General features: G+C 40.8%; 9 protein-coding genes across 14 annotated transcripts; 5 read left to right on the top strand and 4 right to left on the bottom strand.

Annotated features, from left to right (window-relative positions):
- Nucleotides 1-8,134: 8,134 nt before the first annotated feature.
- Nucleotides 8,135-69,210, bottom strand: myo18b (myosin XVIIIB). Of its 4 annotated transcripts, none has more exons than XM_084936111.1 (42): nt 68,942-69,200; nt 63,227-66,689; nt 61,119-61,544; nt 58,553-58,616; nt 58,191-58,303; nt 55,590-55,757; nt 55,278-55,488; nt 54,519-54,661; nt 54,306-54,406; nt 53,914-53,977; nt 52,093-52,237; nt 51,608-51,778; nt 50,486-50,576; nt 49,537-49,729; nt 46,616-46,696; nt 45,871-45,991; nt 45,632-45,779; nt 44,696-44,879; nt 44,453-44,603; nt 43,739-43,848; nt 43,583-43,648; nt 43,372-43,500; nt 42,026-42,169; nt 39,336-39,425; nt 39,140-39,259; nt 38,957-39,062; nt 37,989-38,113; nt 37,725-37,879; nt 37,024-37,147; nt 35,668-35,868; nt 35,480-35,590; nt 34,319-34,423; nt 30,319-30,480; nt 30,110-30,223; nt 29,477-29,593; nt 29,301-29,384; nt 28,942-29,079; nt 28,685-28,870; nt 18,556-18,689; nt 11,784-11,936; nt 10,120-11,045; nt 8,135-8,298 (listed from the first exon to the last, which is right to left on the bottom strand). In XM_084936111.1, the coding sequence occupies exons 2-41, from the start codon at nt 63,464-63,466 to the stop codon at nt 10,142-10,144; spliced, it is 6,393 nt and encodes a 2,130-aa protein (XP_084792237.1). In that variant the 5' UTR covers nt 63,467-66,689; nt 68,942-69,200; the 3' UTR covers nt 8,135-8,298; nt 10,120-10,141. The 4 variants fall into 4 exon arrangements, with proteins under 4 accessions (XP_084792237.1, XP_084792236.1, XP_084792240.1 ...); XM_084936110.1 differs by having other exon boundaries at nt 8,135-8,301; XM_084936114.1 differs by lacking the exon at nt 68,942-69,200 and adding an exon at nt 18,421-18,462 and having other exon boundaries at nt 8,135-11,045; nt 63,227-63,399.
- Nucleotides 69,211-70,828: 1,618 nt separating this feature from the next.
- Nucleotides 70,829-140,214, bottom strand: grk3 (G protein-coupled receptor kinase 3). The gene is made up of 21 exons (XM_084936115.1): nt 138,136-140,214; nt 123,797-123,873; nt 99,206-99,279; nt 98,965-99,066; nt 98,182-98,256; nt 96,604-96,665; nt 96,447-96,498; nt 96,050-96,141; nt 95,863-95,962; nt 94,572-94,650; nt 93,917-94,047; nt 91,736-91,830; nt 90,284-90,391; nt 88,165-88,231; nt 84,688-84,788; nt 83,282-83,348; nt 82,064-82,159; nt 76,851-77,013; nt 76,630-76,766; nt 74,669-74,782; nt 70,829-74,580 (listed from the first exon to the last, which is right to left on the bottom strand). Exons 1-21 carry the CDS (start codon nt 138,246-138,248, stop codon nt 74,419-74,421), a joined length of 2,067 nt encoding a protein of 688 aa, XP_084792241.1. The 5' UTR covers nt 138,249-140,214; the 3' UTR covers nt 70,829-74,418.
- A 2,680-nt stretch (nt 140,215-142,894) lies between these two features.
- Nucleotides 142,895-145,053, bottom strand: cryba4 (crystallin, beta A4). Its single transcript, XM_084936117.1, has 6 exons — nt 144,969-145,053; nt 144,316-144,359; nt 143,844-143,962; nt 143,533-143,674; nt 143,247-143,389; nt 142,895-143,099 (listed from the first exon to the last, which is right to left on the bottom strand). Exons 2-6 carry the CDS (start codon nt 144,352-144,354, stop codon nt 142,952-142,954), a joined length of 591 nt encoding a protein of 196 aa, XP_084792243.1. The 5' UTR covers nt 144,355-144,359; nt 144,969-145,053; the 3' UTR covers nt 142,895-142,951.
- Nucleotides 145,054-145,185: 132 nt separating this feature from the next.
- On the top strand, nt 145,186-153,672 carry crybb1 (crystallin, beta B1). Its single transcript, XM_084936116.1, has 5 exons — nt 145,186-150,524; nt 151,226-151,344; nt 151,507-151,639; nt 152,075-152,217; nt 153,299-153,672. Exons 1-5 carry the CDS (start codon nt 150,402-150,404, stop codon nt 153,474-153,476), a joined length of 696 nt encoding a protein of 231 aa, XP_084792242.1. The 5' UTR covers nt 145,186-150,401; the 3' UTR covers nt 153,477-153,672.
- An 8,085-nt stretch (nt 153,673-161,757) lies between these two features.
- Nucleotides 161,758-170,621, top strand: acads (acyl-CoA dehydrogenase short chain). The gene is made up of 10 exons (XM_084936118.1): nt 161,758-162,067; nt 164,140-164,300; nt 164,624-164,773; nt 164,866-164,977; nt 165,658-165,809; nt 165,894-166,064; nt 167,437-167,574; nt 168,650-168,745; nt 168,823-168,879; nt 168,966-170,621. Exons 1-10 carry the CDS (start codon nt 161,863-161,865, stop codon nt 169,116-169,118), a joined length of 1,395 nt encoding a protein of 464 aa, XP_084792244.1. The 5' UTR covers nt 161,758-161,862; the 3' UTR covers nt 169,119-170,621.
- A 2,163-nt stretch (nt 170,622-172,784) lies between these two features.
- cldn5b (claudin 5b) lies at nt 172,785-174,076 on the bottom strand. Its single transcript, XM_084936119.1, has one exon. The coding sequence runs from the start codon at nt 173,953-173,955 to the stop codon at nt 173,308-173,310; it is 648 nt and encodes a 215-aa protein (XP_084792245.1). The 5' UTR covers nt 173,956-174,076; the 3' UTR covers nt 172,785-173,307.
- Nucleotides 174,077-190,908: 16,832 nt separating this feature from the next.
- septin5b (septin 5b) lies at nt 190,909-204,437 on the top strand. Of its 2 annotated transcripts, XM_084936121.1 has the most exons (12): nt 190,909-191,189; nt 191,322-191,332; nt 194,054-194,144; nt 196,333-196,419; nt 196,551-196,674; nt 196,995-197,129; nt 197,212-197,329; nt 199,975-200,076; nt 200,327-200,423; nt 200,533-200,668; nt 201,276-201,378; nt 201,568-204,437. In XM_084936121.1, exons 1-12 carry the CDS (start codon nt 191,147-191,149, stop codon nt 201,628-201,630), a joined length of 1,110 nt encoding a protein of 369 aa, XP_084792247.1. In that variant the 5' UTR covers nt 190,909-191,146; the 3' UTR covers nt 201,631-204,437. The 2 variants fall into 2 exon arrangements, with proteins under 2 accessions (XP_084792247.1, XP_084792248.1); XM_084936122.1 differs by lacking the exons at nt 191,322-191,332; nt 194,054-194,144 and having other exon boundaries at nt 190,911-191,189.
- A 2,065-nt stretch (nt 204,438-206,502) lies between these two features.
- On the top strand, nt 206,503-244,326 carry mctp1b (multiple C2 domains, transmembrane 1b). 2 transcript variants are annotated; one of them, XM_084936123.1, is made up of 21 exons: nt 206,503-207,183; nt 220,851-220,965; nt 221,059-221,201; nt 221,315-221,394; nt 223,254-223,377; nt 231,194-231,232; nt 232,838-233,005; nt 233,099-233,229; nt 234,828-235,014; nt 235,104-235,197; nt 235,310-235,412; nt 237,453-237,555; nt 238,342-238,443; nt 238,687-238,761; nt 239,905-240,024; nt 240,116-240,226; nt 240,309-240,362; nt 240,942-241,051; nt 241,205-241,314; nt 241,986-242,083; nt 242,915-244,326. In XM_084936123.1, the coding sequence occupies exons 1-21, from the start codon at nt 206,689-206,691 to the stop codon at nt 242,984-242,986; spliced, it is 2,634 nt and encodes an 877-aa protein (XP_084792249.1). In that variant the 5' UTR covers nt 206,503-206,688; the 3' UTR covers nt 242,987-244,326. The 2 variants fall into 2 exon arrangements, with proteins under 2 accessions (XP_084792249.1, XP_084792250.1); XM_084936124.1 differs by having other exon boundaries at nt 232,841-233,005.
- A 3,877-nt stretch (nt 244,327-248,203) lies between these two features.
- On the top strand, nt 248,204-258,542 carry arrdc3b (arrestin domain containing 3b). Its single transcript, XM_084936126.1, has 8 exons — nt 248,204-250,516; nt 253,507-253,588; nt 255,124-255,271; nt 255,597-255,699; nt 255,813-256,069; nt 256,562-256,715; nt 256,802-256,956; nt 257,369-258,542. The coding sequence occupies exons 1-8, from the start codon at nt 250,237-250,239 to the stop codon at nt 257,444-257,446; spliced, it is 1,257 nt and encodes a 418-aa protein (XP_084792252.1). The 5' UTR covers nt 248,204-250,236; the 3' UTR covers nt 257,447-258,542.
- The last annotated feature ends 8,232 nt before the right edge of the window (nt 258,543-266,774 follow it).

Here is a 266,774-nt window from a genome sequence, read left to right on the forward strand (position 1 = left end):
TGACAATCTAACCACCACACCTTTATGACCATCAAAAAACAGTCCTTGGAGTGTGTATGGGCAAAGTTGTGAAGGTTCATAGTTATACACATCAGTTCTCCTTACCCTGCATCTAAGTGTTGCAGAACAAATGACTTCCTTAGCCTGTCCAAAGAGCAGCGGTCCCCAACCTTTTTTGCGCCACGGACCGGTTTATGCCCGACATTATTTTCACGGACCGGCCTTTAAGGTGTCGCGGATAAATACAACGAAATAAAACTAGTACCGGTACCGAAAAACAGAAGATTTATTCATAACACACGTGAAAAGACCCAGGAAAACCGAGTTAACGATAAAAACGATAACAAAATAACGCTGAAAACCGATAAAAACCCTGAAAACTATACATTTCACACCTGAGCCTCAACTTTCGCGGCCCGGTACCAAACGACTCACGGACCGGTACCGGTCCGAGGCCCGGGGGTTGGGGACCGCTGCAAAGAGCATATCAGTGACAAGAGTCAGCCACTGAACTGGGTTGCAGTGGGTGTTGGTCATTGTCCATGTTGGATAGCAGTTTGCTCAGGGTCCCTTTTCTCTGCATGCAGTGGATCAGATGTGGTAGGTCCAAATCTTTTACAACAGGGTGTACTAGCAGGCCACAGAGTCAGGCTCAGTTACAGTCTGGCACATCAGGTTAACTCCTTTTACCCTCCTACACATGTAATTGTCTTTCTTGTGTAGGCTATGCTATTTAAGCTGCTGTAGCCAGCCCAAAGTTGCTGTGCATTTGCAAACCTGTTTTCAATCCTCATCCACCAGTACCTCCATTCCTGCTGTATCTGACTTAACGTCTTGATGTTTTTATTGTTACAGTAAATCCAACTTTTACTGTAATGTTGCTTGAAGTTCCTCTCCACAGAATGTGCTCAGAAAACCATCACCATAATGTCAGTATGTAGTGTTAACCCTTGGATAATGTTCTGTCATGTTTATTACCCCAAGTCTCTCAATAGGATAAGTGTCCACAATAATAAACTCCTGGATCTTTTGCTTTTGTGTGCTGAAGCAGGTAGGGCTGTGTGCAAGCATGGCAGAGCACTGTCTGCTCCATCTCTGATAAGCAAACAATAAATGATTAGACAACAAACTCTAAAGAAGAAGAGATAACATTATTCCTGTGAAAGCTAGTAGTCCCCCCCCTGACAGCCTGCTTGCTGTGTCATCCGTTCTCATCCCATCTCTCTCTGTCTATAATCCCTGCTTCCTTTTCCATTTTAGCCCCAATCTCATCTCTTTTATCTCTCTTCGTTCCTGAGATCCCTTCTGCTTCTCATGCTGCTGTTGTGTGTTTTCTTCACAGATAAATTTGAAGGGATTGGGTTGAAGGGTTGGTGTGCTGGGGGGTAAGCCTCTGCAGTGACAATCTGCTCTGTGCTTCCAAAGTAGGAGGAGACAGGATTTGCAGGCAATGATCAACAATGGGAAATAACCATCAATGACAAAGAAAAGACCAATATGTTTTTTGTTTGGAAGCAAACTTGTCTGAAATTCTGAAAATACTACAAAGAGGAATGTGACACAATTCAGCATATTTGCCATCAACCAAAGAACAATCATGAAGATCACTGTCAAAGATTATTAAACTTTTTGTTTAATGTTTAATTTACATTCTTATTCATCACGTTACCAGGAGGAACAAAGAATGCAAAGACTTCTGTTTTGTAAGGGGCCTTGGATTCATTATTTAAGCTACATGTTAGACGCCCATTTTGAACAAGGAAAAATATTGTTAGATTTAGTTTTTACAGGTTTCAATTATCCTGTAGCAAAATACCTTTTATGTGCATGAGTCCTCTTATGTATCTGCCAGTTTGATTCAAGACATGAAATAACTGCAACACAGATGCAATTTCTAGCAGAAATCTCCAGATAGCATCACCTTCATCCATCACAAGCATCTGCTTCTTATACATAGAGGTTTCTGATGTGATGTAACTGGATCTTTCAAGATGCCTCTAGTTACTGTCTTTAAATGGTTGCCATTAAGAGTCGGTGTCCTGTTGCAACTCCTTAACCAACTAGTCAGTATGTATTGGTGGCTTGGTAGCTAGAAATTGTTAACTATGTAAGAAATGCTTTCTAACATTTCAGTTAGTACAGCGCAAAGGTCTTGAGCCTCCTATTATTTCTTCATATTTTGTTTCCAAGCCAGACTTTTAAAGTAATTTAACAATAGTTCTTTCTGAAAAGCTTTCTGAAGGTCTTTTAATTTTTTTTATTTGGCTGCTTGTTCACTCATTTTCAGTCCAGTTCTTGTACCTAATCATGTTCACATAAATGATTTTTGTTTGTTTGCTTTTTGTTAACTCCGACTTACTCCTGAAAGCTCCTGTTTGAATAATGTTGAATGAACCCTACACTGGAGCTGTTCGCCAAAATTACTAGTGAATTTTAAAGTTTAAATTATTTCTGAGCACCTGTGAGCCCATATGGGTATCAACAGAGAGGTACAAGCTCTACCAACACATAACTGATTCCAATATCTTTCGTGGTATTTATTGAAGAAAAATACACACCACCTCCTTTGTTTAAGCCAACCTTCTGTGATTCACAAAAAGGCAATTTGCTCAACAAATTAGTGCTGTATAACCCTAATTTCTTGGGTGACTTTGGTCCTGAAGAAGCAGTGCATATCTGACAAGCACAAGCAGAATAACTGCTGAGAAGCACAAAAACACAACAAGACCCAACAACAAAAGGAAAAGATAAACAACATCATGCTCCCATTATTTGTGGAGCTCATACTTCATACATCACTCAGACTACAGAATGTGCTGTCCACAAAATCAATCTTTTAGGTCACTGAGCAGGACAAGTTACACACTGAGCACTGTGCTTCCACTCCAGGGCTTAGCGGCAAACATAAAATTAACCAATGAGCCCTCATATTTGCTCCACAACACCCAAAACATTCCCTTACCATATATATATACCATATATATATATATATATATATATGGGAAATAAGGGAATATACTCAGAAGGTGTGTTCTTCATTTTCTAATTTCCTAGCAGTCATAACGGACTGCCACTGTGTATGAATCTGAGCACTCTTCTGATAGTGAACAAAAAAGCTGATGTAAGTGGTCACACACTGCAGCAAAAATAATAAAGTGCAGCTGAAACACATTGTCAACGCAACATTTATGCATTACCTTTTCGGTCAGTTTCAGTTTCGAATCTGTCAGTTATGGGAGAAATCAAAATGAACCAAAGTACTATATTTACAGGCAATTAAACCACCAAATGAGCAGAGCTGGTAATAATTCTCTATAAGTCTTTTTTTGGTTTTTTTGCCTGTCCCTTTCGACACTGTAGCAATCAGAATTATTGTCTGAAGGCCAAGGAAAATGCCAAACAGATTTATTATCCCAAGTGGATCATTACGGATGCCAGGAAATGATTTTCCAGGCGGCTCAATAATAATAATAATAATAATAATAATAATAATAATAATAATAACAACAACAACAACAACAACAACATATATATATCAGACACAAACATCCTCCACTGCAACCACTAAACATCCAAGGTATGGACATTGATGCTGTGGATAGCTACAGGTATCTTGGTGTTCATCTGAACAATAAAGTGGATTGGACTCACAATTCAGATGCCCTCTACAGGAAAGGGCAGAGTAGGCTGTACCTGCTGCGGAGGTTCAGGTCTTTTAGAGTGAAGGGCCCACTCCTGAAGACCTACTATAATGCTGTGGTGGCCTCGGCCATTTTTTACGGTGTGGTCTGCTGGGGTGGCAGCATCTTTGCTGGAGACAGGAGGAGACTGAACAGGCTGATCTGCAGCGCCAGCTCTGTTCTAGGATGCCCTCTGGACCCAGTCGAGGTGGTGAGTGACAGGAGAATGGTGGCTGTCATCCCTGTTGGAAAAGATCTACCACCCCATGCAGGAGACTCTGACAGCACTGAGCAGCTCCTTCAGTGGCAGGCTGTGGCTCCCACGATGTGGGACAGAGAGATTTCGCATGTCTTTCCTCCCTGCTGCTGTCAGACTCTACAACATGGTCTCTACAGATGACCACACACGTGCAGACAGACACACATACACATCCAATACACAATAGTAACTTTTGCCCTGTCCTTCTGATGTGCAATAGTACCAAGTGCAATTTTCCCAATATAACAAAGTATTTTATTCAATTTGTATAGTACTGATTCTATTACATATAGTATTTTATTCTATTTTGTATAGTATATTATTCTATTTTATCTTATTCTACTGTATTTTTTTCTATTCTATTTTTTACTGCTCTTAACTTGTACTTTTTGCTGTGACCAAAACATTTCCCACATGTGGGACTAATAAAGGTTTATCTTATCTTATAACCCTATGGCAGTGCATATGGGAAATGACAACTCTGGAGTGAATAATGGCCCAATTTTATTGGCCAGGCATCCGCGCTGATATGCACCGGTGGTGAGTGTCCTGCCCGGAGTGTCAGCTGGTTAACCAGCCATTCCAAAAGTGCCTTTATGCCTTTTACCATTAATGGATGTCCGGTTTTAGTGCATTGGCATGGACCTCATTGTGCCATTTCACCGGCGAGCACGTGGATATCACTTTGTATTAGTTCTGATGGATTATGGCTGTTTCAGGTCATCTCGTGAGTCGGCATCCCAAAAGAGATAATGCCTGACCAGAGCACATCGTTCATGCCGTGCACACTTAAACAGCTGTACGAATTATTGGGCATTAGATTTGTCGTACCAGCATCTGCCACCCTCAGACTGACTGGCTGGTGGAGCAGCTGAATCAGACATGATGTGTAAGTTCATTCACAAGGATGAACGCAATTGGGATCACTGGTTACACGCTCTGTTGTTTGCAGTGCGGGAGGTGCCCCAGCCCATCACAAGATTTTCTCCCTTTAAATCCCTTATAGTCCCACACTTCGGAAATTTTGTAGTCCTCTGCATTTAACCCATCCACTTAGTGAGGCAGTGGGCAGCTACCAATCCAGCACCTGGGGGGAAAAAAAATTGGGCTCATCCGGGATTTGAGCCTGGGACCTCTCACACCCAAAGCGAGAATCATACCCCTAGACCAGCGAGCCAAGCTGCCATCTGGCTGAGTTGTTGTTCAGCAGGAAGCCACAGTGGGTGTTGGACTCAAAGAAAACTAGGCAGAAATTGTAAGCCCAGCTAAAACAAGAGAATCAATACGTTCTGGACCTGAAAGCAAAGCTGCACACTTTGGGGAGGTTGTAAAGAGAAAAGACGGGTGTGGCAACATAAGCATTTGTTCAATACGTGTGTTTGTGTCTCTGGTCCATGTCTGTGAAGGTTCAGAATCAGAAAGACTTTATTTATCCCCAACAACATACAACAGAGCAGCATGACGTTAAAGATAAGGACAGGGCATAAACAGGCAATAAGAATGAGATAATAAATACACAGAATATACAGTATATACACAGTTTTAAAATTACACAGTTTTAAAATTAAAGTGACTCAAAGGTGAATAAATAAGTGTAAGTGAGTAAAAGTGAGTAAAGTGTCGGCAGTATAAAAAGAGTGTAGAGTAGTTTATGTTTATGGGTGTGGGAAATGGTGTTATCGGCTGGAGTTAAAAAGCAGAGTGGCTTTGGGGACAAAGGTGGCTCTCCTCCTCTCAGTCCTGCAGGAAATGCAACAGAGGCGTAGCCCAGAGGGGAGCCATTGAAATGTGGGGTGAAGAATGTGAGAGGGGTCACTGATGATTTTGGCTGCCTGTCTAAGGGCCTGTTGGCTGAAAACCTGTACCATAGTTCTGACAGGCAGTCCAATGATTTTAGAGCACACTGATGCAGTGTGCTGCAGTCTGTTCCTGTTCTGAAGGCTGAGGGAGTGGAACCAGCAGGTGAGGGAGAAGGTCATGATGCTTTCGAGGAAGGCATAGTAAAAAGTCATCATGATGGGTGTGCTGACTCCAAAGGAGTTGAGTTTCCTAAGGAGGTATAGCCGTTGGTGGAACCTCCTGAGACTCTTCTCTGTGTTGGCATCTGTAACCGGAAGGTCGCCGGTTTGAGCCCCGGGCTCTCTGTCCCAGTCGTTGTGTCCTTGGGCAAGACACTTTACCCTACTGGTGTTGGCCAGAGGGGTCGATGGCGCGATATGGCAGCCTCGCTTCTGTCAGTCTGCCCCAGGGCAGCTGTGGCTACAACCGTAGCTTGCCTCCACCAGTGTGTGAATGTGAGAGTAAATGAATAGTGGCATTGTAAAGCGCTTTGGGTACCTTGAAAAGCGCTATGTAAATCCAATCCATTATTATTCTATGTAGCATAATATGTATGCGTTATATATTAATATATAATATGCGTTATATATTGATTTCATAAATCAATTATAGTTCATAAACTGCTACGTCAGCAGCATTTTAAAGTCACCAACTGCCCAGATTTGAACTGCTTTGCAGAGTATCAAGAGTCAAAAGAGAAACTAAGAGTGTTCTCATGTGTGTACTTTGTTCTGCCAAATCTAAACAGTTGAGTTTATAAAGTCAGTGAACTTTTCTGTTGTTTCAGCATTTCTCCTAGAATGTGGCGATAAGTAGCTAATTTGTCTGATATGAAATATTATCTTATGAAACAGTTAAGGTTGTTGCTGTTAATTTGTGTAAATCTAAAGGGTCTAACTCGTGATTTTGCGTCTTTAACTCAGTGTTTTGTGTTTGTGAACTTTTGAATCTTTGTTAATCATTATTGTAGTATTCCTAATTATGTTTCCTAGTTTAGTTTTCTTACATTTATGTGTTTTCTGATTATTGTGTTTATCTCTGTGGTTCTGGTTTAGTTCCCTTAGTGTTTCCTGATTTATTTTCACAGCACCTTGTTTCATGTGCATCATATTTAGTTTTGCTTCCTCTGTTCCATTGGTCAGATTTGTTCCAGCTCTGTTTCCACCTGTGACCCATCCTCTCATTATCCTGTGTATTTAAGTCATCAGTCTTCCTCTGTTTCCTGTCACGTCGTTGTCATCTGGCTTTGTATGCACGCTCCTTGTGCCTTAATGTTACCTAGTATGTCCAAGTTACCATGTTTCTGAGTTTCATTTCATGCCAAGGTGTTAAGTTTGGGAGTCTCAACTGTCAATAACCATGCCATTTAAGTTTAGCAGCTGAGCAGCAGATTAACTTTAATTATGCCATCACTCTTTTTTCCTGCCCTGGACCTGGAAATCACAGGGACACATCGCACATCACTGCCTGTCTGTTGTGGCACCTCAAGTATTTCTTGCACAATTTCCTTTAAGCCTTTAGTCTAATAAGTTTATATTTATTTATTTACAAAGCTTAATAGTGTTTGCAAAAAGAGTAGCAAGAACAATGGCAGGTGGTTAGATCTATGGTTATTAGTAAAATAACTATTCAATGTTTCAATAAAGAAAAACTTGAATAAAATTGTGTGCCTGTTACATGAGTCATCATGAAAATTCAGAGCCAACACGGTGCGTCTCTGAACAAATGCATTTTTTATAACTCATCTGTTTTGATGAAAAAATACAAAACTTTATCCTTGCAAGAATTAATCGATAACACTCCACCCAAGAAACCAATGTGCATTGTCAAGGGGGTTATCGCAATTTTTATATAGAGTCTATGGTATTCACACAGCATCAAATCCAAGTAAACAAAAAGCTACCACTACACACAGCATCCTACTGGTTATATGTGTCTGAGGTGGGAGCAAGAAAGTAAAAACAGGAAGAAAACACTTTGCAATCTAAGAGTGGAGTGACAGGAAACATGCTGCATTGCTTTACACTGAGCAAAGAAAAAATTCTAAGCAGAGCACAGGCTTAATACCAAGCATGGACTTAAAAGGTAGCGTGTGTCAGAAGGTCAATTGTCTTCCCAATACAGCACTTGTTTTGGTTTCAGTTGTTCTGGATCACACCACAGTGAAATTACAATTCCACTGCAACTTGTTGTGCAGCACCAAATTCTCCTTTTTTTTGAAAGATTTTCAAAGCACCACATCCACATCTGTGATAGAATTTTTCAACACAAGACCAAAACAATATAATTTAATAATTTTAAAAAAGAAATCTCTTGGAAAAATGACTCACAAAGAGTAAAGTCACAAAGCAAACTGTTCATTTCATTGTCTTTATTCATATATAAACTGCTTACTTTAAATACAGACTGAGTGATCAAAAATTGAACAAATGTATTTTTGGTGACTTGTGAATTTCCATATGAAGAGTCAAAAAGCTTCTGTGTTGCCGTGGGAGGAACACTCGCCATCTCCAAAGGTCTCTGCTGGATGTGGATGTGGATGGATGACAGGACAATAGAAAAAAAATCAAAGACAAGATGGTCAGAATAGCAAAGATGATGTGAAACAAAGAGTAACATGTAACACATACACTATCTGGGCCTGTAGTTATCAACCACCTCTGAAGTTGAAATGGGACTAAAAATACTATAAGCTCAGATATTTATGAGTCATGCTACGCCCACTCCCCACAGGGAGCTCTCATTTGAAAGAAAATGATGTTACTGTTTTACAATTTTCAGAGCAATAAGATGAAATTAATGACAATGTCTAGTAGGTTTTCCTCTGTGGTGCCAGTATGAAATCACATCTGAATGACCTTGGAAGTTAAGAGCATATTTTATTCTTGGGAACTTCTATGAAAACTCATAAAAACCTGCATGTTTCTCAAGACAGCAATTACGTGCAAGTGCATAGAAATGCTAGAGGCATCTTAATGTTGGATCTGCAAAAAGAAATGTCACGTGTCATTTCATAATGACACATTTGTCACATCTGAAGTTGGTTTAGTCCAATCCTGCAGTTTAGAGCAACATCGTTCACTTGGTGATGTTTCTGTTCACCTCACCCGAGTCCAAGTCAAACACATTAAACTCTGGCCACAGCTGTCACCAAGTTCTGCTACTATGCTTTCCCTGAAACGGAAGTGTACAATGTGCTGAACCTCACATTACAATTCATCAAAGCCAAGCAGAGCTGTAAAGACAGCTATAACATGTATGTACTAGTTCAAACCTTTCACAATGCCACAATTTTTGTCATCTTGGCCCCTGACACAGTTGCACACTGACACATACTAAAAAGGTATTTAGCAGCTGTCAGCAGGTATAATGGTTGCCACATTTACCATTTTAGGGCTAGATTTACTAACCAATTGCGGCACCACAAACGGGTCTAAAAGAAGTATTGACAGTATTTACAAAGATAGCACAGTGACAAGATTTTGTGAAAGAGGTGTTTGTAACTGACCATACTTTAGATCTATTTCTGGGAGTTCCTCTCAAAACATACAAAATATAGGAGTAGACTATTTAAATAAAACACACAAACTGATTTACTAACATTGATACATACAACACAGCACAGAATGTACTGCTAGTTACGCTATTATTGCTCAGTGGTGCATTTTCAATAAAAAATGTGACCTGCTGTTTCGTTAAAAACCTTCCTTGAAGAAAATTGGTCTTGAGGTTTGCTGGTAAACATTGTAGCATTTTCTTAATTAGCAGAAGTTGAAGAAGTTAGAAGTTGTCTGTGTTTGTGCATGTAGCAATACAGTTTATGCACGCAGCATCCACTATTATACAAATTTGGCAACTTGTGGCTCCATAAATCAAGATCATGAGCACCAACCACTGTTAAGGAGGCTTTGCTTTGACCAAGTCCATCGTGTATTGTGTTGTTAAAAAGTAAGGTTTCTGTTACATATGCATTGCTCAGAAGCTCCACCTGCTTGCTGTTCAAATCTTTTGGTTGTAAGGTGTTTACAGTCAGCTGTCTGTAAGAAAAACTAACTCAGCTTCTTAACTGAAGGGTTGCACCAAGTCCAAGTATGAGACTAAAAACAGGATTATTTTGAACTGTGAATCACAAAAAACTACTTTCGGAAAATAAAATCTAAGAAAATAAAATGACATTTCAAATAAGCATAACAGAGCCGCTTTAAAAAAGGTTTCTACGATGGATTTGACTAACATGCATGTGGAAAAAAAGGGCTCTGATATCAAAACAATGTGATGCAACTACTGTTTACTATTTCAAATGTTCCCTCAGTTCCCACATGTAGCTGTCCATCTACACACCTGAGACTGCCGCACATCTGCTTCAGTCAGTCTCCTTTTTCAGGTATTTCTTCATGAGTGAAGCCACATCTCCCCCCTCGCTGCCCTCTGCTTCCAATCTCTCACCCTGCGGCCTCTCAAATCTGCGTCTCGGCCCACCACCCTGGGAGCTTCGTCCTGATCCACCTGAGCTAGAGGACTCCGATTCAGAACTTTTCCTGCTGTGGCTCGAGGGAGGCAGCTCTCCAAAGTGGACGCTTAGTGCTCTCCTACCTCCTCTGACTGAGCTGGCCAGGCTGCTGGTTGACTGAGCTCTCCTGATTGCAGGCAAGATGTCTGAGGCCGCGTCGTCACGGTCCAAAGGCAGACGCCGATTTTGGAAGACCATGGGTTCTGAACCTAGGGATCCTTCACCTACGTCCTCTGGAATGAGGCTCCCCACCATGCACTGCCGTGCTGCCAGAGGGGAGCGCTGGATGGGAGTTGTGACAGAGTGCAGCGACTTCTCTTCCTCTGGGATGGAGACGGAGGGAGCATGATGACGAGCAGCAAGTGAGGAGAGGTGCGGCAATGAGGGAAGCGATGAGAGAGAATCACATGAGTTAAAGCGAGAGACTTTGCCTCCAGCTGCAGAGAGAGTTTTGGTAGAACGTGGCAGGAGTGGGGAGGATGGTTTCAGGATGCTGGGACCAGGTCTGGGCTCCTGGACATCTTCTGGATTGAGAGAGAGGGCCGAGGCTCTCCGTCTGAGAGTCGATGCTCCGGTTGTTTGATAAATCGCCAAAGAGACGGTACTGCCAGTTTCATCTCCTGCATCACCGCCAGCTCTGCGTTTACGAAGTCCTTCCAACAATTCAGACAGAGCTGTGGAGGATGGGGCTCGACCAAGAGATCTGCTAGCAACGCCTCCAGCCTCAGAGCCCTCGTCATCAGGATTCACACAAGAACTAGAGAGTGATAAAAGAAGCAGTTTAAACCACAAACCAGCCCATATGTTTGGCTAACATACACAGACATCTAGGGCTAGAACTAAATATTGTCTCATTTCATCTATTGGGTGTTTATTATCAAAAACATTCTCTGTCCAACTAAACAGCTTAAAAAGGGCTGAGCATTATATCAAATCAATTTGATCCATTCAACATTTTTGCTTTTTGAAAAACTCTGAGCACAACATGAAAGCATTAAGCTGAATGTCCACACATCATCTTTGTGATTCTGAAGAATTCAAATATTTTCTGTGGTAGAGCACAAATCAGGAGATTTCAAAGGTACTTTTTGTAATTGACCAAAAACTGTAAGAAACAATATTTTTGATGTTACTTCATAAGACGTGCAGTTAGTGGGGATAGGTTAATTGGAAACCCTAAATTGCTCATAGGTGTGAATGAGAGTGCGAATGGTTGTCTATGTCCAGGGTGTACCCTGCCTCTCGCCCTAAGACAGCTGGGATAGGCTCCAGACAACCACCAGCACTCTTCAGCGGGAGAAACATTTCCTCATTCATCCAAGTGACTTCAACTTTTTGGGATTTACTTACTTGAATGATGGAGCATGCATCAAGACAGTAGTTAATAGTAGTGTCACACAGTACTTGAAACACTTATCATAGCTAGTTAGCTCATCAAAAGCATGCTAAGTGATTTATCATTGCAGCTTGAAGTACCTTGTGTTAGCAGACTTACTGTAAGCTGTAGGTGCTGATGGTGTCAGCAACAGACTGACGGCCCCCCTGGCTGCTGTGAAGTGAGCTTCCACCACGGGAGCCTCCTCTAGACACTCCTGACCATTTGTGAATGCCTTCTCCCCCAACAGAGCCGACACTGGACACAGAGTCACTGCAGAACCAAAGAAAACCTCAGAAATCTGCTACAGCCAAATTGAATGAAATTAGATCTTTACCTTTTCAGCTGCTATAAACATGCAAGCACAATAAAAAAGGAAATATGCGACTGCAGCTCCATAAACAGCTGATGATTCCACTGTAAGCCAAGATAGCATTACAGCAGGGGTGGAGCAGCAAGTAATGACTTATAAGATTGGCACACTGCAAACTTTCATGGCGCACTTTATCACAGTACTTTGTTTTTTGCTTACATGCTTACAAAAGGAAATGAAAAATTCTTATTGGTCTATGGTAAAAACATGCTCTAAGGCATACCATCAGTTAAGTTAGTGTCCTGTGGATTTTGGATGTTAGTAGTCATGTACAAAACCCTTCTGTCATGGCCCTGAGTCAGAGACCCACAGTTTATGTTTTGGACATTCAGCAATATTCTAAAGTTAACTCCCTGGTTTTGGTTCGTATTGTTGTGATCCTTTCCTGTGTGGTATTTGTCACGGTCTTGGGTCGGTGACCCAGTGTTTTTTTTTCTTGTTTTTATTTATATTTTTTGATTTAGTATTATACATGGTTCTGTTTTTGCTTCCCCTGTGTCCTTGTTCCTTGGATAGTCTGTCATGTCTCTCGTGCATCTTAAGTTCTGTCTCCGTGTTTATTAATTTGTTCCCCTGTCGTGTCTCACGCGCCGTCTTGCTCCTCCTGTGTTCCTTGTCCTCAGTCAGGCCAGATCTTAGTATGTGTCTCTTGCTTCCTGTTTTATTTTGATAGTCCGTTGTCCTGTGTTCAGTGTATTCAGTTTTGATTCCTCTCTGTCTCCTCATGTCTGATTAGTCCCAGCTGTGTTCCCACCTGTTTCCCATCCCGTGGTTATCCTGTGTGTGTGTATTTAAGTCTTCAGTTTTGCCCTGTTTATTCTGGTGTTCTCCACCTTGGCTGTGTTTTTCTCGTGTGTTTTCCATGTTCCCTAGTTATGTCTAGTTGTGAGTTTCCAGTGAGTTGCCAGTTTCTTAGTACTAGTTTATCTTTTGTTTCTTTTTGTGTTTCTTTGTACTTTGATTTTTAGTTCGCTTTCTCAGCTAAATAAAAAAAAGTCAGTTTTGGAGTCCTGTGTTTCGGTCCTACCGTTGCCTGCCAATGAGCCTACCATGACACTTTCATATCTCAATCGCCTTGAAGGATAACTAAATACTTTTGACTATTATAAGTATCAATAACAATACTATACTCACCAAATGTAACGTACGGTTACATTGTAACCTTGGTTCTCTGAGTGAGAGACTATCTCTCCACTCCATTACATATTCCATATGTATGGGGTATGATACATAGAAGTATGGATACTTCTTGAAGACACTCCGGCTAGCCGGGCCACGCCCCACAGATTACATGTAAAGCAAGCTGTGCAGGCGTGAAACCAGTGATAGTTTGATAAGATAAGATAACCTTTATTAGTCCCACACGTGCGAAATTTGTCAGAATGCTTCTCCGAGCGGCCTACAAAAATAGAAGAATCTGAAGAAAGCGTGTTGCTAGGACTGACCGGAGGCAAATTTAATTTCAAAAGACTACCCAACGGAAGCCTTGATAAAAGTGTGATTTTGTGCAAACTGTGCAAAAAGGAGTTTGCATACCACCAAAGCACCTCAACCTTACCATCTAAATGCAAAACATGTTGCAGCGAGCACGGAAACTGTGGGAGCTGTTAGCACTAGCAGTTCCAGTTCGAGTACCAACAAAAGGTGTCGGCAGCCCAAACTTGAAAAAATGACTTACAAATTCTCTTACAAAATGGATTGCTCTGGACTGTAGACCACTATCAGTGGTCTACAGTCAGTGGTAGTAGATAGGGCGTTAGAAAATGTGCTACAGTTAGCATCAGGTGATCCAACTTTCCAACTGCCATGGCGACAGACTATTCAAGTAAAATTCAACAGCTTTATGACACTGAAAAACAAGCAAAATTAGATGCATTACAAAAAACAGACTTTGTGGCTCTTAGTGGGGATCACTGGACTCCCCCTCAATCTGTACACTCCTTGTCATGCACTAAGATCATCAGGTCAATTACTCCTGGCCCAACCTAAGTTTAGACTGAAGACCAGAGGCGATCGTGCCTTTGCTTCAGCTGCACCCAACCTTTGGAATAGCCTTCCTGCGTCTATTCGTGCCACAGACTCTATCCAATCCTTTAAATCAAGATTGAAAGCATACTTATTTAACCTGGCTTTCCTGACCAGTTAATACCCTTTTTAAACTTTTTATTAAATGTATTATTTTATTATTAATTTTACTGCTGTTTTTATCTTCTTAGTAGATATTTTGTATTCACGATCTGACCTTCCTCCTGTATTGAGGTTTGATACCTATTCTACTTAACTCTTCCGGTCTATTAGTGCCTCCATTCTGTCTGTGCTAGCGCCCGATCTGTACTCTGTTATTGACTTATGTTGTTTCTCCATATTACTGTGAAGCACTTTGGTGTGCCTTCGGGTTTTAAAATGTGCTATATAAATAAAACTATATTGAATTGGATTCTGTTAGTAATTCTAATTATCTCGGAGTCACTGCACATATTCTTGATGTCACTGATGGGACATGGAATCTACAGTCTTTTGCCCTGACTGTGCAGAAGACAAACATCAGAAACTATTCCAAAAACTGCGTTGAGTAGTTTCTCTCTTTGGCAGAAGAATGGGGAATTCAACAAAAGGTAACCACAATTGGGACAGACAGTGCACGAACCATGGTGGCTGCAGCACCTCCCATTCCATCACATGCCTTGTGTTGCTCACATATTGCAAACAACCCTCACTGTTAGCCCTGCTGATAGTGGTTTCAGTGATGCATTAGCAAAATGTTGCAAGATAGTGGGTCACTTTAAACACAGCCCTGCTGATACAGAGGAATTACACCAGGAGGAAACAAGACTTGGGCAACAGAAAGAACCACTCATACAACATGTTTCCACAGGGTGGAATTAAATGCTGGATATGTTTTTTCATCTACTAAAGAATCAAGAGGCTGTTTTTGCTGCTTTAGACAAACAAAAGCACAAGCTAGTCATTTTAACTCCATCAGAGCTGGTAAAACTCCAAAAGCTGGTGACTATCCTTGAGCCATGCAGGTAAATAAAACTATTTTTTAACTTATTGTTACTGTTTCTTCAAAAAGCTCTATAGTTGACAGTTATTGTGTAGATTAATAAATACTTTCTTGAACTGTCTACTACAGGTTTGTGACTCAGCTTCTTGGAGGTGAGACATATGTCTCATATTCAATTGTTTTAACTTCTTTCTGCCACCTGCATCACACCATGGAGGTCTCTGATGATGACTCAAACTACATGGTGACTGCCTTCACAAAGGACCTATCCCAACATGTAGCTACACTCAACCATCAGTGGCTCAAGACAGCTACTGTGCTTGACCCACGCTTTAAGAATTTAAAGTGTCTTGCAAGGGGAGAGCGAGAAGAGGTTTGGACCAGCCTTGAGGCCCTGTTGCAGGAACAGTGTAAAGATGCCACCACAAAGGCACCAGTAAAGACAAAGAGCCTCCTCTTGTCTTCATTGTCTTCATTGTCTTCAGATTCTGATTCAGATGAGGAAGCCCTGTGTAACAGGGGCCCTGAGTTTGTACAGAGCAGAACCCACCATCAGCAAGCAAACTGCAGTTGTGGTCCAGCCGAGCAGGCACCCACCCACAACTGTCTGTCCTGGCCCGCAAGTATTAGATTAGTCCTGCCACTTCTGTCCCATGTGACAGACTGTTATCACTTGCAGGTCACATAGTAACAAAAAAAGAGAGCTGCCTTGAGCTCTGAAAATGTGAACAGGCTAGTTTGTCTAAGTAACTGGCTGAAAGAGATGGACAATAAATAAGCATGGAGGTATTGTGAGTCCAATGGGTTTGTTATTTTTTGCACTAAAATGTTCCATGATCACATTGTTTTAGCCTAATGTACAAAATAATTTTGGCTAAGGTTACTCAGAGTTTAAAGGTGAAGCTGGTCAAATTACCTTTTATCTTTCTGCCTTATTTTTCTAACAAGAAAAACTGCACTTTATGTAGACTTTTTATTATTTTTATTTAAAGACAATACCATTCTGAAAATGTACTTAAAGTACTTAAAATAGCACTTTATTTTTAAGTCTTCCCAGTTTTGGCCAGGGATATTATTTTTGTTTCTCTGTCTTGAATTGAAATGCAGTTTAAATGCTTTCCCCCCCCCCAGAATGACGGCTACCGCTGATGGGCACCCAGAACCTGCTCCCTGAAAGAGGGGCTGGCTGCCATGTTCAAGCGGGAAAACCACATAAAGGTGGTAGTTGGGGACCATGTCACTGCCACACAAATGGCAGAGAGGGAGGCACCCCGCCACCCTCACTGGTTGAGTGGGCCCGCACACCTGAGGGGAGAGGAGCTTCTACTGAGGCATAAGCCTGCTGGATTGCCTGTACCTCACAGTGGGACAACCGGGACTTGGACAGGGGCCTGCCCGAGATCCCGGGATGCAAAGAAATGAACAGTTGGTCCGTTGGCCGAATCAGCCGGGTACATGTGATGTACAGCGCCAGAGTTCAAATCATTTTAGAGCCAGCAGATGCTGAGCTGCCTCTCAGTCCAAGCCTTCCATCGGAACTGACTGCAGCTTAACCGACTGGGGGAGGTGGAAGTCCATTTTCCAGTCATGGATTGGCCTTCCCAGAACACAGATCTCAACATTATTAAAGCAACCTAGGATTATCTCAACAGAGAATGGACAAAAGGAAGCCAAAATCCAAACAACCGCCTTAAATATCCTTCAAGATGTCTGTAAAACTATTCCTCAAGATATCTTAAACAAAGTAGTGAAAGCTGCCTAAGAGAGTTGTACAACTGTTCAAACTCTGTCTTTTCCTTACATGCTTTACTTCCACGTCTCTTTCAATACACAACTAATACACAGCTTTTGTAAACTAGGGGACAGGTCCTTGAGCTCAAGTCCTCTATCAGAGCCTATGACTCAATGCCTTGCACAAGGATTCGGGAATGTTGTATGATATTAACAGGACCCTAAGAGCCTCGTTTAGGAATCCAATGGAGGTGAAGGAAAACACAAGAGGCAAACTTCAAGCCAAATGCACAAGTCATAATCAAGTGAGGGGTTCACCAAGGAGATGTTCTGTCCCCATTGCAACCCCCTCAGCCAGATCATTAACAAGACTGGCTATGTATACTGACTATGAAATACAGCAATCATTAGCCTACTTTAGTAATCTCAGAGGGAAAATTAGTTGTCATAGAAGCATATATACAAGACACAACAAAGAAATCGCATAAAATGAAGTGCAGAAATAAAGATATGACTAGATAATAAATTTAGAGATATAAATATAAGGATAAGTCCCCCAGGTTCCCCTGGGACCTGGGGAATTCCACACACACAGTCTACAGCTTTGGTGGAACACTGCTTACCTCAACTGAGGCTATAATCAGGCAGTGAAAAGTACACACAAAGTCAGGAGGATCTTTCTCAATACCATAGTTGTGCCTTCTATTGTGGAAGCAGAGTAGTCCACAGTGATGCAAATGCACCAATCTGTTGGGGTGAAGAGAGAGCTGAGCATAAAAGCAAAGTTGTCAATTAAAGAGTTAATTTACATTCCTACGCTCACCTATGGTCATGACCTTTGGGTAGTGACCGAAAGAATGAAGTCACAGACACAAGTAGCCTTCGAAGAGTGGCTGGACAGTCCCTTAGAGAGAGGGTGAGGAGCTTGGTCATACGAGAGGGACTCAGAGTAGAGCCGCTGCTCCTCCATATCAAAAGGAGCCAGAAGAAGGAATTTTGGGCATCTGACTAAGATAGACGCCTCATAGGTGAGGTATTCTGAGCATGTCCGGTAGGGGGCCCCTGGGGGAAACCAGAATTTGTACAAGAGAGATTATATCTCATAGCTGGCTTGGGAACTTCTTGGTGTCCCCGTAGATGAGCAGGAGAAGGTAGCTGGGGTGAGGGAAGTCTTGGCTTCTCTGCTTAGACTGCTTCCCCCCACCATCCAGATAAGCAGCAGAAAATGGATGGACACACACACACACACACACACACACACACACACACACACACACACACACACACACACACACACACACACACACACACACAAACAGCTAAAACAAAACTCAACCCTAACCTTGGTGACCTGATGGTCGTTAGTAAATGAATATCCAATTTACACATCTATGTAATGACTTTCATCATTTGGGTTAAGGTGTAGCTGACTTAATTGTGCATTGACTTTGGTGATATGCATGGATATGATGGAAATCAAGGCCAAAGCTAGTTGAAAATGCAATGAAATTTTTTTAAAAAGGCTATGTCTTTTTTATCCTGTTATTTATTATCACAACAATATGCATAATGAGAACACTTCAAGCTCAGATATTTTTAGGCCATACACATATACACAGCCACACACACAGCCAAGAGTTTCTTACAGGTCTTTCTTTTGAGTAAAGGACTCCACAGCAGTGTGAACACTGGATTGAAGGGCAGATTGGTGAAAGTTGAGTTCAGACATACAAATATCATCACTGAACCTGAGAGGAGCTACCTCAGTGAGGGCAAATTACCTTTCAGTGTCGCTGTCATCACTCGATTCTACTTCCTCTAGGGCAGCCTGAAGATCAACGATGCGCCGGATGGACGTCTCCAGGTCCGCCTGTAATGCCTGTCTGACAGTGCTGAGCTCTTCAACCTTCATTTCCTGTACAAAAAAGAGGAAGATGACAGATGCAGGGATGAATAAGATGGTCATCTTCTAACAGACCTGTTTGCTGTGCCCCAGCACACATCAGCAGTATTTATTAGCAAATTATTACATATGCAAGCTGACATCCAGAGAAAAAAAAGTGATTTCTTAAATTGTTCCATCATTTTCTTACTGACTCTCTGTCTCTCATATCCTGTCACATATGTATGCACCTACACACAACCAAAAGCTTTCAGGCTTTTGCCTTTGTTGGTTTTGAGACGGGTGTGGGAGCTACAGCTGTCATAGAAACACATAAGCATGTACGAGTGTGTGTACGTGTGCACCCCCATAACCTTGAAGAGACAATGAGGATTAATCACAGTCAGAGAGAGGAAGCAGGATGAGGGAGCGATGACGTTGGGTATGGTGGTGGAGAAGTCGGAGGAAGAGAGAGAGAGTTTGTGTGTGTGTGTGTGTGTGTGTGTCTGTGTACATGCACATGTGTGTGTGTGCCTGTGTGCATGCTGTTGTGTGTATGATTAAATCCATTTATATGGGGCTCTGTCTAAGTCTCCATTGCTGGTTGGTAGGTTGTTTAAGGGCATTCTTGTGTCTGTCTGTCTGTCTGTCTGTCTGTCTGTCTGTCTGTGTGTGTGTGTGTGTGTGTGTGTGTGTGTGTGTGTGTGTGTGTGTGTGTGTGTGTGAGTGTGTTGCTTTGTGCGAATAACTTAATTCCTGGAGCTCCTTCTCATTTTCTTGGCTCAGCTCAGAGGTCACAAAGAAATGTGCAGTTAGTGAGAACAAGAACATGACTGAATGTGTAACTGTAAGTAGCAGCTTTAAAGTCTGCTCGGCTGCTCAGATCTTCATCTAACTCACTTGTGCATTCACACTAGAGTAAAAATAGGAAAGCTCCTCCCTCCATTTTTTCCCCCCATGTAAAGCTTTTATTAGTTCTTTAACATTTTTAGTTTTTTCAGTCATCTGTGACACCGACTCCACCGTGACATCCGTCATAGTTGAGGGTCCATTTGCTTGTCATTGCTCCTCGGAGTCGCTGAGTGGCAAGAGTTCTCCTACGGGTGACTGAGGATGAAATGTGAAATTGTGAAATTTCCAGTGCCATTACTACAAACTAATGTCTTCCTAGTTCCTTTCTCTCTGTTTGAGGCATTGGATGAGTCCCTCTCATTTGCAATGAATGGGTTGCTTATTAAGTCCGCCTTGCACGCATTTAGAGATGGAGACATCAGCTCCAATTTTAATACTTTGTGCACTGTCGCTACCAAGTTCTCCAATTTTGCCATCATTTTCTCCAATTTTGTTTTTCCAGCTGGACTTTGTGGAGTTGCTATGGAGTTTGTTTCTGCGAAGGCTTCAGTTTTCAGACTTGGAGGCTATATCTGTCATGGTCCTGAGTCTATGACCCAGCATTTTGAGTCTCTGTTAGATTTAAGAGATATTTATGTTTAAGCTTGAGTTTAGTACTTCCTAGTGCCTCTGAGTTTTATTATCTATATTTTTGGTTCTTGGTTACTGTTTGATTTCTTTCATGTCCTAGTGTTGTTTCTGTGTCTTGCTGTCTGAGTCTCCAGTGCCAGTCAGTCTTGTCTCCATGTTTGTTTACCTTTTTGTCTACATTCAGCTCGTATGTCTCAGTCCTGGTCTCTGTGTTAGGTACTTCCCGTCTTATTTTGAAAGTCCCTCATCTCATGAGTTCAGTTTCCCCCCCCCCCCCCATGTCATTATGCCTGATTTGTTCATGCTGTGTTCCCCAGCTGTCTCTACTCAATTAATCACCCTCCTGTTTATATATATTGTGTCAGTCTCCCTTTGTCTATTGTCAGAATGTCAGTCACCTTTCATTTGTAGTTCCAGTGTTTTCTTGCCCTAGTTTATATACTATATTAGTGTTTCTAATTTCCTCAGGTACTTTACTTTTCACCACAATGTATTTTGCTCATCAACCTAATTAAACATTTTTCCTTTTGTTTACCACAATCCACATCTGTGTGTCTGCATTTGGGTCCTCATGCTCCTATTCACTACACATGATAATGTCCCCCTTTCATACAGACAGTGAAAAAGCTATTGAGAAATCACCAGCCTTTGACGTGATAATCATTCAGCCTTTTGAACAGACTAATTCTGTTGCTTGCTTTATTATTTTCTTCAGTGGTTTGAGGGTCTGATCCTATCTAAGCTGTCTAAGAACTCTGAATCAAGAAAATGCAAATCGAATCCCAAGTTGTTACATTATTTCAAGCCCACAGAGCCCAAAAGCCTGAGAACAAAGTTCAATGTAATCAACAAGCTCTGAGTACATTGATTTAATTAATTTGATGTGTCCATAACCCAAAATATATTTTTGTTTGTTTGCTTTGGTCCCTTTTTCAGTTCAGTTTTTCTTCCCACCTCTGTATGTAGATGTGGACAGTAACAAAGTACAAATACCTTGTTACTGTACTTAAGTACAATTTTTATGTATCTTTACTTTCCTTGAGTAGTTATTTTTTGTGTACTTTTTACTTTTACTCCCTACATTTCTAAACAAATATCTGTACTTTCTACGGCTTACATTTTCAAAACAGGCTCATTACTTCTGGTTAAATCCATTTGGGTCGAATTATTATTTCGTCACTGTGACGAGACATCAAACCCGTGTAAGCTCAAACAGTAACACAGGAAAGGGATTCCTGTTTGTTTATTAATCACCAGGATGATGCATAAAAAGAGATTACATGTGCCAAAGGGGTTAAAAGTGGGATGGTGTTTTGTTTTTGGTTTTTTTTGTTTATTTACTGACACAACACTGGAATGACTGCAGGTTTCCGTAAGTTGTGGTTGCGGTACCTTGGCATCTAGCTCGCCCTACTGAAGCGAAGAGAGCATAAAGGGCGTGACTTTTTTTTAAGTGGCAGGTTAGTTTAAATAAAATGTTTCTATCTGTTCAACAAACATCAGCAAACTGTGTGCAGTTTGTCATAGAGTGTGTTGCTAGCTAAAGATCCAGCTGCTTCAGAGCTAACTTCACTCAGAGATGGAGTGTACATTTATACATGTGACATTATGTTTTTTCATATTGTGAAATGTGCTGCAAAACAAAATGAGGTAGACTAACTGCTATGTAAAGGCTGCATAAGAATACTCTGGAGTTTAGTGCAGGATAAACATGTTAGTTTGCTGTACTGTGATGGATTTAAAGTAAAGAACAGTGTGACTGGTGCTGTGGTTTCATGGTCAGAGTGTAGCAGAGATAAGATGGGGCCTGATTATTTAAGACCTTGTATGTGACAAGCAGGATTTTGACTTCAATACTGAATTTAACAGGGAGCAAATGAAGGGAAGTCAAAATAGAAGAAATATGCTCTCCCTTTCTAGTCCCTGTCAGTACTCTTGCTGGAGCATTTTGGATTAACTGAAGGCTTTTCGTGGAGTTTTTGGGACATCCTGATAATAACAAATTACTGTAGTCTAAAGTAGAAGCAATAAATGCATATTGAGTAACTGCAGTTAGTATTGCCCGGCTCTGTAGAATTCTGTTGTTTTCTGGCCTTGCTTTGGAGTAACCCTCGTCTCTGTGATTAGTTTTTCCGGATCTGTCCGCATCGTGAGCCCTGAATTAAGAAGCAGAGGGTTAGAGGCCATCAAGGTCTTTATGTCTTTAAGACAATCCTGCAGTTTAACTAATTGGTGTGTGTTATCTGGCTTCATGGATAAAGTTGTGTCATCTGCATAGCAATAAAAATGTATGCTATGTCTTCTAATGATACTGCCTAAGGGAACAGAATTGGTCCTAGCACTGAACCCTGTGGAACTCCATAATTAATCTTAATGTGTGAAGAGGACTCTCCATCTATATGAACAAATTGGAGTCTATTAGATAGATATGATACAAACCACTGCAGCGCAGTACCTGTAATACCTACAGCGTGCTCTGATCATTCTAATAGAATATTATGGTCAACAGTATCAAATGCTGCACTAAGGTCTAGCAGGATAAGCACAGAGATGAGTCCACTGTCAGAGGCCATAAGAAGATCATTTGTAACCTTCACTAAAGCTGTTTCTGTGCTGTGATGAGCTCTTAAACCTGACGGAAACTCTTCAAATAAGCCATTCCTCTGCAGATGATCTGTTAGCTGTTTGACAACTACTCTTTCAAGGATTTTTGATATGAAAGGAAGGTTAGAGATTGGCCTATAATTAGAGATAGGTTGATCATTTTCAAGATTCAAGCATTAATTAATAGGACTTTTTTGAGCAGTCTTGTAGGAATGGGGTCCAAAAAGACATGTTGATGGTTTGGAGGAAAAAGACTCTAAATGAATATCCATGGTACTGAAAGTACCCGTAGATAATGTTAATATTAAGTCTGTGAGATAATTATGAGTGATTTTTTCTCTAATGGCTAAAATTTTATTTCACAAGGTCATTACTAGTTAAGGTTAAAGAAATAGTTGGCTCAACAGAGCTCTGACTTTTTGTCAGCCTGGCTACAGTGCTAAAGAGAAACCTAAAGTTGTTCTCATTTCTTCAATCAGTGATGAAAAGTAAGAGGTTCTGGATTTACGGAGGGCTTTCTTATAAAGCAACACACTATTTTTTTTTTGGTTGTGGTGTTTGCTCACACTTTTATTCCACAGCATTGTGCCGAAGTCCCAGTGCTGTCCAAACCGTGCTGCTATGATTGCACTCTGTAGTAATGACACTGATGTTTTCAAGTGTTCCAGATAATAAAGCAGCTGTTTTTGTTAATGAGTAGAGCTGAGAAGTGAGTGTTTTAAAAGTCTGCTTTACTTTTAGTTGTAGCCTGGAGGAAGTGTTTCCTGCCAGGACTTTTAAAGTTTATGTTTATGTTTCATGTGTCACAGCCTGCGTTGTGAAACTCCTGTTGAGGTTTATATTTAGCAGCCTACGTGCTGCCCGTGTAGTGGTGATCTATCTGCAAGCAGCAGGGATACCAGAGAAATGTATGGAAATACGCTTTTATTAGCTATTCTTTTATCTTCCTTTGTTTTAATGAAACAGAGTTCACATTAACACAATCTGAAAGAATACGATACATAGAATCAGACCAGGAGTGACATGTTTAGCCGCATGTTCTCCTTAAATTGCTGGCTGTCTGAGTGGTGTCCCAGAAGCGATGTGGGCTTCATAGATAATTGGCAAACCTTCTGGAGGAAACCTGGTCTTGTTAGGAGAGACGGCATCCATCCCACTTTGGATGGAGCAGCTCTCATTTCTCAAAATATGGACAAATTTATTAAACCCCCCAAAATACGACTATCCAGAGTTGGGACCAGGAAGCAGAGTTGCAGTCTTACACACCACTCTGCAGCTTCTCTCCTCCTGCTACCCCCAAAAACCCATCTCCATAGAGACTGTGTCAGCTCCCAAAAAGACAAAAAACAAACTAAAAACCAGCAACAAACAACTTTAACATAAACAATCACAAAGAAAGAACAATACAGTATCCACATCTGAACCAAAGAGTAAAACAGTGAAATGTGGATTATTAAATATTAGGTCTCTCTCCTCCAAGTCTCTGTTAGTACATGACTTAATAATTGATCAACAAATCGATTTACTCTGCCTTACAGAAACCTGGTTGCAGCAGGATGATTATGTTAGTTTAAATGAATCAACACCCCCGAGTCATTCTAACTACCAGAAATCTCGAAGCACAGGCCGAGGGGGCGGTGTGGCAGCAATTTTTCACACCAGCCTATTAATTAACGAAAGACCAAGACAAACTTTTAATTCATTTGAAAGCCTGATGCTTAACATTGTCCACCCCAGCTGTAAAACTCAGAAACCAGTCTTACTTGTTATCATCTATCGTCCACCTGGGCCTTACACAGAGTTTCTGTCTGATTTCTCAGACTTTTTATCTGATTTAGTTCTCAGCTCAGATAAAATAATTATTGTGGGTGATTTTAACATCCATGTAGATGCTAAAAATGACAGCCTCAACATGGCATTTAATCTGTTAGTAGACTCAATTGGCTTCTCTCAAAATGTAAAAGAACCCACCCACCACTTTAATCACACTCTAGATCTTGTTTTAACATATGGCATAGAAACTGAACATTTAACAGTGTTTCCTGAAAACCCTCTCCTGTCTGATCATTTCCTGATAACATTTACATTTACAATAATTGATTACACAGCAGTGGAGAGTAGACTTTATCAAAGTAGATGTCTTTCTGAAAGCGCTGTTACTAAGTTTAAGAATATAATCCGCCCACTGTTATCATCTTCAATGCCCTGTACCAACACAGAGCAGAGCAGCTATCTGAATGCTACCCCAACAGAGGTCGATTATCTTGTTAATAATTTTACCTCCTCACTACGTACGACTCTGGATACTGTAGCTCCAGTGAAAACTAAGGTCTCTAATCAGAAGTACCTGACTCCGTGGTATAATTCTCAAACACGTAGCCTAAAGCAGATGACTCGTAAGCTGGAGAGGAAATGGCGTGTCACAAATTTAGAGGATCATCATTTAGCCTGGAGAAATAGTTTGTTGCTTTATAAGAAAGCCCTCCGCAAAGCCAGAACATCTTACTATTCGTCACTGATTGAAGAAAATAAGAACAACCCAAGGTTTCTCTTCAGCACTGTAGCCAGGCTGACAAACAGTCAGAGCTCTATTGAGCCAACCATCCCTTTAACATTAGCTAGTAATGACTTCATGAACTTCTTCACAAATAAAATTTTTATCATTAGAGAAAAAATGACCAATAATCATCCCACAGATGTAATATTATCTACAGCTACTCTTGGTACCATTGATGTTAAGTTAGACTCTTTTTCTCCAATTGATCTTTCTGAGTTAACTTCAATAATTACTTCCTTCAAACCATTAACGTGTCTTTTAGACCCCATTCCTACAAAACTGCTCAAAGAAGTCCTGCCATTAATTAATTCTTCGATCTTAAATATGATCAACCTATGTACCACAGGCCTTCAAGCTGGCTGTAGTTAAACCTTTACTCAAAAAGCCATCTCTAGACCCAGCAGTCTTAGCTAATTATAGGCCAATCTCCAACCTTCCTTTCATATCAAAAATCCTTGAAAGAGTAGTTGTCAAACAGCTAACAGATCATCTGCAGAGGAATGGCTTATTTGAAGAGTTTCAGTCAGGTTTCAGAGCTCATCACAGCACAGAAACAGCTTTAGTGAAGGTTACAAATGATCTTCTTATGGCCTCTGACAGTGGACTCATCTCTGTGCTTGTCCTGCTAGACCTTAGTGCAGCATTCAATACTGTTGACCATAATATCCTATTAGAGAGATTAGAACATGCTGTAGGTATTACAGGTACTGCACTGCAGTGGTTTGTATCATATCTATCTAATAGACTCCAATTTGTTCATGTAAATGGAGAGTCCTCTTCACACACTGAGGTTAATTATGGAGTTCCACAGGGTTCAGTGCTAGGACCAATTCTGTTTACATTATACATGCTTCCCTTAGGCAGCATCATTAGAAGACATAGCATACATTTTTACTTCTATGCAGATGACACCCAGCTCTATCTGTCCATGAAGCCAGATAACACACACCAATTAGTTAAACTGCAGGAATGTCTTAAAGACATAAAGACCTGGATGGCCGCTAACTTTCTGCTTCTTAATTCAGATAAAACTGAGGTTATTGTACTCGGCCCTGAAAATCTTAGAAATATGGTATCTAACCAGATTCTGACTCTGGATGGCATTACCTTGGCCTCCAGTAACGCTGTGAGGAACCTTGGAGTCATTTTTGACCAGGACATGTCCTTCAATGCACATATTACACAAATATGTAAGACTGCTTTCTTCCATTTACGCAACATCTCTAAAGTTAGAAATATCCTGTCTCAGAGTGACGCTGAAAAACTAGTTCATGCATTTATTACTTCCAGGCTGGACTACTGTAATTCATTATTATCAGGATGTCCAAAAAACTCGCTGAAAAGCCTTCAGCTAATCCAAAATGCTGCAGCAAGAGTACTGACAGGGACTAGAAAGAGAGAGCATATTTCTCCTGTTTTGGCTTGCCTTCATTGGCTTCCTGTTAAATCCAGAATTAAATTCAAACTCCTGCTCCGCACATATAAGGTCTTAAATAATCAGGCCCCATCTTATCTTAATGACCTTGTAGTACCATATACCCTATATATATACCCTATTAGAGCACTTCGCTCTCGCACTGCAGGCCTACTTGTTGTTCCTAGAGTATTTAAAAGTAGAATGGGTGGGAGAGCCTTCAGTTTTCAGGCCCCTCTTCTGTGGAACCAGCTTCCACTTTGGATTCGGGAGACAGACACTATCTCTACTTTTAAGATTAGGCTTAAAACTTTCCTTTTTGCTAAAGAATATAGTTAGGGCTGGACCAGGTGACCCTGAATCCTCCCTTAGTTATGCTGCAATAGACGTAGGCTGCCGGGGATTCCCATGATGCATTGAGTTTTTCCTTTCCAGTCACCTTTCTCACTCACTATGTGTTAATAGACATCTCTGCATTGAATCATATCTGTTATTAACCTCTGTCTCTCTTCCACAGCATGTCTTTTATCCTGTCTTCCTTCTCTCACCCCAACCGGTCGCAGCAGATGGCCGCCCCTCCCTGAGCCTGGTTCTGCCGGAGGTTTCTTCCTGTTAAAAGGGAGTTTTTCCTTCCCACTGTCGCCAAAGTGCTTGCTCATTGGGGGTCATATGATTGTTGGGTTTTTCTCTGTATCTATGAAGCGCCTTGAGGCAACTTTTGTTGTGATTTGGCGCTATATAAATAAAATTGAATTGAATTGAATTGAATTGAATAGGATACGTGTTTAAATGTGCTATATGAATAAAATCACTAGACTGTAACCTGCACATTTAACTCTGCCAAGAAGGGTATGCTTTTGGTAGCATTTTTTGTCCACCAGTGTCATTCTGTCTGTAAACACAACAGCTCGAAAAGTTCCATTAAAATTTTCTTCCATACACCGATGACTTCAAGGTCAACATGATTTATTCATGGAAAATTGGCAAAATTGTTACAATTGTGATGTGTATTCTCAATGTATAGAAAATACCCTATAAAGATTTTAAATTTCATGTCACGTTTGACTTTTGACCTCACTTTTACATTTCACTACTTTTCTTTGAAACTGACCCCAAAATGTGTTATATCTCTAAAGAAAGTACTGTCCACACTGACAATGAGCTGCGTAGTTAGTTAGAAATACACTACAGCATAATATTATATAATAAGCTAAGTTATTCATGTCTGTTTACTTACATATCCATACATTTTATCCATTACCTGCTCCTACATAATGTTTCTGTACACAAACCTCTGTCATGCTATCCTTATCTGATTTTTACAGCAATACAAACTTCTTGAAGTACATTTAAAAATAACAGAGAAGCCTAAATGAACAAATGCAAAATGCAATACTGTTCCTTTAACGGGGGATGCTGCTCAGAGAATGAGCTGCCCTAGTGGAGGTTTGCACTTTGGTGGTGCTTCTTGTTTATTTTTATTTTTAGGTTAGTTACATCAAAATTTCAGACTTGGCATTAATAACATGTCCTTCACTGTCCCAAACAAACACAGTCTTTGCCCCAGATTTAGTTTGCTGCAAAAATTGCTCACTCAATTTCTGATACAGGATTAGTCAGCAGACAATACAAGGAAACTTTTTATGATAACTGATATGGTAACATGTTGTAATAACCATTGCTAATAAACAGAAAACTGAATATGTTGTGAACTAATAATATGTTGGCACTCACTAATGATTATTGTACATTAATGTGTTTAAATGCAGTGGTCAAACACATGTACATATATCTCATGTAGATATACATGGTGATTGTTAAAACTGAAATGAATTATTTCATTAAAGTGAAAAAGAGTCTTACTAAAATCAGCTTCGACTTTACATAATACTGGACCGATTATTATTTTATTGCTTGCCAACAGTAAAATAACCATCGCTCATGATATCGGTTATTACAAGGTGTGATTACCAGCTCCATGCGTCTGCGGCTGCTCTCCTGCTCTGCCTGGCTCAGCTCCTCCATCTCCAGTCTCATGTCCTGCACACGCTGCTGGTAGTAGCGGGCATTCTCTCTCTCCCGAGCCTCGGCCTGTGCGCTCTGCTCCAGCTCCTCTCCCAGACGAACCACGCTGTCCCTCAACCGCAGCACCAGCACCTACGGCAGACGTAGGAGCTGCAGGCATGTTCTCGCATGGTAACAAGTGTAGATGAATCATCCGAGCTTACCTCAAACCTCTTCACTTGCCCTCTCTGAAACTCTAATTTATTTTCCAGGTCACGTACACGTGCCTCTTGTTTACTGACAATGCTGCGCCCCACAGTGGACGATTCCAGGAACTGCACCCTCGATACACACTGCTGGAGCTGAGTTGCAAGCCAAAAACATTTAGAGGATCAACGTGCAGATATATCAGAAAGCGTGAACGTGCTCCACCTGAAGCTGGCATGTATATTCAGACTTGCAACAAGCAGGTTAAATGTTCCATGAATCCATCACAACCTAATCCCAGCTAATTTCAAAAGCACAATTGGTCCATAAACCCCCGAGTGATCATTTTAATTTCTGACTGTCAAAGCAAAGATACCTCTTCTTGGAGAGACTGTTTCTGTTTCTTCACCTCCTCCAGTTCAGCTTGCAGTTCTCTGATCTGAGCAATATCACTGGAGGACTGAAGGGGACAAAGCAAGAGAAAGTCACCTGAAGTGAATGATGACTTAGGTCATCAACAGGATTTGAAGGATTTCAGCTAAAAAGCAGTACCTGCGCAATGAGCGCTTTGTGTTTCTTCATAAGTTCATTTAGGTCTTCCTGATCCTCTTCAAGCCTCTTCAACAGGTCCACCTTCTCCTGCTGCAGCAGAGCTAAGTTTTCATCCACCTGCACTCAGGAAGACAAAAACATAAGTGGAAGACTACTCCACACTCTTCATTTTTACTATTTAATCTAAAGAGTGTTTTCTGTACCCAAAATAAGAAGACAGAAAGTGATGAAATCACAAGTGACCCTGTCAAGTTTGCTTAGAATTAGTTTTGTTTTTATTTAATTTCAAGTAATGTGCAATTTTAGTATTACTTAAACGAAGTTAAGACAAGAAGACAAACAGTCTGTGTCTAAAGTTATTCTCTAAGATATTTTCTACATGATGTCTGATTAAATATGCAATATTTACATTCAGGACCGTAAGTATCAAGCACATCAGAACACACTCACATCACCATGTTTTATTTTCCAGTTGCAAACACACACAGAGTGTGCAAAGCAAGTGAGATCACTAGAGTTGTACATTGTTTTTTCAGAGCTTAACAAGTCAGTAGACACAACAAAGAGTGCTTTCACTCCTTTACCTTCCATGGGTCACATGCCTGCCAATGCACAATAAAATAACACTCTCACCACACTCTTCTGCTTGCAGATGTTTTCTAGCTCAGCCTGATTGTTGTCCAGCTCCTGGGAGAGAGTCGCCTGAATGCTCTCAGCCTCAAGTCGCCTTGCTTCGCTCTCCTCAAGCTAAATGGAGACATGGGAAGTGTTTCTCCAGCAGAGCAGCAGGTGACACTAGAGCAGGTTTGTCAAGGTAAAGGTGAATGTAAAAGTGGACGTACCTGGAAGTGCAGATGCTCTATCTGGTCTTTACTGCTGTTGGGTAGGTTCTGCCCTGAGCTTTCCATAGTAGCAAGAAGAAGCTGGGCATCAGCCAGGAGGGCGTGAGTTCTCTTCAGATCTCTCCTTAGCTTCTTCTCAACATCAAAGTCTCTGTGTCCCACCTGTAAAGTGTGACACCTTAGAATAAAGCTCTTCTAAATGAATAACTGAATTAGTAAAAGTAACTCTGTCCTATCTTTGATAAGTTCCAGGCACACATTCATTGACGTCACAGCACATCACCGTGAACTCAAAATTAGAAATGATATTCAGATTATTCAAATAGGGTGATTTTTACTAGTTTTACACACTCACAAGTAGTTTTCATTGGGCATCATTCATATTCTATGTGTGTTTTTGTGCTTCTCTTTCAATCAGGGTCACTTTGAGTTGATCCTTCGGTTTCCTCTGTTTTAATTCAAATCTGCTTAATGTCTTAATACTACTATGCTGGTGATGCACTGTTTAACTTTTCCTTTCAACCTAACAACCTTCAATAACCTTAGAAAGTATCAAGTACAACTGCAATTGTAAGAATGTTCCAACATTCCCTCTAAGCTGTGCGCGTGCGCAATTGCGCACTGCTGGCACAGTCTCTGCGCACAGAAAATCTGTGTTGCGCACACAAAAAAAAAATCTAACCTGAATTGAAATTAAAATAAATACGTTAACAATTCTGTTTTGCAGTGTTAGTCAGTAAGTGACTGGCTGCTCCAGTATGGGAATAGAACGATGCCACCTTATCCCATAGTCCAGCCAATGACGCGATTCACATTTGTATATACGCAGCTAATCGACGTCGTTGACAGGCTATGACAGCGTCCTTATGTGCCGACACCGGTGTTTTAGCTAGCAAAGCAGCGTGGCTGATGTGGAGTGAAGCCACGTTAATGACAACGTGTACAACCATTGGAGATGTGAGCAGGACAGACGGAACAATTGATGGAAAAAGTGTGGACTATACCATAATTTAAAAACTATAACAGTTTTTAAATAATTTAAAAACTATAACAGTTTTTAAATTATGTTGATAGGCCACGTAAAACCAGAGTTATGATAAAAAAAAAAACATATGCAATGTTTGTTTTTTTCCTGAATACTATAGTTGTTTATATTTACTGCAGGAAGAAACGGTAAACACTGCGTTTTATAAGGAAAACGCTCGAAAGCACTCTCCACCTGTGAGCAAACGCCCCCCCTGCCCCCGCAACCCCCCTCTCCCCCAGCCTTTCCTATTGGTGGAAAAATGTATTATGTGGACCAATCAAAAAATGATATGGCAACATGGCATTTAGTTGTTTAGGAAGGGGGGAAGTTTTAGGAGTGACGGTGGTGTTTTGAGATGTGAGAGACTTGCCACGTTTAGCGCAAATCTTGTGTAGTTAGTGTGTAGTGCAGTCAATATTTTGTTGTCTGTGTCAGAACAATGAGGCAACTACTGAATGTTACAGGTGTTACAGCAGTGATACATCTCCTGTTGTCAGGCCTACAGGTATCAGGCTGTTGTTCTCCTTCATCTCATAGTGGACAGAAATTATTTTTTGGAGTGGCACAAATAATTTGTGTGGCATCAAATTTGATGCAGAACAGCTGATTGTTCTGTAAATATTTTGAAATGTTTATTTTAAAAACCGCCTTGGCTGCATTTTTAGGTAAACAGCTGCAAAAAACTTTGTTGTTCGCATAACTCAGTTACTTTTTTTGAAGAAGTAACTACATAATTAATTGCCCAACATTGGTCATTATATACTGTATTTTGCAGACAGAGAGTTACAGGACTCTCTCCCAGACCACAGACTCATACTCATAATACAAGTCAGAGCAAAAAATAAATAAATAAATAAAAATAAAGTTGTGTTTTCAGAATTGGAGTTCAAGTTATTTTTACTTCCAATAGTGTTAACATACTACACAGGTCATGAACAAGATTTTTTTTTACATTTTCATTGTAAGTGGGACAAAGCATTTAATTAAAAGTAGTCTAATGCTTTAATTTGATTATTTTAATAAACCATGTAACTTGGATGGATTCGATGCTGGTGTGACCACAGTGCACACGTCTGCTGTTGCTCACAGTGGTCCAAGTGTCCGCTCAGGGAGTTTGTGTGTTCGCTCAGACACATGAAAAATTAGAGGGAACATTGGTTGGGACACTGTAAAATATAAATATTGCAATGCAATCTCTTGATGCATGCTCAATCATCCAGGTAAAGAAATCCCAAAAAATAGATTCTGTTCATCTTGACATTATGTTTTCAATGGGAGAAATGTTTAGTCACATTTTACAAATATGTTAAACTGAGAAAATTTAAGAAAAATGTAGGAAAATATGAACCCCTCATGAAGTTGATGGCAGTAACGTGTCTCAAAAAAGTTCGGAAAGGAAATGGATGTGGTACTAAAGCAAAACAGCTGGAGGACGATTTTGCAACTAATCGGGTTGACTGGCAGCAGCTCAGTAACATGACTGGGTATAAAAAGAACATCTTAGTGAGGCAGAGTTACTCAGAAGTAAACGTGGGAAGAGGCTCACCAGTCTGCAAAAAAAGTGCACATACAAACAGTTGAACAATATCACAAAGACGATATTGGTGGCTGTAGCTCAGGTGGCAGAGCAGGTCAGCCACTAATCAGAAGGTCGGTGGTTCGATCCCAGGCTTGCCAAATATCCTTGGGCAAGATACTAACCCCATGTTTGCCTACTGGTGGTGTTTAGAGGTCAGCCCGGTGGCGCCAGTGTCCGGCAGCCTCGCCTCTGTCAGTGCGTCCCAGGGCAGCTGTGGCTATAATGTAGCTTGCCATCACCAGTGGGTGAATGACTGAATGTAGTGTAAAGCGCTTTGGGGTCCTTAGGGACTAAGTAAAGCGCTATACAAATGCAGGCCATTTACTCATAATGTCATCAAGGGACAAGGCTGGAAGTCAGTATGAGATGCATCAAATCTTCCTGCAGCACATGATCACCTGTGGCTTCTTCTCTGCATTTGGACAGCACAGTGAGCTGTGTTCACAGACAGTGATTTCTCCAAGTCTTCCTGAGCTATGCACTATTTTCTATCACAGAAATTGTGCCGTTTTTGTGATGGAAAGGCCTCAGCTCCATCTCCCATTAACAATGACTGATGTTGGGTAACCTAAGAGGCCAGCAACTTTTTTCTTTTTTCTCGTGGTTTGTGCATGCGCATCATGTATAAACCACCTTGGCCAAAATGTGTGATGTAGAGAAGATGGAGTGTAAAAAAGGTGTAACTCATTTAGTACATTAGCAAGTAAAAATGTAACCATGATGATCTCAATTTGTCTACTCTAATAAAACAGGCAACTGGACCAGATGCAGGCTCAGCAGCACTTTCAGATTCACACATTCTATGAGACACTCATTCCCACATTCAGAGACCAATTCCACTGTAGATATTAACAGTAAGCCGTGTCGCACACTGCTCAAGTCTTTCGATTCAGCTAATTATTTTTTATGGATGTTTTTTAATATACTTTTAAAAAAAAATCAAGATTTAGGCCTGTGTTTCTGAGGTCATGAACAATTGTTTATTTTAGTTTTTTTTTCCACTGATATATGGTCCTCACACGACAGCCAGTGCAAACATATGACTTTTAAAATACAATGCTGGACATTAAACAGAATACAAAGTATTCCAAATAAGCTCAACCTTAAACATATGCAGCAGTAATATTAATCATTTCACACTGATGGGTAACATTATTATTTTTACTTTTGATCTCTGCACAATTTTCCAGTAATAGAGTTGTATGTGTACATGTAGTTGTTACCATGATGTCTGTAAATATTTATTTTTTTTGGAATGTATTAGATATTTGTTTAACTATAGTAGTAATAATATTTTACAATTCTTCAGCCAGGAAGGAATGCAGAAAGGTGAAGATGTCAATGTAGAGTGCAGACAAGCAGTGTGTGTGTGTGTGTGTGTGTGTGTGTTTTACCTGGTCACACAGAGTTGCAATGAGTCCTTCCAAGTCGTGCTTCTCATGAATCACCATCTGTTTCTCCTCATACTCCTGCTCCAGTTGCATTTCCAACTGCCTCAGCTACACACACAGACACACGATGAATTTGTAAGTGTCAGGCGGTTCTGATTCAGTTTGTGATATTCATGGGGAGCTTGTTGGGATTAAGTAGCATCCCTGCTTTTTGTAGATGATTTGTTGGCTTCATCAGAGCATGACCTTAGGCATACAGTGGTGCAGTTTATAGTCAAGTGTGATGTTTTGTGACTTTAGTATACCTTACAGTTTCCAGAAGCAACTACTGATCCTGTAATAAAGGGTATCTATGATAAATGTTTAGCCACTAAGAGCTTTGCTTACTCGCTTTTACAGCTAATGCTGCTGGAAGAGGGCTTACAAAAATTTCAGAAGCTTCTTCTGCCCTGCCTATAGGAGCTGAGTTTAGTTTGTGTGGAAGAAGTTTTTATCATCTCTCCCAAAAGTCTTAATATGATGCTGAGGATAAGGCTTTTCTTACCAGGAATGACGATGTCAGCGCCTAAAGCAGAATTACTTCTCTGTAATATTTATGTGATAATCTTTCCCATGTGACTTGACTAATACTATACCGGCTGCCACAGAAACTGTGGCATCTGTTGGAATTTTCCCACACAAACATCTTTAGGGTTTAGAGAGAATTTGTAAAAAAAAAAAAAATATCCCGTGAGCAGCAGTTCTCTATATGAAAATGTCTTGATGATGTCAGAAATCAGAGGAGAATGGTCAGACATTTTAACTACTTCACTTTGCACAGCATCATCAGTAATCAGGGAATGTCACAGTCCCACGTTAGCGAGGAGGGAAAACCACTGGTGTCTGCAGTGCATTATAACTGCTGTTGTACAACTCTAGTGATCTCACTGAAAGAGCCTGTTTCTGTGGAAAACGTTCGTTTTAAAGAATCTCTCATTTTAAGATTTTCTGGCAAAACTTCAACAAACTGTCTTGTATGTGATGAGCTTTATCCAACCTTAAAGTCATGTGGTTTTGTTGTTATTAAAAAATAAAACAAATTTAAAAATACGTGTTTTTTAAGCATGTATGTTAAAATGATTGGTTGTGGAACAGTCAGTTTGTAAGTGTATTTGTTAAACCCACTCGTCTCTGAGAGGACTTGTGGACATCCTCTAACTCCTCGTCTTTATCTTCCAACTCCTTTTGATGGATCTGCTTCATCCTTTCCATCTCTATCTCAAATCGCATGTGGATCTAAAGGACATGGACAAAGACAATGGTGAGGGAAGAAGCAGCAGGGACAGCAATATATTCTGTGTGTGCTGTATCACCTGTTGCTGCTGCTGTATTTTGGCAGTGAGCTTGGTGATTTCCTCTGCTTTCTCATTGACCTGGCTCTCCAGGAGGCGAAGCTGCTTCTTGAGGGCAGGCAGTGACTCTGAGGCAAGGTCAACAGGTAGGCTGAGGTCACGGATCTGAGCACACAGGTCCTCCTTCTGCTTCTGCAGACGGCTAACCTCTGCCTGGCTTTCCTGCACACATCCACATAACACTGGAGTTTCTGAATTTAAGACATTTCATTCTCATGCTCCTTTACAGATTTCATCTTTGTCCATTGGTCAGTGCAGCATCTTGGAAGTTGGCACAGGTTAGTCAGCATGAGCTAGCTCAAGGAGGTTTGGCAGGTTTTGCGATTTGGGATATGATCCAGAACACAATATCATGTAGGAACACAGGAACACAAACACGAAAAAAATCAAAATGCTGCTAAACCAACTAAACTAAACTATTTTGGGACCGATGTAACTTTTCTTTGCCACAGCATAGTGATATCACCCTGAAAGTGAGAGTCAGATGCTTTGTAACTTTATCCTTAATTATTTGTTCTTTACTTTTATTTACATGTTCATAATGAAGACAGACATATACATGACAAGCTAATTGTCTCCTCAGCAGCAGGTCAGCCTTCATTCTGTACTCATGTAGTGTCCAGGATCAACATTTTGGGTCAGATGTGACGTTAACTCCACACAGTTCCTGTAACATAGCTGTCTCAGTCATAAACCTACAGTATGGTCTGTTTGATTTGATCAGAGCAACAGCCTATCATGAATTACATGTGACAGCTGTCATTTCCACATTACATTTGAGACTCTCTTCCAGGTTAACCTGTTGAATCAGTCTGTTTTTCTGTTGCACACTTTTGGATACTACTCCATAAAATCACATGTAAATCCACTAAATAATTCTGAAGACTATTTAATATTACATAGAGTCTACAGATGTATGCAACAAAAGTGGCATCACCATCTGTTTGTGTATTTTGAATCTTTGGTGTAAGCACAGCTGATGCCATTATTTTTTAATGTTGCTTTGTGTTGTTTGTTAAGTCACAAACAACACAGTCCAGAGGTCAGTTTTAGAGGCTATCCAGTCAGGTGAGTTATTAAAAAGCTTAATTGGATTTTAGAGCTGTATAAAAGGGGGGACAAAGACCAAATCAGGATGATTTTTAATGTTGTTAAGCTTTTTAATGTGGTACATTTGAGGTTTGATGCTTTTGGCATCTGCACAATTACTGAAGTAACCACAAACTCATCATTACCTGACATTACTGTGAAATAGCATAAATCTTTTAATCAGTTCATATAAAAATCTACACACAGTCAACATAGAAGCCAACCCACCTGTTGGCTGCAGCGCAATTTGTATATTTCAGCTCCCAGTGCTGTGTTTTCCTGAAAGGCTTTGTCCTTCTGCTCTCGCTCACATTCAGCTTCCTCCAGAGCCTGAGTCAGCTTGTTATCAAACCTGTATGAACGCATACAAACAGCAGGAGGATTTTGTATTCACTATGATTATACATCATATTTCTAAAGAAGTATATATCGACAATTTTTGGCAGTGTATCACTTTTTGACACATCTCATTTGTTTGATGGCGGGAAAAGTGAAATTAACTTTATTAATTGAAGAGGGGGGTGTTCTGTGTTCTAGTAGTTGCAATTTCAGCAGCAGAAAAGAGACAAAGTCTTGATTCATAGTTAAATCTCCCTAGAATATTAAAGAAAAAAGGGGGAAAAGCTAGAAGTTCTTTCCAACTGAAGAAAATAAAACAATAACAATAATATCAGAGGGTCAGAGGAAAATATTTTCTTGGAAGATATAATTATTGTTAGTAATAGTAGTAGTAGTAAATAAACTCAGACAAATAATTCCACACAGGCACTCGAAGGAACCGACATTCAGAAACACATGACACAAGATAAAACTAAGGATTATACCAGAAATGCAGAAAAATACAAAGATACACAGCTGTATATTGATATGACAAATCATAATCTTAGCTGATATGAAAGAAAGTTATACAGCGTCGGGTTAAAACAAACCTTCTCTGCTTGCGGTCCAGTTCATGCATGCGGCTCTGCAGACTGTCGGTAAGGACCCGAGCATCCTGAAGGTCAGAGGTCAAATGACGACAGTGACGTTTCACCTCTGTCACACTCCTCCTGGACTGCTCCAGCTGGGCCTGCAATGTCGCCACCTTCACAAAAACAGAGTAACATAACAAATCATATCTTTAGTAATAATAAGTAACTTTAGAAACTAATCACCCATCAGTGCTCTGTTCACCTTTCAGCGTCCTGTCTCACCTTGGCATCGAGCTCTTGTCGAGTTTGTCTTTCTGTCTCAAGTTTTTCCTCTGTCTGTTTCAGTCGTCTGGAAACAAATTCCATCTCTGTCTGGCAGCACTCCAGCTGCATGACCAGTTCAGTTTCTGCAAGATGTGGAGGAATGGATATGACTTTGTTGGAGTCACTTTATATGTTGTGACATTTCTGTATTTCAATACTAGATTTCATGTGTGATAAAATAAGATATTTATGAATAATTTGATTCATTTTTTGAGTTTTGCAGATTGTTCTTTTGGTGAGTTCAAATCAAATGGTAAATGGAATGGTACTTATATAACACCTGTTATACACCTCAATATGAGCACTCAAACTCCTTTCTACTATAAATCCCATCACCCAACACACACACATTCATACAGCTGAGCCACAGATTGTTCACCAGGCATAATGAATAGAGATGATTACAGAGCATTTTAAAAATATTTTAACTTTTGTGCAAAATTTTTCTTCCCCAAACATTGGGGACAAGCTTTCTGTCTTGGAGAAACGTAGCAGAAGAATCATATGACTGGGTTTTGAGGCTTTAGGTAATATCCTTACTCTTAGTCTATATTTTGGAGAAAGACAAAAATATATATATTATTATATAATTATATTATATAATTATATAATATAATTATAATTATATAATATATTATATATATATGTATTATTTTGATTTCGGAGAACAATTTGATAACCGTTCAAGTAAATGTGTCTTCTGGAGACAGGGTTTGTTTTGGAGTCATCGCTGATGAAGACTTAAACTTTATAGGGTTAATTCCAGCTATCAGTGGTACTTTGGGAAGAAGCTGTTTTTTATTGGCTTAGGTGTAAATATTTTTGGCTTCAGAAAACACTCCTGGCACTCAAAAATCATGTACCTCTGTGTAGGTCCTGGCAAACATGCAGGACAACACTAAATTGGTCCTAGGACAACTCTTTACCTGTCACTGCTCCTTTCTGACTCTCCTTAGCCTGAGCTTTCTGCTTCTCCTCCTCCAGCTGCTCCTCCAGGGTTTCCATGGTCACTTTACACTGATCTAGGCGAGCCTATAGTTAAAGAAGTACCGAGGTAAGTAACAGGACTTGTAAACTGAGTAACAAGTAACAGGATTTTTTTGTCTTACCTGCAGGTCTTTGTTCTCCCTGCTGAGTCGAAGTCTCTCTGCCCTCTCCACATCCAGAGCCTGGCCCACGGCATCACCGCGGAAACGCTCATCACTCAGTTCAGATGTCACAGCTGTAACCTGCACATAGATCACAACATGAGTTTGTTTGTGTGCGTGTGTGTGTGTATAGGTGTGTCTGTGTGAGAATACAAACTTTGGTTTCCAGGCTGTCTGCAGTCTGCCTCAGCTCATTTCTCTCCTTCTCTGATTTCTCTAGGCGTCGTCTCAGAACTGACATTTCATCCTGACAAAAATGGCAAAATAGAAGACTCACTGTGACTGAAACATCATTGTGATTATTATCACTGTACACTCATTCACTGAAACCAAAATCCACCTATTAGATGCTGGCACTGCTACAGCTCACTGAACTTCCATTATGAACACTACGCAGCCTTATAATTGTTCTTCTTGTCTCGAGTGCACAAAAATATAGCTTCAAAACAATTCAGACAGCGTTGGTACTTTGTCATTTAAGATGGACTGCTTAATTACTTTGCATGAAATTAAAACCACAGGCATGTAAGTTTAAGTCAACGATTATAGCAATAGAAGCTTGAGTTATAAATTGTTGTGTCTATTCTAACTAAGAGAGAACCCACAGGAACTTTTGCTCACAACAAAAAGATGTAATTATGTTTACTGAGCCTTGAGGCATGGCTAGGCAGTTTTCATATGTAAAATTACTAAATGTACACATTTATAAGACTGGAATAATCAACCAGCCTATGAGTGTTGCAGTTTCTCAATCATAACCACCACCGCTTGAGGCTTCATAAGAGGACTTCACTAACCAGTGACTCCAAAGTGGCAATGTTCATCATTACATACAGTCTGTACAGACCCTGGATATTTCATTTTACTCTCACAGTGGTGTGTACCTTTTACTAGGCCAAATGGTCATGGCACTTTATGCTGAAAATATAATCTGCTCCTGAGCAGTGACGATGAAGACAAAAGTCCGACATGGCAAAAAGCACCACCTACTGATCAGTCCTGGAAATTGCTGGGAAAAGTCGATTCACCCACACAGAGCAGGACATGACTTTACCTTGTGTAATCTTCTCTTAATGTTCTCAAAAACAGTGAACACATTAAACAATGATATTTGTGGTTGTGAAAATAATGCATTTTAATTCCCTGCACAAATTTAAGACGATGTTCTTTTGTGATTATGTTTAGTCACATAGCAAAAATGCAAAGTGACCCACACCCGTTTTCACGCCTTGGCTAGTGCCATTAGGCAGAGGATCAGTAGGTGGTCCACAACACTCTTGGGGACACACCCAATAGGGCTTAATATCTGGGAGCAAATGGTAGAGCAAAAGCTTCTCAGATGAGAGGTGAAACATCTTCAAGAAACTTAAAGAAGTCCAGATGCTTCTCTTTCCAAGCTCCTTAGACTACCCCTGAAGACTGCTGAAGACTAAAGGTGCTCATACCCAATATTCACTTTCAAGTTAATTATAATTGCACAAACTCTGTTTTGGTCTCATATACTATATTTCAATGTATGTTTGCACATGTTTCAATACATTGGTGCACTCCTTCCCCTTTTTTTTCTATCAAAATATAAAATAATTAATAGTGAGGCAAGATTTTTGCACAATACTTTCTGCTCACTTGCCATTTCATTGCATTACAGTTAAATAAGACTAACATATAAGAAAACATACAATAACACATTAACACAGCACATCCACAGTGGTGTTAAGGACATCGCCTTGTAAGAGTCCCACATAGTTTCCACCTTGTGGTATTCTGCAAACATTTAGTGAAGCACCGATACAGTGTATATGTCACGGTCCTGCGTCAGTGACCCAATGTTTTGAGTTTCTTGTGCCTCTGAGTTTTCTGTATTATGTTCTTAGTTCTCTTTGTTGTCCCAGCTTATTCTTTAGTGTAGTGTCTTAGTTTGGTTTTCTTGTATTCTGTTTAGTTCTCTGAGTATTTAGTAGCTGCCCTCTGTGTTTCTTAGTTGCTCTGTCTCCCCTAGTCTAGTTTGCATCTGTGCTAATTCCTGTTTTACTTTGAAGGTCTGTGTCTCATGTGAGTGTATCCTACTTTGCTCCCTTGTCTCGCCAGTTCTGATTTCTCCCAGCTGTGCTCTCCTTCTGTGTCTCATTCCCCTCGTTACTTCCCATTGTATTTAAACCCTGTGTTTCTCTGAGTCAGTGTCGCGTCGTCCCTCTTGCTGTGTGGATCTCCCTGTGAGTTTTAGTTCATTGTTTCCCAGTTTAGCTTAGTTTACTTTGTATGCTCGTTTTTCTGTGACCAGCAAATAAAGCTGTGATTTTGAGTTCATCCCCTGAGTCTGAGTCCTGCACTTTGAGTCCTCATCTCCTGCCTGCCACACAGCGTTTCATGACAGTATAGGATATTCCATCCAGGACTCTACAATACATGATGACATTTGTCACTTTGTGCATTACAGTGTCATCTGAATGTTGCCAAAAAATGCTTTGCTACCTTCCAACGAACGCATTATCTAACCCTCTGTCTTTCCCTGATAAGCATGAGCTAGAGAGTTTACAGCGGAAACTATTGTACTTTGCAATGTTAATAAGTTGATATTCTAAGATTTGTAAGCTATTTACCAGATTAAGATGCTTTTATATTTGTCCATTTAACTCCTAAAGCTAAAAGATTAATGCTAATACATATATGTACATTTAAGAAACATATTACTAAAATACACATGTATACGTTTGCCTTCATTTGGAGACATTGAGCAAGAAAATCAATCACTCAGTCTTCATTCGTTTCATCTAAATCTCTGCAAAAAAAGTAAATACATTTTTTCACAAAGTGTTTGAACACCTTCTGATAATTGTGATCATGTACCTCTTTGGCCCTGAGCCTCTCATTATCCATGTTGACATCAAGGAGAGGACGCACTCTGCAGAAAAGTTTCCACCAACTCCACTTGGACACGACCCTGAGAGCCCGCAGGTTCCTCTGCAGACAACTCACTGCCATCTGCTGCACCTGGAGACAGACGGGCACACGCACGCACGCACGCAGGCACACACACACAAAGTGTGTGAGTTTAACCTACAGCTGAGCTCAGTCTCCTTTTAAAGCAACAGATAAAACCATTTAATGCCATTGCAACAAAATGTAAAAAAAATACAAATAAAAGTTTCATTGAGACCTGAACCAACACATTCATTTTAAAGTGATATTACCTTAAACTGAAATACTATTATACTAGTACAATAATTTATGCAATAACTAGTGTAAATGTATGCACTTTGAATGATTACTTGCTAAGGTCAAAGGTCAAGGAGTGCAAAGCATCCATAAAAAAAGAAACACATAAAAACTGTAAAAGATAAAGCAGACACAAAGAGACTCAAAGTGATCACAAGGAGATGCAAAACAACCACACAAATCATAAAACACTTCCAGTAATGCAAAATGACCGACAAGACACACAAACACATACCAAAAAAGGAAAAAACACCAAGAGAGATTAAAAAAAATTGAAAACACACGAAGAGCAAAGAAAACAAATAAACAACTCCCATCTAAAACCACCATGCAAAGCATAACACCGCTACATAAATGCAAAACGACCACAAAGAAGTACAACCTACAAAAAGAAAAAACACAAAAAGAAAGTGCAAAAAAAGGCACCACAAAAAGTTTGAAAACAACAACTCTCAAAAAGAAACACAAAAGTTGTAAAGTTAAAGGAAATTCTAACAGCTGCATTTAAAATACATGATGTACAATTTTCTTCTGGTAAGGTCAAAGCTCCTGTTTGTGTTCATGTATATATTAAAAATATCTCACTGGGCACTTATGGCTACCAACTGGAAATTTGGCGGTTCGATTAGTCCGTAGTAGGAATCGAGAACCTGTTCTTATAGAGAACAGTAGCCCAGTTCTTTGGAATTGTTAGTCAGCTTACTTATTGATCCCACTTATTGGTTCTTGCGCTCGCACTACTAACACTAAGCTAGCCAAGAGCCCAGAATGATGTTAAAGCTGAGTGAATGCCAACCCAAGCCCAGCACCCAGTGCTGTTGGCTTTGTGTTCTACTCAGAGAGGTTTTGTGTAATTTCTTTGATATGCTCTTTAGCGATGGTGGTGACACTCAAAGGGGAGCCAATGAGAAATTCATATCAATTCCATCAATTCCCAGTCAGCAGTGCAGAAGGCAAGCTCACAGAGACATAAGTACCTTGAGTTTTCGATATTTCTGACGGGCAAGATGTCCCAAACAAGCAGCCTGTAGGTGGACCAGCCAACCAGTGACCTGCTTCTCCCTCTGCTGCTCCAGATAGCACAACACACCTCGCTTCATGAACACCTAACACACAACGGGGGAAAAAATGTATGAGCCATATCAGCACGAAGTAAATTCAGCTGTTCGAGTACAAACATGTTCTTACCCGGCTGGCACCCACGAGGATGCTCTTTTTATCCACATCCAATTCAACCAGCAGCTCTTCCACTGCCTGACACATAAGCAAACACAAAAAAGGTGTTTACTCACAGACATGATGCTGAACAAGAAAGGGAAGAAATGCTGCCATGTGCCATCTGACCTTTCTCTCATCGTGGCTGACAAACACTGAAGCGTAACGTTTCATGACTGAAGGAGCGAGAGCCTGGAAATGACACCTGAAATCCCCCAGAGTCATGTGCTCTGAATAACCTGCAGACAAACATGGCCACAGATTGATTTTTTAATTTGCATCAGGAATATTTGGAAAAAGGGCGAGAACATATATATATACAGATATGTGTGTGTGTCTCTCTGTGTGAAAAAAACCCACTCGGGGGTCTTGATCCTTCAAGTTTTATTCTCTCTCTTAGCTATGATCCAATCTCTCAGGTCAGTCATTCTCACACTCAACACCTTCAACTGTTGTTCTTGGGGCTTGGTACCCAAGAACAACAGTTGTGTGGGGATAATGACATCTCCCCCCTGACGTGATGTCAGGTTTTGTGTTCACCTTGTCAGTCTCTAGTTGTGATAGGAGTTGCTTCTTCCAGATATCGGAATACCAAGCTGCTAGTTGTTTTGCCATTAATGTATATGTTGGGTGTCATAGATTCCAAATAATAGTGCAATAGTAATGCAAAAACAAATACATGTGACTTACTCTGAAAGATAACGTATTTTACTTGCAGAATATTTGCCTTTTAAACATGTACAACAAAACAATAACCCTAACCCTAGAATGGTCACTAATAGCTTTGTACTTAGTTTACACACAGTGTTACAGCTAGAAATATTAATGCATGAGCATGCATACCTATGCGGTATAGCTGCAGAGCTGACAGGATCTGTGTTGAGTGCAGTTGCACCCTGAGGGCTGGGATGTCAAAACTTCCATTGTCAGTCTTTGCACTGACACACTGCAGAAACACTGGCCTGGCTCGACGGATCAGATTGATAAGAGCATCCTGCATGGTGGGAAAAGCAGCAAAGAGGGAAGGAATCCAGTTACACTACAGAAATAGATGAGGATTTGATAGTGAATGCTCTGGAAACTTACTGCCTGGAGTTTTACTGCAATACACTGGGAGTGTCTGCGTATCGCTGCCATTCCCCCACTGAATGTCTTCCTGATGGTGCCATTCCTCTGCAAAGAGCGCTGGCTGCCACCCTCTAGTCCCCCCAGAGCCCGACACAGGGGGGGCAGAGAAATTCTTGGGGTGAACATGGCTTTCACAACCCCTCTGGGGAGGGCAGAGAGAGAACCTAGCTATCATAGGATGTCAGAAACATGTGTGTAGCTGGTATGTGCTGTGAGTAAATGAATCTTGTATGAACCACACTTGTTCATACCTGCTAATTAACAGTTGTTAATTACTTCATCAACAGTATATGGGCAGTCTGTTCCATGAAGCCATATGAAAACTTTCTGGGCAAGGAATTCCGAAAGTCCTGGAGCAGTGCTTCATGCTTGCTGAGATGAATATCTGTGCTCACTGCTAGTTTTTAAAATGGTTTCTTAGCAAGAAAGTGTCCAGATGGAGAAGTTATTAAAAACATTCCCCTTCTCTACATTTTCTTTCTTCTGTGCTGCCAAAACACCTGAATTTGTTTCCCTAAGGCTAATAAAGACTTTTCTTATCTCAGTTTAATCTAATTTAAACACAGTACAACTATGTGCATATGTTCAGTTTAAACACCAAGATTAAAAGGAGACAGTAACTTCTGAAAGAGGAAAGGAAACTGTCCTATTATATTAGCACTGTTTCTATCATTAAAACCTGTTCCTTTTACAGGGTCACAATAATTAGTTTTAGTTGGATATACAGACTTTTGACCATTTAATGACATCTAACAACCCATTAACTGTTTGAAAGGCTTTCACCACTCTTTTAGTAAAATATTTTCCCAGGGCCATTTGCCAACTGGAGCCTACTAGAAGATATTCATTTAGACACGGCATCCTTGTGGGGCAGCCCCCAGGCCTCTGACTTACACAGTGGAGTTTTGGAGCAGACAGATGGTGTTCAGAGCAGATGGGTTGTTCTGGATGAGGCTGAACCATCCAGCCAGATCGTATCGGACAGGATCAGACCCCATCAGGTGCTTCACCTCACACTGCAGCAGCTGCTCACACTGTCGCACTGCAAGGACAAACAAACACAATTAATTCATACTCTTTAAGTTATATGGCGCTCAAGTTTTCACTAGCAGGGAGTCTCTGTGTATTTTTACCCATGTTGCTGTAATACTGGCACACTCTTTCCACGGCCCTGTTTTCACAAGAGGCTGGCGTCACCATCTCCTCATCCAGAACCCATAAAAGACCTCTGCGGTCTTCATCTGCTGCGCGGACCTGAAACAAACACACACACACACGTGCTTTTCAAGCATACATTGGGTTAAAGCATGATGATTTTCTATTGGTCAGATGGAGGATACAATGAAAAGTGAAGTAGAAAAACATTTTTATGCTAAAAGTCACAGTACATGTAATTTCTTGAACAAGATAAATGCTGGCAAACGAGCACTGTTCTTCTGGCTTCTTTTAAGGGGAGTAGTAAGGACAGACTGTAATAATAATGACAAGGAGGAAAAGTATTGGTGTGCCTCTCAGGCTACATAACCTCCAGTTGTAGGTGCTGCTGGTGAAACTATTCCCTCCCTTAATAATCGAACCCAACTCAGACAAGTTTGTCAACTTTTGATAAACTGTTATTTGGGTTGTTGCAGCAGGGCAGGGGATGATTTTAGGTAAAACTAGAAGTCTCAACAAGCCTCGTAGTCTCATGTATTCAAGACAGAAGTTATTTCTGGAGTCTCTAGAGCTATTATCATATAACATTATACGACAGAGATTTGAATGAGACAACTTTAAGATTCCTGCGTAAAGTTGAAAACATCAGACTCCTGGTAAGATGTCATGGCTGTTATCCTCATGCTCACATTTACGTCTTTTTTCCGTCACATTGCTGCGTACCTGTGGAGGTGGCTGGTCAATGGCAGAGACCACCTCGGCCGGGCTGGTCTCTGGACATTCAAACTCCATGTGGATCTTCTCCTGCAGCAGACAAAACATAAAGTCGTTCCAGCAAATGTATTTTTCTCACCTATGCACTTTTCTTACTCAGTAATAATCGGTTTAACTCATTTTTGTGTGTCATTTTCATCAAATCGGAACATATTTGTTGTAGATCTAACAATTGTATTGGTTTAATCTCAGTGAAATTGCCTCTTTTGTTAATCTTTCATCTTTGACAGACATGCTATCACGACTGTGAAGATATCCCAAAGATATTAGCATACTCAATGAAAACCAGTTAGGGCTTAAGTTCAGGGGGTAAAACTGGTACTCTTTTGTTAAAGCTGGTGTTACTAAAGGCTGAGCAGAAAGGATCCTGGACACATTCCAGTGTGGCTGACATTTTAAAATTGCTGTGTGTGAATCTCATTCTGGCCACTTGCACATGTGAGAAACAGATCTCTTCTGGTCTGCAATTCTGTTTTTTAATGTGTGTAATTGTTATTTTATTGATTTTCTTGTGTTTTAAAGCTCCAAAGAGGGATTGGCTATGAAAACTCTTTCGGACCGTAAGTGCTGTTGCCTGTAAGCTGAACATGAACCAGTGAAAGGCATGGCATTTATACTGGTACACAAGAGAGGGCAGCAAAACAGAGGCAAAAGTTATGGCATCAGGTTCTCAAACACAATAACTGGGTCACAAGATAACAGACTAAAACATAAACAAGTAAAACAAAGATGACAGGGTCTGTTAAAGGCAGAGTTTCAGATAATAGTGAGTCTGTTCCAGTTAAGGATGGGAATCGTAGTAGTTCAATTCCTTGGAATTGTAAGTTTGTCTGCCTGTCGATCCATCTTATCGGTTCTTGCACTCATGGTACAATCAGCTGATTTCAGTTTGTGTGTCGGAGTAGGAAAATAGTGGTGTACTCAACAGCGTGGATATGGACATTACTTTTATTTTTAAATACGGTGCTGTTTGGTCTGTGTAGAATAATAACTTGGTAATCAACGCCTATATTTACAGTATTTTATTTGAATTTTTTTTTTCTTTTTTGCTAATTTTTCATGTGATTTCTGTCATCATTTACTGTATTTTCCTTTATTGTTGTAGATGAGTTTTAGATGAGTTATTGATTAAACTGAATCTCTTTAAGGTTTTGTCAATAGAATGATTCATTGAAAAACTTGAAACTTGAAAAACAGTGCATGTGATTCAATGTTCTGATCGGTGTCTCAATGTTAGAGTCAAAACTGTTATAAAAACCAGCAATTCCAACCTCATGATCTCAATAAAAAAGTCAGAGGGATATTATAAGCAATTAGGATCTTCCTGGGATCATGAATGTCTACATAAAACTTTATTTATCCTGTATGTACTCATTATTTTTACAGCATCGATGAGACTGAGGTGTATATCTTCTTCTTTCAAGTCCTTCCTTTTGGGAAGCACCTTCAGCAGATCATCTGCCTCCATCTCACCCTGTCCCAGCGTCCTCTATCACACCAAACCTCTGTATGTCCTCTTTCACTAAATCCATGGATCTTCTCTGTGATCTTCCTCTTTTGCTCCTGCCTGGCAGCTCCATCTTCATCATCCTTTGTCTAATATATCCACTATCTCACATCAGCATATGCTCCAGTCATCTCAGCCTCGCCTCTCTGAATCTGAACTCCTGATTTTTAATCCTGTCCATCTCACTCCCTTCCAATGAACTGAACATCTTCAGCTCTGCCACCTCATTTGCAAACCATACATCACAGCAGGTCTCACTACCATCTCACTACTACAAACTTTCCTTTTAGCTCTTGCTGCTATCCTTCTGACATCCCTGACACTTGCCTTCACCCATTCCACCCTGCTTGGACTCTTCACCTTTCTTGTGCACTGTTTGTTGCTTTGGGTGGTTGATCTCACATATTTAAACTCATCTGCCTTCAGTATCTCTGCTTGTTGCATTTTCACCTGTCCGTCTGTCTCCCTCTCATTCACACACACATATTCTGTCTTCCTTTAACTGACTTTCATTACTCTTCTCTCCAGAGCATACCTCCACCTCTTCAGGCTCTCTTCCACCTGCTCCTTACTCTTGCTGGAGATGTTAATGTCATCTGCAGACATTATAGGTCACAGATACCTATCCCCACCTCGAACCCATCTGTCACTTGTACCAGGCACCTCACCACTGCCTCTCCGTCCTCATACATGTCCTGGACCACCCTCACATACTCGTCTGTACCTCCTGACTTCCTCACATTGTCACAGTTCCTCTCTTGGTACTCTATCATGTCTGATATCCTCTGTACTTCATCAATGCTCTCAAAGCAAACATCACATCTGTAGTGTTTTTTCTCAGCATGAGGTCATACTGCTGCTCACTGACCATCACCTCTCTTGTTGACCTAGCTTCAACAAGTCTTTACTACATCTTCATGGTATGGCTCATCAGCTTTATCCCTCTGCAGTTACTACAACTCTGCACACTAGTCTTGTTCTTGACAATCTGTACTAGCACACTTCTTCTCCACTCCCCAGGCATCCCCTCACTCGTCACGATTTTGTTAAACAGACTAGTCAAAAAGTCCACTGCCCTCTCTCCCAGACATCCCTATACCTGCACAGGTATGTCATTTGGACCAACCTATTCTCTTCACATTTCCCCAAACTTCCTGCCTTACTAATCCTCTGCACTTCCTGATTCACTAACTGTCCCCATCAATCCTCCTGTCTGGTTTTCTACATTCATCAGCACCTAAAAGTACTCCGTCCATCTTCTCAATACTCTTTTCAGGCTTTAGAAACTGAGTTATGTGTAAGTGTGCATTACTCACAGAAGATGATCACTCAGCTTGAAAGATGTAACTGTACACTGAGTTACCTGAGCGTATCTCTCGAGTGTATGTGTGAACGTATGTGAGTGGTAATGCTCCAGCAGCCTCTCTTGTAGGTAATTGTGGCAGAACTCAGACCAGCTGGCTCCTCTCTCCTCTGCTGAGTGTCGTGGGTTCCTCAGGCCTGGCGTGTCCACCACCATCACAGAGGCTAGCATCAGCTGCTGACTGCTCAGCGCCCTGCCCACAAAACACAGCCTGATTGAGTTTTACAGTTCTTTATATGTTTGTTATTCATTCATATATCTGATGCATGAATGTACAGTAGAGGGAAGGATGATCATGTGATAAGGCCCCCCTCAGTAGCGTGGTAATTACACAAAACAACAGGCGGCTGCTATAAGCACATGAAGCTGGAAACAGAAGTACAGATCAATGCATCAGACTGTCTGCAAACTTTGTAAATGGTACCCACAGATGTAGCTTGAGAAAAAGAAAGCAGCATTAGCTCCTCTCATTTTTTTCCCCTCATTTTCAACTCCAGGAGTTCAAACATTTGGACTTCTGTGTTCGAAGGCATCCTTATAATCTCATATCGAGCCATTAGGCAACCCCTCAATGAAACGAGCAGTCAGTTTTAATGTTCTTTAAAAGCCAGCTGTCTTCTTCCTGGCTGCTCTCAAAAATAGAAGGTTTTGAACAGTGGGCATTAGTGGTCCTGAGCCTGAAATCATCATATTAGGGATATCCCTTCTTTGTGACATTATACAGAGCCAAGAGTAGAAAAGTGATCAGAAATGAGTTTTCAGACTCAGATTGATTGCAGGGATCATTTGGGCCATGTTTAATATAGTCTACAATCACTGTAGCAGAAAATATAAGCCACCGTAAAACAAAGTCTAAAGTCATGAAGCCTTGTTAGGCAGCAGTTATGAAGGCAGATTGAGAGCTTGTGATAAGGCTGTGGATCGTGTATTTAATGAGATTCATCCAGACCTGTTGATGAGTGACACGATGGCAGTGAAGAGCTCTTCATAAAGTCCAGCAGCCATTCCATTGAGGCACTGAGCAGCTGTTAGCCTCGGACCTGCGCACAACAAAGTGAATAAGGACACACTTTTCTACTCGCGTTGTTTAATGTTCTCCTTTATCCTTAAAGGCTTTATCAGGATAAATCCACTCCTACAGCACGTTGTACCTTTCTCTAAAAATGCAACTCAAAGAAAATCTGGAACATCTAAGAGGTTAAAGCAGGTATCTTTTATCCCTGCTTTTTGGGGCCTCTGATCCTTTTTTAGAAGTTAAGCAGGGCTATGATAGCACTTTGGCTAAGTCTTGTGAGGCTTCGTGTCAGCTCTCACACTAGAAAGTCAACAAATGCTACAAGTAAAATATATGTAGGCACCCATTCAAAATTCAGAGCAACTGAATGTGACTCCAGCTCTCTGCGTCTCCAGTATCACAGGTCACCACTTCATTTAATTTTATTTGTCACTGATGACCTTTTGGTGATATTTGTCACATTCTGAGCAACAAACTGCTCCTGTGTTGTTGGGTAGATTATTCATGGACTAATCAGCTCTGCTGATCATATCTTTTGGCTGAAGGAAAGATGTTTGGGTGGTGGAAAGGCAATGAGGCTTACATGAGTAGCTTTAATTCTGTGAATTCTTTGCAGTGCTGATGTGTTATATTGTACTGACCACAGAAGATCCCATTCTATAAACACCAGTTCATATGCCAGATGGTGCCACACATTAGCCCTTGTAACAAGATGCTTGAAGTTGTCTGGATCAGAAAATGGTAAAGTTCCCTCTAAACAATCAAAACTGTTGGAGAATAGTGAGCTGTGTTTAGTTGGAGTCCGCACTGATGGCCTTTAATGTTCAACATAGCAGTAAGCTGAATAATGAAATATCAAACAAATTATAAATGAAAAATTGTAACCACTAAAATATATTAATGAAGCAATCTCTCTATTCACTTCCATGAGCTTTTTTTTTTGTAATGATCAGCAGAGGTTGAAAGCACTGATAGTGTGCAACAGGATCCTCAAACACTCTCTAAACTTTCCGCTGCCGTTTTTCACATGCTGGCTTTAGTGTGTGCGCATCTCACCTTCCTCCGATTCTGCGGCACCGCTCCTCTCTCTGCTGCCCCCGGTGGCCCTCTGCAGAAGCTGTCGAAGGTGATGTTTGAATACTGCTGTGTGCAGATCATCACCTTCACATCCAAGCACACTGCTTGCCATCTGAGCACTGTCAAAGTTCATAAACTGCCTCCTGCCCACTGCACAACCAAAGGGAAAACTCAAAGAGGATGTGATTATGACAGCATGCACTGAACATTAGTGATGGTCGGCTCAGCAATGAGTGAGAAATTTAAAGTAACTGGATCAGAGGTGGAGTGTTAGCTCGACACTATCAAGCTTTCCTAAAGAGAATCACTCTGTGTCTTGGGGTCAGTGTCTTGTCCAAGCCAGGGATCGAACGAGCAACCTTCCCATGGTTCTACCTCCTGAGCTACAGACAGGAGGTGTGTGTGTATGAGAGTGTGTGTGTGTGTAGTAACACTGTGTGACTCACAGTGAATCACTATGTTACCTTTACAGGCCCCAGCAGCTCCCAGATGGTAAATACCAGCCAGAACATGCCATATCGCCTTCTGCTCGCCGGGTGAGAAGCCCAGTGTTTCCATGGCACTCAGCAGCTTTGTGAAAGCAATGGATGCACGCTGTTTCTCCTCCACCTAAGAACAGTAAGAAAGGGAGAGGGGACAGTCTGTCTTTTCTGTTTTTGACAGCCAGACAATTAAATGAGGTGAGGGAACAGCTGAGTCACATCTTTCCATCTTATCTCCAATCACAGTCTAACTCTTTTCCCATGTGGTTTGACCACTTCACTTTCTATGTTTTGGCTCATTTTTCCATTTATATTACCTCAGAGCCTCATACTCACACAAGGATGCTGGGCAAAGGGACACCCAGAACTTTGAACTGAAGCAGAAGTGTTGGTCAATCGTCTAAATTAGAATTGTTCATTAACTGACTTCTGTCATTGTGCCAAATGCAGCGACCCCATCCAAATACGTTTAGTGAACGCTTAGTTTTTCTCAGCTACCACACAAAGTACAGATTTATGATCTAAAGAGATACAAAAGGGTTAGTTTTGTTGACTACCTTTGTGTTCCTCAGCAGCATTATCATATAGTACGAGTAGATATGAGCAGCCACATTGTGAGTGGGTGAAACCCCCAGCTGGGGCTATTCGCCAGCACTCATTTCAACTAGAAGGATTATTAATAGAACCACGGTTCTCTCAGGAGAGCCATTTCTCACTCTGTGCAGTCTATGCAAGCACAAGACCCCCCAGAGCCAGTGAGTTCCAAGCTGCAAGCTCAGCCTCAGGATATTTGGCGAGAAATAAAATTAATATTATTTATTATAATTATTGGTTTGATTTACTTTACTTGTTTTCCCATCTAGACAGTGCTGCACTTTATTTATTTGTTTTCTGTAGGAGGGGAAGGAATATTTATGATTTCTTATTTCATGTTGAAGAACTTTGTTTCAGAAATTTAAACCTTTTTGAGGAAAATGCTGCATCTGCATCTCTTTGCCTTCTATTAACATTTCCTGTAGGTTTAAATATCTTGGGTAAATTCAGTACTTTCTCTTTCCTTTAATATCCACAGAGCAGTTCTTTACAGTTTATTAAACAGGGACTGGACCAGCACACTAATGGTTCCCAATGCAAAGCAACACAAAGTAGTTCCATACATCAGAACACTTTCTGAACAGTAGCTGTCTCTGAGGCTGTGACCACAGCTGTAGCTGTGCTGTGACTATTCTGGCTCTGGCTGTTACACAGTGTACAGAACAGGTGACAGAAAAGCCCCCCAAAAGTGCAAAATATACAACATTTAAATTAGTTACCCGCTCTGCTGTAAAGACTTGATGGCATTAATGAAAAACACATGTTTAAAGCAGCATTCACGCAGCAGTGCCATCAGTTGTCATATATTACAGCGGTTCCAGAAAAATTCGGTCTAAAGTCTGAAAGTGATTTCCATTTTAGATGAAAAGGGAAAAACACAACTTTCTCCTGACTTCCTTTGTTTCTTCTTCTGATAATCAGCAAATACGCAAGGTCACTGTGAACGCTCCTCTTCCACAGAACATCGTAAAATGTGAAGGTTAGGGAAGAGAACCTTACCCACGTTATTCATTTTCATTGATTTTTCCTATCCAGATATTACAAATGAATATTTCCCAGTTGCCACTGAATATAGCATTACACCTGTGTTCATGCAAAACAGAACTGCCCTGTGCTGGACTTCTCCACTTACGGTTATGTTGCCTGTTATACCATGACGTGTGATATAGTGGTAAAAAAAAAGAGACCCTTCTGATGCACTTACTGTACCTTGGCGGGATGAACAATACCAAAGGAGTTGAATTCAGAGAGCTGGTGTAGCTGCAGTTCGATCCTAATATAGAATCAGAAATGGGAAAATAGGTTGTTATGTGGCAAATCAGTAGCTCTATAAAGGAAGAATCTGCAACATACACCTTCAGCTGCTGCTGCTTCAGCAGGACCACAACTAGAACATAAGAAGTTATGAGGGCTTAAAAATTTGGGGAAAATGTGGACAAATTAAAAAAGTGACAGATTTGAGTCCAACCCTACAATATATACTTTGAGGGCCAGTAACGTTTCATAATGTGAAGGTAAATTTCCTGTTGCGTCATTAAATATGTTGAATATATAGTGCAGTTCTTAAATAAATCTGCCTGTTAACTTTTACTGGAGATTACCTCATCTCTGCGCTGAGTCCTGCCAGCATCTGAGAGAAGACCAGGAAGTTACTTTCTCCCTGAATTTTCTGGCACACTTTCCATTTGTCCAACATCAAGGTCTGAATGATGGAGAAGCAGGACAAAAAGGAGGAAAAGGAACAGAAGTCACAAATCCCAATTTACACAGCCATGTTTGACTAACTTACATGGGTTTGTGTCTGGGCTACATGCCTGTAGGTGTCCAGCGGCGGCTTGTCCAGCATGGTTAAAATCCAAAGAGAAAACCATAGCAAATCGAGACGACGCATCACTGTGCTTAGAGCTCACACAGCCAAAAGACCTCAGGATAGTGAACATAGCCTGAACACGCTCCACTAGTGAAAGAAATAGCAATAATCACAGTAGGGAAGTGTGGACAGAAACTCGTGTCCTTATGAGAAAAAAAGAAAGCTGAGGAAAACAAGCTGAAGCAAACATTTCAGCAAAATGAACCTACAGGCTCGCTAAAAACAGGACACCCTCTATTACATCGAAGGTTTTACCTCTCAGGACAGACTAAAAATAATCCTTCCTCAGCAGATTTTAAAATTACTTGAATGAACGTAACACATGACATATCACACATTGTTATAGTCATAGTTTATTTAACAAAACACTACTTGCACCTCACAATTTAATAGCTTACATTAGTACTTGAAGTAATCTTTATTGTGTGATACTGTCAGTCTCTCACATCGTTACAGAGAAATTTTGATCCACAAACTCCCTGAAAGGTTATTTTTCATCATTTTTCTTACATGTTGATGTGTAAAAGCTAACGCTGTATATAACGTTTATTGAATATAGTTTTGGGATTCATTTAAGATTCATAGTTGTAGCGACTCACTCACAGTCACTGAAATGACAGACTAGTACCAGTTTCAAGTTTTAGTGCTGATCATTAACACTTTAAAAACTTAAACAGTTTTCATTTTTACAACGCACGCTCACCACTCATGTTCTCTCCTGCTGTGCCAGCTTGTTTGATAAGAGCATGTGTGAAGGTCTGACATGCCGTGGTCTTGCCCGTCCCGCTGCGTCCCAATGCACACACACTGTGATCCCTTCTGGTGCCAACCATAGACATGTAGACCCGTTTGACCAGGGCAGCCAGGGCAGGAGGAGCATCCCACACAGACTCCCCTCGCCGTGACTTTGGGGTCTAATAGAGAAAAAAAGAAGATAAACATAAAATGTTGCACATACTTAATAAGCTTTGTAGTTTCATAGGGTTACTGATCTGTAAATGTGTGTAAATTTTACCTTGCTGTGGGTCTGTAACGGGGGCCAGAAGTTGACCAGGTTTGGTCCTGCATGTGTCAGTGGAAGATTTGCTTTAGCTCGACTGGTCAGTGTGTGCAGAGCTCCACATTCATTCACGCTCTGCAGGTCACTCAGATCCTCACACAGGTCGAGCTCTGGTGGATTACACTGTGGAGGAACAGCATCTCCATTAATTGGTTCAAATGTGAAAGAGTTAGTCTCAGATTTCACACAGATTACACCCTGTGAAAACTGTTTTCTTCTGTCTTAGTGGAGATGCTTTATAAAGTTATTAAAAAATGCTGCCTTTTTAAAACCTTGATATCACTAATGTTATTGTTCTGGATTAAGATAAGATGACAAACCATAATATGTTTATGTCTATACAAATTTTCAAACTATTTCAATTCAGCATCCTGAATGAAACAAAATGCTAATTAACCAAAAACTAAGATCATTTCAGTTTTTCAGTTTTGTTTATATAAATTTAATTATTATTTGAAATTATTCTTTCTTTCTCAGGATGTACCAAACTGTAGATTTTGCCGCTCCTAACATTGTAGCAGTTTCTTGGATGGGTTTTTTTTGTTTTTTGTTTTTCACCTGCATGGAGAGCTCCTTTTGTGTTGGTCCTGAGTCCTGTGACTCAGTGGTTTTGTTTTTGTTTATTAATATTCTTTGATTCAGTTAGTGTCTGGTTGTATTTTAGTGATTTTTGGATTTTGTTTCTTTGCCTCCCCTGTGTTACATGTTTTCTTGTCTAGTCTCCCCAGTCCCTATGTCGTGCATCTCCTGTGTCTTCTCCTGGTCAAGTCTACATCTCCATGCCTGTCTTGTGTCTCATGTCCTGTGTTCAGTGTTTTGAGTTTTGCTTCCCCTTTGTCTCGTCATGTTTGGTTACTCCCAGCTGTGCTCTCCTGCTGTTTCTCATTTCCTCGTTTGTTTTTCATAAGTTTAGTTTATGGATTATTTCCCAGCAACTAAAGCTGCCACTTTAAGTATAAAGTGTCACACAGCCACACATGACAACTTTGGACACATGTTATCTGTTTCACAGCAAAATCTTCCAAATGCAAGCACCACACCTCAAATCAACCCCAGCACTATTATCTGTTTAATTGAAAATGACATAACAAAGGAATTGCCCACACCTGCCCATGGCTTTGATTCAATTGTCCAAATATTTTTGGTCCTTTTCAAAAGTGGCACATGTTAAGGAGCTGAAACTCCAAAACTCTTCATCCAATTTGAATAAATTGTAATCTTATGTCCCTTGAGACCTCCAGTAATTCTCCAGAACCACAAACTTCACTTGGTTCTTTTCAGGAACACCGTCTGAACCTCATCATGCTGAACGTATTCTACTTCTCACTGGATTTGTGTTTTGGCTGCGGGAAATTGTTTCTTTACTGATCTTTTCCTGCCTTATGTCACTAGACTTGATATGACTGCGCTATGCTGTTGCTGCTGACTCCAGTAAATTCCACAAGACATGCTGTGTAAGTAAATACAAACAACAACAGTTTAGATGCACCTCTGCAAAGCACAGATGTGCTCTCTTATGTATTTAGGGAGAAGAGGTTTTTTTAACCTCTTACCTTAACATTCAAGACTGGTGAATGTCTTGAATGTTTTCCACTAGTTTTCCATTTGTGAGTAACAGAAAATTATTTTTCTCAATGTAGAATGATGGACACCAGACTGTTTGGATATGGCCTTATAACCCTTCCAAGAAGCCTTTTCTGTCTTACCACAATTGTGAGTAGCAAACTGTTAAATGAATGATGACAAGGTCCTGTCATATGTCCGATGTCCTGTGTTTTAGTTCATCTGAGGTTGCATGTACCCCAATTTAAAACCTACTGAGGACCAGATGATTTTGTATTCTTCCTGATATAATAATAATGGATTGCATTTATGTAGCACTTTTCTAGACACTCAAAGCGCATTATAATTCCACTCTCACATTCACACACTGGTAGAGGCAAGCTACAGTTGTAGCCACAGCTGCCATATCGCCCCATCGGCCCCTCTGGCCAACACCAGTAGGCGGTAGGGTGAAGTGTCTTGCCCAAGGACACAACGACCAGGACAGACAAAGCTGGGGATCGAACCGCCAACCTTCCGGTTACAAGATGAGCTTCCCAAACCCCTGAACCATGGTCGCCCTAAAACCTTGGAATTGACAGAGGCTGTACTTTATTTTTATAATGACTGCATGTGTGTGTTACTCAAAGGAAAAGTGCACAATGAAAAATGCTTCATATAATGTTTGCAGTTTTTTTTTAATCATATCCTTAAAAGACCTTCCCCTTAAATTTCACATCACTGTAACATCACTGTAACAGGACTGGTATAAAAAACTTTAACTTTAAGCAAATGTGTGCTAAATCTCCAAAATTTAATGGAGATTTATGCTTTACTCTCTGCTGATACATTTAAATGTTGACCTTTTTGTCACATGAAATTCTCATCTAGTTTGTTTCTTAAAGAAAGGGTTGTTGAAAGGTTTGCATTAGAAACAAAGGACAAGTTGATGTGCAAACTCTTACATGATTTGGACAATAATAGAACCAGAAGGACACTTCTAGTCTGATCTACCTTCTCAACTTCATACTCGGAGACATCATGCACTGAGCCGTCCGTCTCAAGCCGGACCCTCACCCGGCCCTCGGACAGCTCTGGTGTGCCTTCGTCTGGCTTCAGCTGAGTAGCTGAAAAGAGGAGAAATGAAGTTATGTCTTTGAAAGCACACATACAGACACACTGTGAACTGAGGTGTGGAAATATCAAGGATCTTCAAGGCTACAATCAAGACTTGTTTTTTGTGTGAATGAGTCAGCAGTTATAGATCCATCCATGTGTAACTGTGGTTTCTGTTAGAGGTTAAATGTTCTTCAAAATGTACTTATAGCTAGCATGCATACTGTAGTGTGTGAGTGTGTGTTGTTTTCAATGCATACCACGGATGAAATCATCCTTGTCGACATACCACACAGTTCCAGCTTCATACCACACATCCCTAACCTGAGAGAAAGCAGCATGAGAGGAACAAAGAGAAGAACAGTAACTCTTAAAGACTTTTTGGCTGCACAGTTTCTGTAATGCATGATCATTTAAGCCATTTGCAGTGTGCCACAGCATTAAATACCATTGTTTTCAGAGTTTACTTCTAGTGAAGTCACATTTAAAGTGTTGTGTTTTTCTTTATTTTCTGCTACATTTTCAAATAATGAGGTCAATAATCCCTGTGAGCTCAAAGCTCAGCTTTCAGACATAGAAACAGAAGACTACTACTACTAGTCTTCTTCCACTTATCTGGGGCCGGGTCCCAGGGGCAGCAGACTAAGCAGAGAAACCCAGATCTCCCTCTCCCTGGCCACCTCATCCAGCATGTCCAGGGAACACCAAGGGGTTCCCAGGCCAGCCAAGAGATATAATCTCTCCAGCGTGTCCTGAGTCTGCCCCGGGGCCTCACACAGGAGGTGCCCAGGAGGCATCCCTGTCAGATGCCCGAACCACCTCAACCTGCTCCTTTCAATGTGGAGGAGCAGCGGCTCTACTCTGAGCCCCTCTCAGATGGCCTAATTCCTCACCATATCTCCTGGGAGAAGCCAGCAACCTTTCTGAAGAAGTTTATTTCATCCATTTGTATCTGCGATCTCGTTCTTTCGGTCACTACCATAGTTTGTAACCATAGTTAAAAGTAGGTACGTAGATCAACTGGTAAATTGAGAGCTTTGCTTTTCCATTCAGCTCTCTCTTCACCACGATGGATCAACCATATGTACATTTTTTATAATTACTTATATAACTGTCACACTAGTTTCTTTAGTTTAGGCTTTTCATCATATGTTGGACAGAACGACAGTGGATTGGGTAGTGAATTATATTGTCTGAGATTTAAAGATCTTAAAATGACTTAAATGTAACTTTTGTTTGTCTCCGTAAACATTTTGATTCCCACTATGCACATAGGTCAAACTACTGAAGTATGCAAATACAAAAAACCCCTAAAATAACCTTTAGTTTTGGATTACTTTGTTGTTTCTCTATTGAATGGAATGGTAATATTTAATATCTACATAAATGGGTACTGTCACACCAGACAGTATGAAAGGTGGACGTAGCTACCATGACGTCACCTGTTGGTTTCAAATACTGTTCTGAAGATTCAAGATGAATGTTTATGCTGTTGCCATCATGGTTGCAAGAATCCAATGGTGAGCTCCAATAATCCATTTTGCTTCTAAAGGTTCTTAGCTGAGAGACGTGACCCAGAAATATCCATGTGGCAGCCATAAGAAGATCTAATCCAATTATCTGAATACTAAGGAAAGGAGCTTCAATGCTTCCTTTATTGCTTCCTTTAGCTTAGGAGGACCATCCGTTATGAAAGGAGATGAGAAATCACCGTTTCATAATTCATTGTGATGGATCATCCCACAATTCACAAAAACCATCGACATAATGACCAAAGTCCCCAGATCATCCAAATGTTAATTGTAACTGCATTTTCCATTTTATGCCATAACTGATGTAGTTTGAGTTTTTAACAACAGTTTGTTACACTCACATCTGAAATCTGACCATCACACTGTTGGAATAAAAACTACTTCTTGTTGAGTCTTTGCTTTGCATGAACAAAATATTATATAATAATTATTATTATGGAGGGCATATTATTTTGTTCATAGAAATAAACAGTTTGAAGGAAAGTAGCTGCACTGGATCACAGCAGGTAAATATAAGAAAATCTGATCTTTTCATTTCATATGCTACTAGAACTTTACTAAGATGGGCAAATTATTGTGATATTGCGATAGCAGGGTGATCTGCAAACAATGTGCTGTATGTCAATAGGGGAGCACTGCAGGATTACTAAGGAAAAATAATGCAGCATTAACTCGGGTTTCTCTCTAAAAAATAGCACAACAATTCAGATAAATTTGAGGAGATTAGCGCTTTTGTAAAGATGTGGCAAAGAAAAGTCACTCGCTGTGTGCGCACTGCTGAGAAAAAGATGCTAATTTCATGACTTGCAACTGACAAGTCATTAGCCATTGAGCAAACTGAAAGCATCACAGCTAATCCTCCTGTGTCAAATACAGTATCATCAAAAACATATAAACTAAAACCCTACAAATTAGGTTTATTTTTATTCAGTATGATCCACAACGAGTAGAACAATGAACTAATCACCATAGGTGTCGCCATCTAATGGCCTCCAGACAGAATGCAAGTTTAAGGCACTTCCCCGCTGGCTTTACTTTTCCAACCACAAAGCTACATCCACTTTTTTTACTGTCTATGTCTCGTGAATGTCTCAACTAAGGCAGATGAGGGATCTGAATGCAGGGCATAAAGTAGATAAGTTTTTATTGGAATTTAAATGTTAGTTTTAAAAGGAAACGGTGTCACGAAAAGGGGAAAAAATCCATTAAAAATATTATTTTAATGTAGAAGAGTTTCCAAGTATTCTGCAGGCCTCAGACTATCTGTAAGACCAGATGACAAAAGCATACATACCTCCTTCCTGGCATTCTCTGTCACAGTTGTCTCTGTTTGCATTCCCTCTGGCTCCTGCCTCTCCTCCATCCCCTTCTTTTTCTCCTTCCCTTGCCCAAATTCCTCTATCCTCTCCTTCTTTGTATGCTCCTCCATATTTTTGCTCTTCTTTTCAGTCCTTCTGTCCCACTGTTGCAGCTTCTGCTTTGGGGGCTCTGGTGTTACGTCTGGTCTGGTTTCAGGTTTACCCCCGGAGTCAGGAGTCACTATGTGGCACTGAGATGAGGACCTGCCATCTGGCTGTGCTGAGTTGCGTCCTTGAGGTTTGCTGTTGTCACTGTTGTTGCTGAATTGCTCTGTCCGCAGGGACATTTCTGCCTCGAGGATTGGAGGAGTCTGATCTGGGAGGAGAAACTGTTGCACCAGGTTGTCACTCAGTTTGTTTGGCTGTAGTGGGAAGAAAAAAGTAACAGGCCTCCTTTGACTGTTAACTGAAGGTTATGCATGCGTTGTACTTGTGTGTAGTAGTGCTACTGGAAATAGTGGGTGATGTGTCACAGTCTGCTGGTGTTTTTGTTTGTGTCTTCAGTGTGAATTCTATAGCTTTGATATTAAATGCTTCCAAGTGTTTGAACGATTGGCATTAGTAACAACATTAGTAAGCAAGTATTATTAGCTTTGCCAGCTAGCCACTATTTTAGGTAACAAGCAGTTTATCTGCCTTAACAGGTAAGATAATTTTTAGTTCAGTTCAGTTCATGTTTATTTCAAACATGTACATTCACAATCATTACAAAATATAATTCAATTCTTTTGTTTGAAAAGGGGTAGGCAGAAGTATATACGTATATGTCCCTACCCCCTCAAGTTTTACCTCTCATTCATTTAATTTTCTTTTAGTCTTAAATTAAACAAACAACATATGAAGCAAAAGTAAAGCAAAACAAAACAAACAAACAAAAAACAAAACAAAAGATAAACAAGCCCCACCACAGTATAGTTACTTTCATATAAAAATAAATAAATGGTTACATTTGCACATTCACAAATTATGAAACAAACTAAACTAAAACACTATTACCAACAACATTACCATCCTGGGTTAACCCTGTTTTCATCATTCTTATATTTTTTTAAAATTTGTTTTTTATATTTTATTTTAAACTGGTTTATGTTGTTACTTTCTTTTATTTCTTCTGTTAGACTGTTCCATAATTTCACTCCCGCTATTGAGATAGACATTCTTTTTAAAGTTGTTCTAGCACTTTGTATTTTAAAAGTATAATGTGTGGTTTCCAACAGACCTTTTGATCAATGATCACACCAAGAATTTTTTTTTGATACTTTTCTTTTGGTTTCCAAATAACATAAATTTGGTTTTATCTAGATTCAATGATAACTTATTTTTATCAAACCACTTTAATATCGTTAATTCCTGTGTGATCATCTCCAAAACCTGTAGCAACTTCACACCTGAACAAAATATATTTGTGTCACCTGCAAATATTACAAACTTTAGAATCTGCGATACTCGGCAAATATCATTTATGTACATAATAAACATTTTTGGAGCCAATACTGAACCTTGAGGTACTCCACAAGCAATATCCATCAAATTAGATTTATATTCATTTATTTGTACATATTGTTGCCTATTCCCTACATAGCTTTTTAACCAGTCCAAAACCACTCCCCTAAACCTGTACCTTTCCAGTTTTTTTAATCATGAAATTTTTAATAGAATTTCATGGTTAACAGTATCAAACGCCTTCTTTAGATCTAAGAAAACTCCAAGTGTGTACCTCTTATTATCCATACATTCTGTTATCTCTTCCATTAAATCTCTCAATGCCAAAGCTAGCAATAGCAAGAGAAAATAAGTTTTATCCAAAGAAGCCCATCTGGCCCTTCTCTGGCTGTCATTACATTACTGACATTGTTTTCTCCAGCCTAGAGAAGTCCATTCCAGAGGCATCTGAGTGAGAGGGTGCCACTTTATTAGGCCCACCTGTGGCCTAATTAAATGACTAGTCACGTTTTTAGTTGCAGACCAACTCTGGTATTGGTAACACTAAGATCGTTAAGATTCAATAAGATATTGAGAGGTGGAAAAGAAATGAATGACTTACTGGCCTTTCTTCTTTGACCTCTGGCTCTTTATGTTTGGTCTCTTTCTCTGAATCTCTGACGAGCTGCTTGAGGAAACCACCTGGCAGAACTGACAGAGGCGGAGGTGGTACCGTTGTGACAATTGGCTTGTTTTCCTCCTTTATCTGTAGTTTGGTCCATTGATGATTCAGGCAGAACAAACAAAATAGAAAGTCATTGTATGGTTTGGATGCAGTGTGCAGTCCATTGGGCATGCACATCAGGCATGCACTGCATGCTCAGCAGAGAGTTAAACAAGTCAGATGCATACGTTGACAATGTATGACAAATGTGTTGGAAAGCGAAAGTTCTTATCAAACACTTTATTTTGACCAACACTCAAACATGAGTTCATCAAAACTGCTCCACAGGGTTTAGAATAAGTCCAAAAAGGGGAGGCAGTGTGTGGCACAGTGGATATAAATGAATGTGAGTCCTTTAAAGGCCTTTTTGTAATTAGCTTCCTTCAGCACTTTTAGCACCATGCAGGGTCATAAACAGTTATGAGGTACCTGAGGCGTTGGAGGGTTTTTCAAATAAGAGAATGTGTGACAATCTAAACGGCTGTTAATTTGAGTAGGATAGAATAGAATAGGCCTTTATTGTCATTGTACATGTACAACAAAATTGTGGGTGCTCCGCACCAACTGTATGGAATAAAAATAGAAATAGTAAGACAGCGGGAATAAATAACAGACAAGAAGAGTATATAAAAAAAGAGGAATAAAAACAAAACTGGAGGGAGACACACAATAGGAAGGTACACATCAGAGGACAGGTGCTTGAAAGTAGTGAAAAGACTGGAATTCTAAAAAAGTTATGGCCTACTGGACTTGTGATTGGGATTTGTTTACAGAGTTAGATTGATGCCTGAGATGTGAGGATTTGGAATTGGTGTAGAGATGAGGAGTGAACCCGAGGCACAGAGAGGCAGGGCCTTCAAGTACGCTGTTTTTTCCCTCGTGCTATTTTCATGTAGGTGAAGTAATCATTCTGTAATTTATAGACAGGTGCTCTGCAAAACAGGGAAGCTGTATGTCTGGTCTCACACCAAAGGCATTTTGGTAAACGTGGTGCCACTATGCTGGATTATTAAACTCCAAAAATCTGTCAAAAACATATTAATTTAAAGAAATTCTGTGAAATAGAAAATATTGCGAGCACACTGAGTCAATGAAAGGCATTGTGTTCAATGATGATAACAATTTTAAAAGCCTTTTATTGTTTCTCCAGCTTTTACATGAGGTGGTGGCTTTGATGAATGGCATGAAGGGCTGAGAAGTACCAGCAGAAATGGGCCCACAGGCCTGACATTTAACTAATAGTTATCACCTGCTGACACAATAGGGACTATGGGAAAGGTCAGTGCATTCTGTGTGAAGCTACAGCGTGCGATCATGAAAAACTGTGGGAGAAGCCTCATTATACCTGACTTGAATGGACTACCTTGCCATGATGTGAGCATGTGGCAGATGGAAGTCAGCTGATGAATTTGCTTGTACAGTGCCAGGTTGTTTTTGTTTCAGCAGCAGTCAAGAGTAATGCATTACCCATACCATGTACCAAATCTGGTCCTAATGCAAAATTTAGACTGGGATACACATTAGTGTGCTTGACAAAGCTTTTTATGAGATTCAAAATTGGACGACTAACCACTGAAAATGTGCCAGCTTTGTAAAACCCTGCAGTTGGCATGAACTTGTGACTGCATTAGAATAGATTTGAGCAGAGGTTCCATGGATGGTTTAAACCTAAATCTTCTCTTTAAAAATAAGAAACCCTCTAGTTCTACTTCTAGTTTAAACTAAATAAAACTGAATATTAGCTTTATGTCAAGCTAATCCAAGAGTAAAACCCCCAGACAGTTACAGTAAGTTCAGAAGATGTCACAACTGTTTCTCTGTCAGCACCAGATCTGAAATAATACAGCTACATTCAGCTACAATAATAGACGTACAGTTTATGAGCTTCAACAGAAAAGCCGAGCATCAGCTGCTCAGGCATTAGAGTGATTTTGTACACTTGTTCCTGTTTTGGGTGTTTATTTGACACAGAAGCATGGACAAGTAAATGGTCATTTCTTTATTAAACCTTTAAGAAATTAAGCAGGTAAAAGGCCTCAAGTTGATTTCAAATGCAGCTTTTAAAGGTTTTTCCTGCATGGAGCAAGAACATTAGGAGGGGCAGAATCTGAGAAAAAAATTAATTTCATGTTGCCCAGTATTCAATGTCATTTGCAAACTTGCACAGTAATTAAGGGACTGTGCTTAAAATGACAGCGATTCTTAATCTAATTATGTATACTGTAATAACATATCAGTCACATGAAGCATGTTATTGTGTAAGAATATTTGCTTTGGTTAAAACCCTTGTGTATGCAATGCAGTGTCAGTTAACCAATACTGTAATCAGTTTGATATCTGATGCCTTCCATTTGTGTTGCTGTGCTCCACAATGTAGCTACATTAAAAGTATTTTCCCAGTGACAGTCTGAAAATCCACTAGCATGTGTACGATGGTCTCATGTGTACGACAAGGTGTATGAGGGCTCACATCAAAAGGACAGCATGTATTTTCTTTACCCAGCAGAAGAATACTCTGCTTCTGTGTTTTTGCCAGGATATTGTAACACATTTAAAATCCAATCTGAAAAACAGTTTCCAGTTATCACTATCTCCTACTTTCCTTTTGTATGAACTGTGGGGAAAGACTTTGTAGCTTGTCGGTCAGCTGGGACATACAATTTCGTTTTTTTCTGTAAGGATTTCCACTAATGGTGTTGTAAGCTGGAGTCACTGAGCATAAAAATATCTTTACAATCAACCTGAAAAAAGGCTGAAAAATGGAGGCTAATCTCGAGGCTTCAAAATGGATAAAAAAAAAAAACAACCCCAAAAAACCTAAACTTAAGCATGACCATCTTTTATGTACAGTCTTTCGGTAGCGTGTGATAAGCAGAATGAACTGAGTGATGAAACTGCCATATAAGGCTGGGTGTTCTGCTCTCATTTGTGGAAAGCTTCAATATTTTGTATCTCAACAGAAATATCAGCAGATTCAGATCGCAAATGTCAAGTGACAGCATTGGGCTGTAAAAAGCTCAAACACTGAACATGCAAGATGACTAATACACCAACCACAGCAGTGACATGCTACGATGACTCAGGGTTAGAACAGAGGAGCACTCACTATGTGATCAGTGCACCACACACACACCCACACACACATGTGTGCAGTCACAACCAGCTATTAGAGTTAATGCAGCACACAGCATTTCTGCACCTCCCTTTTTCTCCCAGAGTTTTAAGCGTGAGGACAGTGCCATGGTTTCACAGTAGGGAGAGGGTTAAGGGGAGTGAGGTGGCTGTGGAGGTGGAGGGTCACGCGTCTGTCAGCAAGATGTGATGGTGGCAATGTGCGTGTGCACAGAGGGAGAAGAACAATCTGACAAGAAAGAAAGAAAACTGAGGTAAATTAGATAATCTTCAGTAAAAGACAGTTATCACACACACACACACCATCATGATCCACTTTTCCATTATTGACATACTTCACTGCCACTTTGTGTCTATTGAGACGTCATTATTTTTTAAGAAACTGTCTCGTCGTGCTCCTGCTCAGAGGTTCTGTTGTCAGTCAGCTCACACCTACTCTGTATGATGTGTTGGCGTTAGTCAATCTTGTCATTATCCACCTTTTTTTGCAACACTGCATTGAAGGCAAGGGTCTGCTGTGATTAATAGGGTCATAAACACACATATTGTTAAAGCGTAAATCTGTGTGAAAAGTTTTACTAATCAGTAGCTACACTGTGAAAAAAGTTGTGCCTTCCCATTGCCCTTGGCCTCAAACACTCGTGATGTCTTTTTGCGGTTCTGTTTTGTCATGACCCCATTTCCATCGGGTTGAGGTCTGGACTTTGACTGGGCCACAGCACTGATTCTTTCCTTTTTCAGCAGCTGTGCTCGGGATTATTGTTCTGTTGATGACCAGTTTCATTCAGGCTTTAACTGTCAGACAGACGGCTTCACACTTGACTCTAGAACACTTTGGTATACAGAGCAGTTCATGTTCTGCTCAGTGACTGTAAGGCGCCCAAATCTTCATCGCTCCACCACCATGCTGGCAGTTGGTCTGAGATGTTTGCTATGAACTTGTAGAGTCTGCGGTGGAGTTCTTGAGTTTTTTGCAGTTTCTCAGAGCATGGATGGTCTAAGCTTGGGGTAAATTTGCTGGGGCGCCCACTCCTGGGAAGACTTTGGTATACAACATACATTCGAATGCACCACAGAAACAAACTGTCAAAACCTCAGCTTTTACAAAAGTGCTCACCCTTACTGCTGATCAGATAATCAAGTGTATTTGATTAGCACAGGGGTGGGCAACTCCAGGCCTCGAGGGCCGGTGTCCTGCAGGTTTTAGATGTGTCCTTGATCCAACACAGCTGATATAAATGGCTAAACGACCTCCTCAACATGTCTTGAAGTTCTCCAGAGGCCTGGTAATGAACTAATCATTTGATTCAGGTGTGTTGACCCAGGGTGAGATCTAAAACCTGTAGGACACCGGCCCTTGAGGCCTGGAGTTGCCCACCCCTGGATTAGCAGGACCTGGATGCTAGCTACACTCTTCATTCCTACAGCGGTAAAGGTGTATTTAGTTTCTTACAGGACTGCATTGATTGTGCACTTCTCACTGCTGATGATTAGAACTTTGTGTCAGTGTGGTCATCAGATTGTTCAAGGACCCAGATGCGTGTTTGTCTGAGGTGCCAGCACTCTGTACAAAACTAAAAATCATCAGTCCAACTGATTTTCAACCTGTTGACTTCTTAAAAAGGTTCAAAGGGCGGAGGTTGAGAAGAGCGAAGCTAGATCACAACTAATTACCAATCCAGACTACCAACACAAGCTAACCCAAACATAACCCAAAATGTGGCCTAATTCCAAAGAGTAGTGGATGAAAATCATCCTGTTAAACATGGTTTCATCTGAAAGCAAAATCAAACAAGTGTCAGAGATCTCATGTTTGTTTTTTTCTCCGAACTTCCCCTCTAAGGAAGATCCAGCCTCAGAGGCAAGATAGAAAATCAGAAACATGTCTGTAATTATGTGCCATGTACCTCGCTCCAGTAGCCTTGTGGTGTGGATCATACAGTATGAGATCCTGCTCTCTGCCTGTAAGCAGCATACTAGGGGCAGGTTTAGTCAGTCCCTGTAAACAACTCAACAGCTAGTTTTAGAAGGACCAGGCATTGTGCCAATCATATAAAAACTACCAACCAACTTTCTAAATGATTTTAAAACTGTCCTAAAAGTCTGTTTTGACATAGAAATGCATCCAACAGGTTCTCGGGTGGCATGCTAAACCTTCTTTTCAACTGTAGGACCCTTGCTCGACAAGACGAGTTTATGACCTCAACAGAAAACTTCTCCTAACAAGACACCAGAGACAGAAACATGCTTGACAATAAAAATCGAGCCAACAGTAAAAACCAGTCCTCTGGTGAAGTAGACAGTGGCGTCTGAGCTAGTGTTATCTAAATGTAACAATGTCAAATCTCAGCCCAGCTGTATTACAGAATGTAGGCCCCTGAAGCCCCGCTCTTTCTAACCCAGCTCCAATCTATAAATAAAACCCATGACAGGAACTTTATAAGTGGACAGCGAACAGGATAGAACAAAACACAGCCATACCTTCCAAAACTGTAGAGAAGCAGCTAAAGGCTCAAGATGTTTAATGGCAAATCCAGCGAGCCAAAATGAGAGTCCCCCTGTCACACACTCACAGTCGCACAGACTGGGCAAGACTGACTGAGGGGGTATGCAGCAATAGTCAGAAATAGAGCGACACACAGACCAGCAGCATGGCTTCACTGACAGACGACTCCTCTATAAATATCTGGAGTCACAGGGTGGAGGAAGGGTCTCTAAACGACCCTGTTTGGAGACCTGCATGAGACACAAAGAAGCTTGTTGTCAGGTGAAGCCACTGCTTGTAACATGATCCGCTTTACCTTTTTCTTTTTAGCCATTCACCTGTCCTTCACCAGACGCCACAAGTACAGTAATCTGGATCTCCAGCACTGGGAAACGTTATCATCTTCTGCAAACATAGTAACAGCATGAAAACGTGTTTTTTTCTAAAGCTGTGTGAACACCAGGGGGAGGGGTATAATGAGTGCAGGCCGCAAATGCACATGTTCAGAGCTGCAGTGCATCAGCTGCTTGAGTTGATTGACAACTACAGCTGAAGAAGACTGAGCAGTGAGGAGAAGGCGCCTCCTGATGACTTTGGGGACGGTGTGGTACGAGCAACCCTCCTCTTAGACATGTTGTATGATTCTTTGCTAATAAAGCACATCCAGAGCACATCGTGCTGTGGTGACTAAAGCTCACTCATTCATCCACATGTACCCCTTTCTAATCACGGTGCCCACAATAAATCCTGAACTTTGCTGATTCTGTGTTTTAAGTTTTGTATTTTTACTTATTGTTATCCATCGTGTATATTTCTCTATCCATTCACACTCACCACCATACCAACACCAGGTTGGACCTCTTACCGTCAACACTGCCTTATCCTTCCGTGGCACAGATTCAACAAGTGGCTCGAAACATTCCTATGGGATTTGGGTCCACACTAACATGACATCACACAACCATTCCTAGCAGTGCTTTGTTGGACTGAGCTGGTGACTTCAGAGGAAATCGAGTACAGTGAACTCATCGCCATGTTAAAAAAAAAAAAAGTTTGAGATGATCTGGTGCTCAATAAGTTCTGTTCCATTTCTAAAGTTACGTTCAAAGTAATTGTCAATCTGTAGGTAGCTGAGACTCCTTTTATATAGTACCAAATAAGAACAAAAGTTGCCTCGTGGTTGCTTTTTCAAGGTGATATTCCTCCTTCAACCTCAAGTCTTTGTTTTCCCTTTCTTGTAGATGCTATCGGTTCTTTTGCAATCCGGAATTAAAACTATGATTAACCCATGATCATCAATTTAATATTCTCTTTTTAAAAACAGTTTCAACTGAATCTTGATACATTTTGCACATTACTTATTAATCTTTCCAGATTTCAAAGGCCAGTAGTACCTGCACTGTGGGGCCACTTGTGGAAGAGGATGGTAAAATGGTGCCCCCTGGTGGTGACAGTTTGTTTTTATGGACATTAGCAACATGGTCATGGTTTGCAGGGTCTGTTGGTTTCTGGTTGAGTCCCGTCTTGCGCAGGTTCTTAGCTCATGTCAGGGTGTCCAACCCATCTGGGACTTCCCTCTTTCTGCATCAGTGCATTCGGATCATAACTCTGTCTCAGTTTGAAGAAGTTGCATGAGTGATGAAACATTAGTCCCAATGAAAACGCTACGTACAGAATAAACATTTAGGGATTTCTTTGCTTGGATGATTGTGCATAAAGACACCTTTATCTGATATTCAACATTGTTTCATTCATTAATCTGAACCTTAAGACTGAACATATATACATATATATTCATTCACACACATAAACACGTATTTTTTTGAGGGTCATGTAATGACAATAATAATTAGACACAAAAGCAAAAGTGACAGGAGGCAACACAGAAAAAGAATTTTTATTCATGAACTGTTTTTACAAGCAGTCCTAAACTTCCTACCTGTCTCAAAAACAAAATAATCATTGAAATAAAATAAATTTTATAATAATCAATGAATATTATCAATTATATATCAGTATTATGACCTTAATTTCAATAGCCCAAAGCCAGTAGTATTTGTGTTTGTCTGTGGCATCTGGAAAACAAAACAAACAAAGAGGAGAGTTTCTGACGGGTGGACACTGGAGGATTCTACAGTGAGCACTCGGCCGAGAGCTCGTCGGCGTGGAGGAGAGACAGCGCGAGAGAGCTCACCACACACGCAATAAATATCAAAGAGCAAAGAGTCCGGCATTGAAACAAAGATCATCATCTGAAACTCGCAGGTACAATATCTCTAATAAGTCTTTATGTGCAAGATTCGAGCTGAAGTCTTCACCACGAACAGTTATACTCACATCAAACCCCGACCTCCCTTCAACAAATCCATTTTGTTTTCTACATTAAATCTTTTAAATAGACCTAGAGCATTTTGTCATTTCATATACACATATATATTTATATATACTTTGATTTTTTCCTTTTTCCTATACGCCATCCTTTTTAAATTGCCTTATACTGAGCGTGTCTGAGCAGAAAATTTGTGAGACGTCCAAATAAAAAGTCTACTGCTGAACATACAAAGCAATACCAAGGCTCACGTCCGCTCTCTCTCTCTCACACACATACACACACATACACACACGCACGCACTCACATGACGTACACACAGTGTGAGGAAAACGTTCAGGAACGAGTATGCAGAGCTAGATGGTGTGAGTCTCAATGGCATCGTGGTGTGCAAGCCAGTGCGCGCGCACACACACCTACGGAAAAATGTTTGGTCACAGTTTTGTACCCTTCAGAGATTCCACCAAAACTCCCACATCAATGTTGTGTTTGTGAGAGTGTGAGTGTGTGTGTGTGCGCGTGTGACTGTACCAGACCTGGTAGTGAGAGGTGTGAAAAGTTGAGAAAAGGAGGCTTCCACTCGATCAGCAACAGTTATTTGGCACATTTAACATCTATTAAGTAACACATCGGGATAAAAAGGTGCAACAACAGAAATTTCAATAAAAACCATTTTGGTTTACAAAAATAAAAGACACCTGGAGAGGTGACACATTTTCTCTCTAAGACGATAACATCTGCCCCTGACTGGTAAAGGCTCCAAAGAAAAAGAATCACAGAGCACCCTAAACAAACCCTTTTTCCAACTCAAGTCACACATCACAGCTCTGGAAATGCATGGACATCACAGATGAAGACACTGTACTGGATGGAAAAGAAAACCCCTGAAGTAAACCGCTTTCTCTCCTCTGCTGCACACTACTCTGGACTGCCACTGCGCCACCCTTGCCTTGAACCCTGGTGAGGTTCCCCACCAAACTGTAAAAAGTCCAATAATTTAGACAAACCCATACACCTCATCTGAACTGTGTCACATTCAGGAAAAAAATCATAACACAGTGAGAAGACAGACGAAAAGTCCACCCTGAAACACTGCAGTAGGTCCGCAGACAATGCTCGTGGACATAGCTTTCTTTAAGCTCAGCTATGGTCCTACTTGAGGAACGTAGACAGATGGCAGTGAGGGGGATCAGAACACTGTACTGGCTACAGACTGAGCATATATTTAAAGAGCAGTGAATTGGCTCACTTGTTGTGCTCATCTGTGTCCTCTGACGTGATGGATCTGATGTAGTGCAGCAGCTCTCTGACAGCAGACACATTTGGCCCAAATCCGGGCTGCTTCTAGGACTAAGGGCTCAGTCACAGCACCGGCAGTGGCTGTGCGGCCCAGCTGTGGGCAAAATGCCACGAGCCAGGCTGGCCATGAGCAGAATTTTGACCAAAGGCCATGACAAACTTCACATCGGGCCCACCTGTAGCTGAGACCGAATGTGAGAAAACTGAGGGCCGCCGCACTTCGGCTAAGTGTTCAGTGCAGTCCAGACTGAGCCTGTAGACTCATCATTGTGTGGAGTTTCTCAAAGACAAATGCGTTTGCATTCCCTGGGTGTAACCTCAACATGAGGCCTGGTGGTAAATCTGACAGGAGCCTGCTCAGGCTCAGAGCAGGCTCAGTACTTTACTGCACATCTAAAGAAAATAAGTCACAGATCATTCTGTTCTCGTTTATTCTGAACCTGCATTTATCTGCTCTCTGGAGAAATGTAGGCTAACACCAACTGGATAAAATGTGAACATTTCAACCACTTAAAAACCAAAAAAAGAAAAAGAAAAAAAAAGAGCCTGAAATAGCATGAACATGAAAGCTCATATAGAAGATCTATGCATCTAACTGGGGTATTTGAGGGTGGATTTTTCCTTTAATCAGCTTCAGCTTATTGTCTTCATCCTCCTCCCTGCACACAGTCTGCCCACAACAGCTGACTGCTCCAAGCTATTGCCCTGCATGGACAATGTGTGAGCGGGAACAGACTGCTGATTCTTGTGCTTTTCCTGGGAACAGGTTCTTACATTCTGATGTACTCATACTGGCACAGTCCAACTGAGGTAATGCAGCCCTGTAGCTCTTTCAGAGCCCTCCTCTTGCCACCTCTGAAAGACCCCGCACCAACAAAATCCTGTAAAGGCAGACAGAGGAGTTGCGATAAAGCTAACACACTGAAGTAAAACAGCGGTGCGCAGACAAAAGGGTGCTTATATTGTCTTTATAGTCTTTGCCTCCCTCCTGCTCCTCTATAGTTACAGTGTTGTCCATGGTTACCAGTACACGTACACCAATCTTCATGGCTACCATAGCAACCAGCTGCTGTTTGTCAGCCAATGGAATCTCAGTCTCTGTGGTGACTAGAGCCAATGTGAAGCTTCCTGTAACTGCGCTGGAATGATCAACAGCCTTCCACACATACACTGTGAGGGTCCGGGAGGTTGGGATGGCGCGCCATCTGCCAGCAGAGCGGATCCTCCTGGGCGCTCAGGTGACTCAAGTAAAATATTAATGTTGGCACTTTTTGCACTTCAGTAACAGTGGGAGGAATGTTTCAGAGGGATGGATGAGGACAACCAGCCTTTGTTTTCTACATTCTGTGGTAGCCTGGTCTCTTCTGGACCTGAGCATCAGCTCTGTGGAGGAGTCCATCAGGCTGCTGAGAGCACACAGAGTGGGAGGACACTTCCTGATTAATGTGATTTCAACAGCGAGGTGTGTGGTGTGGGAGGTGGTTGAGGAGGGGCAAACAGAGAGAGGAGCAGCCGTCAGTTCATGCGGGGATTCTTCAAATGTCCAATGGTTCAAAATCCTTTCTTCCTCTTACTGACTGGCAGGGTCCCAGAACGCACACACATTTACCCCCCCCCAAAAAAAAAAAAAAAAAAAAAAAAAAAAAATCACTATATCGCTCTTGATTGGTCGTCATTGTGTGTGCGCCATCAGCACCGCGCGCACACACACACACACACTGAGGTGATGTGGGCAGGTGTCTTGCAGCTGATGAGGGGGTGAGAGGTGGGATGCAGTGTGTGTGTGTGTGTGTGTCTGTCAATGTGAGTGCATGTGTTTTTATGTATATGCGTGCTCTTGTGTATTCACAGGCCATTGCTATTGCGGTGTGTGAGGGGGGGCTTGGAAAGCTCCACTACTCCAGCACGGCCTTTCCCGATGACTTTAGGAGCACGACGCAGAAGTTTCTGGGCCTCCGTGAACGCCTCAGTCAGCTCTTTCTTCCACTGCACAAACTCTGGGTCACTCTGCGCACATACACACAAAAAAAAGACATCAGCTTGTTTCATTCATCTCCTCTACAGCACTAAAGCATACAACAGCCAGAGGACGTACTTCACACTGCAGCACAAACTGTTTCCCTCCTTTGATGCGCAGCAGGATACACTTCTTGTCTTTAATCTGCGTTTCTTCCACGGTTACGATCTGCTCCATCGTCAGCAGGTTTTGCTGCAAAGATAATTGAGTGATCACAAAGTGTTCAGATGGATTTCACCAACAAGACTTCTGGCTCTGGCTCACAGCTGCTGCAGAGATGTACACCTAAAGCACTAAAAAGCACTGGCACAGAGGATTTCAGGGTGTGTTAGGACAGTCACGGAGGAACTCATGATGAAGAAGAGTAATGGAGAATTTAGACTTATGTGTTAAATTTCTGCTGTAGCTACGCTGGTACTGCAAACCCCTCTGAAACCCTACTACACGTCGATGCATTACAGCCGCAGCTGGTGTGACTGCCCTGTTCTGTGCCATGGAGTAGGGCTGGGTATTGTCACTGATTTCTATAATCGATTCGATTCCGATTCACAAGGTCCTGATTCGATTCAATTCAATTTTGATTCACACAGTCAGAAATATTATAATTCTGATCATTTATCAGTACATATCCATATTTTTATATCTATGCATAAAAACAAAGCTGACACTTGTGACACTTGTGTTTAAAAATCGATTCAGAATTTACTGAATCGATATTGCGTTATTCAAGCTAAAATTAATTTGAATTGGAAAATTGATTTTTTTTATTTATTTATTTATTTTTAAATCCACACCTACCATCAAGTCCTCCTAACCATTACGAACTACTTTCCCCCACAATTTTTAAGTGAGGCAACAAACAACAGTCTCAATGCAAGGACTCACAAATGTCAGCAGATTCCTGGAGGGAGACCGTTGCAACTACCAAAATGGGTGTGTTGGATAAACATGTTCGCCTCAAAAAAACCCTCAGCATAACAAATAGAGAGCATCCAGGAGGGGAAAAGTCCCAGGATCATATGTGTTTCTACCAGGTGGCTCTGTGTATAAAACACCGATATGACCACATGGTAATTAACATGTAAAACACACCAGTTTAAGCACAAATAGTGTGTGTGTGATTTTTTTTTGTTTGTTTGTTTATTTTAAAGTCTCTCAGATAGAGCCTAGCTGGGTTTTCCCTTTAGTTTTGATGAAAGTATAGTACAGTGCACACATTACACTTACACACAAGTAAGCAGTGTACTTCATGGAAACACTAACACAATCAAGACCGTGCAAGTGCTCCTTCACTTGTGTTGTTAGGCTAATAGCTGCAGTCTGAGATGGTCTGAGGCCTGCAGTGAGCTTTGTTGTCAGACGGTGGCAGCGAGCTACTCTTGCTTGTGCTGTTGGTGGTCCGTCGGCCGCGGAGAAGAGCAAACATACAAAGAGCTGAAGTAAATTTGAGTGTTAAACACTGCAGCCACACTCTGTGCATTTAATGCTTTATTTTCTGATCTTTACGTTTTTTTCAAATTTTCTTCTTATTCTCCTGTTCCCAGTGACCTCTCCTGTTGCTCCCTGCCCACTTGTAAACCAATCAACACAGAGCAGACATTTCCATAATCTGCTTCCAGTGACGTGCAGTCCAGACTGTGGAGAAATGCATGGGAGCAGGTTTGGGGTGGGTGGTCCACCCAGAATTGTGCACGTGATCGGACACATTTGCAGTACCATAAAACCAGATCGACAAAGAGTAAAAACTGAAGTTGACTGACTACCAACTTTCAAGCGGGGAGGCAGACTACAACTCTAAACAGCAGGGGTGCTGAGGACACAGCAGGGACCTGAGCCCGGTGGTAACACTCACCCAGTCTCTCTGCTTTTTCAGAGGTTTTAGCCACCTCTCCTTCAGAGTGGAATGAGCACAGACAGACAGACAGACAGACACACTGACCAAAAGATGAACAAGCCGAAAGCCCTCAGCCCATGATAGGCGGTCACATGACGTACAAACGTGCAGTGAATTTAGAGTGTATGCTGTGAGGCAGACTCACCCGAGTGTCGCCCTCTCCCCTCCACTCCACACGGTTGGGGAACAGATAGAAGTATCGGCGCTGCCACTGAGTGAGGAACGGGTTCCCGAGCTTCAGCATGTAGCCATGCATAATGCAGTCCTTCCCCAAGGCATAGTCTGCACAAAGACACACAGTCAGGAGGTGTACTGACAGGATATCTGTACTGGGCTGTGTGTGGATTTGTCCGTTATTATCATTACCCTCCTCGTGGCCCAGCTGCTTGTTCTTAGCCCTCTTGCGGGCCTCATTCTTATCGGTGTCCAAGTTGACAGCTTCGTAGACTGTCTCTGCCACCTCCTGCTGCCAGCGCTCTGAGATGACCAGAGGAAAGTTCTTGTAGAGCTCCTGGTCACTGTCCAGCAGCTAAGTCACACACGCACGCACAAACACAGACAGAGTGCAGCATGTTTAGTTATACATATGCTTATACCAAGACGTAGAGCCTAAGTGACAAATTCCTACAGCGGCCTCGAGGTGCAAAGCATAGAATCAAAAAAATATAAGACTTCAGTTTTTGTTTGATGATGTTTGGAGCTGATGTTAAAATGTGCCCTTATGATTTCAGCCTTCTGTCAAGTTGAGTTGAAGGCATTCAATAGTAAAGTTGCCTTTATTTTTGGCCCTCTAGCAAGGTTGAGCCAGTCATCCATATGTAGCAATAATACACAATTCCTGTTTGCTCCTCTTAAAACTGCAGCTACAGTCCGTTCGTGATCAGAATCCTTTAATAATCCCTAAGGAAATTATGTGGTTACAGCTGCGCCAAGAGAATAGCAGTAACAGACTGAGCTAAATTAAATAATATACTATGTTGCAAAGTTTACAAAATATAAGAAATAGCTCTAATATAAGTACAAATAATGGCGCCTGGTCAAGTTTGTACAACAGCAGCAATACAAATGACGAGTTTTAGGCTTCTACTCATGTTTACATGAACTGCAGCCATCTTGGGCTGTGAGGTCAATTCTTCTCTGACTCTCCAAGTTGGAAATCTACTCCGGATTTCAGACTTTCCTCTTCAAATGGAAGAGCAGCACAGAAAGAGGAAATGACACTGACCTGTCACCAGAGACAGACCCGACCCTGTGAAACATCCACTCACAGGAAAAAACAATGAACCAAACACTGGCCCTAAATGCTGCTGCCTTTTCTGACATTGTGTTGTGTTTTACAGCACATGGTCACCGGAAGCTAAGCCCTATTCTGTCTCAGAGTATTGTGCTTTAAATCTTTCCTCCTGCTCTTAGATAAATCTGAGGCCTAGCTTTCTGTCTGGGGACAATAAATAAATAAAAATCAGCTTTCCAAAATGCTCAAACAGTCCTTTAAATAGTCTAGTTCACTGTTCTTTGCAGCAACATCTGGAAACATTACATCATCGATAGTAAAATCTTCCACCTACCGCCACATGTCCAATGCCAAACAGGTGTCTTAAATCTGCTGGGATCTGACATTTTCTTCTTTGTTTTTGTTTTCTTTTTTACTAAAATGAAGTCTTTAGAAATGGATTTCTTACCTATCTACATTCTGCTGGCAGATCATTTGATACACAGCCAATACTAAGCAGTCTAATATAAATGGCCTGCAATAAATCCTACCATGTTGGAGATCCTGGAGGCTTAAGTCCGTACAACTGTATTGTGTTACAGAATATCTCTAACCTATTTAAATCAATCATACTGCAGTAATCTATCTGCTCACACCAGGGTGGACTGGGGCTATACACCTTCCTTGGTGTGTTAATGCTCCAACTTTTACTATCCGGCAGTTGTTTTGAATATTAGTCCATCGTGGCTCCTAAGCTTTGGAATAATCTTCCTCTTCACATTAGGCAATCGACATCAGTGCTGGTTTTTAAATCCAGATTGAAAATGCATTTTTATTCACTGGCTTTTGACTCAGTGGTTGACTGACTTGTATTTAGTTATATTTTATTGTTTTCGCTATGTTTATTATTTTATCGTATTTATTATTCTTATGGTACCTATTATGTTTCTATTGTTCAGCACTTTGGTCAGCCTTGTGTGTTTTTAAAGTGCTATATAAATAAACGATGATGATGATGATTAGTCCCCCGCTAAAGACCAGCTCCATCTGGGGAAATGCAAACAAACACTCCTGTGTTTCATTTCTGTGCGCTGGAGCAACAGAGAACAAATAAATGTTAACTGCAGCAACATTAACATTAATGAAAGAGGAAACTGCTGCTGCAGAGCAACCAGGAGACTGGTGCTAATGTTATACAGCAGCTTTCTATGAACCCTTTCTACAAACTCACTTTCTCTATGTGCTTTCTTCCACCACAGTCTGAAATCATGGTTGAGAGATCACTGAACATCTTTTTCACCTTCCACTCCTGAGATACGGTGATGAAACGTGCTTTTGCACAACATGACATCACACTCTAAGTTGACACACACTCAACACAAAATATAATGACTTGGACATTTGTGAAAAAAAGCGATAATTAATGTGCTTGTTAAGTAAGATTCCCCTTGACCTTTAACCCTGGCGCACAAAAATCGAATTAGTTCGTGTCCAAGTTACCACCAGAGTCTATGCTTATTTAAGTATGCTTTAATAAGTATACTTAAATAAGCCTGCATAAGATGGAGTATTCTAAGCCTGCATGTTTAAAAACCTGCAGCTGCAAGCAGGCTGGCGTGTCTGACACAAATCAGGAAGCAGAGATGTCACTGAGCTGTATCAAGTGGCTAATTTATTTAAACCTCTCAGGCTGCAGCCCTGCTGTGAACATGCACTACAGCTCTTGGGAATTTCATTTCCTGGAAAAATATTTAGTAATTTTAGTAAGAAGTTTCATTCTGATCAGCTCTTCTTTGCCCTGGTGAACTTCCCACATTACAGAAAAATACAGCTGCTGTCTGACTCTCTCTGCACCACACTTTGTATGACTAGAAACCAGCACATCGCTGAACACAGCAGCCCACTGCACACATGGTGTCACATCTCTGGTAATCTAACATGAAGGGAGTTGAAACATAAACATCATGGGACAAAGAACATCTAATGTCTGTGAGATTATGGTTAAAAGCCTACCTAGCTTAACAAATAAAGCCGTGTTTTCCACAGATTTATTACATGTCTGTGTGTTAAAGGAAGAACATGTGTGCGAAATTTATAAGGCACTCCTCTGCAAACATTTTAATAAACAAGTACATGTGACAAACAGCAGTCATTGTTTGGTCCTGCTGTTTGGGTGCACTGGCAGAAGGTTTTCATTGCAGAACGAGGACTACTGTCACAAAATGTAATCTAACAAAGTAAAGCTGAAGCTGCTCTGAGTACAGGGTGTAACATGTAACGTGTGGATGGCTAGTAAACTGTGACTGCACTTTAAGAACAGCAGCAAGTGGATTATCCACTAATAACGCAATTACTGAAATGGGAAAAAAACCAAAAACAAAATAAAAGCCAGTGGGTAGGACACACTGAAGCTGTCCGATTTCTCAGACTTCTTATATGATTTAGTGCTGAGCTCAGATAAAACAATTATTGTGGGTGATTTTAACATCCATGTAGATGCTAAAAATGACAGCCTCAACATGGCATTTAATCTGTTATTAGACTCAATTGAATTCTTTCAAAATCTAAAAGAACCCACCCACCACTTTAATTACACTCTAGATCTTGTTTCAACATGTGGCATAGAAACTGAACATTTAACAGTGTTTCCTGAAAACCGTCTCTTGTCTGATCATTTCTGAAAAACATTTAAACTTACAATAATTGATTACACAGCAGTGGGGTGTAGAGTTCATCACAGTAAATGTCTTTCTGAAAATGCTGTACCTAAGTTTAAGAATATAATTCATGTGCTGTTATCATCTTCAATGGCCTGTACCAGCACAGAGCAGAGCAGCTACCTGAACGCTCCTCCAACAGAGGTCAATTATCTTGTTAATAATTTTACCTCCTCACTATATGAGTGAGTATGGCACTGGATACTGCAGCTCCTGTGAAAAATAGAGCCTCAAATCAGAAGTACTTGACTCCCTGGGATAACACTCAAACATTCACCCTAAAAGCAGATAACTCGTAAGCTGGAGAGGAAATGCCCCATCACAAATTTAGAAGATCATAATTTAACCTGGCAAAATAGTTTTCTGCTTTATAAAAAAAAAAAAAAAAAAAAAAGTGAAGCTAGAACATCTTACTATTGAACACTGATTGAAGAAAATAAGAACAACCCCAGGTTTCTCTTCAGCACTGTAGCCGGGCTGGCAAAAAGTCAGAGCACTGTTGACCCAATCATCCCTTTAACGTTAACTAGCTCCCCTCAGGCATTATCATCAGAAGGCATAGCATACATATTCACTGCTATGAAGATAACACCCAACTTTATCCATCCATTAAGAAAGATAACACACACCAATTAGTTAAACTGCAGAAATGTCTTAAAGACATAAAGACCTGGACGACCTCAAATTTTCTGCTTCTAAATTCAAATAAAACTGAGGTTACTGTACTCAGCCCTAAAATTCCTAGAAATATGGTATCTAACCAGATTCTTACTCTGATGGCATTACCTTGGCCTCCAGTAACACTGTGAGGAACCTTGGAGTCATTTTTGACCAGGATATGTCCTTCAATGCACATATAAAGCAAATATATAGGACTTTCTTTCATTTGCGCAATATCTCTAAAATTAGAAATATCCTGTCTCAGAGTGACATGGGAAAAAACTAGTTCATGCATTTATTACTTCTAGGCTGGACTACTGTAATTCGTTATTATCAGGATGTCCTAAAAACTCCCTGAGAAGCACTTCACTCTCGCACTGCAGGCTTACTTGTGGTTCCTAGAGTATTTAAAAGTAGAATTGGAGGCAGACCCTTCAGTTTCCAGGTCCTTCTTCTATGGAACCAGCTTCCAGTTTCGATTCGGGAGACAGACATTATCTCTGCTTTTAGGATTAGGCATAAAAACTTCCTTTTGGCTGGATTAGGTGACCCTTAAACTTCCCTTAGTTATGCTGCAATAAGAGTAGGCTGCTGGGGAATTCCCATGGTGCATTGAGTATTTCCTCTTCAGTCACCTTTCTCACTCACTCATGTGTTAATAGACCGCTCTGCATAGAATCATTACTTGTTATTAATCTCTGACTTCCTTCTCTCTCCCCAACCGATTGCATCAGATGGCCGCCCCTCCCTCAGCCTAGTTCTGCTGGAGATTTCTTCCTGTTAAAAGTTTTTCCTTCCCAGTGTTGCAAGAGTGCTTGTTCATAGGGAGTCATATAATTGTTGGGTTTTTCCTCTGTATGTATTATTGTAGGGTCTACCTTACAATATTAAACACCTTGAGGTGACTGTTGTTGTGGTTTGGTGCTATATAAATAAAACTAAATTGATTTAAAATAAACAGAGGAGATGGAAGTTTAAGATTGTTTTACCTTGATGCCCTTGGTGTCCTCTTCATCAAAAGATCCAATGTCAAAAGCATCTGCAGCATTCACCTCTCCCCTTGGAGGGATTAAAGGAGGAGAGTACTGGACAGAGGACGAGGGGGAGAACAGACACATGGATTTCAGAAGAAGAGGCAAAACGTGAAACAAAGCAACAGTCCTGTAGCAGTTCTTCCCTCAAGGTAACCATAGCAACAGTAATTGGCATGGACTAATGTAGTCCAATTCAGAGTTAGTTAGCCTCCATTAGTTTACCTGATTGGAGGCAAAACTCCAAGATTTTATGTGGCTTTCAGTTTGAATTATATATTAACCCTAACAAAGACTCTGCTCTTTGACCCTAAGTCAAAGGGTCACTAAGGCTAAGGTCACACTGCAGGTCTTAATGCTCAATTCTGATTTTTTGATCAAATCCAATTTTTTTTGTCTGGTTGTTCACACTGATTTGAAAGCCTACCCACTGAAGTTAGGACTGCCCGCTAACTGCTAACTCCTAAGTAAACATTGGCCCAGCAATGGATGCCATCGAGTCGTAGTTTTTTAGTGAACTGGATGGCAAAAGCAGAGCAACAATTAATGTGGCCAGTTATAGTATGTGAACTGGGGGCAAAAACAGATAAGTTTGTGGCCTTGGAGACAATATCACTCGTCAACAGGTGAGGCGAGTAAAACCTGCTGTAAGGCTGAGCCCCATTTTCTGCTGTGAATGAAATAATTACTGTAGAGATGTGAGGCTGATAGACAGAAACAGACGTCACAGACTCATTACTATGGCAAGAATCAGCTAGACTCTTCTGCTGTTGAAGAACCTCACAAAACTCATTAATTTATCGCACGAATAGTTGTAGCTCATCTGATACTGAGTATCAGTATCAGACTTGTGGATATAATGTCATATTCAAAGTGGGCTCAACTTGTCAGTTTTTTTCTTTGCTAATCATGACAGCAACAATTATAAATGTACATAACCAGCAGCTACTCCAGCTTTTGTCAGCATAGCTCTGAAGACCTGCTGATGACCTCTCCTGCATTATAGCTATAATAGTATAGATCAGAGTTGGATACCTTGTGATCGCTGTCTGATCAAACACTGTACATTAATTAGCTTCATCATGGAAACCAGACTTGGATTATAAGCTTCCAGGCAAGAAATCCTGAGAGAACAAAGAATAAAGCTGATTCACAACAGAAGTGAACCTCACTTACCTTCTGGAGGTAAACTTGCTGCCAGTCAATGCCTTTGAAAAACTGATGCTCCTTCACCTCAGAGGCTCTGCGTACACACACACACACACACACACACACACACACACACACAAAACGGTGTTACTTCTCATATCCACACTAGGTGGCAGTGTTTGCCATAATACAGCCCTCTGACAAACGCACACAATTCTGCCATTTAACCCCAAGCAGACAAAGATCCATCCCTCGGCTTTAATTATAAGCTGATGCAAAATGACAGCAATGATAAAATTAGTTATGAACTCAGCTTCTATTAGTCCACTTCATGTCCACCACCATTTGTCTCCAGCGGACTGCAAACTACACCACCCAGTGTTATCAGACTTAATGAGGACATTTAGCAAAATTTGTCTAACTGATGTATTCATCTGCATGCCTGTGTATGTAAACACTGATACATGACAGAGGTTAATGTGAAATTTAGCCTGTGTGTACTTGTGGGGACCAACAGTCACTTATGGGGACAAAGTGCCCATCCCCGTGAGTCTGAAGGCCTTTTTGAGGCTCAAAATGTGGTTTTAGTGTCAGGGTTACAATTAGTTTATGGTTAGGTTTAGGCATTCATTTTTAATGGCTAGGGTAAGCGGCATTATGTCAATTAGGCTACGCTCACACTGCAGGTCTTAATGCTCAATTCCGATTTTTTGATCAAATCCAATTTTTTTTGTCTGCTTGTTCACACTACAAATAAAATGTGACAGCAAACGCGCTCTAGTGTGAACCCTCAAAGCGGCCTGCATGTGCAAAAGAAGACGTCACACACAACGCGCTCTGTTTAGACCCAGACCAAACAGTATTGTTTCACTGTTTCGGACTTTACGTTTCCCAATTTTGCTTTAAGTTATAAAGTTATTTTGTTATTTACATGTGGCCTAATAATTGCTGTTAATTATTGCTGTTTTAGAGAGGAGCGGTGCTTCAAAGGATAGTTGCAGATTTCTGTCAGAATCTGCAGATTATACAGTACAAATAAAATTTTCTCCAACGCTGTCTTCCCAACAGTTTCACTAACATCTACACTGGATGGCCAGGAAGTGTTCGCGATGTCTTCTCTGGCGCTGATAATTGGCGTTTGTCTTGTGTCAGTGACGTAAAAGACAGATTTAATGTGACATGACCATTCAAACAGAAGTCGCTTTCTAAAACATCAGATATGTGTCGGATTGAGTACCACATACAAAAGTGACTGAGGTCGGATTTGAAAATATCGGATTTGAGCTGTTCACACTGTCATACCATGATCGGATATGGGTCGCATAGGGTCAAAAAAGTTGGATTTGATGTGCTTTCGCCTGCAGTGTGAACGTACCCTTAGAGGTCCTCACTAAAATGTGAAAATAAGTGTGTGTGGTGCGTGCATATCATACCCACGGCCCTGGCAGCCGAGCCTCTTGGATACATCTCTCTGCAGCAGCCCCTCCAGAAGATCTTTGAGCTCTGCAGTGAAAGAGTCTGGCAGCTCCACATTCTGCGGGTGAAACAGAGAGGAAGGAAAGAAGGAAGGGAGGAAGGGAGGGAAGAGGAGGGAATGAGAATGAGATGTTTGAACTAAGTAGTGAACTCTGCAGTGAACACTTTGCTTAAAAATAAAATAACACCCAAACTCCTCTGATTACAGACAGGCTTAGATAGCTGTTATAAAAAGCAACAAACTCAGGGCCAGCACCTCTGCATCTATGAAGGACAGAGTACGTGTAGATAGAATGCTCAGAGTAATTGGTACAGCCAATACATATCAATGAGGCATTATGAAAAAAGTACAACTTTCTGAACCTTTTCACCTCACTGATCTTACTGATGTAATATTTTTATGTCACGTTTGCACTGACTACATGTTCAGTTGATGACTGATAAAGAGCTGAAAGAGTTCTTAAGGTTTCTTTGAAAAGAGTAAATAAAAATGGAATAAACGCATATACCATTACAGCTGAGGCCACTAAAAACAAAAGTTTTTAGTCACCAAAGTAACGGCTGTTATGGTCCACCTTCACAAACTTTTCAACAACAACAAAAAAAAACAAACAATCTAGGCAGTAGGAGTATACTCAGTAGTGACCCCCTGAGGCTGGGTCTGCTCCCAGAAACAAAGAAGCCTTTTTTTGTGTGCAGGGCAAATGTGTTAACAACTAGATCAGCAATTATACAGCTGTGGTCAGAAGTTTGCATGTACTCATCATGATCACGACTCCATTCTCTCACATCTTTTAATACGTGCTGCTGATAATTCTGCAGTGTCTTAACTACGTGTACATCTGCACTGGTTGTGTCAATTTGGTTAAACTATGGAATAACGGCTCTGTACTACCCTACAATTAAAATCATCATAAATGAACTTTCAGAACTTTAGGCAGCTACAGTTGTTAGAAGAGTATTTATAAAACAAACTAATGAAAAGATGTGAATACTAAAAGGCTTTTCCTACATTCACAATATTTGTAATAGCTGTATCAGTTGATGTTTAACACCAGACAAAGTTCAGCTTGAAATGAAACCTGCAGACGAGTTGGTGTCTTTTGCTCCAAGAATCTCTTCCTACTAGCTTTTGGGACTCTACACATGAAACGCGTCCCTGCAGGTTCTGCCCCCAAAAAGGTGAAAAAACGGAGCCGAGCAGCACCCAGAAAGTGTGGCATGTGGTTATACCTCACTTTTTCTCCCCACAGTATAGCACAGCCTTCCCTTAAAAGCCAACTCAAATTTGAAGTTTTATTTTTAACCACCCTTCATTTTCCTCTAAAAGTCTGGAAAGCTCCATGACTCAAGTGTCCTTCTTCTTCTTCTAGTCTCATCTGAAGGCAGAGAGTAACTCATACTCTCTTTGCCCTTCACCGGACAGACAGGGTTGATAAGTGGGATAAGTCAACAGCCGTTTTAGCACCTGCCCATTTCTCTTCATACAGTCCCCTGCTACAACCCAAGTCAGCCTCCACCCTTGGATTTTTTTGCTCAGTTGCTTCATGGAGGTGTTTCAAAGTTCAGACATGCCATCTACTGAGATCTGCTCCATTCATCTCTTCCTGTCTTGGCTGCTCAGCTCTCAGCCTTTTCACTGCGCTCTCCATCCTTCATGTTTATGTAATGAAACCATTCATCACGTTTAATAAACACTGGGGCATATAGAGCAGTATTTTTAGTCTGTTCACGGATGAATCGCAATCCTCCTCCTCTCCCAGCCCCTTTCTGAAACACAGATACACACCCAGACAAGGATTAAGGGGATAAAACCAGATTAAGTGGCTGGATTAAAATCCTAATCTGGATTTATTATGATATGAAAGATCATACTTTCACTGTTTAGCAGGCATGCTCAGTGTATGTGAGGGATGGAGCACCGTCACAATTCAACTGTTTCATGTCCTGACAAAACACACAAACAGAGCCAGATCTCTGGCTGCACTCCCCTGTGATGGACAGCTGCTGCAGCTGGCAGGGAGAGAGATGAGCGTCAGGCTGTGGCGAACATTCACATTGTGCTTTGTCACGATGAACCTGCCTGCACTCTAACATGACATGTCGCCTTTGCACGAGTCTGGTGTGGATGTGAGGAGGGTAAAGCAGACATGTCGTGGGTGGGCTCAGCAGACACCATCCATCCCACACGCTCAGCATCAAATTCCTCAGACAGACACTCAGAGTAGACTCCAGCCCTTCTAAGCTACTTTGTTTAATAATAGTTAATTGTGCAATGTTGCCTCATCAACCCCATCTAGCAAACCTTAAAGATGCTTGGTGCAGTTACCCAGTGCAGAGTTGAACTTTCACCACCAGGGGGCAGTGTATTAACAGTGGGTGTGTCATTCTGTTTCTGGATGTGTGCTTTTTGTTTTCCTCAAAGGCTTTGTTAAGGACAGTTTCATAGACCCACATTGCAAACGTAGTATTACACTTAAATCCATCCCAGCCCTACTTCAACTCAGTTGTTATCTCTTCAATACAACACATCAACACTGCTTCACTGAGTGAATGGGTTAAATGCAGAGAGGAATTTCCCCACGGGGATCAATAAAGTATACATTATTATTATTAAAATTTTGGCCAAAATGGTGTCAGCTGTTTCTTCATTCTTATGCAGTACTGAAGGTACAATAATAGCCCTTTTCCACTAGTACCTGGTACCGAGTACTTTTTCAGTACGCGCTCGGCCCAGGTTCCAACAGAGCAACTACTTCATGAAAATCAAAACTGCCAATTTTGAAACCTGGCAACAAGGGAAACGGCCGCACACAAACCAATACAGCGGTCCATGAGTCTGACACATAGCCACAGACTTAGCAGCAGGTACACCACTGACTCGACATCCTCCACTGTTGTTGTGTTTGTGTCGCATACAACGACCCCACGTACATTATGTGGTACTCAAAACAACCAAAACTGAGTCAATTAGGTACTAATTAAAAAGAGTTACATTTTCATTTAGTCAGACAGTGGAATGATTTTGTTTTAGAGGGACTTGATCTGTGTACAAGTTTGAACCCACAGCAAACAATGATCAAGCTAATGGCTACTTTCACTCATCCAGCTGTGTTCCTGTAAACAGTGAGCTATTTTACGAGCTTTGGTCCTAGTGGAAGAGTGACAGTGGATACTGCTCCCATTTCTATCTGCAAACCTACAAAAAAGCAACGTCAACAGGCAAAGACACTAAAAGCTGATCCTAAAACTTACATACAACCCTGTCAAAGATGTGCAGGAAAGACTAGCAACAGATTCTGCTCAGGCTGTTTGTTCACAGTACAGTACGCGCCTATATATGAATATATATATATGAGTGTGTACACATTTGGAATTACTGTAAGCCAAACAGGCCAAACCCATGAGCTTAGGGTAGTGTGGATGTATCTTACCATGGTGAGCGTCATGCGGTCGATCTCATGTTTGTCTTTGGTCTTGTGCTGTCTGAAGGGACTGTGCCTAAAACAGAAGAGACAGAGAGCGAGATGATGACACTGTCGATGACTAGGAACAGCAGAAGTGGAGATGGATGGAGTGAGAAAAGAGGTGTTTGGAAGCAAGAACAAAAAACTCCCTCAGGTAAATTACACAGACGCTGCCAACACACCTGCAGCTTCAAATGCTGACTTGGTAGATGTTAATGAGTGTTTGTGCAGCTGGTGTGGAAAGAACACTGAAGAAAGTAGGAGTTTTTTAATGCTTTAACAGCTGGACTTCCTACACCATCTATCCAACTGGCACTATCAGACTGAATTAAGATTCATGATGAACCACATTTTAGTTTAAGCATTCTCATGTGGCACAGGTTAGTGCATACTGCAAAAATAGTATCCATCTTTTCACACAGTTCAGGAGTTAAAGGACTGGATTAAAAGGTTAGGAACACAATAGCTTCAATTATAACAGAGGCAGTGACTAAAAAAGTAAATTAAAAAAAATAAAAAAAATTGTCACTTATATTGACTTGGGGTTTGGCAGTACAGTATATGCTAGTGTGTGGAAAAGCAATACATGTGCATTACTAGCATGCAGGCAGGGAAGACCATTCCAGTTCAAGATCTGTGCTTTTTCAGTATCCATCCATTTTCTTGCGCAGCGGACCGCAGGGGCAGCAGCCTAAGCAGAGAAGCCCAGACCTCCCTCTCCCCGGCCACCCCATCCAGCCTTTCTGGAGGACACTAAGACGCTCCCAGGCTGGTCGAGAGCACAACCATAAACCAAGATTTTAAAATTCGATCAGCACATCTGGCCCATCAGTCAGTACGTAGAGTTGGTGCAATGCCGCCGCAACAACCAATCACAGTCAACATGTTCCCCACTCCCTCAAAAAAAAGGTAGTGGTGCGTTGGTGAAAGAAAAAAATAATAATTTCTCGGAAGCCAGGATGTCCGGATGAGTAAAGCCAAGAACGAAAATGTATCAGCTGCTCAGAAAGAGATAATACTAGAGAGGTAACACATCGTCAACAGTGTGGAAAAAATACAAAAATATGCAAAAGAACATCTATTAAACCTGAAGCCAGTCTTCTTAGCCAAATTAAATATGGGCATGGAACAGGATGAAAATTATTATTTCAGAGACTGTTCACTAATTGATGGAGTGATATTTTTTTTTGGGGGGGGGGGGTGTATATGTATATACATATATCTATGTCTATCTATCTATATGCCTATATCAAGATATGTGTATAGACATGTCTAGACAGACAGACAGGTAGAGATATATACACATATATATGTATATATACTCACTTTTGTTGCAAGCGGTTTAGGCAATAATGGCTGTGTATTGAGTTACTTAGAGGGGGCAGCAAGCTGTACACTGACTTCTTTACATTGTATGAAAGTGTCATATCTTCAATGTTGTCCCATGAAAAGATATAACAAAATATTTACAAAATTTTGAGGGGTGTACTCACTTGTGTGAGACACTGTATATGTGCGTGTAAAAAGAAGAAAACAATGATACTGACCACATCTTGCTTTAAGTGTTTTCCAAAAAAAAAGAAAGAAAAAAAAATCTCATCCAGCTCTGAGAATTTGGACTCTAGTGTTGAAAGACACAGACAACCTTTGACCAAAGGCCTACACACTCTTCCTCTTTAAAGTGTTCAAACACATGGATCTGAACATCAATGGATTTACGTCACACTTGCTCTTCTCTTTTGCTCACTCAGGATAAGCAAACCCGCCCAACACCCCCCCACACACGCACGCACGCACGCAGCTGCTTTTACTGGATTTCTGACCTACTGTACCCAGACCTCTGGCATTTACACACTCCAGATCAAACAAACACACACACACACACACACACAGGCTTGCACACAAACAAGATCAAACACACACCAAATAGAAAGCAGGCTGGTGAGAGATGCCGAGAAAGGCGAGCGAGCAGATTCGAAGAGTTTACTGAGAGTGGCAGAGCAGGCTGAAAGCTGACAGGAAGTCAGGACAGTGCAACAAGGGGGATAGATGAGCTGAGAGGAACAAGTAAAGCCTGAGTGGTTACCCTCGGAGGAGTTTGAAGAGCATGCAGCCTAAGGAGAACCAGTCGGCACTGCTGTCGTATGCCGTCCCCTTCTGAAGAACCTCTGGAGCCATGTAGCCATGAGTGCCACTGCAACAAGCACAGCACACGTCAAAACAATGAATGCAGGAAATTGGTATTTCTCTCAATAATTATTATAAAGATGTTCAGGACAGTCAGCCCTTCTGGGCTTATTCTTTTTATTCTATTTTTTTTTTTTTAAATCTAGTTATTAACACCATTATGAAGTACCAATTCATTACACCTCTTTGCAGAAATTCATTTTACTGAAACTGAACCCAATGTAGGCCCTTGTGTTTAGCTTTCATCGTTTGCAGGAGAGTAGAGCTATAAACATTAGCATAAATGGAGCATCAATCATGTAAAATAACAATGAACAGAGCCCAAGATAACATGTCTGAAAATATTCAAATAAATCCAAGAAATAATATTCTCCAACAATGTACAAGTAGACAGTTAAAAGTATTAGTGATAATAACTGGAATGAAAATATGCTGAATGTCTGCTGCGAGCTCACTGAGCTCCACATTATGATCCATGCAGGGCGAAGCAATTCATTGACGTATTAGGGATCAATCACTCAAGCTTTGCTGCCAGTCTCCATCTGAAGTCGACTGAGGAGCACGCTGCCAGTCCTGCACAGCTACTTAAAATGTCAACGTGTGATGGACAGCAGTCCACCGCTATGTTTGTGGACCTGACACACAAAGCTTTAAAGGCACCACAATCATGGGCAGAAAACTGATCTTTGAATTGCAACTGATTAGTTAGCGCTGATTTACTGAAGAACACTTCATGTAATAGTGGTGTATCATATATCACCACTCACCCAACCAATGTGAAGACATTATTTCAACCCACATCGCTGACTGGATGGACAAGAAGTTGCAGTGGGATGTTTGTCCTCCTCAGCGTCTCTTTCTGACAACTCGCTGCCCGAGACATTACAGTGCTGTCTTTTTGCTCACTAACAATCTCCGAGAAGCACATTAATCAGCAGAGTACGCAGCAACACAATGCATTTCCTGTGGTTACTTCACATTCAATTAAAATGTGTTTCACCACTTAAAAAGCTTTTAATGTGAAGCTGCAGCAACAGGAAATGTTTGACTTGCATTAACAGTAACTTAATACAGCTCGCTTCTTGGGAACCTCACCACAGACTCTTTTTATTTGCCCTTTAATGCATGATCCATCAGGTCGGCACAATCCTCTCCACTTGTCAAAATGCAGCGAGCTGAGACAGTCCAACCCATTTAAAATGTAATCACTGCGAGAGATGTTCAGAGAGAACCCCGAGCAGCGCCAGCTGTATTTCATATTAATATAGATTTATATACATTTATGAGCTAGCCCACCCACCTACCCCCAGACACATAAATGCTGTGCAGAGTTAAACTCAGATGAACTTACACGCTGGCGTGGGGCTTCTTCTTGGAAAAGTCGCAGGCCAAGCCGAGGTCAGAGATACGAACATGACCGTGTTCATCCAACAGGATATTAGCTGGCTGAGGGAGGACATACACATAGGCAGAGTGATGGAGAGGGTGATGGAGAATGTGAGAGATAACACGATAAAGCATAGGATACAATGTTGGAGAGCTCACTAATTCAAGACTTAAGTTACAATTTCCGTTCCCTAGCAGAGATTCTGTGTGAATACAGACAGTAAGAGCGCCTCCTGTCCTGGTTATACTCTGCCGTTTGGCACATCTGGAGCTCACTCTCTTTCTTTCTGTCCAACGCTGCCTTAGTATTATTTGCATTGAACTGCACTGTTTACTGAAGCACTAAAACTGCTCCCTGACTTCCAGCAAAATATATCCATTATGATGGCAGCCAGTCCAAACAGGGGAATCGGAGAAAAAACAGAGGACAGCTGACAAATTGGTTGATATGAAGCTATGAAACGTGAAGCTGTGGAGGTGCAGCGATGGGTGAGTGGACTAAGGGGTGCTCATCTAAAAAGTTAGAATCCCCCTTTTACAGCCTGAATATCAAACTGTTATCTAAAGGGAACATGGCACAGGTTCTGATGTGCAGTTAATGATAATCATTGCAGTTTTGGTTGTTTTGATTTTTTAAAGCAAAGGATTAAAACTCTGGTGATATTAAACATTTTTCTGATGGTAAATAAATCCTATGAAGTACAAAATTGTGTTTTCTTGCTTTGTGCGACTCCCAGGAAGCAGAAAAACGCTCAGATGCTGTATGTGGTCATTACCTTTTTAAACCACTCAGCGATTTCCTGAAACAGCTGGTCGCTTCAGTTTTAGCTAAGCCGGACAAATATGTTGAGGGACTATTTTCAGAGGCGGATTTATACGACTGCATGGAATATGAAAGGTGCTGCTTTTACAGATGAATGATACAAAAGACACACATACAAAAAAAGGATCTGTAAATTGAAAGTTGAACGTGGAGAGCATGTGTTCAGTGCCCCGCAGTAATAAGCCACAGACACCGATTCTGGTGAGGTGAATTGCTGGACTGATTTATTTCAAGTCCTATATTGGATGACGATATTATATTTATCATTTATTGTCATTTATATTATTATACTCCCGTCCTTTATTTAGTGCTGTGCAAAACACGCTGTTTACTACAATATTTTTTCCATTGCTTTAGATGACTGTTTGCCAGTTTAGCTCATAGCCGACGCAATGGCAACATGGCCTCTTGACCTGTCTCTCTTGCACTTTCCTGCTCTGTGCGTCAGATGTTTAGTTACTCATCGGCCTCCTTTAGAAATAGCAATACTTGTAATGGAATTAACCTGTTTGCAGCTCTGGAGGCTAAGGTCCCTGAACTGGAGACGCGGCTTGCATCGTTGAAAAACCTGCAGCTAGCCAGGCCCCTGTAGCTGGTGCAGCTGAAGGTAGCATGGCCCCGTTAGCTCTGCCCCAACAGACTGTCGTGAGCAGCCGGGAAAACAGGATGACTGGCTGACGGTGAGGAGGAAGCATAGAAGAAGCCCCTGGTATGCCATCAACCCCATTCATGAGTGTGGACCAAACTCTGCAAATTGGCGATTCTGTTCTAAGACATGATGTGAAGCTAGAGACACCAGCAACCATAGTCAATTGTCTTCCAGGGGCCAGAGCAGGTGACATTGAAGGAAATTTTAAACTGCTGGGCAAGGGCAAATGTAAATTCCGTAGACTTACGATTGACGTCGGCAGTAACACCCGGTTAAGTCAATCAGAGGTAGTAGCTAGTAATCCCCTATACCACAGCTAGCTTCTAAGTTTGTTTGTTTTTTCTGCTACAGATCAGTATACATTAACGGGGCAAAATATTAGGGAAACCTATATGTAATGCAGCTCAGTAATGCACCAGCTGGTAGGACCTGAGTTATTTAGATGGAGGCTGTCCTGGGGGTTTCTTGGATGTTGGGTATAAATTTCACCTCAGTCCACTGTAAATAGATTCCAGATTATGCATAAAGTGAGTCCTCAGAATTTATTCTATGAAAAGCTGCTTTTAAGTTTCTTTTGACAGGAAAAACTCATTGTTGGCCACATCATAGAATATGCTGATTATAGGAATGATTGTGTTCAGGATGATTTCCGTCTGGAATCAGGGGGAGTCTACCTTGAGGTCTCTGTAGACGACAAAGCGGTTGTGCATGTGCTCCAGACCCAGGATGATTTCAGCTGCATAAAAACGCATCTCTTTCTCACTGAACACGCCGTGCTGAGACAGGTGGTAGTGCAGATCACCCCCTGAACACAGAGAGAGAGACATACACACACAAACATATACAGTAAGTGCATGACATCAAAACACCTCAGTTTAAATCAATATCTGTCCATACGTTGTGGTAACCTTCTCGTGGGGGAGAAAATGAAAATCGATGGCAGGCTCTCTATGACACTCTTCTCTTTTCCAGCTGTCTCACTGAGCTAATGATTATCTGTATTCATTAGCATAACTGAAGTTCAAATAGTGAGCAGTGGACACTGTTTGGTGGTGACTGTTGACTTTGAAAGTTGGCCAGTCCTGAACAGGATATACTTAACATTGAGGTGTGACTTCAAAAGGAGGCTGATCTTAGATGCAAAAGAATCTAACACAGGCAGGTGGTGTGAGGCATCATCAATGAGATCAAAATCCTATCAACCTCCTGAAGGAGGAATGGCCTGAGTGGCGACTGGCAGTCCGAGTAATCCAATCTTTGTGTCTCAGGACAGATTGGACTCGGCGGGAGTTTAATCTAAGGCAGGAAGGAAGGTGTGGGACATCCTACCGTTCATGAGGTCCAGGATAAAGCACAGCTTGTCAGGCGTGTGGAAGGCATACGTCATACACACAATGAACGGACAGTCCTGAAGGAAGATGCAGAGAGAACGAGTTTAAAGTCTACAAGTGAACTCCTCCCAGCTAACCTTACTCTTGTGGTTTTTCTAAAATGGATTATACAGCTAGTAGTTGAAAAAGAACTGAGGAACTTTAGTAAAACACAGCCATGCAGCACAAAAAACTGATTTTTAAATCAGAAAGATGGATTTCACTCAGGACCACTGTAGTCTCAGGGACACTGACATTAGGCATCAGGGCTATAAATTGAGGTATCTCCTGAATGACCCAGCAGGAACAGCACAGGCATCGATGATAATAATATCATCGATATGACAACAGTTAAAGCAGATTCAGCATGAAGGAAGCAACTTCAGTGAGCATGGGGTGCAAAACGGCTTGCAGGTATGCAGCAACTGTGGGTAAGCAAAGGGTTAGGGTAGGCTAAACAGAGCGTCCAATGAGAGACTTCCTAAATGTATTTGAAGAAAGATGTCAGCTGAGCTTTGCCCGGTGGCCTGCCTGAACTGACACCACTCTGCAGCTACAGCAGAGATTCTCAGTCTCTCAGGGGGCCTTGTTGATGGAGCACAGAGTTACTGCAGGATGGGTGTGGACAATCAAGGGAATTTGAATGAATTGAATTTCTGTAGAGAAAATAAACCGATGATGCTATTGTGCTTTATTTTCCCCCAAAATCAACTTGATCAGTTTTCTTCTTTGATAAATGTTTTTTCTTCTGATGTGGAAATAAAAGTCAAAGTGAGAATATGGTGGGCAATATTTTACTGCTTAAGGTGGAGTCTGTTTAACAGTATGTCATACACATATATTTAACTTGCCCACTCAAGAAGACATGGGCTAAGTGTTAGGGGAGGTGAGCTGAAGAATGGACAGAAAACAAAGTTCTGTTTGTAGTTTCTGGAAGTAGTGTCTTTTTAAAGGAAAATATCTCAGGCTGTTTTTAACCTGTGCGCTCAAACCAAAGCAGTCTGTTCCATACAGGAAGTCTCTGTGCAGCACTGAGACATATTATATATTAAACACCGCCAATCACTCCTAAGTATAAAACAATGTTGGTGGCCTTTAGAGTTTAGAATAAGTGGGATCTGTATGAGTAACTATGTTTTACTCATACAGAGTATGAGTATTGCAATGTACTGAATTGCATTTTTAAAAACATGCTGAGTATTTAAGAAAAAATAAAACCTTTGTTGGTGCAAACATGGTGTGTAACTCACCCCTGTGCTCACTAATGACAGCATGATTCTCTCATTGAGTGCGAGAGTCTCCCCCTGCTTCATTTTGATCCTTTTCTTGTCCAAACACTTCATGGCATACCTGACAATCAGAGCGACAGACACAGGTTACACATGCAGAGGTAACTGCACCGAGTGATGTGCCTTTCAATACATTTACGGAGCTCACATTTTTCCCGTGTCTGCCTTCCTGCAGCCGTACACCTCTCCAAAGCCGCCCCTGCCGATGATCCGATGCACGCTGAAGTCATTCATGGTCAGCTGAGGGAGGAGAGAGGAGCACAGAGACTTTAACTCAAGCTGAAGAAAAACATGGCCTTCCTCTCAGAGACAGAAAACTCTGGGTGGATGTGCCCGTTTGGTTCAGGTTGCTGTTGCGTCCCACCATCTGAAAAAGCGGATGTCTGCTTCCAGCAAACTCAGGATTCGGCAGCTCTGCTGGTGTGTTTCATTGGATGGAGGGAAATTGCTAAAGAACCACACGGTTCTTTACAAACCCATTAAGTCGATAAGATAAAACAGACATAGTCAACTTTTGGGAGAATCCCCCTGTCCCCCATACTCACATGGATGTTGAGCTCCACATTCTTCCACTGGCAAAAACGAGTGAATTTATCACTGGAGGAAAAAAGCAAAATGTCAACATATGATGTCAGCTACCACCCCCCGCTGAAAAAAATAAGAGGAAGAGAAACAAAAATAAAACGCATCTAGTATGATTACCTCTCAATGAACTTCTGGAAGATGTTTCCTCTCAAGCTGTCACAGATCTCCACGATGTATGGCTAAAGACACACACACACACTCTCTTCAGCAAATGTGTGGACAAAAATGCTTTGCAGGTGTATGTGAATTATTTTCCTGAGTGGGCAAGACTGCATGTTCACTTACTGTTTCTGAGGCTCAGCCTTGTTTACCTGGTTTGTATTTGTGAGCTAACTTGTTTCACAGAAATGCCCACTGAACATTTACATCTTGTTTGTGACTCAAAGAGTCTTTGAGTTGTTTGTGCAGTTGTAACACAGAGGTACTGTATTACTGCTGCACATACAACCCAAGGACTGAGAAAATATAGAGGAAATACTAACAAGTTGATGTAACATCTTAGAGTCACTGGGTATAATTTTATATCCACAAAATAAGCCATGTTGTAGTCTAAAAGAGGAAGCTGCTGATTAGATTTACTGAGCTCAAACACAGCTCCTGTCTGTGTTGCTCTGCATGTTATTTTCCTGGGTGGCATTTTAGCAAGCGATGCCATGGTAAAAGTTTAATTACCAACAGCATGAACGAAAACAATAAAGTTCAAATATTGAGCACAGAAGGGAATCTGGTATAACTCAGGTGCTATAGACACTCTTTGACATGGACATGACAATCACACACGCATACCACACCAGTCAATTAAGAATGGAGAAAAAATAAATAAATCCCAAAATAGGTGGTGTTTTTGTGGGGGATTTTTTTATTTTGGTAAATTGGACTGAAAGGTGGAGATGAGTGCTCCTCTAGAAACCTCCATGGGGTTTTCAGAACCTAAGTAAAGCCACCAAAGTGTTTTATGATCCTAAAATGTTCCTTCGATACACACACAGTTTTACAGGTATTTTTTTTCTAAGGAGCATGTGCAGTGTTGCATGCTGCTGTTCTGATATTTTGTTTTGGCCCTGTTCATGTCATCAAGCGGCACTTGCCTTTTATAAAAGTCAGTGTAGACCTACAAACTTGTCTGGTAATGAAATGTTGCATTTCATTGTGATGCAGAGTGGTATCATTAAAAAAAAAACAACTACAAAACAAAACCACAAATATGCTAACACATGCATGACTCCTGCCCTGCTCACAGTCCAGTCATTCTTACTGCCACCTATTCTAAATGCATGTATCAACGCAGCACTAACAAGTTTTGGAAGTTTCATGTTTGTTCTGTTTGACCGTTGAGGTTTTCGAAACCTGACTGAGGAGTTTTTGTCCCAGTTTTATTCTGTCAATAGCGGCAGGATATCACTGTGTGTGTCTCTCATCAAACAACTTGCACAATAATAATGGAAGCACCATTTCTTCAGTCACATTTTGGGGTCAGGGCTCCACCAACAGGGTACTAATGGAGTATGTGGGATCAAACACAACAAGTGACCATTTCCTTTGCAATATGGGGCAATGAGCTGAGCTGATATAAAAACAAGTAAAAGGTCTACAATCATCAAATCAAACTATTTCCATCCTTCACTTTCTTTTTTCCTACATGTTTAAAAGAGCACAGTCAGACAAGTGCAGCTTCAGAGATCAAATAGTATTTACCTGAAAAAGGTTTGGGGGGACCTGTTTCTTCGCCAAGTGACTCTGCACATGGTCCACTGCTTTCTTAGAGAATGGCTAAGACAAAGAGGAGGAAATAAAACCAAAGGCCATTAAAAATGCAGCATAACCATTAATTTCACTTCTGTTTTCTCTGTTGTGAGCATGTGCGACCCCTACTGCAACGCTGCTGCAGAGAGCAACACCAATATCTGGGTTTGCGTGGGTGGTGGGTGTTTAATAACTTCCTCCATTTAGACAGCCCCAGCATGCACCGTGCTTGCTTTACATCCCAAATTGTTGCCTTGCATGAGGACAAAAGCAGTAGTGTGTGTGTGTGTGTGTGTGTGTGTGTGTGTGTGTTTAGACTTGTTCCAGAAGCCCGGTGAAGAGGAAGAAGCAGGGTGAAGACTGGAGTATACTGTGCTTTACAGGGATCAGGATTGGTCCAACAACAGTATAGTATAGATTTACATCACTAGTAAATTATTAATTGTAGATTAAATTATTAATATCGATGATATGGGATTCAATGTTTGTTACTAAAAGCATCTGGTTTCCATTTATGATCCCAGGTTCCACTGACCAGTCTCTTTCTGATATTTTTCAACAATGTGGCTTTCCTGATCTCTTTGTGTCGTAAACCTCTCAGATTCCTCGGCTTTCACAGAAGGGAATATTAGGGAGCGGATCATTAGATGCCCATGAGGTGTGTGCATGTTTGTCTGTGTGTGCTTGAACCAGAGTCCTGTGGTTAAAATGTGGATGTTAAGGCCGCATGCTCACGTGTGAACAGGACAGGAGCTCCTTCATGATGTACACATCGTAAATCTGCCGGCTGCGGCTCAACCGCTCCTCCTCAGAGTCCAGCTTCTCATAGTCCTTAATCTGAAACAGAAAACACACACACAGCTTAGCGACACCACAGAATGCGGAAGGCTCAATCTGAATTAGCAGGATTACAGGCCCCAAACCGGTCATCCATGCCCTTTTGTGCACTCTAATTCGCAGGGCATGGGACACCTACTTCTTCGTAGAACTTGAGCTGAGGCACAGCCTCATCTATTTCATTCATACAGAAGTCCTTGAAGAGCAGGAAGCCTGTGAGACACAAAGCAAAAATACAGTGAGTGAAAGTGAGTATACATCTCAGTGCAACAGCAATATTTATCAGTCTGCTAGTCAACAATGTTTTTAGCCTCTCCAGTGGAGTCCAAACATTAAACATAAGACAGAACATAAACTTAGGACGAGCAGATCTCCTTCGACTTCTCCTAAAGTCAAAGTTATAACAGGCCTCGACTAACTTTCTTTTTTTGATGTATGTGAATGTAACAGTTTTAACAGTCTATGAAACATCACCCTCTTATAGCTCATTAACATAGTAATGGTATTACCAAAAGTCCCGACCAGTGTTAGCTTTAGGATTACAGCTGATCCACGTGTGACACTCTGTGTCATTGGGCATTTGGTTAGGGAGGTAATGCACTGTTGTAGTTACTGACTTACCATAAAGCGCTATACAAATACAGGCCATTTACCATTTTACCATTTACCATGTGTCTATCAACAATCTGTACGATATGCTCATCAGCGTACCTCGCATGCCTCTAATCATAATGACTTTAATTCCTCCAAGTTGTTAAGCATATCAAAGAAATGTGAAATAAGCAGAATATATGACAGTGGAATGTACAAGCACAGAGGCAATAAGGAAATTATTTGGTATAAAACATACAAAAGCAAACTTGAGGCACAATGTGACTGTTCTGTAAATACATGATAGTATTATAGCCAACATGAGGTGACACACACACACACACACACACACACACACACACACACACACAGCATAAACACTTGGCAGAACACAGAGCTGAAACCCAAGCAGCTGTATTTACTGTATGAGCCTTAAGAAAGACTGAAGCTGTCTTATTCTTAAGAAAGGCCACTAAAGCAACTAATTCCACTCACCACTTTACAACTGTACCAACACACATACACACACAGTTCATAATTACAGAAAATGGCCCTGGAGATTAGCTGGCTAAAAGTACAGCGCCGCTCTCAAACACACCAACAATGGACAGACATCTCACACTGTTATCGAATAAAGACTCGAAACATCATCAGAGAGAAGGTGGGTGGGGGGATTTAAAAAAAACAAAACACTTCCATGTGGCTTGCAGGGTTGAGAGGCACTGTTGCCATGGTAATAGCCTCTGTGGCCATCAGCAATGTGTGAAGAATGGTGTAGAGCGACAGAGACGAGACTGTCAGTGGACTGTGGCCCTTCCAGGAGGCCTGGTGAGGGAGTTACGGCCCTCCTCTGCCTGCCTTAGAATGTCAGCGACATTTTCCCATCAAACACACATTGAAGCAGTACATTAGGGATGGAGACAAATTAAGGCACGAGACTGGCAGGTATAACAAGCTACTGTCCACAGAAACCGGTACACATGCAATGCTGACACTCAAGACTTTGCATCTTGGCTTTACCGATTAGTATCACGTATGAGCAAAAATAGATGGCTAAACAAATATAAGCCGTTCATTCTCACCCTCCCACATGTCCTGTAAGACACAGATGTGTCTTAAATTCACTTATTTCCCTGCTATATTTTCATAACGATGTGGTTGTGTCTTGTGTCATAAATCCAGCCCAGACTCACTCAGTGTCAGCTCCACTCAGGCCAAATGATGGAAAAGTTGCTTCTGATCAACAACATCTATCAACAGGAGTCTGAAGTTCTAATAAATGGACCATTGCCCATCCTCAAAATGATCAACCATCATCTCAAAATGAGCTGTGTGTCTGAAGAAATGCTGGTTTATACTGGATTCATACTTCTACCACAAGTCACCCAGCCAACCACATACACACATTCATACATTCTTTTATCATACAATCTCGCGCACACACGCACACTCTGAAAGATACATCGGGGGCAACTCAGCATTCAGAATCTCTCTCAAGGACAGTTCAACATATGGACATATGGCAACCTTCTGATTGGTAGACAAGCCGCGGTACCACCTCAGGCCTTGTGTGAGGAGCATGTGTCGCATATAAAACAGAATCAACCAGTGAGCACAGTTCTAAAGATTAGGGTTTGATATTGAGCCACCTCTGGTCACTACTCATTCATCCCTGTGTGTGTGATCAAGACACCACATATTTTCAAAAGCGCTCCGACGTTTTCGGAGACACCTGTTACCCACCAGCTCGATAGCTAACCGGGGTTCAAAGCTCACTAGAGCCGTTGAGAACACCGGACTCCCGGCAAATCGTATTCAAACCCACCGCCGTCTTTCGCTACTCAGGTTAAACATGATATATAAGTCACTTAGATAACTTAAAAATGTTATTGTTTGGCTTTTTTTTAGTATTTTATTTGTTCCTGAGTAAATCGGTTTGGCTGAGATTAAAGTTATAGTTTTTACACAACTGAATAAACGTCAAGCAGGCAACTGATTATCAGAAGTGTGAGATACTCGAGAATTTACTCCGGTGTCCTGTTATATTTTAGATAGCAAGGAGCAGACGGCTGAGTTTATTAAACTTCACTGAAACAATCTGCAAATTTCATTAAAATTTAATAAACTATCATCTTGTCTTTATTTTTAGTTAGCACATACCTTAAACGCTTAAAGCTGTAAGCTAATGATAGTTATATAAGAGCAGATGCATGCTGGTGCAATAAGCTGTACATTTTACGTCCAATGGATGCATGATCTGATTAGTCGACTAATCGCAAAAATAATCGGTGACTAGTCGACTATCAAAATAATCGTTTGTGGCAGCCCTAAATCAGAGTACGATATATCGTACAACATGCCTTTGAATCAGGCTTGTATTAACAGGCCTGCTTCTTCTTTGGTTCAGACAAAAGAAAAAAAGCGCTCTACACTTTACTTACAAATCAGAAACTGGACATCACAAAATTCACTTTAAAGCTTTTAAAAAGCAGCTATTGTTTCAGTTCACCGTCCTCACTGATTCAGTTTAGGGCACTTGTTTTTGGCCTCACGTCTACTATCATATATTGTCACTTCTTCCCTTCTGTTTTATCTTCCCCTACAGACATGATGCATCATTTCCGGTCTGACGAATAAACGTCCTCATATGCATCCACACATGCTGTATTTACACAGCCTAATGGACAGGGCATTCCCTCCTACCCTCACAATCAACCCCCTCCCACACACAAAAACAGGTTTTCAAAAGCAAGGACCAAACATGCAGGAGAGGTATTAGGAGAGAGGGGGGGGACGTCAGGCCTTACATCACCAAGACTCAAGGATTAAACTTAATCGCTGAACACTTCAACACTGCCTAGCTAATTCAACAAATGGCCTCTCCCACCCTCTCTCTCTCTCTCTCTCGCTCTCACACACACACACACACACTTACTTCAGGCGCCAGCTCCTTTGAGCTTTGTCTCATTAGCGAGATCACCTGAACTGTCTAAAAATATCAAGCTTGCATGTTCTGACTGCCTCAGTCTTCCATCATCTGTGTGTACACACACACACACAATGACCACGCTGTGTATAGCTGCAGTGTTCCAACTCTGTACACGTACAGCTGTAGGTAACACAGGGATCCTGCCCCACCTTGCAGTTTAGATTTACAATACATGCAGACTTTTTGTACTCAGAAACAAATGTGGCACCAAACATCCATTAGTTAGGAGTTATGGATGCCAGCTGTCTGCCTGTTGTATTTGTTTGTTAGCATCCACAACAAGCTGATCTGACATGAAGGGACCAGTCCCACTCGCTAAAATGAGCTGTGGCATTGTGGGTAATTTGTGAATCTGTTGACATTTAGTTCACAAATGCTTCACTTTGCCTGCCTGCCCAACTGGCGAGGTGACAAAAACAGCCCATCCTCCCTTTATGGCTGAGGGGTAAGAATAATAAAATTATTGAAGGGTCATTTGAGTGAGAGGTGACTTGCATGTGCTCCATTATACATACGCTGACCTTTACTGGTGGGAGTGAGCGGCACCAGTCGGCGGTGCATTTGAGTGTGCATATACTGCATGATGTGACAGACATTCATTGGAGTACAGCTTCAGGATTAGCAAACAATGTTAAGTATTCTGCTAACCCTGCCCACACAGACTGAACACCCTCACCATAACCTGCTAAAATGCTAATCCCACAGTGCTGGCAATTTGTTTTGATTGGTGATGTCACACAGCAGATTTCAGAGACGGCACAGCCACAGCATGAGGAATGAATCCAGCAGAAAATGGCTACAGCAGTACATTGGAGGGGCTCGTTTTCCAATGCACTATCATTTGAACCCCAGGCTGCTGTTCTCAGTGTTATTTACAGCACAGTCACTGTGTATGCTGAGGATCCTGAGGGTAACCTGGGCTTCTACATATGCATAGGCAGTTATGTGCATGCTACGGTTAAGCAGTTTAGTTGTCACGATGTTACTACTGCTTTCCTTTAAAAAAATTAAGCATACATGAAGTTCACTTCACCTGTTTGACATGAAAGTAACCTGTGTATAATATATTACTGCATCCACTCAGGATAGTATCACAGACAATTTTGTTAGGGGTCATGTACAGTGGAGTGAAAAAAGTATTTGCCGCCTTCCTGATTTCCTGGTTTTTGTATGTTTGTCACTATTAATAAAGTGTACACCCCCTAAACCTAATAAATGGTTGGGCCACTCTTAGCAGCAACAACTGCAATAAAGAGTTTGTGATACCTGGCAATGAGTTTTCCATAGCGCTGTAGAGCAATTCTGACCCACTCATCCATGCAGAATTCTTGTAATTCACACTCACACTGGAGGGTTTTTCGAGCATGAACCACCTTTTTAAGGTCATGCACCTCAATTGGATTCAGATCAGTACTCTGGCAAGACTACTTCAAAGTCCTCATTTTGTTTTTCTTGCTGGTGTGTTTTGGATCATTGTCCTGCCGCAGAACCCAAGTGTGCTTCAGCTTGAGGTCACTAACAGATGGCTGGACATTCTCCTTCATGATGTTTTGGTAGACAGCAGAATTCATAGTTCCATGTACCACAGCAAATCTTCCAGGTCCTGCCCAACTTTTGCACAAGTGAGTCATATGCAAGCTTTTTTCAAATGCCATGTCCAAATTATGCAGAACACAGTTGCATTCCTGCTCAAAGTCTGTGTAGGTCTTCTCGCCTGCATGCTTGAAATGAATTAGAACTCAATAAAGGCAGTAAATGCAATGCTGTTAATAAAACTGCATCAACCGCTATCATTGATTATTCTTGGCTGTGCCAGCTTATACAAACCGATTATATATAGACGCATACATCCAGCACAAACCTGGTGTGAAACAGCAGATACCACTTACACTGCTAAATACCATCTCATCTGCTGATATCAGTCAACAAAGCCAGTGTCAGCTAATCCCATGATTTATCAGCATATCTGTATTCTCTTCGAGATGGTGTGGCGTGAGGACAAGTGAAAACACCAGACTCTCAGGTTCTTTGAAAGGAAAAAGTTGATTTTAACAGCCAGCGTTAAAGAACAAAAGTGTGGTCTGTAACAACAGTCTTAAGTAACAATACCACCAAACTTCAGTACTGCTTCTTTTGCAAGACTAGTACTACTCCCTCACCTAATTTTCAGTAACTATGAACCTTCAAAACCACTGAACACACAGAACACCAAATTATGTATAAGCAAAACTAGTATGGTTCCTGCATCAAATCCATCCCCTGATTCTGCCTTCTGTTAGCTGAAAAGATGGAATTGCATACCAAAGCTGAGAACTGGGGAGCAGAACTTGACAAATTATACTCAAACATCGATCAGATCCAATTAAACCTTGATGAGCTCAAGTTTAAAGTTGCCCTTTTTTGCCCTTTGTATATTTGATTTAGAGCTGCGACACACAGCAGCCAGACATGAAATAAGAACATCAGCATTTATCATTTAGTCGGTTTGATTTCACCCAAAGATAATAATAAAAATAATAATGGATTGCATTTATATAGCGCTTTTCGGGGCCCTCAAAGCGCTTTACAATTCCACTATTCATTCACTCTCACTGTAGCCACAGCTGCCCTGGGGCAGACTGACAGAAGCGAGGCTGCCATATCGCGCCATTGGCCCCTCTGGCCATCACCAGTAGGCAGTAGGTGAAGTGTCTTGCCCAAGGACACAACGACCGAGACTGTCTGAGCCAGGGCTCGAACCGGCAACCTTCCGGTTACAAGACGAACTGCCAACTCTTTGAGCCACGATCGCCCAGCAAAGGTGGAAGGAATGCAGAGATGAAATTAGTAAATGTGTTTACCCAAGACTACAGGGTTCCTTTATGTTTTTACTAACATCTTTTCATTATCAGCACTTCATGAGGACACATTATGTGAAACATCTGTGCATGCATGAATAAGAAGGATAAAAGTCAAAGTTTACCACAGCATATACAAGTCCAAGGTTTTTTCTTGCATAAAGACATTTTTGGTACTCCCATAGCTAGCTAGCTAGCTAGCTAGCTAGAGATAGATAGATATATATATATATATATATATATATATATATATATATATATATATATATATATATATATATAGCCATGTTAATGTCTGTGTGACGTTGGTGAACGTGGAAAGTAAGGATGGGAAATAATTTGTGAAAAGGAAACTAGTTGTAGTTGTGACCCTATACGATCTATGCAGTCTTTGCAAACTCATAGTCTGGGTGTCCAAAACCTCTGACTTACAGCACATACTCTCCAGATGTAACAAGGTACCAGACTTATGTGTCACACACATCTTTGTGTCTTAGCCAGTCGTGCACATTGCACCGCTGGCGCCGTCGCTGGGTTGAAGACACGAGTGTCGGTTTTTACCGTCACTTTACTGATGTTCCAGCACAGAAGCTCAGAGACATATAGATATACAGAGGGAGATGATGAAACAGTATTGAAAACTTGAGCGTTTGTGAAGGAAAAACAAACAAGAGAAAACACAAGTCTCTGACTTCTTCTCCTCCTTATCAGAGTTTAGGTGGTGATATTGTCTGAGTGGTGACACCTATTTTTTAGCAGAATACTCCAGTGACTTCTTGCTCCTTAACGATGGGTATAAATACAAGTGACTGTGACAAGAGGTTGAGGTGCAGAGCGAAGTGGGTATACTGGGGCCTTTGAAGCCTTGAGACAGGTATGAGCTCTCACTGTAGCTTCTGACTTCATTACCATGCCAGTGTGTGCATAACATACTGTAGCAGGTTTAGCATATATATCCAGGAGCCATTGCAAAGTTAAATATCATGGAACATTTGGCACCTGCTGAGCGAATCCTAGCAGCAGATGTCAACATATGAACACCGTGACGCTACAACTTCGAATTAGAGCTTGGGTTAACATTCTCACATGTGTAAATCATAATTTGTGCAGTGTCCACAAGTTATGATTTACACATATGCTTTCCAACCTAACAATCTAACTGGAGACACACACAAAAAAAAGCTGAAACCTGGGTAGTGTGCAAAGGACAAACAGGAAGGTATTAACTTGCCCATGCAGCATTAAAGGCCTCAGTTTAGCAACATCAGACTGAATGAATTCCTATCAATTTAGCAGAACAAGATTTAGCTCACATCGTCATCAATACTTAGTGAGCACACTGCTCAGATTACAGCTTATTAGAAAAAGATGCAAGTGTGCTAAACTATTAAATTTGTGTGCATGGTCTGGAGCTCAGCTCCGCACTGTCTTAGGCTTTTATTCTCCAACTAAGTAACAGAGCAAGTTCAAATAGTCCACAATAAAACCTACACGCTGTAGAAGAGAGATCAGCCAGAGATCAATAACTGATTATTAAATGCAGAGTGGTGTATAAACAGCGAGTAAAAAAAAAAAAAAGTGAGCGAAGAAGAAGAGAAACAAGCAAAAAAAAAAAAAAAAAAAAAACAGTGCATCATGGGAAGCCCCTAGATGGGCTCTCTGGCTGCTGTCCTGGGAAGCCCAGGTGGCAGGCGGTGTGGGCAACCTGGCATCTCCATTGGGACTGCCCATTAATGAAGGTGGGACAGGTGTTCTGTGTCACTGGCCCTCTGATGCCCTCCCCCAGTTCAGGAGAGACGTACCGTGTACCAGTAAGGTGCCAAGGGGGTACACGCCAGGCTCTGGTGGATTCAGGCTGTACGCAGATCCTGATCCACCAAACCCTGGTTTGCCTGGGGGCACTGCTGTAGGCAGAGTGGGTGGAGGGGAAGTGTGTGCATGGGGACATTCATAAATATGCCTTAGTGTTAGTGGAAATTAGATGTCGGGGAATTGGCAGGGATTGGCCCGGGTTCGGTAGGTTAATGGGGCAGTGTGTTGGAGTGCGATAGTGGCCGGTAGGGGCATGTGGGGCACTGGCCCCGCGAGAAGAAAGACAGGGGGGCCTTCTCAAGAGGCCCCACCGGCTCCAGTAACCCACTCCACAGATGATTTTCCACTTGACCAGTCTTGGGACAACACCCAATACTCAGCCTTCGACCAGGTAATAAACATTAATAGTTGGGTGGAGCACACTCGGTTGTTGATGCCTAAAAGCCGCCAGAAAATTATTTTCCAGGCAGCTCATTACAACCCAATGGTCGGTCACATGGGGTATGACAAAACACTGGATCGGGTCATGGTCCAATTTTATTGGCCGATGTGCAGCGGTAGCGGTGGTGCATGTCTTGTCCAGAGTGCCAACTAGTTAACCAGCTGGTCATTCCAAAAGTGCCTGTGCGCCCGTTGCCGTTGATGGAGGTCCTGTTCAAACGCATTGGCAATGGGAAGGATGTATAAGCAAACAAAACTTATGGCATGCACAGAACCCTGTGGAACTCAATATAATCCTCTATGTAATAGTGGAGATTTTTCAGTAATTAGCTAAGACAGCTGGGTCGAGTGATGGCTTTTTAAGTAATGGTTTATCTGCTGCCAGCATGAAGGCGTGTGGTATATATCCTATTAACAGAGATAGGTTGATTTAAGATTGAAACATTAATCAATGGTAGGATTTCTTTGAGCCGTCTTTTAGGATTTGGGTCTAAAAGACACATTGATGGTATGGAGGAAGTAATTACTGAACTCAAATATCAACTGGAGAAAAAAATATATAAATAAGTGTCAATGGCACTGAAAGTTGCTGTATATAATGTTATGTCTGTGAGATTGTTATGAGTAGTATTTTCTCCAATTTTATTTGTGAAGAAATTCATAAAGTCATTATTAGTTACGGTTGGCTCAACAGAGCTCAGACTTTTTGTTAGAATTTGCTACAGCGCTAAAGAAAAACTTAGGGTTCTTATTTTCTTCAGTTAGTGATGAATAGTAAGATGTTCTAGCTTTATGGTCGGCTTTTAATGGAGGAATCCATTTTTCCAGTCTAAATGAAGATCCTCTGAATTAGATGTCATTTCCACTCCAGCTTATAAGTTATTTGCTGTAAGGTGCGCATCTGAGCGTTATACCATGGAGTAAAGTATTCCCACCATGAATCACATGCAGGGAAGATGTAAAACTATTAATAAAACAATCAACCTCTGCAGGAGCAGAGTTCAGGTAGCTGCTCTCCTGTGTTGGCACATGACATTGAAGAAGATGACAGTGGATGAATTATATTCTTAAACTTAGTTACAGCACTTCCAGACAGACAAGCACTGTGATGAAATGTATTCACCACTGCTGTGTAATCATTATTTTATACTTAAATGTTAGTAGGAAATGAGCAAACATGAGGGTTTTCAGGGAATACCATTAAATGTTCATTTCTATGACATATGTCAGAGCAAGATCTTGTGTGATTACTCTAGATCTTGCTCTGAAGTGGTGGGTGTGTTCTTTTAAATTTTAAAATTAACCAATTGAGTTTAATAACATATAATACATTAAATGCCGTGTTGAGGCCATTATTTTCAGCATCTACATGGATGTTAAAAACCACAATAAATATTTTACCTGAGCTTATCAGGTCCCATCATCTCTCAATGACCTTACAGTAGAATATCACCCCATTAGAGCACTTTGCTCTCACACTGCAGGCTTAGTTGTTGTTCCGAGAGTATTTAAAAGAGTGGAAGGAAGAGCCTTCAGTTTTCAGGCACCTCTTCTATGGAACCAGCATGCAGTTTGGATTCAAGAGACAGATACTACAATATTTAGAAAATGGACGGCTAAAAGCACATCTTATTTAACCTCTACAGTTCTTACAACCATGTTTCAAAAGCCAATGAAAAAATGCTGCCTCATTACAATAAAAAAAACAAACAAAAAAAACAACCCAACCTAAAAACCTGAAAGGAAAAAAACAAAAAAACAAAAACAAAACAACAATCTTAAAAAAAACAAACAAACAAACAACAACAACACCCCCCCCCCACACACACACACACACACACGCTAGAGAAATTATGTAGCGTAACTTCTTTCCTTCTCCCTCCTGTGACCGCAGAAAAATGACAGGCTGTGGCTGAAGACAACCCATCGGCAGGTTATGGCATCAAATGTAAAGCATATCAATTAACAGCAGATCTGTATTTGTATGCTGAACCTTTTTCTTGAATGCTACCGTTAATAACTGTGGAACATGAGATTTTCTCCTTTCTTAAAGGATGCTCCAGTGTGTGCTCCGCTAAAGCTGCTGTAGACAGGAATGTGTAAGACAGCACCAATAAGTCCATTTTAAATGCATTAGTGCTACTTTCAACCACACAAGACAGTGTGTAAGTAAGTGCAGTGATACACGCAGCACACATGCACACACGCAGTTCTGACAGGTTTTCTCTGTAATTTATTGCCTCTACTGAGGAGGTCATAGAGTGTTCATATTTGTCTGAAAACACGCATTATGGACAGATTTGGAGTTAATTGGGAATCAGAAATATTCTTTGCTACTGAATTGGAGATGGTTTGAATTATAGATACTGTGTGCCATGTGTTTGCAAACACATATCAAACTGAAGTAAGAACGATAGGCAAATACATTGCTGATGTTCTCAAGAGACTAATCCAGCTGCAGATATAGAGCGTTGGTGGAGGTCGACTGTAAGACTGCTCGTGGTTAATTCCACGTTGCAGGCTATGTTAGAGGCTTACAGCTGTGTACAGCTGTGTTAGCTCTACCTACACATGCTTACAGAAAGGACGAAAAATGGTTTTATTGCTGATTTTTTTTCTTTACTAAAAAAAAAACCAAAAAACACAAAAACATCTTATGTATAAAGTTGCTATGCAACTGGAGTTTATTACCATCATAATTAAGGGTATGTTTAAAATGATCATTACATGACAATTAGGGATGGGTATTGATAAGATTTTCACGATTCCGATTCCATTTTCGATTCTGTTTAACGATTCGATTCTTTATCGATTCTCTTATCGATTCTTTTTAAAAAAAAAAAGGAGAACACTAAGGTCGAACAGCTTAGAACTTTGTTTTATATCTTCTCTTCGAACAAGATAGAAATTTAGGAGTAACATGGCCTTACAAACCCGACAGTGAGATCTTAAGAGATCCACAGCCTACGGCTCTTCAATGGGGTGTCACAGGGTCCCCAGGAAAAAAAATTGTAAATGTAAAATAATAAAATAAATATTCTTCTGTAGCAATAACAAAGTATAACATAAATTATTCAGTAGCAATTACACAAGAATATCCAGTAATGTCACTGCCTACAATTAAACACATTCACTTACCGAAAATCGGGGGCATCTGCTGTGGCAAATAGGTGCAAGCCTTTTACCACAAACTTAAGTCACTGCTCGGTGACATTCGTCTATCCTGGCCTGAAAGGAGACGCTACCTGTAGACTGCAGCGAGAACTGCCAGCATCTGAGCCAGCCAGACTCTGTCTGTTTCTCTCATCATGGTCACCTAAATGCACAGTAATGACAGGTTTTGTGATAAGGCAGATCGCGCTAACATAGTATGCACTGTTGTTGATTATTTACCTGCCGCATTAACGGGAGAGGACATGCAAACGTTACCGCTGCTGCTGGGTTGAGATTCACGAGTCCGGAGCGGAATTAAAAACACGACATTCATTTAAGGTTATCGCGTGTCTTTTGCATATTCGTAGTGTTTCCTCCCTTAAATGAAATATCTACTTTGCAAGTAGCCCCGTTGTCATCCGTTCTCGTAAAGTATAACCAAACTTTTGAGTGTTTGAGCCGCTTAGGTACCATGTTTCCTGCCAGGTAAATGACGCTCCGCAACGTGGTGACGTCATTCGGGACGACTGGAATCGATAAGGGAATCGTTTGCAAAAATGGCAAACAATTCCAAGGAATTGAAACAGTGGGAACCGGTTCTCAACAAGAACCGGGTTTCGATACCCATCCCTAATGACAATGGCAGTAAATTTGTACTATGTGACATTAATACTTATCCTGATTTTTGCTGTGGTACATTAACTAACTGCCTGTCATCAGATTCCTCAGATATGAAGATAGTGTGACTGGACTGGAGGCGAGGACAGTGTGTTGACACGCGCGCACACAGACACACACACACTCCTATCGTGGACAAATGCTGCATTCTGGGAAACAGAAACAGGAATAAATGTTGTTCTGCCCATTAGAGCTCTCCTTTCACATCTTCCTCTCCATTTCCCCACTCTCCAATTCTCATCACCTATTTTATTCCCCCTTTAATCAATTTCATTTCTCCCAGTCGACAAGAAAAAGCAGCAGTTCTGGTGCCGTTGCTGTGGCAACTGTAGTTGCTAGGCAACCCACAACTCTCCATCATCCATTCCAGAAGTCTGACAGATGGAGAAAAAGAATGCCAAGGCAAAAGTGAGAGAAATAAAAGGAGAAGGAAGGACTTTAGGAAAGAATGAAGACAAGGAAAGGGCTCAAAAAATGAAGATGGAGCAGGAGCTGAAAGATGGAGGGTCGCTGTAATGTACTTCACAAAAAACACAGCAATTCCAATAAGCCATTCAGATGTCCTCTCTTCATTTGAACACCCTCTTAGCCTCCAAGTACAAAAGTCCATACGTTCATTTTTTACTTCAGGTTATTTATTAACACACTGTGTTACCGTCAGATTTTAAATCAATGTCCTCTAAAGCTTTAAATGATTTTACACGCATACAGGTCAGTGAGGTTGAAATAGAGATACCACTAACAGTCATGCTTTAATAGTGGAAATCACAGAGTGCTATTCCCCTGATGGCAACAGTTCTAAGTGGTGCAGCATTATGACACAAGCTAGAACAAGCTAGTGTTAGCCTTGCTGCTTGTGGAATGGCACATGTAGTAGCTGCTGTGTTGGCTCCAGTTTCAACTTTACATGAGGCTGATCAAAGCACAAGGGCAGCAATCCGACACAAAAGGCAACTGTATGGCATCTGTCCTGACCTGTGGCTGTTTGTTTGCTAAATTTGTGCTTAGCCTTTTCCAAGCTATAGCCACCACCCAAACACTCAAACAGTACACTGTTCTGATTAGGCTTGATTCCTGTGGCCATCTTTGTTTATACAGATAAATGTGATCTCAATTTGATTTCAACTCACACAAGAAACTCTCTCCCTCTCCAGCGATATTTTTAGACTGGTTACCTACTGCTGGTTAGTACCTGCACTGTTCTCAACTCTTTACTACCCCTAAAGTATTGCCAAGTAGACAGAAACTCTCCCAGGGCTTCTTTTTAGTAGGACTGCCCAAAACACCTCAAAGTCTAGTAAGCAGTCCTTTTCATGGCGAGAAGCAGCAGATCTACTGCCTACAAAAATATGGCACCAGCTGACATAAAAGGAGGAATGGACTGGTACTTGTACAGCGCTTTTCTACTCTGAGCACTCAAAGCGCTTTACACAACTTGCCTCATTCACCCATTCATACAAGCACTTTTTTCTATGCTCTTTCCATGCAAGTGCTTTCCATTTTAACATTTACATGCATTCATACACTGATGAATGCATACGAGAACACCTTGAGGTTAGTATCTTGCCCAAGGATATTTAACATCCAGAATGGAGAAGACTGTTATAGAACAGTATGTGACCAATATATGACCTCTACGGCCACAAATGGAGGTCAACATTATTTTGTCCCACTTTGACAGCGGTTGAAGCTGCGTGCTTCAACCTTTCTTTACTAAAAAAAAAACAAAACACAAAAACAAAAACAGGAGAGTGTTCTGAGGAAGGAGGGAAGACCTAGGACCCCAATAGTAGGGCTGGGTAACCAGCTTCCAGTTTGCATTCGGGAGACAGGCACTATCTCTACTTTTAAGATGAGGCTTAAAACGTTCCTTTTTGCTAAAGGTATCTTAGCTAGGTCTCCCTTGAACTAGGGCTGCCACAAACGATTATTTTGATAATCGACTAGTCACCGATTATTTTTGCGATTAGTCGACTAATCAGATCATGCATCCATTGGATGTAAAACGTACAGCTTATTGCACCAGCATGCATCTGCTCTTATATAACTATCATTAGCTTACAGCTTTAAGTGTTTAAGGTATGTGCTAACTAAAAATAAAGATAAGATGACAGTTTATTGAATTTAAATGAAATTTGCAGATTGTTTCGGTGAAGTTTAATAAACTCAGCCATCTGCTCCTTGCTATCTAAAATATAACAGGACATCGGAGTATATTCTCGAGTATCTCACACTTCTGATAATCAGTTGTCTGCTTGACATTTATTCAGCTGTGTAAAAACTATAACTTTAATTTCAGCCAAACCGATTTACTCAGGAACAAATAAAATACTGAAAAAAGACAAACAATAACATTTTTAAGTTATCTAAGTGACTTATATATCATGTTTGACCTGAGTAGCGAAAGACGGCGGTGGGTTTGAAAACGATTTGCTGGGAGTCCGGTGTTCTCACCGGTTCTAGTGTGCCTTGAACCCCAGCTAGCTATCGAGCTGGTGGGTAACAGGTGTCTCCGAAAACGTCGGAGCGCTTTTGAAAATATGTGGTGTCTTGATAAACTGAGCAGATATTTGAGGTTTACACAGCTACATTCTCGCCTGAAAATATGTTAAACGTTTATTTTGTGACCCAGAAAGAATAATAAGAGTAATATTAAAACTAAATAGCTGCCGCCATTGTTGGAAACTGAGCAGTGCCGCGCTATGAATTCTGGGACACAGCTTCTTCTTCTTCGGGGTTTAACGGCAGCTGGCATTCTTGTACATGCAGTGCTGCCATCTTCTGTTTCAGTCCGTTATTACACTGTTAAATCCTACTACTTATTCCTGCGTCTTTTGGGATCTTACAAAGCTTCAAATGACGCATCGACTATTAAATTAGTCATCGACGATTTTGATAGTCGACGTAATCGTGACTAGTCGACTAATCGTGGCAGCCCTACCTTGAACAAGAGGTTTTTAATCTCAATGGGATTAGTAAAAGGAGATTAGGGGTTTTTCTCTGTATGTATTATTGTCGGGTCTACCTTACAATATAAAGCACCTTGAGGTGACTGTTGTTGCGATCTGGCACTGTATAAATAAAACTGAATTGAAACTAAAATCGTTTTGAAATGGGAAATCGATTTTTTTTTAAACCCATCCCGTATAACTAAGAAATGGTCCTTGCAAGATATACCGACCTTGTCATTATGGTGGGAAATTACGCTAGAGATTTATAGGATGGAGGAGGTAACAGCTCATGTCAATGACAGGGTGGGTTGGTTCCATTCGTGTTGGGATAAGTGGGTCCTATATGCCAATACCCATAAGCCGAATCTTCTTTTCAAAGCTTGAAACCACCAACCTAGCTAACTGGTCACTCCCGACTTTTTTTTTTTTTTCTCTCCTTCTTCTTTCTTTCATTTTGCTTTGTTTTTCCCTTGTAAATTGTGTTGATTAATGCCTGTAATCACCTTCGTGAAGTAATATTTTAGAAATAAAGAATTAAAAAAAAAACAAAAAAAAAAAACATCCCTACCCGATAGGTCTAATATTATTATCAAACCTGTGCCATATCATATCATTCGTATGTGTTTACATTTACAGTGGAACCAGCCCAAATGTGTCTGAGAACAAGAGCCACATGCCTGCTTCTGATGGATAGTAGCTAAAAAGGAGATACTTCAACAATTTCTAGCAGAGCTCAGAACTTTCCAAAAACTACAAGACATCTGTTCCTGCTAAAGGTGCTTTACATTGTGTCACCACTATAGGCAAACGCACACCATGGAGTACAGTCGGGCTATACTGAGGATGAGGTATGAGCAGCTGGTAATGTGCGACCCAAAAAGAAACAAGTGACTCCCCCCAGCGTTACTGCAGCTCTGACTAACTGCGCTCCATTTGGCACCAAGCAGAAACGTGGATGCAAGTGAGTGATGCGGGTACTAGGGCTGGGCCATATCATACTGTTCACAGTAATACCAGTATAATGTTAGGCAATGATTAGAAAATGAAATATCACAATAGAATATGGGTTAAACGTGCATGCGCAGTGCCTTTGTTTTCATACGCACATCGCGGAAAAAGCATGGCGGTGACGGAGAATGAGAAGGGCGAAAGCGGATCGTTGAATGAAACAGATGAACCAGAATTGGTTTGTAAAAATGGTGCAACTTTAGTGGTGTGGAACTGGTTTGGCTTTCGTCCATCAGATACACACCAAAGCACGATTTATGGTAGAGCATGCAAGCGCCGTGGTACACGGTGCTCAAAAATCTGTCCAAAAATGTTTTAGTACGACTTTGGTAAGTTACGAGTAAGTTACGAATATTCAACATAATATTACCGTATTGTGTGTGTATAACCTCTTTTTAAAGTTTTGTGGATATTATACATGGTTATGCTGAGGATATGTCAGTCAATTTCCACTGGAAATGCCTTTTGGTTAAACTGTCAGCAAGTTAAAACAAAAAAACAAAAAACAAAAGAAACACCTGCTTGTTTAAGTGAAAATACATTGATGGGGTTTTGTTGCACTAATAAAGTTGTAAAGTATTTTGTCTCACGTCAATTATATCATCAGTTATATCGTTATGGCAAATTTTCAAATATATTGTGATAAATATTTTTGACCATATTGCCCTACCCTAGCGGCTACACTGAGGAAAAGCTGCAGTTACTTTAGAAAACTAAAGTGTTAAGCAGTTTTTTTTTTCCATACCAAAAAGCCACTGTCACAGGCATCATCAGATGAAACTTTCCTTAGTCAGAACATAAGCTCCTACTCGGTTCCTACTCGCATTAACTCGCCTTGGTTTGCTACGGTTTTCAGGGTTCTCCATTAGGTCATAGAACCTGGTCCTGGTACCAGGTACTAAAATAGTACCTACTTGGCCGGGGTTCCAAGCAATCCAAGCAGGTACTAAAATGTGACATTGACAGACTGCATGCCACCGATTGACTGGAACGTCTCATTCACGAAAATCAAAACCACCATTTTTGAAACCCGGTGTTCTGGGAATCCATCCTACCTCACAAACCATCCCTACCCGTTGTTTCTGCACATGTGCACAACACGAAACCCAAATTTACTTTTTTTTTTTAACCCATTGTGAATATTTCGTATGGTTATGGTTAGGGCTGTGGTTAGGGCTAGGGGTAGGATTACTCAGAAGTAACCGTCCGATAGGACGATTTGCCAAAGTAGGACGGTTTCTCAGAACACCAGCAATGAGGGAAATGCAACGCTGTAGTTCCCGAGCCTGACAAAAAGCCACAGACCCAAGCAGCAGGTATATCGTTGCCTCGACATTCACCCAATTTCGTCACCAGACGCATTGCTATAACAATGACCCAGTGACATTGGGTGGCACTCGACTGTAATGGAAAACAAATCATTCGAATAGGTACTAACGGAAAAGAGGCTATTAAGTACCATAAGCACTAACAACTGTACTAAATATAAATATCTAGTACTATTCTCATCCCATGCTTCAGACCATGTAGAAAACCGAAATATATGCCTTTAAAAACATATTCAAGATGAAGTAGTGAGCAGTATGCCTGCTATATTTAGAGAGGACATCATGTCCATTACATAAGGGTCCATCCTGCCTGACCCTGACTGTGTCTGGCCCAGGGACATCGCAGGGAGGAGTCACCAAAGCCGCGCTCTCCAGCTGATGCAAAGCCAGGTAGACCTTCTCAACACCCTTTTTTTTCCAGCTTTTTGACACAGCCTTAAAAAAAGCCACATAGTCTTACCCCCTCAGGGCTCAGAAGTCATGTACTATGAAGACAGCAAAGGACACTCACAGTAACCTTACACTAGTTTGATCCATGTAAAGCACAAACCTCAAGTCCTCTCACTTGTCAGTATTAAATTTTCTTGCAGAAAAAAGTCTGAACCACAAAACAAACTAGCTGATACGGTTTCTTCATCGTGAAGTAAAAGAATTCCAGCAACATTGAAGTGCTTTCTTCCCGACCTTGGTTGTCATGACAGTCAACAAGGCTTGTTGAGCCCAAGGACGAGGGCTGTTGAGGGTGCTAAAATCCAACCGAATACTGCAATGTTACAATTGCTGATTAAAAATCCACTTCCTTTTCTGATGCCAAAAGCGTGGGAGGCAGCAGGACTGACATGTGACAAAACCCAAAATGAATCCAAAAAATACCTGGCACCCATGTGAGCTGAATCCCTGAACACACCTCAAACGAAAGTGAAATACACCAAACTGGTTGTGCCTGATAGATCTGTGTCAGGACATCACAACAAATTTAAAGCCATTTCTCACTCTGGACGTGGAACAAGGCATCATTTTCCTAAGAATCAAGTGAGAGGACAAACTGGACTTTTGCCATAGAAGAACATTTCTGCTGTGCTCACACAGTTTAGTGTGATCTAAAATCACGGCTGCAGAGATTTATCTGAGGCAGGCTGATAACTAAAGTATGTGCAAGTCTCTGTGGGAAGACCTTACTTTGACGGTATGCAAATGAAAAGTCCGTAAAGTGAAATCTGTGTTAAAACTAAGGACTCGTGCAGGTTACAGTCACTGTTTTTACAAGTGCATTCCTCAGAGAAGCAGTTAACACACGTTAAAAGGGAGGATTTTATCTGCTCCACTTTTTAGATAGTAACGCAGCAGCTCTGGGTTTTCTGGATATTATACGAGTTGCTGAAACTGCTACGCTGACACCTCCGTAGCCACGTGATGCTCAGTTGGAGTCTGTGGACAGCTATCTTGTTACTGAAACATGCAAAATTACACATTTGAATGGCAAATGTGTACAGCACACAGCTGACATCAAGCTTCACGCCTTGCAACTATTTCCCTAAGCTGGCCTGGCTAACGCAGTGCTGTTTGAGAGGCAGTACTTCCACATGCGAGAGGACCGAGCGAGCTAAGCAGAAAGGAGAAATGAAGGACCAAAAAGATTCTTCTGCAACATCCTGTGAGAATGATTTGACGCACGTAGATAAAATTAAAACTTGACTCTGTTGTGTTTTCCCATCACTGATAATGACCAAAGGCACTAAAATATAAACTGAGATTTCAACGCCACCACAGATGACACCGGAAGGTAAATGGCCTGGTAAATGGCCTGGTAAATGGCCTGTATTTATATAGCGCTTTACTAGTCCCTAAGGACCCCAAAACGCTTTACACATCCAGTCATCCACCCATTCACGCACACATTCACAGGTGAAGCTGCTGCAGGTATCTGCAGCAGCTTCACTCCGATGAGACTTTGCTGTGTTTTTATAATCCTGGTTCCAGTGATTGTAATGATACAGTGCAGGCCAGGCCGGTCACGTCAGGTAAAGCAGGCTGCATACGCCTGCAAGTGTTTCATCATAACAGTCCTCTCAAGAACTCAAGAGTTTCTGTTCACTGACACATACGCGCTCACTCTTTTCACTAATGCCTAGTGTGTTTTCTCACGCGTTTAGATTTTTTGACATTACCACTGGCCCAGCCACCCCCCCCCCCCCCCGTGCAAACATTTCACTCACATTTGCAACTACAAATAGATGTGCGAGGACTATAAAACTTATTTAACAGCACATCCGTGAATATCAAGTACTCAGTATTGTAGCTTATGATGGCGTCAGAACACCTTTTCTGACAAACATGCCAGGATCTGAAGCGCCAGCATTATGACCAAGACAATGAAAACAGTGGAGAGGAAAAAATGATTTTTCACAGTCGACAGCAGCACTTACTGTGATCACAATCACAATAAGTGCTGACAGTAAGAAGTCCATGAGAGTCCTTAATTAAATCACCTGTTCAGCAAGCTTAGACGTGTAACTGTGGTCACTGCGTCTAACATACTAAAATACAATGAATTATACTCATCAAATAGGAAATTAGGCTTGTGATATTATATGATTTTATCTGACTGAAAAATTTTAAAGGGATTTTTATGTTAGTGTGAATTTTCATAGTTAGTTCAACTAAACAACCTCATTAGACCTATTTGGTAAACTGTGTGTTTTTGGCATTCATGCCAGTTCTGCCCACAGGTGCTGATGTTTAAAGCAAGCTCCAAAAAGCACCCATCACAAAGATCTTCAGGCAGGTTGTTTGTTGTAGGTATAATAGTGAAATGCCATGTTTGCTTAATATGAGCACATGGATTTTATTTCTATAAACTAGATGTCTAACAGCGCACATTAGGGATGCCACTTGAGTCCAGAGTGAGGATAAAGCAGGGTTTGTTTTACCACGTAATTGACATGTTGCTAGCCTCAGTGCATGCCGTGTGTCAGCCAGACAGTGCATGCTCTTTGCTTATCGTGTCTGGTTTCAAAACACTAACCACATCCCTACACTCATCTTGAGCCTTAAAAACAGGACTCCACTAAGCACTGGGTCACAGTGGTCGTGGTGGCTGCATCCACCAAGTGTGTAGACATGTTTCCCACTGTTTTTCCAGCAGTGTCCAACTTACTGAAGACAATTAACACACTGGCCAAAATAAGGATTATTAAATTACTGCAAGAGTGTTAAGTTTCACAAAGGTACCAATAAAGCATGTGCACACCCACACAATGTGCAAGAGCCTGAGTGATAGTATGAGGTGGCAAAGAGAAAATAAGAGAGACTGCGATAAGGACAGCAACAAATCTGACAGAGAAGAGACCTGAAGACAAGGAGAAGGAGGCAGAGAAAATTAACGCAGTCTATTCCCAAAGAGGGCACAGATCAGAGAAAAGTAAGTAAAGCTACTAGAAGCCTGGAGGGCAGCTGTGGTCCCCTGGTACGCCACAAATACTGGCACACAGCCCGTGTGCTCAGAATGGAAACACTCGGAGGAGCCAGCACAGCGACGCTGCTACCAACTGGAGGGCAGGAGGAAACAGGAAATGTGACACTCTACCTTGAGTCACTGCTCTAAACACAAACAAAGCCGCCTTACAATGAATAACTCCATACAGAGAAGTGACAGTAAGCATCTGCACAACTAGCACAGAAAAAGAGTAGTGCCACACTGAGACTGAACACAATCCTGATTTAGACCCAAGTGCGAGAAGCCTTTGTATTACAAATTGCTTCTGTGGCAAAGGAGAACTGAAAAATGTAAGAATTACTGCATCAGGAATATTATTAGGTGGTTTATTTTGAACAACACTGGGGCAAAAAGTGGTCAACAGTTATAAGATCGTATTTATTATCCCATCACTTTTGAGTGTCAGGATGTGAGGAAAAAAAGGAAGCCTAAAACACAGAGTGAAGAAAAGGGATTTTACTGATTGATGCTACATAACATGGCTGAACACAAAAACATTCTGCATTAACCATCCAGTTATATCAAATCATTTATCCCATTAATGTTAATAAGCGACAGCTTAATCTGCTACAGGCGATGATTTCTGTTTAAGAGTGTCTGACACAGATGAGCAGCCTTCTGCCAGATAAAATGCTTCCAGCTCTCTCAGAGTGTAGTTAAGCAAAGAGGGGCTTTGAGCTATGTGCTAACAAGTAGAGGATAATATTTACCAGCAAATTCATTTTTCATGACAGCATTTGCTTTGAGCTTTAAAAGCGAGGAAATGTTTGTATTAGAGATGGACCGATCCGATATTACGTATCGGTCCGATACTGACCTAAATTACTGGATCGGATATCAGAGAATAAAAAATGTAATCCGATCCATTAAATATCAAAAAAGCACCTCACAAAACTTGCGACACGGCGTAACTCGGCTCATAACCGTAGCACGTCGGAGCAGTGTGCTCAGGTGATAGAGCGGCTGTGTGTATTTGTAGCCTCAAACCAGCATTTCATCTGCGATGAAGTGATCCCAGAGACAAGTAAAGCAAGTGTGTAAGTTCATCTCTGAATGTTTGTAAAGCATTCCCACCGATATATGGAGCGACTGCCTCTTCTTGCTGCTAATTCAATCGTGAAACTGATTAATGATCAGCTGATCGGCTTTTCTGTCGAGTCCGTCTCTCTTGTCTGTTTTTGGCCCACTTCGCGCCAGAAAGAGGAAACCAGCGGCTGAACAACAGCAGCGCGTTTAACCTTGATTAAGCTGTTGTTAGAATTTATTTACTTTCTACACCAGGATCTTTTTCTACGTAGCTGACGGCTGGTAACTGTGCAGGGGCGGATCTAGCAAAGTTTAGCCAGGGGGGCCGATAGGGCATTAACAGGGAAAAGGGGGCACAAAGACATACTTTTCTTTCTTATTCTCATTTAAAATATCTAGCTTTTAATAAATAATTATCTGAATCTTACACCCAAAGTTTTAATCTTATGTAAAATGTATAGAATTCCATTACTGTATATAGTAACTGTTAAGTCTAATATACCCTAGTAAGCTAGTACTTTTTCCTTTGGGAAGGTACCATCTGTGCAGTCAGCAATTCTGTTGAAGAAAGATGTTGAATCTATTTAATTATTCTTGAAAAAATTTATTTCTGTGCATTTTTTTCACACTGCATCAAATTAAAGTTGATTACGTCGATTAAGCATCATGAGGTGGAGGGTGGGGGGTGGTTCCTTTTTTTTTGCTGGGAGTTTGCAACCCTATTAGTTAGGTTGCTTAATATTTCTGCTAAGTACTCTTTAAAATACCAGAATAGGGAGGATGGAGTAGGTTTAAGTTCATTAGATTGATCAGTATTGCTGAACTATGAAATATTTTGGGTGCAGTATATTTTTTACATACAGGTATAACAGAATAGCTTTAGTGTTGTTGTTTATTTAAACTTGAGTATGAACTTATACAAAATGCAGCAATATATTAAAAAAAACAGTTTCATTGATTAAAAAAACACTATATCGGATTCATATCGGTATCGGCAGATATCCACATTTATGATATCGGTCATACAAAAGTGGTACCGTGCCATCTCTAGTTTGTATGCAAATATGCAATAGAAGGGGGAAAAGCACTGACAGTGGTGCCTGCATTTCTTTTGGTCTGAAGTTGTGTTAGGTGGGGTTTTTCTGTTGTTCTTTATTTTTCTTAACATATTTGAAAAACAATGCTGTCAACACGCGCTGAGTGAAGTATTGTATGTGACAGTCATGCCTATGTTGAAGCTGCCTTTCCTGCCAAAAAATATCAATTTTTGTCCTTAACAGCTCAGTGTTATTTGTTCCTTTATGGAGAAAGTCTCCTTAGATCATGTAAACAGTGCACAGGAACCCTTCACTGGCTTTTGGAGCAGTGACTTTAGATAGAATCTCGCTTGACCTGTAGTTTTCACCTGGAAAAGGGGCATTACAATGCAAACAGTCTGACAGACAGCACTCAGACAGATTTGGCTTGGTAGATAAACTGAGACAGTTGAGGCAACACCAACTAGCTTTGCTGTGAACACAAGGAGTGGTTACTGTAGTTCTGCAGTAACCAAAAGCCTTTCCTTTCAGTAAGACAAATAGTGAAGCCTGTTACACATATACTCACAGAGTTAAATCCAGTATCTCTTACTTCACTCAAATTAAATGCTGACAATAACAGTGGAGTGATTTATTCATTTTCGTTTATAATTAACGGCAAACACAACTAACCGTTCTATTTTACTGGGACATTACAAGTGGTGGAGTGACAAACCAATCAAACAGTGTTGGACCACGGTAGCAAAGCTTTAGAAAAACTGAAAAACACCTTCAATAGGAAAAACGGCAGTGTGTATCTGTTAGTAAATCTGTGGGTGGAAGCTAAATGAAACCTCAAAGCAGAAAGTGTAAAGTGTAAAGCGTGCCTAAGTAACTGGTCACAGGGCCCATATGGGGTAAATGCTAATGCTTAAACACACTGTACCATAAGTAGAGTGTTAGCTACCATTAACAGCCTGTTCACACATCATGTCCCAACAAGTTCAATGAAACCAAAAGCAAAACCAACTCCATTAGAAGCTTCAGCCACTGGAGACCAATGGCGTTTATGTTCTCAGTTTGACTTCAAAAATGAATAAATGAATCATCATTACAACAAAAAAAATAAAAAATAAATAAAACATTCCAACAATGCATCCTAAATGCATACACATCACAATATGTTCTGCTATACATTCATCCACTTCTCCAATAGTTTCTTTGTTGGTTTTCTGCACTGAGGGAGATTTTTGGAGTAATAATACTGTAATGTGAGATGTGAAAAAGCAGAACTTCCTGCTACAGGAGCCATCGCTTCCTCTCTAGAGAAATGCTGCTGAATCCTAGTAACCTACGGTATGCATTTCTTTTACGCTTTAGCAGAATGAAAAGGTTGAGACTTACCAATTTTCTGATTGAAAATTTTGTCAAATGTCAGTTCATCTCTCTCCTCCAGGTACTTCTGCATCACACTGCGAATGCTGTGAACACAAGGTGGTGGGGAGAGGAAGAAGCAGATTAATATGCAGCACAGTTAGCAGCTCACTAAGCTACATGCAACAGCAGCTCAGCGACAGCAGTCCCAGCCTCCCGTCAGAGATCAGTCCCAGGTTTGGAACTCTCCCTGCTACCCGTCCCCACACAGCAGGAAAGGGACAAGGACACAAGGGAGGCTACAGCAGAACCTGGAGAGATACACGCTACCCTGGGAGCAGGTGTTAATGAAAATGAGAGCAGGGAGAATGAATCAATTAGCGCCCCCTCCATAGGCCCATTAACACTTCACCAGCTCACTTCATACACAACAACAGCAGAGGAAGGCTTCACCTACAAACACCTCTGCATGCACACACTGAGCATGTGCGAGGTGAACCCTTAACTGCAGTAGCCAAGATGATGATACAATAGCAGCGACCTTATCAGACTTGTGCATCATTTCTCAATGCATTACAGTGCATAACTCATAAATGGGACACACCACAATAGTTAGCTTTTCAACAAAACAATGTATCAGTGTAAAATACTGAGCACTCTCCTATTGAAATGGTATTTTCAGTCTATTTCTAAGCATGTGAATGATTCATATTCAAGAGTTAACTAAAACACATTAGAATATGTAAAAAAAAACGCAGGCTTTAAATTTTTTCATGTGTAAAAAGGAAACGATGCACTAAAACGATAAGTCGATTAACATTTGTCGTTTCTGTCTACAAATGAAAACAACAAATTAAACTTCCAGTGCACACACCCAGCATCAACCAAAGCACTGTCCACTGGCTACAAAGGCACTTCCATCAAACATTTGCATGAATTACAGCATACATACCATAAGACAGCCACACACACACCCAAGCTACGACTACAACTAAACGACTTCATGCCCAACTGAAAAAAGGGGTGCTATGCAAGCTACAATTCAATTTTCAATTCAATTCAATTATATTTATATAGCACCAAATCACAACAACAGTCGCTTCAAGGCGCTTTATATTGTAAGGTAGACCTTACAATAATACATTCAGAGAAAAAAGCCCAACAATCATATGACCCCCTATGAGCAGCACTTTGGCGACAGTGGGAAGTAAAAAACCCCTTTTAACGGGAAGAAACGTCCAGCAGAACCAGGCTCAGGGAGGGGCGGGGCCATCTGCTGCGACCATTTGGGGTGAGAGAAAGAAAACAGGATGAAGGACATGCTGTGGAATAGAGCGAGAGATTAATAACAAGTGTGATTCAGCAGAGGTCTATTAACGCATGTTGAGTGAAAAAGGTGACTGAAAAGGAAATACTCACTGCATACAGACTTCCCAGGTCTTATTCCCACACAACTTTATCTAGTTATGTTGTAGAGCAACTTAAAAAGGCAAAAACTACAGCAGGCTGAACCCTGAATAAACCAGCACAGTAGCAGTTTCTCCCCATGGAGGATTACTCTGAAAATACAAAAACAGAACCTATCTGGACCAGAGAGTGGAAACACTAACAGGCCACAGCAAGTCAGACACCAACAACAAGACCAAGGTATACACAAATTTTGTTCAACGTTACATCACACCCAATATGGTGGACAACTCTCAGGCAACGTGAGCATGACATTACGTGAGAAACATGCTGTAACGGCCAGAGCTGAGATGGTAAAATTAGCCAGCAGCCCAGTGCTCTGCATCCTGGGCTTGTTTGGGCTGATTTTCATGGGAAAGTGGGAATGAACATCAACTGCAGCCACAGCAACAGGAACAAGAACCTAGGAAGTAGACACTTCCTCTTTTAGAGGTTTGTGTGCCCCACTGAATCATTAGCAGCTGACTCTGGATTATTCGCGCTTAACTGCACCACATAAAAGCAGCTGGTAATATTTACTGTACAAGTCATGCCTTATTGGACAGTAAACACATGTGTGTGTGGGGTGGAGGGGGGGGCGCGAGAGACTGCTACACTGTATCTAGTTAGTGAGGTTAGCATTGAGTTTGCTAATGAAACATAGTGTATTAAAATCAAATGAAGAGCATGTTGGAAGAAACCAAGCACATAATCTGCATTTGACTGCTCAAGATTTGAAAGATCACCAACTGCAGTGCCACATACAACACTGAGCAAACACACGTTTGTGGCGGAAAGATAAACCCTCAGAAGCACAGTCTCACAACACTGTCAGGATGGTGTCACAGATGCATAGACATCGATGTGAACAGCTTCCATTGTTTTATACCAGTGCAGCCCCCAATAACAGCAGCAGCATTAGCTCACAGGAGCAGATGACCGGAGCAGATCAGAAAACAAAGAGCCTCCCAGTGTAGAAATGCAGTGTGACTGACAGTGACTGTGGGCAAAAAGACAGAAATAAAGCAGTATTATTTACAGGCATCCCCATGACACTGACAATCTGTGAGTGGCATGGTGTCAGAAGGGTATGAATGTAGCGTTAACGCTTGTAGGCACTACCTTCACTTATTGTGCGTCTTTATCCGCTTTGTCCACAGTCTCAACAGTCCCCACACATTTCTGAGGAGGACCGTGGCTGCAAGAGGCGGTGTTCAAAAGTCTAGCATTGCACTGGGCAGGTATCGAAATAATAATACATCCTATTTCTCCATCTTTAAGCATGATAACCAGCCGGTGGGACCAGTACATCCAGGTACTGAGGATCAACCAATGAGCCACAAAGCAGAGATACTAAAAACCCGGGACACTTTTAGGTTTTTAGATGACCTATAACAATGATGGATGTAGCTGACAGAAGACGACTGATATCAGCTTAAACACACATCTCCTCCAGTCTTGTGTCAGTGTGTCGCCACGACCTCACCTCACACAACTTATTTTGGAATTAGAGGCGAGATAAACAAGTGTGTCTACATTACACTCCAATTTCTTTTTTTCAAGTCAGTACAGCAGACAGAAATATCACCTCCTGATTTCTCACTGATGATGATTGATCGATCACCCGTACGCATCGAGATACATCCGTGTTGCAAGTGTCGGGCGTGTTTACAGGTTGAATATGCCCCTGCTGTGAGGAAGCTTTCATTTCTTATGAATCTCAGAACTTAAGACCTCAAAGAGGAAATTAGACAAACATCACCTTAACTGGCAAGCTGTCACCACTCACCCTGATCATCATCAATCTCAGCACCCACTAGCACAACCATTACAACACAATTCAACAAAATCTTCTGCTGCCTCCTCTGCGACCTTTATCAAAGCCACTCAACGGTGATTTCTGCAGCGACAAAGTAGCGCCCTGGAGGCAGAGACCCTCCCAATGTTAGGTGACCTGATTCTTTACCTCGCTACACCCCCTGACTGCATTTCACTGCAGAAAAAACAGGTTTGGTACACACTTGCTATTACATTGAAGCTCAGCCTGTACTAAGCAGAAGTGATGCTAGTCGCAGTAACAAGCTGCAGGTGGGTAAAGGGGTTACAAAACCAACATGTGTGAGGTCTGACTTTCAGCTCTGCATTAAAAGGTCTCACACAGGAAAGGATTCTGAAATAGGTTAACTCGGATCATGTCTCTGCATTTGCTTTGGCCTGGTTTGGCGGTGGGTCAGTGCCAGTGTAAGAGGCACAAACGGCTGGCTTTCATTAGCTGTTAATCTGCACTCTGACGCTATAACAACACTGTGCTGGTGACCATTCCAGGCTCCAGGAAGTATGCACATGTGTAAATATTTAACATATTAACAGCTTGTCACTAGCATTTCTGTAGCCGGCTGTGTGGGCATGTAATTGAACTGTGCTGATAACATACTGCACAGTGCCAAGGTTCTGACCCAACTCAAACCTGCTTCAGACATTTTCAGCCCATGTCTGTAGTTCTCACGCTGTGGGAGAGCAACAACTAACATTTTATTTGCTCTGTCAATATTTCTCAAGAAAGCTTAGTTTATACCTGACAATACAAACAGGACCTGAGTAGGTGGAAGGAACACTTGTTTCAGCTCATTTGAGCCTGCAGACATGTAATTACTGTCTTTAACAGGAAAACTCACTTTGCCAAAACTTGTTTTTCTGGCTGCTGCTCAGCCTCAAGTGGATTCAGAGGGGGCAAAGACAGCCACTTATAAGAAAACCTGAGCAATTTTCAGATCTGCAATCATTCTCGATTAATTCACTCTGGAAAAAGTGGTTTTACTTTATAACTGGATAGAAATAGTCCATTAAATGCTGTATTAAATAGCAATATCTCAGTGCTGTCTGAAAAGCAAAAATATTAACAATGGCACTTTCAGGATTAAGAGCTTATGGGATTCTTGCACAATTTACTGTTTGGCTCAACAACAGATTTTAATGACATCTCAATGCAGAGTACAAACTGCAAAATTAAAAAACTGATCTGCAACAACTGGTTAGCACAGTTGAAATGATGCATCTATCAGTGAAAAAAAAATCACTGGCTGCAGGAGCCTGGCAGAGGGGTCGTAAGTCATCATGACTAGAGCAGGGCGATATGACCAAAAATATTTATCACGATATATATTTGAAAATTTGCCATAACTGACGATATAATTGACACTAGACAAAATACTTTACAACTCCACAACTTTATTAGTGCAAACCCCCCCTCCCCCCCCAAAAAAAACACCAATATATTTTCACTTAAACAAGCAGCTGTTTTTTTATGTGCATTAAAGTTATATAGAAATTTAACAGTGCAAATGCAAATTCCTTGCTGACAGTTTAACCAAAAGGTATTTCCAGTGGAAATTGGCCGACATATCCTCAGCATAACCATGTATAATATCCACAAAACTTAAAAAGAGGTTATACACACACAATATGGTAATATTATGTTGAAGCACACACAGTACGTATCACTCCGCGAGGCTCCTGCCTACGATAGCCGTAATGCTCCGACAATCCATCAAGCAGTGCGGGTGCGTAGCTTAGCAAAGTCGTGCTAAAACATCTGACAGATTTTCGAGCGCCGTGTACATAAAATCATTTCGAGGTCAGTAAACACAACCAGAATTCATACATAAGGCACACAGGATTATAAGGGGCACTGTCGATTTTCAGAAAAATCAAAGGATTGATTTTAAGTGTGCCGTATTTTCCAAAAAACACGGTAATAACGACGGCCCGCTAGCATGCTCTACCAAAAATAGTGCTTTGTTGTGTATCTGACGGACGAAAGCTAAACCAGTTCCACACTGAAGTTGCAGCATTTTTACAAACCAATTCTGGTTCATCCGTTTCATTCAACGATCCGCTTTCGCCCTTCTCATTCTCCGTCGCCGCCATGCTTTTTCCAACATGTGCATATGAAAACAAAGGCACTGCGCATGTGCGTTTTACCCGTATTCTATCGCGATATTTCATTTTCTTATCGTTGCCCAACATTATACCGGTATTACCGTGAACAGTATGAAATGGCCCAGCCCTAATCATGACTCAAGCGTGACAAAGACATCAAAGACATGCTCCCTATTTTTGAAACAGCAGCAGGTGGAGAACTGGTCCATGTGGCAAAGCATGCTCAACTGGGCTGCAGAGAACAACACAGACTACTGACCATAGAGGCAGTCTCACCAGAGACCAACAATGACACACAGGATGGATTTTATTCATATGAAAACTGTTAAAGATTCCACTTATAGGTCTGATTCCTTATTGACTCAGCAGGAATCCTCCAAATGTCAGCATTAGTGCAGATGTTTTGGGGTTTGGGTTGAGTCCACAAACAGTATGTATGCAACTCGTCTAAGTCTGACCTGCCTGCATGACACTAACATTAGGCTAACCAAATATTTCTTCTCAGTAACAACCACAATGCTCAGCTGGGTAACAGTGGGGCTCATGCAGTGTTATCAAATATGAGCTTTTCATTTAGACTCATACTGTGTTAGCAAGGATGCTTCGGCATATTGACGTCTTTTTATACTGAAAAGGAAAACAGTGACATGTACTAACACTGCTGTCCACTGTAAAACTGAGCCCGTCTTTGCTCCGCTCCCTGCTGCATGTTCCTAGCAGCACAGACCATGGGAAAAACAACATAAATAAGACCAGAGGAACGGGATTCTGAATGACATGCTGGTCTATCATTTGACTATACAACAATGACCAGCATGCACCACTGCAAAAATATAAAAATGTTAAATAAGTGTGTTTTTCCCTTCATATTTAATATTTCACGTCTGCACACAGGAACAGACACCACCCTGAACTCTGTGTCTCATAGAGAGAAGGCAGTTGTTTTTTGTACTTTAGCTGGAGACAGGAATTGGAAGATGTGATTGGCTGAGGGCCGTTACTGGTGAGGCCAGCTCTGGCTAAGACTCAGTCAGCATTAACTTGATCTCTGTAACATAACAGCAGGTCATCCTGTCGCCATCCCCCACACTTTTCTTCTCAGCTGCCGCCAGTGTTGCCGTCAAAGTCTCGCCTCACTGCCAGAGGACTCAGCGTGGCCCGCTGAGAATGTGGCAGCACCATGCTATCTCCAAAGTGCCACATTTAAGTGCAACCTTCCGGCCTCTGCAAGTATGCTGCAGGAAGCTTCACACATGCACGACTGTTACAGCCGTGCATGCATTACTGGTTGCCCATTCCCACGCACGCACGCATGCACTTTTAATCAAGTTCTGCTTTTTTTTTAAACAGAAAAGCCTGTCTCTTTTACTTGCCCTTCACATTTGTCATGATTCATTCCATTCAACCATTCCACATTCCTCTGAAAACATTCAACATACGCACAATCACACTCCAACACATAGACAATACCTGGGCTTCTGTGTATAAAACATTTTGACTCCCGCAGAAAGGAACATCCCCAGCACTGTAGTAAAACTGAGGAGAATATTAGTTGGGTTGTTCGTGAACAAGACGCTCTCACGACTCGTTGAGTAACGCCACTGACGTCTGATGACGTCACATTTTAGTACCCGTTCGGACCGCTTGGAACCCCGGTCGAGCAGGTACTATTTTAATACCTAGTACCAGGTACTATGACCTAATGGAAAAGCCTAAAAACCGTGGCGAACCATGGCGATTCAATCCAAGATGGTACTAATGGAAATGGGGCTTCTGAGTCACTGAAGCAGACCCCTTCACGGTGTGTGCTGTTGGTGCCTGTTTGAGTGTTTCTAAGGGCTCATCTGAGATAAGTCATGCTTGCTGTTTGGTGCAGACCATCCAACAAGTTGTGCTACAGTATTGCCAGGTCACATTTCTCCATTTTATTAGTTTTGCACTTGCATTAATTAGAAGATGTGTGTCTATAAATCTCCTACTCAGTTTCTGCATGCAGCTGCGAACATGATCCTAATGAGCTCACTTCTGGCTCCAAAGAACCATAATGGCTGCAGCTGAAAGAAGCTTCAGAAAGTGTGTGATGCCACAAACACTCTGTCCAGCTCTTATGCTCTCTATAGTGCACGCGTACACACAAACAAGTACTGGCTGTATGTAATGGTGCGGACAGGAAATTAAAAACTAGGAACTAAACAAAAGATAAATGTATAAATGAAGGAACAAACTAGTTTTAAAAGGCATATTAAATTAGCAATCTACATTTGATCACTATCCTCTAGCTTGTTGTTCAGTGGCACAACCCAAGCCTGCAGTCACAGACTCTACCAGGTATGTGGTAGATAGGAGGAAGGGCTGGAAACACTATGACCTACAGGCACATCCAACGGTCTCACCACTTTTCGAGGAAATGCAGTAATCGAGGATGCACATGAAGCATGTGGGTGAGACACAGATACAGCCCTGTTAGTCAAGTCCAAGTTTATATCACTGAATTTTGTCAAGATAGCATTCTGTGTCAGGCTACATAATAGTCTGATCCTTTATTATTTCCAACTCCCATTAACTTTGTCAAATGGGAGATATAAATGAGTGTGTTCAAGCTGACTTCATGAGCACTTCAGGAAATAAGCAGTGCCTCTGCAGGTCCACTTAAATACAAACCAGAGCTCTTCATCGCAAACTTGTTTGTGTTTACAGTTATAATTCATGCAGTTGTATTGGACAGCTTATTCTCTTAATGTCCTCACTGACATGTTGGAGGCACATTTTCAGCCTGGCTTCACTGACTGGTTTACTCATCAGCTGTGTTACACTGCTTTCACAGGTCCATTAGCTGAACCTTTTATCTCTGCGGCTCCTTTATGGTAATGTGTAATGTAATAAATAATAAAGATCATATCTAGCACAGAATCATTTGATAAACCACTCTCACAAAAACATTACACTAATGATCGATTGTGTGGTTTGTTTCCTCATACAGAAACGCCTCCGCTTGTTACAGGATTCAACCTGATGTGGTCTTTACATGGAGCGGAGCTGCCAATCCTTGGATTAACTTGCAGCCTCCATGTTTCCCTGAAGACTAAATGTCTAATGAGTGAACTCAATTAGCCCGGCATACAGTTTCACTGGTAAGTCTACACTGAGTGCTAAAGCTTTGCTCTGTTTGTGGAGACGAGCACAAAGGTCATCCACTCTAACAGAGTGCTCCTGTGCAACCGCAGAGCAGCTCAGTTCTGATCAATAACATACCAGCACCTGGGTTTGCCATTTCATTTTTCTAAGAACCTCTACAGCTCTTCCTAATACAGATTTACAGATTTGAAAAAGAAAAAAAAAAAAAAAAAAAAACAGCTAATGGTCATCCAATCAAGTAAGGGTCTGCAATTTAGAAACAGCACCACGGCTCTCCAGCTGCTGGAAAATCAGCATGTTTATGGAACCCATTGTTCAAGTGATTTTAATCCCAGAAAAAATGGTTGCTGACGATTTGATTTTATTATGTGTATACACCGCACCACACTGTTTTAATAATATACTCAGCTCGGTGCTTGGTCTCGCACACACAAATATGAATTTGGAACTCATCAGCGCATGTCAGATGTTGCGTCATCTGTCATCAGTGGGGTGGATGCTGGGGGCTGTCAGTTTAAAGATTCCTTTTCACTCCCAGGTGAGATTGAAGATATAGGCTTAATTATGGCTAAATATTATTTTTCTGCCACAAGGTGATCAGGACAACTGCAGACTAATTTACAACAATAAATACATTTGAAAATAATAATATAGGTACATCCCAATACAGGTCTATATATATGATCATTTCATAGTCCCTGTGGATGCAATGTTATGTTCTCCATTTGCATTTCTTTAATGTGTCAACGTACGTCACCCATATGTAACTCAACATCACCAAAATTTATATGTGACAGCATTTTGTTCGACTCATGCCTAAATACAGAATGAAGAATCGTAATGAAGTAAAATCTCAGTAAAAATCTGACCACTCAAAACCTATGTGCTACAGAAAAACACAAATATGGAAAATTAATTCTTTGGTGAGTTCCAAATACATAGAAATTAAATCCAGAAAAAAAATGCAGAGCAAGAACCGTGAGCTGTTCCAGGCTAAGTGAGGGGAGAGGAGACGTCACACTTCGTTCACCTGTGAGACACAGGACTCGGTTGAGAAGCCACCAAACCAAGGACTGATGCTAAATGGCCACTGAGCCAGCCAAACAGAAAACACAGAGGTCCAAGGGAAGCTGCAACACAGCAGCTAATATTTATCTTAAAACAAGAATTGCCATGTGGTAGCAATCTTAGAGCCATGTGTGGCAGTTATTTGGGCATTTATTTAGAAATTCCATATGAATGAATGAATGAATGAATGAATGATGGGGGTGTCATTCATAACAAAGACTGTACTCCACAATTACCAGTCATGTCTGAGATTACAACTGCAATACTGTGCTGTAAATATGTTTGAAATACAGAAGGTTATACTTTTGTGCACGCCAATAATTACACACCATACAGAAACATGGAAAAGCTTCAGAATGAAAAATCAACACAAAAAGTAACTGTTTCAAGACAAACTCAAAAATCCAGTTAACTGACCAGACCTACACTACATGCTGCACACATGATCACTAAGTCCTGTGTTTGCTTTGTGTTTCCACTCCCAACAAACTGCAGCAGCTTTCACATTACCACACCAGGAGAACCAAACCAAACAGGCAAACGCACCAGTTGTTTGGACAATACCACAAAGGTTAATCACAAAAAACACTTTAACCAACGCACAAACCAATGTTTGAATGAATCACCGCAAATACACAGCTGGCTAAGACCTTTTCTGAGTCTGACTGCTGAGCGGCTCTTTTGAAAGAGGAAAGCTGCCATGTCTGCCATGAACTGACTCAGTGCTGTGTTTCTCTCTGATCCACCTACTGAGGACTGGGTCTTCTCTCCAGCTGATGTATGGATCTACAAGTATACCTGTGGCCTGGCTAGGTAAAGTCTTTGTATGGGAGACGCACTTACTGTTGTAGTGGTACATGTTAGTGTTCTTGTATCATCACTTACAGCTGCCACGCAGCAGTCCACAAACAATGAGCCAATCTGCTGCTATAAAATATAAGTGTGATATTATCTAAAAGCCCTAAACAGATTTAGTCCTCTGCAAGGTATTGTCTCAATTATTAAACAATGTTCAAAGCAAAGGCTGGAACACACATTAAAATAAAGCAAAAGCCTATGTTTTAAAATCTGTGACAGCCACAAAGAAGGCCCAAAAGTTTAGTAACTGACGCACGTGTATGTGCTACTGCAAGACTGCAGTTTGCTCTCTTTGGCTCTGTTGTGTATATTTGTTCATGTTTTCTGAAAGTGCTTCCGATTTAGCTCTCTGGACCAGAATACACTTACTATCAGCTTGAACTTTAAGCACCATGAGAGAACTGTTATTTTGATTTGGTGTTTTCTAAAATAAACTGCATCGAAATTGAACCGGAGACAAATTATTTCGCAACTGAACTATTTTGTTCTGGGGGAAAAATAAAATTGGACAAAATTTGCAACCAAATGATGCCGGTTCTGATCTTTGGGTTTACATTGTTTTTAATTCTCCTTCACTGCCAATGAAACAAAGAGCGTTTCACAGATACTGGTTTCCACAAACACCGTCTCTGAATCACCCTCTACTCAATCATGTACATTTAGAGAAGATAGAATGAGCATAAATAACACCCAGATAACTTTTTTTCATCTGCCCTTTTTAGCCACACCATCACGTACACAGAGTTAGTGCAGGGTTGGGTGCTTAAGGGCCATGAATCTCCAAGTCATAATTATTGTGTTATTCTGTGACTGAATGCTCAATGTAATGGATTAACGGTTAAGACGAGCTTCAGGTTCTGCGAGTTACTTTTAATACCACACTGGAATGAACTGAAAACAACAGCACATCAACTTCCTTACAACCTTTTACAACAGTGATGCTTCAGAAACAACATGAACCTCCTGATTCACTTGTTTAGGTTTGTTACAAATAATGAAAGTGCTTTAATTTGAGCCCATTTCAGAAGCACTGACAAGCTGACTGTTAGAGGAAATCACCGGCCACTGCTGCCAGACCTGTCAGAGGTGGGAACTCTCTGCAGAGCGTCAGAGCCTTTGTTTGTGCACTGAAGGTGTCTAAAGTCTGCCAAGAGGGCGGGGCCCTCCTGCTGTTATGGCATGTAAATACATCAATGAGTTACAGGGAGCAAGGACTGATTTTTGACCTAATTCACTCTACATGAACAACGATCAAGGCACACGCATTCAATTGGTTATCAGAGAATATGCTTTCATGTAATCATTTCAGCTGGAAAAAAATTAGCAGCACGTATTCAAGTGTCTTTCTGCTGGGCCGCCAGATTAACAAAGATAAAGTACCAGCAGAGCAACATTATTGGACACACAAATTCAAAATTATGCTTTTTTGAACTTCTACTGCTAACTCAAACTTTACACACCTCCATCACTGAATGAAGAAAAGAGTAGGATAATATTTCTCACCACACTATGAGGTGCAGATTTTCCTATAAATGACAGGACTGATATTTAGTTCTACAACTGTTTATTGATTTCTTACTACTGAAAGTCTTCTTTTCCCCTCAGCACATCAGCTAGTCACAGGCACCTGCACTATGAAATGACTTAAAGATACCCCGGGTATCTTTCTGTTATCTGGATCCACTTACCCCAACAATGGCAATCAGGATAACTCTTACATGAAGCTGGTTATGAACTCACTAAGGCACAAGCGTGTTCACATGACAGGCTTGACGCTGGCAGCGTCTGACCAATTACACAGATTATTGGAAGAGGATTAAAGAGGATTATTACTTAAAGCTGAGCAGCTAAATATATAAAATTTACAACAGTAAATATATTTGAAATTATTAACATAGGTATGTGCAAATACAGATCTACATATGATCATTTCATAGTCCCGTGGATGCAATGTTATGTTCTCCATTTGCGTTGTTTTAATGTGTCGCATTCAATGTACGCCACCCATATGTAACTCAACATCACCAAAATTTATATGTGACAGAAATCTGTTCAGCTCACCCAAAAAAAATACAGAATGAAGAATCTGAAAGTGTCAAACAAAGACAATTAGATAAAATGTTAACAACTGAAAATGTGTTTCAGGGCATTTTAAAGAGTAACATGAAAGTAATGTAATGAGTAGTGTAATGAATTACTTTCTCCTGGGAGTACTTAAGTAATATAGTGCATTATTTTTGAGAAAAGCGTTATTTTTAATACGTTTCTTTTTTAAATAATGACCCCAACACTGATTACGCCAACATGCAGTGGTGAAACGTGTTTTTGTTTCCACCTTTAATCGGACCAATTTCTTGCTCATTTCGTAAAGCCCTGTGCTTTGGTTGAGGTTGCTGTAGGAGCTTCTTCTCTTGGTATTACATCGTCACAGGACACTGACACAGCTCTTGCTGTCAGACATGGCCAGGCCTAACTCGTTATTGTGCACAAACACATGGTGTCGCTATAATATACATATATACACAGATGTAGGTAGGTAGGTAGGTAGGTAGGTAGATAGGTAGATAGGTAGATAGATAGATAGATAGATAGATAGAGAGAGAGAGACACAACTGTATATATACACCCGACTTCATATTAAGATTCTAGATTAAATGTTGCATTAAAAAAATAGACCTCAGAGTTATACTGTGTACTACGATAAGAAGATGTATTAATTTTACATTAGTTATAGCTTGTATTTAAAGCTCACTCTGAATATGTCAGCTAATTCTCACGTCAACAGATGGACAAAGTGATCTAAAGGAGGAAGAGTCATAGTGGAAGCACTGGGGTGTCAGATGTGACTGTGTCAGCAGGAAAGAAGAATTCTGAAAGGGACTACAGAAGTCAGGACCAGCTCTGAGTCAATCTGACATTTGCAGCTTTCATATGCAAAAATAACATGGAAATAAATACAAAACACCCCAGAATCCAACCTCAAAACCGTAAGGAAAAACCCGTTTGTGATTAAGAAATGTGGAGCACAAGGTAATAGCTGGAAGCACAATGAGCTCAGATCAGATCAGTGACAGTGGTACAAACTATCCAGCTAACATCTAATCCACACATAACTGCTGTTCACACAGTTAGCATTTGACTGAACTCAAATGGTGCTGTGAAATTTTCACAGACCTCATATGAAAAGCAACCATGTCAATAACCAAATTTCAACCACATCCCCTTCAATGAACTTGCACGCTACAACCTGGACTGAAGCGACACTTTCAAGCCTCTGCTGCAGGGACAAAAGGATGTACAATTATATACAAATGGTAAGAGGTGTTGGGGGTGTACTATTTCAATAAGACTCTAGCTTTAGTCTTGAGTAACACCCTCCTCGGTGAGCTGGACGCTTGCAAACAGCAAAGATGAGATCAACAGCTATATAGAGTGGTAATAAAGATGCATCAGAAGGATTTACAGCAGCACCGACAACACTCAGCAGCTTCAAAGAATGAATTACACTGGCTACAAGACACAGATTTAGGATCAGACCTTTAGTCAAGAAAGCCCGGGAGCAAAGAAAACATGTCTGACAAGCAATGGACACCAGAAACGATGGCAAACAAAATGTGCAGGTAGCTCCAACACTGTGGATCATTGGATTAACTTCTTGTTAACTTTAAGCTCTATGACAATGATGGTTGAAATGCAGATTTTACGAGGCCAGGGTTTGCTGCATGTTCTTAGAAACCTAAAGTGAGAAAAAGCTTTACAGTCATTTCAGTCCCCATCAAAGGTAAGGCACAGGTTTGAGAGGAAGCACGCCTCCATCGCCATATATGGTCGTGTAGCATGCACAGAAAATGTCATCCATTTCACAAAAACACACACATACACACACAAAAGCCCAGCATCAAAGCCCCTATGGATGTGCTTACCTAGGCTCAGGCAAAATGATTTTCTTGCTCGCCCGGGCCGCTGGAGTAGATTTGCTCTTCTCCATCGCCATCAAGTAACTGACATCGGCGAGCACCGCTTCAAGGTCCGCCATCTTTCGACCCTGGGACGACTAAATCGATTAAATAACCGGGCCGGGAAGGGTGGCTTCTGATTTAGGGGCTTAAAAACAACGTCCTCGGCCAGATGTGACCCACATCAAGGGCCAAGGCGCGCTGTGGGGGCCGGATGAATGGACGACGGCGCTGACCGTCTGCTGTGAAACGGCGGCGTTGTCTGCAGCTCCAAGTCTGTTCAAACTACCATCGTTGTCACGTAAAAGAGGAAACTTACGAGGGAAGACATAGGGTAGGGGTTAGTCGAAATATCTGCAGTAAGCAGGCCCGCTAGATCCACAGTCCTTGCGATTCCATGTAGCGCAAGGGGCGAGAGTAAGGACCTGTGATGTTTCTCACACAGGTAGGTGCGATGCACCACACACGGGCTCTGTCAGGCTCTACAGGTCTCCGGGGACTTGCCTGGTCCTCCTGTGTCCAAACGACTGGTCTGTCTCCAGTGCGGCATGTGCTTCAGGAAGAAGGGAATGAGGGAAGGAGGGGGCAGGGGGGTGTTCCTTAAAATGTAAACACTACTGTCGAAAAAATGTTCTAATCTTAGCGGACTGCCTGCTCCTCTCTGCAACACAAAATCAGCCACGCCGTGAGAAGACAGGCTTAACGATCAGTGCAGAGGGGCTGGTGAGACACTGCTGAACGGGTTAGATGTGGATCATCAAGGTGCCCGTTTGTAGTCTTGTGCTCCTGCAGCAAAACGCTAATCTGTCAGGCGCGACCTGGCGTAAATAAAAGCGTGCAAGCCGAGGTTAAAGATAAGCCAGGATTCATGATTTGCATTCCAGAGTATCCACACAGCGCTGCTGTTTGTGCCCCTGCTGCTGCTTTCCTGTGCAGCGTTAAGGCTCAAACCTTCCTTATCGTCTCGTCAATCACGCACAAAAAAAGTCACCGGAAAAGATGCGGTTAAACTGCTGACAGAGGTTTGTCGCCAAATTCTGTCCAGGTGTAAAGGAATTGAATCAAGCGATCACAAACCAAATCCAGCGGTACATAGCTAACTGGTTTCTAGCCGCTGCCACTATAGATATTTGGGTTCGTTCGCTAGTTAGCTACCACGCTAGCTAGCAAAATGAAACCTGCTAGCCACGAGGCTAACTAACCACCAGGATTCAGAGCGGCCAGTCAGACACTCTTATTTTAGGATATTCCGCTTCAACAGACATATAAAATCAATCCCGTTGCAAAGACAGTCACTTGCAGGCAGACAAACAGCAGCGATTTTCTCAGCAACGTTAAGCTAACGGCCGAGGCGAGGACACTGGAGACTCGTATTGGGGAAGTCTTGCAGCGTTTCCGCTAAACAGTCTTCGACAGTCCGGTGAAGTCAGAACGAGGATAGAGATGCAAAACAATAACCCATAGCTGCTTCTTCGGTTACCCCGAACGTTAGGGGGACCCTCCCTGTCTAAAGACCCAGCACAGAGTTACTGAGTGTGGGGGTGAGGGTGACGCTGATGATGGAGGAGGGGGAGGGAGCGCTGGCCAGTAGTCTGCTTGGTAAACGCTAACTTTTCTTCCTCTCTGTAAACGCTGGCTGCCCGACTGCGCGGCGAGGCAAACTGTCAAATTCTTTAGTCCGTGCAGTGTTAAGAAAAAAAACCCAGAAACAATATTTATAGTGGTGAGGTTAACAGTACGCTGGCGCGCGCCTCAGAGGTGTGAAACTGAACGTTCAGATCAGGTCTTCTTGCTCCGCAGCAGCCCCGCGCGCCTCCTGCCTACCAGGTTCTCGGCGTTCGCAGAGCCACTCGGCTGCTTAAACGCTCCAAGCCTCTGAACGAGTCTCCTTCCGCAGCCTCTGACTGAGTGCCAGTCGGTCAAGTCCGCTTGTTTCAATTAAGGTGTTCGTCGCCTCTAGTACGGCACATGTGTGGCTTAAAGCCTCCTTCTCTATATTTTTTTTTGGTGTTTTTTGCTAGCACAGTGGCTCTGTCTGCTTTGTAGTTCGACTTCCTCCCACTGCGGCGGGGAGAGGCTCGTAAAACACGGAGCGGCTCTCTCGGCTGTTGGAACGGAAGCGCGTTATTAGAGGTGCTTAGAGAGGAAGGTGTTGTTTCGCTCTGTTTATTTATGTATTACAAACAAACAAGGCGCAATCCGCGCCTATTCATGCACGTGCAGCTAACTTAATCAGGACGCCGTGTCCGCGGTGATTAACGATGCTCACTGAGAACAGCTTGGATTGGCCTGTAGAAAAGAGAGCTCTTTGGTCGGGCCTGCTCTGTTTCCGCTGCACTACATTACCCCGCTGCCCCCCACGCTGCTGCTGTTCGCACTGAATTGGAATAGTCACGAACAGTAGCTCCCGACAGTTCATATTACAGCAGTGTATTTTGCGTCAACGTACCCGCCGAGGGATGCGTGCGTTGCTCAGGTGGAAATGCAGTGCCGTTGCCTGGCCGCACATGGTAATACTCTTAGTTCAGTGGACGGGAAAATAGGCTTTGAAATAAGGTGGGCGTCAGGAGCAGGGCTGTTTCGGATGAAAACTGCATACAGGGGCCATCATAGGGACCATAAGTCTGAGTGACAAAAAAAAAGACTCACTTAAAATGTGCAGTGAGGGTGGCAGCACAGTGAGCTTCATTAGACCTGTGACATTGTTCTTGTCATGACATAAATCCCCCTCTGATTTATGTCATGGGCTGTGAGGTTAAAGATCAAAATTATAACCTCTGATATTTCTGTACTGGCTCCTATCTCTCTAATTCTCTTAAAGAGGTTAAATTACACCAGAACACCAAAACTGAACTAAAACTCAGTGGCAGCAGGTGTGATGGAGGAATGGATCCAAATTGGAAGTTTTTTGCTTCAGATCTTGTCAGTATGTATGGAGGCTGTCAGGGGAGAGGTCCAACAGTGAAAGTCTGCAGTCATCTGAAAAACACGGTGGAGACTGTCATGGTTTGGCGCTGGAGGGCTTGTCAACTTTCAGATTTGCATCCACCATATTATAGCATCTGCAAAATATCTGATCTTTCTTTTTTTCAGCATAAGAGTGGCCCCAAACACCTTTCAAAGCAACGTCAACATTATTGAAGCAGTGTGGGCTCATCCTGGCTGAGAACAGAACAAGAGGCAGAAGAATCCAAAGTAAAGCTTTTTCCTTCAAGAAGGAAACATTCTTGAAGGAAAAAGGAAGGAAACGTTATTTATTATCTATCAATTATCAATCAACTATCAATTATCTATCAATCTATATCTTAAAAGAATTTTTTTTCCCTTTTTTGGTAAGAATCAGAAAATGGCTTTATCACTTTAAAAACAGATATTTTAATCATTTTTAAATGGCTAAATTCAAATATAATTTAAACCAAGCTATGACTGTCATATTTATTCAATGTATAGACTAATGTCTTTGTGATTTTTTTGATTCCTTTTTTTTATCATTTACTTGACAACCACCTTTCCTGTTGGAAGGCGCTCTTAATGCTAAACTATATACAACGTGTTTGGAATGTCACGCTGCCATCGAGGCCTCTTTTTAGAGGGTCTTGCTTATTTCAGCAAATTTTGCATGAATTCCAGCAGCACTGTGGTCAAGGTCCCCAGTGGAAACATCTTTGGGAGTTTCCAAACAATGACAAGGTGTATGAGACTGAAGCCAAACAGAGGGAAAAAGTCCCAGCGTTTTATTTTATTTTCCTCGGTATATAATTCTAATAAATGCAACTGTATTTCTGAGTTTTGCACATTGTCATATGTATAGGCAGAAGGTTGTGTAATTTTCTTGTGTTGAAATGTGGTGAATAAATTAAATGGGCTGTGGTAACCACATAGAAATTTTGAGAGCAGCTGAAAGGACCGTGTTTCACCCCCATGTGCTGGGAGGTGTTGCCTTTTCTGGGCTGTTATTCTAAATGAAAATATGTTTTAATGAGCTGTCTGGTTAAAGTCCACAGGTTAATGTGATTCGCTGCTCTTGTGGTGAAGTGTGGTATTATACAATAGTGAAGCCTGACTCTAGGACAACTGCAGGTGATATCTTTAAAGCACATTTTGAGCATAAAAGCACAACAGTTTCTTCTTCATAGTTCCTTGATAGCTTTCGTGAATTTAAGTTTAAAACTGTATTTCAAACATTGGAATACTTACCATTAGTGATTACTGACTTATCAAAACTGATTATTGAATTATCAAAGATAATAAGACAGCAGCATTTGTCCCTCCATAGTGTAGTGGACACAAATCCCCCCTGGAGTTGTGCCAGGAAGGGGGGATTCTGCCAAATCAAACACACGGGGCTGCCCACTGTCACAAAGGAAAGCAGCTTCTTCTTCTTTAATAAGACAGCAATGTTTGATTAGCACATATCTTAGAAAAAGATATGTGAAAGGACTTACAAATATTTGTTACAGTTTGGTTCACATTTATTAATCTGGTTGACATCGAGCACTTACATAATAAGCTAAAGACTTGGTTCTAAATGACATTTTTTTCCTCACATTCACCCTTATTAGCAGGTAACCTCTGTACACCGTCATGTGAATTATACAGAGGTGATCGCAATTCAGAGGAAAACACAAGTGTGTGATGTATAAGTGATTTAGTATGTCCATATGATAAGCACATACACTGGTGGAAGTCAGTAAGGTTTAAGAAAAACAGTTTATTTAGCACGGGCAAGCAGCAGGGGTCAAAGGTGAAGGGTCACATGCTCGAAAGGGTTTGGTGTAAGTTATTACTGCTGAATACGGCGGATGGACTGGATCTGAGGGGTCTGGCAGTGAGAGCCAAACTCCCTGAAGTGTTTGTACTCCCCACAGTGACGATCGCACTCCATGATATATTGGTATCCACGATAACCAGGATACTGGTAGCAGACAAATCTGTTGAGAATTGACAGACGTGGAAATGCAAATGTTGTGAAATGTTGCAAAGCATATTGTGAAAATCTGAGTAGGGTTATTTTTTGAACTGCTGAGAGGATGAGGAGGGGGAAATAAGGAGGCAAATAAGCAGCTGGGGACACTCACGCTCCAGAATGGATCCTTAGAGAGCCAACTTCATTGTTGCACCAACCCATGGCCTGGAGGGAGGGGTAATCGTCGCTGAGCTCACCCTTACGGCCCAGGAAGTTCTCACGCTCATAGATAGTCATACGACACTCTCTGTGGTTCTGGAGGTGGGGGAGGTAAAGAAAGAATACATTTGAGTAGTTTTTCAGGTCAGGCAAGTCTACATTATTGATTTGTCCGTCACAGCAGCATTCGCACACAGTGGAGGTTTTTCAGTGGAAAAAAAAGCAGAGAGATAACTTACAGCACAGGCAATGGGTCTGAAGGAGGTCAGTCTCTCAATGTGATAGGCATTGCTACCTCCAAAAGCATCACACTGGGGGTACTCTCCCCGCTCCAGGACAAACTGCTGTCCCTGATAGGAGGCATGCTCATAACCCACCCAGCTGGAAGGAAGCATAGAAAAAAAGAGATTATTCCATCATCCCAAAAGTCCTTAAATCCACTTATACAGAGGTTAATAACATCCTGTCATGTTAACCGTATGTCACTTAATGATGGTTTTCTGCTGCATGTAAGACTGCTCTATCTGTGCGCACATATCTGTTTACTCACGCTCCACTCTCCACCCTGAGGGAGCGAACGGTCTCAAAGCCAAACTCCATCACGTTGCAGCACTCAGAGGTGAACTCATGGCGGCGTCCCTGGAAGCATTCCTCATCGAAGACAATGATCTAATGGGAAAAAGGACATGCAGCTGATGGCTGTACACACCATCCACTTAAACTTGATGTGTGATGTCTGAAATCACTTCAGCAGCTCACCTCAAACATATAAAACTACATTAGCTAAGCTAATCGCTCTGAACTGGGAGATAAACCACTTTTAACAAGCCCTAATGCACAACTGTGTGATATTCCAATCCTAATGAAGTCTTTATAGCGTCCTAATGTGGTGTGACTTCATTGGGTACTCTCCCTGATGCTCAACTGTATGAGACGTTTTACAACAAGCAGCTCGTGGTCACATCTGAGGGAAAATTCAAAGGTGCTGATGAATAAAGCTGCTCTTCCATCTGCAGACTCACCTTCCAGTGGCCGGAGAACTTGGTGCAATGGTGAGTCATCTTGTCTAGAAGGAAGAAAGAATTTTATCCACGAGTGCTAACAATGAATAGACATCAGTGACAACAGGGAAGCCACACACTCTGAGAGGTAAGCAGTCATTTTATTCTGATGCAGAAACTAGCCAGAAGCTAACCAGTAAAGACCAGATGTGTGAACCAGAAATCCAAAAAGTGAAGAACAGGAGATCGGTTCTATTGTCAGACCTATGAAAAAACAAGTCTGTGTCGCAGGTACAGTGTGTACTTTACACATAATGGGCAGGACACTGGAAGCAGCCTGAATTTGTAATTGCTAGATGGAAAGCACCAGCGTCTATTTATAGTTTGGATACCAAACAGAAGAGGGTCACAGAGGCCACAGGCTTCATTTGGCTACTCTAACTTTTTTCTCTCTCTTTCTAGTTTTTCTGCCCATTTCTAAGATTGTTCCATCATCACCACTGTTCATCGCAGCCACTGGGTGCAGTGATTTCAGCCGTGGAGCCTGGATGGTGTGTGTTTGGAGTGGGAGTAGATATGGATGTGTGAATATGGGGGATGCTATACCCTGGCTGTGGTACCCTGGCTGACCGTGCTGGATGGCTGTGGCGGCTGGGCGAGGGACAGGAACTCACCTTGCTTGATGCCCTTGGGTTGTCCTGCCGTGAGAGTGAGAGGAGCCACACGCCCCCACCCTTTTAAAGCCTCCCCTGGCAGGGGTCCATGCTGAAAGCCCCGGCTCAGCAGCAGGGAGGGGCTTTTCTTTGTCCCTACCTGACAAAAGCATCGTTAATCTATGGAGGGCCAGAAGTGCAGACACCACATTATCACTGGGGGCAGTGGACACAGAGACCAGGAATATAAGAAATGAAACATAGAGTGCAAGCTGAGAAAATACTGAGAGACAACGGCATCAGAGAGGGAAGAGAAAAAAGCTGGAGCTGGAAGCTCTTTAACTCTTTATTTTAATTTATGTCTGCAAGTAAAGACCAGTCATTTTTTCAGTTAACTGGTGCTTCATTTTTGCCATTAAACGTGTGAAATTTGCAAATACAATAATGACCTGTCATACCATTAGAATTTGTTGATGATGTGAGACCAACACACACAGACAGAATGAGCTCTGTGTGCATGCCTGTTCATGTTGGTAATAGCAGTGAAGCGTTGATGGTGACTCAGAGGATGTTTTTTTTTCCCACAATATGTTTGAAAATAGTAGAAAAGAAAGAAAGTTAAGAGAATCGCAAGATCCGATTTTAGTATGGGACATAAAGACCTTAATTCGTTATATCTAATAAAAAAGGTTGGTACCAGAGTTAAAGCACTAATTGCGATGGCTAATTGCGACGAATATGATTTTTTTTTGCAATTTAGTGTCAGAAAATAGGAAGAGTACTAGATGGCTCTGTCTGATATATAGCTTATTTAGCCTAAAGCTAAGTCTTAAGGCAAAAGACCTCAAGTTTTTAAAACGGTTATAACAAAGGATTTTTATTTGCAAGATCATTATATGAAATCTGTTTTCAGTCGCTTTGATGTCACTTTCAGGTGAAAAAAAAAAAACAGAAAAAAGCAATCTCATGCATGTGTCAAGGCAGATTTTCAGTGCAGATAGTATTCTTATGAAAGCCTCCAATGTGTGCAGTGAGAAATCTAACCAGTACAGAGGAAGTCATTCATCCAATTATGGCAAACACTAATACTTACACCAGAATGCTTTCTAACATGAAACACGTCTCCACGTCTCAAATCTGATCATTTGAAGTGTTCTAGCAAGAATACATGGTTGATCACACAGATCATAGCAGCGCTCTTTCTTTGTGTGTTTTATTTTTTTTTATCATATTCATAATTACAGTAACAACTCCTTGTTTTTACGAAATGTTCAACAGTTTAATGAAAAAATTAAAAAAAGCCCTCAATAGTAAAAACAGGTTTAACCTGCATGCTGTAGTGTAATACACTAGCTAGGACTTGTGTGTTAGTGAGTGTCTTGTGTGTGTGTGTGTGTGTGTGTGTGTGTTTAAGTGCTTACATAATCAACCACTTGTAAACAGGAGCGCAGAGGCACTCGCATGGACAGCACAAATTTGTCCTTATTTCCAGTGAGCCTAAAGGAATTTCAGCTTATCTGCAACTTTTAGACATAATTCACTGCCTAAGATCTTCATATACAAGCCTGGCTTAATCAAAGTTCATTTCTCTGAAATCAAAACAGAAATTGTAGTTCAGAGAGACCAAAAGTCTCAATGAACGTTCAATCATCCAGATCCAGCAAATCCCAAAAAGTTGATCCTGTTCATCTGGATGTATCAGTGGGGAAATGTTTCATCTCTCATCCAAGTGACTTTTTTCCCCATCCTTATAAACAGTGCTTTTGTATAATAACTGAAACTAGCACCATGGACTAACAATGGGCTGTGAGGTCAGTTTCACGATCATTAAGGTTGGGGAAACCTGCAGTCAGTTGAGAATAAAGAAGTCACTTATAAGAGTGACAAAACATTTCTCCCACTGAAAACACTACGTCCAGATTAACAGAATCAACTTTTTGAACAGAGACCAAAATGTTTCCTGCCTGAAAAGAGTCAAATTTCAAAAATATCAAACAGGTTTCCTCATCAGATTTTTTTTTTTTCACAACACAAGAAAAAACTGATCTGATTCATCTTACATTACAAGGACAATGTTCACTTACCAGGGGAATTGTGTAATCATCCATGATAATGATGAACCCCTCTGAAACACAGACTAAATATTTTCTTCTTGAGAAAGCCGGGGAGGACTCCTGAGACCCCTGGCAGTCATCAGAAAATTGACCAACAAGAATGAAAGAGCCAAGGCCTGGTCAAAATCAACAGGTTCCTTTCATTTGGCAGGACATTTTGTGGCAGTGTCAGAAGATAAAAATGACAGTGGTCAATGCATTTAAAAGTCCATGTGTGTTTTCTGCCTAAAAGTGTAAAGCAGTGAGAACCACTCATCCAATCTTCTTCAGACTTGGCAAGTATCATCATCAAAATCATTATCATCATAAAATGAAGTCACAGATATAAGCGCTTGCTCTCTTTTATTTCCTCCTAATGATGTCAGCAGCACTAGCATTAGCTATCATTAGTGAGGAACGCTCACACAATGGTTTGTTCTAACTATTAAAGGAACGAATCTCTTTGGTTACAATATTTAAATTAAAGTGTGCTATGCTATGTTGTCAGCTTCACTGGCAAAAGGTACAGGTGTAACACACAGGTACACATACCTGTTAGTAGTAAGAGACTAATAAAATACTAGAATTTCACTCAAGCTTCATGTGTGTGCCATAACACACAGCAAGCCTGAAGTAGTGAAAGTTTCTGCTTTTTGTACCAGACTGTAAACCGGCTTTTTAATGCTCCTTACTTCTGCATTTGAAACTTCTGCATTGTGGATCTATGAAGATGCACTTGCTTTTGGTGCAGTCTTTAACATTATTTTTCCCACTTGATGTTAAAATGTTTAAAGTCAGCCCTACCAAGTAGGATCAGATATGTGAGGCTAGATGAAAAGATGTAAAGTCTCCATAATGGGACTGAATCACAGCAATAGTGTATTTTGTTTACAGTAAGCACTGCACCACTCTTTTCTTCTGTATGAAAAAAAGACCACAGTCAAGACAATGTCCATTTAGTGACATGTTCGTTTATTACCCCAAACACATTTATTTCAACTAAACTCCACATACTCCATCCTGCTGTCTGAATACTCACTAATGTCAGTCTCCTGTTGTCTTTATCAGTTACTCTGCTAAAAATGCTGGTGACTTTTCTTTCTTACAAATGAAACCATGTCTGTGTAGCATTCTGAAATATCAGGAAAAAGTCTGACTAAGATTAAAAATCCCTTTCTCAGGAAAGACCTGACCAAGAGGGCAGCAGAAATTACAACAAATATAATCACAGCATGGAAGCCACCCAGATTACACTGCAGGATTAGTTCACATATCAAACGCAATTTAATCCTGCTTCCATCGTGGAAATGATCTCAGCTGAAGTGATATAATCCACACATAATCCATTCGCCATAATCCCATAATTATTACCACCAACAATGACCTTTATTCAACCTCTGAAGACGACCAGGAGGAATTCTCATGCACCGCTGTGTGGCAGTGCTTTTTTGTCCAGATTACCCACCAGTCAAGAACTACTCAATATTATCCTAGCAAAGTTAAAGGAAGTGAACATGCTGCATACGCCCCCTTTATCTTTTAAATGTACCGGCTGTAATGACAGTACTGTAGTTCATGGATAAAATGTAAAGTGTTAGGTTGGGGTGAGGCTAGTAAAACCCAGGCTTCTACCCTACTTGGCTCATCCCATTGCATTGATTTACATTTCTACTGTTGATTTAACACGATACCACAGAATAGCTGAAAAAATGCTGCCCATACTGCTGCTCTTTGACAAACACCTGCTTTACACGGGCACTGGATTCATAATAAAAGTGTAAAATTGCTGTCAAAGCCCAAATTTATCAGCAGGTTCTCCACAAAAACATCTTAGCATGGACACTGCAGAGAGAAACTGACAGAGAAAGGAAGATGTCTGGACATTCAGAGTGTTACACATGAGAAGCTACAAAAAACAGCGCGCACAGAACAAAAACTCAAGTTCTGGCTCTTTCCTTACCTATATAAGAATACATTATATATTGTATATGATGATGATGATGATGATTGTTACTGTGATATACGATTATTGTGTCCTGTAAACAACAACAAGAAAACACTGTCCTGTGTTGAGTAGCACAAATTGTCTTTGGTTTCTGGTACAAGAATTAAAGATTTAATATCTGGCTAAACAAACATGATGCTGGTTTTGGAAAATGTCAGATGCCAAACCTGATGTTGATTGGAAAGATGCTTTTGCGATATGAATGTGTTTATCATCTGTTAAGTAGTTGGCTAACACTAGCCAGAACTAGACGTAGATATCAGTAGTAAGTGTTAGTGCAGTGCCAAAGCATTTAGTGGAACAGCTCTGGTGAACCTGAATGTCAGTGGGAGAAAGAGAATCTCCAGTAACTCAATTATCTTAAAGTTTAATAATGTTTAAACAGCAAAATGTCCAAAAAACCAAAACACTTCATTTGAAATGCTGTTTGAGTCTTTGTATGGAGAACACATAGAAGATCAACATGAACGAATAGATCCCTGCATTTTTTTTTTTGTTTTCTGTCTGTTTCTGTTGTGGTGAATCTCTAAAATCAAGAAATGGCGGTGATTTAAAGTAGAAAGTCTGAGTTAAAGAATATGTTGTATTTGTGTTTGTGTGTGTGCCTTTTCTGTGTATGTGACAGAGAGTGTGGATTACCTCTTTGTGTCCTGTGGACCTTTGCATTCCTCAACTCTACATGCGACTACAGCTCACAGGCCTACCAGCCCAACACACAGCAAAGAATGCTGTGTCAGTGGTTTCCTTTGACAGCAAAATGCTTACAGGCAGGCCTGAGGGGCCAGCAGTGTTTCCAGGCTATGCGATGACCTGCTGGCTTTGGTCCAGGCCAACAGTGATGACGAGAGGCTTTCTATTGTGCTGTGAGCCTCTACGTTTGGCCTTTGCCAGAGTATAAAAGCTTGGGTTGAGCGTTGAAGGGACCAGCACGAGCTAGCCTCCCTCATACGGCACTGCAAGCTATACTGACGCAGGTAAGCACACACAGACGCAGACATACAGGCCAGAGCATCCATCATGGTACAGTAGGACACCCACACATCCAGAGCCAGGGCCCACTCCCTGCCCACCGCTCCCAGCTTAAACTCCACCGTCCCGGGGAAAGGCCAAAACAACACCCAAATGAACCTCCAACATAAACTTCAGACTTGTGCTACTAGTCCAAAACCCTCCAAACACTTCTGCCTACCAACCCTCTGTCTATGTTGACACCTTGCCTGGGCCACATTTAACCTCACTTCTCCTTCCCTTTCACTTTCTCCTCTGAAACCCTGTCACTTTGATTTACACCTCTATTTCTGTTCATCCCCTTGTCTTCCTCCATCTCTCACCCAGACTCTCCTGAAGCCCCTCACCATGTCTCAGACTGCCAAGTCCGCCTCCAGCCAGGGCACTGATGCCAAGGACAAGGGAGCCCCAGCTCCAGCTGCCTCCAGCAAGGCCACCAAGACCGGCGAGCCTGGCATGGGATCCTTCAGAGTGAGTCATTGCAGAGACAGAATGTGTGCATTTTATTTTTTCCTAAAGGGCAAAGAAAGTAGACTGCATGTTGTCCCATGTGTTTCATCTAGCAGGGCAGTTATATGTTTATTTACTGAAGGTTTGAATTAGACATTAGAATTTCAGATACTATGGAGGTGAATGATATAGAACAGCAAGAAACTTGGTTAAAAGACCAAAAATAACCACTTTGAATTTAGATACTGATGCTTTGAGCAGTACAAAAAATTTTTTTATCCAAAATGTATTGAGGCTATTCTTTCTGATGTGAGTACCTATGTACTTTAGACTCTTTCTGTGAAAGCCACCGCATCACAGGGCTTAAGAAATGTCTCTGAGATGGAGCAAAAATTAAATGACCTCATATACTATAGTCTAGTGAAAAATAATGTATATTTGTAAGCTCATAATCTTTAATACTGGCATCATTTTACACGTAGCCACGTTAAAAGTGACATGTTTCTAAAGTATAAGGTCGTTTTGGAAATCTAAGTAATTAGTAAGTTCAGTCAGTGCTGATGACTTTAAAGGGGAAATTACAGTTTAAGAAGTTGCCTTTTTTTTCATGCTCCATCCAAAAATGATTCCAAATCCAAAATTTGTTTTAAACCTTCCACATGAACTAAAGCTATAAACATAGTGTAAAGAAACAGCCATGACTCTATGTGTCCTCTGTGCAGATCATGCTGTTCGACCAGGAGAACTTCCAGGGCAGGATGATGGAGGTCCAGAATGAGTGTATGAACGTGTGTGACCGTGGCATGGATAGAGTGCGTAGTATCATTGTGGAGTGTGGCCCGTAAGTGAATACACACACACACACTTGATTTAAGCAGCTGCCTGCATATCTTCTCTATTCATGTATATGTCACTTTTATCTTTCTTCCAATTCTTCTCCTGTGCCTCCCCACTTAACCCTTTTGCCCCCCCAATCCTGTCCATGGTGTCCCCCGTTCTCCAGCTTTGTTGCCTTTGAGCAGACTAACTTCCGTGGGGAGATGTTCATCCTGGAGAAGGGAGAGTATCCTCGCTGGGATACCTGGAGCAACTCCTACCGCAGCGACTGCCTCATGTCCCTCAGGCCCATCCGAATGGTAAAATGAGCTGTTTTCTTCGTTTGTTTTTCATAAAATGTTAGAATATAGTGATTCTAAATTCTCAGACCCTACGTTTTGACTGACTAACAGTCCAGAGCTAAACTTACAGAAAAGAAAAGCAGCAAATCAGCAAATATGACGAACTGGAACCAGGAAAAAGTTTGACATATATGCTTGAAAAAGCACTGAAAAGGTTAAGTGACTATCAACACAGTTTCTAAAGAAAAAAAATCAACAATATTTTTCACAGGCTTTGGCCCCTAATTTAGCACAAAATCCATTCATGGATTCCACTAACTGCTCATGGAAGCAGTTCAACATTGCCACCCACAGACAATTTCTTACAAAATGCAATGAATGAAAAAGCAGAGAATGCACATGTAATGTATGTTGTATAGAGACTACATTTTATTCTTCCTTTCCTACCTACAGGACAGCATGGAGCACAAGATCTGCCTGTATGAGCTCTCTGACTTCAAGGGCAACAAGATGGAGATCCAGGAGGACGATGTGCCCACACTCTGGGCGCATGGCTTCTGCGACAGAGTGGGCAGCGTGAGGGTGCCAGGAGGAGCGTGAGTAGACACGTTTAGTACTTGTGCTCTCTCCCAAAACAAAACACAAATTAGCAGAGTATCACGAATATCATCAACATGCAGGCCTGTGTTAAGGCCTGTGAACACACTGTGGAAGTCAGTTTTGTAGTACATCATATTACTATAGTAAAAAGTACATTTTCCATATATAAAATGGACTGCCAACATGGTTTCAGACACACCTCCGAGGATTCCACAGACTTGTTGGATTATACTACAAATAACAAGTGGGATGAGATGTCATTAAAAGGCTTGTCCTTTTGTCTACAAATCTTTTTTTAGCCAGAAAATTTGCTTCATTTCATTATGTCCTCTAAGTCGCCAATACAAATCTGTTCATTTGTATTGCTGACCGAAAGCCTCCAGAACAGCTTCAGTGCCTTTATCATACACCTTGAAAGCATGTACTCTCTGGATTAGATAAATGCCATCCTGACCAGAACATTCACAAATTGAATTCTTCATTATTGGAGTTGGTAATGCTCCCATAAATCCACTTCAGGGGAACTCAGAATCTCCTAGTTACCACTGCAACCCCTTGAAGGACTTCCAGAACATTCTGTCAGACAACTAAAACGTTGTAAAAGAACCCCAGGTTCTCCTAAAAAGAAACTCAGAATCCTTTAAGAGATCCCTGGAAGGAGAACCAGGAACCTCACTGACGACTAACTGAACCTCCTTATCCGAACTCTTCAAGCTCCTAAATGTCCACTTAACCCTTAACTTAAGCATTTCTAGAACTCCCCTATGGACTCATCAGAAAACCTCATTAAGACTTGGTATCTCCAATGACCTCCAGACCTCCTAATTCACTTCTGGTGTCTCCTAGGTGATCAGTAGAATCTTTTCACCACAAGAACTTCAACAGTAAACATTAAACTTCTTAGGACATTATAACTGTCTTATTCTCTATTATATTATATCTTATATTCTCTATCATAACCCTATAATGTCATATACCATTTTTTTTATTTGTATGGATATCAGCCAGTAGTACACTACATGGACATCCTATAATAAACACACAACCATGACCTTTACCTTATCATGTCTCTCTCAGGTGGGTGGGTTACCAGTACCCTGGATACAGAGGCTACCAGTACCTGTTTGAGTGCGGTGACTACAGACACTACAATGACTTCTGCGCCTTCCAGCCCCAGATCCAGTCCATGCGCCGCATCAGGGACATGCAGTTCCACCAGAGAGGATGCTTCACCTTCACCTCCGCCAGCAAGTGAATGACATCTGCTGGCTGCCCGGTGCTGTTGCAGCCATGCAGCCCTCTCAGCTTTTTATCTCTCCAAACAAGCCCTTTCTCCAGTCTCCAGTGCTTTCCTTTATCTCCACATCATCGCTCCATCCCAGAGGAAAGACAGAATGAGAGCAAACACACTGGACAACATTAAGTGACTTTTTATGGTGCTAAAAATAAACATGTTGTGAAAAACCTAACCCTTCCTGCCTAGACTATCTTTATTCATTTTTCAGAAAAATGTTCGGATGATGTTGTAACAGAAATATATGAAGCGTAGGCAATTTTGATATGCTAGATTTAACACTGCAATTGAGGGTCCTGTTTAGAGATGGACCGATCCGATATTACGTATCGGTATCAGTCCGATACTGACCTAAATTACTGGATCGGATATCGGAGAGAAATAAAAAAATGTAATCCGATCCATTAAATATCACAAAAACAGCTCACAAAACTTGCGACATGGCATAACCGTAGCACGTCGGAGCAGTATGCCTCACGTGATAGAGCGGCTGTGGCCTGCAAGACCTGTCAGCGGTCTGGTTGAGCATTTGGAGCCTTGCTACCAAACCGGCATTTTATCTCCGAGGAAGTTATCCCAGAGAGAAGTAAAGCAAGTGTGTAAGTTCATCTCTGAATGTTTGTAAAGCATTCCAGCTTTAATATGGCTCTTCTTGCTGCTACTTCAATCCAACATGAAACTGATCAATGATCAGCTGATCGGCTTTTCTGTCACGAGTCCATCTCTCTTCTTTGTTTATCGCCCACTTCCCGCCAGAAAGAGGAAACCAGCAGCTGAACAACAGCTTGATAATCTGTTGTTAGAATTTATTTAATATTACTTTCTACACCAGGATCCTTTTCTAGGCAGCTGACGGCTGGTAACTGTGCAGGGGCGGATCTAGCAAAGTTTAGCCAGGGGGGCCAATAGGGCATGAACAGGGAAAAGGGGGGCACAAAGACATACTTTTCTTTCTTATTCTCATTTAAAATATCTAGCTTTTAATAAATAATTATCTGAATCTTACACCCAAAGTTTTAATCTGATGTAAAATGTATAGAAGTCCATTACTGTATATAGTAACTATTAAGTCTAATATACCCTAGTAAGCTATAGTACTTTTTCCTTTGGGAAGGTACCATCTGTGCAGTCTGCAGTTCTGTTGAAGAAAGATGTTGAATCTATTTAATTATTCTTGAAAAAGAATTGATTTCTGTGCATTTTTTTTCACCCTGCATCAAATTAAAGTTGATTACATCGATTAAGCATCATGAGGTGGGGCGGTTCCCTATTTTTTTTTTTTTGCTGGGAGTTTGCAACCCTATTAGTTAGGTTGCTTACTCTTTAAAATACCAGAATAGGGAGGATGGAGTAGGTTTAAGTTTATTAGATTGATTAGTATTGCTGAACTATGAAATATTTTGGGTGCAGTGTATTTTTTGCGTACAGGTATAACAGAATAGCTTTAGTGTTTGTTTGTTTTTAAACTTAAGTATGAACTTATACAAAATGCAGCAAGATATTAAAAAAACAGTTTTATTGATTAAAAAAACACTATATCAGATTCATATCGGTATCGGCCGATATCCAAATTTATGATATCGGTATCGATATCGGACATAAAAAAGTGGTATCATGCCATCTCTAGTCCTGTTATATAGTTGCACTATTTTTAGATTTCTTTTATTGGCATGGATTTTTAAATTTTTTAAAAAGACTCGACAGTATTCAGTTTATTCTCAAATCTTAAAATACAAGAATAGATATAAATGCAGTATAGAAGAAGAAGTGGTAATTGAATTTTACACAAATTAATACCAGGAATACGGATAATTAAAAATAAAGTAACTAGAAGGTATTATTCATAGTAAATAAAGCAATGGGTTTACAAAATAGCTTGCACTGACTTTCAGAGTCAGAATCACCTTTACTGTCATTGCACAGTGTGATAAAAACTACAGCACAACAAAATTGGCTTGTGCATCCTCTAGATCAGCACCCACATTCACACAGATCTATTTACACAAAAGTTTAAATACTTAATTTTTAACTAAATTTAATCCAAGTTATAAAATAATACTTAGAACATTGCAGTTGTTCTGGGCAAGGGAAGACTCCACGAGAGGTAGAGTCAGTTCAGTTTTGTAATGGTACTGGGCAAATAAAACTGTTTTGCAACCTGGTGCACGGTAAAAACGAATTAGTTCCCAGAATGTGTTTTGTCCTGAACAATATTGTTTGCAGAGGCAGCAGGTCATGAAAAGAACATCCAGTGAGGGCAGAGGGAGTCCAATTATGTCTTTCAGCAGTTCTTATTACTCGTTTGAGGGATTTCTTGTGGTTCTCTGTGCAGTCAGCGTACCATGCTGTTATAGAGGTTTTGCACATGATGTCATGTGCATGTCGCTTAAGAGCTGTCCGCCATACTGGACATAACGATCACATCCAGTCGCTCATAGGTACTTTACATAGAAATTATCATTACTTTTTCCGCAAGTTGTATGATTTAATCAGTCTAGTATATCTGTAATCTGAAATCTCCATATTTTAATGCAACTTCTGGAGGCTTACTGCAGATTTTTTGCTGCGTAAAACAAACTGCGGTTTGCATTAATTCAGTGATTACAAGGCCCAGTTCAAAAGACTCTGGTAAATAAAAAGGAAAAAGCGAATCCTTGCACCTGGAAATGCCTAGAAGCAGCAGGTATGCCCCAGTTGAAACTGGGGTAAAGTGGTCACATGTTTTGAATCACACTTCGGAGCAGTGTTTCAAAACATCTGTGCTTCTGAAGCTCGATACAGCTCGATACAGAAACGTCTGTTTCAACCTTCCCATCCCTACAAATGAGTTAAATCTGCAACATATAAAATATAAAGCACCATGTGACATAGTAGTCATGGCCCAAATGAAGCTTTCTGAAGCGTGTATTGAAAAAGGGTTCATTACTTGAAGCTCGTCAACATAGTCCTATATTTGGTGTCTTCTTGTAGCTAAAAGCAAAAGCTGTGTGAAGAGCAGCTTGAAATGAACTGCTTCATTATGACTGCCCATTCTACAGAGCTCAGTTGACAGCATCTGTGTGATATCAGGCTACCAAGGTGGTGCTTTGAACATCTTTTTGTGTTTTTTTCTGTTTCTACAATGGTGTGGTCTCCCATTGTTTGACTCCTTGACAGCACAGTCTTATAATACATTGGGAGTATGCTCGTGCTGTGAGGTTCTCTTTCACCTTTCTTTTGGAACTATCCACTTGTCATACAGATCTCTCATCTCTGTTTTCAACTCTTTAGGTGCCTCGCTATCCTCCAGCCTAGTGCAGTGAAATCTGAGTCTGTAAGTCTCCGTACGTATTTCAAATTTTTCAAGAACAGCCTTCTTCACCTTTACATAATCCATAATCTGACCAATGTCCATGGCTACAAAAGCAGCTCATGCCTCACCAGTGAGAAGGGGAGCACATTGTAGTCTTGCAGTGGCTACTGACATCCACTTGGAATCCTTTCAAAAGTTCTTAGGGAATGTTCACTGTCTTCATCCTCATTATAAGGCTACATTTTAGGACCTTTCCAAACAGACTGTCTCGTTAAACTGGAAGACTGTAGTGCTGCTGTAATGGCTTTGATGAAATTAGGTTCTGTCTGAGTCAGTGCAGGATGCTCCAAAGTTGGACTCAGATGTATTTCGGTTGCACCTTCCAAATGCAGATGGTGCTCTCTGCGTTCTGATGGCACTTCCTGCTGGAGCTGAGTGAACTGTGCTGAATCTTTTTTACCAACACTCTTCTATCCAGTTCCCATCGTGCCTTTCTGTCATTTTGCTTCCTCATAAAGCCACGCAGGAGGTTAGAAAGTTAAGTAAGGTTTATGTGGTTCAATGGCTGGCTCTTGCTCTACTGTCTCTAGCTGACTGACATCTGGAGGCTCATCCCTCACAAAATCTATTGGCGCTTGGTGCTTTTTTGTCTAGCCCCTTTCTGCATTACTGTCACCATTGCCACCATATGTAAAGTAGTCTGACTCCAGTGTCAAGGAAGGTGGCAGGTAAACATACTCAGCAAACATTTTGATAGTGATGGCCAAATAAAGGTTTCTGAAGCATTGACACTTGTATTAAAAAACAGGTAAGAAACACCCCTCCACTTGGTTTACCATAGTGATATCAGACATGACATAATCGGTACTCGAAAAGTCAGGAAATTCTGGGCGGGCACTTTTCTACAACTGACCTACATGAAGACTCAGAGCAAATGAGCTAAATCTGCAACATGATAAAATATAAAGAACTATCCATCCATCCATCTTCTTCCGCTTTATCCGGGGCCCGGTCGCGGGGGCAGCAGCCTAAGCAGAGAAGCCCAGACCTCCCTCTCCCCAGCCACCTCCTCCAGCTTATCTGGGGGAACACCAAGGCGTTCTCAGGCCAGCCGAGAGATATAATCTCTCCAGCGTGTCCTGGGTCTGCCCCGGGGCCTCCTCCCGGTGGGACATGCCCGGAACACCTCACCCAGGAGGTGCCCAGGAGGCATCCTTGTCAAATGCCCGAACCACCTCAGCTGGCTCCTTTCGATGTGGAAGAGCAGCAGCTCTACTCTGAGCCCCTCCCGGATGGCTGAGCCTCTCACCCTATCTCTAAGGGAGAGGCCAGCCACCCTTCAGAGGAAGCTCATTTCCTCCGCTTGTATCCGCGATCTCGTTCTTTCGGTCACTACCCACAGTTCGTGGCCATAGGTGAGGGTAGGGACGTAGATCGACCGGTAAATTGAGAGCTTCGCTTTTACACTCAGCTCCCTCTTCACCACGACGGACCAGTGCACCAATCCGTCTGTTGATCCCCAGCTCCCTTCTCCCATCACTCGCGAACAAGACCCCGAGATACTTGAACTCCTCCACTTGGGGCAGGAACTCATCCCCGACCCGGAGTGGGCACTCCACCCTTTTCCGGCTGAGAACCATGACCTCAGATTAAAGAACCATTTGACTGAATTTTTGATTTAATCTGCTGTATATTTGATTTTGACAGCAACGTAATGCTTAAACAAACAAAGTCAGGATAGTAACCATAGCAATGTTACTTTTGGCAATAGTGCTTAATGTGTAAAACTTTCACATTTCTGAGACAAGTGGAGAGTGTACCAGCTGCTCATCCACTTTGTCTTTGTCTGGTTTCTTTGTTGCAAATGTGAAACACTTGGGTTTATGTCATTTAATACATTAACGTGCTACAGAGGTGTGCATTAAACAAAGTATTGCATTTTTTATAATCTAATTATTTGAATTACTCGATGAATCATTGCCGCCCTACCTGCCATGGTTGTGTCATCTGCAGTGTTGGGCAAGTTACTTTGAAAATGTAATTAATTATAGTTACTAGTTACTTCTTCAAAAAAGTAACTGAGTTAGTAACTGAGTTACAAGATTCTAAAAGTAATTAATTACTTGAAAAGTAACTATTGCGTTACTTAAAAAAAAATGTTTAACCCTCTGGGGTCCAGGGTATAATTGGCCATTTTTGACTACTTTTAATGTTTCCTCTACATTTGACCTTTAAAAACTATTTACTTTGCCTTGTTTGGTATCATCCTTTTCAGCACAACCTCACATGTCTGAATTTACAGTTGGGTTTTCATTTTGACATACTGTATTAACACAATTGATCTAAAATCAGACAAAAAACATAAAATCAGAGTAGAAAAGGTTATATTTTTACTGTAACAACCACAAACATGTTTAATGAATCATATTTCATGACTTTAAATGCAAATATAAATTGTCAATTTTAAAGTTGTATGCACAAGTTTTGCAAACAACAAAGTTATTTGCATCCATTTACCTTTTACCCTTTTTTAAATAACCATTTCAAACTATTTACAGAACAATCAGCTGTTCTGCATTCAATAAGATGTCACACAAATTATTTGTGCCACTCCAAATATTTCTGTCCACTATAAAGGAGAACATCACAGCCTGATACCTGCAGGTCTGACAGCAGCAGGTGTATCACTCCTGTTTTTTACCTGGAGACAGCAGTCGCCTCATTGTTCTGACACACAACACAAAACTATCCACAACACTACACACTAACTACACACTCCAAACACACTAAACATCACAAATCTCTCAAAACTCGATCTCTCTCTTTTTCTGCTGTCTTTCTTTCTCTCTCTCCCTCTCTCTCTGTTGCCGTCACTCCTAAAACTTCCCCCTCTTCCATGGTCGACATGGTGCATTTTTCCATCAAGTGGGCAGTTTTTTGTTTTGTTGTTTAGACCTCCATGGTCATCCAGGGTTTCCTGTTAGGGAAGGTCCCGATATGCAAACCAGGGAAAGATGAAACAAAACCAGATAATTATAGACCAATAGCACTGACTTCTAAAATATGCAAAAATAATAGAGAGAATGATTAATGATATATTGGTGTAGAAATACCAGACATTTTAATTGAGATTAAATATGATGGGACTGACAATTAAATTCGTATGGATACCAGCATATTATGGTGTTATTGGCAATGAGGTGACAGATAAAATTGCAAAGAAGGCTGCTAAAGGAGATCCAGTTGATTTAAATATCAGTATTAGTAAAGCTGAAATGAAGAGCATGTAAAACAGAAAATGAGGGAAAGATGGCAAAAGCAGTGAGAGGAGGAGGGAGACAGGGAACATGAGAAGCACAGGGAGAACCAGGAGAGAAGAGACAATTATATCTCGATTCAGATTTGGACACGCTGGGTTAAACAGCTCACTATTCATTATAGGGAAACATCAAACAGGGAAATGTAGTTACTGTGGAATTACTGAAACCACTGAACATGGTCTGTTGCACTGACAAAATTATCAGGAAGGAAGAAGCCAACTAATTCCAAATCCTGGAGAAAAACAAGCTAGATATAAAGGATTTATTGCAAAGGAACTCCAGTTGTGAAAGTTGTATTGCTTTATTTCAGTTTCTAAAACAGACTTATTTATATGGAAGGCAATTTTTACATTTTGTTTATTTTCATTTTTATTTATTTTTTGATTATTTGGTATGAGCGAATTCTTGTCCACACTCCAAGGCACTTGGTGACGGTAATGCACCACATCGTTGTTTGCCAATTGCCAAAAAAAACGACGACGAAGAAGAAGAAGGAAGAAGAAGAAGAAGAAGAAGTAAAAAGGGTATCCCACAGTAGTGATGGGCAGATGAAGCTTCATGAAGCACTGAAGCTTTTCATCCAATTGGTTCACCCCAGCGCAAAGCTTCTTGAAGCTTCATTTGCTCTAGTAGTACACCTACTGGACGTAAAAATATTAGTTGGCATGAATTTGAAGAGTGTGGCCTTTTGCACACAGCCTGTAAATGTCAATAACAAAAGGAGTGTGTAAAACATCTATATTGTAGTGATGGCAGTACACTGTGTATATTTATACTGGCAGTATGGAAAATGATTATTTGGAAATGCTTAAAATGGAAATGATCATTTACTGTGAGGTGAGGTGTGGTTGGGGTGTGGACAGTGGTTGTGCTTTTGTAACGTTGAGGTATGGACAGCTACACACTGAGGCCTCAGTCCTGCCTGTTCGCATTTTACTCTGTAAAAACTAAATTTCCACTGCTTTTATGGCCTTTTTAGTGGGGAGAACATAGCTAGGATTTAATGATTTAACAAATCTTTTAAATCCTTTGTCCTCCACAATGCTAAATGGCTGGGAGTCCTCAATCACCATGCTAACCAGGTCTTCATCTATTTGAGATTGTTCTCCTGAGGAAAGACAATAAAGACAAAGCACAAATATAAATATCACACATGTACCTTATTACAGCTGTATAATATTGTTATATCATTTAGTAACATTACAGCATGCTATATTATCATGGCATTTGATGGCTCACCTGGTCTTGCTCCACAATCGGTGCTCCCCTTATTCTCATGCAAAGCTCTGTAGTGCCTAAGCATGGATGAGGTGTTGTTGTTATATCCCAGCTCCCTGGCACATAGCAAACACTTCACCTTGTACAAAAGTAAAGCTGCTTAACATAAATTGTATTGCACCATCAGTATTATGAAAATACATCTTCTGTAGAAATTTACATACCTTGTTGGGAGGAATAAGATCAAAATGTTCCCACACATGGGAGGACATCCTCCTCTTCTTAGCTGGCTCCATTCTCTCCTGACTTTCTCTCCTCACTCTCATAAACCTCCAAACTGTCTCCAAACTCTCACTAACCGCAACTCTCCATCAAACACCTACATTTTGAATGAAGTCTGAGGGGTTTATATCTCTGTCATAGCTCGCGGCAAAGTTTGAACCGCTTCATGAACCAGTCACGTGGTACAGCCGGGCAGCGAGGCTTCGGACGTCATCATTTTCAGCTCCTCCCATAAATGAAGCAAGCCTCGATACGCGCATCGCGGAAACGCCCCCTCCATTACTCGACACAAGCTTCGAAGCCTCGATACAGAACGTCACATCACTATCCGACAGTACGTGAATGCAGCAGTGGGCTTCATAACAGTGCAGTTGAACTCGAGGACTGTGCTTCGAGCAGAGAGGAAGGTAACATGGCTGCACTTTTCAAAGCAAGAAGAGGTAGGTACATTATGAAAGAAAAGACCGAACAATGAAGGACTTTCAGAAGAAAATTTACCTGTCACTAGAAGACGATATTTCTCTAATGTTAGCTGTGCACGAACGGCAATATCAAACCAAGTTAGCTTAGCCCAACACATAACCACTGGTCACACGTTTATGTTATGCCAAACATATGTTTCCATCATTGAACACTATATATGACACTATATGGCAGTAAAAATCCACATGTTTGCCAGCTTTGAATAACTGATATAAAAGGCGACGTATCTTAGTGGTAAGCATGTTTGTTACTGTTAGCTCCTCGGCTAAAAGGGTTACAAGTTAAAGTCGTCTAGCTGTGATCAATAACTCTAACAGAACCGACTCCATTTTCGAAAGGAACTTCTGTGTTATCAGAGTCTGAGTGAGAGAGATTTCTTTCTGTCAGGATTTTTAGACGTGTCAAACATGCGATGGTGAGCTCGACCTTTTACCTAAATAACGTGACGTTTACTGGTGAGCCGGTGTCCTGTCTTCTTCTTCCGGCTGCTCGCTGTAGGGGTCGCCACAGTGGATCGTCTGCTGACATCTCACCTTGTTCCAGAATCCTCCTCTTTCAGACCAACCCTCTGCATGTCCTCCTTCACTACATCCCTCCCTGAGAAATTCCTCTTTTCCTCCTGCCTCGCGGCTCCTTCTTCAACATCCTCTGTCCAATGTATTCATGATACACATGTCCAAAACCATCTCAGCTTTACCTCTTTAACTTTATCTCCACATTGCTCAACCTGTACGCTCCCTCCGATGTCCTCTTTCCTAAGCTTGTCCATCCTGCTCACTCCCAATGAAGATTTGAACATCTTTAGATGAGTCTCCTATCTTTGTGTCAGTGCCACTGTCTCCAAACCATCCTTCTGTCACAAATCCCTGACACTGGTCTCCACCCTGTTCACAGCACTACATTAAAACAGAGTATGATTCTGTAATGGAAATCAATGCATGGCCCAAGAAGACTTCCAGAAATTGCTGTCTGTGAACACGGCTCACTGTGCTGTCCAAATGCAGAGAAGAAGCCTTTTATCAAAAGTGCTTGTGGAACTGGCAGCTGCTGCACAGGTCTTAAACACGGAAGATGATGCTGAACCACATCCTGCATCTATTCCAACAGCATGTCCTCCCTGGAGTTCAGTCTTTCACCAACTAAAAACATTTGGATGTGAACATGAAACCAGAAATGGGACAAAGTAGACCCAAGACTACTGAGCAGCTAGAATCCTCTGTCAGACAAGAAGTGGACAAAGGTCCAGCATCTGCTCTCCTGAGTTCACAGGAAAAAAGAGGGGATTCGAAACAGTGGAAATATAATCCCGTCCTAGCTTCTTTTTTTTTTTTTTTTTTTTTTTTTTTTTTTTTGACAAAATTTCCACCGCATTAAATAAAATTTAATTGAACAGATGGAATTTGATGTGGCGGTAAGATACCTTCTTCATAATGTGGGCATGTTTGAGCTCTTTTTCAGGCTGTTAGGACTGCAATGTTTCCAGAGCTGTGTTATTGTGAGTCTGCTACAACAAGCACTGTTAATGCATCATGGCACTGATGAAATGTCAGTGTAGTTAATGAGCTTTGCACTTTCAGCTGTCCTTTGTCCTGACAGTTCACGTAATAGCATAGCAAGAAAAACTGAACTTTATGAATCATTACACTTGTAATAATAACATGTCACATCTGGCTCGCCCGGGGTATGTTTGAAGCTGCAGCTGGGGCTCATTATTAAGTCTTACCATCAAACCAATTAAAGGGTCACATGGCTTTTGGAAAACGTGCTTATGTAACTGCTGCTGGCCCTGAATGTCCTTCAAAGTTAGCAGGGTTCATCCTCTGGGGATCATGATGGTTTCTACACTCACTATGAAGTAATTTATTAACTGACTGCTGAATGTCTTAACAGCTTTTTAGGGTTTTCAGTCTGAATCCAAGTGGCTAGTTGGATGATGCTGTCACCTATAGCACACACCACAAGCATGACTAAATATTGATAAAGTTGATTTATTGAGTATTCAAAACCTTTTTCTTCTTCTCTTCCTCAGCTCTCAGCTCATTTTTCACTGGTTGTCGAAGCCTGTCTCAGCTCTCAGAGTTACCAGAAACTCATCAGATACTCAGACAGACCTGCAGAGACTACGCTGACAGAGAGCTGTCCCCCATCGCTGCCAGACTAGACAAAGAGCATGTTTACCCCGCTAAACAGGTACCCGCACAAAGCTGCACAGTGACTATTATCAGACAAAATGTGTAGTTCATCATAAGTTTGTGTCTAAAGATAGCAACATTTTTTCTCGAATCCTGAAAGTTTCTGAGTTCATCTTTAATATCCATCTGTCCTGGTTCTTAGACTGTGAGTAGGCTGCACCGGGACCAGGAAGTTCATGAAATACACAACTTTTAAAATCATTATAAAACTGAGAAGTGGAAGAACTTTGGAATAATGAAGAATAATAATAGTGCGAGATAGTAATAGAGAGTGCGTTGGTTAGTAAATGCATAGCTGTAAATATTCTTTTGGCCGTCCAGATTCAAGAACTGGGGGCAATGGGTGTGATGGCCATGGAAGTACCAGAGGAGCTGGGTGGAGCTGGGATGGACTACCTGGCGTACAGTCTGGCTATGGAAGAAATCAGTAGAGGCTGTGCCAGCACCGGAGTCGTGGTCTCTGTTAACAATGTGAGTACAATCTGTCAGCAAAGAGAGCCGAGTGTGAACATGGCTGTGTTTGTCTTCTGATTGCTGCCTGTTCTGTGTTATTTGGCCTATAGTCTCTGTACATTGGACCGATACTAAAGTTTGGTACAGAAGAGCAGAAAAAGCAGTGGATCCAGCCGTTCACCACAGGAGAGAAGGTTGGCTGCTTTGCCCTCAGTGAGCCAGGTAAATGCGACCTGTCTGACACAAAAGTCTGCTTTAATTTTGAGTCGTGTAGTAGAAGAAAAACAGCCCAGTCAAAGTCCAGATCTAAATCCAATCGAGAATCTGTGGCAAGAACAGAAAACTGCTGTCCACAAACGCTGTCCATCTAATCTGACTGAGCTGGAGCTGTTTTGCAAAGAAGAATGGGCAAAGATTTCAGTCTCTAGATGTGCAAAGCTGGTAGAGACATACCCTAAAAGACTGGCAGCTGTAATTGCAGCAAAAGGTGGTTCTACAAAGTATTGACTCAGGGGGCTGAATAATTACACACACCCCACTTTTCAGTTATTTATTTGTAAAAAATGTTTGGAATCATGTTTGATTTCCGTTCCACTTCTCACATGTACACCACTTTGTATTGGTCTTTCACGTGGAATTCCAATAAAATTGATTCATGTTTGTGGCTCTAATGTGACAAAATGTGGGAAAGTTCAAGGGGGCCGAATACTTTTGCAAGCCACTGTATGTATATATTGTATATACTCAATTCATTCAGTTCAATTTTATTTGTATAACACCAATTCACAACAACAGCCGCTAATATATGTGGATGTGATATATGTTTAAGGGTTATCTGGACACATTTTAGCACATATTTATCTTTCTTTCATCAAACTAAAGTAATTGAATTAAAATTCCAGGCAATGGCAGTGATGCGGGTGCAGCCTCCACCATAGCACATCAGGAGGGAGATGAGTGGGTGGTGAACGGAACCAAAGCTTGGATCACCAACAGCTGGGATGCCTCTGCTGCCATTATCTTTGCCACCACAGACAAGACACTGAAACACAAGGCATGACGCAGCACATTTCCACATTCTCACTGCAGAGATGATGTACACCTGTAATAATGGGGAATGCTGTTTCTTATTCTGTAGGGAATCAGTGCTTTCCTTGTCCCCATGCCACACCCAGGGCTTTCTCTGGGGAAAAAGGAAGACAAATTGGGCATCAGGGCCTCATCCACTGCTAATATTATCCTGGAGGACTGCAGGTTACCACTGGGATACATGCTGGGCCCACGTGGATCAGGATTCAAAATCGCCATGGTTAGCTCTGGATATTTTCTTTGTAGAGATGTAATGAAACAGACAATGATGCTTTTTTTTTATGTGAAAGGCTGGTGGAGGCAGACTTTGCATTTTTAGAATTTCATTCAGTCATTTTATTCAATCTTATTCGAGACTCACTCCATTTTGGGTCTTCCTCTTTTTCTCCTGCCTAGTAGCACATAACACGCGCATATAACAACTGGGAGACTTGTTTGTGTATATACTGTCATTACAGTGAGAACAAAGTGTATTTGGACTTGACATACCATATGTATGATGTGTAGCTAAGTTACTGCTAGCTTGTATTTCCACTAACATGTATTTGCTGGGAATCATGTTTGCAAACAAGATGGGTTCATTGTCCTGTAACAACAGGAAATGAAGGACAGGCTTTATTAGAAAATACCTGACATTTCCTGGCTACTGTTAGTTAATGTTAGCTTACCCACTTACACAGCATGGGTAGATGGCAAAACTTGGTCTACTTACTCACTAATGTTAGCAGCAAAATACTGACTGAAGCCACATCAGTGTTTTTTAAGTTACATTGTAATGTATTCAGATTTTAGCAAAAACCATTCAATACAGGTAATGGGCCCTCGGAGGGCTGCAGCTATCAAATATTTTAGTAATTGAGTAATCGATCTATGAATGGAGTAATTGGATAAGAAATACTTTTGCCTTATTAATCAGCAATGATAAATATTCAAAAGAGAAAAAATACAGGTCTTTCAAAACAAACTGGTCATTGATTTCCATTTTAGAAATGTTTTTTGTTTCATTCCTCATCTGATTAATTTGTCAAAAAACAAACCCTTTGTGGTTATCTGCCATGTTAAATGTTATTTATTTATTTATTTTTTTAGAGAAAACCTTTTCTTAAATGCAAAAATATATACATGCTCTCAAGTAGTGTCAAAGCCAAATAAAATAAGGTAAATATGTAATCTAAAATAAGGCATAAAGCATATCAACATTCTGGAGTTTGCCCTGTGTTTGGAAAGTTTTTGTGCCACTGAAAGCAAGACATTATGATGGTATTTAATTTTTATATTTTTAAATATGAAAATGCTTGCATTCGCATTTCCATGATGAAAGTGGCGCGTACAGAGACGTGCATTAAACGCAGCATCGAAACAAGATTTTTATTTTTATTTTTTCTTTATAATCGAATTATTCAAAATACTTGATGGATCACTGGAGACCATTGTATATTTGGACATGGCTCCTTGACATGGTTTAATATAAATCAAGGTGAAGCCTTTTCTCTCCTGGACCTTTCAGAATTGTGTGCATTGTTACAGTTTTCCCATTTTATACAGGGGGGGGGGGGAAAGTAACCGTAACCTCCCATCTTTGTGTTGCACAGCAAACGCTGGACAGCGGGAGGATTGGCATTGCAGCTCAGGCTCTCGGTATCGCTCAGGCTTCTCTGGAATGTGCTGCTGATTACGCACACAAACGAACTGCATTTGGAGCTCCCATTGGCAAGCTGCAAGCCATTCAGGTAACAGGACAGTTATAACAACTGTTATTTTACTGTATTTAAAACCTTTCTAAGTGACGTTCACTTCTGTTGCTTGCCAGGATGTTGAGAAGTTTATCTTGGGACACATTTCCACACAAAGCCCTGATTTTAGCATGTAGCAGTTGTCTCTGAAAGAACATTTATTCGAGTTCACGGGAAGCCTTGATGTCACGTTTCCTCTGACAGTAAGCTAAAAACACAAAGCTTTTTATTTTAAGATATTCAAAGTAAAGCCAGAAGTATATTTATACTGGAAGACCAGGTTGTACTCATCAACTTTAGATGCTCCATTTCTCATCTAATGTATCGGTCTCTGTTTCCACTGTGTTATGGATGGTAGGGGCTCATTTATAAGCCTTTTTTATATATGAGAAACATGTTGTTCGGAGCTTTATGATTCATATCTCATTCTTTATGGTTCAGGATGTAGTGTCTTTATTTGAAAATATCTATACAAGTCTTTAGAGGGGAGTTGTTCCTAAATGACTTGAGCTTTGTTTTGTTAGATAATTGATTTATTGTATTAAGGAGATTTGTGCATTTAGCATATTAAAGGTATGATTTTGGAGGATCTCCTGAATTTAGTGCATACACACAAACTACGCAAGGACTAGATGGGCATTTGCTTGTGTTGCTGGGTAGCTAGTGAATCATTTGGGTTAGCAAGTAAGCTAGGATTAGCTAATATATGTCAGACGAAGGTTTATCCAGTTTAGTTGCTTACACAAAGAAATCTTCCAGGGTTTTGAGGCAACTGTTGATAATTGGAGCTATAGAAATAAAACTAATTTGAACTGAATTGAAAACAAATTCAGGGCAAAATTAGAAACGGCTTCAGTACAGTATTCTGCTGCTGCATTCAGATTGCAGGGTTAGAATGGTCCATCTAGTTTCTAGCAAGGCGTAGCTAATAAAGTGGCTGGTGTGTGTGTGTGTGTGTGTGTGTGTGTGTGTGTGTGTTGTATACCTTCCTCCCATTCACTGCAGGGCATACAGTATATATGGTGCAGTGTTGTGCTGAATGTAGTTTTCTTGATGCTTTTAATACATGTAGTTCAAACTGGCAGACATGGCTGTGGCAATAGAAGGCGCTCGACTGCTCACCTGGAAGGCTGCGCTTCTTCGAGACTCAAAGAAAGCATTCACTAAGGTACTGTCACCTCTGAGTTAAGGTTTGCATTTGATAGAGAATATCAGACATCACTGTTGGCCCTTCTTCTCCTGCAGGAAGCTGCAATGGCCAAACTAGCAGCGTCTGAAGCTGCAACTTTCTGCTCACACCAGGTAATAAAGCAGTAGTAATGCAGAGTCAAGAAATGAACACATTTCTTCTTCTTATTGTCGTATATTCTTTTTGCACTTCAAATCAGGCGATCCAAGTTCTGGGTGGGATGGGTTACGTGACAGACATGCCTGCTGAGAGGCACTACCGTGACGCCCGCATCACGGAGATCTACGAAGGCACCAGCGAGATCCAGAGACTGGTAATCGCTGGCCAGCTGCTGAAAGAATACCAGTTATAAATGGACTGCTATCGCTGTCTGTCTACCTCTGATGTGTGATCAGTCAGCTCAGACTCCACCTCATCCTTTAAGACAAAGAGGCCTTTCTCATCTTACTTGACAGCTTTGAAGCAACTTTGACGCCAGTTAGATTGGAGATGACACTTTTCAGGGTATTTTATGTCGTCATGGCTGGAGGAAAAACGGGAACCGGTTCAAATCTACTAATCTGCCCACCTAGCCTGACCTAAGCATCAGTTCACCCACATTTAAAAGAAGGCTGAAAACACACTGGTATCCAATGATAAAAGTAGATCTTCTTCCTAAGTGATTTTAGGATATGAACCACCACAGAGAACCTCATCAAAGCTGCTAAAGGACAGCACTCCCCACCACAGTCAAAAAACAACTGGGGATATCTTTTGGATATGAATGCAGTTCCAGAGACTTGGAGAATCCACGCCAAGAAGCATCAAATCTCAAACAGACCTGAAATATAGTAGAAAACTTTGAGCTTCAAATTTCAGGAGAGGAAATGTGGCATTGTAGAGTGGTTTACAAATGCAAATAAAAGTATGAAAATTGAAAAACACTAAAAATTACAAAATAATTGGTGAAATGAAAATGAATAAAGGCAGAGTGTGTTCCAAAAGTATTTTGCTTATAAAGGTTCCTCACTGAGAGATGTCACCCAGAAGTATCTGTGTGGTGGTCATAACACTAAGATCATGTACATAATAATACAAGGTAAGGTGCGCATTTTGTAGTCTGTCTTCTGCATATTGTAGTTTCAACATAGCGGACATTCGTCGTCACACTGATGAGGAGAAACAAGCGAAAGGCTGTTCCAATTCTCAGCTCACCACGCTTCACTTTTCCTAAGTCCTTAGCAATTTTCCTACCTTTAAAAAAAGGAAAAGTAGTAGGAAGGAAAAGAGGTTGGGAATAGGAAAAGGAAGGTACTTTTTGAACACACCCAGCGCGTATTATGTGTATTGTACGTGTTTGCAACCCTTTTGAGACACATTTCTCCCCCCATACATGACGACCTTTATTTTCATTAGTTACTATTGGGCTTGTCAGTGTGGGTTGGTGCTATGAGCAAACACTGTATAGCGAAACCCTCTGGGATCATGAATATTACCCACCTTTGATGGGGTGTCATACATGAACTGGAGGACAAATTACTCTTTTCTTTGGCCTCCTATGAGGAGGTTAAGCCACCAGTGGGCGACAGAGTGCCTTCATCTGTGGCTCATTAATTACTGATTGAGTCATCAATCACTGCACTATAATCACAGACACAAGATCAGCGAACTCCCACTTGCCGGCTACAGTTTTGTCAAGATAAAGGGTTGAAGGAGGTCACTTTTTTGATTTATGTGTGAATGTTAGAGGTTGTGTAATAAAATCCTGTATATCTGCCTCACATACCTCCTGTGCCTCAGTGGCTTGTACATATTTTATCGTAATGCATAGTGTGCAGATGTTGATAATAAAGAATTGCTGATGCCATAAAAATTATCTGTGAGTGAATGAAAACTGTAAATTTTGTCCCATCACATAAAAGATGTCAGCAACAATGCTCCGGTAGGCTGTGGGGTTTACATGATGCTCAGTTGCTACCAAGGGTACAAAACTGCAACTACTGCCAAAAACTTCCACCCTAAAAGTGAATCAGTCCCCACAGACTCTCATGTTAGTATGTCCAACTTTAAAATTGGAGCTTCATAGGCTCAAAAAAGAATTGGATCGCAGACAGTTTCAGTTTTTAAATTACTCATATTAAAGTTTGAAGTCAGTCATAATTGTGATCTAGAAGTTATCATGGAGCACAGTGTCTCTGTTTCTTTACGACAGGGCTATGAAATTAATAAATGAAGTCACAGTAGTGATGGAGGACGTGCTGCTGTGGCAACCGCTAAAGGGAGCAGCTGGAAGACAAAGAAGACAGGGCTCCATCTTTTATATACAGTCCATATAAACATGCAAAACATTCTTGACTGTCTTTGCTCTCTTGGGCTATCGTGAATGCTTTCTGAACACTGAATAATTAGTAGATCAGTCGCAACATGTTGATTGTGTGCTGAGCTTAGTCCCAGTGTTATCCATGTTTTAGAATGATGTATGGTTGGAAGCACTGGGAATGCAGGAGAATAGTGTTCTTGCCTTGTCATTTCTAGCTTTTATATCATTTGGATAGAATTCTGGCTTTAATGTGCTTAGACGTGTTTAATCAAATAGTTCTTTTTTCAGAACCTTTTATCTTTTTTCAGGTAATTACGTTCAGTTGTCAGGGTTTTTTTTTTGTTTTGGTCTTTAAAGTTCTGAGCTAACTCCAAGTTTGCACCATTGATCTTCTAGACTTTGTTGTCTAAACACACATGTAGTATTTACAGTGTACTGGGTTTGGCTGCTTTCTCTTTGAGCAACACTAAAACCAAAAACAGGCTTCTTTTTGAAAAGTGGAAGTTGTTGTTCCACTTGCTTGGAATCTCAGTCAGAGGGGAAATGTTTGTGCGATTGGCCACATACTGTGTGTATGTGTGTGTGTGTGTGTGTGTGTGTGTGTGTGCGTGCGCTGTGCGGGGTTGTTGTCCTGATGGTGTTTGTGTGCATGTTTTCCTTTTCTGTTTATGCACATGAGGGCACTAATTGCTCCACTCTCCCAGATCTAGGCCAAGCTTCCTGTGGCTGGAGTTGCACCCTTTTGATTGCACAGACCCTAATGATGTGCTGGGTGCACTGTTCAAATGGCTCTCCCATGTACCACTCTGTTAGGGTGTAAGAACCAGGAATCTGATTATTTGCCATCATTTTTCTATTTTTAGTTTCCTTTACAGACAAACCTGCTGATGACACTGTCACACCTACTTTATGAATGTACCAGAAGGCCAGAAGACCTTTATAAAAGAAGTGAAGCTCATGGTAATATCAGAGAGTGTGGACCATCATGTTAGTACAGTAACAGCAACAGTCTAGATCTTTTTAAAGCACCCACTGAGATGCCTAAACCAACAGCCAGTAAACATCCCATCCCGGGTAAGGCTGCTCTGTGACGGAAAAGGTTGGCTTTGTTATACTCAAGATTCTGGATTGGTTTGTTGGTCCAAATGGGAAACAAAAGACATTAAAACCCTGAACCTGTGAGTGCTTCAGTGAGAGGGTGTAGTGGCTCTCTGGTGCTGTGGAGGGTATTTTGCTTGTGTGCTTTGGGTTCTCTTGCCCCCCCGAAAAGGAAGCAACACCTTGTATTGGATTTTTCTTCAATGCCTCATCATCTGTTAGCTCTTTCAGTGTGTTTTCTCTACAGGATAAAATTAGAATAGCTAACAAATATTCTTATAAAACATACTGAGTGTAGTTAGGTGGGGGAGAAAACTGTTGCACCATCTTGTGTTCCAAAGTGGTATTACACGAACACACATCCTGGTCCTAGTTCAGCTTCATTTCTCTTCATCACTCTTGTTTTGGACAGAAATCGGAAGCACTTGTTTTGTCGCATTATTTTAATCACTTTATTATGAAAGGTTTTAATTTGCTTTTAAATCACAGCCACTTACAAAACGGACCTTAGAATTTTCTGCAACTGAAATAGTTCATATATTTTCCTCACGATTTTTTGATAACAGCAGGCAAATGCGTAGTGATTGATTGACCGAGATATAAATAGTAAAGGCAGACAAGTGTTTTTTCTTCTTTATTAGAAAAAGTACTCTAAAAATACCTGAAGGCATAAGGAGAAATGCAAACTGTCCCCCTGATTAGAGCCTGGGTGCGCAGGGTTTGAATTATTGCCAACCCTGCGAAATCTCACAAACATCGAAATAAGTCCACTGACTGAGAGAGGAAGAGGAAAACATATTTACACTGAAGCCGTTCAGAGGCCGAGGCTCATGACTCAGCCTCCGCAGCCACATGGTTATTAAAAGTTCCTGGCAACACATTCAACATCTTTTCAATCCTAAACTGCGTTTCTCAGGAGTGAACTGCTGACTACTTCCGCTATTGGAAAAATACTACACAATATTCAGAGCAGTAACTCGCATATGTGACACGATCGTGCTCCGGAGTTACAGTTACAGCCGCATTAAGCGTCAAATGAGCGCCCTCAGTACGTCACATGAGTATGTATAGAGGCACCGCATCTTTCAGAGATTCTGGCAAAACTGCTACAAATCAAAGTGTCCTGTATACAATGTCTTCTAGTTTACACATACAGGTTCTTGTTGAACTCCCCGTTCACTGCGATCGTCTTGGTTGGAGTGTATTTTATGGGATTTGCGCCCCTGACCGTCTGGGAGAAGGAGCAGCACAGCAGGGTCCCGCCGAGCAGCAGCAGCGCGGCGGCCGCCCAGCCCACATAGATTGCCGCTCCGATCTCTCTCTTCTTGGAGGAAGGGATGTTGGGGTTGTTGAAGTCCAGTATGATGCGATGGGCCATCCAGCAGAGCGGGACGAGCACGAAGAGTCCGCTGATGATGTAGATCACTCCCCCGGCGTGAACCACTCTCGCCTTTATCGTCTCATCCCTGATGCAGTTGGTGCACTGCGCTCCGGCCACCGTGACCGCTAGGGCGACGATCCCCAGGACTGCGGAGATGACCGTCAGGGCGCGCGCCGTCTGATGATCCTGCTCGAGAGCCAGCATGGAGTCATGCACTTTGCACTGCATCTGGCCGGTACTCTGCACCACGCAGGACATCCACAGTCCCTCCCAGAGGGTCTGAGCCACCAGGATGTTGGAATCGATGAAGGCGCTCACCCTCCACATGGGCAGCCCGCAGGCGACCATCGCCAGCAGAGAGCCCGTGACGCACAGCGCCAAGCCCAGGACCTCCAAGCAAGCGGTGAGCATGGCTTCTTGTAGCTCTTCTGATGTTCTTTGTGTGGGAGGAGAAGTGAGGGAGTCTTCTGGTTGCTGACTGCTCTCTACTGTCCTGTCCTGACGCCTTTTACAGCGTGCGCTCTCAGGCTGCTCTTTTATCACGCTGCTGCTCAGCCTCATGAAAAAACAGAAGCCACAAACTTTGAGCCAATCAGCTGCGAATGCATCTTTGTCTCAGCCAATTATAAGCGTGCATCAGCAGGCACGCTCCTGTGTGCAGCGAACCGGAGTTCAGTCTGTGAGATGGCTTAAACTCTAGAACCCATATATTGATACAAATATGCAAATATATTTAATACAACATCTTCAGGAATTACTTGTATGACAACTCGTATGTGTTAATTGAAGGTCTGAATTTGTTGCTTTAACTTAATTAGTCATATTAAAGTTTGGGTTGAGCAGTTTAACATTTTGAATTCTGTTGATTCTCTCAAAGTGAACCAAACCTGCCAGTGAAATGACTGAAATGCTTACCCTGGATTCCAATTTTGTCTTTCCTCAAACGCCCTCAGTGAAGTCAAGATTTTAAAACTGACAGTTTCCACCCCATACTTTGACTTCAGTGACATTAAATGAAGACAGATGCCTTCAAAAGTCAGAGATGCCTTTATATATTTATGTACCTCACTGCAATTATTATTTTTAATTGTATTATATTGGCTTCACCAAAAAAACCTTTTGCTTCGCATAGGACTGACCTTCATACACTCACCAGTTTATTAGATACAGCTGCTACTAATACAAATATCAAATTCCCCATGGTAGTGAGTTAATGGATTTAGTCATAACTACCGGCTGAAGTTCAAAGTGAGCGTCAGAGAAAGTCCTTGCCTCTGATTGGCTATCCCTGCTCTAAACATGGATAGACTCAATCTCTTTAGCAGTCAAATGTGGTCTTAAAAATGATCCCTGAGTTTGCTGTACATTTTACCAAGTATCTTTGTAAATACATCATTCTCCCTACTCTACAAAGATCTTTTTATTTCTAAAATATGAAGCCCAGAAGCAAAGCAGAGACCGTTATGATTCGTCTTTATCTACGAATCAATTCTCCCATGTCCCCACAAAAAAATTAAGACGGACTTTTGCGAGATAACAAACTCGGGATCTCACAAAAGTTTTAGCCGCAGTCATCGGAGGCCACCAGCTCGAAGCCAACAGGGAGGTCGAGGCACGATGTGCCAGGAAAGCGGTGTTCCTCCCGGCTGTAGTAGGTCTCAACCTCCCGTTAGCTTCGAGATGGTGGGTGTCAGATCTCCGAAAATGTCGGAGCACTTTTGCAAATATGTGATGTCTTGTAAACCGAGCAGATATCTGACGTTTACACAACTACATTCACACCTCAGAATATCTTAAAAGTTTATTTTGTGACCCAGAAAGAGTAATATTACAACTAAGTAGCTGCCGCCATTGTTGGAATTCAACTTTTGCGAGATTTCGCAAAAGTTTTGCGAGATCCCGAGTTAGTTTTGCGAGATCTCGCAAAAGTTCATTGTAATTTTTTTTTCTCCCATGTCCCTTGCGGGGCTCCGTATTTATCAGCTTCTTAATGGGAAACAGAAGTTAACATACCCTGTGTGTGTGTGTGTGTGTGTGTGTGTGTGTGTTTGTGTGTTTACTGTAGAGAAAATGATGCATGCTGATAGAAGCTGGACCACACCTATAGTAATTACTCTATCACCAGTGGGGTCTCAGAACATCAGTGTTTTAGGTTTTAGTTATGCCGACATTGCACTGTAGACAGAAGGGGAGCAGTGCTATTAGGGGGTGGGGGGGTAAGAAGGGCTGATTCACTCACTTGTATGCCACACAGTAAATAAACACAAACAGGGTGGAGGTAGGAAAGAGGCATTGTAATAAAGACCTTCTACAAAGCTCCAAACCACTAAAATAGTGACTAACATGATGTAGGGATTGCTGAGCTTCGTTGAATCAGATTGGACAGTTAATCTCTTAACATACATCAGGGACTTGGGGTGAGATTGAGTGTAGTTTTAGCCATGCGTTAAGTGGGCAAACTGTCTGATACATTTTGGTTGGGGGGTTATTTTTCAGGTGAAATGTTCGGCAATAAGTCAGACTCGTTCCCAGTGGGTGATGGGCTGATGGGCCCACGCCAGGGCTGCCCTTTGTCACTGATTCTGTTCATAATTTTTATGGACAGGATTTCTAGGCGCAGCGAAGTGGTGGAGGGCTTTCACTTCGGTGGCCTCAGAATCTCATCTCTGCTTTTCGTGGATGATGTGGTTCTGTTGGCTTCATTGGGTGATGGCCTCCAGCTCTCACTGGAACGGTTCGCAGCCGAGTGTGAAGCAGTGGGGATGAGATCAGCACCTCCAAATCTGAGGCCATGGTTCTCAGCCGGAAAAGGGTGGAGTGCCCACTCAGGTTCGGGGATGAGTTCCTGCCCCAAGTGGAGGAGTTCAAGTATCTCGGGGTCTTGTTCGCGAGTGATGGGAGAAGGGAGCCGGAGATCAACAGACGGATTGGTGCTGCGGCCGCAGTGGACTTTGGTGAAGAGAGAGCTGAGTGTAAAAGCGAAGCTCTCAAGTTACTGGTCGGTCTATGTCCCTACCCTCACCTATGCCTACGAGCTGTGGGTAGTAGCCGAAAGAACGAGATACAAGTGGCGGACATGAGCTTCCTCCGAAGGGTGGCTGGCCTCTCCCTTAGAGATAGGGTGAGAAGTTCAGCCATCCGGGAGGGGCTCAGAGTAGAGCCGCTGCTCCTCCACATCGAAAGGAGCCAGCTGAGGTGGTTCGGGCATCTGACAAGGATGCCTCCTGGGTGAGGTGTTTTGGGCATGTCCCATCGGGGGGAGGCCCACGGGGAAGACCCAGGACACGCTGGAGAGATTATATCTCTCGGCTGGCCTGGGAACTCCTTGGTGTTCCCCCAGATAAGCTAGAGGTGGTGGCTGGGGAGAGGGAGGTCTGGGCTTCTCTGCTTAGGTTGCTGCCCCCGCGACCCCGCCTCGGATAAAGCGGAGGAAGATGGATGGATGGATGGAGGTGAAATGTTCTATAACGAGGAAGGAACCAAAGACTAATCCTAACCTTAATAGGTCACCTGGCAGAGGTTAAGCAGTTTCCAGATTCTAGCAGTTAAATCTTTTTGTCTCTACCGGCTGTAGTACCGTTACAGACGGGCTCAACCAGAACAGCAGTAAATCAGAGCTATACTGAGGGAGATTAATACGTTGGCAAGATGAAAACAGTCAAACAGAAAATGTTTGCTCTTTCTGAAAACGTGATGGCCAATTTATGATCACGTTTTCAGATTAAGGGCAGAGGTAGCAGGTGCTACTCCAGCTTGGACGTCAGCATGCCGACAAATGACCCTCCTCAGGAAAAACATAATCAGCTCTCAACCTGGGAAACTCATTACTACAAGAGCTGTTTTCTCTCTCACACACATACACACACACACATGCATATAAAGGAGAAGAGTCATGATGTCACGTAGTAGGTGAGTGGGTCATGAAAACTGGGTTCCTGTTGGCTCAACAACACGATAGCAACCGCTGCTCTAATCAAAACTCTGACTGCTGTCCCTGCAGGCAGAAAGAATAGTTATTGAAAAAACTGTGTGTGTGTGTGTGTGTGTGTGTTTGTGTACATAATGTGTGCAAAATGCATGTGTCCTGAGAAAGCCAGATGCTTCCTCCTTTTTTCTGTGTTTACAGCCACACAGAAATACTTCCAGCGAGCATAATTTGCTGATGAATAAACACTGAGGTCTACTTTCAGTGAATAAAATCACATTTTGTGAAGATTAGTCCAACATAAGAATTATAAATAAGTCCAAAGATGCCAGGAGACACCGAGGCATCTTAATTGGACTCTGATGATCACAACTCAGGTTACCCGACTGTATTTTTCTGCACTCCTCTCCTTTCTGCTCTATTAAATTCAGCTTAGCATAGCTAAGTAAGCTCTGCATATTTCCACTTCCTTTCACTGCAATGGACTCAGCTCAGCCTAGTTTCAGCCCCAGCTCCACTTTAACTCACATCACTCCCATTTTTCACTCCACAGAACTCGAGATCCTTCCTCTAGGTCACAACTTCTCTCTGTGTGAAGCACGAGGTGACTTGTGGTTTTGTGAAGTCCACTGTGAACATTGGCTAGAATATAATAACTTGAGCTTAAAAAATTCAGAATGAATATCTTTACAAGGAGGCATCTTTTTGGGCCTTTTTGTGAGTACTTGTATGCTTTGTCCTGGCAGTATTTTGCTGTGACGTGCTAGCAGCACTTGTGCTGTCAGGATATCCTGTCTGTTATCACTTCCCTTTGTTGCTCATTGTTCTCTGAACCATTGTGGGGACTCTCCTCTTTTTCTCTTTAACTGTTTTATAATCCACAATCAAATGTAAGCTACTGTGAGTTTTTGGCACTTTTAGAGGTGTAAGACCTTGGCACACTGTTGTGGTAACTTTGGCATTGTCCTGGTGCCAGTGTTTGCCATGTGAGCCAGCAGTTCGGTTTCTTCACTGTTAGTTGGTCATCCTGTGTGTGTGTGTGTGTGTGTGTGTGTGTGTGTGTGTGTGTGTGTGTGTGTGTGTGTGTGTGTGTGTGTGTGTGTGTGTGTGTTTTTGTTTTGGGCATAATTCAGCTCAAAGTATAAACATGAACTGTTTGCCCTGTCTAACAACAGTTTAAAATAAAACTCCAAAACTTCCTGGCTCTAGATCCAGATCCAATCAGCCCAAATAAAATAACTTCCTTTGCAGAGGTAATTAAAGACATATGAATATCATACAGCAAATTCGTGAGAGTTAAAATTCTAGTGTTGGGCAATATTAAAGTAAAGTTTTGGTGCTTTGGTGCTGCTTTCCTCATAAATAACTCCAGTAAGTGTTAGAGGTGGGCAAATTCATACAAATATTGATAGTATCAATAACAACGCTGATATTGTTATTGGATCAATACTGGTGCTAGTGTGGGAGGATCAATTCTTTGTTTCTATTATCTATGTTTACTGAATTTTGTGGAATTCAAAATGATATTCGTCAAACATCCATAATTAAAAATATCTGAACCTTTTTGTGTTGACTGTCAGGTCTATTTTATTCATAGCTTATTTATAGCTTGTAGCTCATACCCGCTCACATTTCAGGTCTCCAGTTTCTGTGAAAGGCTGAAAGATGTGCTTTTATTCTGTTAACGCATTATTGTAGAATCACAGTGATTTAGTAACAAGTAAAATGTGTTCAGAATTTGCAAATCTATGATGATTCATGCCATAAGTCATGATACACTGCTCTCCCCAAAATCAGCAGTATCGCACACCACTAATGACTGCTACAATGCAATATTATGGGTGTAACATCCCAGGGTCTCCACTCCATTACATATTCCATATGTATGGGAAATGACCCCCCCAAACCCCACTATGCAATGACCTCAATGAAAGGTCATTGAGGTCATTGCATGGTGCACCTTAATTAATTTTGTCTTAGGTTGTATTTGTTTATGGCCAAAGAATCCTTGCACTCAGCATTTAATTTTTTACATTTAGATGGTTTTGGTTAGAGCAGTGACGATCAGCCTCTGGACCAATTTTTTCAGGCAAATCTCTTTTGATTGCATTTAAGGTAGTTAATCTAATCTACATTTTTATTAACTGTCACCCTCTGGGAAAAGACTGACTCGAAACCTGCTTCTGTTTGATTTCTAGCTTTAAACTCATCGGGCACTCTCCATGGAACACTGATGGCATCCACATACCCACCTCCAGACTCTCGGGAATACAACTCCCATTTTGTTCTTCAGATTCCTCGCTCTTTACAGCTTGGGTCAGCTGCTTAATTTCTGGGAGGATAAAAAACTTGAAAGGCATTTTTAGGGAACTAGTGCACAGGTTGTCAAAGGAGCTTGCAAAGAAAAGCGTCTGGACTTCTTTAAGTTACTTGAAGACGTTTCACCTCTCATCCGAGAAGCTTCTTCAGTTCTAAGGTCAAATGGTGGAGAGTCCCAGATATAAACCTAGTGGGAGTATCCCCCCACAGAGGGACAAAAGGACCCCCTGATGATCCTCTAATCGCCTGAGCCAAGGTGTGAAACTGGGTGTGGGTCCCAATCAGCCAGAGTTTCGGGTGTGTTCATTGTGAAACCTGGCCCCACCTTATCATGCGAATTCCTGAGGTCAGATGGCCCAGGATGTGAGTGGGCGTTAAGGCGTCTGGGAAGGGATCTCAAAACTGGATTATAGATGGCAGACAGTTGGTGTCGTAAACCCCCGCCTCTGTTCAAAGATGGTCGCTCACAGTGGACATAGATGGCTTCTTTCACTCCTCTTTCAAACCATCTGTCCTCTCTGTCCAAAATGTGAACATTGGCATCCTCGAAAGAGTGTCCTTTATCCTTAAGATGCAGATGGACTGCTGAGTCTTGTCCTGTGGAGGTGGCTCTTCTGTGTTGTGCCATGCGCTTGTGAAGTGGCTGTTTGGTCTCTCCAATGTAGAGGTCTGGGCATTCCTCGCTGCACTGTACAGCATACACCACATTGTTAAGTCTGTGTTTTGGCGTTTTGTCTTTCGGGTGAACCAGTTTTTGTCTGAGCGTGTTGCTGGGTCTGAAATGTCATGCTTGGAGAAAACTCTCCTAAGTTTTTCTGATACACCGGCTACATAGGGGATGACGATGTTGTTGCGTCTGTCCTTCTTATCCTCCCTCGCTGGTGTCTGGTCTTCTTTTCTGTGCCTCTTTGCTGACTTTAAGAACGCCCATTTAGGATAGCCGCACGTTTTGAGTGCTTCCTTTACATGTGTGTGTTCCTTCTTTTTTCCTTCAGGCTTAGAGGGAAGCTCTTTGCAAGCTCCTTTGACTACGATGACCTGGATGACTGAGAACCTTCACAGACATAGTGCACAGGTTCCTTTCCATTCAGGGGGGAGTCCAGCTCTCAGACTAATCTGCATAAACTAATCATTGAGGTAAGAGTCCTTGGCTTGTGTTATGTCCTGGGGGACATTGCACCCGCTTCAGTCACGCAGGTCCTGACCTTGCCCATTCCTATAAAAATAGATATAATTTCCATGATATGTTTTGGAGGGGTTATGGTTTTATAATGCAAACAAGTTTCACACAGGGGCAGTGAAGTGCAAGCTAACAACCAGAGCATACATGCTAAACTAGCTGGATGCGCACGCCGCAACTAGAAACATTAGCTTGGCAGGCAGTCCAAAACACACAATCTAACATTATTTTTGTCAGTGTAACCTGTCTATAGTTCTAATGCGTTTGTTATGTTTATGGTCATTACTCCTGTGAGGTTTGTGGTATGTGTTGCAGTGTAAACTGGTATGTGGATCCAGGATCTGTATCAGTATTTTAACACTACAAATGGGTTGGTGCCTGATGCCCAAATGCCTAATGCATCCAACCCCCTGTCCCCTATTTCAGCATTTTTCAAAGATCTTACGACCCTATGTTCTTTACTTACTTTCTTTACAGTGGTGACTCTTTATTTTGTGTTTTAGCATGTATCCCCACTCATGACCTCTATTAGCTGCTACAAAACCCCATGCATTACAATAACATTTGCCTGTCGTTTGACTTGTGCTGATATCTACTTAATTTAGTTCTTTGTCCCCCTTTCCCCCCCCCACTGTTATCAGACCTAACGTTACAGTCAGCAGCAACACTAAAACCCTCATTTCTTGATCCCTGCCAATTTCCTCCCTAATCAGGGTGATCGCTGTGGACAATCTTTACTGATGTTGAGTTGTTTGTCCCCTATTGGATTAGCTATGCTAGACTTTTGTTTCTGTAATTTGAAGTCATCACATTTTTTATTTTACTATTTTTATACATTATAAGCACAAAATAACACCTTTACTCTCACTTCCCCGCATCTAGTCTTGCTTCCCATCTCACTTGGTGGTCATCATCCCTCCTGCCCTTTTTCCTTTCAGTACAGTCCCGTGCCCAATGTCAGCCCCCACCACAGTTGTAGCGATTTCTACCTCTAACCTTGCTTTGTCTTGGCCTTCCCCTGCTTCTTCCTATCCTCTGATTTCCCTGTTTGACATCCAAAAATGGAATTGGAGAGATTAATCTGTTGGCTTGGCAAAGGGTTTTGTATTGTTACAGAGCGTGTGCTGATAGGTGGTGGCTGTGTCCACTGCGGGCAGCTTACTGATAGCAATAGAGATTTTTGTGGTAGAAATAGATGCAATAGGGGAGTTAGTGATTGTTCCTTCACTGTTAACAGGGATGCCAATGGCTGTCTTCCGCTCCAGCTCGGGGAAGGATAAGGGCTTCGGCCTGAAGGGGGCTTATGTAATCATCCTCTTGCTTCCCAAATGCTTGGGTGACGGGAAGATACAGTGTGGGTTGAGATTTTTGTGTGGGCTCAGGTGGGGTCGTATCTCCTCCAGCCTCAGATCGATTTTTGTCCCTGATTTTATTTTGCTTAAGTTTTTCAGCTTCTTCTAACCATGCAATCATGTGTGCATGTCCAATTTTCTCTAATTTGCTCTTACTTTTGCTGCTTTATATTTCCCACTAACTGTTTACATTTTTCAGCATCTAGCTTCCTCTCAAATCTAAAATCCTTTTTGCGATTAGGGAAAAAGCACAACTGCCCTTAGGTCTCTGTGACACATTAATTCTGTCACCCGGCGTGGAGCACTTCCAGTTTCAGCTTACTGCAATTACTGCAATTATTGCAATTACAGCCCATCAACTTCCCTCTCCTTTTTTTTTTTGCCTGTCCTGTCTGGCAGTGTAGCTATCAGAATTGTTGTTTGAAGGCCAAAAACATGCCCAACAAATATGATGGTGATATTATATTAGTCAAATTATGTGTGTGAGCATACTTGTGTTCATAAGGTTTCTACATTTAAGGGTCTAATAGTGTGTGTAGGGAGCTACAGCCCTGCCCCCCAGGACACGAAGCAGGCATGGACGAGAACTGGTCCGCAGACATCCAGAGCCCCCCCAGAGCACGAGAGCCCTAGGAGGACCACCGCTTATCCTGTTTTATTTTATTGTTTATTTTACCTTACCTCAGTATATCTTTACTTTATCTAATGTTTCTGTTTCAGAATCGACTCTGTATTTCAGCTTTTGTTTATTTTATCACTTTATTTATTTACTCATCTTATTTATTTAATCGTGATTTTTTAAGCTTTTAGAATTCAGTCAGCCCTTCAGCTGACATGACATAATGTCCAAGTAACTGGTCCTTACAGTGGGATGCGCCGATCTGTTAGCACCGCCAGGATTCACAGGACAGCCACACTGGAGACACTGACACGTGCTTTCCAACCCTCTCTAGCTTTTATTAGAATATTCTTATTATACTATTTCAACGTGCACAACTCAGCGATCCTGGATCGCCATTTTTTTAAGGTCCCTGACCATAACGCCTAGGGTCCCGGTGTTTTGTTTGTTTGTTTTTTTAAATGAGAATCGCTTTACTTATTTTGATAAATAGTCTTCAGTAAACAGGATTTACAAAGGGGTTATATATAAAATAAAGAAATTGCTTGTTTTGCAAGTAGCTTAATGACTGCGTTATTTTATCTACATAATAAGCAATCCAGTCCTTTCTACTTAAATTATCTTTATAGAACTAGTGCTATTGTTAATTTCTCCTGCCCTCTTGGGCAGGTCCCTCCTAAAAAAATATTTTCAATGTCAATTGGCTGAAGGTTAGTTGATGATGGTTTGTCATAAGCTACTCCACATATGGCCCAAGGGAGTACAGCTTCCATAATAATGACTTTAATTAGTTTAGTCACAGATTTAACAAGTTGGTGACTCACACTGGAGGAAATCCCAGCACTGGAAAGTCACCAACCTGCCCCGATAAGACACAGATGTTCCGCACTACTGGGTTTATCGTGCCTTCTGATCCTTTTCATCCTCTGGTTCCACTTGTTTTAACAAAAGGTGGATATGACACATTCATTTAGCTCACAACACACTCATCCTGTACGAATTCAGCTCATCTGTATTCTCATTATGACACCACCACACACCACAAGTACTATAACAAGGCTGCAGTCACGGATGGTTTTATTGTTTTCTTCAGCTTCTTTATATTTTCATAGCAGAAAATTGTTTGAAATCTGCTCATAATTTTCATACCCCAAGATGCTGTATTTTCTTTTACTAAACCAGCAGTACAAAGTCCAAAGATTTTATAATAAATATAACAATATAGAATAAGAATATTCAAGAAAATAATTATGAATGTTTCCATGATGTAAATAATTTGTTTTCATTGAGTTTTCACAGACTATTTTGGTTGCAAAACAGTCTGTTTATGTATTATTATTGTCATGAACTGTGTGTGGAGCAGGTGAATTGGACCCAAATGCAGACTCACAGACAGGACTTGAACTCAAAACACAGCTTTTATTGCTAGGATGTCATAGAAATACAAAACTAGCCTAAACTGGGAATACTGAAATCTAAACTAACACACAGGAACGCACAGCCATGAGTGAGGGAGACCACGACCCAGGACAGAGGGAGATGGGAGAGATAAATACACACGAGGACAAACGAGGGGACAAACCACTGGGGGAAACAACACTGAAATACACTGAACATGGAACACAAGACTGCCAAAATAAAACAAGAAGCACAGAGACGCAGACCTAAGACTCACGGGCAGACACCACACCAGGGATGAACAGGGAGGCAAATGGGGAGACAATAGAAAGGGACCGAGAGGGGACACGAGAGAGAGGGAGAGAGACATGACAGGCTGGGGAGACATGAAATGAGCACGAGGAGGGGGAACATGGGGACAGAAAAGAGAAACAAGACACAAGCCCACACACACACATAAACACAAACACACACAGAGGGACACAGAGGACGGTGGAGAACCTAAATGGACAAGGAACCAAACAGGGAACATAAGAACCTCCAACCAGAACAAACTAAAGTCTACTAATACGCCTATACGTTTTCAGCCAGCCAGGTACTCTTTCACAGCATTTGTGCTGTTTATTTCCTTTGGAGCATTTATAATTAAATTATTGAACTCACTAAAATTATTTGTGTTTTTAGTCTGTGAACTGTGAGTCATTTCTAGTGTTTTATTAGTGCATTACTCTGCAATATTAGGTTTGACTCTGCATTTTGGCTCTTTTGGCTCCAAAACCCCCACATAATACTTTCAATTTTTACAATATTGAAAAGTTACTGCCCCAAGTAGAGGAGTTTAAGTATCTTGGGGTCTTGTTCAAGAGTGAGGGGAGAGAGGAGCGAGGGATCGACAGACGGATTGGTGCTGTGGCTGCATGTTGAAGAGAGAGCTGAGTGTAAAAGTGAAGCTCTTGATTTACCAGCTGATCTACGTCCCTATCCTCACTTATGGTCACGAGCTATGGGTAATGACCAAAAGAAAGAGATTGTGGTGGCTGGCTTTTCCCTCAGATATAGGGTGATGAGTTTGGCCATCCGGGAGGGGCTCAGAGTAGAGCCGCTGCTCCTCCACATCAAAAGGAGTCAGTTGAGGTAGTTCGGGCTTCTGATCAGGATGCCTCCTGGGTGAGGTGTTCTGGGCATGTCCCACTGGGAGGAGGCCCCGAGGCAGACCCAGGACACGCTGGAGAGAATTTATCTCACGGCTGGCCGGGGAACACCTTGTTGTTCCCAGGGACAAGCTGAAGCAGGTAGCAGGGACAGGGAGGTCTGGGCTTCTCTGCTTAGGCTGCTGCCTCATGACATGTTCCTTCATGTTAAGGACAGGGACAAAAATTGTTGGATTGGCAGGATAAAGGGGCGTGGGAAAAATACTGCATAGTCACAATATTTCCAGTGGCAATTTTGGATTAATAGATGGACACCAAATATCATAATTTATCTTAAATACATACAAATATTCTGAGAATACTGAGAATACTATGAACATCATCTCCTACACAACCATCCTCAGAGAATATTAGTTGAGCAAACTTAACATTAAATCAGCTCAGCCAAAAACCATCTACACTGGCCACACTCGGTTTTGCAAAGCTACCTCCTAATTCAGAGCAAGCTAATGGTTCATTCACACACGGAAAAATAGGACAGCAACATCCTGCTGATTTTTTTTCACATTTTGTGACCTATTGTAACTTGACTAAATGGTTGCCCAGAGATTTTTGACAATATAATACAATAATCTTGCATCATAAGTGAAGTATTGTGATAACGTTGTGTTGTGGGTTGTCTGGTGAGTCCCACCTCTAGAGTGTGAGGCCTCAACTTTATGTTTACAAAATTAAGTCAGTTGCCAGTATTAATCTCTTCTTTGGACCCTTCCACAATCAAATGTGTATGAGGAAGCTACAGCAAAAGGAGGTCACAGTGGATGGATGGGTCTCTCTTTTTTCTGTCCTGAATGAGACTCAGCTTAGTTCTATGAGCTATCATTTACAAACTTTAACAAATTTTTACACTTTTGACAATGAAAACAAAGCAACTTTGAACAACTGTAATACTCATTTTATGCAAAAAGTGTTATTTGCCCAGTTTTTCCATTTTCTGCTAATAGTCTGTTTTTTTAACCACAAATATACAGAACAGTTTGTACATTTAAAAAAAAATCCCTTTCTCTACAGTCTCTTATTTCTTACTTTTCATTTTTATATTCTTTATTTTTGTCTAAAATTGCATGCTCTATCTGCCTGTTAATTTGCTGCTGGAACACCTTAATTTGTCCAATGAGGACATTGGACATCTCCCCCCCCCCCCCCTTCTGTCCCCTTCTGGCTGCCTGTGCCTCAATTTTATCCCACAACTTAGACATTCACATTACTCACACTCTCATAACACATACATATAGGATCTTGGGGGTGGGCACGCTACATGAAATCCAAAAGACCATCAGGGTGTACAACCTCACCCCTGGCGTCGTTGCCCACCTCTCAATTTTAAATACATGTAGACATTGAGGGCTATCAGGAGGGGCTATGCGCTTACCTGCTGCTCTCTGGCAGGTAGCTCCATGCCCTCCTGGGTTTTAAATGCACCTTAGAACACACATGCATCAACACTATATATGAGTGGGCGGAGGGAGGTTTGGAGTCTTCACACACCCCGTTCTCTGCGGCCTGCTGGAGCGGGAGGGGGGGGGGCTAGGAGGAGAAGTTGGCCGTCCGACTGGGGTCTGGAATGTGGGGCCTCCCTGCTGCTGCCGAGTCGGGGCAGTCTGCTTCTCTCCACCCCAGGGATACTACCTGGGTCTGGGTGCAGTTTCCCCCTCCAGGGGCAAGGGTACCTAGACCTGGGGTATAGAGTACACTTGGGGAGTGTGATTGTGTGTACAGTGTCTCTTTATGTCTGTCTCCACATTGGGTGAGTGTTGAGTAATTGCATATGAGAGCATGAGGGTGGGAATGGATGTCTGTATCTGTGTGTGCCTTTATGTCTGTATCTATATGTCAGGTTGGGTATCAGACGCCACCTCTCTAGGGACATCTCAGGCCCTCCAAGGTATGGAGACCTATCTCCCCCACGACGTCCCCTGCCAGTGGGAGACGCCCTCAGACATCGGTGCGTTGGTGGTTCTTTGTGTCCGGGAGTGGGCGTCCAGGTACACACCGGCTCACTCCTTGGTGGCTACTTGTCGGGGCCTGGAGCCTGGGGCTCGCTCGGGCCACTTCAGGGGTGGGGTGCCCTCAGCCTCTCGGCCTGGGGCTTGGTCACTCTGGCACAGCTGGCTGCCGGCGGAGCTCACGGGCACGTCACTGCAACCCCCCCTGGCTTCTGCTCCGCGGCTGCTGAGTGACCCCTCATCTGGGACTCTCGTCAGCTCTTTCTGGGATAGTGGCGCGGCTGCCCCTCTGTTGGTCTTCCTTGGTCTCTTGTGTTCTGAGGGCCTCTGGATGTCTGGAGTTTTGATCTCTTCCATACCTGCTTCATGCCCTGGAGGACGGGGCTGTGACCCCCACACCCTCTAGCAGATCATTACATGAAGGAACCTTTTAAAAACAAGCGCGCTCATGCTCACAGGTGTACACACGGGTGCTCACACACACAAACTACACCCTTTTTGGCTCCTACCTCAAAGCACACTGTGCGCTGTTGACCTTACGTGCTGCACAATAATGTTTAATATTTAGTATTTACTGTTATATTCCCATAGATCATCGTGATGTTGTTTATTATATTGCTCTCTTTTTCTTCTGCTTGTTTTCTCTTTTTTATTTCTCAGCAGGTGATCCAGGTGATTGATATACGTATTTTTTGTCTGCTTATTTTGTTGGTTTTTGTTTTTTTGCCCTTTATCCCCGTCCCTCTTCCCCGCTGTTTTTCTTTCCCTCTTTCTCCCCTTTCTTTTCCCCAGTCAAATCTGTCCCATATTTAGCAAGTGAAAATGAAATAAAATAAACAATAAAAGGTGAATCAAATAGACCATTACGGCAAGGCTGGGATGGTCCATTTGGTAAAGTAAATCCGTTGGGCATCTTTCTTCGCCTTTAGACAATAATGCTGATGGCAAAAGAGCCAAACGGGACAGGCAAAAAAAAAAAAATTGTCCAATGAGGGATAATAAAGGACATTTCTGTTCTATTTGATTCTATTCTTCCCTATGTGGCCCGTGAATCACACTATGGGAGTGGCTTCAGATGTTTCTGTGAGCTGTGTCCCCTTCAGCTGTATCTGCCAAGATTTGTTTGGATTTCCAGAGCCTTTATCTATCTCATCAGGTCATTTCCTATGTGTAACAGCACCATTTCCTGCCTCTGTGGAGCACCATCAGCGATTACAGAAAAACCAAACCGTTTCTCCCATTTTCATCTTTGTTTCTCTTTCTATTCATTTTCTTTTCTCCTACTTCTGTTTCTCTCTGCATCATTCATATTTAATCTTGAAAGATTAAACATTGGTGTGACAAATTAAAAATTAGTCTGTCACTGTTATTATCAGTGGTTAATCATGGTATTTTGACCCACATAGTTCCTTTAGAGTGAGCAAGAAACAAAGCTAATTTCTGTATGACCCCCAACATGCTGACCGTAAATCTTAATAAAAAAATGTTCTTGGTATTCCTGCGTCATTTACAAGAAACAAATAAAACTGTTTGCTTCTTGTGGCTATCTCTCCCCTACTCTCTACTGATTCCATTGTCCACCTGCCAGAGAGAGGGCGAAAATACTTGTTCAGAACAATAAGTACTTCCTCCTGCAAAGCGGTGCGCTCAGCAGCATCAGAGGAATCAACAGAAAACATGTGTGATCAGCCATTGTACTGAGCTATGCTCCAGCCTTCCTGCATTAGCCTGTTTCCTAAAGTCACCGTGTGACCTTGGACTGTACTTCTGTCTGTAAGGAAGAAACACGTATATGCACTCATATGCTCACAAAGCTACATACAGTGAATATATGTTCCACCAGCACAGAAAGAAAAGGGAAAAAATGAAATGAACTTTGGTCATAACTTATACATAAATGTTCAGTCAGGGAAAAAATTATTTGAACACCTGCTGATTTTGTAATCAGTCTATAATTGCAGTAGTAGGTTTATTTGAACAGTGAGAGACAGAACAAATGAATTAGTATTTTCATGAATGAAATAAGTATTTGATTTGCAAAACGTGCTTTAGTACTTGGTGGCAAGCCCTTTGTTGGGAATCACAGAGACGTGTCTTGTAGTTGACCACAAGTTTCGCACACATTCCACACACTTCTGTGTGGAGGGACTGAGAGTTCGAGTTGCCAGACATCAACCATGAAACACTAATGACTTGGAGAGGATCTGCAAAGAGGTGTGGGACAAAATCCCCCCTGTGGTGCTCATGAAAATGCATTTTTCTGGATTTTTTAAATTGTTTTTTTTGTTATTTTTCTCTCAGTAAGTATAGCTGTGACACCTGACGGTCACTTTAGGCAGTGCCCTATAAGCCATGCGAGCAGTTCAACAGTGCTTTTTGGGAACTGATTCAATTAATATAATAAAATCAATGTAAATAACTGCCACACAGAACAACAGCATACTCATTCCACTTAGCATTTTATATGAAAATGCCATTAAAATATAATTAAATGACTGTTTTAAACAAAAAAATGAATTTAATACAAAATGTATTTAAATTTCACTAAACATTAATACAGTTTCTGTGTTCAGTAGCAAACTTATCAGAGATCTTAGTGGTGCACTTTCAGTTTAGAAGTCTGCGCTCTGTAATGGTGTTTTCATGGTATTTTCTTCAAGCAGGGATTAAATCACTGAGTTCTAGGTTATTATGTTGCATCGCTGTTGATGGTGATGGTGATCCCCAGTCATTTAAATAATATACAGACACCCCTGGCACAGTAGATAATGAGTGCTAAAAATGAAATTAAAGAAAGGATAAAGCTAAACATATATTTTCACTACAGTGGTAATCATTTTTCACTTAACTGAAATTCCCACTATTTCATTAAAAAAACACAACCCTACAATAAATTACTCCACACTTGGATTTTTTTGTTAGCTTTCTCTCCAGCTGGTCAACCTTGCAGTGATAGGTTTGACCCTTTGAAAGCCTAAATCCCTGGGCTGGGAGCCGCTGCATTTAGGAGGCATAGGTTTGTATTTTGTTCATACCTGTTCAATATGCACATTCACACTCCTCCAAGCGAAAGATGCAAAGTAACCTGATATCACACTGACTCACCAACAAAGTGACAATCATTCTTTGAAAGCAGCACAGTCTTTCTGAGAGCATCAATGCATTTCATTCCATCACCCCCCTCTCCCTTTTTTAACTGTCACATGACACCTGAGTCTGTTCGTCCAGTAATCAATTGTTTACTGGAGCTGCATTTTCTGTACTCATTTATCACACTGGCCGAAATGTGTAGCCAGTGTCACGTGACGTCACATCATCTCAAAATGTGGGTCAAGGGGACAAAGGACAGTGGAATGGGGGACAGATGACATAGAACCTGACGTTCTTTGCGCAATAATGGGGTTATGACGCCTCCCCCTGGGGTTTCACGTGAACTGCAATCCATTTTTTTCCTCTACACAATAAATATGCTGCAAACCTGCGGGAGAGAGAGTAGAACACGACGACAGAGGGTTTTATGTATTTTATGTCTTATGATTTCTTACTTCTGCACATGTCAGAGCTCGTGCTGAAGCCCTCCGCCCACTGAGCTACGGCTCAGACCCTCCTCTCTCATTCACTCCGGACGCATCTTCCACCAGCTGTGTCCAGCATGACTGCCGACAGCAGGTACAAGAGCCGCGCGCCCCAGACAGGTAAGCTTTCTCAGCAAGGCTGCTCATTGGTGCCTCCATGACGCGCGTGAGCGTTTTAACGTGTGTTTGCTCGGATTCTCTCCTCCTGCCATCCCTGCCTCGTGTCTGATGGAATTTGGCTTCACGCCTCAGATGATGGAGAGGTAAGAGGCACGCAGCAGATAAGTGTGTGTGTGTGTGTGTGTGTGTGTGTGTGTGTGTGTGTGTGTGTGTGTTTATATATACATGACTTAAAAAATAAAAGCCCTATTCTGCGTAGCACCTGCACGGGTGAAATGCTGTAGTATTTCCTGCCAACGGTGATCCTGACGCTTCTTCCTGTCTTAAAGATCAGTGGCATATGCAGCAACGACGCTGCATATTACAGGTCAGCAGTAACAGAGACCCCACTTCTGCATGGGTGCCTCCAGAATTTTTTCACAGGGTGGGGAAAAATAACATAAATAATATAGGGCAGTCTTGCCAGGGAGGGGGGCAGTTTGTAACATCGCAACACATCTGTAAGCATGGCTCTGCTGGACAGCTCTGTGAACACTTTTGGTCTTTTATGCTGGTCTGATCATCATCTCATTGAGTCCAGCTTCTCAGTATTTGGGCCTTTTTCTTTCTTTCATTGGCAGGGCTGTCAAAGTTTTTAATAAAAATTTAAATGTTTCAGTAATGAGTCAGTCTGTTTAGTCCAGTGATGTCTCCACATCTTGGGCTTTTCCAAGTCTTAAAGATCCAGAGTTAATCCTGAGTGATGTGAAACAGAAAAAAACCAAACCCTTGCACTAAGAAGCTAGAATTATAGAGGTTTTGCCATTTCTGCTTAGAAAACATCCTGTACAACTGGATTAGCTAATTATTTCAGCTAACTATGGTGGTAGTGAATTGAAAAGTTATTTCAGTTTCTTCCCCTTTAACCCACCTTTGTTCAGAGTGCCCCTTGTATAGATACGTTTTGACAGCATGTGGGTCTAGCGTCTGTGCTCATCCAGAGCTGTGTGACTGAGAAGACCATATTAGGGATATCCAGCCCAATCTCGGAACTTGGAAAAATCATCCTATATTGTTCAAACCTCCTTTTTCTAACACACAGTCAATGAAAAGTAAATTAGCTTAAAGGAGGATGTTATGGAGATGAGATAAAGAACAATTTTTATGACCTAGGAATCAAGTTCATTTTTTAGTGTCCAAGCATGAAAGCATAGAGCTAATTTGAGCGGACTACATCCTTAGTCACAAGTCAGAAGATGTGTGTTTTTTTGTAACAAGCTGTTCAAAGCTGAAAAATAGTTAACATAGATGATTTGGATGAAAATTTCATAACATGACCAATGAATTCAACTCCAAAAATGTTTCTTATCACTTTATGTTAGTCTCTTTAGCCACTGTAATATGTTACTGTGAAATTTGGTGCAGTTTGGTAAATGACTGCTTTTCAGAGATTCAGGGAACATTTTTGTAGCATAACGACCTGATACTCAGCCAAAGAGTTGCAGTGATGACAAGTTTATTTACACTATGCACACGAGCACAGTGATTTTCACAGGCCGACAGTGTCTGGCTTATCATCCTGTCTCTGTTACTGCTTCCTGCTTACGGCTCAGCACCCCTCTCCAGCATCTACTGTTAGGAGGAAGTAGGAGTCGTGAAATCCTACAATTACTTCCAGGTGTATGTTGACCAGCCTCCCCTAGCCATGCCCCCTGAACTGCCGCTACACCCCTCCCCTGCAGCTGATATTTTCACAAAAAGATATTCTGACAGCTCTTACATACAGCAGCCGCTCTTCACTCTTTATTTTCAGATTTATATTTACAAAATCCCACGAGTGGTTAATAATTGATTTTTTTTGCCTTCATCCTGCTTCACTGTTTTCTGCTGTGGTGCCATGTTGGACAGCAGCGCTGAGGCTGAGTCAGAGCAGCCGACACAGACGCAGCAGTCTGCATCTCTGTATTTTATGATCTGTGTGTGGGTGTGACTTACAAACACATTCACAGACAAACTGTCAATATGCAAGAAAAGCAGTAACACACACACACACACACACACACACACACACACACACACACACACACACACACACAAAAACACTCTCCAACTTCAGAACCACCTCTGCTCAGTAACACAGCTAATGCACTGTGTATAAGATTTGATATTAAAAGCTTGCAATATCCTCAGATGAAAACATTTGGAGAAAATCTAATGTATGATGGGAGAGCCTGGATTTATATTTGACCTGCTACTGAGTTCGTATCAGAGACATCTGTCTCTTTCAAGCCTCTGTTTGAAGGTTCTTGTTCCTTTTCCCCCATCTTTCCAGATACGTGTTTGCCTCTGCACTCACTGTACACTCTCTCCACCCCCTCCTGTTGTGAAACAACTGACTGCTATACTGTATTATAAATACTTGGAGATTTTGCACGTATAATAAGACAAGCTACAGTTTGTTCATGTAAATGGGGGATCTTTTTCACACACAGATGTCAGTCATGGAGTTCCACAGGGTTCTATGCTGGGGGCATTTCTGTTTTGCTGTATACATGCTTCCCTAAGGAAGTATCAATAAAAGGCATAGCATACATATTTGTTGCTATGCAAATGATACCCAACTTTATCTTTCTATGAAGCTAGATGACATATACTGACTAGTTAAACTATAGGCATATCTTTAAGACATAAAGCATATTGTACTCATTATTGCCCGAGAAAGATGTTTAAGCCTTTAAATTAAAGCTGAAAATCTGCACTTCAATCACATCTTGTTTGTTTGAGTTGAAATCCACTGTGTTGGTGTACACAGGTGGTTCTTTGTCAACCAAAGTTTCTGGGTTAACCACTGCTGCTCTGTTTTCTATCTGTGTGGTTGTTTCCAGGAAAAAGAATATGTTGGTTTTGCCACACTGCCCAACCAGTTGCACAGGAAGTCAGTGAAAAAAGGCTTTGACTTCACACTCTTGGTGGCAGGTATGAGGTTTAAAAGGACACAACTTTGCCATGCACCAAAAGTGTCAAACCAAGACAGGATGTCATTACATCAAACTTTCACATTACAGTTTCTGCACAGCCTGTTTAAATATGAATTGCCATCTAACAAGCTACATATTATAGGCAAAAGGTTAACAGTAGTCTGTCACATTTTATTTAAAAACTTTGACTAGTTAGTATATATGTGGGTATTTCAGAATATGTCCATCAACATATCAGGGCCAGAGCTCACAGCCATCAAAGTTCATGTGAGGTATCATGCACATTGTTGTGGGAGCTTGGTGTAGTAACAGCTTGTTTTTTATTGCTAGCAATAAGTCAGACTCATTCCCAGTGGTACTGGACTCCACCAAGACTGTCTTCTGTCACCAGTTCTGTTCATCATTTTCAGGTGCAGCCAAGAGGTAGAGGATGTTGGGTTTTGTGGTCTTAATATATCATCTCGACTTATTGGAGATGATGTAGTTCTGTTGGCTTCATTGAACCATGACCTCAACTTGCACTTGAGAGACTTGCAGCTGAGTGTGAACTGCTGGAATGAGAAGTAGCACCTCCAAGCGTAAGGCCATCGTTCTAAACGGGAAAAAGGTGGAAAGCTCCCTCTCGGTTGGGGATGAGTTGCTGTTCCAAGGGGAGGATTTTCTCAGCGTCTTGTTCATGAGTGAGGTAATGTGGATTGCAGACTGACAGATGGATTGGTGTATCTTCTGCAGTCTGTTGTGGTGATCAATCTACATTTTTACCCATGGCCACAAGCTCAGGGTGGTGAAGAGTAGAAAGAATGAGATTATGACTACAAGCAGTAGAAAACATCAAAAAGTATATTTGCTCAGCATTAGACAGAGAAGCTGCTACTCCTCCTCATTGAAAGGAAATAAGCAAAGTGCTTCAGGCATCTAATGAGAATGCCTCCTGGGCGCCTTATAGACTAGGTGTTGATGGATGGATTGATGAACAGATTCATGGATATCTGACCCACAGTCCTGTTATTATAAAGACAGAGGGTAATTGATATTGCCTGTTAAGGAATAGCTTTGGCGATTACCTGATCAGTTGAGAAATCAATGCTCAATGTGTGTATCGCACAGACTGCAAATAAAAGATGGCTATTGCATTTTTGGGAACCAGAAATGGCCTTATTTGGATAACAGGGTCTTAAGTGCTAGCTTATCAGCTAATGCTAGCAAACTTCAATAGCCAGCTGCATCCATAAACTATATGGCTGCAACCCCCTGATGATACCTGATATTTAATGGCAAGTAACTGAGTAATAAAAGAGAAGAGTTAATTAATACAAATCTGAGACAAAGGCTGAGAGATTGCACTTCAATTATATGCTTGATATGCTTGTGTGATTTAGCTATCACTTTGGTAATGTGCAGACAGACAACAAAAAATTGGATGGAAATCGAGAACCGGCTCTTGTAGAGAGCCTGTACCCAGTAGTTAAATTTCTTGGAATTGCTAGTCTGCTTGCCTATCGAGCCCGCTTACTGATTCTACTTGTACATGCACTACAATCAACTGAGTTCAGTTTTGTGCTGAAGGAGGGAAATAGTGGTGCAGGCTGAGGAAAAGCTGAGGGAATGCTGACCCCAGCCCAGCAACCAGACTGTGAACTTCAAAAGGTAACAACAAACTGATGAGCAGTCGGACTGCATCCTCTGTTTCTACCTGTTTATGTTTCTAAGGTGGAATCACCGTAGTGATCACTTTAAAGTGTCTTTCTGCTGGTTTTTATATTTGCTTTGTGCTACTGACTTTGTTCATACCTACATTCTAAGAGAAAGATCATGCGTGTGTCCTCATTAGGGTAGGGATTTGTTTTGGTGTGTGAGACTATTTGCCTTTAGATGAGCTGCAAAAAGTGTTGCTGTAAACATGTCAAATCGCAGATTCAAGCACCAGAAATTTCAGTCTTCACAACAATTGGCCCAGATAATCTTTATCCGAGCCTCACTAATTATTAAGACAAGTTTGAGATTACATCTGATCTAACATGAAGCAAAAATTACCAAATACATGTAATGACACCAAACCTGTGTGGGCACTGCAATAAGGAAAACATGTCTTCCTCTTACTCCCTTGCTTTAACTGAGAATAAAATTAGTTTCTATGTGACAGTGAGCATGTTACACTGATGTAATGATCAATATGTATCCTACAGGTGAGTCTGGCCTAGGTAAATCCACTCTGGTGAACAGCCTTTTCCTCACTGATCTTCATAAAGACAGAAAGCTGCTCAACGCTGAAGGTGAGTGACTAATCTATCAGACGTCTTCACACCATTCTTCTTGTTTCTTTCATCAGTTATACAGTGACTACAGAGTCATTGTATAACTCTCTGGTTTAATATCCATATCTGTTTGTTGTTCTGCCCTGAAGAGCGCATCAGTCAGACAGTGGAAATCACAAAGCACACTGTGGACATTGAGGAAAAGGGGGTGAAGTTGAAACTTACAATTGTGGACACCCCAGGATTTGGAGATGCTGTCAACAACACGGCGTGGTAAGGGTTGAGTTTGTACCGAACAAGATCAGCATGGTGATAAACATCAAATGGAAGAAGCCCTCTTATTTTTCTAAGTAAAGTGGGCTTTACTTATCACCTCCTGATTAAATCCACGTAGACTCTCCTTTCATAAGGTCAGATTGTCTGCTTTGGACCATGTTTGAGTGAATGAACTGGGTAAGCTAGCTCAGACAGACACAAACTTGCTATTACTGTAAGCTAAGCAAACCACCTTCGAGATCAAAATGACTCGTTAGAAAAGTAGATCAGTTTTTTAGCAAAACATGTAAATATGCAAATATGCCGTTATTTTCTAGCTGGAGGCCCATTACAGACTATATCGACCAGCAGTTTGAACAGTACTTCAGAGATGAGAGCGGACTCAACAGGAAGAACATCCAGGACAACAGAGTGCACTGCTGCCTCTACTTCATACCCCCATTCGGACATGGGTAATATATATATATTTTCTTACACACACATATGCACACATGTATCGTACACAGATTCAGGGAAGTTCTTATCTTCCTGCAGGCTTCATCCTGTTGATATAGAGTTCATGAAGGCCCTGCAGGATAAAGTTAATGTGGTTCCTCTCATCGCTAAAGCTGACTGCCTCACTCCCTTTGAGATAAAGAAACTCAAAGAAAGGGTAAGATCATAAAGACACATGATTTCACTGCAATTATGACAGCTTTATATGTGGAAAATAAAAAGTGAATTTATGCTGAAGTATTTTCACTGTAAAATAAATGAAAAGTCCCAAATTAATGTGAATGCTGTTTAAAAATTCACATTACTGAGATCCTTAACCAGCACTTAACTACTTCTGCGTACTTCATGTTACAGACAAATTAATGGAGAAATCTTTAAATCCTCTTTAAATCCACCCTAACTTGAAACTTGAAACTAGTTCAGCACACTTTGAGCTAGAGAAAAACTTCAAACTTCAAACAAGTATTAAGGTATTGCTCATTTTTGTTGTATCTTTTACAGTTTTCAAACAGTCACAGTTTAAGTTTTATGAAGAGTTTAATTTTTCCTGGCATTTTCCCCACCACTGCATGATGTCATTACCTACTGTAAAAAAATAAATAAAATAAAAACATGATTTACAACCTGAATAGGTAATAAAGCAATAGACCTTTCAGCCCAATTCTACTTTTTCTGAATAATCCATCATATAAAATGTAATCAAATGAAAAAGTCTCTTTTTAAAACTTGTTTTATTAGTTTTAATCCTTTAACCTTATGCACATTGCATCAAGCAAAAATTAAATTATATGCAGCAGTCTTTGACTTGAAAAAAATTGTTTAACATTTAAACCTATTTTCTGCATATTCCAGCACATAAAATAAAATTATGTTTTGTGTTTTACTTGCATCTTTCAAACAGATGCAAGTAAAACACAGTAGAAAATAAATAAAACCAAAGACTCTGCGGCACTGAGTCCTGTCGCTCTATTTTCTATTTTCTTAATCTATTTTCACCTGTTTAGCAGTCGTGGAGCCGGTGGAGGTTTGCCCAGTGCTGCAGCGGTCATGTCAGTGGGAGTATTCGGGGGTCTCTCTGTGAATTTCACATTCCCGTGGCAGCGTGCTCAGTACTTGCTCAGGAGTTTAGGGTTTTTTTCGCTGTAAAAAGAAGTTTTCTTCCCACGCAGTAAACAGCGGACGCTAATGTTTTTGTCACTTTTAAGGAGTCAAACTCAAAGTAATGTCAGCACTTAAGCTTTAAATGCTGCACGGTCGTACTCTCTCCCGCACTCTATATATTATCCATTGTTGATCTACACACGTCTGTTACCACGAACGTCGCTTATGTCATTATCATGAGACACTCTCACTAACAAAATCACAGTTTAGTAACGCAGTGACACAGCATGCTTATGGGAAAGTAACAGTAATTTAATTACTTTTTTTGCAGTAGTAATCCCTTTCACATCCATAAATAAACTTTACAAACATGAAAACTGAGTTAATGGAATTTTTTCCTCCAGTGCATGATGACATCCCCTTCTCTAAGAGGGTGGAGAATGGAAAAAAAAAGTCTTTCTCTTTCTTTTACACAAATTTAAGCAAATTAAGATTATGTCTGTGAAGGTTCTCAGTCACCCAGGTCATCGTAGTCTTCCTTAGACTACAAATTAAGATTAGTTTGTGTATTTTTTTTGTTTTGTTTAGCACATTTTCAGGTTTTGGTACTCTTGTTTTTTACACTTAAGCTGGCTGATATTTTGGTAATCTTATGCAATTAAGCTTATTCTGCAAGTTGAGCTTTGAATATTTCAAATATTTTTAAACCTTTCAGGCAAAATCTTCACATTTTCAGCATTCACATTGCATTTTCACTCAGAGATGCTTTTGCTAGTATTATGGCACTGTAATTTTAATGGAGACCAAATATCAACCAAAAACTTAAGAAAAACACACATAAATGTTAAATAAACAGACGTAAAGTACACATTAAATACATAACAAAAAGGAAATGACATGATTGAGCTCTGTGTTAACCTCATGGCCTCCTCTTTGACATATTTTGTGTTTTTCTCATCTGTTCTGACTATTCTGAGTGTCACTCAACCAATGCAACCCTGTTACCCACATTATCAAAAGAATACAAATTTATTTGAACATTTACTTCCTTTATTTATGTGACAGTCCACAGCTAGCATCTTTTTGAAACAATACACAATTTTTTAGCCTAGTGCTAGCATTGCATTATAACATTGTAAGCATAGGAATTAAACAAATATTAAATTGTTAAAAACATACAAAGTAGTATTAAACAACATTTCTGTGGCCCTGAATACAAAATTACTCAAAGAAAGAGTATTCGTTATGAAGATATGTATAATCTACATAACAAAATAATCAACAATTTCCTAAACAAAATTTTTCAAATTTACTTTTTTATTGGTATTGGGTGCTCCAAGCATAGCACACAACAGCTACATTGTCTCATAAAAGTGTACCTTTGATGTCTGAGCTGGAAAAATCTTTGTTGTTTTTGATGATTTATTATTTGTTTTTTTTCTAATACATAACAAATAATTATAAAATAAAGGATCCATTTTTGTCTCATTTTTGAAGCCTAAATTGTGGTCCAGTTCTGTGATGACATGCAAATCTTTTGAAGCTCTTTTTAGCACAGGATGATTCATACATCTCTCTAAAGCCTTCATATACAGTACAGAAGGGCACTGACTTCCTGCTAAATTTTCTCATTCTGTGGGCGTATGTATGTGTGTGGTTCTGCTGCTATCCATCACATCTCGTATGTGTTTTTTCTTCCAGGTGAGGGAAGAGATCGATAAATATGGGATAAAGATCTATCAGTTCCCTCACTGTGACTCGGATGAGGATGAAGAGTTCAAACAGCAAGATAAAGAGCTGAAGGTGAGCAGGATTCACATTGAATATGTCCAAAACAGGGCCTTTAATTTCCTTCCTTATGGTTTTCTGTTTTCAGTTGACAGCTGTAACTAACCCCTGCTTCAATACAATCTTACTTCTAGCTGAATAAAAACATGAAATTGAAAACATTTATTTGGAATGAAGTACCGCTAAATAAAACAGTAGTATTTGTACTTTTACTCTGACATTAGGAATCTGAATCTTTCCTCTGTGACTGCTGCTTGTGATGCAGGAGAGCACTCCGTTTGCTGTGATTGGTAGCAACACTGTGGTAGAAGCTCGAGGTCATAGAGTGAGAGGGAGAGTCTACCCCTGGGGCATTGTGGAGGGTAAGCAGCTCTAAACTGGAGGTTGTAGCTGTGCGGCTGTCTTTCCCAATTCTGATTGGCCAACAGTCTGTCTGGATTCACCCTCACGTTCATCCTGTCCTGCGTGCAGTGGAGAACCCGTCTCACTGCGACTTTGTGAAGCTGAGAACCATGCTGATAAGAACCCACATGCACGACCTGAAGGACATCACCAGTGACTGTCACTATGAGAACTACAGGGCACAGTGCATCCAGAACATGACAAGGTGTGAACCTGACAAAACCTACACACAGTCACAAAAAATGGTTAATTATGAGTAAAACTGAGATATGGAGAACAAAACCAGGGCGATTAGTAGATCTTTGACATATTCAAAAAGTATGTGACAAAAAGTTCATTTCATTACATTACACTTCTTAAGACCATGATTTTTTCGTAATTTTTTAAAGTTTTCTTGAGCAGTCAGTATATATGTATATTCCAAATGTGAGTATACATTTTTACTTAATAACACAACATTTATTTTTAATCTCATAATTTTGTGTCATTAGTTGCGTAGCCAAATTATGTGACTTTATTACTAAGTCAAAAGTTTGACTTGTTATCTCATCAATTTTACTTTGTAGTCTTGGTTTCTGTTTGCATTTGAATTTACCATCATAATAATTCAAATGAAGTTATTATCAGATAACAATCCTGTTAATAAAGGCTTTAACACTTTGTGCTTCCATTGCAGACAGAAGAACGAGTTAGCTCATTTTCCTGTCTTGCTGACAAAAAAAATCCAGTGTTACTGTGATGGATGACTGTGAAACAAATGGAAGCCGGCAGCCTGTTGTTCTCATCCCTCATGTTTATGTGTCCTGTTACAGTAAGATGAATGCAGATAAGCGTGTGGAGAGCCCCAACCCGATTTTGCCACTGTCTACACCAGATATTGAGGCTGAAAAGCTTATCAAGACGAAAGATGAAGAAGTGAGTGTCAAAAACGCGACTCTGTGACTCTGTGATATACCTCAGATGCTCAATAATACATTACAGTGGGTGTTATATAACCAAGACACTGATGTGAATTGATGACCCATATGTGTTATTATGTAAGCTGTCTTTCATGCTCCTCTTGCTCCCCTGTCTCTGTCTTGTGTTTATCTGGTGTGTCTGTAGCTGAGGAGGATGCAGCAGATGCTCCAGAAGATGCAGCAGCAGATGCATGAACAGGAACTGTGACTCCCCTCTCCCACAGCATCTCTGTCCCTTTATATCTTTATTTAGATGGCAGTGATCCCTCACCGATGCCATGTTTTTAGGGGTTGAGATGAAAAATTCTTCAGTGTCACTATTTCACCCAATTCTTTAAAATCTGGTCACAGAAAATATAGTAGATGAATGACAGCATGATGTTTTTGCCGTTTGATAAAGTACCGTCATTAGCCAAATGAGTCATGTTAAACAATAGGGAGTAGCTTGCACTTTGTTATCTTTAGACCACAGGCTTAGGGATGGTTAGGTTTACTTGAAATGCTCCATGTATGCCCTCAATGAATTAAGTAGTTTATTCACTGATTGTTTGTACTGTACTTGTGGACTGACAAACAGCTGGAACAGCTGCTGGTAATATAATACCAATACTAATAATACTTATTCTGAATGTGGGGTTTTCCTGCAATGGTCAGATTATACAGTGAGTGGAACTGAAATGCTGACTGGAGAAACACACTGCTCTTTGAGGTTTAATATCTGCTTAATCAGGCTTAATATAATCAGTGTCCTGATCAGGACTCAGGATCAGGAGTAGTCTAATAACTTATTTCCCATAATACTGAAATTATAATATAAAGTACTTTGTATTTGAGTGGACATGCTGATGTTTTTAAATGGGTTTCTATTAAACCCAGAGATGGTTGGGTGGGGTATTACACATCAAGACTCTTCTGCATTGGCTGAACTTTTCTAACCTGGTGGTGCATCCATCTTTTATATAATGTACAGTTAATAAGCACATTACAGTCTCCTACACATCTGTCTGCAATTGTCTTGCATTGTGAATAATCTAGGCATTTATGACTAGGAAGAGTAACGTGCAACCTAAAAAGATATCAATCCTAAAAAGTCAAAGGGGACCTATTTTGTTTCAGTGCTGTTATAGTGTTCGATGTTCACACAACTGAATTTATTTATGTAAACATGGCCAGAGGTTCACATGAGCTCTGGTTTTGGCTCTGCATGATGTCAGTGAGAGTGGGTATTCATAATGTGGTCATCTGGTGCACACAGACGTGAGTACAGATCCACCTCCTACCTGGCCTAGCTGTTTGTAGAAAAATAAAAGTAAAGCTGGAAATTAGCAGAATAGGCTCTCTTTAAGGGTTGCCTGGTAAACAAGATAATGCCAAAATGCTTTTTAAATCCATGTATTTAAAGGGGGCATAATATGCAAAATTCTACTTTTTATGTTGTTATTTTTTTTAAGAATATTTGGTATTTCTACAAACCCACAGAAAGAAAAATAAAACCATCTTCATGACATTCACAATGAATGATCAGCGTTGGTCTGCAGCATCAAAACAGGTGAAGCAGTTCCACTGTTTGGCAAAAAGATATACCTGAATGAGCCAACAGAGCCACAAGCAGAGCATGCTGTTCATGCAATCCTCGTAGCTTGTTGTATGTTACAAATGTTACAATTAGTTTAATCACATACCAAGTGACCACTACTATAGAGGGATAGTCATAAATTGACTTTAAGACCAACTTGAATCCAGTAAGACAAAATCACTTGTGGGTTACCAGGTGTATTTCATGTTGCCTTTTTGCATTTCAGTGCAAGATAGTTTCTGTATTATATACAACAGGACTGTTGCAATATCAGATTTCTATTTCATGATTGCTGTGGTAACAAAAAAGTTGCAATATCTATCATAATAATAACAGTAATGGTAATAATAATTACAGCAATAATACTATCAGTCAGATTCATCTGGAACTTTGTTTTATGTATGCATTTAAAGTCGAAATAAATATACATCGAGCTGATGAGACTTTCACTGAAACTGTACAAAAACAATAAAAAGCCATCATATCAGAGCTCTATGCTCTTTTTGCAACATGTTCATCAGAGATTTTACATTATAAGCAAGATATATGGAACCAAAGTTTGGAATACTGAAATCTCCACACAAGATTAAAAATCAGCTTGTATATATTACCATAAATCATTAACAGGTAACTCTAATTTATGACAGATGAACACTGTTTCAGTGTGTTTGGCTGTGTAAAAAGATGAAAACAATATGGGAAAAGGGTCAAAGAAATCCCAACAGAATCAACGCTTTGTTTCTCACCAACAGAATGTAGTTATAATAAAAACATATATGTTGGTAAACATCAGTCTTTTCAATCCAAAAAGCTATTGTCGTTATTAAAAAAAAATCACAGATCAAATGTTACCTGCAGGATAAGACAAGTGATGGCGAACATTCCAGTACGAGGAATAATATAAACATTAAAGGAAGAAGGCTCAGTCAGAGTACTTCTTCAGAGCAAGCGTCTTTGGCTATAAGTCCTCAACTGAGGATTTAATTTTATGCAAATTGTTTTGGATTTAGAGGAACGCTGTGTTGTTTGGCTTTTTGTGTCTGTTGTTCATTAGTTACTTTTTCTGTTTATATGGATCTTTTGACAACTATTTACTACAACTATGATATTGTCATATGTGCAACAATGACACAGTATTTTATTTTTAATTTCATGGCTAAATGGCGACATCCTCACTGTGTAAGAAACATTGATGCTTACCATATTACGGATGTTATTTTATGGACTGTCATGTCAGAGGTTTTGAAAATGCTTTAGAGAATATTTCCTGAATTAAAATTGTTCTACATCCCATATTTGTAACATACTAGCTTTATTATGTGGTGATGATACAGTTTTCTTTATAACACATCCCTTTTCAGGAACAGCGTAACATAGTGATTTGCAGTATAACAAGGCCATAATAGGTACAAATAAAACAATTCTTTTGTGTAAAATTATTTTGTGTCCGTCTTCTTATTTTACCATGTGTCTGTTATTGCAGACATGTGTCTGTTATTGCAGACACATGAACTAACCGGCATGCAGTCTGTTTCTGTTGCTCTTTCTCCATACTTTAAACTTTTTCAGCTCAACCAACATCTGGACCCCCTTCCGTTCACTTACCAGCAGTGCTCTGGAGTTAAGGAAACCATCATCTACCTGCTCAATCATGTCTACCTCCATCTAGACCAGCTGGCAAGCACTGTGAGGGTTGTGTTTTTTTACTTTTCCAGTGCATTCAGTACCATCAGGCCTGAAAGCGATGGATGTACATGGCTCTCACATGTCCTGGATTGTTGATTACCTGACAAGAAAATCACAACATGTGTGTTTTCAGCATTGTGTGTCTCACAAGGTGATCAGCAACATTGGGCGACCACAAGGGACTGTCCTCTCCCCTTTATTATTCTCCCTCTACACCGAGGACTACAGTCGCTGAACAGAGCCCTTCAATCTTCAGAAGTTTTCTGATGACTCTGCAGTGGTTGGATGCATTGGTGATGGTGATGAGACAGAGTACTGGACTATGGTTTACTGCTGTGTCACATGGTGCGAGCAGAATCATCTGCAGCTCAACGTGACAAAGACCAAGGAATCTATTGTGGACATTTGGAGGACCAGGAAACATGTGACCCTGTTTCAATCCAGGTGGTCGATTTGGACATTGTGGAGGACTATAACTACCTCGGAGTACACAATGATAATAACCTGGACTGAATTTAAAAAACCCTGGACACTGCAGGAAGGGCCAGAGTCCTCTCTATTTTGTGAAGCAGCTGAGTTCTTTTAACATCTGTCAGACAATGTTCAGGATTTTCTATGAGTCTGTTGTGGCCAGTGCAGATGCCAACAGATTCAATAAATTGATCTGCAAGGCCAGTAATGTTATGGGGACGGAGCTGGACTTCCTTAAGGTGGTATCGGGGAGGTGAACGCTGTCCAAGATAAGGACAATGCTGGACAATACCTCCCAACCAATTCCTGATGTGCTGGCCAGTCACAGGAGCATGCTCAGTGAGAGACTAAGATTAGTGCACCACTGGAACGACATAGGAACCTATTTTGACAAATTGCTGCCCCTCCCTGAGCCTGGTTCTGCCAGAGGTTTCTTCCAGTTTAAATGGAGTTTTCCTTTCCCACTGTTGCCAAAGTGCTTGTCTGAGGGTCATTTGATTGTTGGGGTTTCTCTGTATTATTGTAGGGTCTCCTCCTTACAGTATTAAGTGGCTTTAGGTAACTGTTGTTGTGATTTGGTGATATATAAAAGGAAGTGAATTGAACTGAAATTGAAATTCATCAAACAAATTTAGATCCTGAAGATGTTTCTTTGCCATTTAAACTTTCATAATGACATGCATCACACTAAAGTCAGGGTTCATGGATGCTTTTTCATAATTTGTTGCTTCATTGCCAAACTTCTTTTGGCACAAGACGAATGTCCCTGCAGCTGCTTTAACGCTTTTGTCTGGTGCTCATCCTGAGGACACCCACTGAGTAATACCCCGTCCATTTGGATTCAGGCTTAAGTTAGTCACTGATCTCGTCGTCTCATCCAAAAAGAGTAATAGGCGTCGTAAACAAGGCTGGTTATTATTTATACTATTACACTGACCCACTGTTTCTAAGGTCCCGTAAAATGAATTTTAATGATTTGATTTCTTTTAAAATAATGCAAATAATGTTCAAAGAAAAAATGAAAGTTACTCCCAGACTGTGTACAAAGGTTTTTTTCAGTGCAGGAGAGTAAATAATGTAATTTCACTGTATAAAAAGCAAAGAGACTAAATAAAAATATATATTTCTGCTGGGGTTATATATTTTGAGGGTTACATGTGAGAATATTGTAGCTCATCTCTTTGTTGATGAGGTCTAAACATTTATTTTTCATATACAGTTATATACTTTGTCAATGAAAAACTGGTGTACAGTTAAACTTTCTGTACTACAAAGTATCTAAAGTTTAATGGTAAACTGATCTTATTGGTAGACTGTTTGATGGTGCAGGGTAAGGGGCACTACGTCATTAGTTTCAGGTCTTCAGATGAGCTACGTACAGCCCTGTTGGCTGGAGGAAGTATTTCCGTGCATGTGGGTACAGGTTTCGGCGTGTTTGCAGCCGTCTGATGCGGCGAAATAGGACAAACGGGGTAGTTCAGTGGTCCTGTCCACCGATGTGACAGCCTGCCGGAGCTCCGAGTAGAGGCGGGAATGGAGCGGAGCGAGGCGGACGAGAATGAGAGCAGTTCATCCCAACAAAACACGATGTGGAAACAGCTTCAAGCCAAAGCCAAGCCGCTGCTCAGCCCCAAGCTGGGCGCCAGAGAGCCAGATGACAAGAAGGAGCGAGGCATGTGGATGTTCAAGAAGATGAAGCGGAAGGAAAATGTCGTCCTGGACCGGGTGATCTCCTCCTCGCAGCCCGATCTGCTCTTCTCCTCTCCGGCTGATGTGGACATTAAGGAGGCACAGCTCTGCGGCAAAGCAGTCGGCCGGGACAAGCTGCAGTTTTCGATCAAGCACAAGTCCACCAGCCCAAACAAACCCACGGTGTCTCAGCTGGTGCAGTCCCACCACAAGAGCTCCTCTCTGGGGTCTGCGTGCCTGGAAAGGCTGGCCGAGCCTCCGGGCGGCGATGGCGGGGGCGACGCAGCAACAGCTGCCGCAGCGGAGGAGACACATCTGGAGAGCAGTGAGGATCAGCTGGTGAGCTCCTGCCTCGATGATTTGGGTTTTTAAATGAATATATGTCTGAGAGAGCCAGTTCTGTAATTATTAGATTAGCCCTCATTCATACTGACAGGTTAACGATCACAAGTTTTGAGTGTGTGAGTGTATGAAGCGCCTTGAGGCGACTTTTGTTGTGATTTGGCGCTATATAAATAAAATTGAATTGAATTGAATTGAATTGAATTGAAACAAGCAAGTACATGACAAGATTTGTAACGCGATAAGTGTCAAATGGCATATGCGTCAAAATCTGATAGGTTAACAGATATTGACAAAATAAAAAACTGTTCCGTGATCTCCATTTTACATCACATGACTGTGTTTTAAGTAGTTAAGAGTAGTCATTGTATAAAGTATTTAATTATTGTGTGGTATTCTTATCAGAGAGAGCCCTAACCATCAGAGTACGAAGAAGCACCAAGCAATCGCAGGGTACAAGAACTCCCCTTTAACAGGAAGAGATCTCAGGAGATTTGGTTGGTTGAGGGTGAGGGAAAAGACAGGAACAAAGATGAGTGTAGCAATCAGTGTTGGTCAAGTTACTTGAAAAGAGTAATCAGTAACTAATTACTGATTACTTCCCCCAAAAGTAATCCCGTTACTTTACTGATTACTTATTTTCAAAAGTAATTAATTACTTAGTTACTTACTTAGATTTACAACCTGAATAGGTGATAAAGCAATAGATCTTTCAGCCCAATTCTACTTTTTCTGCATAATCCATCATACAAAATGTAATCAAATGGAAAAGTCTCTTTTTAAAACTTGTTTTATTAGTTTTAATCTTTTAAAAAAATTAATTATATGCAACATTCTCTGACTGGAAGAAATTTGTTTAACATTTAAACCTATTTTCTGTACATTTCAGCACATAAAATAAATTTTTTTTTGTGTTTACACTCACTCTTTCAAATAGATGCAAGTAAAACACAGCAGAAAATAAATAAAATCAAAGCCTCAGCGGTCCTGTTGCTCTATTTTCACCTGTAAAGCAGGAGTGGGGTAGGCGGAGGTTTGCCCTGGTGCAGGTGTGCCGCAGCCGCTTCGCTGACTGACATTGGAGGTATATAAAATGCAGCATGGGCTACTGATGCGTAAATAACTTTAAAAAAAAAGACTCATGATGCAACATTTAGTTAGGATAAAGTGGGACCTCCTTTGTGCTTTTATTAAATAGTTGGACCTGTAAATACACATGATAGCTTAATTAAAATAGTGCTGACTTTGTCCACAGACAGTTAAATAGAATAGAATTAGCTTATATTAGTCTCCCCTTGTGGAAGTTAGCATTATTCGTCTTCTGTTGTGCATTTTTGTTGTGCAGATCTAAAAAATAAAATTATTTACATTGTAATAAATAAGTTAAAATATTTGAAAATAATATTAAATAATAGCCATAACCCATAAACTGTGATAATACTCCCAATAAGGGGCTCTGTTTTCATGTAAACAATTTAGGCTTCTTGTATTTTGAAGGCCTATGAGAGAAATAGATTTCTAGGTCACTTGACAAATACCCACCCATCAGCACGCCATAAGTGAGTGGCATCACTTTAGACTGAATTTACAAAAGCAATATCACATCTCTCATTTAGGTCTCTCTCAAATCCTTGCTGGGATCCAGACAACTTTGGCTTCTCTGGGAAAAAGATCCCTGTCTTCCCTCCTCTATGAGCTCTATAAACACACGGAAATGACGTTGAGTTTCATTTTGGTCCCTAATAAAGTGAAAAATATAAATAAAGCAGAATATCTTCAGGACTGGCCTGCTTCTCATATTTCTGTCACCTTTTTGCTTCTCATACCTGATTTCAAAACACCAAGATGGCAAATCAGTCAGCTAATTGGAGATAAAGTATCAGAAATTCAGGAGCGGGGCCACGCCTCCAAACATGCTTCTTCTGGTTCTCATCTATATATGTTCCCCCAGTTCTACAAGCTGTTTGTTCTCGTTTACGTGCCCCACCCTCCCTTCCTCCCCATTTTATTTCTTTAACTTCTTCACTTCTCTACCAGGACAGGGCCCAGTCCCCTTTGAGGCCTTCCCCAAACCGCAGCTCAATTCATGTCCAAGCCATTCACCTTTATCTACTAAAACGCTATCAAACCTCAAACGAGGACGTGGGCCTAGCAAGTGAAATGTTTTAAAATGGGACGTCACTGTGGTCACATCACACTTTTAAATGAACTGACACTATCACACTAACATCTGCTAAGAATGCTGCTGTTATTTTTGAGAAAACATTTCATTTTGAATTTCACATTTCAAAGCTCACCCAGTTTGTTTCTTTCATGTCAGAAGCATTGCAAAACTCAAATCTTTATTGACTCGAAAGAAGTCCACAATAATTTAGTAACTTTTAATTCATTCATTCATTCTAATTTCTGTCTATAATTGTTCTGGTAATGTGTGTCTGCTGTAATGAATATAAGGGCATGTGTTTGACTCTGTGTTTTTATGTTTGAATGTGTGATTCAACAGTAAAGCACTTTGTAACTGTGTATTTTTTAAAAGTGCTATACAAATAATATTATTGCTATTGTTGTATGTGATGACTTGGGAGTGAGAATGGATTGGCTAGAGAGAGGTGCGCCTGGCGGCCTGGTAGCTAGTCAATAGTAACATGTTTAAGTGGACTAAATCAGTAACTCAATGAACCCCAATGAACACATTTGTGTGTCCTCCAAAGTCACACACAAATCATTTTAACATTTGTAAATCTTAGTTTACCATTCGGATCATATCACACATATCACCCTGCCTACTGTGGTCTGTGTGGTTCCTTGTGCAAGATAGACTCCAAAGTCTCATTTACTTATCCATGTATGCTGAAATTAATATAGTCATTGCAGATAAGAAAAGATTATTGGTAAATCAGATGCTAATGGTTTTCCTCCCCTTTATATATACACTGTTCCACGGACAGATGCTCATTGGTCAAAGGTCAGTGTATGCTCAGGTTTCAGACTGTATTTTTTTAATCTCAGTGTATGAATATCACACACACACAAGCTCTACCACCTTCTATTTGCAAGGGGGAGAAATCTTTCTCACGAGAAAGGTGTTCTTAAAGGGCAAGGAGCTAAAACAGAAGGGTTCCTTACTAGGAACTCAGAAATTCTTACTTCAAATGAAACTCACTATTAGTACAAGATTAATAATTAATAAAGCGCTGGATGGACTGAATCAAGGATGATATGAAGGCTGTGAATGTTACACCAGAAGACGCCCTTGATAGGAAGAAGTGGAGGAAGACATGCAAGATAGCGGACCCTGCGTCGCGGGATATAAACCGCAAGGAAGAAGAAGAAGAGTACAAGATTAATAATTACTTATTTTAAAATCTGAATTATGCAAATCTCCATTACTACAGTGCAATAATTAAAAAAAGGGGGCTTGGTTAGATTTTGTGGAGCTGTGTGGGTGTATGTGTGTGTGGTGCTGCTCTCTCGAGGACCCTGCTGCTACTCATTGTCTCCACCTGGCGTCACTCAACAAAAAGCCCTCAGACATTATAAAGGCGAGATGAGGTCCACGGGCAAAGGTTGTTGCTGGGTGTCTGTCCTGCTCTGTTCACACAGCCCAACGGTGCGTTTTGGAGTTTTGTTTTTGGGAGCACTGTGGATTCCTTTTGTGGATACAAGTGAATAGTGTGATCCCGTGGGCAACAGAAGTGCCATTTACTGAGTTTGAGCTGTTTGAGCAACAACACTTGCATTAAGGTGCTTTATGTTGTAAGGTACAAAGAGCAGCCGACTAAGGGAAACCAATCCCCTCAGTAAATGTACCAGCTTTTCTGAACAAGACTAGCTTATGTTGACTCTCCTGTGTGTGCAAGTCAACTGAAGCATGAGAGGACAAGAGTGAAACCGGACTGGCTCTCTATCAGCTAATGTGATACTCATTCTTGTCACACTGTTAGCAGAGGGACTTCAGGGTATTTGTTCAGTTGCTACTGTGCTACAATATATGTATCATTTATATCTGTCCTGGCTCAAGCTAAAAAAAGATCATAATGTCACTTTAGATTAAGGTTGTTCGATTTGATTAAAGGGTGAATACTGCAGGATATCTCTCTCACTGAGGAATTGCTTCTAGTTGAAAACCTTTCATTAATAACAAGTATGATTAGCATTGAATCATACTTGTTATTAATCTCTGGCTCTCTTCCACAGCATGTTTTTTTTTCCTGTCTTCCTTCTCTCACTCCAGCTGGTTGTGGCAGATGGCCCTGGTCCTCCGAGAGCCTGGTTCTGTCGGAGGTTTCTTCCTGTTAAAAGGGAGTTTTTCCTTCCTACTGTTGCCAAAGTGCTTGCTCATAGGGGGTCATATGATTGTCAGGTTTCTCTCTGTATGTTTTATTGTAGGGTTATCTTACAATATAAAGCGTCTTAAGGCGACTGTTGTTGTGATTTCACGCTGTATAAATAAAATTGAATTGAATTAAATAAGACATAACAGCATCTGTTAGCAGAGTTCATAAATGTAGGATATATTTAACCTGTTGCAGCTGTGTATTTGCGGGCTACAGACTGGTATTTTGTCAGTATTCAGTTCAAAGTATTCAACGTGCATGTTTTTACATAAGCATGTTTCCACCATGATTTCAGGGTAAATGCTGGTGCTTTCACTAAAGTTTTAAGGCTTAATTTTTGGCCTTGTCTTTTTAAATCCAGCACTATTGGAATTGACATTTAATATTATTTCCAGCCTATTTGTGTAGTTTGACTTATCTCTGAATAATTTTTGAGTGTTTGACTGTGAGACTTTTTAGTCTTACGTATATTAGTTTAGAGCTGTGCTTTGTGGCCTTAATTTGGTCTGTGACCTTAAGACACCTCTTGTGGTGTTTTCCCTTAGTGTACCTCTTAGTACAGCCATCAGTCAGGCTTATCCACCAGGGAAGGATTACAGGCAAGCCAACCAGGATGATTCTTCACCTTGCTCCCTCCCACTCATGCACTGCTGCTTCTTTCATTCAGCCTCCTCACCTCCTCTACTGCACCTGCTCCTTTTCAGCTGCCACACTTCTCATGGGAGAAACATTTGTGGTTTTTGAAGTTTGTGCATCTGCCAGGGTAGAATTGCTTCAGAAGTATCCTCAGAGTCCCGGCCTTTGGAGCTTCTCTGTCAGAGTTGCCCTCCCCTCACTCCACCTTTTACCTCCTTGCCTGTATAATCTTCCTGTGACTGCTCGACCCTGGATCGCTTTCTTTGTGAGGCCTCAGTGGCAGAATCCCGTCTAGCGATCCTGGGGTTACTCCGCTGTGCCTCTAGGGATGACTCTTTTCCCCTCATCTCCTCATGTGGACGGCTGCTGTCGGTGAGCTGTTTGAATATGTGCTTCAGTATGTGCGCCATTGTGGATTCCAGCATTAATACCATCACTTGTTTTTATCCACCTTTCTTTCAGCTCTGTGATTGTGTTTTTTTCTGTGTTTTTGTGGGAATATTAATATTAGTAATAATTCTGACTAGCATTCTTATGTCAATTATTGACTATTTGGGGCAATTGACTTTGAAAAATGAAACAAATAAGGAGAAAGAAACTGGTTCTGAATAATATGATGAGATGAGCTGTGACTCAGACAGGGACCCAGGCAGTTAGTATTAAGTAATTGTTTGAGAAGCTCGATAGGAACGATACCAGCCACCTGACCAGTGTTACAGACCACTCACTCCCTGACAGCTGCAGTCGCTTAAAGCAGACATGAAGGGACTAGAAATACAACCAAACATTTGTCCTGGTCTCATACTCCCCAGATCCCAGTCAGGGCCAAGGATAAACACTGAGGCAACACAGGACAATCCCAGAAGTCCTGCGTCTATGCCCTGGTGTGAGAGATGCTTGATGATGGAGAAGATGGTTTTAATCTTGTGGGTAACTGGTTTACGCTCCACTAGATATGTAATTTCTCAAAAACAGGAGATAGTAATAATAGTAACAATTCTGGCTAGCATTCTTAAACTTGTGATTAGCTGCACATAACAACAAGAAGAAAGCATGTTTTTTGCATTTAGATTTGCTTGACTGTGTGCCTGGGCATTCAGGTTATTGCAGCATTTATACTGCTGCAAATAGCACAACATTTGGTGGTTCTGCTACCCAGGAAGCAGCCTCATAATTCACAAATCTGCTGTGTGTGTTAGGGGTTACTGAGCGTACATGAGAAACTGCGTTTGAGAAGCATGCATTTCTGTGCACACACTCACAGGTGCAACCATTTACTTGGTCACTTTAACCACACAGCGTTGACAACCACGGGATGATGTTAGAGCTCACATATTGAACGCGGCTATAACTCAACTGAATATGAAAGAGTACAACTCACACATTTTCACACGTTTCCTCAGTCCAGCTACTTTGTAGGCGCCGTGGAAAAAAAAGTGTAAAGTGAACTCCTTTAGCTCATCTATGTTCTCTTTGTTGAATCGGGTTTGTTCTCAGCCTTTTAGTTACTGTATTAATCACACAGTCTGTATAAGCAGGGATATTTATGTTATTGGGGACATTAGGTTAAGCCAACATGTTATGGAGGGCTCTGCTGTGGACATGAAGGAGATATAGTGCTGAAGATATTTCCTACCTTGAGTTTTCTGTTGTTTTATTGGATTCATTTTCAGCTTCATGCGACGGTACCTGTAAGCACCATATAAAAGGTGTCCTATATACTTACAGTACACACAAAGATTAAATTATTAGCAGTGCTGGGGCATTACAAAGAACTGCTATACTGTAATTCCATTATATTTTTCTGTGAAACGTTATTATTAGTAAAAAAATTCATTAATTACATTACAGTTATTAAACAGTTAAACAGTAATAAGTTGTTCAATTATTTATATAATCCGCAGAGAGAGAGAAAAAAATTAAATTAGCCTTTTGACAAACAAAACTGCGCAACAATGAAACTGTTATGGGGAAACAAAATTAGGAGGGCACCCTAGGGTAGACCCAGAACTTATTGGCTTTAACCCTATAACGCCCTTTGTTTCATATTTGATACATGAGTTTCAGAGACCTCTATCTCCTCAACATGATCAATACTTGTCATCATTTCAAAATGTTATGGACAAAACTCTTTCTTTTTTTAATCTAAAATTACCATTGTTGCTAACAAAAAGTTGCCAAAAACCAATCCATCCATCCATCCATCCATTCGCTTCCGCTTATCCTTTTCAGGGTCGCCGGGGGTGCTGGAGCCTAGACCAGCTGTCATAGGGCGAGAGGCGGGGTACACCCTGGACAGGTCCCCAGTCTGTCGCAGGGCTAACAAACAGAGACAGACAACCATTCGCGTTCACATTCACTCCTATGGGCAATTTAGACTAATCAATTAACCTATCCCCACAAACTGCATGTCTTTGGACACTGTGATCGGACATGTCTTTGTCGATCATACACAACATGGTATAGCAAAAAAAAATGTGGATTTTGTTTTAAGGGTTAATAAACATCTTAGCTCCAAAATAAATCCGAATTTTCTGGCTATTTTTTGATGGATTGAGTTTTAAAGGGTTAAAATGACCTGGGACCCTCAGGGAGAAATTGGAAAATGTTGCTGTATTTTCCCATTTTCTTTACATAAGTGCAAGAAGGTGAATGGGTGCATTGACGACGCCTCACAGGTTTATTAGTAGGACGATATTGCTGATCATTGCTGTTTGCCCGACAGACTGTATTAACATTCATAACAGTTGATAAATAAAAATGAAAAAGTAAAGAAACAATGTTAAAGAGTGTTTCTTTGACGTTGCATAGTTTGTCCACCAAAGGGCACTCTGCACTTTCCCTGTTGCCAATATGTTTGTAATGCTACAAACACAACAACCAGCTGAGCACAGTTGGGTAAACAGAGCGTAAACAGGGACATAACTGCACACATCAAATGGTAGGGAACTTTGTTTATGTTTTTTGTGTCTGAAAGAAAAAAAATCAGATTTTTAAATGATCAGATATTTGTATTAATGTCAAAATATTGCCTATAGTGGTTGGGTTCTATATGGCAGTTGTTACCATATAACTTTACTGATAACAATCCAGAGTTTTGTCGAACAAACCTTCTTTTTTACACATTACAGATCAAGCTCTTGTCTGCTTGACAATCAGTAACTAAAAGAGTTTCAGATTCATTCAGAGTGAAAATGATGACGGATGTGGTCAGAACCAAAGTGTTATTAAGAACAAAGACAAGCAGTGCTGTTATTGTTATCTATGCGATGTTAATTCATTCTAATAGAAGTATTACACGAGGTTCCTCCTAAGGTAGTTAGTTTAAATTTGGGGTGAAATCTCCTAAAACCAAGAAGTAGCCATTCTACTACTTTCAGTTAAAGGGAGTAAACTCGTGTCATCAGAGATGCATTACTACAGACCTTCATACTTGATTATAAAATTAAAATTAAAATTAATTAGTGAGCTTATAAGTGTATAACAGTAGTGATATAGTAATATAATAGCAATTGTCATGATATGCTTACTTTACACTAACACATAGTATCAGTAGTATCAGTGACACCAACTACATCTGCATTACTTTAGATAAAATACTGTGTTACTAAAATATGATATCTGTCTGTAGATGTGATGTAGAGGTGAGTGTTTAAACATGGACGCCCAGTCCTAAAATAGGCATGTATCGGTGTAGCTGGTGGGTGTTCCCAGCTTGGCGCTTTGCTTCCTGATTTAGTACCACAGGACATTTAAGCCTTTCTTAAGCTGCTTGTTAATTCTGGCAGAACGTGTTACTCCTGTAATGTAAACATCCTGATTCAGCCTCGGACTGGGTTTGTGCACTTTTTGGCCTCCATACTCATCTGTTTCGTCTTTCATACCGGCCAAAGTGATAGGCTGCAGGGTGTGCAAAGACGTTTTAATGCTGGGTCACAATGAAGCAGTAAAACCTGTGAGCTGTTGCAATGAAAGCCAAAGTAACACCGCAATAGATGGTTGCTGTTGACTGCCTGGTCACAAGATGAGAGATAACAAACAGCTTCACACAAGAGATGTGACTGGTACATTTTCTAAGAGTCTTCATACCACAGATTTTCTCCAGTCATGCTTTAAAAGAAAAAGTACAATCACCAATGCCACCAAGTGTAAAACTGGCATGAATTCTCACAACTCAGAGGAACAGACTACAGAATACACTTAATTATTGTTTGTTTGTCTGGGTGTTTAGTAAGTAGCTGAGGCTAGAATCCACTTAGCTTAGCATAATAGTTGAAAGAGGGGAAACTGTTGAGGCTTGCGAAAAGATTTCCATATCATTGCATATTCAGTACTGGTGTGGGCTTTGAGCTATGAGTGTAGTTTGTTGCCAAATGCAGTGGTATGATTGGTCAGATCTGTTTATCTGAAAAATCAAGCATGACTCCAAAAAAATAAATGCTGCAAATTAATTCTGCAAGAGTTCATGGCCGGTGTAAATGGCAACATTTTATAATAACTACAATAACTGAGAATAATTTTTATTACACAAAATATTTGCATGAGTTTCAAGTGTTTGGTGTGTAAAGGTCATTAGCTCTTCTGATGCCCAAAGTTTTAAAAGATCATAATAACATGCAAAAGGCTACATTACCAGTGATCCAGTACTTTGATCTGGATCACAGAAAGAATAAAGAATGGACATTTCAGTTTCTGGGTCTGAACCCAAAGCCAACGTGGAAGTGCATTAAAGCTGCATTCTGGAAGACATACTGTCTTCCTGTATATTCCTCTAGACTGTAAACAGACATCTGGTCCTACAGAAGTCAGTGGGAAAACGGCCCTTGGATTTAACCTCTCCAAACACTTTCCCGATGAGTTTATGTGCTCAGTGACTCATTTTGGGGCACACAGTCAATCACTTCCAGCATTGTGAGGTAATTTTAGAGAAAGCCAGGTGATAATAACCCAGAGATACCTCTGTAGATTACATTTTACACAAGACTGTGCTTTGCACATGACCTGCACATGCTTGTGTTAACCCACACAAATAGTGGGCTCTCATAATGAGTTAAAAAAGAGGCACTTATTCCTAATGTAAACAGGACATGAAACATGGAGCCAAATCCAGACAAGAAAGGCTTAGTATGCAATGTAACCTTATCATGAACGCAACCACTGACAAATGAGCAAAAGGAGGTCTGCATTTCATTCGCTATTCAAAATATATACATAGAAAAACACATACAGTTTATAAGGTAACATAGACTTTGTTTTCTTCTTTGGATGTTCGCTGCCTTTTGGTCGATTCTCTGACAAAATGAACCCACACTGATCTGGGAATAGTTAGAAGGTCAGAGCTAAGTGGTTTGACAAACAACAAGAAAAAGCGATGTCCTGCGAAACTGGACTGAAAGCGAGTGAAAGAGCAGCCAGTGTCTAAAGAAAGACTTTGAAAGATGTTCAGAAAGCTCATATAAAGATATGAGGAGTGGCTCAAGACTCAGGCACAGTAATTTTACAGTACGTAAGATTGACACAGGAAACTTTATACTCTCCTCTCAGACAAGTTGCCTGCTGGTTGGATTTTATCTCTTCATTTACCATCATGAGCTCTGAACTGGTCTTACCCTACTTGTTACATGCAGCTATGGGTGGAGACTAGGCTACATAAGACTTTAACAGACCTCCTCCAACAATCCAGCCTCCACACAGACAGCTTGACACACTCAACCTCCTCATGTTACACAGGATAGTCTCACTCACTTTATTATCATGTTTTCTGTTTCCGCCAGTGGAATTTCCACAGCTTGCCAGAGCAGAACTTGGCACACTTCAGAAGTTTCACCCTCAGAAAGCAAGCCTGTGTTTCATAATGTGTCTATCGGATTTACAGCTGAGCAGGAAAGCTGTAAGACTTGATGCTATAAAGCTTTAAAAGTGGTTTATAATTTATGTTGTTACATCACTGCATCAATATAACATCACCCTTTTACCACAGTTTTTTTTGTAAATGTATATTTACATAGTCTTGACTTAAGGTCTTAACTCAGTCACCTTATTTCACCCTCACTAAAACACAATATGTGAAACCTTCCACCATTAAAAAAAGCAAACTCTAACCACAAAATCCTAATTTCAAACTATAGTCACAAAATCTCTGACTTATTTGACAAAATTCTTTCTATTCACAGTTTGCTGTAAAATTCAAAGTTGTATCTTACAGCTTTGAAACTCTGAAGCTGTGTGCTACTTCATAATTATGTTTGACAAGACTTCGACTAGCCAAACTAATAAAAAAAACTATGATGGTTTGATTTTATTGTACTTTTACTGAATTTATTTTATCCCTTTGCTCTGTGTTACAGATTTATCTTTAAAGAACAGAAGCTCACTCACTCAAATTCAGTGGTCAAACGAGCTGATTGGTGAACCACAGCTCAACCTAGCATCCCTGTACAGCGCTGAGTTGCAGCGCTCTGCTGGTTCAGTTTTTTTTGATGACTCACTCTCTTTGCATAGTGATTATCAGTTTCTTCCCCTTCTTTCTGGTCCCAAAGTGTAGAACAATAAGGTGTTGGCTTGATGTTCTCGTGTGGCCGCTGGGCCGCTCCCATGGTGGCCCTCTGTGGCCTGGACCTCCCCCTGCCGGGTGGTCTGGGACCCTGGGACCCTGTTTTCGACTCGTATTAGAGGGGTGTTTTTGTCTCTAACAGGTACTGGAGTTGGCGATACATTGTGCATTTCTATTTGTTTCTTTCTCCCCGTATCTCTCCTCTACCGCACCACCACCTCCAATTTTTGCTCTCTTGCCTATAAATGTGATAACTGAAGTAACACAAATAGAAATGAATAAATAAACAGATAAAGATTCACATAAGAAAGAGGAGGCTATAGAGATTCTATATAGCTGTTCTTGCAAAAGCAAAATTTGTTTGGTACCACAATACATTCAGATCGCAATTCTGATTACAAAAGCTGCCAGACAGGACAGGATATTTTAAAAAAAGAAATGTAGCACCTGTTTACTCAATTAAATAAAACAGACAATTAGAAAACTTAGATCATGAACTTGTCTGTAGCCAATTTTCTTTCTGCAGTGTGCAGTTTTTTTTCCATTTTATATCATAAATGTGGATATTTGGGTATTTTACAGTGTTTTTCACAGTGTTGTCAAAATGCACCATTAATCAAGTTACTCAAAAATCAAAATTAGTTTCAGCTGTCACTACATTATTCAATACAGTGCAATACAAAAATTTATTGTAAGTAGTCTGTGAATATGTGTACAGTACACATGCTCAGTTTGTTTTCCAGTGAGTCCAATGTAAGGAGCTCATATATAATATCATATTGTAGAAATATTGATCAGAGCATCTCTCTGAGTGGAAGTGCTTGTGTTGACAGGATGCTGCTCTCCCAGCAGAGTAGTTGTGTTACATTTGCAGTGATGGATGCAGATTGATGTTTCATTGTCAGTGTTGCTTACATACATGTTTTCAATGAAGTGTCTTAGCTTTAATATTGCATGGAAATAATTCCAGCAATTAAAAATAAGATGAGTTATACCATCTGTATGGTGTTTTAAGAAAACCTAAGAATTAAATGACTCACTGCACCGCGCAGTACATTACATTATCTAATGCGTAAAGTTTTACTGACAGTGATGAACCCATGGTTGTATTGTGTGTCTCTGTAGTTGTTTTGTGCCTTTCAGTTGTGGATTAGTGACTGAACTCAATAAACGAATCGTTGCAGGCAGATGCAAACTGGTGGAAGACACAAACATGAGACTGGGTCAGTCTTTAGCATCATTTTAATCATTTATCAGTGCAGGAGCTTCTAGCTGGAAAGATGAGGCTTTCTGATGCTGAGAAAGTCTTTAATCTTTTACTTCCTGTTTTGATCTTGTCAACGGCTTTACCAGCATTAAGGAAGGGTTTTGTTTTAGTGATGCATAGTGATACCATAACAAAACTGCAGCATGTCACGACACACAGCCAATGCAGGGACCACAAATGAGGTTTATATATCTGTCATTTAGTGTCTCTTTGTATGTAAGTTTTTATAGTCATTTATTGTCTCTAGTTGTGTCGTTCTTATATTAATCTCCCTGATCACAGGCTTTGAAACATGTCCCACTGACCCATGGACTGAGCTCCATCTGTGGTCTTTGTAAATATCCATGTATAGTTGATGTTGGCGTGGCAGAGTGCAGATGTCTGTGACAGTTCCACTTTCAATATGTGTAGAAATGTTCAATGAAGTTAAACGGTCCTGTCTCGCAGAAACTGTATAACAGGTATTAAAGCAGCGTTAGGCCACTCATGCCCATGCTGTTACTTATATTCTGTTTCTGCATTGCCACAGAGGTGATCATATTGCAACCGCAATGAAAGTTTTAGGGAATGGAAAACAATTTGCACCTCAGCACTGTGATCAGATAGGAGGAAGCTTCTTTCATGTAATTTCCTGTTAGTAATCACCCCTGGGACAAGATACCAAGCTGAATTAGACACTTTGGTCAAAGGAAGTGTGCAAGCTTAGATGTAGATAGCTACCATGAGTTAGTGAAAACTACACTTCAGTGATAGGCTGGTAGAGACTTCTCATAAAAAATGTTGGTGAGTTTAAAGTCAGGATATGGCTGAGAGGGCTTTTGTAGAGAAGCAGTTTATTGCATGTATTTAATGCATTCATTTGTGCTAACAGGGAATGGGTACTTCATGTCCTTCGGGGTTTTCTTCTGACCAAGCTCGGTCGGGGATGTACAAGCTGGAGATCGAGCTGAAAAGAGGACACAACCTGGCTGTCCGAGACAGAGGAGGTGCAGTGACATCTGTAGTTAATTGCATTTTTCGGCTCTTGCTTTTATGCATGTGTGATAGCTTTATTTGTCTATTTTTATTTGTCGATGTAGGAACAAGTGATCCATATGTCAAGTTCAAGCTTGCTGGCAAAGAGGTTTTTAGGAGCAAAATCATCCATAAAAACCTCAACCCAGTGTGGGATGAGAAGACGACCTTAATCATTGACAGTCTGAATGAACCTCTGTATGTCAAGGTAAAGACTTAGAACTAACACACACACACACACACACACACACACACACAGCTTTTCCATATAAATTCTTAATGAACATTGGTCAGTGGAGATTGTTTGTTTCTCTTCTGCAGGTGTTTGACTATGACTTTGGCCTTCAGGATGACTTCATGGGTTCTGCTTTTCTTTACCTGGAGTCTCTAGAGCAGCAGAGGTATGTCAGATATTAGTGCCAACATTGTGTTCTGAAAAACAAGAACAAAATAATAAAGAAATATTTTAATATAGAGATTATTTGCATGTTTCATTAAATGAAAAAAGACAGAATAAACACAGATAAAATGTTGTATGTATGTTTTTATTGGCGTGAAAAAATGTTTTCTCCCTTCCTGATTTCCTTTTTTGTATCTTTTCCACAGTTAAATATTTCAGATCATTAAAGAAATATTAGACAAAGATAGCAGAAGTAAACAAAAAATGCAGTTTCTAAATGGAGGTGCTTAATATTAAGGTGGAAAAAAGTACAAACGTACATGGCCCAGAGTGAAAAAGTGATTAACCCCTAAACCTAATAACTGGTTGTGCAGAGTTGTTGTGATTCAGCCACAGGGTTTTCAAGCATGAACCGCCTTTTTAAGGTCATGCCACAGCATCTCAACTGGATTCAGGTCAGTACTTTGATTAGGCCACCCAAAAGTCTTCATTTTGTTTTTCTTAAGCAATTCAGACGTGGACTTGCTGGTGTGTTTTCGATCATTGTCCTTCTGCAGAACCCAAGTGTGCTTCAACTTGAGGTCACAAACAGATGGCCAGATATATGGGTTCAAACTGTGGTCATAAATATTTTGTACTTGTAAATCAGACTGCGTAGTTGTGAACTGAGTTATATAACCTTGTAAACCAAAATATCTGAAAATGTTATGTTTGTGCATTCATAGATGTGTGTTTGTAAAAAATATTTACAGAAGTTACACATTTTTTTCAAGGTCTGGTTACAGATACAAAGCAAAAAACTACGTATTTTGGTGACAACAATTTGAGCCCATATGGATATTCTTCTTCAGGATGTTTTGGTAGACAGCAGACTTCGTGGTTCCATTTACCATGTACCATGCAAGTCTTCCAGGTTCTGAGGCAGGAAAGTGGCCCCAGACCATCACACTACCACCACCATATTTTACTGTTGGTACGATCTTCCTTTTCTGAAATGCTGTTACTTTTTACCATAGATGTAATGGGACACACACCTTCCAAAAAGTTCAACTTTTATCTCATCAGTCCACGGAGTATTTTCCCAAAAGTCTTGGGGATTTTCAAGGTTTTTGAAGATCTTTTTTTAGGCTTTGTCAGGCAGGTCCTATTCGAGCTGAACTTTCCAAAAGATGTGATACATCACAGTTAATTTATGTTATAATAGGAAGGGGCAATGACTTTTTCACGAAGGGGCATGTAGGATTGTTTTTTTTTCCCGCTTAATAATAAACACCTTGATTTACAAACTGCATTTTGTGTTTGCTTGTGTTATCTTTGTCTAATATTTAAATTTGTTTGACGATCTAAAACATTTATGTGTCTTTTTTCCCCCTGAATTTATAAACATGAAATTAGAAGTCATCCAGGTCTTTATGTCTTTACTACATTCAAACAGTTTAACTAACCAGTGTGTGTTATCTGGCCTTAATGGAAAGATAAGGTTGGGTGTCATCTGCATAGCAATGAAAAAGTATGCTAAGCCTTCTGATGATGCTGCCCAAGTGAAGCATGTATAATGTAAACAGAATTGGTCCTAGCATGGAACCCTGTGGAACTCCATAATTAACCTTGGTGTGTGTGAAGAGGACTCTCCATTTACATGAACAATTTGGAGTCTATTTGATAGGTATGATTTGTAGTTACATAGACAGGTACGTTTAATACCGAATGAATTAGGTTGCACCTAATTACTGAACGTAATTAGGTGAATTACTGAATCTAATCATCGTGTAGTGACACTGGCCTTATAAAAAAAAAAAAAGCATGCCAGAAAGCAGAGCAGAAAACACACCTGCACATATTCATGACTGTGTGTTCCAGGACGATACCTGTGACTTTAGTGCTGAAGGACCCTCAGTATCCTGATCAGGACCTCGGTACTCTGGAGCTGGCCGTCAACCTGACACCTAAAGACAGTCCCATCGAGGAACGCCGAGACTCAACAGTATGTATGCAGATTATGTCAGCCGATATTTCTCTCACTTGATCTTTTTTTTTAAATCTTATTTTAATTTGACCTGCTTTAGTTAAATAAATGTCAAAAACACCACAACTGATATACTGACATGAGTTATTGCAGTCAGAACTTAGGGGCAGGTTGAAAGGGAATCATTTTTACATTTCAGCTGTGAAATTTGGTTGATATGGTAAAGAGCTTAAACACACACACACACACACACACACACACACACACACACACACACACACACAGAAAATGTTCTGTTAGAGGAAGTCTGTTAGTGTGAAAAAGTATTAAATGAAAAGTGTTTTATGTAGAAAAACATTCCACTGTTTCTCCTTCTTTCTTGCACTGATGGATAAGCTGATTTGTTGAGGTAGAGCAATTTTTTTTATATAAAGCTGCATCTAATCATGATGTTATATAAAGATCAATCTAACTAATATTCTTCTAATATCTTTGGCTTATGAATGGCCTAAAGTAACATCCTTGTATTTCTTGTTTTTTCAGTTATTTAGTTTTCCCATTATGATATCAAATTGTATCACCTGCCTGCAACCCTGATTTTATTTTACTTGTATTGTTAATTTTGCATTCTTAGTTTATTTTTTAAAGTTAGTTTTAGTAATTTTTTAGTAAACATACCATTCTGTGGCATGTGCAGATGCTCTTCGGCTGTTGCTGCATCTTGCACAGAGGAAAACTTCTTATGCAAAAGACCAACTTTCAGAGCGTAGCATATGCTGCTTCCTATGCATGGAATTTCCAACTATGCATCCAACTACTTATCCCACCAACAGTAACTGTCTGTTATGTTTTTGATAGACACCAGATTTTACTTGAAGGCACCTGCATCCAATACAATTTCAAGGGAGGCTGAAGTGTGGGTGGCACCTAAAGATCTATTGTCTCTTTTAAGTCATCACTTCCTCCCACTGTAAAAAAACATATGATGGAGATGACTTTTTGAAGCTTGGATATAGATTTTGTGATTTTGGACTCTCAATCCATTGTATTCATTTGTAACATAAATATTAGAACTGTCCGATAGATGTACAATGTCTTCTCTAAACATCATTGGTGTTTGCTCTCTCTGCAGTAGAGTATCACTTCCTGTTTCAGCACACACTTAAACTGAGTTTCTGTCTGATTTCTCAGGCTTTTTATCTGATTTAGTGTTTAGGTCAGATAAAGTCATTGTTGTGGGGGATTTTAACATGCATGTAGATGCTAAAAATGACAGCCTCAATACAGCATTTTATCTGTTATTAGATTCAATTGGCTTTTCTCAAAATGTAAAAGAACCCACCCACCACTTTACTCACATTCTAGATCTTGTTTTGACATGTGGGATAGAAGCTGACCATTTAACAGTGTTTCCTGAAAACCCTGTCTTGTCTGATCATTTCCTAATGACACTTACACTACCGGTCAGCAGTTTTAGAACACCCCAATTTTTCCAGTTTTATTTTATTGAAAATTATGTATTTTAGTGTCTCATTGCATTCTGAAATGAAAGCATAGTACAAATAAGCAATTGGATACTGTAGCTCCTATGAAAAAGAGAGCCTCAAATCAGAAGTATTTGACTCCCTGGCATAACTCTCAAACGCACACGTTAAAGCAGAAAACTCGTAAGCTGGAGAGGAAATGGCATATCACAAATTTAGAAGATTATCATTTAGCCTGGAGTAATAGTTTGCTGCTTTCTAAAAAATCACCTCCTGTAGCTAGAACATCTTACTATTCAGCACTGATTGAAGAAAATAAGAACAACCCTAGGTTTCTCTTCAGCACTGTAGCCAGGCTGACAAAAAGTCAGAACTCCGTTGAGCCAACCATCCCTTTAACGTTAACTAGTAATGACTTCATGAACTTCTTCACAAAGTTCATGAAGTTCACAACACAAATACATTTTTAACCATTTGAGAAAAAATCACTCATAATCACCTCACAGATGTAACATTATCTAGAGCTACTTTAAGTACCACTGATATTTATTTAGTCTTTTTCTCCAATTGGTCTTTCTCATTTAACTTAAGTAATTACTTCCTCCAAACCATCTAAGTGTCTTTTAGACCCCATTCCTACAAGACTGTTCAAAGAAGTCCCACCGTTAATTAATGCTTCAATCTTAAATATCATCAACTTATCTCTAATAATCGGCTATGTACCACAGGCCTTCAAGCTGGCAGTTGTTAAACCTTTACTTTAAAAGCCATCTCTTGACCCAGCAGTCTTAGTTAATTATAGGCCAGCCTTCATCTCCAACCTTCCTTTCATATCAAAAATCCTTGAAAGAGTAGTTGTCAAACAGCTAACAGATCATCTGCAGAGGAATGGCTTATTTGAAGAGTATCAGTCAGTTTTCAGAGCTCATCACAGTACAGAAACAGCTTTAATGAAGGTTATAAATGATCTTCTTATGGCCTCTGACAGTGGACTCATCTCTGTGCTTGTACTGCTTGGCCTCAGTGTTCTATACAGTTGGCCATAGTATTTTATTAGCGAATGGCGCATGCTGTAGGTATTACAGGTAGTGCCCTGCAGTGGTTTGTATCATATCTGTCTAATAGACTCCAATTTGTTCATCTCCTTGGTGAGTCCACTTCACACACTAAGGTTATGGAGTTCCACAGGGTTCCATGCTAGGACCAGTTCTGTTTACATTTTACATGCTTGCCTTAGGCAGTATAATCAGAAGGTATAGCATACATTTTCATTGCTTTGCAATGACACCCAACTTTATCTATCTATGAAGCCAGATAACCCACACCAATTTGAAACTGCAGGAATGTCTTAAAGACATAAAGACCTGGAAGCAGGATTGAAGCAGAAAATTAGAGGTCTAATTTCCTGCTTCTAAATTCAGATAAAACTGAGGTTATTGTACTCGGCTCTGAAAATCTTAGAAATATGGTATCTAACCAGATTCTTACTCTGGTTGGCATCACCTTGACCTCCAGTAACGCTGTGAGGAACCTTGAAGTTATTATTGAGCAGAATATGTCCTTCAATGCACATATTAAACAAATATGTAGAACTGCTTTCTTCCATTTGCACAATCTCTAAAATTAGAAATATGCTGTCTCAGAGTAACGCTTTCTTTCACAGCAAGTCTTTTGTCCTGTCTTCCTTCTCTCACCCCAACCGGTCGCAGCAGATGGCCGCCCCTCCCTGAGCCTGGTTCTGCCGGAGGTTTCTTCCTGTTAAAAGGGAGTTCTTCCTTCCCACTGTCGCCAAAGTGCTTGCTCATAGGAGGTCATATGAGTGTTGGGTTTTTCTCTGTATGTTATTGTAGGGTCTACCTTACAATATAAGCACCTTTAGGCGACTGTTATTGTGATTTTGCATTGTATAAATAAAATTGAATTGAAAAATTGGCATACAGTAGCTTACTAATAATTATGTTATTATTAATAAACCCAAAACATTTAGTTACTTTCCAGGTTTGCACATGTATAGGAAAAAAATCAACTTTGAAGTAGATTTTAGTTTTGTTGTCCTTCAGTAAAGATGGGTCTCTATGTTTCCTGCTGCAGATGGAGGTTCAGAAGTATGGACTAAAACATTATGTGCATAAAGTAAGTGTAGTGGTGATCAGGCTGTTAGTGCTTTTCCATAGTTTCACCTTGATTGACCCTTTCCTGGGTCACCTCTAGTTGAGTAGCTGCTTTGAGTCATGATAGAGAGCACAATGCAGTAGAGTCATCTGTCAGACTTGTATAGGCTAGTAATAACTTTTGCGAAGTCAGTTTGTCTTTGTAGCCTTCGCTGTTTACTTTCAGGTTTCTCAAAGCATTTCCTCAATTTTTTTATCTTCATCTTTTGGCTTCATGTTTTCTCAGCATCCCTTATGAATAAAATAAAATCAGCATGAATTATAAACACTGTTACTATATTTTCCTGCACCACTGATCAAAAGGCTAAGATGAAATTCTTCCTGGTTCTTTACATAAACGTTATTTTGAAGCAAACTTTTAATCTCAAATTGCAAATGGGTAGCATCTTTTCTGATATATCTGCTGGCTGTTAAATTCCAACATTTTTAACACCAGAAACATATGGTTGCTTCACTTGGGATTATAGAGAACAAATATCTTAGTTCCTAATCCGACTTTATGGATGAGTCTTTGCAGGCTGATTGGCTCTCGCAATAATCAGAAAACTGACTATAGTAAGGCAAATATGTGGAGCCTCATCAAAGTAGGCTTGATTTTCTGACATATAAATACTGTCACAGTTGTTGTTTCGATGAGACACCAAAAACTCCACTGAAAGACAAAAACTCTCCAAATGAATGAAACACCACCGAAACACAATTTTTTGTGTTTTTTCTAGTCATATGGAGTTCTGTTATTTATTTCCACATAATCACTCAATATTTACAGTGCTCTGATTTTAGAGCCTACTAATCCCCGAGGGCGATAATGATCTCCTTAGCTACATGCTGCTCCACTACTTTTTTTGGACTGCAGACACTTTCTACATACAGTCAGGAAAAAATGATTCGAACCTTAAACCTACCATTCAAACCTTTGAATGGTAGGTGTATTTGAACAGTGAGAGACAAAACAATATATATTAAAAAAAATCCAGAAAAATGCATTTCAAAAAAGTTATAAATTAATTAGCATTTTCATGAAGGAAATAAGTATTTGATCCCTTTGCAAATTTCTGCTTTAATGCTTTAGTACTTGGTGGCAAAACCTTTGATGGCAATCACAGATGTCAGACATATCTTGTAGTTGGTCAAGTTTTTCACACATTTTGTCCCATTCCTCTTTGCAGATCCTCTCCAAGTCATTAATGTTTCATGGCTGATGTTTGGCAACTCAAACCTTCAGCTCCCTCCACAGATTTTCTATGGGATTCAGGCCTGAAGACTGACTAGGCCACTCCAAGACCTTAATATGCTTCTTCTTGAGCCAATTCATGTTGGCTTGCCCATGTGTTTTGGATCATTGTCATACCCACCCATGACACATTTTTAATACCCTGGCTGAGGGAAGGAGGTTGTCACCCAACATGTGACGGAACATGGGCCCATCCATACTCCCTTTGATGCAGTGGACTTGTCCTCTCCCCTTGGCAGAAAAACTCCAGAAGCATGATGTTTTCAACTCCATGTTTGACGGTGGGGACGGTGTTCTTGAAGTCATAAGCAGCAATTCATCCTCCTTCAAACACGGCAAGTTGAGCTGATGCTAAATAGCTCAATTTTGGTCTCATCTGACCACAACACTTTCACCCAGTCCTCCTCTGAATCATTGAGATGTTCAGTAGCAGCTTCAAATGGTGCCCTTGCGGGCTGTGCAGGATTTCAGTCCTTTACAGCATAGTATGTTACCAACTGTTGGTAACTATGGTCCCAGCTGCCTTGAGATCATTGACAACTTCCTCCTGAGTAGTTCTGGGCTGGTTCCACACCGTTCTCATTATCATTGAAACTCCAGACCGAGGGAGATTGGCAGTTATTTTATGATTCTTCCATTTGTGAATAATCACACCAATTGTTTTCACCTTCTCACCCAGCTGCTTGGCGATGGTCTTGTAGCCCATTCCAGCCTTGTGTAGGTCCACTATCTTGTCCCTAACATCCTTGGAAAGCTCTTTGGTCTCGGCCGTGGTGCAGAGTTTGGAATCTGGATAGATTGATTGCTTCTATGGACAGCTGTCTTTTATACAGGTAACAAGTTGAGAAGGCTCCCAATATCAGCTCATTACCTCTATAAATTACACCTGGGAACCAGAAATCTTGCTGATTGATAGGGAGGCCTTAAATACTTATTTCCTTCATGAAAATGCAAATTAATTTATAACTTTTTGGAAATGCATTTTTCTGGATTTTTTTGTTATTGTTCTGTCTCTCACTGTTCAAATAAACCTACCATTGAAATTATAGACTGACCTTTCATTGTTAGTGGGCAAACATATTAGATTAAAATTAATACTAATAATTATTAAGAAAATGTATTTTATTAATAAAATTAATAAAATAAAATAAAAGCAGAGTGTAAACTCTGAGGCAGCTTTCTTCAGAAAGGAGCCTTCAGAAAGCCTTAGTTTTCCAGGCTTCTTGAAGGACATTTAAGGTGTTTCTTTTTTATATATTTCTGCCTTTTCTTCTGTTTTCTATATGGATCATTCCATACTACTTCAATACTGCTTAGGTTCAGACTCTGGGGAGACCAGTGCATGAGTAATAGTGTACCACTGTGTGTCTTTTTTTCCCATCCAGGTAAACTCTCACTGTGTTGGCAGTGTGTTTTAGTTAATTACTGTGCTGAAAAAAAAACTGTTGCTGATCAGATGCTTTCCAGGTAGTATTGTCTCATGGATCAAAATTCATCAATATTTACAAGATCCCCAAAATCTGGCTGAAATTCAACCCCAAACCCCAACATCTGGCATTTCCATAGATTCAATTAAAGCACAAAGAAGAAAGTTTGTGAAAACGTAGCCAAAATCAGTGAAAAACTTTGAAAGACCTCCAGAAAGCTGTAGAACAGAGATCATTGCAAACAAATGTAACAAATTAAAGGGAGGTATTTTTGCACAGTTCGGTTGTTACATATCAACATCCCCATCTAGGCCTGTCTTTCCGCTCAGCAGCCAGCTCAGTTTTATTAATGAAAATTCCCTTAAATGTTTCAAAAATGTGGTGACATTGCCCCACAATGTTTCACAATTAATGGATTCCGTATTATGTAAAAAGCAAAAGTTTAACCTCGTGAAACTTGTCCACAGCACTAGTTGACTCTTGCTGCAATCGGGTCAGCCGTGTGAGATGCGAGTGCCCATGTCTGTATTACATTAGGTGGAGCTGTCTTGACATTCATCTTTATATATTACTTGTGTTTCAGAAAAGCTGTGTATAATATGGCTATAACACGATAATAACATATTATTTTCTCTTTCTGTACTGACTTCCTAACATTGCTATACTGTCCAACTCTGGATAAAACAAAACCTTGCCCTATAATACTTGATATGAAATGAATCAAGTTGCTCAACTTGACAGGGCTAACCTTTAACATACAAAGAAGTGTAGTAGGATGGCTTTGGAGAGAACTCTTTAAACAGCTGCATACAGCAGACATAGACTGCACTGTATTGAATAAACTCAGTAATTCTATTTATTTTGGTCTGCTTAGCTGTGATTACAGTTTCTGCTCAGTTAAATGGAGCTGCATGAAGAGATGGTTTCCAACTGCATCCTCAGCTCTGAGATATTAAAAACAGCACATCTTGTTCATGTTTAATTCAACACATAAATTCATAATAGGCCAAGTCTGAATTTCTTCTCCAGCTGCAGCCAGAGATACAGATACAGAGAAACAGCAGTAAAAAAGAGAGTTTGAGGGAGACGGAGAGAAAGGAAGACAACAAACAACAACAGACAGAAAACCATGACACTCAAATCAAAGCTTGGACAGATCAAAGTCTCATTGGCTCTAATTGGCACACCGCTGAGGCTGAGATAATGAATGCTCAGTTCTGGTGAAGATCATTTTTCTTTGGTAGACTCTTTTTTTGGTGCCTTATTTATAAAGCTTAATTGAAGCAGGACACCTCCCCTTAGTTTTATTTCCCGTTTAGTTAACAGAACCCCATCCTACAGCTTCCCCTAGTGGCTTAAACACAACGGTACCCTATTTAAATGAAAGAGGTTTTGGCTGTTTTCATATTATTTAATTAAAATGCAGACACACGTTGCAGCCCTTTAGTTACAGCTATCCATTCAACTTTTCCACCCTGCATAAGTCAGTAGAAATAATCCATTTTTATGTATATTCAGACTATGCTGCTCAGGAGGTCCTGGAAACGATCCACTAAGGTAAATAATCACCATGCCCATCATCATCATCATCATCATCAACATCATCATCATCTGTGCATGCAGTAACAGCTTTCCTTAAACTGTCCTTACAGCTTTATGCTTATCACTCTGCTCTTCACTTTATTGTGTCTTTACCTTGACAGCCTTGTTACCATCTTGTGTCAGAGATTTTTTTTTCCCTACTGAGTTCATATTTTTATCACAAGAGATATTTTGGTCTTGCTGCTGTCATTTCCACCCACTATCTGCCACCAGGGCTCTGTTCTTCATCCATGTTAACATGGTGTTATCAGGCCAAGCTAATTCTCTTCCTTACTTCTTCAAATAAAAGTTGGATGATTTCCTAATCTTTAATCTTCTATTGTCAAAATGACAATAAAAGACCTGATCCGAGTGCGCGACTGAGATAGTATTCCTCTGCTTAGACTTCCACTGTTGTAAAAAAACACGAGTGAGACTTTAACTTAATGCCACAGTCCTGCTGCTCCAAGTAATAATAATAATAATATGACTTAACATTCATTAATCCACTGTTGAAACATGTCCCCAATAAATGCTCTGTCTCCTGTTTGAATAAACTTTACTAATCAACACACGATGAGATGCCCATAAAAGGAGCAAACAAAGAAAAGTTGAAGAATGTGAAGAGACTTGTGAGCAGGAAGAGTGGAAAGGCAGTTTGTACAGATGGCATACCGGCGTAGGTAATGTCTAGACATTGTACAGTAACTGCCTCCTATGAGGTTTATGAAAGGAATCGAATAACTTTCAGTTCAAATGATCGTATTATTTTACATTATTTAGCCATATTTCTATATTATATATAGAAATAAGGAGGACAATATTATTTTCCCAAGATCAAGGAAATGCAAACCCCTTTGGCATCATCTACCATTTAAAAGGTTGGTGGATTTTGTGTGAAAGCAATACAAAGTGCTTATGTAGATAAAAGGCCTGTATGAATGTGTGTTCTTGATTGGTGGAATGGGATTTGTAATAGAAAGTGCTTTAACTGCTCAAATTCAGTAGAAAGGTGTTACTAGAAGTACCAGTCCATTTACCAAGTACAAGTATGGTTTACCTGATATGAGCATGTCCAGCAGTTTGTCCTCCTGACATAAACAAAAGGATCTGCTCAGAGAAAACATGTCTGCATTTCTCTATTGGGTTTGAACTCAGCTGAGTAAACTTGTGTAGTATGTAAAGACATAAAAAGCACATGTGCGGAACACAAAATTTTATTTTGCTACTGCAGCACTAAAATATTCTAATTGTGCAATAAAATGTTCATAAAGTGAATTAAAAAACAGAGTCAGTTTTCAGGAAATTCACTTTATGGATCCTTTATGTATGGCCCGATAACATACAAAAATCTTAAATAAATATCTATTTTTCTCCAATCCCAAGGCTGTTGGACTTTATCGACTTATCTACTTTACCTCTATTCTGGCAGTTTTTTTAATTTTTGTATTTACCTCAGAGCAACATGATTTGAGGTTTGATTGATCATCATCTTTTAGAGCAGGAAGAACAGAGCCCTACATTGTGTTCTTGTTGTTACTATGTGGCAAATAAAGTTGTGTGTGTGTGTGTGTGGCCCAGCAGCAGCAGTCTATACGTCTGTCAGAGCTACATCGAAAAGCCCAGCTCTGGCGAGGGATAGTCAGCATCGCACTAATCGAGGGTCGAAACCTCATGCCCATGGATCCCAACGGTCTGAGTGACCCATATGTCAAGTTCAGACTCGGGCCCCAGAAATACAAGAGCAAGGTACAGCATGTGCAACTAAGGTCATACTTTCATGTTTGAAGCCCAGCTCCTTCAAACTAGGAGATGTGTCAGTATTTGTGTGTGTGTGTCTAGACAGTGCCAAAGACCCTGAGCCCACAGTGGAGGGAGCAGTTTGACCTGCATCTGTATGAAGAGACAGGTGGGGTGCTAGAGATCACGGTGTGGGACAAAGACACTGGAAGAAGGGACGATTTCATTGGGCGGTCAGTCTCTACTTATGTTTGGGTGATTTCTGTGTGAATTCAACTTTATTTATATAGCACCAAATACAACAATAGTCATTATTATGTTGCTTTATCAAAGTAAATACCCTATATTATTACAGACAGAAACCTAACAAGCCAACAGTCCCCTAGGAGGAAACAGATGGCAAAAGTGATGGAGAAAAAACTGTCTTTTAATAGGTGTTAGTGAGGTGGCATTAGTTAGGTGGTGTTTAATGTTCTGTCTGTGTTCTCATTCTTGGACACAAGCTTCAGAAATGTGTGCTATTATTTTATTGGGAGAAAGGATTTTGATTTCTAATTCATGTTCAACATTTGACATTTCACAAATGGTAATGTATAAGTGTAATGTCATTTCTCTCAGTTTGAAAGTGGATTTTATTTTACCCATGTGTCAGTGCTTAACACATGGATCCTGGAATGCCTAGAACTATTCAAGATCAACAGGACCCTAAGAGCATTCAACGAGGATGTGGTGAACAATACTAGAGTTCAACTTCAAACCAATTGCACAAGTCACCATCAAGTGTGGGATTTACCAAGAAGACGCTCTGTCCCCACTGCTGTTCTGCATAGGCCTAAACCCTCTCAGCCAGAACATCAGCAAGCCTAACTATGGATACTGCTACAGAAAAGAGGAGTCATTAGTCACCTCCTCTACATGGATGACATCAAGCTGTATCACAGGAACGAACGAGATACTGATACTGGAAGCTCAAAGGCAAATGGGAACCATGAAGAGACTGCTAGGAAAAACTCAACCACCAAACACCTCCAGAGAGTAAGGCAAGTCCTGAGGAATCAGCTGAATCGGCAGGACAAGATCAGGACAATCAACACTTACGCCCTGCCAGTCATCAGATACCCTGCTGGGTTAATAAGGCCGCCAAAGGAGGAGAGGGAAACCACTGACATCAAGACAAGGAAGCTCCTTACCATGAATGAAGGGTTTCACCACAAGTCCAGCAGATAAAACAGCAAAAATCCATGAATACATCAGGAAGATGGCCACAACTGATCATGTGCTTAGTGAATACCTCAGGTATCAGAAACCTGACAAAGAACAGGAAAAGAGAAAGAACCATCATGAAAGGATAGGCCCCTGCCTGCATGTACCACTGACAGACAGAAGAAGAGGCTGATATCAAGAAATCCTACCAGAGGTCAAAGCAGGACACGCCTCCTAGGGTGGTTGAGAATGTCCGAGCTATGATCCTGTGGAACTTTAAGATGCAGATGGTGATGGCTAACCAACTGGACATGGTTGTGGTGGAGAATCAGATAAGGAAGATACATGTAACTATACCAAGTGAGAGCAACACCAGGCATAGGAACATTACAATGTTGAGAAATACCAAGGGGTGAAGGAAGTGGTCAGTGACAGTGGTACCTGTGCTGATCGGAGCACTCGGGGGCAATGCCCCCCAATCTGTCTGTCTGTTTGTCTGTCTGTGTGTCGATCAATAGATAGATAGATAGATAGATAGATAGATAGATAGATAGCAACAGTTTTTGGTTCAAACTTCATTTTTACTTAAATGTTCAGCTCGGTGTGTTTTGTTTTGAATGTGGTTCAGCTGCCAGTTGGACCTCTCCACTCTTGCTAAGGAGCAGACGCATCACCTGGAGCTGCCACTAGAGGAGTCTCAAGGCTTTGTTGTGCTGCTGGTCACACTAACCGCTTCGGCTGCTGTCTCTATCGCCGACCTCTCTGTGACCCCGCTGGATGACCCACAGGAGCGTAGAGAGATACTCCAACGATATGTAAGCAGCACCCTGAGGGCAACTCAGATGAAATAACTACACCATCTTAACACACATATTACACTGTTGTGCTCAATTTTCTTGTGCAGGGTGTGATGAAGTCATTCTATAACTTAAAAGATGTGGGCATAGTACAGGTGAAGGTGATGAGAGCAGAAGGTCTCATGGCTGCAGATGTAACCGGTAAATGAAAAAATGACTCTGATTTCTTGCCTTTGCTTGCTCATAATACTTTGCATTATTCTTCATTCTTACTGTGATTCATCCATTATCATTATCTTGATTGGTCGCTCAGGTAAAAGTGACCCTTTCTGTGTGCTGGAGCTGAACAATGACAGGCTGCAGACACACACCGTTTACAAGAACCTCAATCCAGAGTGGAACAAAGTCTTCACCTTGTGAGTTGACATTTATCAGTGAAAACCAGCAAAAAAGCAAACCATTTCCTTTGTTTTGACTCCTTGTATTAAAAAATATATATGCATGAAAATTGCCACTTTGCCGTATTTTATTGGTTATGGTTTTCTAGTAACTGTTCTGGGGTTGTGTGTTGCTACTAAATTAGGTAGTAGAAGAACCTGGACCTTTAGCTGTTACTGAAGCCTTAGTGACTTCACGGCAATTTTGTGAATCAAGCTCATTAAAAAGCAGGTGACACAGATGATGATTATTGAGTTGGATGCTTTTTGTGATACATATATAGCCTTCTTGGCTGTCAGAGGAAAAAGTTTATGAATGAGTAGAATGAGGAGGGGTGGGTTTAAAAAATCGATTTCCCGACTCAAATCGATTTTAATTTGAAGAATGTGATTTTTAAATATGAATGTAATTTTGCCAGTAAAGCCAGAATCTCAGGTTAAAGCTCATGAAATCATTTCAACAACCACCAAACAGCTAAAACAGCAAATGATTAAAGAGCCAGTAAGCAGATTCAGCACAAAGATGGAAACACAAAGTGTGAATCCCCATGTTAATATGGTGGCACGTACACAGACACACCATAGCGTGCTGAAAGAGGCATCTCACAGATTCTGATGCTGCAGGTTTCGTCACTCCCACCCAATTCACTGAACCAGCAGCAAAAGAAGGTCAAAACTACGCTTCACAAAAAACATTGACAAAAACATTGTCGTGAATTTACCAGTTTACCATAAAAAAATCTCTATTTTCTGCATTATTCGCTTGTTTATTACGCACCAGTTTCCCGTTGTGTTCAGTGCTGTCGGCCCCTGTTTTGTTTTTTTCCCTTTTTTAAAAAAAATGACCTCCAATAAGAAAGCCTAATTTCTGCTGTTTAATACCAAAGAAATGTAAACTTTTACAAATCATGCCAAACTACAAAATGCTAGGCTGTGTCTCTAATAAAACCTCTGTAACTTTGCTCTGTTTCACTTCAGCAGCATCAGGTAATGTTCATATATTGATTCGTGGTTTTCCTCTGTTTATGATCTACTGCAGAATATTTTTAACGGGGTTATCTGCTATAACAAGCCAGGCCAGGAAAATCTCCTTTATGTTTTTGTGTTTTATCCTCAGTTACTTCGACACGAAGGCATCTACTGTGATGCTTACACGTCTGTGGAAGTCTCATAAGTGTCAGCTTTGTTTTTATACATAGATATAAAATATGGATATGTGCTGATAAATAATCTAATTATAATATTTTTGACTGTCTGAGTCAAAACTGAATCTAACTGAATTGAATCGCATTGGCCATCAGTTATAGAAATCATAGCCGATACCCAGCCCTAAGAATGAGTATCTCTGTTTGAGCTTCTCCACGACCGATGTATGAAGTAGAGCCAAACCGACTGGTGATTTCTGAGGTGGATGCCAATAGAAGTGGAAGCGCTGCTTTTGAAAGCCTCCTGTAGCCAATCAGAAACAAAACAAAATTAGATTTTCAGTCAGACACATCAAACAACAGGACGTCGGCCATTTCTTCTGGCCTTGTTGTCTTTCATTCTGACAGAGCTCTTAGATAACTTTTTGTTTTAGCATACTCACAGTTGACATCAGGATCAAAGCTGTGGTACACAGCATTATATTAAGGGTAGAGGGTGGGTTTATTAATTTCAAGAGAAGTTATAGTGTTCATAGATAGCTTTTCTTAAGCTGCAGGGGATGCCACTTCCCAAATATTGAATAAATTTCCACATATGAACCGTTCCCTCTTTCTCTTCCCCATCTACATGCCAAATATCCTTGGGCAAGATACTAACCCCAAGATGCTCTCTGATGCATCCGTCTCTATATGAATGTGTGTGAATGTTAGATAGAAAGCACTTACATAGTAAGAGCATAGAAAAAAGTGCGTGTATGAATGGGTGAATGAGCCAAGTTGTATAAAGGGCTTTGAGTGCTCAGTTAGAGTAGAAAAGCACTATATAAGAACCAGTCCATTTACCATTTACCATACTTTCCCCCTTTTTCCTCAGTAATGTCAAAGACATTCACTCTGTGTTGGAGGTGACAGTGTTTGATGAAGACAGAGACAGGAGTGCAGACTTCCTGGGAAAAGTGGCAATTCCATTATTGAATGTGAGTGTAATAAAAATATATGAAAGACACACGATGTGTATGTGTGTAAAGTGCTAACATGTTTGGTTGTTGAGTTGCATCCAGCTGTATGGGTGTAATGAACAGACACTAGGCAAATTGTGCAAACTATCAGACAAAGAAAATATTGGAATTTCTCCAAATCTATAGCACACAGTTCTTAGAGTGGCAGCACCACACAGCAAGCCATATTATGTGTTTGATCATTTCATTAAAGGGGTTAAGAAGCCATCAACACAGAAACTCTGAGACTTAGAGAACAGCAATAAGCTACAGCTGCCTGAGTTGGCACAAGTACCAATGTTACGATGCTCCTATCTTTAAGAAATAAAACAGACCCAGACAGGCTTTGAAAAAAAAGGAGTTCATTCTTGTAGTAGCTATTTTGTGGATGTTTAGTATACTAAACTTATTCAGAAACTCAAATAATCAAAATGTCATGTGTGTAGCTGGACTGTTATTATTGCTTGTAGTACCTTGAATGGCAGCATGAAAACTGAAAGTTTACAAGGTGCTTAAAAAAACAGAGAATGCCCATTAGATTGGTCTTACATGCATCCACTGAGCATGTAAAAGTCTTTTTGAATCACAGAGAATCAGTTCAGTTTCAATTCACTTTTATTTATATAGCACCAAATCACAACAAAAGTCGCTTCAAGGCGCTTTGTATTGTAAGGTAAAGCGACTACATTAATACAGACAAACCCCCACAATCGATAACCAGTTAAAGTAACTAAAGCCAAACCCAATTATGTTTTTGTGTTTTAGGTTCGTAATGGCGAGCAGAAGGGATACCTGTTGAAAAATAAGGAGCTGACAGCACCGACCAAAGGGTGCATCTACCTAGAGATTGATGTCATCTACAACGCTGTGAGAGTCACGCTGTGCTGTGAATGCTCATTTTAGAACTAAGCAAAGACTTTAGGCTGGCTTTTGTTGTGGTTTTACATAGTTCTTCGGGACATTTATGTCATGCGTAAGAAGGTTTTTGGCTTCTAAATGTAATCAATAAAAATGTAAAACCTCTACAATACGTACATCCACTTTTTACAAACTCCTGGACCAGATAGAAAATGTTATGCCAGACCGTATTGTGTGTTTCTCTTTTTTAAGGTTAAAGCTGCTTTGAGGACTGTGGTTCCTGCAGAACAGAAATATATTGAAGAAGAGCCAAAAGTCTCCAAGCAAGTATGTATCAGTATTTCCTGCTGATGTTTTTTCAAACTGTTGACAAAACTTATCATTCTTCTATAACGTGAGACTAAAAAACAACCAGCCAGTACAATACAAATATGAGTAAAAGTTCTGAAAAGGTGGGGGTGGGTCATAGATTTCAAGATTTCTGGTGTTAAGAGGAAAACTTTTCCAAAGTGCCAAGGGATCTGTCATTTTCCCAACGTTTAGGTTAGTTTGGGTTGGGGGGGGGAGGATGTAGAAATGAACAAGGTTCAAGAGATGTTGAGTGAGGAGGAGAGAGACTTTGTTGTGATCTTGTGTCTTTGTGATACTTTAGTGGGAGCCAGTGTAGATACAGGACTTCATATGTGTGTGTTTGTGAACCATGACTGCAGAGTCACTGGGACTGTCAGGACTTCCAGTAGAAAGGACAATGTGAAAGGAAAGTGAAGGCCAACTATGTGCTAAAAGTATATATTTGTATCTATATCAGAATCAGAATACTTTAATAATCCCTAAGGAAATTGTGTAATATATAATATATTTGTACATTTTTTTAATTATCCTAATCAGCTGCACATGTCTTTGAATCTGAATATGCTATTTTTAATAGCTGTACAGTATTTTTTTATGTTGTAAATTTGCCCCGTACAGTCTCTTGTTTCTTGTTTTTTTTTAATTAATCTTTGTGTGATTTTGCATGCTCCATCTGCCTGTCTCTTTGCTGAATTTCCCCAATGAGGGACAATAACGCATATTTCTTTTCTATTCTATATTGTTATGTTGGTCACAAGAGCACTCCAGGATGATGCTCAGAGTGTGGACCATTGTTGGTTACCATAGACGTAGCCTTTAACTAGAAGAGGTAAATCTAATTCTGAAGCATTGCCACAACCAGGAGCTCTATATTGTTGGTGTTTACATCCTAAGGACATTTAATGAGTGAAGAGGGATCAAGGGGGTTGCTGGGCAGAGCGTTTGGTAGTTATATAGAGCTGCTAATCGTCTGCACAGAAGTGGAAGTTAAGCCATGGTTGAGGATTATCTGTGACAGTATGTAAATAATGAACACGAGTGGTCCAAGCATACATCCCCGGGGAGCAGCTTAGGTCATGTAACAACTGAAATGTTTAGAAACATCTTTGTGTCTTTCAGTTGCTCCAGCAGAACTTTAACAGAGTCAAGCGCTGCATTATGGTGCTGATTAGCTGGGGAACTTTCATCAACAGCTGCTTTGAATGGGAGTCTGCACAGAGAAGCATTGTCTCCTTTGTGGTATGAAAGGCACTAATGCACACACACACATCCCTGTACACATGACCGATGAATGATCTACTGAGTGTCATGTTGTTTTTCTTTCTATTAGCTGTTTGTGGTGGTGGTGTGGAATTTTGAGCTCTACATGCTGCCACTAGCCTTGCTGCTTCTACTTGTGTGGAACTACTTCTTCTGCTCCAGCAGGGATGGAGCTGATGTGGTGAGAAAACAAGTAAAACGCAGGCCTTCTATAAGCGCTCCTCTTTCAGACAACGTTATAATCGCTTCATTTTCTGTTGTAGTCCATGGATGGCATGTTTGACTGGGAAGTTGATGAAGATGATAAAGAGGAAAAGGTAATGATGTTTTAAAACTATAAACATTAATATGTAATATTAACCAAGAGACTTCTTAATAGAGGAACACAGGTGTTTGGCTTATCCCAGATTGCCTTTTAGGCCTTCAAAGATAAAAATGTGTTTCTGCCTATCTGTATGCTAAGTATTACATTATATAATATTAGTTTCCTAAAAAATATGAAGGCAAATATGCAAAAGTAGCATCTGGCATTCTTGTGACCATTAACCTCGTAATAATAATAATAATAATAATAGCTCTTTGTTAGAAATTTATGTAGTACAAGTGTTTCAAACAGTTAAGAGAAAGTCTTTTTGTGTACAGTCTTACGAAGTTCAAGTCGTTAAAGAGTTTAAGGTCTTTAGGGCTTTTATTTTGAAGGTTTAGATGCTGCTGACTGACATTTTAGAAAGAACAACTAGCTAGCTGTCTCAGGTTCATCAAAACCAAGATAAGGCTTCCAAAGTCAAGATGTGTTTTCCTACACAAACACATGGAAAAATTACTTCACAGTCACCATCTGGACAGTCATGCCTATGATGCCTATGTGTTCATGATGTTTCTCCTGTCCCTGTCAGGACTCAGAGCCCAAAGGCTTTATGGATAAACTGTACGCCATTCAGGACGTGTTTATCAGTGTTCAGAATGCTCTGGATGAGGTGGCGTCCTTTGGAGAGAGAGTGAAGAAGTACGTTTTCTGGGTTAACAAGTTTCCTCTCTGATTTCTTTTTGCAGCTGTTTGTTGTGAAGCTGTTAGGTGTGACTTGTGATTTTTCAGATACATCCAGTTGAATGTTTTTTTTTATGAAGCTCTTTTGTGCTTGTCCTTTTCTACCCGCAGCACTTTTAACTGGACAGTGCCTTTTCTAAGCTGGTTGGCAATCACTGCCTTGTGTTTGGCCACATTTCTTCTCTACCTCATACCTTTACGATACCTCGTGCTTGCATGGGGTGAGTCTTGATTTCACAACACACAGACGACTACACAGACAGACAAAAAATGTTACGCTGTGTTGGTGGAGAGCTGGTGCACGAGAAAGGGAGTTTCAGTTACATTTTTGTGAGGCTCCAGATCGTTTACCTCAAAATTATGAAATATGGCACTGGCTTTAGGGGGATGCGTTCTCTGCCCTTCTAGATGTTTAATGAAATACTTAGTGCTCATATTTTTTTTTAATTTTAAGGCTGTGGGTAAACTTGTAACTAATCTAATGGGAATACAATAAGATAAACATCCACCTGTTTCTATCTGATGGATGTTATCAAATGAGGGAAAGAGCCTCCATGATGTCACTCACTGGTTTCTGGGCTCTATGTTCTAAATGATTTATGCTCACCGTGTTGGTTTTTGGACCATATTTGTGAGAGTAGAGTTAGCTTTTAAAGCAAGCAGTTTCCTGGAAGAGAAATCTGCTACTTATTGCCAACACAGTAATAGAATAAAAACTATATTAGTTATGGCATTTTTTAAAATACCAGGCTGCAACCATCTTAATTCATAGTGCAAATGAGCATTTTTACATGGGACTTCATCAAAGCAACTTGATTTGATGGTTACCAAAAAGCCCTTGTAGATCTTGCCTTGGTCTCTGCTAGTCCTCAAACAGTTGTTTTTTCTGCAGGTGTGAATAAGTTCACCAAGAAACTTCGTGATCCATACATGATCGACAACAACGAGCTTCTTGACTTCCTTTCCAGAGTCCCCTCTGATGTTCAAGTGGTGGGTAATTTTGGAATCCATGAAGGATGCATGTAAATTGAGGTACATCGTATGTAGGAGAACTACAGAACAGGAATTTTCACAAAACGAATCCTCAGGCTACAACGGCTGTCATTCACGAGGCATTCACGCCTCAGTCCCTGAGTTCTCAGTCAGTGTACTGCATGGATACAGTTAATACTGGAAATGTTTCCTTTTCAACATATTGGAAGAACAGTATTTAAGTGAATCACACAGCTGTCATTTACTGTGTTTGCATCTTCATTAAACTCATAGAAAAGCATTTTAAAGTCACATTTATATGATAGATGAAGCACATAATCACCACAGGTGTCCTGTTTGCTGTCGACAGCTGCCTGAGCATTAGTGTTGTGTGTGGCTTTAATAAACACCTACAGGTATCACACAGCAGATAACATGAGACCTGCTCATACACACACATGTAACCTGATTAAAAGCACATCAGTAAATTATATTCTGTGGTCGTTTGTACAGGTGTGGTTAGATACAGGTTTCAGGTTTATGTGGTGGTTTTTCAGAGGGAGACTTTCCTGGATTTTCTTGTGCTCCATCTAAGCTCTTAGGAATCATTTAGAGAATGAATTTCCTGGTCCTGCCCAGCTGCCCTCAACCTCTGACTGCGCATTTCCCCTTCATGCTACCACGCTGTTTCCAGAGAGAAAGCTCAGTGTTTTCTCTGTAAGAAAGTGAAGCTGGGCCTGTGTTGTTAGATTAGGTCACTGGTGCTGCTCTAGGTAGATTCTATACTGTATGAACCAGAGCTGGAGTCTGTCTGTTGTCACAGTATTATCTGTTTGTGTTGATGGACAGATGCAGTATCACGAGCTGAAAGTTGACCCCGGGCAGAGCCCCAGCAAACGCCGGAGGACAAACCTGAGCTAGCTGTAAACAATGTAAACTATCTTGTTTATATGTTTCTTGTAAATTTTAATTATTATGAGAAGTTGTACCTGTTAAGTGTTTTCTTTTTGTTACTGAGGAAGGACACTGATTTTCTAAATCTTTTAAAAGACAAGACAAACCTGTTCATGTTTTTTAATCTCTCTCATTTCTCATAAGAACTCTGCACACAAACTAAGTAACTGTGGTAATAATAATGATTGTCATGAGTATACATGTATAGTGTGTCCCAGAGTCTGCATGTAATGAAGATGTGCTTCTGTTTGCATGTAAGCATTGCATCTCCAGCTTTTTTATTTCTCTCAACATGTTTGTGCCATTTCAAACAGGATGCCAGCGTCCCATGCTATGTTGAAGATAGAGCTGCATGCATTTATACACCTACAGTAAATAAAATCTCCTATTTGGAAATATTATCTTTTTCAGGAAACATTTCTTTCTAAAGATGAAATCCTGACATCTCAGCTCAGTGGGTTTTTTTCTTTTTGTCTGCTTCTCACCTCTTCCAGTTTGCTTTCTCTGTTTCTTTTTGTTTTTTGCCTTTTTGGACTACATCTTAGTGTTACTCGACTTACTCGTCATCTGTTCTTTTTAATCACTCGTGTTTTCATGATGTGATCTGCATGTCTGCGTAAGCTGCTGGTTATATGTGTTTTGCATGACTGAAGAGAAATTATATGCAAGGTGCTGAATGTGTTTATCTCTGCAAACTGCACTGACCTGATACTGTTTACTCTTACCACCAGATCATTAGGTCTGTCGCGCTGCACATTATCTCTCTCTGTTTCCTGTTGCACTGTCTGTAATTACTGTGGTTGGAATGAAGCCAAAAGTAGGACAGACTGTATCAAGTGTGTAGCATTCCTCTGGCAAAATATATTTCTACACAGACCCACATGGCTTTATGTGTCTGATATGCAGTTTACAAAGTGAGCTTGAGCAGATCCCTTAGAAAGATTCATTATATTTCCAAAGGTGGTAAGTAGTGTCTACATAGAGGGACTCATGAATAGGGCTTACTGGGAACAGGCCTGGGGGAGCTGGATTCTCTCTGGTCAAATTAAAACAGCCTAAACCATGAAGCCGACAGATTTACACCCTTCCTGTTCACTTCTTGTGAAACAGTGACTGCCTGCAGTCTGTCAGTGATGATAATGTTTGACAGACTAAATAAATCCAATGAGTTCTTTTAACTTTCAGTAAATTAGCACAAGGGGAAAAAAAGTGTTAATGAGAAAAGTGAATCTTAAATTCAGAGTAAAGTAGAAGATTTCAATTTCAAAGATTTGTGTTGCAAGTAAAATTTTTGTTTTTAAGCTGTAGTCTTCTGACTTTTTATTGCAAATTTTGGTTTATGAAATTAATTCAGTGATTTCTTTTTATTAAGTAGTTCACTGTAGCACAAAGAAACACTGGGGTAGGATTGTAACTCAAACATCCAACTAAAAGATTACTTTCAAAATTTACTTTCACTGATAAATGGATGGCAGCAGCACTACCATCTCAATACTCCAGCAACAAGGTTCTGAGTTTTGACTCCCTTTGCCAGTAACGGCTTTGTATTTATCTACCAGCAGGGGGACCCCTTAAGTCATGGTGGATGGTAGAAGATGCGTTGGAGTCAATTTAACAAGAAGTATCAGTTGACTTCTAGTTGACTAAAACTGAACTAAATGTGCTAACATTTTAAATTCACTAGCATAATAAAAGCTACATTTTGAGAAGAAAGTGGGAGCTAACTGAAACATTATTATATACTCTCAACTTCACCTGAAAGAAAATCAATGTATACAGGAAATGTTTTTAGTTCAGTTTGTCAGTCTGATCAAATGTTCTCACAGCCTGTCTGATGAGATTTTAGTGCAAAATTTGAGACTTGGGATGTGAGCATGATTGCCTTCACAAGGTGTTGTGTGCCTTGTGTTTAAAGTTTGAAAAGGAGGAAAAAAAGGAGACTTGAAATGACTGAAAACTGCTGAAAGACTTAAAATAGCCAGGAATTGAATTATTTGGCCTTCACTTTGTGTGCCATGTCTGGAGAAAACCGTGGCACTGCACTTCTGAGAAAGCTGAAGGTCAGAGATCAGAGCTGCTCCATAGTACTACAATCTCAGGATTGTAGTACTAGCCCATCAACACTTGTTGTAATCACTGCTAAAGTAACTGCGTTAACTGAGCAGCCTGCTGAGTGAGCTCTGAATACATTATTATATTTCAGTTTTACATTTTTAAGAAAATCTTGTTGTTATAATTCTGGGTGCGAAATGTGAAAAAACTGTGGATTTAAGCCGTTTCAACAGAAGCCTGCACCATACCAATATGCAAGAAAGTTATGTGAATAGTTATATCGCTTCCATGCAAACTAGTTTAGAAAGCATACAGACACATGCTGAATGAGGAAGTACCAAAACAGGCAAAACTGTGCAAAGCCAGATTTTTACTGATGTCTTTTCTTTGCTCTCTGCCCATCTATTTGAGCTCAGTTTTATATAGCACCAAAATATTGAATGTCAGACCACTTTGAACTGTGAGGTCAAGACTGGATTAGACAGAAACCCCAACAATCCCCTATGAGGATGGTGAGAAGAGAGAGGGAGACCGTAGTGAGAAGGAAATCTCTTTTCATGAACAGAAGATCCCAGAAGTGACCAGTTTGGGGGTGAGGAGGAAGAGAAAACAAACGGAGAATGGGATGTTGTTGTTGTTTTTTTATCTTACCATTATGAAAGAAGTAAAACTTTTATTTCTTGTGCTTTTGAATTGACAGACTTACTTTTATCTTCATGTCAAGCATTTAGAAGACTTTTACATGGCAAGAAAGGCCCTGTGATGAATCTGTCCAGCGTGTAGCCACTAACCCAAAGTCACCTGGGATAGGTTACAGCTTCCATGTGTATCAGTATAAACACATTTATTTTATTTCATGTTTGGGATATTTCAGCTATTATATACTGTATACACTACCAGTCAAAAGTTTTAGAACACCCCAATTTTTTCAGTTATTTATTGCAATTCCAGTCATTCAAGTGCACTGAATCGCTTTAAATGGTTTGAAAAGCTTCTTCAGTTCTATGAGCAATTGGTGGAGAGTCCCAGATTTAAGCCCTATTGGGAGCGTCCTTTCATGTCTTTGACCCGCTATTGATCGTCTGATTAATCACATGAGTTAAGGTGTGAAAACAGGTGTGGGTCACTCGAAGAGGATTGAAAGAAGCCATCTATGTAATAATGTAATAATGTAATAGTTAATATACTTCATATGAGTCCTTTGATACTCTTTTCAAAGTAATGTCTGAATTGGAGATATAAGAAGAAATCTTGATGAGGAACTTCACATCTGTCTGAGATGATTTTAGTATCGATAATATAGAAATTCTTGGTTGGTTCTTGTGTGAACATCTGCAGTGGCCTGTCTAATAAAGACAGCTCTATGGGTTTCCTCTTTTCTGACTGCATCAAAGTATAACAGTTTTATTTGTGCTGATAAATAATAGTCTTTGGTAAGTCCATCCCTCCCTCGTTGTGTCATACTGGAGAGCTTATAATTCACGCCAGGAAATTTACCTTTCCAAATAAATCTATTTATCACCTTGTCTTATTCTCTAAACTGATAATCACGGATGTGGATAAGCAAAACTAGAACAAACAGAGCAGTCTGGGCAAGATATTAGTTTTTCCCACCATTATTCTACTCAAGTTCTAATGGCAGGAGAGCCCATCTATCAAGAGCCTTGTTTCTCTTTTTATTGATATGTGCATAATTTTCAATAAAAATTGACTACATTCATAATCTTATACCCAAATAACATATAGAAGTAGCTCCCAAGGTCTCCTAGTATTTCATAGCTTGAGAGACTAGGGGAAGTTTAAACATTAATATTAAGAGTATACCCTGCATCTGCAACAAGTTAATTAATCTAGAAACTCCTCGTTCTGAATTCTGATCATGGTATTGTCTGCCTGAAGAAAAATGTTATACTCCGTTTCCCTTATTGTAATAACATTGAGCTCTAAATGCGGATTGATCCTCATCAATTAAAAAGGGCATCACTTCCTCCAGTCTTTTTGTTAGAATGGTATATTTGTGTATATTTTTTTAAATCCTGGCTCGTTACACTGACTGGTCAATATGCGCCACACATTGGTATGCTATAGGTCAAAGTCTGTGGGACCAACTGGCAGGGATCCTCACCAGGTTGTTCAACCTCTCCCTGACTCACGCCACCATTCCCACCTGTCTGAAGGCCTCCAGCATCACTCCCAACAACAAAAAGACTAGAATAGACAGCCTCAATGACTACACAACTATAGCCTCACAAACAGCTTCTTCTCCTGGGCCACTTGGACAGTTAACAAACATTAGCACCCCACACCCAAACCCTGCCTACAAATCTGGGCCATGGTCTGAGTAACTCCCATCACTCAGGGTACTCACACACAGACTCTATTTAGACCAGCTCTTGGGAATAACCATAATGACTGCCTCACTCTGGGGGTATGGGCTCTTTGTTTTGAAGTATAATTAAAAATCTTTTGCAATAATGGTACCAATTCTTCCCTCAGTACTTATAACACTCTCCTGGGAATCTGTCATTCCCCGTCAATTAGAGTAAAAGAAGAAGACATAAGCCTGTTAATTTATGAGCTGCTCTTTCTTTTGTAAATTTATCATTGTGCAATCTCCCAGCAGAGGGCAGGTCTCGCTTAACAAGAAAGTGTTCTACTACTTACTTTCTTAAAAGTAATGGATTATGTTACTTAAGTACTCCCAGGAGAAAGTAATTCATTAATTCTTGTTACATTACTTTCTGGTTTCTCTGTAAAATGACCTGTTGTTGTGAAAAAGCAACTGTTGCTGTGATTTCACACACTTAATTCAGCTGATTGTAGTGCATGTGCAAGTGGAATCGATAAGCAGGATAGATAGGCAGGCAGGCTAACACTTCCAACGAATAGAACTACTGGGAACTGGCTCTCTACAAGCACCGGTTCTTGATTCCCATCCCTAGCTACATCTGAACAAACCACAAGATTTCTGGAATAACGAGACCAAAGTGGAGATGTTTGTCGAGAGTGCACAGCAGCACCTTTGGAGAAAACCAAAAAGCACAAGCACCTCTGACCAACTGTCAGCTTGCTGGTGAAGGGATGATGATTTGGGCACCTTGCGGTCACTGAGTGGAGCATAAACTCCTCTGCATACAAAAGTGTTCTAGAGTCAAATATGAGGCCATCTGTTTGACAGCTAAAGCCTGGATAAAACTGGGTCATCAACAGGACAATAGTTTATTTATTTAAAAGGGACAGTGGATAAATGTAAATATTCTAGAATTAGCTAAAAGTCTGCTTTTCATCTGCAGTCCCTGGCAGGTCAGACAAAAACAATAAATAAGGAATTTAGCACGCCATCAGGCAATGTACAACAATCTAATCCAGACAACAAATACATAAAATTACAACAAAGAATGTTATAATACAATGAAGCAGAAAACAACAAATAAATAAAAACAAACAACATTAAAGATAACACATATTAATATCAAGCTAGTGATCATGAATCTGATTCCTCTTTAGCCATCATTTGAGATTAGTTTTAAATGTGTTAAAGGCAGCACATTCTCTTATTACAGCTCGAATATTGTTCCAAATCTCACTACCTTTAACTGATAACACCTGTTTACTGAATGTTGTTTATCTAAAAGGTATTGCACAATCCCCTCTGGATATTCTTCCATTGATATTGCATTTAAACACAAACTCCTCCAACCAGTCCTGCATGGACTTGCTCCACCTTATAAACAGAAAAATCTAACTTAAATATTTTACAGTTTTTAACACTTTTTTTTTTAGATATTGAAGGAAAATGGTTTGCTGTCTAACACTTTAAATGCCTTTCTAAATAAAGATTCTGTTGGTTTTAAAGTAGGTGTACTTACCACTGATCAATTACCGAAACAGTATTCTATATGAGAATAAAATCATAGAAAAGAGAAACAATTTGGCTGCATTTTTTGGCAGTGGTGATCTAATTTGTCTAATATTGTGTAGGTCAAATGATATGTTCTTAACATGATTCTCAAATGGTAAGGTGGAATCACCAAGCTATTTAAATTTGTGTAAAACCTTAAGTTCTTGTCCTTTCAGAACGACATCAGAGCATAGTCTTGATGTTGGTCGTTTTGATAGAATCATGCAAACAGTTGTGTTTTTTTTTAAGTAATGGAGATGACTTAGTCAGCCACTCATAAATACACTTCATTGCTGTTGTCAGCTTTTATGAAACTTCCATATCAGTCTTTGCCAGGTAGAAAAAACATCATCATCTGCATGCAGCAGGGTATCGATATTCTGAGATGTATGTCTTAAGATCTCGTTTTCTTAATTTTAGTCTATTTTACAGCAGGTTTACTAAGTTAGCTTAGTATTAATCATCTTTACAAAAACGGTCTTCAGTACTTCTGGGATGTTTACTTAAAAAAATTGCTGCCATTTGAGAAAAGGCATCTTTTCAAAAATGTAGCTACAAGACAGAGTCACCCAAGAGCGGTTTACAAGGTGGATATAAAAAATAAATTAAAACATAAATTAAAAAGGTAGAAATAATACAAAGTAAAACTATAGCTTTTAAATCGCCATTTGATACCTCAGTAAATATGGCCTATGGCTGTTGCGGCCGTCACTTAATCGTCTAAGTAACAATACGTCACATTAATAAGGAACTGGGAGCATTAAAACAGTTTATTCAGTTCTTTATTGCACACTGTGCCTGTGTATTCGTTTCCACAAACCGTCTTATCGTCCCAAGATTATTTTTAAAAACTCTCTTTTTGTGACAAACCCTGTGGGGACAAGTTGGCAAACGTCTTGTCTGTAAGTCGTATTATGTCAGCGGCGGAGGCTGAGCCGTGCTCCTTTCTGTGTAAGCAGGCTGGCCAGTTCGTGCGCACATGCTCAGTGAGGTCATTTGTGCGCACGGAAGCTTTAAGAGCGCAGCGCTGGAAGCAGACGCCAGCAAAGATCGGTAGAGAAGCACAGGCGCACTCGGAGGAGGAGGGCGCAGATCTCCTGCGGACCATCAGTTACCAGATGAGCCATCACTGACAGCCGCAGACCCGGCTCTGCGCTGGGCACCCGGAGCGAGGCGCATGCATTTGTGCCACACGGCTCTACTCACAACTTGTTCTCCATAGACACTTTTCCTCATCCTGTTTACTTGTCCATTCGTTGTCATCATGGTACTGGGCAAAGTGAGGGCCTTGGCGATCTACTTTGACAGTCTGAATGAGAACAACCTGCCGGTGTTCTCCGGAGGAGACCTGGTGTCGGGGAGGGTTGTTGTGGAGGTCACTGGGGATGTGCGGGTCAAGAGCTTGGACATAACCGCGAGAGGAGTCGCCAAGGTCCGGTGGACAGAGTCGAGAAACGCCGGAGCAAACACGGCTTATACTCAGAACTACACAGAGGAGGTGGAATACCTGCATCATTACGACACCTTGATTGGAGAGGAGAGAGGTAGGAGTTGCTCCTTTTTGCTCCCTTTTCTTCTGCTGTTTCGTGATCTGTGTGAAGTGATGCGGCGCAACTGATCACTGCAAACTTTTGACAGAAGCTCGTCCCCAAACTTTCTTAACGCGGAGTGCGTAATCATGTGCCAGAGCCACAGAACACCGGGACTCTCCGCGCAGTGGTACTGATGCAGCAGCTGTAGGCGCGATCCATCCTCACTTAAAACCAATTATTAAAGCAAACGTTTGATACGCGAAGGGATGAGGGAGTCTGCTTTTACATGCGGACTGTCTGGATGTTGACATCACAGTGAGGAGGGAAAAAGTTGAAATCTTCCAGTGAAACACTTGATGAAAAAGAGCAAAATCGAAAACATGGCGCTTCGTATTTTAGAGCAACATTTTGGTTGAACTAATGGCACAAGGACCTTTTTACTGATGACATCTTCAACTAGGCTAGCACAGGCAACTCCCTTTGTTAGAAGCGGTTCAAACCTGTTCAGAAACTGCCAGCGAGAGAGGGAGGGGGAGGACCAGGCTGACGCTCAGCGCGCGTGTGTGCTGTAAAATCAGCTGCTGCTCCTAACACTTGTATATCTGTGTTTGAGGACCAGATGATTTGGGTATGAGTAAAACATGTCACATCAAGCATTTAGGTCACACGTGAACTGTCTGTTCAGCAGGTTTTTTTTGAATTATTAGAGGTTGGGAAGATGAATAATCTCAAAACTGAAACGATGCAGCCTGCAGGAGTCTGGTCTGTGAACAGAGCTTCTTTTCCCAGCAGTCTAGAGGCACAGCTTTTGCTCTTTGTTTACTCAAGGATGGATGGTGGAAAGGTCAATAAGAAAAGACACAATTTCACAGGTCTTGCAGAGTATTTAGACTTAAACAAAGTGCTGCATCCACCTGGTGGCTGTCTCTGAAGACTTCCAAAAAATCTCATGAGCTTCCAGGAGATGCAGCTTGGCTCTTTGTTGTAAGTTGAAGACATCTTTCCAACATCCTGGAGTTCAAAACGGCCTCCTTGCAGATCTCACTTTGACCAAATCACAGTACAATAGTGTGACAACACAAAAAGTAACGCATTTTCAAAAGTCTGAGCCTTGAAGTATCAAAAATTTGCAATTTTTTAAGTTTAACTGATTAACTTACCATTAATAGTCATTGTATGTTTTTAAAGGTCTTTCAGTATTTTTGAACAAATGCAATTTTTTAATCAGTAGATAGAAAACTCAATTTAAGTGGCTCATTTGTCATTTCATTGATTTAAAAAAAAATTCTTGGTAAGTGTGACTGGATATAGTCAGGTTTGGGCAGATAATGAAAGGGCAGGATATTTCACATATCTCCTGTTTAAAAATCCATTATTGTCATCCTTTGCTCAGTTGAATAATGCCTGTTACAGTTTACATCAACCAAACCAGAACATATCAAGCGTCTAATGATGTAACCACTCGCATTTAAAAGGTGACTTTGGAGACATATCATTATTTTTGCTTGCTAAAAGTACTTTAAGTATTATTTCAGCTCAGCTGGTAAAATTAACTTAAAGGTCATGTTTGGACCCTTTCAAAAGCCTCAACACTAAACTCTCACTCACTCTGCTTCTACGTGGGTCATATCTCTTTTCTCTAAGCACAAAAGTGCCTGTAAGAAAAGAAAGATGAAACTAGCTGGGTGTCTTCTGATAACAGGGCATGACTGTAGAAGCGGACATTTTTCCTTCATCCGTTCAGTGGTTTCAGAGTTTGCGTGAGAGCGGCAGGTTACCTGGAGTTTGCTGTCACTGTGTCTATAACACCCTTCCTCTCTACCTCCCCCACCTTCTCCTCTTTCATGCCACACACCACATGGCTGGGCTAATTGTGGGCAGGGGCTTGCCGGGGCTGAACCAATCAGAGCGAGACTTACAAATTCATGTCACGTTGTCCACCAATGGGAGGACGAGTTGTAATGCCTGCGTTGGAGTTTCCAGCTGAAGGAAGCTGCTCAGTCTGGTTTATACCGGTCTACTCCTGCTTGCTCCGTGTTGCCGGTGACTTGACAGGGCGCACGCTTATACGCGCACTGACATACACACACACACTGGCCGTTGATGACAGTTCTCATAGCAAACACAGACATACATAAACACCAGAGACTGAGGACGAAGCAGAGCTGAGGTGGAAGGAAGCTGAAGTTCAGCAGGAGCATTTAGACGCAATATCACATACAAACAATAAGAGATGAAACGAGGAAGTGCTGCTTCTCCCACAGGGTGTGTTGCTTTGGCAGCCCTCTGACACCGCAAACAAGCTGCTTTTTCGCATTCAAGCAAAACAACTGTTACTAGAGTTTCTCAAATGAATTTTGTGACGGTAGAGAGAAGACTGGATGTGAGTGCTTGCCAAAAAGTGTAAGATATAGCCAACAACCCATTTTTTAGGGCATAACCTCATAAAATTCAGAAGGTCTCCAGGGTGGCATCTTTAATTCTTGTTGTGATTGACCAACAAAGCAAATATATTAAGCATAAAAGACCAATTCAATTTTATTTATCTAGCAGTACGGTTGGCTCATGGTGCTTTATATTGTAAATACCCTACAGGCACAGGTAAAGCAGGGCTTGTTTGTTTCAGAGGCGGAAAACAGCTGATAGCAAAGTTTAATATGACAAAGAGCAGCATATCTGGAAGCTACAAATGGAGAATCTGCAGTTTTGCTTTTTAAAAAAAATAATAATCATCTTTTATGGCCATTTTTCCATCTCCAATTGTCCCATTTTTTTTTTTTTATCTCCAAACCTTTTTGTCCTCGTGATCAAATGCCTTTCTTTGTGTGTGTGTGTGTGTGTGTGTACATGTGTGTGTTTAATAATCCCTCTGAGGTGAATTGGAGTTCATTGTGTAATAAGGCTACGTGACATTGGGCATCCATAGCTGTACCAAAATGTAGGAGGCTAGGTGCAGTGTGCAGGTGTACTCAGTCTCAGTCTCAGTGTTCTCTGTCTTTCAGATGAGGACTGTCCAGAGGAGGGCATGACTGTCCTGCACCCAGGCTTACATGAGTTTGCTTTCAGCTTCAACCTGCCTCAGATGTGAGTACATGTACATGAGAATTTCATCATTAATTCTGCCCTTCACTGCATTTCACTTTATTTTCGTCAGAGCTGAGATTTTACAATTTTACAGTCTTGAGAAGAAAAATTTGAAGATTAAACCTAAGATTTAGAACTATTGTCCTGTTACAATAAAACAATCTTTAGTTGTTGCCTCATGTCAGTGAACTAGTTATTCCACACAGTTTTATTTAAAAGGCTAATCACCTGATTTTAGGTAATTTAATTACATAATTTGCATTAAAACTGTATTGAAAACTCACAAAATTGCTTTTAGAAATCAAAATTTAACAAAAGGATTAAAAAAATTCTCAAAGATCAACATGAAGAAATGTGATGTGAAAACATGTTCATGACATGGTTGCTGACATGACTGTGAAGAAATAAATGCATACATTAATAAAGAAAACTGAATGCTCTCTACTTCCTGTTTTTGTTTGTTTTTTTGTTTTTTTAATATTTTCTGCTGGAGCTTAAATGTAACGCAACACAGAGAAAAATGTGTTTGTGAGGAGCTGTTTTCTATTTTATTCCCACATTATCCAAAATTGACATTTAGTTTCTTCACTGGACATTTTTGCAAATGAGTGCTTCCACATCGTGGACAAGATTATGTATAATTAACATTTTTAAGCTAATATGTTTTTGTTGTAATACAAAAATATACAAAACTGCCATGGTGGTATCCATTAGCTAATATTTCACATTACATAAAACTTTTCAGTTAGAAATCAGTCTTATTTCGGTACGATCTACATTAACCTAACTGCCGTCTCCACTCTTGATGTTGTCTCATTAAAAACATATCTTCCACAGATAACTTCTAATATTCACATAACCAAAGTAATTGAGAGATACATCAATCTTGCTGATGATGTAAAAAATCTGAAACTTGGATAACAAAACATTTGTAATCAGACAAATGTATCTGATGAAATACAAAATTAGGAAAATAAGGGGGTGGAGCGGGTATGGATAAATAAATAGTATCAGTATAGAGGCACAATAATGTGGTTACTGGTTACTTTTGAAAGAAAGATTTCGCTTACGAATATGAACCTGCTCCGTGACCTGTGTAACTGTAGCTGAGGCTTCATGTTTCAGATGTCTATAAGCAAATTTTACTAAAGTAACTGTTGCCGTCTGTATTTGTTACATGGTTTTGTTTATATAACTGTTTGAAGGCCCAGACAGGTACAGTTACCTAATTTTTTTTTTTTTTTTTTTTGAAGATTAAACAAAGATTAGAGACAGATTTTTTATACCAGGACCCTGAGTTTTACCTTGTGAACCTTTGGAGGTATTTGACCCCTAGGTTTTGATAGTATATTTAAAAATGAGGGACAGCAGTAAGAGACGCTGACCTTCAGTTATTTTTTTTCTGAGTACCAGGACTTGTTGTACTGGTTCTTGTTCTGAAGGAAAGGATGTTGAACTTGCACACAAAGCATAACCACAGACCACCCACACTTTTTAATCGTCCTCCCTTCCCGTCTTTCCTTTTTCTTTCTCAGGGCTCTGGCGACTTCCTTTGAAGGGAAGCATGGCAGTGTGAGGTACTGGGTGAAAGCTGAACTGCACCGTCCATGGCTGCTCCCCGTCAAAGTGAAGAAGGAGTTCATTGTGTTTGAACACATCGACATCAACACCCCCCTGCTGCTGGTAAGCCTGTTCACTTTACGAGGAAAGTTCAGATCCGTATGACTCCCAGTGCACTGCAGCCGGGTAGCTTAGCTTAGCATTAAGACTGGAAACATTGCTAACACATCTACAAGTAACATGTTATTTATCCACACAAATAAAAAGATAGACAGCTTTTATTGTGGTGTTACTCTTAGTTCTTCTTCCATTGCTGCATTGTTCTCATGCTGAAAACAGTGGTTTTAAAAATGTCAAACTGCTCCTTTAAAGGGTCCAGGTTCTGAGTTGAACGCTGTTTCTTTAAAATCTTTTGCCAGCAGTTTAAAGAGATCATATGTGTTAACAGGCCCCTCAGGCTGGTACAAAGGAGAAAACGCTGTGCTGCTGGTTCTGTGCTTCAGGCCCTATCTCCCTCAGTGCCAAAATAGAGCGAAAGGGCTACACACCAGGTAAGCCACACCTCCTACAACTTCCCCCAGGTGTTCTCTTCTATTTTTGAGAATTCACTTATCTTGCTTCTCTCTCAGTCTGACAGACTGATTTCTTCTCCCCTCTTTCCAAGGTGAGTCAATCCAAATCTTTGCTGAGGTGGAGAACTGTTCATCACGCGTTGTGGTCCCTAAGGCCGCGCTTTACCAGACTCAGACCTTCTTCGCTAAGGGGAAGGGGAAGGAGATCCAGCAGCTGGTGTCCAATGTGCGAGGAGATCCTCTGCCACAAGGGAAGAGCCAGAGCTGGGAGGGAAAACTGCTCAAAATCCCTCCTGTGTCCCCCTCCATCCTGGACTGTCCCATCATCAAAGTAGAATATGCCCTTGTGGTGAGTTCACATGTTTTTTCATATGTTAAATGAAATATGATGCCAAGCCGCCCTTTGCTGATTTTATTCAGGGAGACTGACAGGAGCATACAACAAAGGATTCAGAATACAGGATATTTGCAAGGTTACATTTGTCTGATAAAACTGCATATTCCATTCAAAGTCAACTTGATAAATAAGTTGGACTGACGCATATTTAAAATCCAATGAAAAATGCCTTAGAAAAATAAAAGAAAACAAAAGAAAAACAATTATTTGCTACTGACATCTGATTAACTGATTATATGAACTGATTATCTGATTAACTGACTAACCTTTTTATAATACCCTAGCACTATTTGGCTAATAAGCTGGTACAAAAACAAAAGACATATTACTTCCTTGTGATGTACAGATAACCTTAAACAATAATAAACTCATCATAAACCTGCTTTTAAAACACTAAAACATTCATTCACTTGTCTCCTTTGCATGTTTCCTTCCTGCTTGCAGGTGTACGTGGACATTCCAGGTGGTTTGAATTTGTCACTCTCATTGCCGTTGGTGATAGGAACCATACCTCTTCATGCTTGCACCACCCGCACCTCCAGCATCAGCAGCAACTGCAGCACTTTGAGCTGGCTGGGCCTGCCAGAGAGACCTGAGGGTATGTACTGTAAATGCAGATGTTTGCATGCATGTTTATGTGCACAGGGTACAGAATGTCAACTTACGCCTGTTTGTTTATTGCAGCTCCACCAAGCTACAGTGATCTGGCCATATCAGAGTCTCACAGGCAGGATTATCTGCAGGGATGTGATAGGTCTGACGCGGAGGGTGAGGACCGCGGATCTCTGCTAACATACATCACAGAGTTCAGATATCTGCCTCCGCCACTGTATTCGGAGGTACTTTTATCACACACACACACACACACACACACACACATCGTCGCCTCACAGGAAAAGTGCCCAAACAACATAAACAGACCTAGAATGAAATCCAGTCTTTGTACAAAAAATATCCAGACAAGACACAAAAACATCTAAAATAACGTGTCATTCAGTGAGCCCAATTCACAGATAAAATTTGAACCACTTTTATGATTTTCAGAACTATCCAAAACAAAGTGAAATCACTGACAAACAGAATTAGGAAGCAGCACCTGTATGGGTACAATAATGCAACTAATAAAGGCTAATAACACACAAAAATACATTTGCCTCACAAAAACAAACTTCACCTTTTTTCAATGTTATAGTTATCACTTCACGAGGATCCTGTAGTCATAAAGCTGCGTTTTCCCCTTCCACCCTCTAGGTCGATCCTTATCCTGACCCCTTGGAGGTGCAAGGGACTGTGGAGGTCAGGAGACCTGACACCTGTCCCTCCCGCTGAGGAGAGTCCGGGATCGCTGAAGCCTGTGCACAAAAAGACAGAGCTGCTCTCAGCCACCTGGCCCACACAGCCAGCTTCTCACCAGATTATATATCACCGTAAATAAGGCTGGACTCTGCCTGACCCGGGGAAAATCAGCTGAGAGAGTATTTGGTGACCATTGAAGTGATGGACCAGGGATTTCAAGCCGTGCTGGATCCGCCATATCGTGTGCTCAAGACATGGCAAAAAAAGACAGTTTTTTAACACCACTTTATGACTCTGACAAGGCAGAGAACAAAGACTACTCCAAGTGGTCAGAAGAAGCCTCCTCCTGCCTCACAGTGAATTTTGCACATGCCGTTATTACTGTTTTACTATCAGTGGTTTTCTATACTGCACATTGCCGCAGGCCTATACGCTACAGTATATATATATGTATATGTATACATAGAATATTTCACTCTAAATGGGCACATTAGTGACAGGATAAGAGCTATCTGCAGTAGTTCAGATGGCTGAACTTGTGACTGTGGCCTGAAGCTGCCACTGTCCCCACTGTCCCCCCTGAACAAAGATGAAAATTCATTGAGATTCAAAAAAAAAAAAAAAAAAAGACAGATGGCATCACTGATGCAGAAATGTGTCACATCAACGACCACCTCGAGCGTTTAGAGCTCACATTGTGTGTGTGTGTGTGTGTGTGAGGGAAAGAAAGTTTAGAGACCAGGTGTAAACCCCAACTGGGTCCACAGAAAAAGCACAACTGCAACTAACTAAGATAAAATACCACAAGTCGCCTGCTGGTTTCAGCTCTAAACTAGAGCTTCTCTCGCTGTAGATTTATCCAGAAGCTTTGTGCTTGCAAAAACAAAAAGAAAAAGGCAAAGCATAAAAGGTAAATGTTTACAGTTGCATATATCAAATTGAGAATGTTGTCCAAACATGACTTCTTCCACGTAAAATTTCAGATTACCAAGTGCAATATATTTTTGTATTTGTGATTTTTCTTTTGCACTAGTTTTTCATATACTCTGTTGCTGTCTATTCCATTTGCGCATTATATTGTTGTCATGATCAACTTTTGATAAAATAAAAGATTTATTTTATAACATAAGACGGTGGATCTGAGTATTTGTTATCATTCTTATATGTTGCAATAACACCCAGGAAACTACTGCAGTGGGTCAGTGATTACAAACTGCAAAAATCGAGCTTAGCATCACGGGCAGGGAATTCTCCAGGAATTTAAAATATTAATCAAAAAGCAGTACAGTACAAAAAATTTCCTAAATTTTAGCGTTATGTACGAGGACGTATGTCTGCTCACGATTTAAGAATAAACAATAAAAATAAGAATAATATAACAAAAAATTACTATTTAAATTCAGACATGTAGACAACCAATAATGCCTAAATTCTGGTTTAATTGTAAATAATAAGTTTTCTTATCTTTTCTCAACACATGTAACTTACCGTTCTGGTTCTAGATGCTCAAGTCAGAGTGCAGCAATTTCATAATTCTGCCTGATCTCAGCCTGTTTTTGTGCCTTTGTTTGGAGACGTAACCTGCTTAAAGGTACATGTCACGACTTGGTTTCAGAACTTTTATTAAAGAAAAATAATGTGGCGTGTGGCTCTTCCATTGGAGGTAAAGCTCTCCAACTTGTGTTGATTTGACTTCTTTATCAAGTGGTAGTACAAATACTTACTGGTATCTTATTTATATGTTTCAGGAGTTTAAAAAAAACACTGCTAAGGAGAAGAGGCCTTCATCACTGAGTAATGGTGTAAAATGCAAAAATGTGTCACATTAATAGAAACAAAAAACAAAAAAGGGAGGTAGCGCCACTGTGTAAAAATCTTTGTTACACCCTGTTGTGATTTGTTACTGCAGCTGAAGATTCCTCTCCAGCAAGCAGCCTGCTGGAGATGTAGCAAAGCAGATGTAGGACAGAGCTCACATGAGCTGCTGACCTAGTTCCCCACTGCACACTGGCAAACAGCAAGGAGGGAAAAACAGAGTCAAGCTTTTGCTTAATGCTGTTTTCACTCGAGCTGTGGCATAGCTTCGCAGGGAAAAAGATGTAAATAGAAATGTTGGAGAATGCGTTTCTGTTCCATTCTCTCAGAAACAGTCTTGTATGTATTATTGTAGGGTCAACCTTACAATATAAAGCGCCTTGAGGCGACTGTTGTTGTGATTTGGTGCTGTGTTACTAAATTGAATTGAATTGAAAAACTGGTCTTACGCTGGTTGTACACTCTTACTTACATGAAAAAATAGAGTGTTTGTGTGTAGAGGGTAAACACTCATTTATTCTGTGTGAAATAACTCATGGAATCCCCAGGAAACACCTCATAGCCTTTGGCTGACATTCTTTTGATGACTTTTGCTGCTGCATCACAGCCTGCAGTGATAAGATTGTCTGTCAGCTGCTGAAAACATGCAGAGCAGGATTTCAAATAATGAACTCAGTCAATTTTTAAGGTCAGAGCTGCACTTCTTAGAATGGCCACTTGACTTTGGCTACAGATAAGAAACCAATGCTAAGAAAGACAACTTGATAGCATTTAAAAGCATGCTAACAATGTAGTACAATCAAAGGGTCTGATCAGCTGTGTCTAGCCGACCTGTTACCAGTGTTGAGTGTAATGCAGGACATATGTCAAATCTAAAAATAGGTGTGAATTACAAAACATACCAAAGTAAAGCGGTCTCCTTTGATCTCAGAGAGCACGCTCATAAAGCATCTTGCCTGTTTGCATCCATGTGCTGTAAAGACACACTTGTAGCTGCAGTCAGCAACAGCTAAAAAGAAGTAATTTGGGGGAATATAGTAGATATTTAACTGTAGGAGTAATAGTATTTTACAATTCTTCAGCCTTCAGCCTTTTAATCTAATCCAGTGTAGCTTGTTACAATGTTAAATAGTAGAGAAAGATGTGTGTGTGTGTGTGTGTGTGTGTGTGTGTGTGTGTGTGTGTGTGTGTGTGTGTGTGTGTGTGTGTGTGTGTGTGTGTGTGTGTTTCTACTTGCCTTTCTGTAAGAATCACAGCATGCCACTGATAGTAATTATGTTATATTTTTCAGTAACACAGTAATGTAACATGTTACTGTACTAAGTTCAGAGATCACATTAAAGCTTTATTTATGTCTTTACCTGTATTACAAAGGTTCTTCAGTTCTCTGCACACTGTGAAACAGAAAAAAAAATCAGTCAAACATTCTTCTTTCCTCCTGCACTCTAAGTACAATGAGCTGATTTCAGTTCCTGCACAGGGAGGAGAAACAGTGGGTCTACAGCTTTTGAGGAGTGTAGATAAGGATATTACCTTGATTTTTATTGCACAAAAGACAAGAGTGTGATGCTGTAATGCAAACTCTGTCCAGGACAGACACAGCTTCATTGAAACTACTGACACCTATTCTTGTAGAGTCTTTAAAGTCACTTTGGACTGGTTTAAGGTTTTCGTCTTTGCTTTTTGTTGTTTGTTTTGTTTTCATATGTGTGTGTCCTCATTAAGATAGTGAGTTGTGTTTGTCAGTGTATAGTTAATATTGTTCACTGGTATTTATGTAACAATGCATTTTAATCTATATGTGTATGTAATGAGTAGTGCAAAAAGCAATTATGTAATTGCTGACTTATTTTAAAGAAAGTCACAAGTAATGTGGAATATATTACTTTTTTGAGTTGCAACACTCCCATCCAACACTTTCCACATCTGTGATTCAAAGCACAGGAAGGTCTTAGAACAGAGCCATGCAGCCACTGAAACCACTACATCAGTGACAGAGAAGGTTTATTGCACAACAAAAACTTTAATTCTGATAAAATATCAGTCATATATCTAATTTCTAGCTCAAGGTCACAGAGTGATTGGAACCTATCCTAGCTGTGACTGGGAGACGAGCAGGGCACACCTTGGATAATAATATTTTATGACAATTCAGCTTCATTGTGATCCAAGCAGTTCTGACTTAGAATTAAAGATTTGCCAACCACCTTTTGGGAAGGAGTCTTCAGTCTTGAGCTCCTGCATGCTTAGAACAGGCTGTTCTTACTCATCTACCGTGAAAAACAAACTGTGTATGAGGGCTGCACCTCTCTTCACTCAGTTTTACCTTGAATCTAACTACACAAGACTTTCACATAGCAACACACACACACAGACACACACAGACACACACACACACACACACACACGAAACAACCCCACCCACCCAGTACACAATGATGAGAGGTCACATGAATAGTGTTTTGGCTTCCGCTATACAGGCGGCTTCTGTCCGGCTGATAAACAGAAACTGGTTTGAACTGGATGAAGAAACACAGGCAGAGACAACGCAGGGCATGTGCCAAGAGACAGACATACAGATGGGCTTTACATTTTTAAAAGGACCTGATCGTGTTGCCATGAAAGATGAATCTTACTTTGTTATTTGACTTGAAATGTTGCCTTTTTCAGTGTCTGGCTGACTAAAACAGTATACTATATTGAAAGTATTGAAGATAATTCCAACTTTAGTCACATGTTAGTTAGCCTGGCAGGACTGCTTTGAAAGAAAACAGGTTTGTTTTAAGACCATTTTCAAACACACAAACAGGTATAAGTGCAGTATTACGATTCTGGCGTTGCAGTTTTAGTGTGTGGCAGCTCAGCACAGTTTAAGAGAACACAGGTAAAAACAAAGTACAAAGAAATGTGCATCAATCTAATAACACAAAATACACCTAAATATGAGAAGCAAATAAAGAAACTCAAATCCTACAGAAATAAAAACATTAAAATTTGGTGCAGCTAAACAAAATTCTGCAACATGTAGCAAATACAGAAAATGAAACCGAATAAAACTTTCTCTCTTACTGTGTATTAGGTCCCCCCCCCCAAAAAAAAAAAAAAAAACCACACACACACATACACAACAAAGTCATGCAAGATGTAGCAAATACAGATATGTGAAAAAAAGCTCCAACCAAGTTCTATAACATGCTGCAAGTAGAGATAATATCATCATTTGTGGCTACATTGATCTCAGCACAAGTGATGGTTTCTCTCATCTAAGTGGAGGATCTCTTTGTTACCTTGTGTCCAATGCCTCTGAACAGACATCTTTCTAATATGAATAATTAAAGTGTAACTTTGGTTAAGCTGTCTGTTTATTGTGCAGCACACAAGCATGAAGCCCTGTTTTCTGCTGTGTCTGCGTGTTTTAGCAAGTTGCGTATGTTGCAGACAGTGAAGTCCAGGCACTCGTGTACACATTCATGCAAAGTGCTTGACAGGAATCTGGGCTGTTGGCCAATTGGCAGGCTGTCCTTGATGACTTCTAAACACAGCTGAGGTTTGCTGGGTGAGATCTGTGTGTTTTGAACTGCTTCTGAACCTGCCCAAAAAAAGCTTCTTTAAAAAAAAGGTTACCACATGGACTAACGTACGTTTTAATCTTTGAGCTAATGTGCACAGTGGCTCATTTTATTTCCAACGAATTTATCTTACTTCAAGTATGAAACGTACTGGAACCTTTGATCTTTATTGTAGTATCCTGCTCACCTGCGGATGACCAACAAGCTAAGCCAGATTGCCAAAATGAGACACAAGGAGACAGAGTTCACACTGAAGCTGTGATGCAGAATTTATTCAGCCACACAAGCAGCAAACATGTCAAGCATTAATATGTAGTTATGTTGATGCAAAATTTACTGCCGTCGATCTGGGTCTATAAACAGTGGCATAAAATATGCTCATATTACCATATTATCGCTGCTGAAATCAGTGGCTAGCTTATTGGAAAAGGTTTGGCCTGTTTAGAGGAACTGAACTGGGCCAAAGTACAATAACACGTTGTCAGTTGTTAATGTAAGCATGTACTTTTTAAACAGTGCCTTAAATGTCATTGTTAATGGTGTATGCTATACAGACATTGTTAGTATCATTGCTCTTGATTGTTTTCCTGGAGGACAGGAATCACTTGCTTAGAGTCAAGAGAATAGTGAAGCAAGGTACACTTTAGGGAAAGGTAAATGGACTGGTTCTTATATAGCGCTCTTCTACTCTATCTGAGCACTCAAAGCGCTTTATACAACTAATTCATTCACCCAATCACACAAGCACTTTTTCTAAGGTGTTAGTGCCTATCTAACATCTAGCATTCATACACATTCACACTCCAATGGATGTATCGGAGAGCAACATGGGGTTAGTATCTTGCCCAAGGATTTTTGGCATGCAGATTAGGGGGAAGCCAGGAATCGAACCACCAACCTTCCGATCAGCAGATGACCTGCTCTACCGCACGAGCTACGAGGTAAATGTAGGGACTGCATTTTGATTGAAGGAAGACATTAACCTATGATTTGCATTGCCCCCTGGTTTCTCAGTCAGATCCACGCCAACAAGGCTGTGGTGAAACTCAAGGCTCCATAACAGGACTTTACAAACCAGTGGATGATGTGTCTGCCTCTGCTTTTTATATGCAGTGTATGGGTATGTTAAATGATTTACTCAGGTGTCGTCTGTTTAGGTTTTTTTGCCCTATTTTAGAGCTAATGGTACTTGTAATAATTGTAGCTTGTTCATTGCTTTGAAAACCAAGCTTTGTAAACTGGAGTCCTGGATCCACACTGTTGAAAATAATCCTGTAACTAACTAGATCTTGGTGGTCAGTGTTGGCCAAAGTAGCTTAGCACTGGTTAGCTGTCCCTCAGCAGGCCCTCCCAAGTGACTGTGAGGAGGACGTGCAGTCTGAGTCTGTGTCTTGTCCTGTCTTCCTCCCCTCACCACTAACCAGTTGCAACAGATGCCTGGCCTTGCTCAAAGTGGGTTGTTTGATTTTTGGGCTTAGGGTATTATTATATTGTTTTAGTGTTTATTTCTTCCAATTTCCCTAATTTTACAATAATTGATTACGCAAAAGTGGACAGTAAATTTGAATGAATGATCATTTGTTGATTGTCATTATACTAGTACAATCAAAGTCAGTTTCGCTTTATCTTAGGATAAAAATAATGATAACAATAAATTTTTAAAAAATTACAAAATAAAAAGACTGAATAAAATAGTATGGAAGCCCGTTTCCGCCACTAAATAAAAACAAAACAGCTAGTATCCATAACTCGAAATTTCGAGAAAAGTAACTCGAAATTTCGAGAAATATAACTCAAAATTTCGAGTTAGCTCTGCCAATCAAAAATATACGTGAATGAGGTCGCTTTCTTGTTACCCGGAAGCATATGGCGCAGAGGACCGCGCACTCAAAAACGGATCCCAACAAATTGGCGCTTTCGCGTGTACGTTTGCTGATAGTAACACCATGTGATTCAGCTAATAACACAGGGATTTCATCATTTGTGAAGCCAGGCTGAAAACACTCAGCAATCTGTGCATTCACGACTGGATGTAATACCGGTAGCTTAGCTGTAGCATTTGTAGCTGAGGGCTTCAGCTTCCGGGTAACAAGGAAATGACGTCATTCACGTAGATTACTGATTGGCAGCGCTAACTCGAAATTTCGAGTTGCTTTTCTCAAAATTTTGAGTTAATAAATCGAAATTTCGAGTTAATATGTCGAAATTTCGAGAAAGTAACTCGAAATTTCGAGAAAATAACTCGGAATTTTGAGAAAATAACTCGAAATTTTGAGTTAATAAATCGAAATTTCGAGTTAATATGTCGAAATTTCGAGAAAGTAACTCGAAATTTCGAGAAAATAACTCGGAATTTCGAGAAAATAACTCGAAATTTTGAGTTATGGATCCTTTTTTTTTTTTTTTGTGGCGGAAACGGGCTTCCATAAAATAGGCAATTAATTAAACACAAAATAAACAGAAATTTAAGTGTAAAGCAAAGTAAAAAATCAATAAATAGATAAAGTGTCCTCAGTTCCATAACGTGCATTGTGTGTATTGAGGTTTCTTTGCCATGTGGAAATTTGGGTTGGTGGAAGTCACCACTTCTCTGAGTGGTCTCAGAATCTCATCTCTGCTTTTCAAAGATGGAGCCAGTTGAGGTGTTCTGGGCATGTTCCACCGGGATGAGGCCCCGGGGCAGACCCAGGACATGCTGGAGAGATATATCATGACTGGCCTGAGAATGCCTTGGTATTCCCTTGGACAAGCTGAGGAGGTGGCCGGGGAGAGGGAGGTCTGGGCTTCTCCTCTTAGGCTGCTGCCCCCATGACCTGGCCCAGGTTGTTCCTGTTGTCCTGGACCATTTGGGAGACATTGTTGTTGATACTGTGTGTCTTCTTCTTCATCCTGATGGCATAGATGGAGTCCATCCCAACGCTATAGATAGTAGAATAATACTTTCTTCTCTGCAGCCGTTTCTTTGGATGTTTGGCCTGTTTCAACTTTCTGAGGAAGAAGAGTTTCTGTTGTGCCTTCTTGTCTAGCTGGGGAATGTTAGTGTCAGCTGCACAGAGAGAGTGACTCCCCAACAACTTCCAAGCTTCTCCCCATCAACCTCCTCCAGCAGAACACCAATCACTTTGCTTTTATGGAAAGTAGGGGTGCAACGATACTCGTATCGATATTGAACCGTTCGATACAGTGCTTTCGGTTCGGTATGCATATGTATCGAACAATACAAAATTTTTAATTTATTTTATCAACTTTTCTTCTGACGATGCTGTCTGTGTTGAGAGCTCAGTGGATCTGCGTTCGACTACTCCGCCTAGGCTGCACTGTCGAGCGCAGATCCACTGAGCGCAGCGCAAGCTAGCAAGACAGAAGCGAAGCTCGTTGCAACATGGCAAATTGAATCTCCCCCACCCTCATTCAGATCTGGCCTTTGGAACTATTTTGGTCTTCATGTGAAGTATGACCCTGAAGGTAAGCGCGTCATGGACAAAAGTAAAACAGTATGTCGGATGTGCCACGCAATGCTCAATTACATGGGTGGGAACTACTGCGTTAGCGCAGTTTGCTCGTTAACGTGTTGGCCGTCCAGCCCCACGCACGGGGCCATCCGCGGTAACTCGTTAACGGAGATTTGCCGTTTTGTGGCGTTAACGTCATTTCAGATTAACGCTGACAGCACTAGTGGGAACAAAATGAATATGGCTGCACATTTACACCAACATCATCCTAGTGCAAAGACAAGTGGAAGCAGACAAAAACAACAAGCACTCATGCTACAAACTTTACCCGAGTCATTTAGACAGCCGTTAGCACATGACTCTCCTTATGGGGACCTGATATGTTTAATATGCTGCTGAGAATATAGCCCAGAAGAAGCGTATAGTATAGCTTTTATTTTGGAAAGAGCCATTTCTCTGTAATAAACTCTCTTTTCCAAAGATGAGTGATTTTTCCATCAGATAGATTTATTATTTTATTACTTT

Source organism: Perissodus microlepis, chromosome 7 (genome assembly GCF_051167445.1).
Source record: "Perissodus microlepis isolate ML-2025 ecotype Zambia chromosome 7, ASM5116744v1, whole genome shotgun sequence".
Classification (NCBI taxonomy): Eukaryota; Metazoa; Chordata; class Actinopteri; order Cichliformes; family Cichlidae; genus Perissodus; species Perissodus microlepis.

Bases quoted from the DNA above. Each gene is read 5' to 3' on its own strand.
- myo18b (XM_084936111.1), bottom strand. From the start codon at position 63,466: ATGTGCATGCCCAATGGACTGCACACTGCATCCAAACCATACAATGAC. The intron at 58,304-58,552 runs GTATGCATTGAA...TCCTCTTTTCAG, and splicing joins CAAGGATGATTTCATCCGTG to CTACTCAGCTGAAGCCAGAC. The intron at 42,170-43,371 runs GTACTTATGTCT...GTCTGTCTCCAG, and splicing joins AGAAATATCGAAAACTCAAG to GTGCAGCAGATGGCAGTGAG.
- grk3 (XM_084936115.1), bottom strand. From the start codon at position 138,248: ATGGCGGACCTTGAAGCGGTGCTCGCCGATGTCAGTTACTTGATGGCG. The intron at 96,499-96,603 runs GTAATCATACTA...TTTTTCCTCCAG, and splicing joins TTCCAGAAGTTCATTGAGAG to TGATAAATTCACTCGTTTTT. The intron at 90,392-91,735 runs GTAAGTTCATCT...TGCTTGTTGCAG, and splicing joins AAGAAGCCCCACGCCAGCGT to TGGCACTCATGGCTACATGG.
- cryba4 (XM_084936117.1), bottom strand. From the start codon at position 144,354: ATGACTCACCATTGCACCAAGTTCTCCGGCCACTGGAAG. The intron at 143,963-144,315 runs GTGAGTCTGCAG...TTTTCCCATTAG, and splicing joins AGTTCTCCGGCCACTGGAAG to ATCATTGTCTTCGATGAGGA. The intron at 143,100-143,246 runs GTGAGTGTCCCC...AATTCTCAACAG, and splicing joins CTAAGGATCCATTCTGGAGC to ATTTGTCTGCTACCAGTATC.
- crybb1 (XM_084936116.1), top strand. From the start codon at position 150,402: ATGTCTCAGACTGCCAAGTCCGCCTCCAGCCAGGGCACTGATGCCAAG. The intron at 150,525-151,225 runs GTGAGTCATTGC...TCCTCTGTGCAG, and splicing joins CTGGCATGGGATCCTTCAGA to ATCATGCTGTTCGACCAGGA. The intron at 151,640-152,074 runs GTAAAATGAGCT...TCCTACCTACAG, and splicing joins CCCTCAGGCCCATCCGAATG to GACAGCATGGAGCACAAGAT.
- acads (XM_084936118.1), top strand. From the start codon at position 161,863: ATGAAGCAAGCCTCGATACGCGCATCGCGGAAACGCCCCCTCCATTAC. The intron at 168,746-168,822 runs GTACTGTCACCT...CTTCTCCTGCAG, and splicing joins CAAAGAAAGCATTCACTAAG to GAAGCTGCAATGGCCAAACT. The intron at 168,880-168,965 runs GTAATAAAGCAG...ACTTCAAATCAG, and splicing joins CAACTTTCTGCTCACACCAG to GCGATCCAAGTTCTGGGTGG.
- cldn5b (XM_084936119.1), bottom strand. From the start codon at position 173,955: ATGCTCACCGCTTGCTTGGAGGTCCTGGGCTTGGCGCTGTGCGTCACG.
- septin5b (XM_084936121.1), top strand. From the start codon at position 191,147: ATGACTGCCGACAGCAGGTACAAGAGCCGCGCGCCCCAGACAG. The intron at 197,330-199,974 runs GTAAGATCATAA...TTTTTCTTCCAG, and splicing joins TAAAGAAACTCAAAGAAAGG to GTGAGGGAAGAGATCGATAA. The intron at 200,669-201,275 runs GTGTGAACCTGA...GTCCTGTTACAG, and splicing joins TGCATCCAGAACATGACAAG to TAAGATGAATGCAGATAAGC.
- mctp1b (XM_084936123.1), top strand. From the start codon at position 206,689: ATGGAGCGGAGCGAGGCGGACGAGAATGAGAGCAGTTCATCCCAACAA. The intron at 221,395-223,253 runs GTATGTCAGATA...TGTGTGTTCCAG, and splicing joins GAGTCTCTAGAGCAGCAGAG to GACGATACCTGTGACTTTAG. The intron at 242,084-242,914 runs GTGGGTAATTTT...GTTGATGGACAG, and splicing joins TCCCCTCTGATGTTCAAGTG to ATGCAGTATCACGAGCTGAA.
- arrdc3b (XM_084936126.1), top strand. From the start codon at position 250,237: ATGGTACTGGGCAAAGTGAGGGCCTTGGCGATCTACTTTGACAGTCTG. The intron at 255,272-255,596 runs GTAAGCCTGTTC...ATGTGTTAACAG, and splicing joins TCAACACCCCCCTGCTGCTG to GCCCCTCAGGCTGGTACAAA. The intron at 256,716-256,801 runs GTATGTACTGTA...TGTTTATTGCAG, and splicing joins CCTGCCAGAGAGACCTGAGG to CTCCACCAAGCTACAGTGAT.